This window comes from Ursus americanus, chromosome 10, assembly GCF_024610735.1.
Source record: "Ursus americanus isolate L20-20 chromosome 10, mUrsAme1.1.p, whole genome shotgun sequence".
Taxonomy (NCBI): domain Eukaryota; kingdom Metazoa; phylum Chordata; class Mammalia; order Carnivora; family Ursidae; genus Ursus; species Ursus americanus.
In genome coordinates, this window is record NC_142136.1 from 29,663,075 (window position 1) to 29,951,432 (window position 288,358).

Genomic DNA, 288,358 nt, shown 5'->3' on the forward strand with positions numbered 1-288,358 from the left:
TAAAATATTGTAGGGGACAAAGGGGGATGTAGTTTGCAGACCAATGTAATAATCCCGGTAAGAGATGATGGGTGGCTTGGTCCAGGGTGGTGACGGGGGTGGGGGGGGGACCATTAATAGTCGGGAAGTATTTTAAAGGCAGAACTGAAAGGATCTGTTGGTACAATGAACAAAGTAACGATATAAAAATATGTACAGAAAGAAGGCTTTTCTGGGTTTTGTAGAAAAGAGACTGGTTTTGTCAGTCTTGTGACACTGATATACCAAATAGTAGCACAACCATCTAGAAATTCAGTGTTGGAACTTGGAACTTTTTGTGTCATCTATTATTTATCCCAAAGAACAAACAAAAAAAGAGCAGTCAAATAAATTCAGTATCAAAATCTGTACTTGCAATTAAGTGAGCTGGTTTGGGGCTTGATCATATTTCAGCACTCTGACATGAATGAGATAATTGTTCAGCAGACATAAACATTTCAAAGTAAAAATGACACTTACCCGTGAGAAGACTGTAAAGCTCACTGGGTAGTTACAACAAGAGTAAACATTATTATCAGAACAAGGATCTCCCCTGATTTATCCTGACTGACGTCTGTACTTCAAACTGATCTGACAACTGCTCAGACTTCTGACCCTTTGCCTACTGGGCTACACAGAAGGCGCTTTGGATCTTACTCAGCCTTGCATTCTTCACTATCTGGCCCTGGCAAATAGCGGTGGCACAGCACTTATTCATTGACGTGATTTCTTAACATCCTTCACCCGCCTCTCTTCTGTAGTGCTCAGTAGCGCTTTATTTTCTGTACTGAAGTCAGGATCAGATCATCACCACAAAGCTCAGATTTCAGAATGTGTTGGGCGTGGTCAGGCTGGCACGTGGAGGGAGCGATCCCGAGGGCTCCCCGGCCTGGGAACCTGGGAAGGCTTGGGGTGGTGCGGGAGAAGGCGTCCTCTGGGCTGCAGCGTGCCAGGTGAATGCAGATGTGGAGGGAGCAGTTACAGCACCAGGTGGAATCTAGACAGGGCCTTCAAAAGTACAAAGGCCCTGAGACTAGAGGCAACCTTCAGAGGACCGCCTGGAATGACCGAGGTGCAGGAGAGAGCAGGCGCACCGGGACCTTTGGGAGGAGAAACACGCAGGGGCTGAAAGGTGCTTTTTCCAAATTACGTTAGTTCTGCAAAACCTCCATGTTTTACGGCGAGATTCAGCGAAGGCTGAAAGGGGCCGGGGGCGGGGCGGTTAGTTCGGCCTCACTGCGCGGGCAGCCTGGCTTCGAAGGCGCCATGGGAGGAGGCCGCGTCCTCCACCCGCAGGGCAACGCGCCCCCAAGTCACTCCTTGGGCGCACCCAAGTTCTCCCGTCGCCACGGCCGCTCATTTCCTTCTACCTTGAGGTCTGTCAACCAATGAGTTTGCCTCTTCACCCATAAAAGCAACTATCCGTGACAGTTCTATGGCTGGAGAGTGAGGTGAGTGTTTTGCTTCTCGGGCTTTTTCGAGGCTACTAGTAAACGTCAACAGTATCTGCCCCTCTGTCCCTCCACATTCTCTTGAGAACTTTCAGCAACACAACAACCGACTAGGGCAGCGCCACAGCTCCAGTGTTTACAGAGGCCAGTTCCGGAGGCGACCGGGCCGAGGCGGCCACGCACTCTTCTACTGCCCGGGCGGGGGAGCCGGGAAGTTTACGTCCTCCTTCCAGGCGGGGTCAGCAGGGGAGAGGGCGCCGTGACTGCGGCTCCGAAGGAAGCTCGTCTTCCGAAGCGGCCCGTCCCAGGCCCTATCCATTTTGGAGGGGAAGAAAGTTGGGCGGGAGCGGGACGGGTTCGAGCGCGGGCCCGGCGAGCTGGAGGTGGGGCGACTGGGGAGTCGGGTCCCCCCCGACGCGCGCGAGCCGGGGTGGAGCCAGGAGCCGGGCGCGGCGTCAGCGTTTAGGATGCAAATCGATTCCCCGCTCCGCCGTCCCCCCCCCTCCTCCCCGCCCGGGGGAGCAAGGCTTCGCCGCTCCGCAGCCGCCCACGCCTCCTGCGCGCCGCGGCGCCGGAGCGGGCGTCTCTACTTAAGCCGCGGGCCGGCCAAGGCCCGGCACTCGCCTGGAGCGCGCGGGTGAGGCGGGCCGAGCGCACCGGGGTTCTCGGGGGCGCACAGCAGCGCGCTCGCACTGCTGGGCTCTGCGCGGCTTGCGGCGGCGGCGGCCGGAGCGCAGGGCTGAGCCAGCGTCCGGGAAAGGCGGCGGCGGCTTCGGCGCGCGGCTCCTCTCCCTGCCACCAGCCCAGACCGGCCACCTCTTTGCCATGGCTCTGGCGGACAGCACACGTGGATTACCCAACGGGGGCGGCGGCGGAGGTGGCAGCGGCTCCTCGTCCTCCTCGGCGGAGCCGCCGCTCTTCCCCGATATCGTGGAGCTGAACGTGGGGGGCCAGGTGTATGTGACCCGGCGCTGCACGGTGGTGTCGGTGCCCGACTCGCTGCTCTGGCGCATGTTCACGCAGCAGCAGCCGCAGGAGCTGGCCCGGGACAGCAAAGGCCGCTTCTTTCTGGACCGAGACGGCTTCCTGTTCCGCTACATCCTGGATTACCTGCGGGACTTGCAGCTCGTGCTGCCCGACTATTTCCCCGAGCGCAGCCGGCTGCAGCGCGAGGCCGAGTACTTCGAGCTGCCCGAGCTCGTGCGCCGCCTCGGGGCGCCCCAGCAGCCCGGCCCCGGGCCGCCGCCGCCGCACTCGCGGCGCGGGGTGCAGAAGGAGGGCTCGCTGGGTGACGAGCTGCTGCCGCTCGGCTACGCCGAGCCCGAGCAGCAAGAGGGCTCGTCGGCTGGGGCGCCGTCGCCCACGCTGGAGCTGGCTAGCCGCAGCCCGTCCGGGGGTGCGGCGGGCCCGCTGCTCACGCCGTCCCAGTCGTTGGACGGCAGCCGGCGCTCGGGCTACATCACCATCGGCTACCGCGGCTCCTACACTATCGGGCGGGACGCGCAGGCGGACGCCAAGTTCCGGCGAGTGGCACGCATCACCGTGTGCGGCAAGACGTCGCTGGCCAAGGAGGTGTTCGGTGACACCCTGAATGAGAGCCGGGACCCGGACCGGCCTCCCGAGCGCTACACTTCGCGCTATTACCTCAAGTTCAACTTCCTGGAGCAGGCCTTCGACAAGCTGTCCGAGTCGGGCTTCCACATGGTGGCGTGCAGTTCCACGGGCACCTGCGCCTTCGCCAGCAGCACCGACCAGAGCGAGGACAAGATCTGGACCAGCTACACGGAGTACGTCTTCTGCAGGGAGTGAGCTCCCCAGACCCCCTCGCGACTCCAGCGCTCCCAGCCCCCTTCCTTCCTGCCAAGGAGAGGATTATAGATCTCCCCTCCCACCCCACGCCTTTCCATTCCCCTGTCTCCCACCTTTAGTAGCTGGGCCAGGCCCACTCACCCCCCACTTGAGAACCTGCAGCCGCAAATCTCGGCTTCTTCGTCTTCTTTGGACCCCGCTAACGGAGAGAGCCCAGATGTACCCCCCTCCAGTGCTTCCTCTGCCCCCTGACTCAAACCACCCCTCCCCTGGATTGTCCTTCAGTCTGGATCTCATGAGGAAAGTGTGGCCACAAAGTCACCAAGTACCTGGGGATGGGAGAATTGTTCAGAACCTGATGGGACCCTGTCCAGTGTGTAGAAGATTCCTTGAAATCCCCAGCCCTTTTGACTCATTCGCGGCTTAAGAGATCAGAATGAGAATACTGTCTGGGAATAGTTAATGTTTTAAAAGGGCCATTACTTAGCCTTTTGACCCTCTTGAAAGGTAGAGTTTTAGGGGGCTGGATGGAAGACTCTGGACCTGGAATTAGGATCCCGTGGAGGCAGTTCAGTGACTACAAATGAATAAAGTTTTGACAAGTTATAGGTAGAAGTAGGACAAGAATCTAGTGCTGGCACAATGAAGGATCGTATCTTTTCCGTGCACAACAAAAGGACTGCGCCTGTGGCTTAAACTTGTCGAAAGTTACCCTCGTGCGTAAGGAGGCATCCTTTCTCCTTGGCTCCAGCACCTGATGCCTAGTTCGACTGGTCGACATGGCCGCCGTTCTTGGAGAGAGGGAGCAAGAGTGCTGACGCCGACAAGGGCGAGACAGCCCAGGTCACCAAGCACTGCGGGAAGTCACCTGGCAGTGACTGTGAACGGGGCTGGGTAGTAATGCACGTTGTGGGTATTAGGAAGGCCCGTATTCTTGCAGTGAATGGCAGTAGGACCTTAGCTCGTAAGACTTGGGGGGTGGGATGGGGAGGGAGGAAGGAGGGGTGAAGGGGTGGGAAGGGAGGAGCAGACATTCATTTATTATTTGAAAGTTGCAAGTTTGTGCCATCCGTTTGAGTACACGCACATTTAAAAAATAGTACACAAAAACATGGAAAGCATTTTATAAAGATTAATAACTGATCTACTCTTATCTGGCAGTTTATTGAACTAACTGTTTTGAGTCCTAAACTTAGAAGTTGCTGATACTTACATAACCTAACCAAAGAGTTACCCAGTAGTTTTTGAACTTGTTTATTTTTTTTTGAACTTTATTTTCTTGTTGATTATAAATCCTGATTTAAAGATCTATTAACGAGCAAAATCTGTTTGATTTTGGTTACTTAAACTTAAGGTCTCTTCTTAAAAATCCTTAGTTTCTTCAAGCCCAGCCAATGTTGACTTTTGGGCAAACCCCGAAAACCTGAAAATGCCACTTCTTTCCTGCAGATTGTTTGAAATTAAGGTGGACTCTTTTTGGGTGACAGCTGCAGAGAGAGAGAAGCACCAAGGGCTGCCTGTCTGTAGATAGCTATACAATGAAATGTTTTTAAACGAAGGCAAAAAAGTACTTACAAGTGGGCTGAGCAATAAAATAGTGTTTTAGGTAAATGCAAGAGAAACAGAAGGAGACCCGGTTGCCTTATACCTTTACTCTAACACAGAATAAATTCCTAGTGCATATCCTATCTACACCTTAGGTGAAGCGAAGTGAATCCTTGTCTTTCATGCTGTGAGGCTCCTTTGGATATTCTGGGATGACGGAGAAGCCTTTCCTTTTTCATTAGTTTCAGCAGTTTCTCTGAAGTATGTTTTTAAAGATTTTGTAAGAGTCGTTTTCAGTGTTCAAATCAGTGCTATTTTTTCTTCTTTTTAAAAATGAATCTTGTACTGTATCTTACTATGTCCATAACAGATACTAAGAATTGGAACAGTTTTATTCTTAGACTCATGTGATTCAATCTGTATATACCATATATAAACATTTTACACGAATCATTTAGTTTTTTAATTCATTTACTAATGCTAAAAAATTTCCTGTATTTACCCCCGGTAACGTGCATCAGATAGTGTATATACTAAAGCAACATGTTTTCATGAGTTTCTTAGATCCTTGTCTCTGGGGACACTGGGTTAGGAAAAAATACATGATTATAAATCTGAGTTTGCTCCATACTTTTTTCCTTGGCTATTAGTTATGTATAGTAATAATTTAACTGTCCACTTAAAATCAAGGTACCTGTATTTTTACCCCACAAATTCTTTTTTTTTTTTTTTTTTTTTTAGTTGGTAAACAGATTGGAGGTCTTTTCATTGGAGTTACATTTTTAGAAAGGTAAAGTTAACTTTATGTATAAAGATTGTAATTGTAAGGGAAATGGAAGCAGAACTCCTGGAAGTTGTGTTTGCTTATATGTTGGGTGTGTTCTCAGAGTAGGTCGCGCAACAGAACTTATCTCTGTTTCAAGCCTGAAATGATTTAGCAAAGTTGCTTTCTGGACAAAAGAGTCACAGAAATTTCTCCACCTTATAGGGTGTTCTGTTAGGTCGTGTGACGAAAAGCACATGCTTGAGAACATCTTAGGACAGATCAAAGCCACTGACAGATGGCAAGACTCTGGGATTCTGATTTCCCTGTTAAATCTGCACAACTCTGGGAGTCATGGGAAACTGCTAAAGTTTTGTTTGTGCCACTCAAGTCTTATGAATTTTATCTTGTAAAACTTTGAGTTGAACAACTATTCCACTTCTTTGGGCATATAGATCTCACTTCCCCACACACCCTGACTGCCCTGCAGTGCTCCCCTACCCCTTTCATTATGTCAAAGACTGGGAATTTAAATGGTTAGAGACCGTAAACTGACTTCTTTTCCTAGGGATGACTGTCCCCTCAAAGGCTGGCATTCGAAAAAGGAAAATATTTTACTTTTAGCTCAAAGTAAAGGCTGGGTAGGAAACACATTCTGCACTGGGTGGATAATGTCACAGTGGCTGGGTGACTCAGCGTGGGCGCTTTTCGGTTCCTTCTCTTCGGTGTGCTGTGGGCCACAGACGGACCCTTAGTGGTCTACAAAGGGGGCTGGAGTGTTGATTGTCACCTCTGAGCTTGGATGGGTTATCGAGGGTCCATACGGGTAAGCCCTCCAAAGATAACCATTCAAATAACCTGGGAGAATGTCGTAAATTAGTAATTAGGACTACATGAAGCTGACCCAGTGTAGCGTGCATTTACCTATGTCATGGCTTTAATGACCGTTTGGTTCCTAAGGACAAATGAGTGACATGAGATTTAATAAATTTCATTAAAAAAAAAAAAGAATTGTTGACGGTGGTTAAAAACACAGGTACTACGTTCAGTGCTTTTGCACCAGGTGTTGGACAAGTCGCCTATTTTTTTAATACACGTACACCATGAACCATATTCAGTCTCATTTTTCAAATTGTATGTTGTGAAAAATATTCCTTGGAGGTGTGAGACTTAGAAAATTTTTTTCCCTTTCAGTACTGTTTTTGTTCTTGTGTTTCTTTTTGGTGGTGGTGGTGGGGTTTTTTTGTTTTTTGTTTTTTTGGGGTTTTTTTTGGCATTGATTGCAAAGTGAAAAGTTGTAATACTAGCTAAAATTTTCTTCTCTTTCAAACCAGATCCATATATGGGGCCTGTTGCTTCTCTGAGGAAATGCATAATTTGAATTCTCAGACAAAAATGGGTGACTGGCAATACTCATAACATATTCCAATTTTTATTGGAATTTTCCATGGAATGTTATTACATTGAAGCCATGTAAGGTGAATCTTTGGTAATTTTTTACTTTTTAAATTATGGTAAATTCTAATATTCAAAACATTTTGTACTCCACATGAAAAATGCTAAATTACAGTGCAAGTATTTAGAAAAGTATTGACTGGAGGGGTTAAATTCTGTACGAACTTCTTTTATAGTCTGAATCATAAGTACTTTACTCAATTGACTTAAATTTCTAATATAGTAAACTGAATATTTTTTATTGTAAACTTAGAGTAAATCCTTTGGAATTTCTTTTGTTTTTTCCTTATGATAACTCATTTAAAAACTGAATTAGTTTTCTTAGATGACCTAAGTCTGTCTCTTGAGAATAAATAAAATACTCTTGGGTTTTCAGTGGCTGTGGTACCGGATATAGGGTTTCCTAGAGCCAGAAACAAGTTATGTTGAAGTTAACTTTTCTTTGTCATAATTTTGGACAATAAAAATCTTAAAGATCTTTGAATTTGAAGATTTAGATTCTCTACTGGGGCCCTTGAAACTTAGGTGGAAGAAATCCAAGCAGACTATTTACATTAGAATTTAATCTTGTGTGGTAGGAAGATGAATAGTTGACCAAGAATTCTTGTCACCTTATACATTTTGTGGTTTTTTTCCCCCCTAGGCCAAGTTTTTTGTATTTTAAATGTATTTTGAGGTATGTGAACATTAATTGTAATGTAAACTATTATACAACTGTCTTTGTGACTTTATAGGCAGGTGAATTTTGCCATTACTATTGAATACGAATGATGATAATTCATTTGTGACCACTCACACATCATCAGTGACATTTAATGACAAAAGTTTTAAGACGTCCATTGAGGATGTTAATTTTGAAGACATAAATTATATGTTATTTACATTTTCCCCTATATCCGAAAAACTCATCTCTGCCAAACAATGTAAGATTCCCACAGAGCTCTCTGGGATTATGCAATTGTTGAAAACATTATATGCTAAATGATACTTATCACTGAGCCATTTTCTCAAAATAGAAGGGGAAAGGAAAAAAATCATAACAATTATCAGACTTTTCTAATGAAACAGAAAGCCAAGAAAAAAAAATCTCTATTTTAAAAAAGACAATTCAGATGTGCCCAAACTTTAAGTGAGAATTTCTTCAACCATCTGAATGCTCTAGAGATTTTCGTTCTCCCTGTTCACAACCAGTTGTATAATAGACCTACTCGATACTGTTTTCCTCCCTGTGTGTGAAGTAATGAATCATTGATTATTGACTTGTTATGTATTCTATTAAACACTAAAGAATAAAACATTCACTCCTTTAATTATTCCTTTTGGCTCCTGGGTATGGATTGGCTTGAACACTGGTCTGATTTCATTTAAGGGGTTAAGTACTGGGAATGAAAGCTTTCCAAGTTGTTGTGGGGCTGAGGATGAGCGTGACGCCATCAGAAGACCTCCTCACTGTGTAATTGGCCAGCTTGTCCAGGAGTGAACAGGCTCTTCCCCCAGAGTTTATTGTCAAGAATGCCTATTGTCAAAGTGGATTGGTACTCAGTGTAGAGGAAGAGTCCTTCACATTTTCTTCGACCTCAGTCTTAGCAGCATATGCAAATTGTTTTGAACATGGGGAGTGAAGGTAGAGATGCCTTTTAAAGTTTGTAGGGGGGGGCCTGGGTGGCTCAGTCTGTTAAGCAGCTGACTCCTGATCTCAGCTCCGGTCATGATCTTTGCATCCTGAGATCAAGCCCTGTGTTGGGATCTACACTGGGTATGGAGTCTGCTTAAGATTCTCTCTCTCTCTCTCTCTCTGCCCCTCCCTGGCTCACACTTGCACACTCTCTCTCTTGCTCTCAAAAATAAAAAAAATAAGTAAAAGAGTTCCTAGGGAAAAGAAATAGAAACTTTGAGACATGCCTTAATTGAAAGTACAATTCATGAAGATAAATTTCCAAAGAGTGTTGGGAGAGGATCTGCATTTTTATGATAGGGTCTCTTTCCTGCATCCTCTCCATCATTGGTGACTCTCCTCTTGAAAGAAAGCACAGCGCCTTCCAGACTGAGAAACCAGCCACGCTGCAGGCAGTGGCAGCCGCCTGGTCTGCTGGGCTGTGGCACCGGAAGCCAGGAGTGGCGCGTGGAGAGTGAGCCAGGCTTCGCCCTTCCTCTTTGCTTTTGCCTTTACTTCCTCTAGATAGCTTTTGTTTTGAAAGTGTGTGTGTTTTATGTACAAATACATAAACAATTCGGTTTTTGAAAAGTTTATGTGAAAAATTTAAGCAATAGAATTTTTGTGTATAATAAGTCAATCTCCCTCCTCCAGTAACCCCTGGAGGGTTTTTCCCCCCAGGGCGCACCACTGGTGTGTTTTTACAGAGATATTCTATTTTTAATAAATATATATGTTCCTCCCTTTTTTATAGTCAGTGGGAATTATACCGATCCCGTGCCCTGCTTTCTTCTTTGAACCACACATTCTGGAGCGCTTGCAGTGCATGGGTGGACGTGTAGCAATGATCTCCCTTATTTTACTTGATAGTTACGTGATATTGTGCATGACGGGTCATTGTCGAGATGTGCTGTCATTTATTTCACCAGTCCTTTCTTAGTGGGCATTTAAGTTTTCAGGTTTTTTATTTCTACTCCAAAGAGTGCTGTGTTGAACATCTTTTCACTTATATGCAAATATATGAGGCTTTTTTTTTGTATGAAGTGATGCCAAGAGAGAAATCACCTGTAGGCACTATTTTCTTCTGTAGAGGCCACAGAAATGGTCGGATTCACTGGGAGCTCTCAAGGGAATGGGGATATTGGTGGGTGGAGTCACTCTAGAATCATTAGATAGACACGTATGACGTTTTATGTGGCTTTCAGACTGAGGACAAGTCCTCCCTTCCATGTCCTCCATTTTTTCTATTTCTGAAGGTCATCCTTGTTCCATTTTTATTCTAGGGGTTTTTTTTCCCCACCATGAATTTTGGCTAACAGTTGTTTTTTAGGAATATAGTATAGAAAGAGGAGCCACAATGTCATAATGTATTCTCTGGGGAGAGTTGGAAAAGGATGGGAAGCTATAGAATAAATATGGGGCTTTCCTGGAATATCAGTTGGACTAACTGAAATGTGTATCTGTGAGTTGGGAAATTAAGTCATTTAACTGACAGGTAATTTACCAAAAAATCTGTTTCATTTTATGGAAAAAATGATAAGTTTACAAGAACTTCAAAGACAGAACCTTAAACATTAAAGATGTTCTGAACTTAAAAAAAAAAAAAAGATATTCTGAACTTGTAGAATCTTAGGGACAGTTCGCCTTCCGCTGTCATTAACAACTTGGTGCTAGGGTTGAGAACTTCTGCCGGTATATGCTGGGCTTGTTTCTTGATGAGTAGTTTAGAGAAAATGGTAACCTCTTTTTTTTTTTTTTAAAGATTTTATTTATTCATTTGAGAGAGAGAGAGTGCGCGCGCACACAAGTGGGGGAGGGGCAGAGGGAGAAGCCGACTCCTTGCTGAACCAGGAGCCTGATGTGGGGCTCCATCCCAGTACCTGGAGATCACGACCTGAACCAAAGGGAGACACTTAACCATCTGAGAGCCACCCAGGTGCCCAAAATGTTAACCTCTTAAGTTCTCAGGTGTATTCTGCTCATATAAGAAGTTTCAAGGTCAGTGTCCCTTTGGGGCCAAAATGTACCTCTTTTTTCCAATCACAGATCCCCCTAAGTGTGGCCTATGGGGCGAGGTAGAAAGGCATTCAGGGACTACTTTAGGCCATTAATTCTTAGCTTGGCTGCTGCAACTTTTCCCCATGTACAGCCATCCAGCATTCATTCATTTATTCCAGATCTCTTGAGTACCCACTATGTGCCAGACTGTGCCAATATGATGAGTAATGTGCCGGAATGAGTGAGCACTGAGCATTAGAAGGGAGCCAAATAATAACAAAATAGCTTGAAGGTGCAGTGCTAGGATAGTCTGAGTAATTGCTGGAGAAAGAAAGGGGGTACCTGACTCAGCCTTAGGCTTCCTGGAGGAGGAGGTGCCAGAACGGAAGCTTAAAGGTAAAAAAGAGAAAGGGAAGGGGCCTTCTAAGCACAGGGCCAGCTTTGGGAGGAAAGACCTGAACACAGTGAAAACCAGAACCTCCTGGGGAAAAAAAAAAGCCCTCTGCCCCCATAAAGCAAAAACAAAAACACAACCAGCCAACCAACAAAAAGCTGGAGTTTAGTGAGAGCCAGATCAGGGTGAACCTCATATGCTGTGTTAAAAGATAGAGATGTTGGTTAATTCTTAGTGTATACTGAAAAATTTTAAACAAGGTGTGAAATAATAAAAAATAATGCCACTTTTTCAAAGACCGCTGGGAGCTCCGTGGAGGATGGTGTGATGGGCCTAGGGAGTTGGAAGCCAGTTAGGCAGCTGTGTAGGGGGTCAGGTTTATGTACATTAAGCCACATGCAGAGCACGTGGCTGCAAGAGTGGGCAAGGTTTTGTTTACTTTTCTCCTCCCTTTAAACCTCTCAGGCCACACAGTTTTCTATGAGATTTACTTGCATTATATTGGGAGCACCACGTTTGAATGAGGAATTCTTCTGTTAATCCCCAGATCTGAGAATCATATAATGGAGTCTTTGAGAGATCTGATTATTTAGTAGGCACTTTATTGAGCACCTGTTATAGGACATCAAGAACTCTGAAACACCAGCTCATCCTTTCAGCTTCAGCAGTCATTCACTGAGTCCCTAATATATTTGACACACAGCGATCTCCTTTCAGGTGTGTTTTCTTTACGTTCAACAGTGGAGAGCAAAATGGTAGACTGACACCACCAGAAATCATGGAAGACTTAGCACTATTGAGCCTTATACACTTTGCACATTTGTGGAGTTTTATGAACACTACCTTTCCCCCACAATTCTTTTAAATACACTTAATAGCTACTAAGAATGATTTCTGCCCCTGTTTTTCAAATATTTTATTTATTTATTTGACAGAGAGAGCACAACAGAGGGAGGGGCAGAGGGAGAAGGAGAAGCAGGCTCCTCACTGAGCAGGGAACCCAATGTGGGGCTCAATCCCAGGACCCTGGGATTATGACCAGAGCCAAAGGCAAATGCTTAACTGACTGAGCCACCCAGGAGCCCTTCCCCCTGTTTTTCAAAGGGAAAAAGATGAACCACAGCATTGCTGAGCCAGAGGTAGTATGAGAATCGGGATGGGGAGAGGACGCCCAAGGTGGAAGGTGTCCCTTGGACACCGAAGGGGCTTGGGGTAAGGGACCTCCTAGATTGAGTGGGGGTCCCATTTCCCTGGTCTTGCCTTTACATGGGTGGAGGAGGAGAGGACTAAGGAGAAGAGGACTGTTGCTCTTGGTCATAATGGAGAAATGATGACCTTTCCAACCTGACTGAAGATATGTTGTCTTTTTATTCATTGACATGCAAAACTGTAGTGCAAGTAAAATAAAAGCATAAGAACAAGAAAAAAAAGATGAAGCACAGTAATGACAGATTCTAAAATTAGTTATTTGGACTTCCCCTTTGTTTTAGTAACAGACAACATTTCCCAAGTGATTTACAAATTGTTCCTCATTAATTCATTCTCTCTCTCCATTCCACTACTTTCCAAGTGGGTGAGTGGGAGAATCTAAGGTTAGAACAAGCTCTCTTTTCTGTATATAGAAGGAAAAGGGCAGTAGAAGTATCTTCTTGTTCAGCCTTTATCTGTCTTTGAAAAGCATTGAATGAAATCACACAGTTTCCAGCGAGAGGAATGTGAAGGACATTGACGGGGAGGTAGGCTCCCTGGTGACTTGTGCTGCTTGCTTCTACTTTATGGTGTGGTTTTAATCTTCACTCAGCCTTGACATTGATTTACCCACTTATGGGGGGTGTGGGGGGACATTTATTTCTTTATATTTGCCTCAGGGCTTAACACAGTACCTAGCCCATAACAGGTCATCAATAAAAGTTTGTTGAATAAATGAATGAATGCTCATGTTAATTCATTCTTTTTTAGGCATTAGGGAGATAAAAAAACGAACTTAAAATTTGGCCTTTACTTTTTTTGGTAACACTACTAAGAATCAATAATCTTTATACATATGTATTTTTTGAGAAATTATAACTGTAGTTTCATAAATAAATAAATAGAAATGACTATCCTTCTATCTGACTTGAAAGTCACAGAGATTACAAAAGGACCTAAACTAATGTGGGTATTTTTTCTGAATAGTTATTAGATGGCAGCTGCTCCAAAACCCCAAATCTTGACAGTGTTTCCATTTTATGGTGGAAGTCAAGTTCACCGAGAGCCATGTTAATAGGCTTTCCTCCAGGGCTATTATTTATTACGAAGTTTTGAAAATCTTAACTAGAAAGTTTCAAGAGGTGACTCTTAAGAATTGCAGGAAAGCAATCTGACCTCCCTGGAACACTGGAGTATACTGTTCCAGACATTCTTCTAGTGAGGGCTGTGGGTTTTTTAAATGACAGTTGCAAGGACTTAAAAAAAAATAAATGATCTGTGCCGTGATGCTGTGACCTTACAATTCTGCTCAGAACCACGTGTGTTCCAGGCATTAAGTACTTTCCATGAGCTCATGTCAGAGCCATTGCTATTAGGTCAAAGTTTTGCCTGCTCGATCTGGGAGTATTACTTTTAAAATATAAGTAAGAAACAGCAGCAATGCTATGGCCTGGATGTTTGTGTCCCCCCAAAATTCGTATGTTGAAATCCTGACCCCCGATGTGATGGTGTTCAGAGGTGGGGCCTTTGGGAGGTGACTAGTTTGTGAGGGGGGGGACCCACAAGAATGGGATCAGTGCCCTCATACAGGAGACCCCAGAGAACAACCTTGCCTTTTCTGCCGTGTGAGGACACAACGGGAAGGTGGCTGTCTATGAACCAGAAAGTGGCCTCTCATCAGACACTAAATCTGCCAGCGCCTTGATCTTGGACGTCCCCGCCTCCAGAACTGTGAGAAATAAATGTTTGTTATTTAAGCCCCCGCAGTCTAGGTATTTTTGTTACAGCAGCCCGAACTATGACAAAGCACAGTGAAGCTTTACTATATTGTTGTATTTGTCCTCTGGAATGTAGTCTCCTTCTCCCATTATCTTAGAAGAATTCGCAAAACAAGTTTCATGTTATTATCACCGTATAGTTTAATTGTAGGTTTGAGTCAATTTGGGGTTAAGTAAGAAAATCAATGCTTCGTTTTAGTTTCTGGATCTAACAGATGAAGAGAGTCTTTGGGGCTTGAATCCTTTGACATTTGTCTTTGATCCCCTCTACTCTATGACATAACTGATAAATCTGCCAGCAACTTCTGGTTAAGAGGACGGTATTAACTCACTTAGTTACAGCAAATTAAACAAATGAGCATTAACTAAGAAAGAGCAGAGGGAAGGAAGTCATTTCTTTAAAAATGTTGAAGCTAGAATTGCCACACGCTGTAGTGAGAAACTATGGAAAACTCACTTTTGTAATTGTGATATGCAGTTTCCTTATCGAAATTTTAAAGCCAGGGCTACAGTGCGATGAGGATGATTGTTATTGGTTCTGTGAAAGACATGGATCTTGCAGAATGCTTAGTGATTACCAATGCCATCCACTTCAGTCTTTTGTCTCTCAGAAAATGAGAGTCTGCAGTTCTAGTATAAAAATCAATGTAGAAATGTTTTCCTCAACCCAAAGTTTGGAGTTTTGTGATAGTGGGGTAGTATGTTATGTTCCAAAGAAGTTGCCATAGCCTTTATAAGAGAAGTATAGCTAAAATAAACGTTATTAATAAAGTTACGGCTATGGGAAGCTAAAGTAAACCTTATTAATAAAGCTAGGGCTGTGGGAAGCTAAAATAAACTTTAGTAATAAAGCTTTATGGAACCTCAGTCTTCCTTAGTAATTAACACTTTGCATCTGTTAAACCAAAAATGGTTTAGTCTAAAAGCCAAAGGCTTAAAACACACACACATACACCCTAAAAAGAAAAACAAACAAAAAACGCTAAATGAGCATACTTTTGTTTTAGTATCCTATAAGCAATGTCCATAATATTTTTTAAGCGAAATGAAATATGTTTGTTAAAAATAACTTTCTAATTTTGCAATTACAAAACCATAGTTGTCTAGTCAACAGCCCTGTACTCTACGCACTGTTGGAAGCAACGGGAAGCTCTTGCGCATGTTAATTTCCCCTGGAGTGTTGAAAGGGAAATGGTGAGAGGACAGGGTTAGTCAGGCATTGGGTAGCAGGAATGTATGAGGCATAACTATGCAAAGACAAGAATTCTCTTTTTATATAGGAATGTCAACTAATAAACCTACATAAATCCTGTAGGTAGACTTACCTTTATTGCAACAAGAGCTACCGGAAATTAACTTGAAATGATATTTAACAGATTATTAGTAGACAGAAAGAAGGGGCTATCTGTTAAAATATTTGTGATGTTGGAGAAAATAAAAAAGTTCCGGAGACAGGTGGTGGTGATGGCTGCACAGCAATGTGAATGCAGTTAATGCCACAGAACTGGATATTTAGAAATGGTGAAATTGGGGGCGCCTGGGTGGCTGGGTTGGTTGAGCCTTGGACTCTTGGTTTCTGCTCAGGTCATGATCTCATGGGTTGTGGGATTGGGCTCCTGGGGCTCTGTGCTCAGTGGTGAGTCAGCTAGGGGATTCTCTCCCTCTGCCCCTCCCTCCATTGTAATACCTGTGTGCACGCCCGCGCCCGCACACACACACACACTCTCTCAAATAAATGAATAAATCTTTAAAAAATATGGTTAAATGGTACACTTTCTGTATGCATATTTTATCACAAAAATAATATGCGTTTAATGAAGATAACATGAAAAAAATAGAAAATGACGAGAATAAAAATCCTTATATAAAGCTACCAAAACAACATTGACATTGAAATCACCTCTAACTACAATGAAGAACTATGGGAAGTTGCTCTTCTGATTGTCTTAAGCCAATAACATAATGCTCAAACATATTTTCAGTTCTTCAGTTGGAAGAGTTCTGAATCACGCAATAAAATCAGCCTAATCACTTTAGGTAACCTTTTAATTTCTTAAAATTTGAGAATACATGTTTGTGTCAGTATGAGCTTTAATTTGTATTATATGAATATTCTATTTTTGGTGCTTTGTCCCTCTCCATTAGCTCAAATAATTAAGAGTTGGTACTCGAATTGAAATGAAATTCCATCCCACTTGGAATATCAAAGGGCTTTGCAAGAACATTACAATTCCCATTCCACAAGTCGGAGGCAGGAATAAATAATTGTTCAGGAGGGTAAGAGTGTTTAGAGTCAGGAATCAACTTAGCATTTCTAATGTTTTTTTTTTTTTTTAAAGATTTTATTTATTTGACAGAGAGAGAGAGACAGCCAGCGAGAGAGGGAACACAAGCAGGGGGAGTGGGAGAGGAAGAAGCAGGCTCATAGCGGAGGAGCCTGATGTGGGGCTCGATCCCATAACGCCGGGATCACGCCCTGAGCCGAAGGCAGACGCTTAACCGCTGTGCCACCCAGGCACCCCAGCATTTCTAATGTTAAGAAAGGTCCTGGTCTGGGGTGTCTGGCTGGCTCAGTAGGTAGAGCGTGCAACTCTTGATCTCAGGGTTGTAAGTTTGACCCCCACATTGGATGTAGAGATTACTTTAAGATCTAAAAGAAAAAAAGAAAAGAAAAAGAAAGGTCCTGGTCTACGTTCTGTTAACATTGTTACATAAATTCATTTAGTGTTTGCAAGGCTAATAGCTTAAGGCCAATCTTCTTTTTTTAAATAGATTATTCATTTATTTATTTGAGGAGAGAGAGAGGGGACGAGAATGAGCAGGGGGAGGGGAAGGGGCAGGGGCAAAGGGAGAAGCATACTCCCTGCTGAGTGGGGACCCTGACACAGCTGGATTCTGGGACCTTGAGATCATGACCTGAGCTGAAGTCCGATGCTTAATCTACTGAGCCACTCAGGCGCCTCAGCAGAAGGCCCATCTTTATGGAAAAAAGGTATGTAATGGAAAATCACAGTAGTGATTTTAAGGAGATTTCAAAATAACTGCATGGATTGGAACTCTATACTGGAATATGTTCTGCAGAATTTTCCCAATGGTCGTCTGCAGCTGGAGGGTTAAGATGACCAGAGGATGTGAGAATCTGTCTTAGCTGCTTTGGGGTCGGCATCATTTGGGAAGTGAATCAAAGCTGAAGGTTGTCAACTCAGGAGGAAGAAGAGGCTTCAGAATAATGGACTGTAAACTTGGGTGAAAATGAATACTGGGAAGAATGTCTATACCAGATGGCAGAGGAACCAACTTGACTGAAGCAGTTTGGGAGATGAGACATACAGATGGATCAGTGGTTCTCAGTGGGGCGGGGGATGGTGTAATTATTCCCCCACCCCAGGATCATTGGGCCATGTCTGGAGACGTTTTTGGTTGGTGCAAGTTGGGGGAAGGGTGCTTCTGGCATCTGGTGAGCAGAGACCAGGGACGCTATTAAACATCTTATTAATATACAGGATAGCCTCCCACAACAGCGTTATTGTCCCTACACGGTGGTTATTCTGAATGCATACGTAGGCTAGGGTATAGCCATGGTAGGGCGTTTGGTTCAAATGTGGCCCAAGACATTGAATGTTACGGAGTTCCAAGAGGAAAGGGTTATGTGACTTTTCAGATTTGGGATGGGCTAAAGTGAAGGAGGGAAATGGCCGGTGGGTAGGCAGACCCTTGCCAAGGTATTTTGGTGGTCTTGGTGGGTGTCCTATTGGAGCAAGCCAGGAGAAATCAGAACCTGGAAAAGAATCGATCAGAGAGTCTTGGCAGGCAATGTATCAAGTCTGGAGAAGGGCAAGATAGTACTATAGCTTTAGGCAGCAAAATTAAGTTTAAATGGCCCTAGAAAAAGAAGTGGATAAATATGGTGGGCCTGGGTAGGTGAATGTGGAAGAGAGTCTGGGAAGACATGACTGGTCAAAAGTAATAGCCAGCAAGTAGAACAAGAGTTCTCAAACCTGCTTGCACATTAGAGTCACTTAGGGAATTAAAAAAATACTGATGCTGGGGCCCCACCTCAGACCAATTCAATGCTTGTTTGGGGGAAGGTTTGAGACTTCAGTTATGTTTATAGACATTTCCTGTATGTCTCTCATGTGCAGCTAGTTTTGAGAACCGCTGTCCCCATAGGTCGATGAAGACAAGGAGGAATAAACAGGGTGATTAGAAATCAGCTGCCGTGTGAGATTAGGGGCTGCCTGCCCTTTGCAGGGATATGTGTGGGCTGCTCCTGGCTGGCGTAGTGCCCGGGGCTTGAGGCTGGGTTTCACTTGCAGTTTGCTGGGTAGGGAGGCCAAACTAGGCAGGCAGCGGCTCACTGCTTTCTAGTGACCAGTGACTGAGCTTTGCATTTCAACTTCCAGAAAGACCTCAAATTGCCTTCTGATGGAAAAGAATCACTTAGGAGTAAAAATAATACAAAGTTTTATGGGCAATTAACAATTAGTTCATATTTTATATATATAAGAAAGAGAGGTATTACATTTTAAGAGAGGAAATGAAAAGCCATCAAACTGTGGCTATCTTGGGGAACGTGCACAATTTTCTCTACAGGTAGCTGATAAAAGCAGCCTGTTACCTCACGTCAGTGCCCAGGATAGGATGATGAACTGGCCAGAAGGATGCCTCCTTTTTAGAGGAGCGTCCCCTATCTGCCCTTTCCAGTGTGGAAACATTCCTGAGAAAACATTCCTTTCTAGCAGAAAGGGAATATGCATGAAGGCGTTCTTTGTCTGCTGATTCCTGGGACATTTTCAAAGGGATTGAGTAAGTGACTGGTGGTTGGAATCTGCTTCGTTTTCATTTGTCTCTGGTAGGGCCTGGTGGCAATTTAATATTCTTTATTATTATTTTACATGCAACTTCCTTCCTAGCTTATGATTCCTGTCAGGACTGTGTATTATTACCCATTAGTCATTTTTCTTGGGTTGGTCTACAGTGCTTCAAAGGAGGGCTGGCGTGTTTCAGTAATTTTGCCTACAATTTGATTTGCATTCTCTAGAATCCCAATTTAGTTTCATCAGCACATTTCCACACACAACAGCTGGGCCCCTGGATGGGATCATTTACATACATTAGCAGCTGAAAGGTAAGCACCAGCGACCAAAGCTGGCCTGACATTTTCCCAGCACCTTACCTGACATTTTGGAAGTAAACTCTGCCTCCCTGTTTGTAACTGTGTCAGTGACAATATTCTGTGGGCAAAAAAACTGTTGGTCTGTAGGCAACTTTTAAGCTGAAACGCTTTGTTGGAAGGCATTGAGGATAATCAGAGAACATGTTCTGTCCTACTTCAGTGTCAGGTAAGAATATCGCTCCCTCCCATCACATGTATCTTTATTATTACATCAATGGCAGAGAAATGGGCTTCTCAGTTGGTTGAGGATTGCCTGAAGGCAGATGACCTATTAATCTATAAACATCATTGTGACTGAGACCCCTGAACGACTCTCCAAACGGCTGACGTTACACAGTCAGGACTTGAGAAAGACACCGTGTGAGGCTTGGAAAGCTCACGGCTTTTTTTTTTTTCCCCCCCATCATTGTCTTTACTTACAGTTAAATTCTTGAACTGTGGTCTTGATCTGTTCCGTAAACTGAAAATGCCTCCTCACCTCCCCTCAGAGATATCTCCTTCTTAATTTCTGGAAACTGTCCTTGTGAAAAAGGTGTCTTTACAGATGTTGGTTGAGTTAAGCATTTTGAGATGAGATTATCTTGGGTTATGCCAGAGGTCCCTAAATGCCATTATGAATGTCCTTATAAGAGAGAGGCAGAGGGAGATTTGAACACAGACAGAGGAGGAGTAAACCATGCAACCGCCAAGGCCGAAGTTGGAGTGATGTGGCCACAAGTCGAGAGCTGGTGCGGCCACCGGAAGCTGGAAGAGACAAGGCCAGGATGTTTTCTCCTAGAGCTTCTGGAGGGAACGTGGTCCTGCCAACACTTAATTTCAGCCCAGTGAAACTAATTTTGGACATCTGGCTGTTGTTTTAAGCCACCATGTCTGTGGTAATTTGTTATGGCAGTTTTAGGAAACTAATATGGTCTGTAAGAGTCTATCCCATGGGTCTTGTATTTATTCTAGTATATCCAAGTCAGTGAGTTTCTTTTCTAGAAATAAATTATTAATTTACTTGATATTTTTCATTTGGTGCCTCATTTATGACCCATTTATTCTACTGAGTCCTTTCTGTTTAGGCAGATGATCTCCTGAAGAAATCCCCAGACGTGGGACTAAGCATTTGTGAACAAGTAACCTAGAAGACTCAATGTTCCAGGAAAGAAAACATTCTCTGCTATATATTGAACATTTATCATTTCATTGTTTTACTTCCCATTCCAGTTTCTATGAGATAGATAGATCCACTGTATTTTATTAGTATAGAATAGTGTTGTATAAGATACCATAGAATTGGAATTCCACTCGACTATTCTCAGAGTTCACCTTTACTTCCTCTGCTGTTATTTGGCTATGATTCACTGGGCTGGCTCAGGAGTTATGCGACACTGTAGTATAGGTGTCACTGAGGATAATGTGGGCCCTTGGGGGACCTATTTCTATATAAGTTGTGATGCCCAGTGAAATGTTTCAAGAAAAGGTTAAGGGATTTTTGGTTTTAGCTAAAGTTCCCAGAAATGGATGAAACAAACTGCTAGAGATTTTAAAAATGCTCCTCATAAAAGCACTTCACATTTTTTTCTATTAAAAACCAGAGAAACATAATTCTTTTTGTAATCGTTGACTCTCTCATATGACAATAACTGCTTCTTGCAGGGGATAGGACGTAAGTTGGGAAACTGAATGGTTTCTTTTTGCAAAGAATTGCAATACGTGTTATATGTGTGTGTGTTTGTGAAAATATATCAATAAGCAAGTATTTTTTTGAAAACTTATAATTTTATAGCAAAATTATAAAGTAAATTTTCAATTAAATGTACATGATTCTGTTTTCCCAAGTACCTTCCTGATGGAAATGGGAGAACTTTTCAAAATAGGTTTGAGTCATTTGTACAGGAAATCTATATTTAAAGCTTAATTTTGTTTGTGGGTGTAAAGGAGTAAATTTTGCCGCCCCAAGATATGCCTCTTTGGCATATTGACTGTTCTGAGCTGGTTATTTTTAAGAAACTGCAGAGGCAAGAGAAACTCTGGAAACCAAGTAGAAGTTAACTGGTAGTAAGAGACATTTACATGTGAAAGAGAAATCTCCATTTGTAAGTTTCTTCCCCAGTATCAGGAAGAAGGGCCACTCTTAAGTCATTAGAAATTTATCAACAGAGAAGACGCGGGCTTAAATTTGCATAACAACCTTACCTTTCTTTACTGTGCTTTTCCTGGTAAGCTTCCATAACTCTCTCCCCAACTCCAATACCTTCTTTTGCCTTTAGCTGGAGGTGATATTTAAGATGATGGCTTTAGCCATTTCAGTTAGTTACTCAGTTTTCCTTGGTCTCTTTCATGTGTACAAGAGGTATATATATTATTAGACTTTGTTTGATTTTTTCCCTGTTTTTCTGTCTCCTGTCAATGGGATTCTTAGACAAGCTGAAGAATGTTGAAAGGTAGAGTTAAATTCTTTTCTCCCCTACATGGGCAAGTACCTACTTGTTTACAGTTTTCATATGTTCTCTCTGTTCCTTCCACAATTTATTCCAAGGAACTGTGGTAGATACTGATTGAGATAAATAAGACAATGTCTTTACTAAATGTTTTATTACAGCCTTTATGAATTTTCGGAGATAGAAAACAATTGTGAGCAAGGTGGGCCTCAGATCAGATTGAGTGGGGAGAAGCTGTTCACTGCAGAATGAATCCCCCAAATCACTAACAAAGCCCAAGAATAAGTTAAATTTCACAATGTTGGGAGATGGGTTATACATGTATAGTTTTTATTTGTAAAATAAACATTTGATAATGAAAATGCTGAAGAACAATTATAGGCTCTGAAGGGTCAGTCTGAGAATTAACCAGAGAGATGGCATATGAATTATGGATTTTCTTTTCTAGTGAAATGTCTTTTATCACAATTCCCTGAGAAAATTTATATTGTGCATATTGAAGAGAATGAGAACTAATTTAATTATCCACTCTGTTGTTTATTTATTTTCTGTCTAAAAGAAAACACCCCATTTTCTTGTACAATGAATTCAATACAATTACCATATGACCAGGCAAAAATTGTGTCAGAATACCATGCTACAGATATGTACTTTATATGATCAGTATTTCTAAACAGGTGTAAGTACAATTCTGTTCATGGACACTAGATTAAAGCAGAAGGAATTTTTTATTATTGAAAATGTTCTAATCTATATAGAGAGTGTGTTCTCCTTACCTGAGGCAATACATACTGACCTACCTATCTTAATATACTAAAAATATAAGAAGGTGGATAGTGAAATAATTTCATGTAAAGTTGAAGTTTGCAAAGCTAAAGTAATTAAATAGTTGATTGGGTTGTGGAAGGAGTTTTAAAAAAGGGAAATAGAAAAGTAGTTTCTTTGAATTTGAGGTAAAATGGCTTTTATGTTCAGAGAAGTAATGTGGGTGTGAGGTCTGCATGTGGAAGAGAGGGAAAGGGGATTTGGTTGTGGGGAAGGTGAGAAATCACAGGGTTTTAAATATCAGACATGTCTCCTTGCAACTGTCCAACAGCCCTGCCTTTGCTACATGCTGAGTCCTGCTGTTCATTTCTGATTTCACACAGTTTTGAACTCTTGACATTGGCACATCCCAGCTCCCACACTTTGTCAGAAGTCAAGGCCATCTAAGAACCGGGCTGCTGGAGCTGAGATTCTCATCTGATGGTCAGCCAGAGAAGGTGTGATAGAGTGAAAAACCCAGGATTTCCATACAAGAGACCTAGTTTTGAATCCTGGCAACTAACACTTATTAAATCTGTGACCTTGGTAAGTCATTTATCTTCTTTGTGCTTCAATTTTCTCACTATAAAATGAAAGTACTTCACAGTTTTGTTTTGACACTACATAAAATAGTGTATGTAAAAACAGCTAAAAGTGATTTGTAAGTAGTAGGGGCTCAGTCCTCTCCTCCTCCTCCTTCTCCTTCTTCTTTTGGAAAAGAACACCCTGTTCATCCAGTCATCAGAGCACCTCCTCTTGGTGGCAGGATAGATTCTAAAGGTTCTGTGGAGATATTTCACTAATATTTTATTATTTTGAAACAATAACAAATGAGCAGAAGAATTGTAAGGACTTTGTGTACATTCCTGTGTATATATGTCTTTTTTGGGGGATATATCTTAACTTTTCCTTCCCTCTTTTTTCCTTATTTTTTCTCAGACTGGACTAACCTGGGCTGAGGTTAGTGAGATTAGTTCGAATTAGTTCAAAATTAGTTCAAATCTGCCAACATGGGCCCCAGAAGAAGTGCCAAATTTTGTTTTGGTAGCAACTTTTTGATACATCTTCATGCATGAGCCCCACTCTTGCTTCTTACCATTTCCCCTTTGTATCTCTAGGGATGGCCAACATATCATGCTGCTTGTGGTAGCTGACCAGGCCAAAGATCTCAAAATCCATTTTTCAAGAACTAGGACATGCATGAGGTTTATATTCCTTAAGAGGAATTTCTCTTCATCAAAAGTAGTGGGCTAGCCCAATTAGGAGGGTAAGGAGGGTAAGCAGGGATGGAGAAAGGCCTTCTCCAGTTGTTCTCTTCCTCCTGAGTGCAGTCTCTTCCAGGATTTGCAAATGTAAGTAACAGATGTGATTTATTTGACTGGCATAGAATTAAAAAAAAAAAAAAAAAAGAATCAGTTGCCAGTTTTTCAAACTCAGTGGATTTCCCACCCAAACCTAGATTCAGGTTGCTCTGAAAATGATCTGGCAACATTCTGACAGAGTAAGGATTGATAGATAATAAATAGCTACCTTTAGAAGAGCAAGTGATCCCCCGTCCGGACAGTTCCCTCCTGCCTTGTGTAATCGCCTAAATTGGCTCTTTGGGCCTTGTAGGCATTTGGATTTGCCACATCCACCCTACACTTAGCGTTGCATACCCACTACCACCTCTCCTGGCCACATCTTCCCTCTTCCTGCCCTGGCATCTACCCACACATATGTTTTTCCAGCAGAGCCCATGAGCTCAGTAAAAACAAGAACTGGTCTTCAGAGAAAGAACGGGGTTTACCATGGCAAACCAATGATATTCAAAACCACAAACCATAATTCCAGAAATACCAGTTCTGTTTCTTGTTTCTTTTGAGAAGTGAATAATCTTATTTTGGAAGCCAAAACTATAATTAGAACACTACAGTGATAGTATGGAATCATTTAAAAGGCAATGGATGTGATAAAGGAAGATTGGATTAAAGGATTGAAAGAGATAAATCAGGAAAATTCTCACCAAAAGAAAGCTAATGCACTTATATTAATTTACAAAAAAATAGACTTTAAGGCCAAAATCATTACTTGAGATAAAGGTAACATGTTTAATTCCCTTGAACGTTGTAACAAATTTGGATTCTCCAAATAACACAGTTTCAAAATATATAAGGCAAAACCTACAGAACTGTGAAGGGAACTAAAGAATCAATAGTCATATTGGGAGATTTTAACACATCTTTCTTAGTAAGTAATGGAACTACTTAATAAGAAAACAAGGATGAGGTGCCTGACTGACTGAGTTGGTTGAGCATGTGACTCATGATCTCAGGGTCCTAAGTTTAAGCCCCACATTGGGTATAGAGGTTACTTAAAAAAAAAAAGAGAGAGAGAGAAAATTTTGAGCAATCTATTAGCAGATTTGCTCTAATGGTCACATATAGGACATCTAAGAACTAAAAATGGATTTCTTTTTAAGAACAGATGGGTTGTTTATAAAAATTGATATATCCTATACCATAATGGAAGTCTAAACAAATAAAGATAGTAAAATCATACAGAGCATGTTTTCTAACCACAAATGCAGTTCAGTTAGAAATCACTAACAGAAAGATGTCCAGAAGAAAAAAATCAGTGTATGTGAAAACTAAAAAAGAAAGTTCTAAGTAACCCATGGGTCAAAGAAGAAATCATAATATAAATTAAAAGGTATTTAGAATCACACCTAAATAAAGATACTATATATAAAAACTTATTGGGAGCAACCAAAGCTGAAAAGAGGGCAATTTTTAGTTTATATTTTAGAGAATTTAAGCTAATACATTTGAAGATATAGATGAATTCCTAGAAAAATATAACACCCCAAAACTGACTCCAGAAGAAATAAAAAGCCCTTTTACAGGGAACATTTTAGGTCCAGATAAATTCACCAGAACTTTTATAAAATCTTTAAGAAACAACTATCCATACTATGCAGACTTAGAGAATAGAAAAAGTAGTGTCTAGAATAAAACACTTCTTAGAAGAAATATGAAAAATTTTTCTAATCCCATAGAAAAAGAGGCAAAAGACTTGAACATTTCATAAAAGAGAACTTTCTTTTGTATTTTTATATTTTTAAAATAGCTTTATTGAGGTATAGTTGATGTATCAAAACAAACAAAAAATCCCTGAATGTATTTAATGTATACAACTTGATGAGTTTAGAAATATGCAGACACCTGTGATTGTGTCACCACAATCAAAGTAATAAAATATCTACTACCTCCAAAAATTTTTTTCCTTCTGCTCAGCCCTCACATTGTGTGTGTGTGTGTATGTGTGTGTATGTAAGAACACTTAGTATGAGACCTATCCTCTTCACAAATTTTTAAATGTACAATACTGATTTGTTAACTATAGACACTATGTTGTACCATAAATCTCATAAAAAGGCTCATAAAAAGATCCTCAGTCCTCTCCTCTCCCCTGTCTTCCCCCTTTCTCTTGTCCCTCAGTGGTCTTATTCATCAGCGTATTTCCAGAGTATAAGAAAACGGAACAGGATCTGGCTCATAGTAGACTTTCAGTAAATATTTATGTGAACTATAAATAAATATGCATAGTTGAAATCCTCCAAGTGGAAGAGAGAAAGCACAAAGAGAAAGTGAATGGAATAACAAGGAGGCCAAAGGTGAAACTCTCCAGAACACTGTCAGGCAAGGTGTGGTAGAATTCAGGAGAGGCCCTGAAGAGTAGATGGGATATAGAAGTGAGGCCAAAAAGGAGAGTGTATCAGTGTTGACTAGGATATCTTTGCCTGCAAGGAACTGAACACCTAAGAGTGGCTTAAATAATAGGCTTTTATTATCTCACGTAATAGTCTGGGGGTAGGTAGTTCCTGGGTTAATTAGTACAGTATTTCTTCCATGTCAAAGCTCCATATTAGCTTCTGCTTTTTCTTCTGGCTTTCCTCTCGCGGTCACAAAAAGGCTGTCACAGTATCAAATATTAAAAACTGCGTTCAAAGACAGGAATTGTGCATACTAGGAGCTTATCCTCCTTTCTCATTGGCCACTACCCACTCCTAAGCCAATTACAGCAAAGGGGAATGAGATTTCCTTGATTGGTTTCCTTGATTGGTTTAGACACAGTTCATCTTCTGGGGCTGGGAGAGAGGCCTACTCCCCTTGAGTGTCCTGCTGTCCTGTACCTGAACACGGCTGGCACTGTGTAGCAAGGAAGTAGGTGTGTGGGCACCTGAGCATAGGACAATGACTGCTGGGGAGCCAAGCAACAGTGTATCTGCATTGGGATTCAGAGAAAGATGCTCAAGGAAAGAGTGGGCTCAATGGCAGCTGAGAGGTCATTCGCCAAAGTCAAGGATGGAATGTGACTGTTGGATTTGACAATACAGAGAATGTTGATGGCAGTGGTTACAGCAATTTCTGTGGTGTGGGGGAGGAAGTTAGGGGGTGCAGACCAGGTTATGGTGAGTTGAAGAGTAAATGGGGATGAGGAGTGGAGGTAGTGAGGGAAGGCAACTTGTTCAAGGGTCCTGGCTCTCAGGGAGATGGGAGTTCCTGGGGCCAGTCTGGGCCTCCGTCTTATTCCTGAAGGGGGATTCTATCCATTATGCTCCCCAGCCAGGGCTGAATCAGCTGGGACATTTCCTGCCTGTGTATTTCAGAACTTTTTGAATAATTCCCAGAGCTGATAATATTAGTTTATTACCCATTCCCCTGACCATTCTAGTAGTTACTTTTCTTTGACCCTTTTTAGTTCCAACATTTCCTCCATGAGATGTGGAAATGAGAACACTACATAGGCTTTTGCTGAATTTAAAAATGACTCTTTTCTCATTATAAAAATATTTTTCATCACCAGAAATAGAAAGATGCAGAAGGAAAGTAAAAAAAAAATCCTAATCTAAGAGATAATCAGAGATATTACCGTGTTTTTCTTTTAGCTTTCCCCAGTCCATATATATATATATTTAAGATATATTTATTTATATGAGAGAGAGAGAGAGCACAAGCAGGCAGAGGGGCAGAGGGAGAGGAGAGAAAGAATCTCAAGCAGACCCCGTACTGAGCGTGGAGCTGGTTGGGGGGCTCCATCTCACCACCCTGAGATCATGACCCCAGCCAAAATCAAGAGTCAGCCGTGCAACCGACTCAGCCACCCTGAAGCCCCCATCCACGTATATGTTTATTTTACACAGTGAAATACTGCATTTCTGGTTTTATGATCTGCTTTTTTTGGATATTATATCGTGAGTTTCTCATCTCATTAAATGTCCTTGATGAATACAAACTTTTGACTGAAAAATACTCTAGTGTATGAATAGATCATTTAACATTGTTGAACATCTACATTGTTTCCAATTCTTTTGCTATGTTAGTGTCTGCCTGTGACATGGCATCTTGGGCTAGGTTTGCGGCAGCGGGATGAGCGGTCAGAGAGTATAAACTGACTTTAAAGTTTTGGGCAAGGCAGCCTTCGGTTAAATGCAGGTGCTCTGGGTCACGCTTATGCTCCAACTCAGATCCTGCCATTTTCTAGCAGTGTAACTTTGGGTAAGTTGCTGATCCAAGTCTCAGTTTCCGAATGTGTAAAATGTAAATCATACTCTTTCTCTCTTAGAGTTCTTAATAGGTTAAATAAAATAATTTGTGCAGAGCTTTTATCATAGTGTCTAACAACCAATATGAGCTATTTCTAGAAATGATGCATCAATTTATGACTACAAGTAGAGTCTATTTTATTTTTAATCTATCTGTGGAGTTTGGCATATGGGTTTAAAAAAATCTAAATAATATAAATGGCTGATGTGCTCAAAGACATGTATCTTAGTACATTTGGTGCCAGTAAATCTTCAGCCTTTAGTTTCTTACCCCTCAGGCCAAGTATTTCAGGTTCAGAGGTAATGTAGTGTTGGCCGCAAAATGTTTCCTAGAAAATACTCATTTTGCCCTTCACTGAGTGTCTCTGGTTAGTGCATTCTGTTAGAATCTTTTATGTTTGATTAAATCATTAGAATGGTTGTGAGTAGTTCTTAAACTATTTATTTCTCAAAGGGCTTTCCCCACCTCTAAGCTACTTTAGTTTCTATTCTATATTAAGCCATAGGACTAAACAAAGCTATAAATTGGCTTTAAATAAAAATAATGCTTAGATCTGGGAAAAACCACTGATCCCAAATATAACCTTTAGGTCTTCTGGAATCTCTCAGAACAGAAAGAAGGCAAACTTTTAAATTTGCTGAATACCAAAGGATTTTTTGATAGCTAGTAAAGTGATCTATAGCTCTGATAGCGTCTGACTTTTTCTCTTTCTACCCTGAGGCTCAGATCCAGAGCTTGGAAGTTTCCTGGCCCATGGATTTGTTTTACTGTGGCAGTCATGGAGCCTGGAGTCCTAACCTGGCATAATAATGTTCTCAGGATGTGAGAATAATCTTTGGTGGAATAGAGCCAAGTTAGTACCGGAAGTAGCCCCTACTGAAATTTCTAGTTACCAGATAGAATCTTTGATGTTATTTTTTTCATATAGAAGCTTATTTTCAATATCTTCTTATTTTATTATTTAATAAGCTTCACATATAAGCTTATTTTCCGTATTTTTTTACAATAAAAGCTTATTTTCCTTTTGTGATAAAATATAAAATTTAAATAATTAGAATAATTATTATGTGTTTTGTTTTTCAGAACTTTTATTTCTGGGTTTTGCTGTGTCCTGCTGGGGCTAGCTCGTCTTGGCTCATCAGGGCTAATTGTTAAATTTTCACAAATCGGTTGAGGTTATGTTGGTAGCTTGAAGTCATCCATGGTGGGATATTACACCACAGAAATAAGCGAACACTACAAATCAGGGTTCCCCGTCCCCAAAGACAGTTGGTAAATATTTACCAGTAGCCTGAAGCTTTTCGGATATTTTTAAAGGCACTAAAAATTTTAACCTGTCAGACTAAGTTCAATATAATATATTTGAGGTGGAATAAAAAGGTTATCAGGTGGTGCACATTCTACCAGTGGTTGTTTGTGAAATGCTATCATTTACCCAAAAACAGTCATTTAGAACATGACAGACAAATTGAATGTGGGAAGAAGGGGAACCATAAATAGGAGACACATATTACAGTAAATGTAGAAAAACAGCCGAGGTAAGAAAATAGAAAGTCAAAGGGAAAAAAATCTTGAAGAGTGAAGGACAGGTAGAAGATTGTGCTAAGCAAAATTGACACTAAAATCAAATTTGAAAAGTACAGAGAGGTTAAAAAAAGGCATCGGAATGAAATAGTTTTAAAAATGGTCAGCCATGCCAGCTTGGTGAAGTAATGTCTTCCATCCAAGGTGACATTTGCTTAGACGGAAAGTGGCCCTAAAACCACCAGACTCTGAAAACAACACATTTTGCCCTTGGCATTTTGGAACACATTTAGAGAATAGCATTATGGGTAGGTAACCATATATTTATCGTCTAGATTAAGACTTCTGTAAGTGAAAGGGGGCTCTATTAATAATTATGCCTGAACAGCAACGTAAACCAGAGCCGTTGAGGCAAACTGGGATATGTGTACACACGAATTCTAGGCTATGCTCTGGCCACCTGCTTTCCAATCCAACAAGGTTAAAAGAACTTGACTGATAAATTTTACAATGAAAAAGATTAGAATATATATTCCTAGAGGCTATAATTGTATGTAAGTAGGTGTTTGCGCATGATAAGGTTAAAAGAGTAAAGGGAGGTGATTCATCACACTGTTGAATAAACAACAAGAAATATGTGAAGACCGCAGGTCATCGCAGAGCAATCCTCTTGTCTTGCTTCACCTTGGTGGGATCCTACGTCAGCTGCCCTGTAACTGTCAATGCTGGAAATTGTAGGCTCAGAAGCTGTCCAACTTCTGGTTAATTATCCAGTCCTCTACTTTAAACTGTTTCCTGTACTATTTCTGGCTTTTTTTCTTTGTCCTGCTTCAGCGGTTAAATTTCTCACAGCTCCCAACACCTGGGTAGGAATCCTCAGTACCAGGTGAGAACATGGCTGCCCTCAAGAGAAGGGCCTGTAAACTCACTGAATTCCAGGTTTTCTTCCCTCAGGCTTGCCATTCCTCATCTTAGCTGTATGTTTTAGCCAGCTTTCAGATGTCTTTCCCAAAGACTCATGCAGGATTTCTCTGGAGAAACACTAGTTTTCTGATTTTTATTCCTGCTATAAGGGCCTTGCTGAATTAGGCACCTCATTTATGCACCAGGATCTGGGCATACCTTTCTTACGATATCTTGGGGCTTGAGACTGCAAGGGTGGTTTCAGGCTCTGGTGTTCGGCCACATTTTACAATGTATCCGTTTTACTTTCTAGGAAATGGGTCAGCTTCTTTAAAAAATTCAAGTATCTAAGGCAAGGTACCAACAATTCTTTTTCCTGGAAACCTCGTCAGAAGTACGTTCCTAGAAATTTTCAGATCATCCTTCTGTAAGGAAGGGTCTAGTAGACTGTGTTCCCTTTCTTTTCACTTTGACTATCACAGCAAGCGTGCCATTCAGGCACTGTTCAATAGACATTTTGTGATGGCAGAGATGTCCTAGTTCTGTGCTGTCCACTATCATAGCCCTTTGCCATATGTGGCTACTAAGCGCTTGAAAACTGGCTAATATGACCGAGAAGTACATTTTTAACTTAACTTAAATTTATTTAAATGTGTGCAGCCATGTATAACCAGAGGCTACCGGGTTGGATAGTACAGCTCCATACCAGCCTGGTGACCCTTCAGTGAGGCCCTCGCCACAGTTCAGTCCTGCGATGTTTCCTAAGCAAGGGGTGGTCTGTAAGGGCCCACATTAATCGCACTGAGGTCATTTAAAAGTCTCGCTGCAATTTTCTACAACATCAAGAAGCTGAATTCAAGGGGCGCCTGGGTGGCTCAGTCTGTGGGCGTCTGACTCTTGATTTTGGCTCAGGTCATGATCTCGGGGTTGTACGATTGAGCCCCGCCATTGTCCCTGCATTTAGCGGGGAATCTGCTTGAGATTCTCTCTCTCCCACTCCCTGGGCCCCTCCCGCTCCTCGTGCTCTCTCTTTCTCTTTCTAAAATAAATAAATAAATCTTCATAAAAGAAAGCTGAATTCAAGAGGGGGCAGCTAGTCTATGGTGCAGAGGAACATTATGCCAGAATTTGGACTGTTCCTGGTCAAACAACTTCTCCCCCAAAGATAATAAAAATTTCTGAAGGTTCACCAATCTAATGTAAGAATAAAAGCATAGATCTCATGACAGTGCTGTGAACCTGTGAATACTATGTTTATATTATTCATAACAACACCGAATACTGTCATTATCTGACAGTCCCTCTCATTATTATAACGAATGAAACTTCCCAGGCTTCTCTGTTCCTGACAGTGACAGAGCACAGGTCAGAAGTGGTCTGTACTGTGGACACTGATGGGCTGGTTGCTCCCTCCACAAGGGTTGGAGAGAGGCCTTGCTTTCATCAGCCCGTGGCTGTTCCCTTCTCTGCCAATGCCTTGTCCCCTTTTGTAGACGTCATCATATACTTGCAGCTCCTTCCAAGGGAAACTTTGTCGTAGTTCTCCACGAAGAAATGGTCTCAGATGGCCATGCATGGCATCACATGACTTGTCCCCAGTTGTAGTTCATTGTTCCAAAAGCAGCCAATTCACAGGCTGTCTAGAGGCCTATACTATGATCTGGCCCCAAAAGATGAGTTGTGCCAGCTCAAGTCTCTCTGCCAGGAATGGGATCTGTGAATCATAATGGTAGGGAAGAGGCCAGCGGTGGGAGCTGAAACACAAGTTGCTTAGGAGAAAACCAGGGAGTTATGTTGGTACAATGAGGTCATGACAGACCAAGGTCAGGAGGAGGCAGAAATGATAAGGAAGATGGAAAGGCAGAAACTGTGAGTCAGCAGATGCGAGCCAGGGAACAGAGTAGCAGATCAGCATATGAGGGGGCCATCTCGGGCTGCTGGGGAACGGCAGAGACAAGGGAGTAGCAGCGGAGCCACACTGATGGCAAAGTCGTAGGACGAGAAGTACCAGTACCTGGTGCTGAGGCCGTGGGGAACTGGGCATCTGAATCGCCCTGTCTCTGTGAGTCTGATTCTATCTTTTCTTCTCTGTGTGAAGAAAGACTGTTGGCTTCTCCTGGGTTCCCTAGTATGGGTCTGTATTAGGAAGGGTTTTCCAGAGAAACTGAACCAATATTACACACACACACACACACACACACACACACACACACATATCTGTACATATATGCATATATATATTGTATAGAGAGGGGTGTGTATGTATCATGGGGGGAGAGATTGATTGATTTTTTAGGAACTGGGCCACATGATTGTGGGGACTAGAAAATCTGAAATTTGTAGGGCTTGAAATTCAGGTAAGAGTTGAGGTTGCTGTCTTGAGTCTGAATTCCATATACAGCAGCAGGTTGGAAACTTGGACATTGTTTCTATGTTGCAGTTTTGAGGAGAATTTCTTCCTCTTTTGGAAACCTCCATCTTCTCTCTTAAAGGGTTCAACTGATTAGATGAGGCCCACCCACATTATGGAGGGTAATCAGCTTTACTCAGAGTCTACTGATTTATATGTTAATCACATCTAAAAAATACCTTCACAGCAACAACTTGATTGGTGTTTGACCTACTAACTGGGTACCATAGCTTAGCCAAGCTGATGCATAAAATTAACCATCACAGAACCCTTACTAAAAATCTCCTCTTGCTTGAGGCAACTTTAATCTCTGTCCTTTTCTTAAGTTTCTTTCAGCTCGTAAATGGTGAAGAAGGATCTGAGCCCAGCAATCTGACTCAAAACTTGAATTTTTAACCACTAAGAGCTTACATCATTTTGTCCTACATCTATCATTTACTAATTCATTTCTTTATTCAGGAACATTAGTTGGGGACCTCCTAAATGGTTGGCATGGTATTAGATTCTGGAGAGACAGAGAATAAATAATTAAAATATGTAATACTATATATTAAATAAAATAATTAAATATGATTAAAACAATTTCTTATATAATGCAATATAGTAAATGTATTTTAAATATAATTAAAATATTTTATTATTTATTTATCTTTTAAAGATTTTATTTATTTATTAGAGAGAGAGAGAGCACAAGCAAGGGGAGGAGTAGAGGGAGAGGGAGAAGCAGACTCCCCACCAAGCAGGAAGCCTGATGTGGGGCTCCATTTGGGACTCTGGGATCATGACCTGAGCTGAAGACAGATGCTTAACTGATTGAGCCACCCACGTGCCCCAGAATAAAATATTTTAAATGTAAAGTTAGATCTGATGTGATGGTAGATGAGAGTGGAAGGCACAAGGAGGAGGGACAGCTGTTGTGGTTGGGAGGTGTGTTTAGGGAAGGTTTTCTACTGGGCGACACTGGATGTCAGATTTGAAGGGTGAATCAGCATGAGCTAGTTAGGAGGAGAGAGTGGAGAGTGGTATAAGGAAGGATATGGGTGGAGGGCTACTGCAGGCTAGGGACCAGCAGGTACAGAAGCACATGGCCTGGAGAACAGAGAACAGAGCACATTACAGATATATTAGCAGGAAATCTTGATTTCAGTTCCTTGGAATAGTGACTTGCATTTCATTCTTTCTCCCTCCATTCCATTTAGCCCCCAGCTACTTAATTGAGGTCTTAGGTATCCTACACTCTTTATTAAAATTATTGAATAAATGAACAGATAACTAATAAAGAATATACTTTATCTTGATAACCAAATTCTTCCACAAGCCTATTTGCTGCCTTCTGAGACCAGAAAACTGAGATCAACAGGTCTCACCTGGTAAATACTTCTTGTTCTTTCAAATAATCTTTTGATGATGATACTTAAATTTTTGCATAGATAATCCCCTTTCTGCATAGACAGTCGAGGACTGGTTATGGCCATGAAGTAGGTAGGCTGAGGAAGAGCCTGAAGACTGTATTGAGTCTAGGCCCAAGCAGTGCATTGCTGCCATTGACGATGGGGGACAGCTGCTCCAGACAGCTCCCTCTGGCACCGGCGATGAGGAAGGAGGAATCTTGAGTTCATGTTGAACAGAACCAGTGGGCCATCTGAAGGGCCAAAGGGCAGGGTGGTGAATTGGGATGAAAATTTCAAGAAACAGTGTACATGCACCACACATGTGTGAACATACATGTAATGTGTGAGGAATGTTTCAGATCATGGATGTTTTTTATTTAAAGGAGTGTTAATACAGAACAGTGATATAGGGACTGGTCTTGTGCTAAATAATGTTAGAAAGCTTTGATTTTTTAATTATGTATTTTAAAATTTAAAGGGAACTGATTAATTGGGCTTAATTCAATGCACTGCTTAGAGGCAATCGGCTAGTAAAAATATATAAGATTTTTTCCCTCATATCCCAAAAGGCTTGCACTGGTACATACACAGATACATATACAGTATTAGGACTACACATAATGATGAAAATAATTAGCCACAACTCACTTCATCTAACTGCAGCCTTTTAGTAAAGGGTAGCCCACAGGTTCATATGGGATTCCAAATTCTTCTCGGGATGATATTTTTTAGGCTCTAAGCTTGAAACTGCTATTGACTGTTATTTCTGAATAAATTTTTCAGTTTTTCTGAGCCACAATTTCTTCATAAGTAGAGTTAGGGGCCAAAGTAGTTGATCTTTCCAATTCATAAAATGTGTTCATCAGAGGAGTTCATATTTAAAAGAGTACTTTGAAAAGTCTATGATCTGATACATGTCTAAGAAGTAGAGCTAGTTTTCACTCATTTATTTATTTAACATACTGAGCATATTACAAGGATGCCTGGGTGCCTCAGTCGGTTAATCGTCTGTCTTCAGCTCAGGTCATGATCTTAGGGTCCTGGGATCAAGCCCTGAGTAGGGCTCCCTGCTCAGCAGGGAATCTGCTTCTGCCTCTCCCTCTGCCCCTACTCACCCCCCCCACCCCGCTCGTGTTCTCTCTTGTCCACTCTCTCTCTCTCTCAAATAAATAAACAAATAAAATCTTATATTGAGCATATTACAATGATTGTTTATGTATAATTACATATGTATAATATATGCTGTGCTAATTGCTGAGGTCACATTGATGAAAAAAGAGATGTTCCTGCTTGTGTGGTCTCCTTGGAGGGGGTGAAGACAATCGGAAGATTCTCGAGGGTGTCTCTGTTACCACTTAATAGGTGTGTGATTTCTGGTAGGCGTAGAATGGAAGGTCATAGTACCTTTTAGGACTGTATCATAAGATGCTTATGAGAATTAAATGTCCTAACTGTTGCAAATTATAGAAAGTGATATACAAACGTGCTTCTACTATGAAATATCAAGCGGAGAGAGAAAAGAAATTTAAAGAAGTTTGAACCGTGGAGACTTCCCCGAACAAAGGATAGGGGAAAAGGGGAAAAAAAGGGGAAAGTAGAAAACTGACAAAGAAGAGGGTGGAAAAATGAGAGGAAATAACCTGGGAAATATAAATTAGTTGTATTAAAAATACTTTTCAGGGGCGCCTGAGTTGCTAGTCAGTTAAGTGACCGACTCTTGATTTCTGCTCAGGTCGTGATCTTGGGTTTGTGGAATCAAGCCCCCTGTAGAGGTCCATGTTCAGTGGGGAGTCTGCTGGAGATTCTCTCTCTCTCTCTCTCTCTCTCTCGCTCCCTCTGCCCCTCCCCCCCAAATAAATAAATAAATCTTAAAAAAATATTTTTCAGATTTTATCTTGTTAAACATATTAAATTTACGAGTCTTATTCCAGCACTATTTCCTTCAAAATTTGGGTAAAAAGTACATTAAAAAAAAAAACTTCTCTAATTTTTGTATTCAAATTCTAAGTTTATTTCTTATTTAAAGAAAGAAGAGTCAGCTCTACAAAAATAGTCTGCATTTGCACTTTATCCTGAGCCTTTTTGACACCTTGGCTTGTAGAGATCTTTTTGCTCTGAACTTGGGGAAAGGGCAAGCGATGTTGCAGTAGAATGAGTCTACCCTGCTGACCATAGATTTGCAGCCCTGCACAGGAGCGCACGTGGTGGCTAAGATTTGGCACCAAACCTTCACATTTAGGAAGAAAAAGTCTTGCTGTTCGAGATAACGGTTTCACTGGTTTTGTTGAAGGAAGTTAGGCAAGATTAAGGGCTTTGTTGAGACAAGAACAAAAATAAGCTAAGAATCTGGCAAATGTCGAAGAGCATATTTTCAAAGTGAATATGATACCTTGCTTTTCAAGTATTATGATTCTGCTAGTCACATTTTGGTTGAAAATCTAATCTTGTTCCGAGGCTAAAAGGATAAATTGATACTCTCTCGGCAACAAGGAAAACGTGGAAAGGTAAAACTATTTGATTATTTCTACTCTGACATGTAGAGAAACTGTCATTTTAACCAACGAAATTAATTAGTATGACATTGTATTCAAAGCTTTCCTACAAGTAAAGAACGTGTTTGTGAGTAGTTTTGCTGACATTTTTCTAGTCCCCTCTCTTCCTTGGCTGTCAGCGTTTTGTTAATGCTTTATAGTCCTCTTGATTTAAACTCTAATCATTATCTACTTTGATTCAGTCATAAATCTCAAAATATGTTGCTGAAAGAAAACCTTTGATATTTAGGGCAAATTTTTAATGCTTTGTCTTCCTCTGGAATGACCAGTTTTAAAGGAAAAAATGCTGACTCATAATCACACTTTCCATGCATACATTATTTATGACACATTTTCTCTGAGCATGAAGAATTTCTTCTGAGAGCCCAAACTTGCAGGAACCCAGGTATCCGGGCCGAAGCATCCACAAGTGGATTGTCTTCAAGGGAACAGGTTATCTTAAATTTATGCCGCAATCAAGAATAAAGGTAGATAAACCCTTTTTATATTGTCACCACAGGGAGGAAAAGGACAAATGAATACTTACGGCTTTGTATCTTTTCTTACATATCTCACCAGAAAAAGATTTTCCCGGTCATAGCATCTTTGCTAAATTAATTTCCAGAGGGACCGTGCTGTTCAATTGAATCTTTGCGAGATTTTACCCTGGTGTTCTAAAAAGAAAAATGACTCGGTGTGATATGTTTTATTATTTTTTTGAATAATACGAGGAATAGTTCATAAAATATTTTGGTCAGCAAGTGTTCCAGAGCCAGTCGTGGAGATTAAGTTGTCAAATTAAGACAGAGAGGTTATAGAATACTTGTCTGAGATGGTTTAACTGTTCCTGTGTCAAGCTGAAAAGTAGCTTTATGTTAATGTATTTATTTCAGAGAATGAAACATGGAATAACTCCAGTTTTGCTTATGCTCAGCTCTCTCATTTTAAAGTGAGAGGATAGTCTTTTATGGAAAAATTTAAAAACATTGAATGAATCCCTGAAGCATGAAGTAAAGAGGTATGATTTCTTTTTTCCTATAGCACACACATGTTAACTTTTTCTTTAGTGTATTTTGTTCTGTGAAAAAGATATATTTTCACGTGGTCCGTTTTTTTGTTTTTTTTTTTTGCTCCAGTTTTGAAGCTAATAGAAAAGATACCCCCGCCAAATTTCAGGGCGGGAAAAGTATTGGCATGCTTTTATGCTATCCGAAAGTAGACCCATCATTAGCATCTGAGTCACTTTGGGATTTAGAAGAATGAAACAAAAAGTTTTGTGTGTGTATGTGTGTGTTTTCTCTTTTTTCTCATTATTTTGCACAATTTTTGCTTATAATTTTAAAACTGAAACTCATTTCAAACATCAATATCAAAAGTTGACTGATTTGTTAGGGTGTATGAGCCTTCAACAATTACGTTATTTTTATTTTCTTAAAAGATTTTTGTAGTTTCAATTAAAGGTCTCAATTCCTATGTACAAGGATGAATAAAAATTGATTATCAAAAGAATAACAAACCCAGCCACAAGTTTAAAAGAGGGACCTGCATAGGAAGACAAATATTAAAAAAAATAGTTTAGTTAAAAATTAATTTCCTGCCAAGAATCTTTTGGTTCTCCCAGGATTGTTGACAAAGTGTCACGCTCTCTGTGGTAGGTTAGTAGATGGTGACGCTGTGTTAGTGGTGATGAATGCGTGGATGCAGACACTGACTCTGCCTTATCAGAGGAGGCGGATTACCAGTTAGTCTTCTGTGGTCTCAGTCGGATGTTATATACGGGATGCTAGAACTTCAGGATGCTAGAAAGTTTGACATATGAATGAGCAAAACGAGTAGAATTTTATTTTGTGGAAGAAATTAAATGCCAACAAGTCAAGCGTAGTTTTCTCAAGCTCTTTCCCCCCCAACCTAAGAGTCTATTCCTGGGTTTTATAAACTTAGTGTATGAGTACTAATCAGAAAAATACTCGTGGGCTATTTGTTGAGAAGCTTTAAACCAAAACCGTGAAAGGTCATTCTTCAGATCTAGCCATGGGGCCTCAAAGCAATGCCACTTAGCTTGTCATTTTTAGGTAATGGACTTTCATCGGACCAAGGTGGAACTTTTAAAATGAAATTGACCTTCCAATATCACTATCATTTATTTATGAAAGGAAGTGGGACCAAGAGAACTTTACCTTTGCTTTTACATGCATGAGTTTTTATTTTCGGTTTGATATTAGAACTTACATGCTAAGTACAACTTCTTTGAAATGATATATGGAAATGGAGTGCCTGTCCAAGGAAATCAGTGGGTGGTACTGGGGAGGCTGCAGTGACTGGCATTTTTCTATGGCATGAACTTAACATTTTATAATTTTGTCGTAGTACCTATCTACTAGCCCAGCTAGAACCGATGTCATTTTTTTCTTCTGCCATTTTCTTTTTAGTTAGAGGTGTCACGGCTTGTAATGATTTGTAGATAGCTTTCTAAACTAATGAAATAAATATGTGTCAAGTGTATTTTTTTTTCTATTTTAAGTTTTAATAGTTATCCCCTGAGTTCATTTTTTTGCCATGCTTAAAGGTAACTTTAGGATGGGTTCTATTTCGTTGATGTTGAAATAGAGACCTCTGGAAACTCACGCTGTGCTACCGCATGACCTGAGCTGCACTGTTGCTACCAGGGAACATGCTTCACAACTTTCTTGGTGAAGTTAAATTTGTATTTGTAGAATTAACCAGAGCATATAAACTGAGAATTCCTTTAATCTCCCCATACTCAGTCTTAGGCATGGAATAATTAAAGACAGTTTAGGTTTCTTTTTCTTGTTCTGTATCTAAGTGATTATCCTTTTTTTTTTTTAATTTTATGTATTTATTTGAGAGAGAGAGAAAGTGAGCAGAGGGAGGGGCAGACAGAGAGGGAGAAGTAGACTCCCCGCTGAGCAGGGAGCCCCATATGGGGCTCAGTCTGGATCCCAGGACCCTGAGATCATGACCTGAGCTGAAGGCAGATGCTTAATCCACTGAGCCATCCAGGCGCCCCCCCAAGTGATTGTCCTAAATGAACTAATCCCCCACCCATTCTAAAACATGTTCTACTTTGCTCTGTGACTTTGGTCCTTCTGTGGACCCTTGTGCCACATCCTGGGTGACTCCAGATCAACTTGAATGACAACAGCTTCTCCGAGTTTTGACTTACTTACCTCTGACGGCTTCTCCCACCTCCGTCTTCATCAAGTCCTTCAGAAGCCATAATTTGCTTTGTCATCCTCCATACGTCATCACTGAAATCTCATATCCAGATGTCCTCTTTCTGGACACAGCCTCCAACAAAGAGCTTCAAGCTCTTTGTTTTATTAGGCTTTCCAGACTCTTGATTCCTCTACATTTTCTGTCTCTGTCACCCATATTCTATAGTTAATTCATTTCCCAGCCCATTTAGATGTTCTGCTCCATCACTTCAGACTCTCTTTTGACACGATCAACTCTTTTGTTCCCATGTCCTTCTCTCATGTCTGCTTGGCAAAATATCAAGCCTGGATGAATCCATCAGTCTTCTATACCTGAGTCTTCTGATTAGAAAATCTCCCCATTAGCAGATTGGTCCCACTGAAGATTTAATGGGTTTAACTGGGTTCTCAGTACTTCTTGGCCTTGACTCTTTGTTTCACCCAGGAACATGGCCTGAATCTTCATTTATATGAGACTCCTTTTATGCTTTGGAAAAAGAAATCAAGGCTTTCTTTATAAATGAGTTTGACTATTTCTTCTCAAGCTTCCCTTTAGCATTGGCAACCCTAATTGTGATGCTGAAAGATCCGTGGTAAATTTGGGCCAATTTTCCAATGTGGTGGGAGGTCCTTGGGCAGGGAACTGATACTGAAAGTCTGGTGGGAGGTGGCATGATGGTACTTGGAAGTCTTTCTGGTTTATGACATGATCTCAGGTGGTAACTCATCTGTAAGTGGGCTGGAAAAGTTGTCAGCCCTCAGTTAAGTGTCTGGGCTCAGGGAAGAGCTTCCGCCTTAGTAGTGGGACAGGAAGGCCCAGTCAGAAACTGAGCGAGAAGGCCATACGTAGTGTGCTCCGTGGTGGGGGAGAGTAAGTGTCAGAGAAGGGCACATTCCAACTGTGGTTCCCAGAGCTTACCCAGGCACACTAGAGACTGGTGGTCTTACCACAGGATTGATTTGAGATCTTACTTAATGCCTCTTTGTCAAGAACGATTTGGAGAAATGGGTGAACTGAGTGTACAGGTGGGTGGGGCTGGTGAAACTCTGGGGGTGACAGTGATGGAGTGGCATTAGACATGAAGCAAAAGAGCTAAATTAGGGCCAACCCGCTGAAGGCTTTGCCTAAGGACAAAGAATCCTATTAACTGGAAACTGAACCAATAGGAAAGAGTCAACTATAATGTTTCTTTTTGTATAATATTATTTCATTCGTATAAAAGGGATGGGAGGAAACTTTTAAACCAAAGAATCAACTGTTGGTTTGCCATGTGAGGACAGTACACCTTATGGACATTTTATTTATTTATTTATTTATTTATTTATTTATTTATTTATTTATTTTTAATGATTTTTTTTTTTCATCTTATGGACATTTTAGACCTGGACATAGCTTTCTGGTCTGTGGCTTTCTGGCTCTGTCTTCTGCATGCTAATCTTCCAGTTTCAGTATATTCAGGGAAAATAAACTGATTTGAGTATTAGCCTAATCAAAGTACAGGAGGGCAGATCTGCTGTAATAACATAATATGCTATAATCCAAAGCTTAATGTATTTGTATCCTGCTTTAGGCAACTATAATATGTTAGTAGATATTTCCATAAAAAATCAATCAGAGGATAGTTATCTGCTTTACAAAATTTTCATTATAAGATTTTGTAAAAAAAAAAAAAAAAAAAACCCTAATTTCCTCTAGGCATTTAAAATCTGATTTGGTGTACTAAGATTCCATTTGCACACACATTTATCCTGATTAATAATAAAGTAGGATTTATTAATAAGAATAGACATTTTTGAGTTTAGGCTTAAAAATGTCAGTGTAAGGATAGAGCTCAGTGCTCTGGCTTTTCAGCAGATCAAGAGGCTAGTTTTCTACAGTGTGGAGGTCCCTTAAAAAGTTAAAAATTGAGCTACCCTATGATCCAGCCATTGCACTACTGGGTGTTTACCCCAAAGATACAGACGTAGTAAAGAGAAGGGCCATATGCACCCCAATGTTCATAGCAGCATTGTCCACAATAGCTAAATCGTGGAAGGAGCCGAGATGCCCTTCAACAGATGACTGGATTAAGAAGTTGTGGTCCATATATACAATGGAATATTACTCAGCTCTCAGAAAGAACGAGTTCTCAACATTTGCTGCAACATGGACGGCACTGGAGGAGATAATGCTCAGTGAAATAAGTCACACAGAGAAAGACAATTATCATATGGTTTCTCTCATCTATGGAACATAAGAACTAGGAAGATCGGTAGGAGAAGAAAGGGATAAAGAAAGGGGGGGGTAATCAGAAGGGGGAATGAAACATGAGAGACTATGGACTATGAGAAACAAACTGAGGCCCTCAGAGGGGAGGGGGGTGGGGGAATGGGATAGACCGGTGATGGGTAGTAAGGAGGGCACGTATTGCGTGGTGCACTGGGTGTTATACACAACTAATGAATCATCGAGCCTTACATCGGAAACCGGGGATGTACTGTATGGTGACTAACATAATATAATAAAAAAACATTTAAAAAAAAAAGAGGCTAGTTTTCTTAACTGAAGGCTAGGTATGACATGGGTGTCAAAAGGCCTAGGGTGACATGGGTGTCAAAAACTGGGCCTTCAGCCTGAGCCTCAGTTTACTAGAAATCAAGATCCAGAAGAGAGTGTCAAAGATGCCACACAGACCATAGCTGCGGACCTCCTGCCCCATTTTTCCGAGGGACCTGACAGGCTCAGTGCCTGTAAAGGTGTTGGGGACAGTGCAGAAACTGGGGCTGCATCAAAGTCGTAAAGGATGAAGACATAAAGGACGCTCAGCTTGAAGAAAAGAAGGAGGGAAGGGTGGTGACGGCTCCTTCGAGTTTGATGTGTTGGCATATGGAAGGCGGCTTGGGTTTAGCTGCTGTTGTTTTAGATTTGGAATTCCAGGTGGGCATTACAGAGAGGCAGTCTTCTCTTCCTCACAGTGTGTCAAGGTTTGTTTGTGTGTTTTAGAGGATTTTTGTAATGAGATAAGGGGTTGGTCTGGAGGCTTCCATGTCTCCTTCCATTGACTGCTTAGTTTAAATTTATCCCATCAGGTGAGCTACTCACTTGTTCTTTTTTGTTATTTATACTTACATATCACTTACGATGCGTCTGGAACTGTTCTAAATGCTGTACAAATATCAACCATTTCACTTATTTTAACATCCCTACAATTTAGGTTTAACCCACATTTTATAGATCTGGATACTGAGGCCCAGAGATGTTAAGTTACTTGCACAGAGTAACACAGCAAGAGCCAGATCCCCATACAGGCTGTCTTTATTTTAGGAATATGTGTCTTGAGGATTATATTATACTTGAATTATATGTGTGGTGGCTCTGTTCTTGGTATATTGTTGAGCTATTGCCTGAAAGTGACTTTTATCTTTATTATTATGATGATTTAAAGTTTTTCTTATCAGGGAAGAGTTTCTGATTCACCTCGATTCACATATGCATGTTTTGCTAGAAAACAAATATATTGCTTTGTGTCCCCTGTGGCCCAAATCATTTTCAAATAGTAGTTTGGATCATTTGAATCCTTCATCAGCTCAGCCTCTACTCCCACATTTGTAAGTTCTAGTGAATTTTAAAGAAAAATGACATTTCTCCTAATTGCTCCTTTCACAATCCATGTAATTTCTTTACAATCACAGCATCTTATGTTATACCTCCATGACTTGGAAGAACTAGTTATTTCCAAATTTTAACTCCCTGTCAGGGGTAATCTCAGTACTGGAGGGTATATGGCTTATTAAACACAGAATGGTGTTTGCTGTTCCTTGGGCTCACAACCTCGGAAGCCTCATCTGTTGGCAGACAGCTGTAACACACCCATAATAGCCTTCCCAGTGTTTATGTTTAGTTCATGAAGCAGAAAATATGACAGGTTCTGTATCTTTCAAACATCTCCCCCCAAACACTAGTTAATCCCCTGGCTTTCAAAGGCCAACAAAATTTATCTTTCTGCTGGCAGCAAGAATATAGTTTCTTTTTTTCCCAGTCTTATCTAGATGCTATTTACTGACACTGTTGTTTAGCCAAGATGACTATAATTTTTCATATGATATTAAACAGACAAACCTTTGTTTCCAGAATGTGAACTAATTTTATGAAGAAAAATTTATCAATTACTTAGTCTGGGTTCCAGTTTTTTTCATTCTTTTTTTTTTTTTTTATTGAACTGGTGGAATAATTTTAGAGCTGAAGAAGTACCATCTTAAACAAGTCCATAGACAATTTAAAATTAGTTTAATAATGTATTAATTTCAGTGAGCAATTTGATCATCTAAATAACAATAACACAAAAGGACTATTGGAAACATTCCTCTGCAACACTGTCCACGAGCTGCAATGCTTTTACCACTTTGATTGTGTCTACAACTGTAACAGACTTCAGCAGAGAGCAGGAAGGGGCTGAGGACTGACTGGGCAGGAGCACCTTTTTGAAAACCACCAGAGCCTGGAAAAACCAGCCACCAGAATAAAATTGATAGGGTGGAGAGACACAAGTGATGAGGAGATGTGTGCCTCCCTCCTGTGATGTTTGTGTCAAGGGTAATGAGTGCACCAGTAACAGGTACACCGGTTATCCAGAATGTGGCTTCCTGGGAGGCAGGAAGTGGACAGCCTACAGCGTGAGCAGCCGGAAGTGGGAGCCATACCCGAGAGCCAGAGGATGGAATGGAGGAGACCTGGAAGGAAGGGCTTTCTGGATATTTCCAGGATTTGGCATATGCTGGCTAAGATGGAAGGCTGAACATGTGGAAGCTAGCTGATAAGGTTTACTCTAGCGAAAGACTTTGCCACCCGTCTGTGGCAATGGCTGTATCTGACTGGGGCAGATTGATACCTCTGCGTTAGTCTCAAGAGAAATATAGGGTCTGTGCAGGTATCCGTCAGGGATACTTTTGGCTGCATGTATTGGAAAACCTGAATATGATGTCTCACTTGTAAAGGAGTTTGTTTCTCATGCCCTGGAGAAAAATCTGTAGGGGGTTGTTGCTGGCACTGGTTCAGGGGCTCAGTGATGTTAGTCCTTATGTCTCTGATTCTTTTGGGATTTCCTTCACTGGCCAAGGAAGGTTCCTGCAGCCCAGCCAGCATTTCAGTAGAAAAAAAGGAGTTCAGCAGGCTGCTGAACTGTGTCATGTGGACATTCCAAGCTGGGAGAGGACCCAGGGAAGAGGCTGGAAGTGGGGTTGATCAACCAACAATGTCTGCTTCATCAGACTTTCCTGCTAACTAAACTTTGTAATACAATCTCTTGAGATGAGGTTTTTTTGTTTTTTGTTTTCTGGAAAGGAGAGGGTATGTGAATACAAAATATAAAATATCCTGTGATATTCCATGGCACTATTTTCTGAGAATTAGTGAGATTAATAGATTATGGTGCCTTATAATGATGATGATGATGATGGTACTAATAATAGCTAATGCATACAGCTTCCTATGTGCTAAGCTCTGATTTAAATGCTGTATGTAAATTACTTTTTAAAAATTTGTCAACAACACTATGAGGTGGAAACTAGTATTATTATTCCCATTTTACACATTGGGTAACTGGGGCCTTTGAGTGACTAAATGGCCTATTCACAGTCACCTAGCTGGCATGTGGGGAAGCTAACAGTTACACCCTGCAGTCTGGCCCCAGGGCTTATGCTCTTTACCACGTGCTTTTTAAATTTTTAGGTTTTTAATTAAAAGATTGTATTTATTTATTTGAGAGAGAGACAGCATGATGAGCGGGGGGAGAAGCAGGCTCCCCTGCATCAGGACTGGATCCCAGGACCCTGAGAGCATGACCTGAGCCAAAGGCAGACACTTAACCCACTGGGCCACCCAGGCGTCGCTCAATTTTTATGTGTTTAAGGATGGTGCCTACCTCTTTAACATTATTCTAAGTTTTACTGTCATTATTATTTTTCCTAATGATTATGTAATTCTATGGTCCTGAAAAGATTAAAAACAATGTAAATATGCACATTCGCCCCATCTCCAAAAAGTGGAATCACCGCTAGACGAACAAAGCCTGCACAGGCGAGATGGAAGGATGGGATGTTGCATCCAGATACTGTGCGGTTGGCAGGAGAAGGCTGTGTTAATCCAGTTCCACCCATTTTGAAAAGTCTGGACCAGATTAGAGCCATTAGGGAAATCAGAATGCAAGGTTCAGGTTGGAGACATGACATATTTTAAAGCTTGGCAGTTGAATGATTCCAGCTTATGTGTAACTTTGGGTATAATTCATTTTGTCACCTGCCTGAGCCAAACAGAATTACTTCCTGCTGGTGTTTTTCTTCTGTGCTAATGGTTTTGAACATCTAGACTAAACAATTTACTTTTTATACAGAGGCAAAATTTCACAAAATGCCAACATTCAATCAACCAGCTTCTCACCTATCAAAATTGGATAAAAATCTGAGTGTGTATGTGAGTTTGAGTGTGTATGTATGTGTGTATAAAACAAATAACTGAACCAGTTGGTTGCAAATGGAAAAAAAAACCCTACTAAGTATTTTCAATTAAAACACTAGAGGTAAAGAAAGAATAAACATACAGCATATGCCTGATATGATGAGCTGTAATTGGAGGAAAAGTGTCAGCTGCTGAAGAGAGCCGTTAGCTAGGGGTGAGAAGAAACAGGCACGTGACCTCAGTTGTCCTTTAATTCTATGACTCTCTATATCTTACTGCCACACCTTGGTAATGCTGCGGTTTTGTCCTGTGGGATGCTTTAGTGCCTTCAGGAGAGCAGGCCTATATCGTCGGTCTGTAGTTTTGTTGGCCATTTGGAATCAGAAAGTAGAACCTGGGCTGGAAGGGATTTATCTGAGATCATTCCCCCAATATCCACCTGTAGAGATGATCCAAGAAATTTTTGAATCAGTATCTCAGGAGCCAAGTTGACAAGGACTTTAGGGCACTTCGTGTATGTAGTTCATACAGAATCTAAGCTGTTCTTACTTTTCATATTAGATCTTGGAAGCTGCAGGGAGCCTTTCAAGCCTAGCCATTCTCCATTAGCCTTTAGGATAGAGTTCAAGGTCTTGGAACCTGAACTATCAGCTAGCAAGTTATCACTGCCTCTGTGAAGGGAACTTCCTCACTTCCTGCCTCTTATAATGCAGAACAATCTGAGCTCCATCCACACACTGTGATATCAGTTACCTCTTCCCTCTCCTTGCGGGCTTCCCCTTAACTGGAATATTCATCTTATTCTTTCATTTGATTAACATCTTTTCCAACTCCAGGGCTCAGCTCAGGCATCACCACCTCCAAAGAGCCCTTCTGGATTGCTTCAGGTTGAATTAGGCAACCCTTCCTTGCGTTCCAGTAATACCCTCTGAACGTATACTCTGGTACTGTTATGCTCCACATTGTGTTAAAATGATCTGTTGATGTCTCCTCCTGCTAAGACTGTGAACAACTTGAATGGAAGGACATGTCTTAGTCATCTTTGTGTTTCTGTGGCAGTATACACTGTTAATTCTCGATAATTTTTATGGACTTGATGAAAAAATAGAAAAAAACCCCACCCCTGAATTGTCCTGCTGCCATGTCTGGGGTCAGTCTATGGAGGAGTGGAATGAAATGGGTTTTGGGACTATCTGTACCCTGGTAGAAATGCTATATGCAGGAGCCTGATATGCTTTTATTTTTGTATCATGGGGCTGGGATTGGTTGCCAGTGCATTTTGGTCCATGACAGCTGTTGGTAGCTAAGGGATTTTATTTGATTAGATCCTTAACAGCAACGATATGAAAGATTTCTATTTGCGTCATTAGCCGATACCTGATCTTATGTTGTCTTGCTTTCATTTTTGGTAATTATTTTCTCTGGTTATTTAAAATAGTCCAGTATCTATTTATACACCATGTTATTCTGCAACTCCTATGTTGAACATATTGGGAGTTTTAATGCCAGCAAAGCTTAGATGTTGTAAATTTTTTACTAGTTCCTAGACTCAGATTTTTTAGGTTTTATGTATCATATAGTTTGCCATCAGAGGTCTAAGTCAAAGCCGAACACCAAATATTTGTTGAATCTATTAGTGCAAAGCCCCACAGAAGGTACAAAGGCACTTAAGTGATGGACTAGTGGGGCAGACAAGACAGAAGTCCTTGGAAAGTTAAGGGCAAAATAAAGGTTGAATAGTAAAATAAGAACAGCCACGGTGTTGGCTGAATGTGAGCTAGACAAGTGCCATAAAATTAGAGGCAGGCAAGAAAGATCTGTGAACACTTTGGAGAAGAGAGGCTCAATGGGGACCTGGAGAAATGGGAACGCGGCTTTTAGGCAGAAAGGAGAGAAGAGGGCTTAGCAGATGGTGGAGAAGAGGTTGGGAGAGCGAAGTTCTGGAAGCTGGAGGTGATCCAGTGTGAGGGGAACCGAGGGGACATGGAGGGCTAAGGCCACAGAGTGAGGGCCTTGAAAGAAGTATTCTAACACCAAGACTGATCAAAGCAGTTTGCTGTGTAGTGCTTCTCACACTTGAATGTGGCTGCAGGTTCTCCCAGGGCTCTGGTTAAAATGCGGATTCTGATTCAATTGGTCTGGTCTGGAGCCATGGATTCTGCTTTTTTCCATGTTGCTAACCCATGGACCTGACTGGGAATAGCAGGGGATTGGAGGACGAGGTGAAAAACTGCAAAGGTTTAATAGGAAAAATGGTTAATGACATTCTTATTATGGAACCAACTGTTTCAGGGTTTCACATACTTCAGAGATATGAAGGACTTCTGGTTTCCAAAGGTACATGACAGGCAGCCGGGGAGTCACATGATGAAGTCTGTGGTCAACAGGTAGTGATGCAGTTCCACGAAGGCTAAAAAAATTGGGTTGGTCTTTATAAAATATCATTATAAAATATGTATTTTCCTGAATGTTAGGCATATTAAAATAGCTGGAGGAATTACTTGTTTAATTTAAACTGCGATAACTTCTTTAGTGTTTGTTTTTTAACAATCATTTGTTTCTTAAAGATTTTATTTATTTATTTATTTATTTATTTATTTGAGAGAGAGAGAGAGAGAAAGAGAGTGCAGAGGGAGTGGCAGGGGGAGAGGGAGTGAGAGAATCTCAAACAGACTTCCTGCCGAACGCAGAGCATAATATGGGGCTCAATCTCATGTCCCTGAGATCATGACCCGAGCTTAAATCAAGAGCCAGACGCTTAACCACCTGACCCACCCAGGCGTCCCAAACAGGCATTATTAAGCAATTATTTTTTGCATGTGAAGGGGAGCTCGCACTGTGCATTTCTTGGGTTAGATCATAACCATGGCTCCCCTTTGAACTGCTGCAGAGCTTAAAAAAAAAACAAAACAGCTTTACCCAAGACCAATGAAATAAAAATCTCTGGGGTTGTGTACTAACCCTGGGCCTTAGTAATTTTTAAGGGCTGGCAGGGGCTTCAAATGAGCTTCAGGATTGAGATCCACTGGGATAACTGATCAGACTATCTAACACTGAATTAAAACGCTGGAACTGGGGGTTTTGACTAACATACTGTGGGTTTGGCAAGATGAAAACCAGAGTTGGTGCTGAGAGTCAGTCTGGGCTCAGGAAGCAGAATCCCTGGGATCCACCTCCAGGGGGGTTCACCAGGGAAGCTGCAAACGGAGGTGGGTGGTGTCAGGGGTGTGCAGGAGGTTGGGAGCACTGGTAACTAGGGAAGCAGGCAAGGTAACCAGAGACATGGATGTGGGAGTGGGAGCAGTTGCTAGGGAGAGGCATAAGCATCCTGCCAGATGGTGCCTGACATCTCCATGAAACTGTTTTTTAACAGGCCAAACTTGCTCTTGCAACAGTCTTACAACTGCCATCCCGGGGAGGTACTTTTTTTTTTTTTAATTGAGAGAGAGAGAGCATGAACAGGGGGCAGGCGGGGTGGGGGGAGAGAGTAGAGGAGCGGGGAGAGAATCTTAAGCAGTCTGCACACTCAGAGCAGAGCTGATGTGGGGCTCGATCTCACGACTCTGAGATCATGACCTGGGCTGAAGTCAAGAGTCAGATGCTTAACCAACTGAGCCACCCAGGTGCCCCCCATGTTGGGACTTTAAAGCCAATGACACGGAGAAGCAGCGTGAAAATAAGGTCTGAGGACGGAGAACAAAGAAAAGCTTCCAAGGGGTTCTGCAAAGTGCAAGAGGGTGCTAAAACAGAGAGGAGGAGAACCCAATATAAACTTCTTATACTTTCTGATTCTCCTTGGCAGCACTGAGGTGAAGTCCACACTCGATGCCCCAGGCGGTGCCCGTATGTGGTCATTCATAAAACACAGAGCCTAGTGCCCGGATTCTTGCCATATGAGCTGATGGTGTCAGGCCTTGGCTCACGATATTTGTCAGGTTTTAATGAGCTTCCTGTTGGAAGATATCAAGCTGAGTGATTTTGGTTCTGAAACAGGCCTTTCAAAATAAAGTGAAGCCTGATGCCTTAGAGAAATTTGCTTTTTAGATGTAAACATCTTATTTCATGTAAGAATAAGTTGTTCTTATTTTTCAAGGATTTATGGCGGCAAACATTGAAAAATATTCACATTTACTGGCACCAGTACCCCTGAAGTGAGGCGGACGACCCTGTACCTGTCTCAGACTGCTTCTGCATGTGTGCTGGTGAGGACCAGGGCCCGGCGGAAATAAGAGAGACAGAGTTGCTAGGGAGTGGATTGGACACGTTGCTTCCCCTCTGGGGTCTCAAGTATCACACACAGGCAGAAAGATAAAGAAAAGCACTTTCTGGGCTGTGGAGGAGTGAGGCAAACATGAATTATTATCTGTTCTTAGTTTGAGACTGAAATAAGCCCAGGGGAGACCATTCTTATTCTTGGCAAAAGTCCCCCGCTTGTAAAATGTGTTTTTCAGAGAGTCGTCTGAGCCCTCCTGACATGGGACCCTCGATCTGACATCGTTGAGGGCAGGAGAAAAATATCCGAGACTTTGGTTTGGTGGAAGGGTCGTGGCCAGGAGCGGGGCTGTGGCCGCGCCCCTGCCTTGGCTGCCTTCTCCGCGGGCTTGCTCAGGGCGGGGTGGGAGGCTGGGAGTAGACCGGTTAGTCTGCAGTGAGGGAGGCTACTTCTGATAAAAAATTTAAGGATGGGAAGAAAAACGGGGGAGGATTTGTCACACCATCAGCTTCTAACTTTACTACTAAATGTCAGGCCAACTATAAACTCAGTAGTTCCTCGGTTATGAGGCCTTGCGCCCCCCCTTTTTTTTAAAGAAAGAACATAGCCATTTAACACAATTATTTAGGAAAATGTTTCAAAGGTTGGGATCAGTTGCTGTTTTTAGAGAGCAGTGCTTCTGCCGAGCGGGCGCAGACAAAGGCAGACTGCCCAAGACACGTGTTGTCAGAACTGTCCTCTCTACGTTCATTGACTCACCCATTCTCCTTATGGAAATATGTTACTGGGATGAGGTATGAATGGCTGATAGAAGCTTGAAGCGTCCTCTCTCCAGAGATCCCTTTTCATAGGAGTCCAACCTTGACCTCAGGTCAGTTCAGAATCTGACCCCTGCGGCTCTTGCCCTGGTGGCTCCCTTTTGCTATAAAGTGGAAACTCCTCAAAGGGCAGAGGGGAGGGTGTGGGACCAATTCACACTGTTTGTTTCAATGCCAGAGTCTTTGCAGATTACTGGATTATCTCAGCACCCTCCTTTCCCTCCTTGTGTCCTGGGAGAGCTCCCTTTTTACTTCCTTCCCAGCCCTAGTCCTTTGAGAGGCTGCCGTCTTTCATGTAACAAGTCCAGCAATTTCTCCATACCGAAAGTGAGACCCTTGAGGAAGGGAGACTTTGGGGTTTCAGGGAGTGTATAAACCCCTGCAATTGCAGGCAAATATTTTTGCATATTTTTTAAAGAAGAAGATTGATTAAATTCATTAGATTCTCAAAAGTCTCTGACATCCTCCACACCTCTCCCTGCCCACCCCCCCCCCCCCACCCCGAACATCACAGATGCTCCATGATGGCATAGCAGGAAGCAGGTAGTAGGGGGAAGAAATTATTTGAGTCTCTGGGGTCATCTTGGTACACAGCTCCCATGGGACACAGGACCTACCAACACAGTCATCCATTACTGTCCTTCCACGGTTGTTCTCCGCTGAGTGTGGACTCAGCGGTAACACTGTGAGCCTCTTAACTGAGCCTCATAGCAGTCCTGGGACTCCCAGGATTGATGTCTGAATTATTCAGCACTCTTGTAGTTGCAAGTTAGTTTAAACAGAAGAAATATTTATTCACTCACATAAATGGGATATTTTGGGGGGGATGAAGTGGATTTCAGAGATGATTCAGTTAATATAATCAGGACTGGCTTTCCCTCTCAAAGATAAAGATGGTTACCAAGTCTGCAGGCTTTCCTTCTACTGGTTTACTAACCACAGTGTGGACACTTTCCTCCCTCCCTTCCTCCCTTCTTTATCTGATAGCTCCAGCTTGCGTCCTCAAGAACTCTCTCAACATCGTGCCATCCATGATCCGTTCCTTGTGACCATGGGAACGTTGTATGCTGAGTGGTCACGGGCTGGGGTGATGTACCAGCTTCTGGAGTGGGGTGGTGGGAGTTGGTCCACTTTTGTTGAAACCTATGAATGGAGAATGGGAGAGAGGTGGTTTCACAAGGGGAGACTCGTGCTGTTCCCAAAATGAAAGGGAAGGGACGCTGGGCAAGAGCAATGGCTATCTATCATGACACCCTTCTAACTCAGGATACTCAGGCATCCCCATGTTAGGGATGGAAGGGGTCTTAGAACATCAGAGAGTTGAGAGACTTATGATTCCCTGAAATTGTATGGAAAACAAGTCTGACACGTGTATAATATGCATCTAGTCATGGGGAGGAAATCCACAGCTTTTACCAGCTTCTCAGCCGATTGAGAACTGCTGATTGAGACCCTTCATTTCTCAGACGAGGAAACAGAAGGCTCAGAAACCCTAGGTGACCTGTCCTCCAAGACACTTTGTCCGGCATGTATCAACGGCCCCAGGGTTTTCTGGCAGGATACTGGTCTCCGGATACTGTTAGAAACGGGCTTCTCTTCTCCAGCACGTGAGGGGAGCACCGTGCACAGGATCTGGAGGTTTACAAAGCATTAGGCATATCAGAAGCTCTGAAAACCTTCTTCTAAAGTAATATGTTAAACTCTGTTTAACCCAGAAACCTATTTGAATACTTTTTCTGTTCCTGAGCCACCTGGAACACACTTTGGGAAACTGTGTTGGGGCACTTTGCCTTCCCTTTAGGCTCTGTGGGATCCCGTGGGTCCTTGCTGGGTATCGAGGACACCTCATTTCCAGTGCCCCGGGTTCCCTATTTCTCTGGTTCGGTGTCAGAGATTCCGGGACACAGTCCCTTTCTAATTTACGGAGGCTTCTCCCCGCTGCACTCGGCTGCGCTTTATCATACCTCCTTGGCTACGGCAAAGCGGTTAGACAAATGCTTCTGGCTCAGTCCAGGAGGGAAAAGATGGTCACAATTCAGTGCCAGACTCTCAGCGGGCCTTGGCGAGTGCCATGTGCCCGGGACGCAGGCAGTGTTCACAGGGCTGGTCTCTGCACGCTTGTGTGGTGGGAGCAGTTGGTTCTGCCCTCCTTCCCTTCTGGCCCACCACCCACTTCCTCTCAGACCCCTCCTTCCCGCATCACGGCATGGGGGCCTTCTGGTGTCCTTGCTCTAGACATCTCTCCTTTACTTGTGTGTTTTCTTAGTCATTAACAATAATGATGATGATGACGATGATGACGACGACAACAATAGTCAATATTTACCGGGGTCTCACTGTATGCCAGGAATTGTTCTACGCGGTTTAGATGTATTAATCATTAACTTTCCACAGCAGCATGATGTGCTAGGTAGTATTTGGTCCCGCTTTATAGACGCAGATTTATATTACATTTTACATCCAGGGATTTGTACAGCTCTGAGGATATGGCAGAAAACAAACCAACACATGTCCGTAGTTGGATTTATCCCCCCGGGACAGCTGATTGAGGTGATCACCAGGGAATACAGTCTCCCGGTGCCCGTGAAATATTCGTGGGCACTAAGGACAATGTGTTCCTCCCCAGAAATATTCTGCTTTTATCAAATGTCATGGGAGGATAGGATGTCTTTAACTTAAGAATGATCTTAATGATGGGAGTTTTTGACCCTGCTGGGGGGAGTTGGGGAGGTGACCTTAGACAAGGGAGTTTTCCTCCCCCCTTAAAGCAGACTATGCACGGGACTGCCTGAGGTGGGGCTGCCTCTTACAAGCCAGCTCACTCTTCTTCTTTTCTATTTGAGATTTCTGCCATGGGAGATACAAGCATGCTTACCATGGGGACGTAGAGTCGGTGCTTATGAATCCATCGTTGCTGACATTTTGGGCCTGTAACAAAACTTAGGAACTCCTCTCAATTCCCTGGGTTTTCCTTAGCATGGGTCGATTCGAGTGTACCTCGATGTGCCTCTGCTCACACACATGCCCACTGTCTGTGCTCCCGCCCTTATGGTCTTCTTGTTCCATTGATGAGCCTGGTGCCTTTGTAGGACCCCTACCCTTGCAGGTCAGATGGAGGAGTTAGTGGCAAAATGTGTTACGCTTCCTAAAAGTTCTGACGTTTCAAATAAGGACTTGGGTTTCAACATAGGAACGTGAAGGGTTTTCTTTCAGCTCAACTAAAATGTTCTTACCATCTCTGCTGTTTCTTATAGACTGTGTTTGGAGGAGTATAGAGATTTGAATGCAGCTGATACATGGTTATGGGTCTTGGGATAAGGAGTCAAATTAAGAGGGAGGGAAAGGGGACAATATCTGGTGAGTGCAGGGCTGGCAAGGTGAGGCAGGGACTAGAGACTGGAAGGGGTAGAGCCCAGGGGAGGCCAGTGCCCAGAATGGGGGAGGCACAAAAGTGTAGGAGGTTTCTAAGTTATGAACTTACCCGTGCTTTACCTCTATGGGTGTATTACAGACAACCCATGGTCAAGAAACTGTGAAAAAGCAGAACTTGTACTCTAAATAGCTGGTAGTTCATTATGGAGGAAGGGTACTAGACTGTCACCTTTAGGCAGAAAACTAAGGAGGGATGAATTGTGTCCCCCCAAAAAAGACATGTTAAAGCCCTAACACCCTGTTCCTCCGAACCTTATTTAGAAATAGAGTCTTCAGAGAGTTAGGTTAAAATAAGGTCTAATGACTCTCCTCTAAGGGTGGGCCCTAATCCAATACGACAGGGAATTTGGCCACAGAGATAGACACGTACAGGGAAGACTAAGTGGAAAGATACAGGGCAGAAGCCATTTAAGGATGGAGACAGAAGTTGGAATTGTGTTGCCATGTCTGGGGTTACCGGAGGCTGGAAGAGGCAAGGAAGAACCCTTCCCCTATAGATTTCAGAGGAAGCAGGGTCAAGCCGCCACCATGATTTTGGGGCTTCTTGCCTGCAGAACTGGGAGACAATACATTTCTGCTGCACGGAGTCACGCAGTTTGTGGTTCTTTGCTACAGCAGCCGTAGGAAGCGAATTAAGAGAAGGGGAGCAGGCAAGCACATTTGCTAAGACTTGATGAGGATGTTCATAACTAGTGCTTCTTTTTAGGCTCCTGGCCTACCTGGGAGGTAGGCCTTGTTACTCTAGAGGTTAAGGAGTTGCTCCAGGGCATATAATTAATACTCAGTGGAGCCTGGGGTTTCACAGTCCTCGGTCCCTGGGGCAGTGGTGAGGGAATTGATGGTTAACCTGGGAGGTTTGCAATTTGGGGCCACCCTGGGAATTTGGTCTGGGACTTGACTTCTTAGCCGTCACAGTGCTCACTGGTCTCTCTTATGTTCCTGTGAAATTGCTGTCCTCTGCTCTGTCACACTAGTTTGAAAATCTCTGTTCTATCTCACACAATTTTCTACAGCCGTCTCCATCCATCTCTCTGTGTTTAGTATCTCTTGAATCAGCTGCTAGCCTGGGGCAGGTCACACGAATTTCAGGAACCGCGTAGGAAAAGAAAATTTTGATTTGGGAAGCACAATGATGAACTATTATTATCATGGGTCTGTTGGTTTGTTATTTCTGGGGCAAACCTCTAAATTTCTAAGGGTCCTACTTCAGCTGTTAGAAAAGTCTAACGTGGGATGGAAGTACCAAGGATCATTAGTCTCATTATCTTCGTCAAAAATAATTGGTTTACTGCATGGAGACAGATTCCTTTCTGCAAAGGTGCACAGCAAGTTAAATAGGCATGACACTCATTTGCATATACATTTCAATTAATTATTGGCCTTGACATTCCACAGATAGTTTTAGAGTAAAGAAAGTATATACACAGTTAAGTAGTGAAATCTGAATTTTAAAAATAATAGAACCAAGGGGTAAAATATGTTTGAGTAGATGTCAGGATGGGAGGAAAATACAAAATGCATGTATGCTAAGCGTATCAGTCTGGGTCTAATCAGAAGAGAAAAACCATAGTCATTTGAACGCGGAAGTTTACTATAAAGAATTACTGACTCCAACAGGGAAGTGGAGCAGTAAGGGGTTGCCTGGGAAGAGGTAAAGAGAGCTCTATAAAATATCAGAACATCAGAGATGGAACAGCCACTATCCCTAGGGCTGAGCTAGGGTGAGGGGAGAGTGCCCCCAGGGCTGAGAGACCCAGACCTCCTTGGAGAGGGTGCAGCTGTGGCTGCCAATAGCAGAGAAGTCAGTGTGATGCTGTGTTGTTGGAATTATCTAGAAAGTCGCCCTTAGGAATTTGCTGGAAACCTGCCTTCTAGGGTGCTGGAGAAAGCTGCTCACAGGGAGGTGTCTCACCATAGAAACTCTGCTACAAATCTGCCCAAAGGGGTGTTGGGAGAGCTGCGGGCTGCTTGGGGATGCTGACCGCTGTGCCTTGCAGGAGTCCGGCAAGGGAGAAGCTGCTTCTGCCGCAGGTGCTGGGCTTGGGGAAGCCACATATGCTGGGAGAGGACCCTCAAGACATTGTGAGCCCTGCGGGAGCCTGGAGATTAGACACCAGAACCGGGAAACAAAATCTTTTCCTCCTGAAATGTCTCTCCAAAGGTTAACATAGTGCCAGCTGGCAGAGTAAAAACATTTAAAGGGACCATATCACTTTTATAGAGCAGACAAAAAAAAAAAAAAAAAAAAAATTCAGAGCTGAGAGGCAGTAAGTGGGTAAGTGTCCTACTGAGCTATAAAATTCTAAATAGCTTCAATTCTAGTTGCAGCTAATGGATCCAAACATAATTGGCCTGCAAATTGGCACCAAGTTTCCTGGTGGCCAAAGTAAGATGAGAAACATGACTAGTTTTCATTTTTGGTAAGACAAATAATTTCAACTCTTCAGGAGAGGCAAAATATTTTCTAAAACACAAATTTAGAAGCAATTTCTCATGTGATACCCATTTCTGGAAAGGCACTGGAAGATGGAGGGCACAGAATTCCCAAAGGAACATCCATCCAAGTTGAATTTCCTATAGTTTTATAGTTTCCTCAGCAAGAGCTGAAAGCATTACATATATACTGAAATCTTACTATTTATCAGACACTGATATTTAGAAGCTTACCATATTAAGGAAACGTTGAGGTAGATAAAAATAAAGTCAATTATATTTCTAATGAGAGAAGAAAGTTGAGCACCTAGCAAGAGAGTACTAAAAATACCTCTCCTGGGTTGAACACAGTGTAATAACATGAAAGCAGAAGAGCTTTTAGACTAGGGCCACTGGAAAATTTTAACCTTGCCATATAGCTTCTTGTCATAAATATTCAAATAAGAGAATTTGATTTCTAGGATGTAGATACCCGTCTATATTAGACTCTTGGTATCTTCTTGAAAACTGCAGCTTTCGGAGTTTATTCTCAGACATGCCTCAGATAGTATGATTAGCATACCATTAAATTGAAGAGTCAAGGAAAAGTTTTGGTTTCTTCACAGAAGCTTTTGCATTTATGAGATGTTTCTGTGTGAATTTCTGTGCCACAAATAGGCAGACATCTCTCTAACCTGACTTATCTGACTTGACTCTTTCGGGAGGCAAGAGGAAGTACAATGTTTGTGATCTGAAATCCCCTCAAATAAAGTTAGGAACAGAGAAATATTGGTAAGCTTTCTTCTGTTAAACCATTCTCCCCGTTAAAATTAAATGGTTTGTGAAAATTTAAAGTTCTTAGAATATACTCCTGTTGAGACCATGATTAAGTTTTCCACATAAATAGAGTAGCTCTGTCACTAGCTGGTGGTTAAGAGCACTGTCCCTGGAGCTGGCTTGCCTGGGGTCAGTCCTGGGCTGGTGCCCATAATTGGAGACTCCCCCAGTGGAGACACCTACCAGTTCCCCAGATTCTTACCCAGCAGCCCTCCAGTTAGGGGGCAGACACGTGACCTGAGTCCCACCAATCAGACTTTGCATTGGAAGCCAGTGAAGCTGGGGCTGGAGCGAGGCCATCTTGGCTACTACAGTGGTTAGAGTGTCCGGTTTCTGGAGACTGTTGTGGCAGAGGGTCAGGAGCAGCCTGGCATGCCCATTCGTTGTGTGGGCCTAGCTCTCTGGAACCACAGGGCTGGATGAATGTGATTTGGGCATTTTATTGGCAGCTTAGCCCCCAAGCCTACTGAAGGACTCTTCTAAGGGTCCCATGAGTGAACCTGTCTCCTTTATTTAATTAATTAACTTGTTTTTTTGCTTAAACTATTTAGAATTGGTTTTGGGTCACCTAAAAGTAAACTGATGTGGCAAGCTACTCAGGGAAAGAGGGGGGACAGGCTCTCAGAGTATTTTGCCATCACTGTAAGGAAATAGCCATACTTTTTCCATCCTTTATTTAAACATCCTATGCCCTCCTGGTCCCCCCTTCCCCTGACTTTCTGAAAAACATATAGATCTAGGCCCTATGGGTCAGCTGTGTTGGGCCCCTCTCTAAGCTTGGGTGGTCAGTGCTCCCACAGCTCTTACTGATTTCGTGTTATCTTGTTTGACACACTGATTTGAACACAAAGTATGTGAGCCCAAACTTAGAATTCAGGGTTCCTGATGATTGGAACTTCTTGTATGATAGAAGTAATAGAGTAAGCAGATATTTAGGAAGGAAGATGGAGAGGATGACAGGGTATCTGGAATCCTTTGGTACCTGAAGCAGAGTGGAAAGTGAGAAGGGTCAGAAGCATGAGAAAAGCAGAAGGGAAGGAAGCAGGCAGTGAAGCCAGGCCAGGGTTTGCCTAGTGCCCTGCTTCTCCTTTGGTCCTCTTTGTTGCTAACCCGGAGGGCATGGCCCAGTGGGGGGCTGTGCAGGCAGCCCACCACCGCACTCTTTTGCCAAAGATTCAGTTAGTGTCTCACTAGGGATTTCCTTTTCTTTTCTTTTCTTTTCTTTTCTTTCTTTCTTTCTTTCTTTCTTTCTTTCTTTCTTTCTTTCTTTCTTTCTTTCTTTCTTTCTTTCTTTCTTTCACATTTTTGTTTATTTATTTGACAGAGAGAGGTAGCCAGCGAGAAAGGGAACACAAGCAGGGGGAGTGGGAGAGGAAGAAGCAGTCTCCTGGCAGAGTAGGAGCCTGATGCGGGGCTCGATCCCAGGACCCTGGGATCACGCCCTGAGCTGAAGGCAGACACTTAATGACTGAGCCACCCAGGCACCCCCTCACTAGGGATTTCTTTCTCATGCCACCGTCCTGGCAGAAGTCTTTCAGGGAAAGGAATATCATCTGGCAACTTCTACCAAAACAAGTCTACTTTTATTTTTAAACAGAGAAATCTCAGTTATGGGGGCCAAAGGACACGGCCAGCATCTGGGGTTTAACGAGCTACCAAGACCTGGGCTTATGGGGCGCCTGGGTGGCACAGCGGTTAATCGTCTGCCTTCGGCTCAGGGCGTGATCCCGGCATTACGGGATCGAGTCCCACATCAGGCTCTTCCGCTATGAGCCTGCTTCTTCCTCTCCCACTCCCCCTGCTTGTGTTCCCTCTCTCGCTGGCTGTCTCTCTCTGTCGAATAAATAAATAAAATCTTTAAAAAAAAAAAAAAAAAAAAAAAAAAAAAAGACCTGGGCTTGTGGCCTTTTGTGGGAATGGCTGCTCTAAGAGGAGGCTCCTGGGAGAAATTGCCCTAAGCAGACTTTGGGAGGAAGACAATTAGAGAAAGCCCTGGAACCAGCCCACCAGCCAAATGGCTTGGCTGGGAGAAGTCCTAACTGTACTGACTTCACTGGGGATCTGGAGACAGACTCAGAGCCTGAAGCGTAAGAGCACATGGAGCAGAAAGTATCCCCGTTGTAGTTCTCTTCCTTATCAGATATAATCTCTAAATAATATATAGTTTTATTGTGGTAAAATATGCATAAGACACAGTTTACCATTTTTACTGTTTTTAGATGTACACATTAGAGGCATTAAGCTGTGCAACCATCCCCACCATTCACTGCCAGATGTTTTCTTCTCCCCAAACTGAAACTCTACCCATTAAAGCCTGTCTCTCTGTTCTCCCCTCCTCCCGGTCTGTGGTTACTACCATTCTACTCTCTGTCGCTAGGAGTTTGAAGCCACTGAGGTTACCTCACAAAACTGGAATCATGCAGTATTTGCCTTTTTGTAACTGGATGATTTTATTTAGCATAACGATCCTCAAGGTTTACCTATATTGTAGCATGTGGCAGATTGTCCTTCTCTTTTAAGGCTTAATAATATTCTGTGGTATGTGTATACCGTGTTTTGTTTATCCATTCTTCTGTTGATGAACATCTTGATTGTTCCCACTTTTTGGCTATTATGAATAGTGCTGCTATGAACATGGGAAGGTAGATATCTGTTTGGGTCCCTGCTTTCAATTCTTTTGGGTATATACCCAGAAGTAGAATTGCTGGATCATGTGGGAATTCTGCGTTTAATTTTTGAGGAACCACAAGAGGATTTCTAAATAATATATTTTTAAAATATATATTTTTTTATTTCTTTGAGGGAAAGAGAGCGAGCATGGGGGAGGAGGGTGAGAGGGAGAGGGAAAAGCAGACTCCCCACTGAGTGGGGAGCCTGAGATGGGGCTCGATCCCAGGACCCTGAGCTGGAGGCAGATGCTTAACCAAATGAACCACCCAGGAGCCATATTTGGTTTCAGTTGTTGTTAGGATGATTATGTGGTGTGTAGCATGGATCAACTTATTAACTTATTGAGCAGTTGAGTATCAAATGACAAATCAGACATGATTCCTGTCAGCTGAGGTAAGCCTGGGTGGTGGCGGGGGCAGGTGCGCAGCTCCAGTCCCTTCCACCGGGAGCACGGCTGGCTGACGGCCCCAGCTGCTGTTCCTCTGGATCCACCATCATGTTTATGCCAACTACACACTCAGTGAGTGGGCTGCTTTTAGCACGGTGGGGTGCTATTCCTGACTGTGAGATGCAGGACTCCTCCCACGGTGACTTTGACTCAAGGACTTTCCATCAGCCTGATCAGATCTTTCTTAGAATGCTCTGTGATCAGAGGCTCCATCCAATTTTCCTCCCCCCCTCCTTTGCACCGCGCAGCTCAGCATCTCTCCGAATCCTCTTCCCTTAACTTCTCCACAGGCGTTTCCCCCGGTGAATCTCTTACACATCCAATCCCGTCTGTTTCTTGGAGGACCTGAGCAAACCTACTTAAGGCTTTACCTAAGTTTTGGGTCTTTTTCGCATCTCAGAAGTGCAAACAATTTGAAATTCAAGAGGACTCATTCTTTCTTTAATATCCTTCAGCCCCTGCTGCCAGGCATCTCTCACTGGCCATCTTTTTCTATAAGCTGAAATCATTTTGGTCTTTCTCCATTCACTGGACTTATTTTCCACCATTCACCCAAGTGTTTGTGTCCCTCCCGTGCTGAGATATTGACTCGGTGTATAACGTAAGCTATTTGTTTTCTTTATTTACAATCACTTAAGTCTAAATGCTTTAGAAAGTAAAAGGTAATTTTTGACTTATGAAGAAAACCTGGGGGAGAAGTTTCTGAGCATTTTAATCTTTTTCTGTGGGGTTGGCAGAGGAAGAGCAAGACAGAGAATCTTGAACGGGCTCCACACCTAGTATGGAGCCGATGCAGGGCTCGATCTCACGACCCTGAGATCATGAGCTGAACCGAAATCCAGAGTTGGATGCTCAACCGACTGAGCCCCCCAGGCCCCCTGGAGCATTTTTTTTTTTAAAGATTTTATTTATTTATTTGACAGAGATAGAGACAGCCAGCGAAAGAGGGAACACAAGCAGGGGGAGTGGGAGAGGAAGAAGCAGGCTCATAGCGGAGGAGCCTGATGTGGGGCTCGATCCCATAACGCTGGGATCACGCCCTGAGCCGAAGGCAGACGCTTAACCGCTGTGCCACCCAGGCGCCCCCCCTGGAGCATTTTAAAAGATATTCACAGCTAGGCTCTGAGTGCCTTCTGGAAGAAGTTGCATCCTGTGTGAAAGTGTCTTCACAGTTTTTACCTTATTATCTCTGTCCTGTTCCATACAGGACCACAACTACCGCTGTTGCTTTCCAGTGAGGCCCTGTGCTATGGCACTGACCCCACTCCGAGGGCCGGGCGGTGGGACGCAGAGCCTTCTCTGGGAGTGCAGGAAAATGCGGGGGGCTCACCAGGGAGACTGGGCTCTCTGCTCCAGCTCCTCCCACGTAGAGCCATGCTCAGCATGTCCGGAGGGAAACCAGTAGTCCTTGAACCCCGTGTGAAGGTGTGCTGACTCCTTCCTCCTGCCTGTCAGTTTGGCTCTGAGTTGGGTAATGATGACTCAGAGGCATTTGGTTCCCTGTCGTGGAGAGCAGGTGATGCTTCTGGTTACTCGCAGGTGCTCTTCCTGGAGCAGCAGCCTCCTGCCGCCTCTGAGCGTCTCGGCCCCCTGGTTCAGTGCCCTGGGAGGGGGGAGATGCCAAACACTTACCTGGTACCACCGGGGAAACCCGTTCACAGAGACTCTCATGCCCGTGTCTACTGAGACCTCTGTGGCAGCTTGCTGGGAAATCTTTATGGATCATTTGGGTGACGCTTTACCGGGACAGAGCGTCCCAGGCCTTCATCATCATCCTCTTCTTCATCTTCATTAAGTGCCTAATTCTGGGTGATTTTCTGTTTGATACTACATCAAAAATTAAACAGCCTAGATTTCCTCTGTGTAGGATTATAACTTAGGGTAAACACCATCGCCTAAGGAATGAGCACAAATTTATAAATATGACAGAAAGAGGAAACCAGCTTGGGAGCAGCCAGCATGGGTGGACCCCGTGATTGGCATATCAGGAGATATGTAGGTGACACGGGTATCTTGAGGAAAAGGAAGCAGTTTGCCTTCTTCTGGTTAGTGTTTCAGGGGGACAGGGACAGCAGAGCTCTCCTTTGCTGAGTCTCAGTGGTCAAAGAGAGTGTGCCGGTGGTGGGTGTTCTGGGGTTCTCTGTGCTCAGCTTTATGGAGAGGAGTCATGAGTTGACTGAGTTCTGACCGCTGGTACTGGAGGTGGGTGGAAGGAGCAGCGCTGGGAAAGAAACCAGGTTCCGACTCAGACCTGGGTTTGAATCACAGCCCTGTGCCCAGCTGTAAGATCTGGGGCAAATCATGCAACCAGTAATTCTCAGCCCCATTTTATTTGTCTATAAAATGAGAATAGCATCTACTTTGCCTGATATATTTGAGATCCCTGGCATGGATCACAAAGAGTGATTACTGCTATCGTGGTACATAGAAGGGTCAAGGCAAGTAATGACTTCTGGAGGACCCACATGAAAAATTCTGGAGGGTTGGATTTCACCGTGAATCTGCATTTCCTGAAGGTGGCATGGCCCTGGGTTAAAATCTAGGTTTTTGTGCTGTAAATAGATCCACGATCAAAAAAGATGAAACTTTTTTTTTTTTTTAAAGCTCTCAAAACTGTAGGGAGAGGCAGAGAAATCCACCTTATCTCACAGTAGCTTTTCTGGACAGTGGCTTTGGAAATGGGATCTAAGCTGTGGGTAAGCTTCAAGTCCTCAACCCTGCGTCTCTGTATACTGCCCGCTAATGCTGAGCCACAGCTTCCTTTTTATAAGTTTCCACATGCTTCCTCTGTAGCTGCATGTCTGCCCAGGCTGCAAGAGAGAGGCCGTGGGGTCCAGACATAGGCTGAGCTCTGTCCCGGCCCCACTGCGTTCCAACTTGGCATGTCTTCAGAGCAGCCCACCAGATGCTTCAGGAGGAGTGTGGGCAGAACAGATGAAAAGTGCACCATTTCTGATTCAGGAAACCCTGGGGCTAGATGTTCTGAAGCATTCTGCTCCATGATCCTCTTCCTTTCTCTTCTTAACCCTGTGCACAAGAAGGCAGTGAGGAGTAGTAGGCAGAGAGTTGCTAGGGGACCTGAATTCAAGTTCTGTGTCATCTTGGGTTCCCACTACTCACTTCGGGCTAGGTTTTCTATCAGTAAATGACCAAAGTGGACACAGGTCCTTCCAAGTTGCAATGCCTGGGCCTTAAACTCCAAGGGCATGCAGAACCTTCCCCGCATTCCCCCGGCGGTGGCCCACGTGCCCAGGGCTCTGTTTTTTTGTGTCTCTGCTTCTCTGACTGCCCCAGAGCCTGGCTGTTTGCCACCTACCTTCTGGGTGGAGTGGAGGGTGCTGAGGGCTTGCGTTTAGAAAGGAAGTGAGAGAAGTCAGAGCCTGCTGCAAGCCTGGGTCGCGTGGGGAGGGTGGGGAGGGTGGGGCAGCTGAAAGTTTGTGTTCATTTCTATTTGCCTGGTGGAAATTGAGACTGGGGTGCTGTAAGCCAGAGACCATCCAATAAACACTATTTCCAGGACAGGAGTCAGTGGGGTGGGGGGTGGGGGGGCTCTACCTCCTGAAAATTTTACTTCTCTGCTTCAGGGTTTTTGCATGAAACCTTTCAACACTGAGCGCTTAGCTAAAGCTTGGCGCGGTTCCTCAGCCCCTGGCCTTCCTGTCCAACTGGCCGGGCTGCCAGGAGTGGGGCTCATTGTGTTTTGAGGCAGTGGGGTTTAGTGAGCCCTATGATCTCATTCTTACATTTTTCTCTCCACGGTCCACACGGGAACAACAAATATCATGCCCAAGATGGAGCCAAAGAAGCTAAAATGAAAGTGGGGTCAACATATGGGAAACAAAGGAAGGGATTGAGAGAGCTATTATAAGAAACATGTCATCAATGTGGCACTTCCATTATCTGGATATTCCGGAGGCAACCTCCACAAGGGCCTGCTTCCCAAGTATAGATACGTCAAAAAACAAGATTTTGTGACCCATAGTATTCTCTGCCTGGTAATGCGCTCAGTGGAGGTAAAAATGTAAAGAATGACCTGGAAAGAAATTCTTTTTATGGTTTCTTAGAAATGACTGCCATCCGTAGCTCTTTGCACGTGAAGCAGCAGATGGAGTTGCGTGCGCCCCATGGGAGAGAGGACGTGTGCAGTGATTTCTTTTCTGGAGGACTCCAGTGCATTTCTTATGGAGACACAGGAAGGCTCATGGAATTTGATGCCTTGGCTCGTCACTGCTCAAGACTACATTCATCCCCAATCGCTCCTGTTGGAGACGTGCACTTGGATGGTTCCTTTAATGAGGCAGGAAGGGGAAATTCCATTTTCTGCCTGAGCTCAGTGCGGCCTGCCTGAAGGCTGAGGGGTCCGGATGCCGAGCCGGTGACCGACTTGGGTCCAGGAGCAGCCGTGTCAGCAGATCTGGAGGCTCAGGCTCGCTTGGAAACAGATGCCGTTGAAGCAGAACAGAATCTCCTCTGAACAGGCTGCCGCCGCAGCTCACATGGCCACCATCTGCTGCAGCAGTGTCCCCACCGTGATGTGCTCCCTGCTTCTTCTGGTTGCCTTCCCATGCGAGTAGTGCCACTTGATTTGGGAGGCTGGAAGCTATAAAGAAAGGCTTTAGCACCCCAACTCAAGCCAGGGGCAGAATTCTCTGCTGTGGAATTGGTGCCAGTGCAGGGAAAAGTCGGGGGTGGCCCTCACTGCCTCCCCCACCCCCACCAGTTCCCTCCCGCCCATCCCCACTCTTTCCCCAGGCCTCTGGGGCTCTCTTTTGCTTGGCAGCTGCATCTGGTGGACCAGCCTGGAGTACTGATCTTCTGCCTCCCAGCTCAGTGGAATTTGCACTTTGAAAGAGAGCCTTAGGAAGAGAGCAGTGCTGATTCCAGAAGAATGGACTTGTGAATGGCGGCTCGGCAGGTGCCCAGCTTGCTGGCTCCCGGGCCAGGGAGATACCATTGCACAAGGTGGCCTTCAGAGTGCCTGTCCTCTGAATTAGACCATCTAGGTCATTTGCTACGTTTTTGGGAGTAGGGCTGGCACTGACACAAATTGCTTTCTAATTCTGCCCTCAGAGTAGCAGCACCCAAGATCTGGGACTGTTGGCATTTAATAGGCTGCCCTGGGGGCAATTTCTTCAGACATTTTTGTCATTTCTTTTAGCACAGGGTTCGAACCTGGTAGTAACTGCAGGGCTTTGGGTGTCTTTAGGGAGCTAAAACAAAATGTCATAGACTATGTGGCTTAGACGACAAACGTTTCTCTCTCATAGTTCTGGAGGCTGGGAATCCGCGATCATGATGCTGGCTGGTCTGGTTCTGGGTGAGGGCTTGATACCTGGCTTGCGGCTGCTGGTGGCCTTCTGGCTGGCAGAGGGGGTGGGGGAGGGAGAGGGAGGCCGGAGCCAGAGCTTTCAAGGCTGAATCGGGTTGAGAACCCAGGTGCTCCAAATTCTAGTCTATCGTGATGTCAACAACTTTCTTGTGTCTCAGGTACCAGTTGTTCTCGTAGTTAGAATATCTGCTCTTCCATACTTCCTTTGGCAAGAAATTTGTGCTTCTGAAGTCAATTTAATAATAAGACTATCTGTCACCCCGATGGAAGTTGACAGCTAAGGATTGCAGATGACACCATCCAGTGAGCAACATCTGCATCAAAAAGCAGGCCAAATATATTCTGCCCTGGGGAAAAGTAACATGACCTCTTATGAGGAGAGTTGACAACTTGAATAAAAGTATCTCGTGGTCCTTGAGATCAAATATTGGCAAGAGTCACCTTAGAAAGAAAGCATTTTGCACACTGTCAACAGGAAGCTTGAGACACTTGTTTGACCTGATCAATATGAAGAAGAATGAGAAAGACTGTGCCGTCCAGGTGAGGGGCGAAGTAAGAACAAGAGCGTGGGGGAGGCAGGAGACCAAGGGACAGAGAGGCCACGGTGGGCACGCTAGGAAGGCAGAAGGTACCCATTTTCCCCAACCTGATGCACTGACTCCTAGAAGCAGGTGTGTTCTGTGTTGGAGAAGAATGGACCGAAAGTCCTGGAATGTGAATCCTACAACTCGCTCTGAGGCTGGGTGCACCAAGTGAGCTGCTTTCAGGCTATATTTCCGGGCTGGTCAGACGAGACAGCCATGAGGGTCCTGAACACTGCAAGGCTCGGTGTAAGTGGATATGTTGGCTTTCTTGTTTCTCCCTCAATCTCCCATGAGCTTACATCCTCAAGAGCCAAGTTCATTGTCGTGTGCTGACAACATGGAATATCTAAAGCTTCCAAAGGGAGGACTGGCCTTGCTTGCGGCAGCGAGCCCCAGGGTAAATGTACTTTGAGGGTCATTTGTCCCTAATCCTGGCAGGACTTCCTGGTGACACTTCTAACGTGACCTGCACCTTCTTTTAAACTTCTTAACGTATGTAACCAGGCCAATTATTTATATGCAGTGTAATTGAACTACATTTCCTCCAGCTACGTCCAAGTTTAATTTCAACCTATTTTTCTCATTTAAGCTCTTGCCCTGCCTTCTCTGCCCAATTCCTGCTTTTCATTTCAAAAGCAGTTTATGAGTCTCCTCATTGTTGAAACACTCTTGAGAAAGTGAAATGTGACTTACCACCAGCTAGCCTGACTTTGTGTGATGCAGTCTTGTCTTGGACAAAGTGGAGGGATTTATGACCTTATTTTCAAAGAAATGAGTCATTTCTGGGTATGTTTCCAAGAAACGGACAACTTAATAGTAAAAATATTTGTCTTTACGTAAGATATTTGTCTTTATGTAATATATAGTAGAAAGTATTTATCTTAATAATAATGTTTTAAAGTAAGACATGGCCATACCTAAGAGAAGGAAAGAACGGGACACAGGATCTCCCATCAGATGAAGGGAAAGGATGAACACAAGAGTACTGACAGCAAAGACGACTGAAGGTGACTTTTGTGAGAACACCCATAACAGTAACAGCATCCCTCCATATGTATATATCGCTACACATCAACTTTTTTTTAGTACTGTTTTCAATTTTTAGTAAATTTTTAAAAAAGTTTTATAGTGTAATATTTTTAAATTACAGAGTCAGAAATAGAGGCACTATTTCTATTTCTATTTACGAGTCTGGAAATTAGGGGAAAAATAACTATTTGACGATTGTTACATAAGGTACATTGGTGATACAGCAATACAGGTCAATTTTGCAGAAAAACTTGGATTCTGTAAATTGCTTTTGCACTGGATGAATTTTGTGACAACTTTTTGAGGTAAGCTAGTTAGGCTATACTGTTTACCTTTAGTGACACTGTGAGAACTGGAGAATGCTCCACTTTGAAAGAATGTTCTGGTGATTGTGGGGAGCAATGCCACATATGTGGTTTAGGGGGTTTGGGAATTCCAGGCTGCTATTGATTTGGAATCCAGATTCCCTCACAGACCCACCTGCTCTCTGGTGAGCACTGCCTCCCACCAATCCTCATGACCAGCATCACATCAACTACCTACCAGAGAGAAATTGGTTTATTTATTTAATTAATTTTTTTTTTTTTGAAAAATTGATTTACTGATTACTATTGTTGAGGGCCTATTACATGCAGGTCACCCTTACTAGATTCCAGAGATTTATAGACATAATCCTTGCTTTGGAGGTGACAGTTAGTGAATAATAATATTAATACTAAGGATAGTTTCCCTTCATGAAGTAAGCATCTCTGTTCTAGATGTAGGGATACAAAGATAAATTAGACATAATCCATGTCTTCTGGGAACTCATGTTTATTGCTGAAGATAAAAGGTTGAATCAGATACTGTTCCTGTACTTAAAGGGTACAATCAAGTAAATACTAGTAAATATAAATAATAATAACAATAATAGCTTCTGTGTACCTTGATTCTACTCTTTAAACCTTACTCTTTGCAACTGTATCTTAATAATTAATTGGGATAATTAGTTGTCCCAATTACAGAGAAGGGTTTAGGATCAGGAAGATACAGTGAGCTTATATTCATCACCTGGGCAGAGTATTGTGGAAAAGAGATCAAACGCAGTCTGACTCTACAGCTGGCCCCGTTTCCTCCGCACAGTAACGTAGAGGCTTGTTGCTTAGCGAAGTTTTATCATCAATCAGGAAGGCTCTCTACATCATCTGCCGTGTTTTCAGAAGCATAATTGCCCAATGAAATGCTCTAGTGAAAACCAGGGTGGGAAAGCACACAGCCTCCGTGGTAGGCACCTCAGAAAGAAGGGGCATGTTAATTACGGTAGATCCATTGCAGTAAGAAACAAAGAGTCAAGAATGTGCGATGGCTCAAACATAATAGTTTATTTCTGGCTTATATAATGCCCTAAAAGGTATTCTTTGATTGCTGCTTCCTTGTGGTGATTCAGGGCCCCAGGCTCTGTCTACCCTGTGGCTCTGCCATGTGGCTCTGCCGTCCTCTCCGCAGCTTTCACGGTGGTTGTGTTTGTTGTATCAGGCTGGCGGGTGGGAAAGAGCACAGACTCCTGTGCACAGAAGTTCCATGCGCCAGATCGACGAGTCGTGCATGTCCCTTACAGTCCCCTTGTTAGGATTCAATGTTGTGGCTAAGCCTAACTCCAAGAGAACTGGGCGTGCGGTCCAGCTATGTGTCCAGGGAAGACAAGGACTGTGGCCACCAGTCTCAGCCCCAAGGTGGGTTTGCTGCACATCCATACTCCAAGCACAACTAACTTGGCAGCACTAGGGTGTCCTGTGAAAAGGAACGTGTTTTGGGGGTTATAGCCCCAGCAAAGTGGCCCGAAAGTTCTGGTTACAGTATTTTGTGGAACAGAGTAGGAGCAGGTTTCTGAAGGACAGAGAAGTCAAGGTGTGGTCAGGAAACAGAGCTTCAGCACTGTTCACATTTCCAGAGTCCTTCTCCCATCTGTAAACTTTTATGAGGCTCTTAGGTTGGCTTTTAGTTGGTGCAGTCTCTGTATCTGATCCAGAGTCTCAGCAGGGCACGGGGGAGCGTCTTCTTCATAGCTTTGCCCTGGACCGTGGAAAGTGGTGGAAGGCCACGGAGCCTTGGGCTCTCATTTTTTCCAGCTAATGTTCACTTAGCCTTTGGGATAATCATAGAGGACTCAGCAGTCAGCAGGATGGAGAAGAAGAGGGTGGCTGAGGGATGAAGAAGCGGACAATTGGAGCAAAAGCAGAAGACATTTTTTCTATTCTCTAAATCTCTGTTCTTTCCCTCATTTCCCTTCACTGAATGTGACTTTCCTCTCTGAGAGAATATTTGTGCAGATCACCTGCCTCATGGGCCCCCTCCATCATCCATGTTATGTAAAATGTCTTCGGGGGACATGTTACCCAGAAGTTCCATGGGGAGAAGAGTCACGGGGCTGGCCCCCAGGACAACTACAAAGGAGGTGACATTATTAGGCACCTTTCTTTTTCATTTCATGTCTTTCCAGCAGGTGCCTTTCCTGGGTTTACTTCTAGCTTTCTTGGTTGGAAACATACCTGATAAAGGGTTCTCTATAAAATTGTCACTTTTGTGTGGGGCGTGGATATTTTTACTGTGTCAGACTGCTCTTCTGTCATCTTCAGAACAAAGCCTTGCTGATGGGATTTCTGACTCCCCAACAATTTCTGGGGGTTGTAGCCTGGGCAAATCCTCCTAGGTGCTCTCAGAAGGTGTAGATGGATTCTTGAGATTCCTATTCTTGAGACCAAGTTTTTTCTGGTGAAGTTGGGTGATTTTATTCAAGCCCTGAGTGGGGTCCATTTTCCTATATCCACGGAACAAATCACTGGATAAATCTGAGAAAGTACTCAGCTACCACAAATCATTTCCTTTACAGGCCGGAGGTTTTCATCTTTAGACAATGCACCGAGTTAGACAATTGGTAAATTATGAAGCCATTATTTAGTGGGAGAGGTGCCGGAGTTGGAACATTTGATCTACACTTAAAATTGAAAGCAGGGGTTCTTAACATGTGTGCGTTCTAGGTATTAACAGATTTGATGGCACCCTGGAAGTGACTGAGTCTCAGAGCAGCCACGATTATAGTTCAGCTGCTGTCATGGTATAGTTACACCTGCCAGCGTGTAGAACATTCTTCCTCACTCCCACACCACTCACCAGTTTCATTGGTGCCCATCTTGGTAGACCTATTGATTGCCCTGAACTCTTTCTCTGATATACCAACAAGGTAACATTCTTGTGGGTTATAGTGAACAAACAGCCTTTATTTGGATCCCGACAAATTATGTTCTTTAGCCCTTATTCGCAGCAGACTGTCCTCTACTCTGTAACATTTAAATGAAATTATGGCAATGCACCATGCAAGGGTACACCATGAGTAGTTGCCCCTTACTGTGGACCACTGTGAGTTCTAGAAAGGGTTGAACATACAAAGATGAACATTGAATAGCTTGGAAAATAGCACAAGGCTACTTTATTTAAGGAGGGTATTGTGGGTTGAATTATATTTCCCAAAAGGATATGTTGAGGTCCTAACTTCCAGTGCCGTGAATGTGACTTTATGTGGAAATAAGGCTTTTGCTTATGTAATCAAATTAAGTTGAGGTCATCCTGGATGATGGTGGGTCCTAATTTGCTGGTGTCCTTATAAGAAGAGGCAAATTTGTGCCCAGAGACACACAGGGAGAATGGCACGTGATGAGAGAGGCACAGATTGGAGTGAATCAGCCGCAAGCCAAGGAATGCCAAGGATTGTTGGCAAGCGCCACCAGCCAGGAGAAAGGCATGGAACGGATTCTCCCTCAGAGCCTCCAGAAGAACCCAACCCTGCCAACACCTTGATTTCAGACTCCCAATCTCCAGAGCTGTGAGAGAAAAAATTTCTGTTGTTTTAAGCTCTCTAGCTTGTGGTGTTTTGGGCCACACAGGAAACCAACCCTGAGGGTAATGTCGAAACCAGTCATTTCCTCCACCAATGTTGTTCGGTTACAGTTGTGCCTTGTGTCATGGAGACCCTGGAGATGCCTACTGGTGGGAAAATGACTTTGATGCAATATTGCTTCCATTTGGAGCCGAGAGAAATTCTCTCTCTCCCTGCCCCCTTCCCCTCTTTCTCTTCCCTCCCCCACTACCTCTCTCCTGGCATCTTCGAAGTTCACTCATTGGTAAAAGCATCACAGTAATAACCACACTTTCTTAAAAAAATGTGTGTTGACAGGGGCCCGTGTTTTTCTCTTTTCTTTTCAGATGCTGAGGTTTTTAGTGAGCCCTTTCTAGTCAGTACTGCAGGGTTTCCATCAAATAACACTTGAAGTCTTTTCAAAGACCTGCAAGACTGAAAAGATTGCAGCCTGTAGAACGGGGAGTAATTGGTGTCACACACCCTCCTCATTCTTACAAATATCTCCTCTTCCCTCAAGGGCGGGAACCAGGAAAGGGAGGAGGTGCAGGGGGGGTGGCAGTGCAGGGCGGCACCACCGAGAGAAGAGGAACTGGCGTTTTGCACATTACTCCCATCTGCTGGGTCCAAGGGGCCTGTGACACCACCCCAGCAGTCCCACGGCTGCCTTCGATATTTGGAAGGGAAGAGGTTGAGGTAAACGCAACCCAATTAAGCATGTGGTACTTTAATCAAATAAGGATTAAGGGCAAGCAAAGACAAAAATTGTAGCTTTACTCATTTCTGGGAGATAATTAAGTCAGACTTACTGTGCAGGGAGAGAAAGGATATGATAAGTTTATCAAAGAGAAGACCTTAAGTTCTGCAACATTAAGTTAATGCTCCACATCAACAAAGCGAAGAAATCCCCTCCTGGCGGGGTGATACGGCCCATCAGGATAGTTAGTCGCTATTAAGAAAGATCGCAAAGGGTGAACAATAAAATATCCATAGCTATTTGAGCATAATAAACTCTTATATTGAACAGTTGGATGAGATGGTATTTTATTTTATTTTATTTTATTTTATTTTATTTTATTTTATTTTATTTTATTTTTTTAAAGATTTTATTTATTAATTTGACAGAGAGACAGCCAGCGAGAGAGGGAACATAAGCAGGGGGAGTGGGAAAGGAAGAAGCAGGCTCCTAGCAGAGGAGCCTGATGTGGGACTCGATCCCAGAACGCTGGGATCACGCCCTGAGCCGAAGGCAGACGCTTAACGACTGAGCCACCCCGGCGCCCCGAGATGGTCTTTTAACTGGCTGCATAAAATACAGAATTTTCCAACACAGAAAGGCAACTCACTTTTTTGCCATTGGGAGTTCTCACTGAACATCCCTGCTGCCCATTTTAATTGGTAATGTATTAATTGAAGGTATTATTAACTATTTAATTGAAGGTATTAATAAAATTTCAGAACATACCACTAGTTATAAATATGTATAATATCTGAAACACACACACACACAGACACAGTGTCTGAAAAAGATGTTTTCTCAGCTCTTATTTTCCTAGAGAGAGCTCATGGCAACCTCCTTCCTGAAAATTCAACTTCTTTTATCCTTTCTAGTCATTGATCAACAAAATGCATCTACATATATATACTAATCACCCAGCATGTAAAGAATATATTTAATGTGTATTCTTACTCAGTGTTTATTTCATAAGTAACTGTCATGATCAGGGTCCTTGGGTTGCAGGCAACAGAAAATGACTTTGGGCAATCGAAGAAGGGAGTCTCCTGGAAACTTACCAGGAACTCAGCAAATCACTTGGAAAGCTGAGAATCAGTCTTGGTAATAGTCATTACTTAAGGCTGCTCTGGGGGCTGGGAGTGTTTTCAGAGCAGGAAGGATCATGTTTGGGCCCCACAGGTGGGAAGTGTGAAATTCCAACAACTTCTTCTATCCCAGTATCTCTCACATAAGATGCAAATCCTGGAAGACAGCAGCTGATTCTTCAGGCTTCTGGCTTTTCCGAGGAAGTGTGGAGAAAGCTGGTTAATTTGACATTCTTAGTAGGATGCGGGCACTGGATTTACTGTCCTACCAAAGCAACAGACGGGGAAAGAAGTAATTCACCAAAAGGAAATTTGTGCCCTATAGGAAGGAGAAGAGAATATTGAGCTGTTAAAAATATTAAACACACATGCACATAGATCTCTACTGCAATAGTTTGTATTTATGTCTTTACATTTGATTTAAGTTATTGCACATGCATACACAAATGCATATTATATTACATAGACCTATGCTACTTTTAAATAATATCTTGCAATGATAATGCTTAACCGATACTTCACAATCAAAGTTTTATAGATCTGATGTAGATTTTGAAGGCCACGAAACACTTTTAAAAAATATTTATTTATTTATTTGAGAGAGAGAGAGAGAAAGTGAGCAGGGTGGGAGGGGCGGAGGGAGAAGGAGAGAGAAACTCAAGCAGACTCCACGTTGAGTGCAAAGCCCGACGTGGGGCTGGATCTCATGACAGTGAGATCATGACCTGAGCTGAAATCAAGAGTTGGACGCTTAACCGACTGAGCCACCCGGGTGCCCCTTTGGAACACTTTTTTGATGATTTTCTTCTGGAAATAATTTTCCCTAATCTGAATGATTTATTTTTTAAGGTCTAGCAGAGACAGAATGAGGGTAATGTATTGAATCAAAACACATCTCTTGATTTATGAGATGCCTCAATAGTGACTTGGAGTTGAACAGATCATTAATTTGATACTTGTTGAAAAGGTAGATGGAAATGCATGGAGAGAGAGGCGTTGAAATTACTGCAGGACCACCGGCCTTTTGACATATTCAGGAAAAGGATCACAAGTATAGAAGAGTCTGGCTTATGATGCGAAACAGGTAGTTGGGAAGGAGAAGGGAATGAACATGTAATCAGCCAGTCTAGATCATTTTTGAGACTTGTGAAGCTCAACTAAAAAATTATCAGATTTTATACTTGATGAGTATGTCTTTTGTCTTGGCTTTGTTTCTAGAAAGAGTTAGTTGTTATTTAGCTATATTTGCAGATAAACATCTTGACCAAATTCAGTATAGATACTAAAATTTTATTTGATTAAAAAGTGGGGCAATCACATTCATCTACAAATACAATTAAGAAGCCTAACTTTTTAAAAAGTGTTTTCTTTTTTTTTAATGTTTAATTTATTTTTTATTTTTTAGTAATCTCTACATCCAGTGTGGGTCTTGAACTTATGACCCCAAGATCAAGAGGTGAATGCTATCCTGACTGAGCCAGCCAGCTTCCCCAGAATTACATTATTATTTTTTAATTAACATATAATGTATTGTTTGTTTCTCGAGTACAGGTCTGTAATTCATCAGTCTTACACAACACACAGTGCTCACCACAACACATACCCTCCCCAATGTCCATCACCCAGCCACCCGATCCCCTCCCCTCCAGCAACCTTCAGTTTGTTTCCTTGAGATTAAGAGTCTCTTATGGTTTGTCTCCCTCTCTGGTTTCATCTTGTTTCATTTTTTCCTCTCTTCCCCTATGATTCTCTGCCTTGTTTCTTAAGTTGCACATATCAGTGAGATCATATGATACTTGTCTTTCTTTGATTGACTTATTTTGCTTAGCATAATACCCTCTAGTTCCATCCACGTTGTTGCAAATGACAAGATTTCATTTTTTTGATGGCTGCGTAATATTCTGGTGTGTGCATATGTGTGTGTGTGTGTGTGTGTGTGTGTGTATTCACTCCACATCTTCTTTATCCATTCATCTGTCAATGTACATCTGGGCTTAAAGAGTGATTTCTATTGAAACATATTCTAGTACTTTGAAAACACTGATGTTTCTGATAAAAAAAGGCCAATTCTAAGTTATTACATTTTGAATCCTGAGTTTTTGTTAGCGGCTTGACCTAAAATCATTGATACACATTCTCTGCCAACTGAGTGCTTTCAGTAGAGTTAAATGTTATGAATTTGGGTGGACCAAAAGAAGTGTTCTTTTTTCTTTATGTAATTTCCTTTTAAATCCAGTCAAGAAATGGCTTTATTTTTTCTTAATTCTGCCATGGTGGTATTCAGTTGAGGTTTGTTTCTTTTGTTTTCCTTAGCTCTCCAGTGATGGGTAATGTCTTATTAACTCTGAGGCTGACTGGGTATGTAAGCATCACAGAATGGTCAACCCTGTAGACCCTCTTTGCCTTTACTGATACGGGGCTCTGTGAGCTTGTCAACCATTGTTAAACTGAGGTGGGAAGTGGACGGTAATGTAATTGGTCTCTAAGGTGAAAAGTCAACAGATTCCACATTACTATAATTTTCTTAATGCAAGACTCTTTAGCCATGGCGTTAGCGTATTTCGTGTAGTCTGGAAAGCAGCAAGGCATATATAAAAATGTGAGAATTGCAAACAAAATCATAAGCAAGTGCCCTTAATGTGGAAATAATAGTTCCCTGGGACCTGGAGGAGGTCTGATGGAGAACCTGCTGGGTCAGAAAAAGAACTAGATGATAGAAGAGGACTTGTATTAGGGGAAGAGAAGCTAGAATGCTACCGCTTGGGGAGAGGTGGGCTGGGCTTCTTTCTCCGCATTTCCTCCTGTCATCCTACTCCCTCTGTGCTCCCTCCCACTCCTCCAAATCCCTTAGAAACCTTTGTCTATGGGGGTGGTTGCTATAACTGGGTTTAAAGGCTTTTCTCTATTATTCTTACAAAATCTCCCTGGAGTAGGCTAATATTATCACCATCTTACAGATGAAGGAACATATGTCACTAGCCTACAATTATAAAGAAAACGGCAAAGCAGAGATTGTCCTGTACTTAGTTACCTAGAAGAGGTTCACGATGTTCACGTGCTTAATGCTGGAGTAAGTGGCGTGGTGGTTCACAAATATGTGGAAAATTTCAGAAGGAAAATTGCATCCCCACACCAAGGATTTTTTTCTTCTTTTTTTTTTTCCTATAAACATTTCAGAGGGAAACGTCTCAATTCTCTCAGAAAACGAGAAAGAAAAAAATTGTCTTCCCCTCTCCCCAGAGCATTTTTTAAAAATGGGTTTTCATACCTCACCCCAGAGACAGGGGAAAATTGGGTACTGTCTCAGGCTTCCGTATTTTGGAAGGTCCTATATTCGCAGTGGAGCCAGGTCTTTGGAGTCCAGTTTCTGCAGGAAGCAGCAGCAGGAGGGGTGGCCAGCGCAGATGCTGAGACAGCCTAACCGCGTTCCCGAATGATTAGCAGCAGAGGATGGCCTCTCTCTCGCCCTCAAGTCACTGAGGCTGAGATCGGGGTTGGCTGCCAGGCAGCGTCCTGGTGACATACCCTTTAGGACATACGTTGGCAGCCTTCTTGGGATCCTTGTTCCCCTCCAACTGTTTCTTTTGTTTGTATTACTAATCAAAATCTAGGGCAAGGAAAAGCATTAATTTTGTAATATTTGATCTCAGAGAGGAGGAATTATGAGAAACACTTGTGCTATACTGATTCAGTGATTGATTTGTTTTCTATTTGAACTCCATCTGACACATGAGCTTCAACAAGTCACAAGTGTCCAAGCCTCAGTGAACTCATCTGTAAAATGGATCCCATCTTCCAGGTGTTGACAGGATGTTTTGAAGGATAAGTGAGTTAAGATGGGTACAGCTGCTATACACAGTAGAAGCGGGTCTATACTGGGTACTTCGGGTTATAATCCCAGGTCTTTCAGACTAGGTCTGAATTCTGCCTTTTGGAGTTACACGTTAGCGGTATCTGTGTAAACGTCAACGTAGAAATGTGTTGACAGAGCACCTTGGTGTTCGGAACTCAGGTCTGTGGCTTTCGTAGATTGGTCATTACTCCAATCTCTCCCAGTTTGTGTGATTGCCACAAAATCACGTAAAAGTGGTGTCTCATGTTCTCCGTTTGATAAAGCATCCTTTACCCACCTAGGGCTTAATAAATTGAAAGTTTTACTGATTAGAAAATAATCAGGTGTTAAGAGAAGCACAAAATGTACTATCATTTTCTGAAGGTTAATAGGCTTTTTCTATTTCTGTGTTTCCCTCCACAGCATTACCATCTAACATGAGGCTGCTTCTCCCGATACAGCAGAGATTGAAATGTCACAGCAGCATGATCAATTAGATGATGGAGAGGAGAGGCATTTGCTACCTGACCTTAATCCACAGGGCAGGAGTGACTGCATGGAGAAGACTGAATACAGACAGACTCCAAGGCAGAGGAAAGCAGCAGAGTGGAGTTTAAACGGGCACAAAGCAGCATACATGTTGACTCGTGACGAAAAGGACATCCTCAGGATAAAGGCTTATTATAACGTGTACTGGGTGGTTCACTTACTCGTTCAGTTCTGACTGAGGACAAAATAAACACCTTTAACAACAACAACAAAAATATGGTAGAAAAGGAAGCAGGTAAGTTTTTGCAAAGAGTCTAGATTTTAGATCACGTAATTTGCTGAACCAAAGTGACAGGGAGAAAGATAGACGCAAACGATTTGCGGGCTGTCTGATGCTCGATGAAGAAGGCAGTGGGAGATGTGACTAAGGGACCACGATAGCTGTCTTCCTGTCTTTAAAGTGCTATCCTTGGAAGGAGGGTTAGACACGTTGTGGTGGTGGGAATGACAGAGAGGAGGGGTGTGACTTACTGTAAGGAATGGCTTCCCAATATTTGGAATTTGACCAAGGTCCTTGAAGCAGCCCTGCCCGGCTCCCCTGGGGCTGCATCAACGGATAACCGTGGTTGTAGAGGGATTCTTGCATTAAATGAAATGACTTCAATCACCCGTTAATATGCCTGCTCTGGAGCTTTACACCCCCTCTGCGGGGTCTCAAATGGTTTTGAAGCTTGTTGAGGAGCAGAACTAAATGAACTTTGGAGCTGCTTAGGCTTTGATAGAATCAGTCCTTCTCAGCAGCATGTGTGCACATCGTGGGCCTGGGAATGGTTGCTAGTCTATTTTGATTATGGACAGCTGGTGTTAGCTAAGGGCTTTATCAGATTAGTCATCCCTAGTAACAATGATATGAAGCGTTTCCCATGGATTATTAGTCGAGATCTGTTGTTTTCTCTTTTAGGTTTATACTTATTTTTCTTTTCCATTTAAGCACAACTCAATGTAAAAGGGTTGTGGTTGGGAATCTGTTTCCCCAAATAAGCCACTATTTTTTCCAGGATCCATTTGGTTGTTTCTATTTGTGGAGTTCCATTGTGAGACGTCAATTTATCATAGCTGTGGAAAACTAGCAGGAGGTTCAGAGGAAAGCCGTGGAAACGATGAGGACCAGGAAAATGAAATGCAAACATGAATCCTGGGGAGGTGAGGTTGAGGATAATGTTTACACTTGTTTGCATGTCACTTTCCCTAGCACAGCTACTCAAATACATATATGTTGATTAACTTGTGTAGGACTTGGTTACAACTGTGGTCTTCTAGTTTACGAAGGCTAATGGGGATGGTGTTTTCTACTGAGACCTGGGTATGAGCTTCAGGATGATCACATAGTAGGTACTCCATATTTAACAAATATTCATTGGATTAAATTGAATTCAATGTTAGTTTCAATACAGGCATCCTGCTGATAGTAAAGATCATTAAACTTTAAAATGTGTTCCCAAGGAACACTGTGGCATCTTCATTTGAGAACATCTTTTAAATTGGATAGCTAATTATCTGTTTAGAATAAAAGCAGAGAAATAGTTCTGAGCTTCATAAGGACTCATACAGTTCTTGATTTCATTTGTGTGCTTTGCTTGTGTATAAGCAAAGCACTAACTCTATAATTCAGGGGTGAAATAACACATGCATAAAAGATGAGGAGCTAGAAAGAATCTTCTTATTTGAAATCATTGTTTTTTTTCTAATCCAAAAGGATATGATAGTCCTAGTTCTGCACTATCAAATTTCCTCATAAAAAATGATCACGTGTGTTCCTGAGAGTGCCCAACATGTATTACACACCTACTGTTGTCCCTGGGAGAAATTGATTCTGGGGAAGAGAGGTTAGAATAAAACTTTGACTTTTCTTGAAAAAGTTAACTGCATGGAGGACATATTGTTTCAGAACAAATAATGCCAATAAGACTTGATAATTTCAAGCTGGAAGATGATTATAATTGTGCCATTAGAGAAACTTTTTGTTCTTTTTCTGGTTGATGGATACTATGGTAGACATTTCAGAGAAGGCCACCTCTCTAGGATCCATTATCTCCCTTCTCCTACTGCCTCTATTCCCAGCCAGGAAGTTTAGGTGACATTGACCCTCCCTCCAGGTATATAATTAGGTGGCTCTGATTTGGTTTCATCTAATTGGCATATCCCAGTCTCCCTGTCCCTAAGGGAAGAGCATGTGACACAATCAGGCCAATGAGAGTGTGAATTCCAGAAGAGATCTTCTCTTCCTCTGGATGGTGTGGGGAGGAGACGTGAGGGCTGACATTGCTGCAGCCATTTTGCTACAAAGAGGGAGAGCCCAGATTCCGTGAGATGACACTTATTAGCTCTCTGTTCTTGAGTTTCTTCATCTTTAAAATGAAGATGATGATAGTACTTTCCTGTAGATTTGTTGTTGAAATTAAATTGTTTAACTTATGTAAGGTGCTTAGGAATAGTAAGCACCAATAAATGATACTTGTTAGTAGATATAGTATATTTCCTCTATTTTAAGAAAAAAAAAAAAACCATCATTTCCCCTCCCTGAGCTCAATAATGTTTTTGACCTGAGCTGTTTGGTTAATTGTATTTAATTTCAAAAATTATTTTCTTTTCCATTGGCTCCACACTTAAGTGATCCCTGCAAAACCATTACTGAGTTTTGGACTTTCCAGAAAATTGGGTTTTCCAGTAATACATTGTCCATGTCAGCATTTAAATAATGAAAGCTTTGGGACTGATCTCTAATCTAAGAGCCCTCTCTGGACTTCTTGTACCTCCAAAATACCCAATTTTTCTTGAACTGTAGCTCTGTCGGGGAGTAGTTTTGCAGAGAAGGAGGAGTTGTGAGTGAGAGGAAAGAAGATCGAGAAGGAAGAGCTGTGATCCTGTTTGTTAGCAGTTTGCACAGACTGGACGTGTTTTCACATGGTAAGTAATGGGGGCGAGGCGGAGGCATCTGGGGAGCTCTGAGAAGTCTGAGCTAATAAAGGTCTGCATGTGCCTGTGTTTGAGAAGTCAAAAGCTGCACACATACGGAGGCTTCTCTGCTGTTCTTGCTGTCCCAGGAGCATTTCTTCCTTTAAGATCCATGTTGATCTGCTTATTATTTTAAAGATAAGATTAGCAGAGATAGAGAATAATGGTTGGAATCCATTCTAGAAGAGATTAAGTAATGGATTTTTCTTTGGAAAGGAACTATTCCATTTTAGTAAGAAATTTGTGAAGTTTTTGGTTGAATTTGACAGAACAAAGACATCTAACATTTGTGAATATTCTTGTAGTGCTTTGGGAGAGATAGATCGGAACCGTGCGAAGATAGGCACATTTAAAACAAAAAGGGTCAGGGTGTCTGGGTGACTCGACTGGGTGTCTGCCTTCAGCTCAGGTCATGATCCCAGGGTCCTGAGATCGAGCCCCATGTCAGGCTCCCTACCTCTCTGCCTCCACCCCCCCCACTCATGCTCACTCTCTCTAGTGCTCTCTCTGTCTCTCTCAAATAAATAAATAAATAAATAAATAAATAAATAAATAAATAAATAAATAAAATCTTAAAAAAAATTAAAACTAAAAGGGTCTACAACATAGGTCACCGGTGGGCTGAGCTGTGGGCAGAGGGAAGACTTGAAGGGAAACTTCCATGTTTTTACTCTATATGTAGAGTACATCTGTGTGGTTTGAATTTTATTTGATGGCAAATTTATGTATTACTTGCATAATTTTAAGAAATTAACATGTCAACAATCTCATTGAAGTTGAAGGTTATATTTCTATGACTAATTGTTCAGATTCAGATTATTATAATCCTACCAGGTGTTTATGATACTTGAGTCACCTAATGATTCAGGTGAATTCGGACTCTGTTAAACTTAAGTGTTGGGTACACAGCAAACTCCTTATTTATATTCGGGACAGTATGTAATTGAATGTTTCTGAAAGACCACCTTTCTGATCCCTTCTTTAAGCCCCCTCACAGCCCCCCCCCATTTTTTTTTAAAGATTTTATTTATTAATTTGACATAGAGAGACAGCCAGCGAGAGAGGGAACACAAGCAGGGGAAGTGGGAGAGGAAGAAGCAGGCTCCTACCGGAGGAGCCTGATGTGGGACTGGATCCCAGAACGCTGGGATCACGCCCTGAGCCGAAGGCAGAGGCTTGACGACTGCGCCACCCAGGCGCCCCTCCGCCATTTTTAATACTATAGAGGTTTGGGCTGTATTTACATCCGCAATGACTGTTTTGCCTGAGAGATTTGTTCCGAGATAAAACAGCACATATTTATGGATATTTATGACTCTTGGCTTTCACCATTTCCTGCTGAGTGAAAATCATTTGCCTTGTGAACGGAACTTTGCAGTAACCTCACACTCGTAGTGACTGGAACTTTCTGCTGCAGTTAGAGCCAGCAGCTCATGAAAAGTAGAAGTTTCAGGCGAGATGGGCCCTTGGGTCATCCAGCCCCACCTTTCAGTTCATATATGGGGAGAAGTTGGCCCAGGATGCTCAGAGGGATTTCCAAGGTTCTTGCATTACTCTTAGGAGCAGGATGGGGACCAGAAGTCAGCTCCCCTGGCTCGTTCTGCTTCCTGACACATGCTGTACTGAGGAGTCACGCAGAAGTCAGCTTGCTCACTTCATTTGCACTCTGGATGCTAGAACCAGAGTTGAACCATGTGGGTGGGACTTGGGGAATCCAGATGACAGGGTGTGGAGTTAGTGTGATAGAATGTAGTTTAAATAAACAATAAAATGCAGGTTTAAACAGAGGAATATTTTACATCTCTATAGCAGTCTGCAAAGATTATTTTCTTTCTGCTTATAAAAATAATACACGCTCAATTTAGTAAATTTTTGAAAGCATAAAGAAGAAAATTAAAATTACTCTTAACTGCATTGTCAAGAAATGATCAAGATTAATATTTTGGAATTACACCCACATACATACATGTATAATCCAATCAGATCATGTTGCATCCATAATTTTGTATCCTGGTTTTTTTCACTTAATATTATATGATGAGCCTTTTCCCATGTCACTGAACATACTGCAAAGAACTTGATTTTTTAAATCGCTAACTAGCTAATATTCTCAGGTCGTTCTTTTTGGTTTTTATTGTTTTTAAATGATGAGCCACGAGGACTGGATGAGGTGGAATAAATCCTGCTACAGAATGAAAAGAACAGGTGCTAAGGTTTGGTTCTGTGATCTGAGACGTCAGCATGGAACGTTTGGTGACAACGTCAGTGGAGAGCTGTCAGTCTCCCGCCAGCAGCAACATAGGTCATGAGAGGCAGGTGACAGAAAGTCAATTCAAAGACACACACTAAAGACAGTGTAATAGTTGTTTTTTTTTTTTTTTGTCCTCTCTATCAGCATAAATTGATCATGCAAAGCACCGTTCTGACCACAGACTGGTACCTCCAGGCCGCCGCGAGACAGAGCCCTCATCTCCCGGGTGGACGCAGATGCCTAAGCGTGGTTCAGCATTCAGACGTTCATTATCCAGCCTGTCCCCCTTCGACACACGGCTTTTAGATCGTCCCGATCGTCCCTGCTTATTACTGTTCGCCAGAAGCAGGGCCATTAAAGGAGGAAGAGGTAAAATTGAAAACTGTCCACTTTGTTCCTCGTTAATCAGTTCTGCTTAAAAGGTGTGATGAAAAATGGGGTCAAGTATTTGAAGCGCTTGCCTTCCTCTCCTTCATGAGTTCTGTGTTGCCATAGATAATTGAGAAACCTCAAAGATGCAAGTCAAATTCAGCATCATGGCCAGTTGATCACTTGGGGCTGGGTGGCAGCTTAGCCTGGTAGGTCAGAGGGGACCCCACTTCTGAAAAGGGCGGAGCAGATGGGGCTGAGATGCAGGTGACACCCAGCCTCCCTCTGGTGCTCGGGGCGCAACATGCCGTTCCTCCCCTCTCTCCCCACTTCCTCAGATGCCTCAGATTATGTTGCTCATTAAAGAAACTAATTATACCTCTGCTCCAATGAATTAAACAGAATTCAGGTAGGGAGCGTGGTACTTCAGGAGAACAGAGAATTTATGTAATGATTTCAGGGAACGTTCCTGAGTCTGATAAATATGCACAAGGTACTGAGAGCAATAAAGATGCAGGGGTGTTTTGCTTTCTTTGTGTTTTCATTGTGAGTTGGGTGGATGATGAGTCTGTTGCCGGCAGGGTAGGGTTCCCTCCTGTGCAGGAATGCCACATTTGCAGCGCTTGGTGGGGAACGAGCTAGGAATGTGATTTCTTCCTTTCTCGAGCAATTTTCTGCCTGCCTGCATGAAATGCTAATGAACGTCTCACACATGACAGAGCAATGAGATATATCCTTCCTTTACTATTTTTGGCAGATTCTGACTTTACAAAGTTTAGGTCTTAATGTAATGGTGACGAGACACTTAGAGTAGACCCTTCTCCCTCCTCCCCCAAATCTGTGCGCCGGCTGCTGCTCTCCCAGCGCAGAGCAGATGTGTTGTGTCTCCGATTTGAAATGAGCTCTGTATTGCTGTGGTGCCCCAGCAGCCAGTCTTCCTCCATCATTCCTCTGTGTCCACGTCTCTGGGAAAAGTCTAGCTCCAGCCGAGGAAATCTTGAACTTCAATCTCAGACCAATTCAGACATTTATTATTAGTTATAAATGAGTAGCATTAAAGCCTGATTTTATTTATTATTTTAGCTAGTCGGGTTTGGGATAGGGCAAAAATAGGGAGTTGAACATGCTATGGGCTGCAGATTAAATGCTTAAATGACTTGATAATTATACCATGAAGTAAATGTGCTCATAGGGGGGACTAAATGGAAATGACTTCTGGTAATCAACTTTGGATTTAGGGACTTGGTTGATTGGTGGGGCCAGTGGGAGAGTGTCATTTGGGGCATGGTGGCCTTTGCTGGTGGAATTAATGGGTGGTCCTCTGATACTCTTGCCACTTCTGCAGCAGGTCCCCGTCAGCTTTGGTAAGTGACAGAAGAGTGTATGAGGCCCAAGGATGGAAGCTTGTGAACTGCAGAGACAAATGGAGATGCTGCTGTGGGGGGGAGGGGTTCTGTTAGTGTTGAGGATGAAGAGCCCAAACGTGGGAGGTTGGGTTCATCCTGCTTCTTGTTTGCACCCCAAGACTGCCTGTGGCAATGGGTCACAATTTATTTCGGCTGCAGAAATGTGAGAGAGACAAAAGAAGAAAGAGATGGATTTTGCAAATGCCGTAACACTTAGAAAGATCCAGAGCAGAGAGGAAGATGGGCCTGGGGATACATTCCCCAGCGTGAATCCAGCTCATTCAGAGTTGCCTGGTTCTCGAGGTTCAACTCGGCTTCCGTATCTCCTTGTTTCCATTCCATCTCTGCCTTCGGCTCTCCTCATTCATCTTCTCCGTGACCTCAGAAATTCTCATGTTTGATATAAAGTTAGTCTCCAAAAGCCCGTGGTTGTAGAATATGCCAGTTAAAAGGGGGCGCCTGGGTGGCACAGTCGTTAAGCATCTGCCTTCGGCTCAGGGCGTGATCCCAGTGTTCTGGGATCGAGTCCCGCATCAGGCTCCTCCGCTAGGAGCCTGCTTCTTCCTCTCCCACTCCCCCTGCTTGTGTTCCCTCTCTTGTTGGCTGTCTCTCTCTGTCAAATGAATAAATAAAATCTTAAAAAAAAAAAAAGGCCCTTTGATCACTCGTATGCCCAGGAAAAGATGCATATCCTCTTTTGTTCCTCTTAGTTTCTGTCCCATAGGAAAGAAATGGAAAGATGTCACGATTGGATAAATAAATTGGGGGTACACTTGGTCTGCTATAGACCTGATCTCAGGATGGCCTAGGGAGGTGAGCTCAGAATAATTATTAAGTACTGAGAAAGATGAGTTGGAAAGGTCCTTAAGTTTTCTGAAAGAGCTTCAATATTTGGAGAAAAAAAAACCTAATAAACTAGTATTTGTGGCTGGAATAGCATGGCTGCAAAAGTTTTATTGAAGATTATGGAAGTGTCAAGAATGTAGATTGGGTTGACCTGAGCTGGCCCACGCCAGCAACACCAGGCAGGAGGTAGAATTTGAAGCTTATGAATCTATAGGATGTCCTTCTCACAGAAGAAGAAGGATAGGAAATATAAATGGATTCAAAAAAGATTTAGTGGATAACAATAATGGGTTATAAAGGAACTTATAATTATGTGTCGGGAAGATGCATTCCCATCTCTGTTTTTAATATTCTAAGTATTATTTTTAACTAATTAAAAAACCCACATCCTTTTAGCAATTTAGAGAACATGAAAAAGAAGAAGAAAATAGAGATTAACTATAATCTCATTTTACTTTTAACATTTTGATGGATTTGCTTTCACTTTTTCCACACTATTTTAAAATCATCTCAACATGGCTGTGAGTTCAATTTTGTATGCTGCTTTTATATTTTTATTTAAGCCCAAAGTTTTCTCAAGTCTCCAGGAAGGCTTTCTTTTATTTATTTATTTTTAAAGATTTTATTCATTTATTTGAGAGAGAGAGAGTGTAAGAGAGCAAAAGTGGTGGAGAAGGAGAAGCAAGGTGACCATTGAGCAAGGAGCCTAATGTGGGGCTCGACCCCAGGACCCTGGGATCATGACCTGAGCCGAAGGCAGCTGCCCAACCAACTGAGCCATCCAGGCACCCTGGAAGTCTTTCTTTTAAATGTCATTTTAAGATGCCATTGACTTTAGGACGCATTATTATCTTACATACTGTTATGAAAGGACAAAAATGTTTCTAATTAAGCTGTGACACAAAGCCTTGATGATCGCCTTCCATGAAAAATTTGTTGGTCATACCAGCCTTTCGATGCTTTGATATTTCTTTCTAGTTCGGGGATTCGGCAATTCTTTTGCCTTCAGTTGCATTATGTGGCATGTAGAAGAAATACATATACATACACACACACACATATTTTTGTGTGCACATATGCAATATATATATATATTTGCATATACCTCAGAAAACAAAATGTAACATCTCTTCATCTACTTATGTTCCATAAAGTACTCACATGATTTGTTGCTTTGGAACAAAATGTGGAATAGTGATCATTCCTCCTGTGACGAATATTTGCCTCGCCAATATAAAATTTGCCCACTGCTGTTCTGTTTACATGCCTTTCTGTGTACACAAAACTTTTCGTCGCGATGCTGAATCACAGTGTTGCTTTGAAGACATTTTAAGTAGCAGTGAAATCAACATGTGTAGTACCAACAATGTGCATAATTCAACTGAGGTAATGACAAGATGACCATCTGTGACCACGTTCATGCGTGCCTGGCGATGACAGCTACTTTTTGCCTACTGCGGGTCTGATGGGGATAATAAGATGCTGGCTACTGTAAGACATATTTCAAGTTCAGGGAGGTGGAAGAAGGTAAATCTTAGCGTCGATGGATGCACCTGAATTTAATTAATCATTTTGTTATTCTGGGTCTTCTATTTACAAAATTTATGTATTTATAAAAAATGGGCTTTTTTTCTCTCATAATACATTTGCATTTGTGGCTATTTCTTTGGGATAGATTCTGAGAAGCGGAATTATTCAGTCGAAGGCTATAAACATTTTTAAGGTCTTTGGCATATATTTCCAAAAAGCTTTACAGAAATTATATAGCCTGAAGAACAATGTGATTTTGGTTTCCTAAACTTGTCTTTATGGAAGAGACTTGTGGAAGGCAGCCGGCAAGACAGCATCAAAGATCCAAAGCGATGGTATGTGGCTTTGGGGCTAGGTCATACAAGATCACAGCTCCCACCCTGCTCTTTTGGAACACATATTCTGGGGGAAGCTAGGAGCCCTGTTAAGGGAACAAACATCGCAGCCTCCAGAGAGGCCTCTTTAGGGAGGAACTGAGAACCAATTTGTGAGTAAATCACCTTGAAAATGGGTTCTTTTGTCCCATTCAGGTCTTCAGATGACTGTAATGTCTTGCAAAGAAAAACCACTGTGAGACTGTGTCTGGATTTCATGAAGGAGGAAAGTCTATGTTAAATCCAGATTAGTATCATGTAATATTGCAAACCTCTTATCAAATTGCATTGTCTTGTATATTAAACAGAGCCATTTAGAATAATGTGCATTCCTCTTGAAGTGGAATGTTTCCATTTTCCTTGAGTTGATAGGTCTGATCCCTGTGGCTTTGGGTGTTTGTCTTGCAGATGCTTAATGTGGACGGGATCCAAATGTATGTCAAATTGAATATTGCTGGATATTGAGAGTTCAAGACAAAACAGGAAGGTCAAATATCTGTGTGCTATGGAGAAAGATCACAGCAGCCATTTGATTCAATTAAATTCGAGTACTTACTGAGCATTACTGCAGCATGTGGTAGCTAGTACGAGTGCAGTGGTCACAAAAACCAATGATCATCCTACCTGGGTGGAGATTACAATCAAGAGGCACCATAACTCATCCCAGATTTCCTGAATTGTACCCTCATCTTCTGTCATAAAATGTAGGCATCAAGGTATTTGCAGGGTGCTGAAGTTGGGAAAGGAGCATAAGATGTTTCACTGGGAGTAGGAGTTTTTCTCTTTCTTATATAGATTTTCTTAGAATTCATTAGTTGACTCATTCTTTACCCTCAGTCCTGTGTGTGTATGTGTGTCTGTGTGTGTGTGTGTGTGTGTGTGTGTCAATAGCGTGTGTGTGTGTGTGTGTCAACAGCGTGTCACCAGCATGTCACCAGTATAATTTCCTGAAATTCTGAGTGCCAAATAGGGTCTGTCTGCTTTAGGTTATCCCAGGACCTCAAAGGTCTGGGTTTCCTCCCAGGATTGGAAATACTGTTTGTGTTGGTGGCTTGCTCCTCTTGGGTTCCTTCTGTCTGTACGTCATCCTGGCCACCCTCAGAGGTGGTGTGAGACAGTGGAACGTTATGGGAACGTGGAAATTTGGAGTTATAAGAACTAGGTTTGAATCTGGTTCTTCTATCTCTTTAGCTGAGTGTGATCTTAGGAAAAATGCTTAATTTTCTTGGTCATCATCGCTCATCGTTTTTATAGCAAGCTTATGATAGAGATACAATCAAGTCCATTTTACACTTGAGAAAACAGGAGTTTAGCAAGGTTAGGTAATTTTCCCAAGAGCCAGGGTTCAAATACATGGAGTCTGATTTTAGTGTCTATACTTCAGGACTTCTTTATGTCAGTTATTAAGGGCTGAACACAGTATTTGGTGCATAGGATATCTGCAATAAAGTGTAGCTATTATTGTGGCTGTTATGACTGAGAACCAAGATGATGGAAGAATTTACTAACGGGGGAAACAAAACCTGAATGGCGGACCTGTGCTCGAGTTATTTTGGAGTACAGAATCATTCTCCTTCGACCTCTGACCCCAACCACATGTAAGGCTAACCTTGATTAGAGTGGTAAATGTCAGTCGTAATTGAAAGATCTAATTTTTATAATTCTATTTCCTCTGTGATGAAGAATTACACTTTTGACATTTTCAGTTAATGCTCTAGATAGCCGTGGATTGACATATGTGGTACTAGGGGCCTTAAACCAGGAGCTGAAATACAGAGATGAATCCCTAATGAGTTATGGATCCTGTTAAAAGATGAAAGTTAAAGAAAATAGCCTCAATTAGTGCTGTTTTGAGGTGTTTAAAAATGCTCATATTCTACATGCATAAAAATAGGGTGAAATGTATATAGATTTTCATAGACGGCAACACATACACAATTCTTGGCAGTGAAGCACTGTTATCTCTGGCTCAGCAGGGAGAAATGCGGTCCACAATCCTTATCATTTCCTTCCCTGTCTTATTAGCATTTCAGAGGTTAATCCTCTGTTAATGCATCTTCTCAGAGCACTTTCCTTTTTCACTCCCAAGTTTTATTTATTTATTTTTATCCACCAGAGAGAGATACTGTCCTCCTCTTTTTGGTTGTATTTAGGTAGGGAGTCGATGTTGTACAAATGTCATATTTAAGAATGGCTTTCTCATTCCTTTTTTTTCCCCCCAAGTTTTCTGTTACATCTGAAATAGAGTCTATGCTCCTGGAGAGGATGAAAAAAATCATTTTATGGCCATAATCAGAACAAAAACTATTGCAATTATTTTTCCTTCTTTGAAAGGGAACCAAACCTCGTTTTGATTTTGACCCATATCATCTTGTATGTTAGCCAGATAGGGCAGTGACTTTTTGCTATAAACATATCCACCCTTACAAGTCTCTGAAGAGGTTGAAGAGCTTGAGATATGACCACCAAAACATGTGTTCTGGTTACCAACAGGACTATGAAAACTGAATTCAAATAATATCTGTTAATGGAGCCATTTAAAAAACGATTCTTTAAAATTATGCTAAATAAAGTTCAACTTCTCCAGATTTGTGTCGGATTTCAAAGGGATAATGAAAAATAAAAATCCCAATCAAAATATTTCTGTTTTTAAAGGAAGAGGAGAAGAGAACTCATTGCTTTATACTTATGTAAATACTTATAAACATGCAAGAAAACCAGTTTTATTTCTAAAGTATATGTCAGTTCTTTTGAGGTGAGAAGTCAGACTTTCGGCCTGGGACCTAACTGAAATCATTTATTGTTCATGATTTAGTGTTTTTGTTTGTTTGTTTTTAGAGTTTATTAGTTTTCCAGATAAAATACTAATAATAAAAAAGAACTTTTCCTTTAATTGTACACTACTTAAATGAGAATGTACTATTGATTTTGTCAAAAAAGAAATAAGTACATTTGAAAATTTAGGACATCTTGCTCATCTGGAATTTGGCTAGGTCCAGTACCTCATCACCCTTTAAATATTTTTTTCTAAATAAATTTACACAAGTGAATGAACCTAAAATATTTTGTTTGGGAATTGTCAAGAAACTCCAAAGTTGTGACTCTTAGTGTGTATTTATTGAAAACTGTAAGAGCCAAGAAAGGGAGAGCCAATTTTAGGAGCCTAAGAATGTATAATTAAATCACTCTGCTTTGTTCCATAGCAGGGACTGAGGACTAACAGAATCCCCTTTCATCTCTCCTATGTTGCTGTTCGTGATAGAGACAATTCATATGATATAGAAGTTAACCTGCCTCATGAAAAAAAATGTAGTGCAGTTTTCTGTTTCTGTTACTGAATCACAATCCTTTCAAACTCTTCAGCCCAGTGCCTTTATCCCTACTAGAGAACTCGATCCGAGCCCCCCTGCAATCTGTGTGTGTAGACAGGCATAAAAGTACCAAGGAGTTATTAATGATGGAGAAAATGGAAGATTAACTTCTTTCTTAAAAACGGAAAGGCATCGCAGAACATGTTCTTTGATTTTACCGAGGTATGAGGGTCTGGAAAATGTCTTATTGAACTTACAGGTATTCTTTATGGGGTCTTAAATCTGTCTTATATTGTTGTTTCCTCCCATATGTTTATTGTCAACTAACAGCTTAGAACTGATGAGCTGTGTGGAAATGTTTTGTAAAGCTGCAGCTCTTCCTTTCTGACAACTGTTTCTTTTGTTTAACTCAAACCTCTTCTTAAAAAGAATACATTTGGTGACAGCATTGGTAGACATAGAGGGTATTACACTAAGTGAAATAAGTCAGAGAAAGAGAAACACTGTATGGTGTTTATATGTGGAATTTGAAAAACAAAACAAGTGAACAAACAAAACAAAACGGAAACAGACTCATAAATACAGAGAACAAACTGGGGATTGCCAGAGGGGAGGGGGTGGGGGTGGATGAAATAAATAGATGAAAGGGATTAAGAGGTATAAGCTTCCAGTTAATGAAATAAGTAAGTCATAAAGATGTAAAATACAGCATAAGGAATATAGTCAATAAAATAATAATTTTGTGTGGTGACAGATGGTAGCTAGACTTATCATTTTGATCGTTTTGTGCTGTATACAAATGTCAAATCACTATGTTGTATACCTGAAACTAATATAATATTGTATGTCAATCATGCTTCCGATAAAAAAAGAATACCATTTATGTGCATATCTTTCGTCTACAAAATATGGCCAGTAAGTGTACCTTTGCATTATGAAAGGGTGTTTAGTTAGATATAGTTTCTTTTGTTGTGATTAAAAGGATGTGACATGCTTGTGTTTTGGGAAGATCACTCTGGCCATAGTGAGGAAAATGGGTGAGAAATAGCAATGACCTGAGTGAAGGTGGCAGGAGGAGGATGGATAAGAAGGAACAGAATTCAAGGATGTTCTAGGAAATGGACTTACTGGAAGGGTGTGTTGAGAGGGGAAAGAGGATTTTCTTATGGCTGAAAAGTGCCTTACTTGGATGATGGTAAATTCCATTCATTGAGCTAGGGGATACAGAGGAAAGATGTCACTTCGACACTTTGTGGTTGAGACCTCTCTGATCCATGCGTGTGGTTCAGTTAGCACTTGATCTTGAAAGAGAAGTCTGCACTGAAGATTCAGAATGGGTAGTGTTCATCTATGAGACAGCTGTGAGTGTGTGGTTTGGGAAGAAAAAGGAGGGAAGGAAGGAAAATGAGAAAACCCAAACACAAAAGGGTGGGTCCAGGAGGAGGATGGGAGATTGAGTGTCAGAGAAGGGAGACAAGGGTGTTTAGTGTCCACACCCATCATATGAAGAGTGGTTAAGTGAATGGGCCAACTTTGGCTCTGGGGAGAGCAGATCCTTTTGAGGGTGGACTAGTGTGCCTTTCAGTCTTTGTAAAGAAGAACTAGATTCAGTTTGCACTGCTCCCAAGGAACTTTGTGGAAGTCAATTCTGCTTTTGTTTATGAAAGTATTTTCAGAGTAGAAGCACACAACACAAGATGTGATCACCTTTCAAAGCATCCCCAGCTGTCTCTCTGTTAAAGGTGCACCAGCTAAGATGTCAGTCCTGATTGGAGGGGGTTGGGTGGGTACGCTAGATGACATCTAAAATTCTCTGAAACCTGAGAGTTGATAAGGAGACTATAAATTCATACTTTTTATGAAAGTGTTTTTGCCAAATTTAAGCTCGGCTTCAAGGGGCAGTACCACGCTGTAGTGACAGAGAATGCATGAAGGGAAGTGGTCTTTCCCCTTCCTGCTTTCCCCAAATAGTGATGCCTTAGTCTCCTTTTGCCATGTAATATTCAGGCTTAGAAATTACATGAGTTGACCATTCTGAGGAAAAGTCAGACAATTTTTCTTGTATTATTATCCAATTTGTATTTGAAAATAAGGAGGTATGTTTAGCGTTGTTTGTAGTCTGATAGTGTACAATTGATGAATATTGTTTTTTTCCAGCAAACATATGATCTTTTATAATACAGACTTGTTCCTATTGCTAATTCCACATTAGAACCTGAATGTATCTTAGAGAAGTTCACTCTTACTATGGTACCACCATGCCCTAGCTATTGTACCAAAGAAGACTCAGACAGAAACATCCGTTGTTCATGGGGAATCTTTGAGAATACATAATTAGGTGGAAATAACCACCTGTGTACACCACATTTGATCCTATCACTGACAGTCAGGTGTGGCAGCACCAGGAAGGATATGACTTATTTTACGGAAGAACATCTCTGATGGGACATGTTGACCGAAGGTTGGGATGAGGACTAGGAGTAGACTTGACTGGAAGTGGAGTTGTTCATATAATTTCTCCCTCTCAGTTCCAGACTTTATTATTCTAAATTACAATTTGCATCATTCAAATGCAAATGAATTCTCAAAAGCCCTGTGTGGGTTTCATGTAATTCTTTTTGGGCAAGAGATGCTCAGTGTTTCACTTATTTGAAAGAATTCCGTGATGCAACAGATTTCAAGGAAAAAAAATGTGAATTTGAAAGTGTTTGTCCCACTGGAAGGGCTGGTATAATCATATCAAATTCACATCTGGTTTTATTTTGCTGACTGTCTCTCCTCTTGGCTTCCCTCAAGTATATGTGACTTATAAGGAGTCACATATATATATGTCACAAATATAATGCTCTTTACCTGACTTTCCCTTGTTCCCCAGGGTCTGAATCTTCCCAGAATTATAATCCTGCTTAAATATTGACTATAAAAGTGAGGAACACAGCAGAAAGTTTTGAAAAGCATAACAGGCTAACAATGTTATTATGAAAATGTGGAAATTCATTCAATAGTAACACTTCATTTTTGGCTTTTATGAACCCATCTTTCAGCCGACCAAACTGCTCATGATGCAGGACACTTAATAAGTCACCAAACCTCCCTTGGCAGTTTAACATCTTTTGTTCTAGAAGGTAAGAAAATATTCACACAGCTTTTAATGCTCTCCAGCTGTTCATTGGTAAAGACCTCAACAGGAGGCTCATAGGGAGAAAACTGTGCTTGGTTTAAAATTCTAAAGGAGACTACAAAAAACCTGACTCTCTTTGGCCTCTGCTTTTGGGAAATGATCTTCTCTCTTCTCTCATCAGCCCTGTGACACTTGTATTGCTTCACAAAACTTTTCAGTGGTGGTCCTGTGGTCACTGGTTCAGGTCACTTAGTGAACAACTAACTGGTGTGATCTTCCCTTCAGATTTTTTTCTGACCAGGCTCTTCCGGGTGGAAAACATGGTGTAGTTCTCAACACGTTCTGTGGAGAATTGGTCACGCAGGGTGTTTCATGGTGAAAAAGGTGGCATGAGACAAATCAGTCTGGGAAACAAATTTAGGGCTTGTGATTAGAGATGGCATACTAAAGGGTCTGAGAAATTCTGTGGTAAAGAATTCTTCCTCAAACTCTATTTAACCCACTAGTACGATGTAGTAATTAAAAGCGCCGACTTTGAGAACAGACTTGGACTGAAATCCCAGGCTCACTGTTAGCCATGAAACTTGGTCAAGTTACTTCCCTGTATGATGGGAATAATCATTTTCCTCTTCTTCTTCTACTTCTTCTCCTTCTTCTTTAAGGATTTTATTTATTTATTTTTGAGAGAGTGAGAGATAGAGGGTGTGTGAGAGTGGGGAGGAGGGGCAGAGGGAGAGGGAGGGAAAGAATTCCAAGCAGACTCCCTGCTGGGCAAGGAGCCTGATGTGGGGCTCGACTTCATGACCTGAGCCAAAATCAAGAGTCGGACGGACCCTCAACCAACTGAGCCACCCAGGTGCCCCTGGTGGGAATCTTCTGTACCCCATGATAGCAATGGGAATAATGAATTTCAGCTCAAAGTTTTATTGTGGACAGCAAATAATATAATGTTATGTAGAATATTTGGCAGAGTGCCAGAATCGGAGTCCACACCCACTTACTTGTTTCTAGTATAATATCATTATCTTATTTGAATGTATGACTTCAGGGGGCAACACATGAGAGACTACTCTTCTAAGGAAACCAGATGGGGAATGCTGATCTGGTAGATTGAGATGTATATCAATACTTTTAAAGAACTGAGGGAGCCGGTACCCATGATGTCATGAGAATTCTCAAGTTGGCCAATATCTCTCTCCCAGTGTTGTTTCCTAGAAAATATATAGAATTTTGGGTCCCTAATATGACATTGACTTTGAAATATAATACTCAAAGGTTTTTATAAAGAAATCCTATTTTCTGTCTTGAATATCAAAAGCTGAATTCTAGGATGTAAACATCCAGAAAGAAGCCCCAAGAGAGTGAGAAAGGAGGGAAATTTGTTTCCTCATGTAAAGAAGAAGTTAATGGAGAATTTGAACACTCGTGGGAACAGACTTGAAGCTGAGTTATCTCTTAGAACACAGACAAGGTAACAAGGCTGATTATGAATAAGACTCCAGTAGGTCATTAGTTTTTAAGCCCAAGTGAAATGGAGGGAAGTTTTGTGTTCAATTCCAGTAACTGCCCTTTTTAGTTTTCCGCTCGCCCTCTGAGCTGCCTCCTGCCCTTTTCTTAATTCCTTCTCACTCTAGGCACCCTGTTCAGATGAGATAAAATCTTATGGAAACCTGCTCTTAGCTCAACTTTTGAAAGGATCTGACGGTTAATTTGTGTGGAAGCATAAAATGGCGTTTCTCAACCTTCATGCTATTGACATTGTGGACTGGATAATTCTTGACTGTGGGGGGCGATCCTGTGCATTGTAGGATGTTTAACTGAATCTCTGGCCTCTTCCCTCTAGATGCCCATGGCACCCTTCACCCTAGTTGTAACAACGAACAATGTGTCCGGACATTGTTGAATTATCCCTGGAGGGCAATATGCCTCTCTCCCCTCATGGAAAACCACGGAATACAAAGGTTTGCAGCAGTTAAGTCTATACCACTCTCAGAGTTAGATTCCCTTGCTATCATATGTCATTTCTTAATTACCCAAGGTGGAACTATGAACAGAAAATTCATTTATAAGATGCTGGTCAGGGAAGAATGGTTTTATGCAATCAAATCAAGAAGGTAGATGTCTCCTTTATTTAAACCACATAGGCCAAATCTGTGAGAGACTGTGAGAGACTCCCTCCTCTCTCCTCCTCAGCGGAGGGCTTGACACAGGTTTGAGGCTTCGTCCTCATCTGTATTAAAATCTGAAGCTCAGGGCACCTGGGTGGCTTAGTCAGTTAAGCGTCCAACTCTTGATCTCAGGGTCATGGGTTCAAACCCCGGTTGGGCTCCTTGCTGGGCTTGGAGCCTACTTAAAAAAAAAAAAAATCGAAGCCTATGTCCCACTCTTCACTCCAAACATTTTTAATGGTTGAGCATTAAGCAATGAATAGGGTCTCTGATCATCTACCTGACTTAGTCATTCACAAAGCAAAATAGATGGACTGCTAGTTTTTGTCCTCTGGTAATCGAATTAGGTTTATTGTTCAACAAACCCTGTGGCAGAGCAGCATTTTCAACAAAGGCAAAAAATAAATTCTAAATTGGTGATATTTCAGGGTGTCTTTAAATACCCATTTGGCATTGAATCCCAAAGAATGAGGGCTGAAGTCCAAAGACTGCTGTTTTTTCTCGAATTTGCATTTGGCTTTTTGCATGTTGGATCTTTATGCCTGCCTGCCTCCCCTTCCCCGCCTCAGTTGCGGCTTGCTCTGGGAACTTTTGTTTTAAGAAAGAGGAACACGTACTGTGCAATGAAAACATTGGCTCTAAATCATTTTCAGCTATAAAGTGTAGCTGTTTGGAGCCCCGTAATTGGGCCCGTGGTTCTGAAAATAAGAAGGACTGCCAACATCTGAATGTGTTGGTTAATTGGTCCACGGGGAGAGACCCTGGGAGTGTCCAAGAGACTGGTTTTTGACTTTTTTATTGTTCTAGTTTTTCTATGGGACCTGCAGTATTCCCTTGCTAATAATCATTTACCACCACTAACTGTTTATTTTGTGTGGTAGAATACTGTCGGTACCACGGAATTCATAATTCTGACAGAGGGGGGCAAGAATGCTTGGCAGGCAAAAATATGTGTGCTTTGTAGATTCAGTGCAAAGTACGCGGCGCGTTTCTTTATGGCCACAGCGTGGCTTGGGACACCAGCTACAATGTTATCTGTGAAAAGCAGGTTGGTAGCAGTGCAAAATCCTTGTGTTGGTCACATAGCAAATAATTAACTCATTTATTTTAGATATTTTAAAATGTGCTCAGAATTCTCATTGCTTCAGGAAATCCGTAGTTTAAGGATGTATATGAATGTGCAGACTTGTAAAAACAGTCAAAGCATTGAGTGACCTGATATTTGTTTCAGCGATTTGTTCTCTGAAAGTCAGGTATTAAGGAGATAGTTCGTTCTGTGACGTCTGAGAGTATGAATTCCCTGCAAGGAGATAAAAAGAGGGTTTAGTCCTCTTTCCATTTTGCCAGACCTGAGAGGATATGTTGAAATCTATATAACCTTGCATTTTTCTTTTTTAACTAATAAATGTTAATTCTGAGACCAAGAAATGTGATTGCAGGGATGTTGGGGGTGTCCATTCCAGAAGCAAAGGGAGATTCTGGGGAAGGTCAGAGTTGAAGTAAACTTAGCCAACGGTTGAATACCAGCTTCTCCTTGGGAGTATGGAGGGTGGTCTAAGGGCATTCCTGGGGGCTAGGGCCTGATGTCTCTAGCACCCAGCATCACAGGGCACGCAGGAAATGCTGACTGATCTCGTCGATAGCAGTCACCTCCTTTATTTTAATATTTCTTCTTGACTAACAGGCCAAGAGGGCTCAGGAAGGGGGACAATGAGGGGCAGGTATGGTGCTTTAGCCTCATGGAGAATGGGTCATAAAGAAGATTGATTCTTTGGATGAAATTGGTAGAAAGTTTATTTAAAGAAGCTGAACTGAAAGAGGGGGAATTTATTAAATACTGAGGGGCTCTCGCTAAACCCAGGGGCAGGAATTCAGTCAAAACTCTGGAACTAACTAGAAGCAGAGGCTTAACAACCACCCAGACATTCCCTCTAGTCCTTGATTCTACTTGTGTCTGTTCAGCTGCTCCTTCTTCTCTTTGAACATTAGATTTTTCTTCTTCTTTTTGACCCATAGTGAGAAACATGGCCGATATTGAGATGTCAGCAGCCAAACTTTTCTTTTTAGGGCCTCAAATCTCTGGGCACTGGGTCTAAAAATCCTACAGGAGGACCTCATCAGCCTAGTTTGGATTAGAGTCAGTCTTGCTCCATTGAATAGGATCGGCGGTGAGATATCTTGCTGCCAACAGGGGGGCTCAGGCTTTAGCCTGGGACAAAGTCAGAAGGGCAGTTTGTAGCTGGGAGCCTTGGATTCATGGTATCCTAAGTGTCCAAAAGTTTCAACATAATCCAAATTGTAAGTGATGTAGAAGAAAAAAAATAATTTTCAGTCACAAGGAGGTTTACTATCTGTAAAGGGAGAAACTAGGGAACACATCAGTCCTTTCATAGGAATTCATTCGGGGCTACCATGTGCTGCTGAAGAAGTGAGAAGAAATCACAAATGGCTTATGTGGAAGGAGAGATTTGAATCTGGCCTGGAAGGATCAGAACATGGATGTGGATGTGGATCTGGAGAGGTAGAAGAGAGAGAAGGCGGCTTTCCAGAAGGCTGCACAGAAAGGCCAGAGGCACTAACGAGCTCCACATTGGTGGCTGGGAGGCCCGGCCTGATTGTATTTAGATTTGCCTACGGCGATTGTGCGAGATTCGTTAGGATCATTAGTGTGGCACTAGATGGTAGAGGGCCCTGAAAGGTGAGCAGAGGATTTGGATTCGGCAAACAAAAACAGAACAGTAAAGATTTTTGAAGAGAGTAATATGATAAAGAGAAGTTTCAGAGGGTGCGGGTGATAGCAACGTATCAGGCATACTTGACGGCCAAGACGCTGCAGGCCTGACGGCTTCCTAGGACGCAGAGCATAGAATACAGAGTCTCAGACCTCATTCCTGCTACTGAATCAGAGTCTCTGGGGATAGGGCTGGGAGTTTCTATGTTTGGAAAATTCCTCAGGGAGAAAATGCTGAGGATATACCTTAATGATTACCGATCTGCTATTTTTCAGCTTGGGCAGTGAGAAACTATACTTTTTTAAGTAGGAAAATGATATCATCCTTTGAGAAGTTCATTCTTCACTAATTGGAGGAAGGGGAAAGGAAAGAAAGAATCGATAATCTGGAATCTTAGCTGATTTAAGACTAAGGTCACCTCTTTTTTTTTTTTCAAAGATTTATTTATTTATTTTAGAGAAAGAGCATGAGTGGGAGAGGCAGAGGGAAAGGGAGAGAGAATCTCAAGCAGACTCTGCACTGAACGTAGAGCCCTACATGGGGCTCCATCCCAGGACCCTGGCATTATGACCTGAGCGAAACCAAGAGTCAGATGCTTAACCAACTGTGCCATCCAGGTGCCCTAAGGTCAACTTTTAATGATCCAGTTTCCTCCGGCTTTTATTTATTTAATAAGTTATTTCTGTAATTATTTAATTTAATTAATTAATTTTTTTGGTAATTTTTTTTCTTTGGTAATTAGTTTAAAATAACATAATGATTACCTATGAGTCCGCCATCCAAAGAAGCTGGGACCCTGGTTGGTGCCAAATGTAACCTGTTCTTCCATCCCCGTTGTTGTCTGAATATTTCCTACCAGAGGTAACAATCATCCTGGGGTCTCATGTTCACTGTTTTCTTTATATAATTTATTGTGTGTGTTACTGTAGATCGTATGTGTTATTGTTGTGTTCCTAAAAGGTATATGCAGTTTGTAATTGTTTTGACTTTATAAAAAGGACAGCATGCTGTACGCAGGGTTTTGGAACTTACTTTTAAAATTTAGTGTGACATTGCTAAGATTCTTCCGTGTTATTGGGTGTCACTGTAGTTCAGGTGATCGAGGTTTTGGAGTAACTGTGGGAATGGGGGACCGGGATCTGGGCTGAGCTTGCCAATCACCCCCACAAGCTGTGGAGAAGCACCAACAGTCTCCAGCAACCTCCCTTTCCGAGGCAGGCCCTGGGGTGTCTTTTCAGGAAAAGGGCAGGTTGAGCCAATGGATTTCCTGTTCCTCAACCAGAGTGTGTCAGAGAGGGCAATAGCTTCTTCCTTTGCACAGCTTCAATCAGCTATAATCAATGCCTGCCATAATGCTAAGGAAAATGGCCAGACAAGTGGGTATTAATTACGGTTAGTGTACAAATTGGTGAATTCACCCTGATGCCAAGAACCAACTATACACTCAGGCTACTTTTCTCATATATAATATACATTTATAATATCTTACCTTTATGTAATATACTGCTTTATACATTATGGCATATTGTTATGGGCTAAATTGTGTCCTGCCGCCCCCCCCCCTCAATTCTTGTGTTGGAGTCCCATTCCTCAGTGCCTCAGCGTAAGACTGTATTTGGAGATAGGGTCTTAAAGAGGTGATGAAGTTAAAATGAGGTCCTTGTTGTGGGCCTTAATCCAGTATGACCAGTTTTAAAAAAGAGAACATGTGGACACAGACACAGAGGGAAGACCTTGTGAAGACACAGGGAGAAGGCAGCCATCTGTAAGTCAAGAAGAGAGGCCTCAGAGGAAGCCCACCTTGCTGACAGCTTGATCTTGGACTTCTAGGCTTCAGAATTGTGAGCAAATAAATTTCTGTTGTTTAAGCCACCCGGTCTCTGGTATTTCGTTATGATAGCCCTAGCAAACTGATACACATATAATTTCTATTATGACTAGTGTTAGCATGACAATTAAAATAATAATTCCTGTGACTAGATTTCCAGGTTCAAATTCGGGCCTCACCATTTATGAGTTGATAATACCCTGGAACCTTCCAGTTCCACCAAGAGAGGATAGCCTCATTTCTATAAGGTTTCTACCCCCCCCTCCCTTACAACTAAACATTTCTGGATGTAATACAACAAACAAGCACAGGGAGTTTCTGAAAGGTAAACGAGGAAGGGCCTCCTGGGACCAGAGGACTTGAGGAATGACACATGATGAGTTGCTGGGATACCTGGTTGCCATCTCTACTTGGTATAGGCGCTTCAGAAGCCTCCAAACCAGGACCACCTATGGGCACGGGCATGAAAAGCTCCAAGAAGAGTCTGTTCCCCCTAGGCAAAGGACCAGGAAGCATTTTGAAAACATCTACCCTACTCTAGCCAAGTGTCAAACACCAATGGAAAAAGGGCTCCTCTCTCCTACGCCCTTGCTGTGTGGAAGCAGGCAGCATGCTCCTGTAACCCCACAGGGTGGTGTCAGCAGGGCTGAGCGGGGAGCTAACCTCCTATCCTGTGCGTGGAGGAAGCAGTCAGTGCCCTGATTCTCGAGCTGGCCGGTGTTGGCTGGACCCAGCGGGCCACTGATCTCCCATGCTCTGTCCAGTGGAACCAGGCCGTGCAGATCACTCAGGGAGGTGTTAGTAGGACCCAGTGCTAACCTGAATCTTCATCTTCAGCAGCAATGAGCCAGAGGAGTGCACCCTGGGGCTAGGCAGCACTCCACTTTCCCGGGTGGGGAGCTGAGCCTCCACTCCATCCGGTAGCAACAAGACAGGATTAGATGTTGGGAGGCAGGGCTTGTCAGCACTCCGCTTCCCTCCTGCTCTTCCCTGGCAGCAGCAGAGCTCAGGGTGTAGGAGGCAGTGCCCCGCTTTCACCAGGAAGGTGTCAATCAGGCAGAAGGAGAGCTGAATAGGAATGCCCCTGTCTGCAAGGAGGCAGTGTGAGTCAGTGCTTTTCTCTTGCTCTGGTGGCGTTGGCAGGGCCCACAGGGCGTTTGAACATGCACACCCATCCCATCTTGCAGTACAGCTCACTGGGGGGCCTGCCTGCTAGAAACAGAAGGTAATATAGGATACGGCGTCTCCCCCTAAAGTGTCTGAAATGCCCAGCATACAATAGAAAGTCACGTGTCATGCCAAGAACCAGAAAGATCAAAACATGAATGAGAAAAGACAGTCAACAGATGCCAAGGCTGAGATGAATCACATTTTGAAATGATCTCACAACTTAAAGCAGTCCTGTAAAAATGCTTTGCAACAAATGAATTTTCTTGAAACAAATGAAAAGTTAAAAAATCTGAGCAAAAAAATAGAAGTTATAAAAAAGGAACCAAATGGAAATTGTAGAACTGAAAAATATAATAACCAAGGTAAAAACTCATTGGATGGGCTCAGTAGTAGACTAGAGAAGACAGGCTAACATCGGTGAATTTGAGGACTGATCAGTAGAATTTACTGAATATGAATAACTGAACAAAGAGACAGAGAGAGTGGACCTCGCACAAGTTACTTAAACTGTCCGGGTTCCACTCTCCTATCTTTAAAATGAAAATCGTGACTGTAGCTATGTCAAAGGAATGTGGTGACAGTTAACTGAGATGTAGACAAAAGGCTTAGTTAGTGGAGTGGCTGGCATATACACAGTAGGTTCTCAATAAAAGTTAACTATTATAATTATTAAAACCACCCTATACAGATAGCCATGTGATTTCGTCTCTTTGTACACTTGATTCCTTTCGATGCGTCATTCAAAATGTAAATGTTATTCTTCAGGGCTGAGGGGGAGATCGGTGTCGGGGAGGCTGGGTAGGGAAGTTTTCTTGAATGAACGTGTTTTTTGATCAGGGCTTGGAAGACGTCGTGGGCCTGGATGAACAGGTGGAGAGCGGCACCCGCCTCACAGAGGTCGCGTGGTGCCTGGAAATGGGAGAGACCTGGTCGGGAGCTCGTGAAGGATACTCCTGGAGTTCTTTTTGCCTTCATGGGCTAATAAGGATAAAAGAGCAGTGAGCGGACAGACAGGAAGGCAGGCGTCAGCCTCTAGGGGACTACTCAGGAAATGACCTTCGCGGTGAACGTGGTTCCGGTCTGAGTGATCTCCTAAGAAGCAAGTTGCTATGCTAGTGACCCCTTAGCTACCTGTACTCTTGTCTCCTTCTATAGGCCATGGAAATGCCTCACTCCTTGGGTTTATTAGAAGTGTTCTGCTGTGAGCAGCAGCCTCCTACAGATTCTCACCTGTGCCCGGGTGCGCACATACGTTCACACCCACGCTCACATATCCACTCACACACACTTTCACACATGATCACATCCCCGCTTAGAGACATACTCACACGTACACTCACACAGGCTTGCACAGGCTTCCGCATATTCACAGTCACACCCCCCATAGACACTCAACGCGTGCAGTCACATAGACTCACACATGCACACTCACACACATGCCACACCACACACATACACTCATATTACACAGCTGTGCAGAAACGCACCGTGCACACACAGGAGTCACACACACGACTCACGCCTCCCACCACACATACATATGGAAGCACAAACGCACAAGCACGTTTGGAAACTTCTCAACGTATTTATTTTCATAATATGACATAAGATGAATAGACAGTTTTCATAAAATAAGCTAAAAGCGGACAATCTACTATTAGTTAAGAATGAATCTCTACCAGTAATAATAAAAAGGTCATGTAGTGAATCTCTTTTCCTTGTGTGATTTCTCAAGCTTTATTTTTGTAGGAAAGCGTCCAAAATTCTCTAACTTCTCTTAACAGACAACGGGAATGTAGTGTTTCTGTTTTATGGTTTTTTCGTGTGTTAATTTGCTTTGGGTCACCGTAATACCGTTAAATAATGACATACGTTGTGGCTATAAACCTTTTTAAAAGTAAATAAACACAGCTTTGTTTACCAGATCATCTCTATCTTCTCAACATTCTCGGTTTTATTCTGTTTTCTGGGACAACCATTTATTTTTCAATTGATCTTGTAGGTGGTTTTACCTCAGAATCATCTTTTTGTAGTGGTTAAATTAATCTCCCAAGCCTTTGGGTTTTTTTAATCTTTGATCTTTGGAATCTCTGAGACTTTTTCTCACAATCAATTACTTTCATTTCATTCCCTTTCACTCCTGCTTGTCTTTATAGAAACATTCTTTTTCTTATTTTGGTATTGCTTTTAATATTACCGCACGCCGCTTCTTCGTCCTGGCTGTGAATGGCTGCACGGGCAGACAGACAACTAAAACTCATGACAAATAGCCTGACATGATTTTCACAAGGTCCAAATATACATTTGTCATGCTGTGCGCCTAATGGTTGTATCCATCACCGAAGCAATAAACGCAGCATAATAAGCAGTTGTATTGGTGCTGAGGACGGACGCTTAAGAGAGTCTAAGTAAATACAGTATTTCTCAAATAGATAAATAGGACCTGAGTTTCCGTCTTACCAAAGACAATTGGGAGCCCTAATGAGAACCAGGAATTGATTTTTTATGGGTTTCTTGGTTTTTAGTTAGGTAAAGAAGAGTCTGTAATTTAGATCAGGGCCATTGGTTCCGTAATGGTCAGACAGAGACCAATAATGGCAGTTAAACAAGTAATATACCTCATCTCTGACCCAGGATAGTATTAATCAGGATAAGAAAGTACTAGGTATATTTAGCTTTTTTTTTATAACTGGGTCTGTTAGCCCAACTAGGCAATTTTAGACTAGCTCACTAGGTAAATATGCAGAGACCCAGAAGTCAAATTGTGCTTGGAATTTCCAAGAGGTTAGGGAAGGGCCAGGGTCTGCACTGGTTTGCTCCAGTGCTGTTTCCAGCCACCCTACTCTGTCTGTTCCCAAGTGACGGGGTTGCAGGGTGCTGCGAATCCCTGGGTGCCCAGCCAGACTGGCCGGCTTGTTCCATTGGCAGAAACTAGTCCAGGCCCGTCATGCTTCAATTCGATTTTTATTCCCTTTGGTGTGGATGTCTTTGGTGGTTGTGGTAGAAATAGCAGTAATAGACTTTTCGATGGCTCTTTGCAGTGAGTAAGGTCTTCTTCACAGATCCACTTCACTTTGTGAGACAGCTCGAAGGACCCTTTCCATTTGATCCATGAGAAAACGGTCTCAAAAAAGTTAGAGCACTCATTCAAGAACCATGCTCTTTCCACTCATGAGAGCAATATTGACCGAACATCCGTTTTTTTACTGAACACATTTATTAGCACCCTTGTGGTTAGAGAGACCATACAGGAGCCAGTGAGGGACCCTGCAGTCCTTCGCCCTGTGAGCCTTTGTTGCCATCGCGATCACACCTTGAGATGCTCTGGAATTCAAGGATGATTCCCTGCTTGAAGGCAGCTGCCCTGGAGAGCTGCCACACTTGCTGGTGCTATTGCCTTAGTGAGAAATAAATCTTTGCCGTATTTAGTCACCAAGATTTTATTTATTACTTATTCTGCAATGTAGCTTAGCCTGTCCACTACAGTAAACTGATCCTATTTTTTATCTGAGTATGTAGCATCCAAAAAATTTTATTTTATTTAAATTCAATTAATTAACATGGAGTGTATTATTAGTTTCAGAGGTAAGTTCAGCAAGTATGTAGAGATTAAAAATATGCTTTTGTGTGTATCAAATTTAATCTCCACAAGAATTTTGAAAGTTAAATATTACATACATTGATTTCTACTTGATCGCTATAATAATACTGATATGTTCAGATTATCTTCTGCTCTTTTAGGAGTCTATCCGTTTCATTCATAACATTTATCACAAGCGGGATTTCATATGTATTTATGTAATTCTTTGATCTGTGTCTGTGTGAAATTCAAGCTCCAGGAGGATATTGTATTCCTAAGCCTGAATTAGACCGTGAATGCCTATTTGTTGAACTCCGTTAACAGCTGAGTGCTCGTGTCAGCAGCAAGTGCGTCTTACCCCTATAGACAAGCTCCAGAGAGTCTTAGAACCAAGGTATTTAGTTGCATGATTTGAGTAATCCACGGCCTTTGGCAAAGGGAGCTTGACTAATTCATCTTCAGATGTGGATATACCCACCTCCGGGACAGGATGGGCCACGCACTCGGGACATCCACCCGTCTGGCTGTTGTGATATGAGGAATACCAACTTCGGGCTCTGTGTGGTCATGTTAAAAATGATCTCTATTGGTGAATAGCCTTTATACCTCGTTGATTAATATAATAGATTCTGATGGTATGCTAAGGGTTGTCACGATGACTCCGGAGGCTGAGCCCGTCTCATTGCATTTTATGCCTCAAGACCATAGAGAAAATCCACACAAGCTTTGGTTATGATGATGTCATTACTTGTGTGAACATTAGACTCTGCACTTTTGACACTGTGGATATTAATTACACATATTAAGTGTTAGTACAGGGGTTGGTTTATGGTTTTACATAAATACTGGTTTTACATAAATAGGCACTCTTAAGGAACAATTCTGTATGCAGTGCAACTGCTTACATAAGAAAAATGGCCTCCCCCCCCCTTTTTTTTTGTAGGATGGTGTCTTTGAATTGCTTTCTCTCTTGGGATGGTGGATTTATGCTGATCTAGCCCCTTTTTCTTCAGTTGGTCTTTTTGGTGACCTATAGTTATTTCTGAGAAAATTGACTCGAATGAGTACAGCCTGTGCCACGGAACTGAGTGACATTAATTGACAAATGCACCAGTTAATGGCTCTGGCGTTATTACGAGAATATGCTAATGATCCAAACCTAAGAGCGCTGACTTCAAAGAGAACTCTTGGAACCAAGCAGAGCTATAGGGATAAAATGCAAAACTCAACATTAGTGTATGTTTTCTCTGGATTCAACCAGCAACACAAATCCTGCCCAGCTGTGGAGATCTGGCCACCGTGGGCTGACGGACACACCTATAATTTAGGCAACTTAATCACTCAATCTAATGAGGAGAATGCGACAGCGCTCCGCTTATTTGGACACAGGTCTTCTTATCTGTGCCTGTGAACAGGATGTGTGATAACAGGATGTCAAAGCAATTGCTGCCCTGTTTGCTGAAGGAGGGCAGTCTCCTCAGAGCAGACAGAAGGAACAATCAAGGGCATGTGTGCAGCCATCGCCAGGGAAGAGGCGATGGTTCCAATCAGACCCCGTTGACTTGTCATCTGAGATGGGGACATCAGCTGAGCATGTCTTACTTGAGGGGCAGAATCACAGGGCCCCAACAGATAGTAGTTCAAAGTCTTTTATGTCAAATACAGTCCAGACATCTGAACAGAAAGGTGTGTTGGGTCAAAAGCCGATATTTTACTCAAACTGGTAAATTGAGGGGAGTCCCTGTTGGCCAGGTACTGATCCCTCGGCTCAGGAAACAGGAGCTCTTGTCCTCAAGCTCATGGGAAGCAGAGTGTCTTAGGATATCTCATTGAGGAAAATCTCTTCATCTCTGACCACGCAGACATTTAACCGTTTATCTGGTTTCTTTCATAATTCCCTGAGTAAATCCTTTCATTGGATTGAAAGTTGTACTGTGTAGTGTAGTGTTGGAGTTACTGCAATAAATTATTATGGGGAATAGGGAACAGGACGTGTTTCCTGTCTGAGTTTCAGAGCTTCTCTCAGAGTGTGGCGAGGCAAGGGTTAAATGAGAATAATTTAAAATTCATGCGCTGAGAAATAGATTCTGAATGAGGAAGATGAACAATCCCATGCAAAAGTAGGAGGAAGCATAGACGTTTCCATCAGGTGAGGTGAAGATTATCAGTGGATTGTGCAATGAGATGGGATAACATTGCTTAGTGGTCTATTTTTGCTAAATCTCCATGGCGGGAGTTATATAAGCAAAGGAGGCCTTCCTTTTATTGCACTGTTCTCTTTTCTTAAATTCCTTTTAAAAGAAGCTGAAGGAGCAGCATGCAAAACATTCAGAAAAATGCAAATTTACTCTCAAATGCTGATAAATGTAAAATAGCCTTTTTTTTCTTTCTTCTTCTTTCTTTTTTTTTTTTTTTTTTTTGCATTTGAACAAAGTCCATTTCCTTGTCCTGTGGAAATTCTTGCTTTGGGGTAGTTTGTGTCACATTTCTCACAGTAAGCAGACTTTAAGCAACTTGGCCACTCCTGAAAAAGGGCCCAAAACATTTCTTTCAAAAACTTCCTTTTAAAGAATCTTTCTTTGTTTAGTCTTATGCAAAGTAATGTTGGTTGCACAGAGGTCTTTTAAGGAAGAAAAACACTATATGAATAGCAAGTAATATTAAGTCAACCCAGTTCTCCACTCCACGAGGCAGAAAACAAGCTTTCTTGAAAACCAGTGGCAGGAAGTGTTTCTAGATGAGAAGAGTTTGGGAATGGAGGAGAGGAGAAACCCTCCTTTCCCCTTCCTCCAGGCCTTCATGTTGGGACAGTGCACAGGGCATTTAATAAGAGTGGTAATAATAGCAAATATTTACACAGCACTCACTTTGTGCCGAGAACTTTTCCAAGCACTGCTTTCTGTATGTAGCTCAAAGAAGCCTCTCGAACACCCCCCCGCCCCCACGGAGTAGCTATGTTTTTCATCTCCTTTCTTGTGTAGGAAACTGAGGTATGGAGAGATGACATGACTTGTCAGAGATCACACAGGCAGTGTGGCCTACTGTGGTTTTGCCAGCTTTGCTTGTAGATAAAGACAAGTGTTCAGAGGATGTGATTTGTGGTCTACTGGAAAGAGACCCTCCGACCCACCCCAGTCAAAAGTATTTCCATAATGCTCTCTGAGATGCTTATCTTGGCATCTGAAGCCTGACAGATAAAAAGTTTGTTTGAGGTAAGTAGCAGTCTCTATTAAAGGGAGTGTCAGTAATAGCTGAATCCATTTCATTTCAGCAGGACTGAGGGAAAGGTGTTTGGAAGGAAGGAGGAAGGGGAGGCTAGATGGTGTGTGCGTAGCCTTGTAGGCTGGGAAGAAGATCGTGAAGGTGGGCAGCCCAATGACGGCACCCTCCCTTCCCTTGAGGGGTGCAGTATAGGAAAATGTAGAAGGAGAGTCCAGAAGAGGCCATGTGGATAGGCTTTAAGAGTCAGGCCCCCTGAGTTGGAAACCCTCCCTACCACTTAGCAGGCTGCTTACTTCAGCTCTTTGGTTCCCTCCTGTTTGACCTCTTGGGTGGTCGTAAACATTTAACAAGATAACGAAGGGAACATATTTTAGCTCAGATGTTAACACAAAGTAAGAGGCCAAGTGCAGAACACAGCTCCCGAGCCAGGCTGCTTTGGTTCCGGAGGCTTGGGGCCTCACTCATTTACTGGGTGTCTTTGGACAAGTTGCTAAAGCTGTTTGTAACCTGGGGCCCATTACAGTGTCTACCTCCTCATGGTATTGAGGGGGATTGGTTGAGTTAATATGTGTAAAGTTTTTAGAATAGTCCTTGGTACATAATATGCACTATATAATTACTGGCTATTTCCATAGCAAGCACTAAAAAAAAAAAAAAAAGAAAGAAAGAAAGAAAGAAAGAAAGAAAGAAAGAAAGAAAGAAAGAAAGAAAGAAAGAAAGAAAAAAGCAATTGACATCAGTAAGCAAAGTATAAATTAGCCTACTTAAATTTTTTTTCGAGCAAGTCCATGCCATGCAATGGTACCTGTTAGCCTGTTAGCAAACTCTCCCTATTGGCTTTGAACCTTCTTACACCTGCTGTGAACTCTTTGCCTGTTGTTTTTGGTTAAATTCTCTCTCTTACCAAATATAAATTTGGCTCAAAGTGGAATGCAATGGGTAATGAGGTGAGATTTTATTCTTTTAGGCTTCGAGAATCAGTCATTACAGGAGTGAAGGAGTCTGTCTTTGTGTTTGGATTGACAACCAAAGGGTGGCTGTAAATTGTACGTGGCCTTATTCTCCAGTTATCAGGGAATGGGCTTGTGGCCTTCCGGGCCGTGTGTTCTGATGTGATATTTCAGAACGGGGGCAGCTCCAGAGTTTTGTTCTAGAGACGCAGACATGCAAGGACTCTAGCCCAATGGCCCAGTGCATTATTGATGTGGCCATTTACAAAAACGCATTTGTTGTTATTTTCCGGGAATATTTGTAAATGCTTTTGATGTTTTGTTTTGACCTCCATTTCAGCCTGCTAAGAATGGCGTTCTACACAGGGACACTGTGAACAAACGTGGAATGCTGGCAATCATCTTTTTTTAGTTAGTGATAATCTATGCACCCATTCACTTAAAACGTATTTATTGAGCATCTATTATGTGCCAGGAATTATTTCAGACACTGCGAATTCAGCAGTGAGAAAAACAGACTTAAATCCCTGCTTTCCAAGGGCTTGCATTCTAGTGAAAGGTGAGAGACAGTCATCAAGGTAAATCACGTGTGTGGTGGTGATAATGCACTAAGGAGAAAAACAAAGCAGGGAAGGTTGGTGGGGAGGTAGGATGACTGGGAAGAGTGTTTGAATAAAGATTTGAAGGAGTTTGGGAATGAACTGCGTGGAAAAGCCTTTTAGGAAAAGGGACCAGCAATGTGAAGTTGACAAGTGAGTGCATGCCATGTGTCAGCAGAGCAAGGAGGCCATTGCCATAGCTGAGAGGAGTGAGTGATGGGAAGAATGACTGGGAATAGAGAAGAGGGAAAACGAAGTTCTATCATGGTAAGGAATTTGGCTTTACTCAGGGTGGCATGGGAAGCTAGTGCACGGTCTCAGACAGGGGAGTAATAGAACCTGATTTTCGTTTTACCAGGCTCACTCTGGCTGCTGACAGATTGAAGGGGTAGGGAGAAACCATGTGCCAAAGGAGAGATGGCAGTTAGGGCACTATTAAAATGATCCAGGGGAGGGAGGACTGTAACTTGGGTCAGGGTGCTGGCCTGGTGGTGAGAAGTGGTTGGATTCTGGAAATATCTCAGAATGTAAAACGGTACAGTCACTCTGGAAAGTAGTTTGACAGTTTCTAAAACAAAACAAAAAAACAACAAACATGAAACTTTAAAAATACACTTACCACGTAGCCTAGCAATTGCACTCCTGGGCAGTTATCTCAAAGAAATGAATACTTATGTGTTTTGTTTTGTTTTTTTATTTTTCTAGAGAGGAGAGAGAGAGAGAGTGACAAGTGGGAGGGGCAGAGGGAGAGAGAGAAACTCGAGCAGGCTCCACGCTCAGCACAGAGCCTGATGTGGGGCTCGATCTTACAACCCTATCATGACCTGAGCCGAAATCAAAAGTTGGATGCTTAACTGACTGAGCCACCCAGGTGCCCCTACACAAAAGCCCATACAAGATTACTCATAGCACTATTATATGTAATAGTGAAAAACCGGAAACAACCAAAATGTCCTTTGATAAGTAAATGGCAAAACAACCATGGAACAGCCATACCATAGAATACTACTCAGCAATGGAAAAGGAACAAATCATCGATACACACAATAACTTGTAAGGACCTCATGGGTGTTATGCTGAGTGAAAAACAGCCAGTCTCAAAGGATCACATGTTATATGGCTCCATTTATATGACTTTATCAAAATGACAAAATTAAAGAGATGGATAAAATTAAAGAGATTAGCGATTTGCAGGGGTTGGGGATGCAGGGAGGTAACTGTGATTATGAAGGGGTGGTGCGAGGAAGATCTTTGTGGCGGTAGAATAGCTCTGTATCTTGCTTGTAGTAGATGCTTACAGGAATCTCCATATATGGTTAAATGACATGGTACTATCCAGGCACACCAGTGTTGATTTCCTGGTTTTGACATTGTGGTACAATTATATGTAAAACGCAACACTGATAGAAACTGGGTGAAGGGTGCAAAAATGAAATAATAATATTAGCAGATGTGGGGAGACACATCAGGGGAAGCAGGGAATGAAGAGGGCTCTGAGGGATAAGTAGAGTTGTGGCTCTTTCTTGGGGTCTTCTGCCTTCTTTGTCATTCCTGATAGCGTTCGTGGTTCCTTTTCAATTTCTTGTAGTTGTGTGAGGCTTTAGTAATAATAGAAGATGCTGATGAAGGCAAAAAGTAAGCTGAGTCAACAGAATTTGCTGACAGAGCTGATGTAGGGTCAACGGAAAAAGGATCTAAAGATGACTCCAAGAGTTTTGGCTGAGCAACTGGAAGAATTCAGTTGCAATTAACCATAAAGGAGCTAATTTGGGGCTATGTATCGAGAGTTTAGTTCCAGATATGATAAATTTAAGATGCTATTGGATATCTTTGGAAATCATTAGCATAAAACGGTGTTTCAAATGATAAATCTAGATGAGATTACCAAGGGAGTGAATGTAGAGAATTCAGGGCTGAGTTTGGGGGTACTCCAACATTTAGAGATTTGGGAGATGAAGGGGAACCCGGAAGAAAGATCAGGATGGAGCGTCCAGACAAGTGGAAGTCAAATCAAGAGTGTGAGGTGTCCTCCAAGCCGGTGAGGAGGAATTAGAAAAAGATAGTTACTGCCTGTTGCAAAGTCTGCTGAAATGTCAAGGAGACAAAGCCAGAGACTTGGCCGTAGCTTTAGCAATGTGGAGGGCATCAAGGACCTTGATGGACTTCTGAGGGTAAAAGTGTGACTGGTGTAGATTCAAGTCACAACAAAAAGGGTTAAATTGAAAACACTGCTCCTGACCGGCTCCTGGGGAAACATGCTAGAAAGGGAAGGAGAAAATGTGGAAGGAGCTGGGTAGAGGTTTTCTTTCTTTCCTTTTCTTTCTTTCTCTCTTCTTTCTTTCTTTCTTTCTTTCTTTCTTTCTTTCTTTCTTTCTTTCTTTCTTTCTTTCTTTCTTTCTTTCTTCTTTTTCCCCCTTTTTTCAGATGGGAGGAAAAGAGTATGTTGTATCTTGTGGAAGTATTCAGTATAAAAGGAAAAATGGATGGAAAGAAGAGCTGAAGAAATGTCCGAGAAGAAGCAAGAAGGCTTGGGGTCTGGCGCACAGGGGGCAGCATTAGCCTTTCTCAGGAGAGTCTGAGGGTGCAGAGTAGATGTGTGGGGTGGGGCGGCGTGTGGAAGTGCGAGCTCTTGGGAGGTCTCTTGGGCTGGACTCTATCCTTCTAGTGGAAGGTCACAGCAGCTGAGGGTGAGAATGAGTGGGTTGGGATGAAGATTTGGGGAAAAAGGAGAAAGTGGGAAGGAAAGCTAGAAGAAGGGAGCACCAGGGGAACCTCGTTGGAGACGTGGGGTGTGGCGGTGGCATTTTCAAGGGCACCTTTGCTCGGTGGCAGTGCATGTGCTGTCCACGGTGAGCTCCTTCTCCCCTTATTTTGGAGTATCTGTTGTTGCAAGGACTGTACTTCCTGCGTGGTCAGTGACTCTGCATCATGCGCTCCTTGTGACTTCAAATCTCTCTTAACCCTCTGGGTGGAGAGGTTGACTTTGAAATCATAGATTTTGGAGGAAAGAACAAAGGAGAAGAGGCAGTGCCTCATGAGGGGAGGTATGGAAATCATAGCCAGGAGAAGAGAAAATGGAACAGTTGCTTATTTCAGGAACCTGTGAAAGGGTTTTAAGTCACTAACATACAAACAACGGCAGTTTTAGCTAAATGGAATAGTTGGGATATTTTTACTTGTGTTACATTCATTCAAACAAATATTTATTGAGAATCCGGGCACTGTGCTATGTCCCAGGGGTGTGAAAGCAGATGGTCACTGCCCTCGAAGAGCGTGCAAGCAGAAACGTAAAAAGTGTGGTGAGTGCAAGGAAGCAAGGATAGAAATACACATTTGGGAACCAGCAAGGGAGGCACTTGAATCCCATCTGGGCAGTGGGTGGGAGTGATTCAGAAGGATGCTGAGCTTGGGATGCTGGAATTGAGATTTACAGGAGGGAGGGCTAGTCAGGTGATGACGGTGGGGTGGGAGGGAGGCAAGAAAGACATTCATGCAGTGGGTGAGAACAAAGATGACAGGGCAGAAGGGGAGAGAAGCAGGGAGTAAAGTCTCCATGGGAATCTGTCTGTAGGGCTTGTGGCAAAAACCCTGACGTAAGGACCAGAACAGAGAGGAACTGTGGGTGAGTAAGGAAAAGAGGAGATGGGTGGGAGTAGGTTTTGACCTTGGGACCTGTGTTTTATTGCAAAAGCCATGTTTGAGCTGCATCTTCTTGCAAGGCTGGCTGGGACCTCAGAGGGAAAGAGGAACTGACCTAGTAGGAAACAAGAAGGGAAGGGAAGCACATCAGCTTACTGGTAGATCCAACTGTGAGAGCCCCGGATGAGTGAGTGAGGCTCAACGCTGAGCCTGCCTTTCCCTGCTGCCTAAACCTGGATCAGAGTTTGTACAACTTGTCAGTGAGCTGGGAAGTCGTGGAAGAGCCCTGGGCCAGAAAGATATCAGGAGGCTTGGGTTCCTGTCTCTGATGCTAAGCCATTGGGCCAGCTCCTTACCTCTGTGCCCTACTTTCCTTCAGGGATTTGACCCAGGCCAAAAATGATCTACTATAAAACAGGAATGCAGATTTCCTATTTGTTATAAGGAAATTTCCTTTGTATGTACAATTCAAGGCATGGCCACAGGGCTGTTGTAAGTTTTCGGTTTTACCAGTGACTCTAACTAGTTACAACTTGAATGATGAAGAACTTGGTCCTTCATCAGAAATCAAAACCTCTTCTATTCCACAAGAAATCTTTAATAATCTTTGGGTCGCTTCTCTAGCGTGCCATGAGACATTTTTGTAAATAATTATCCCTTTGTTACAAAAGTTCTACAGAAGAGGTCAATGGGTAAGGGAAAGAAATGACACATTTCTAAAAATCAGCTTTCCTCTTTCAAGTTCTTTTCTGGCCACTTCTTTTTCCTGTTGTGTAATCAGGCAATTCTCGGTCTGATGAGGCAAGTCTGCATCCTCTTGCTATTGATTTTGGTTGGACTTTGTTGACGTTCGGGGGCCGAAATTAGGCCGACGGCCCACTTGGCAGCCTTCGTGTCTGCTAGGCACTTAGTGTCCCCTTCATGCTCGGTAAATGTTAATTACCAATGATGATAACAAGTACACAAAATCTCAGCTTCCCTCTTAGGGGACAGACCAGCGTGAAGCAGAAACAGAGGCCACTTCCCTGTTTAAAACAAGGCTCCTTGGGTGACGCAGCCGCCCGTTACCATGTGAATAATCTATTGTACTAAGGATGGAAGAACTAATTTAATTTCTCTAGCGCTACCAGGATTTGCGGTAACTCATTTTAAGATGCTACACTTGCTTGCAATTGTCTTGCTAGAGAATGAATCAGAATTTGGCAAATTTCATCCCTTGTGGTGATGCTGTTGTTCATATTTGGGTTTTCCCTCTACTGTATGACATTCCTCTCCCTTAGCCTCCAGAACTCTCCATGAAGCCTCTTTGTGTGTAAAAGTGAGTCCAACTGTAAGGAAATGAGCGCTCTATGCCTTTCCTCTTGTTTTGTTTTGTTTTTTTCTTTCCTCCTGATGAGCCCTGTGGCTTCAGGGACCCATTTTGTGTGCTGGTTCCTGAGCCTGAGATGGATCTTCTTACATCAGTGTTTTCTCTCTGCTGTAATGTCTGTTATCAAAAACAGCAGGGAAAGCCTTTATTTCTACAACTAAGAGTAAGCTTAGAGACTAAAGGAGCATATTTCTTAGTGTGTAAGTGTTGAGCTGCTAAAAGTGCTCAGTTTTTACACAGAGTAATACCAATGTGGAGACCTCTGAGCGATTTATCAATATTGAAGACTGTCTTGTTTGGATGTCTGAGACGCACAGCCTAAAAATATGTGACTGGTGACTGCACTGATTGTTCAGTTCAGTGCTTGTGTTTGGGGCCTTCATGAAGTGAGGGGCTTCTGTTACGATCTGTGCACGGGTGTTAGGAATGAGAGCCCGTTTTCTGTGTTGGGACAGGGTGTGGTGCTCTGGAGACGAGAGGCCTGCCCTTGGGATTTGAGGTGGCTAAGAAGTATCTGGGGCTGTGGGGCCCTCACCTATGTTTGGGTTGGGGCCACGAGGGTGACTTTGTACTTGTCCAGGATGGATTAGCTCCCATGCTAAGTAGACCTGGCAAACACATTCTAGAACTTGGAGCATCTTGGTGGGGAGTCCAGGCTTTCTGGAACCTGTGGTGGTTAATTTTATGTATCAACCAGGCTATGTGGTGCCCCGTTGTTTGGTCAAACACGAGTCTAAATACTGGCTGTGAAGGTATTTTTTAGATGCGATTAACATTGAAATCAGTACACTCTGAGTCAAGCAGATTATAGGTGGGCGTTATCCAGTTAATTGAAGGGCTTTGAGAAAAGACCAAGGTCTTGGAAGAGGAAGGAATTCTGCTTCCAGTCTGCCTGAAACATCAACTCTTGCCGGAATTTCCAGCCTGCCGGTCTGTCCTGGACCTGCCCAGTTCCTATAGTCACTTGAGCTGATTACTTAAAAGAAATTGCTCTCTCTCTGTATGTGTATATAACCTATTGGTTCCGTTTCTCTGGAGAGCCCTGACTCAGACAGAAGCCTACTGGATCCTCGGTTGCGACTTCAGCCTGTGTTCTCGAGACTGCTGGAGGAAATGTCCGCTAGACCTGGGGGCAGCCACGGGGATTTCAAGTGTGGCTGCCCTTCCAGGGTGGCCTCAAATCCCCAATTTACCCAGGCTGCCTTGTGGTTTGGACTTCAGTGGATTGTGGTAGCTCGTGTCCCTTTGGCTTCCAAGTCTCGTGGGTGACAGATGGCTTGTTTATATGTGCAGACCAGGATTTATTAGCCTACTCTGGGTATATGGCAATGTCTCTGCATCTCTGCTTCCTGTCTCTTAAGGATAACACAGAGAGGCATCATTTGTTTAAAGGAGGTCAGTTGAAAGAGCCCTTTTAAAATGTTCCAGGAGAGCTGACATGGGTGATAAATATTATGCCTATTTAAATGGCCTGAAGAAAATCTTCCTTTGTAATGGGGGGAGAAATAGTAACCATCAGACAATTCCACTGACGATGTCTACCTCATTTCCCCTCATCTGCCTGAGGTGGACCCATCTGGGAAAGGCCGCCTCCTGCATGGACCTTCGGAGTCATTGGAAAGCTCTGAATGTGGCTGCGGGAGTTGAAGTTTCCTCATGATAGGAAAATTACAGAACATATTCTTCTGGAAAGTTCTCACACTTTCACCCATGACTGGACACAGAAGTTCTCAACTAGAATTGTCTTTTAGAGGCAAAAATCCCAGGCCGAGAGGGATGCTCCCATTTGTTTTAAGGGAATGTTGACTGTTGCAAAGGAATGGACTCATTCCCCTCGAAAAAGCATAATACGTTTTATGGTTCTCTGGGGAAGGATCCTTTCCCAACGCGTTTTCTTTGCTATGTTTGATTTAGAACAGGCAGCATCTATCTCAAGTGTGTTTATTCCTTTTGGTTAAGTGGCGCCTATGACATTTACAGCCTGAAAGAGTAAAACATATCTGTTATGTCTTAAAAAACTAACCAACCAAATTGTCTTTTGAGGCATCTTGATTCCTTAAAGTGCCTCATATGTTATATTACATACTTCAAGTTTGAGACAAAAAAGTTGAAAATCCCAGATCTTTAACTATCTAACTCAAAATAGCATTTTATTTTGTTCAGGAAAAATTTTTTAATGGATTAATCTTGCTTAATAATGTCTTTATTTATAAGTTTTACATTCCTTGAGGTCCAGCCTTGGGATATTATTATTTATTAATAATATTCATACTAAATATTTGCATCCATATGTCTAGAACCTGCATGTCTCCCAGTTTTCACCGGCTTGGGGGAGTCGCCTGGGTCAGGTGACTTTCCTGGTAGTAATCCTCTGGTCTTATGGATCAACAGCTACATCTTTCAAGAGGCAGTTCCTAATGTGTCATGATTACTGTGTTACTCAGGGAATCCTCCAGAAGACAAAGGAGGAGAGGGGCCCTCATAATACGGTCACTGCCTGGGGGGCTGCTGTCCTTGTGCTCTGGCTGCTGCTGCTCCCCTGAGGGAATCCATCTGTCTTGGCCTCTCTGGTCTAGTGAAGTGGCTGCTGTGTTTCTACTTGGCACGCATGACTTGCCCTTGATCTCTGATGACCTTGAGTGTTTATCTTCGGAGTTGCCATGGCCCGGAATTCTGCCTCCTGACCCCTGGTGCTCATCTCACCCTTTGTCCACAGTAAATGACTCTCCTTCTGGAGCCCAGCCCGTTCTTGGTCATGTGGGTGTGTGGGGAGCTGTCTCATAAGAGAGATTACAAGAGATACAGCTGTTTCAGTTATATTACCAAGCTCTCCAAAGGCAAAGTACACAATTCTCTTGGGGTCTTAGAAATACAGTTTGCACATTAAAAAAAAGTCTTTCTATACATTTCTGTTTGTTTTAGGGAGCATAGCAGTCCCGCCCCCAACATTTTTGTGGCCCAGGAGAAGAGTAAAAATGGAGGCCCACGTATTGAAGTCTAAAGACTCTTAAGTCTTTAGTGAAGATATTCTAGAAAGTATATCTTATCCTTTTGTTTTGACAAATATCTCTTTATTATAACAAATTTTCTATTTTTAAAATTTCAGCCTTTTAATGTTTCTGAACTTGTTTTATATTTTTTATCATGATTTTAGCTTGTTTTCAACCTCAGTGATCTAAAGTATAAAATAAAATATAGTTTTATTGACAGTGTACAAAATTTGAACACATTTAAAAAATAAATGAAAATAAATGTAAATACTGAAAAATAAAAGATGTCTTTATATTTTCAAAGACTACTTTTTTCTAAAATATTTAAAAAGATATATTGAAATTAAGAGATAAAATTCAAATTGTAATTAACAAATATCATAAATTATAATCAATTTTTAAAATAGGGCTGGCATTTTAATTTTCTGAACATAAATTAAATCATTTAAATTTATCTGTAAAAATCAAACTATTACCCCTTCTAGTGTTCAATGTCCATCTGGTTGCCAATGTAAAGAAAAGATATTTTGCTTTATGCATGTTATGTCTAGATCTTTATGTATAGTTTATGAGGATAAACTTATATATGTATAATTTAAGAGTAACACGAACTATTTAATATGGAAGAATGTTCCTCATCTTCCACATGCAACTACTGTGAATGGTGTGCTAATTTGTGAGTGCCGTCAGAACCTCAATTTGGAACATGAAGGAAAGGAAGACAATGGATGCTCAGTAGCAATGGGAAATGATATACTTCATTATGCAAGAATGTATTAGTTCATCATATCGGAGAGGTTTATGACACGTTATTTAATTTGTTTTTCCCTTACTGAAATACTTTTGGCTGCTCGAATCCTCCCTGTACCCTGAAGCCTTGTCAATCACTGAAATGGGCAGTGACATAGCCCTTAAACCTTCATGACATTTGGATACAGTTGTCATTTCTTTCAAAGACAGGGCAAGAATGTGAAGAGTTTCCCTGGGGTTTGAATGGCGTTGGTAATGAGGGCAGATATTTAAGATTATGGATTGTGCTGAAATTCTGAACCTCGGATCCCAAGAGACAGAGATACCCAAGTGTTCCTTAGTGAATTCCTTTTGCTTGGGTTTAAGGCCTTAGGTGCCATTAAGAGACTGAGTTTCGAAGGGTGTGTGTCCGTGTATTGCCTTGCATTGTACCTGCCAGCACTTTTCCTTTGGACACTCAGGTCTTGTGCTACTTCCCACCCACCATACCAGATTCTCTCTCCATTTGCTGGGCTTTTCTCTGAGGCCGTTCCTCCCTGACATCTGGCTTTCTCTGGACCTCTCCAGCAGACATATTTTTAACGTACCTGAATATGATTGTCACCGTCCAGATCCTTTCTTATGGAAGTGTGGCTAGAACCTTTGTGCATGTCCCTGAACATCCTATGATGGGGAAAGACTCTTTTTCTTAGGGTTTTGGAGAAGACTCCGAGTACTTCCGGGAGAGTTGCCTAAATCCACACACTGGTCCAGCACCATCCCTGTTTTAGCCTACAAAAAAGCATCCTGTTACATTTAAATTATCATCTAAGTAGTGTCTTCTAAACGCTGACAGTCTAAAAAATGACAACATATTCCAGATATTTAATATGCTTTGAAGATGGGCATGATCTTGTTGTGAGAGCGTATTGGTCTACTCCTTGGTTCTTCTACTGATTTTACTACTTCCACATGGGAGGTTGTCACCAACCCGATGTAAAAATAGAGACCATTTCTCTTTCTCCGGCAACACCCCTGGTTTCTAGTCTTTGGCGTCTCTGAGAGGGTCTCTCTCCCCAGCTTGTCCACAGCCACGCAGAGCAGAGCCCACTCAGATAATTTATGGTAAAAATAGAGAATCTGGGGGCTCAGATGATTTCTGGCTGAGACCAAGCTTTTAATTTTCTGGGTATTGCTCATCCCTTCTGGATCCCTCATCCATTCTAAACTCTGATCCTAGTTCTTCTTCAGCTACCCTCTTGCCTCAGAGTGAGAGATCAGCCACTTTGACACCAACACCATCTTTTCAGTTCCTCCCTGAAAGGTTGATTTCACACCTCCTGTGGCCCCTCTTCCCTTTCACTTACCCCAAACTCCATACTGAAATTTGCATGATGGTCAAGGGCAGGCCTTGAATCCTAGCTCCACAGTTTGCTAAAATGTGACTTTGGAAAACTTACCCAACCTCTCTGAGCGTCAGCTTCCTCATTTATAAAATGGGGATTATAACGCCTACCTCATTAGAGTGGTGGGAAGGATTCAATGAGATAATGCCAGTAAGGCTCTTGGCAGAGCTCTGACATATGAAGGATAATAAACGGTATCTACCGTCACTTACAAATCCCTCCCTTTTGTTTGTCTTCGGGGTGTTTCACAGCTTTACCTGAATATTGGCTCAATGGAAGGAAGAGAATTGAAAAGGAATTTCAAAGCTAAACAACAGACCAACAGTTTTGCAGTAAACTGCAGGATATTACTTGAACACAGAAAAACAGGGTGCCGCCTCAGAGATATACTGCTTTAAGAAAGAAGGGGTATCTTTTGTGGATGTTATCAAACCTTAATGAAATAAATATTGTCCTTCTCTCCAGGTATGGGTTTTGGCACTAGTTCCATTTCCAGTGGAATTGATGTTCTTAATAGAACATTATCCTTTATAAAATACTAACAAGCAATTCACCACCAAATCCCAAAAACAGAACAATTCAAACCCAGTCCATCTGGTTCTCATGCTCTTGGTGCTCCTCCGCCCCCCCAGTGCCCCCCCCCAGCCCCCAGCTATTATTAGATGGGGCAGTATGGGTGGGCAGGTGGTGTGAGGAACACGGGCTGCTCCCGTGTGGTTCCGCAGTAAAAGAGGTTGTACTTGCTTATGAGGAAGCACTACTTCAGGTCCTGCTTGCCGTTTACCACCCAAACCCAAACCGACCAAGCAACCAAACAACTCCCCCACCGCCCATGCCGCCCCCACTCCCACCAGGAATTTGTACATTAAAGGAAATAAAACTTGAGACAAATGAGAAGAAAATAAAACATCTCTTCCAAAGCATTTGATGCCCTAATGAGCAGAAAAATGACCCCTTCCTAGAATTAAAATAATTGAGGCTTGTTTTTAGCATGTTAATTGGCTTTCTCTGCTTGCTTCTTCTAAGGTTTACTGGGTCTGCCTGAAATTTCTCAGAGTGGTCCCTGCTTCCTGCTTTTAATCGTGCTCTTCCCAGGCCGCCGTCCCCTCTCTCTAGCTCGCCACAAATCTGCTGGCTCAAGGTCTTGCTGGACTTTCTGTCCCTCCTGAGACTTTCCTTCTTCCTGCAGTCTTTTCATTATTCTCTCTTTTTTTTTTTCAGTTAAATTTTAAACTATGCAGAAGCAAAGACCATGTTTTGTATTTTTAAAATGCCATATCCCCTGCAGTGCCTGGTTATAGTTCTGGGCACATGGTAGGATGTAAATTGAGTAAGTTTTATCTGATGGTTCCAAGACCTTCTTTTTCACTTGACCAGAAAATAAGAAAAATTTGTCAAGTCTTTTATGCCTTTCAAAATATGATTAATAAGACTTTGAGAAAAACCCTGCTTCCTTTATGTTTTAAAACTTCTCTGCTCACATGATTCTGGGATTAGGGCAGGGCAGCCTCGGACAGTGAACATTAGCTGTCCTTTCAGGTCCATGGGGAAGGCGGACAGATGCAACCAAAATCCATCTGGAAGAGTGAGGATGGTAGAAACATCAAACTGGAGAAGAAATCCATAAACATTGTGGAGCCTTTGCTGTGACTCCCAAATGTACCAGATAACAACCTCGAATTCCCATGACACTAAACAAGCAAAGCTTCTGGAAAATAATTGCTTTTGGCTTGCCTGTTTTTCTCGATTCCACAAAGAAAACAACACGTAAACGGACAGCAGTGTGGTGGCCAAAGGAAAAAGGAAAGCCCCAAACTCACAAGGCCGTGAGTGTGTGATGACCTTTAGTTACTTTCTCCTTTTTATCTGTTGCTGTTTGTGATTCAGGAAAGACAGCTCTTCACGTTGTCTCTGCGAAACCTGCAGGAGCTTCTCTTTCCATTTTTAAAAGGCTCTCAGCAGATGCTATCTTCTGGAAAACAAAACAAAAAAGCGCAAACCCACAGATCACTCTCCCTCCCTGTACCAAACCAGCACACTTTGAAGTCAGAAAAGAACAGTTCTGGGGCGCCTGGGTGGCACAGCGGTTAAGTGCCTGCCTTCGGCTCAGGGCGTGATCCCGGCGTTCTGGGATCGAGCCCCACATCAGGCTCCTCTGCTATGAGCCTGCTTCTTCCTCTCCCACTCCCCCTGCTTGTGTTCCCTCTCTCGCTGGCTGTCTCTATCTCTGTCAAATAAATAAATAAAATCTTTAAAAAAAAAAAAAAAAAAGAAAAGAACAGTTCTTCTTTCTTTTTATTTCTCTGTTGTCCAACGGTAGCTTTGGGTGTGTGCTTACATCTCGGAGAGCTGTCTTATTTTAGGGTATTTACATGATGTTCTTCTTTGCACATTCACATGAGAGAATATAGATAGGGAAGGTTTTACTAATTACAGCATGAGTCATTACAGCGGCTACACAACAGAGGCTGTTGATAGATGGGTTATTGAAAAGGAAACGCTCTATCATCGTTTTCTATTCTCTTGGTAGAAATGCCATTTGTATGAGGCAAGTAGGCTTGGTTAGCTCTGTTGCTGATTTCATCCTTCCTACCTTTCCTTCCTTCTCGCCTTCTTTGTATTTCTCCCTCCTTCTCAGCCTGCTAGGCAGAGATTCTGAAGCATAATGACCTCGCAGTGTCCAGTATTTGCCCACTTAATATAGGAAGCAGGACGCGGGCGTGGGTCTGCTGCTTTTGTTAATATCTACAGAGCTTACAGAGCTGCTCTCTAGCTTATGGACACGTAACCAGATTTTTTAAAAAAGTTTGGTTTCCGTGTTTACGTCAATGTGATTCTCTGCTGTGTCTGATTCATTTTGTCACATAGATTTTCTACACATTTTAACATGCATTTTCCTCCAGTTCTTCTTGTATTAAATTTCATTGCTTCTTAGTTCTTGCTGATGATTCTTTTCAGGAATGGTGTAATATTAAATAACAAGAAATTCCTGGGAAATAATCTGACATTTATAAGACATGTTTTGATTTTGCAAGAGAATGAATGTGATTTTTTTCAGTGCCTGCCCAACTATTTGAGAAAAATCAGAATGTGGGAGCTAACTAGAGGCTAATATGTGTCCCAGTATGTAATGAGGAATATTAAATAATCACTTCGAAAGCCCCTGGCCATTGCCTACCATGATGCAGATGATAATAATGTATCTGTAATATTGTATTAGTAATATTGTCAATAATACTAGCTGGAGTTGTGAACACCTCTGGCTTTGAAACCAGCTTTGAAACCCAAGTGTAATAAGAATAGAGCAACTAAGAGAGTGAAGGACCCACAAAACATGTCTAACTGAGAGTGAGGGAAGGACCAGCCACTATCTTCTAGCAGAAGAAGAGATCAAAATGAGATGTGAAAAGGGAGCAGACTCTGCCCATTGTCCCTCAAGGCCTTCTGCAAATAGTCTAGCAGAGGCTGGGTGACTAAGCTTCAGGAATGTTACAAACAGAATTCTTTCACTGGGTGACAGCAGGGGGAAGATGTTATCTGTGGTCTGTCCATTAGAGACTGAGAGAGTTCAAATTGCTTAGTTGACAAAGGCACAGGATATCATTGAGGCCGATGTTGGAAGTCTGGTGTTGAGCTTTTCTGGTGGCTTGGGCTCTCCCTCCATTGCATGTGGTGGCTCCCTTTGCTTCCTGTTTGCTGTGAGCTGTGAGGCTGTGGTCAGGGAAGTTTGCAAGCGTGCTCCGGAAGAGTGGGCTGCTGGAGCCTGCCAGCAGCACCAGGCTGCTCTCAGCAAGTCGGGGTTGAATATTTTGTGTGGTCAACCGACGCGGGAATTTGTTTATTGTTACCAGGCCTATTTTATCCTTCCACTAGGATCACCACAGTTTTCCTCTTGCTAATTTTAGAGAAGTCAGGAGGGTAGAAGGTAGAAGTGTTTGTGGAGATTGTCAAGGAACGCTCTTATCAAAGCTACAGACCCTCTCAGCGAGGCCCCGAGAGCAGTGTGAGCGGAATACCAAACATCGGTTAAAATCTGTGTGTCATCCAGGGAACCAGCTGTCATGGAGATTTTCACTGTATTGTCATGAAGGCATCATAGAGACAGCCTAGTCCTGGAATGGCTTTGGTGTAGCAAGCTAAGAGGAAGAAAAGAAAAGGCAAGGGTGGGCTTTGGAGAGGGAGAGAAATGTATGAGAAATACATGGATGAATTGAGAGGAGGAGAGGAAAATCATTGCAGGATGGGAATTTGAAACGTGGAAATAGTTTGGAAGGAAAAGTAGATGTTCTTTGTATGCTAACAGATCAAAGAACTGGAAAATGAGATTGGCTTACAGAAACAGAGATCTCTCTTGACTAAGTAAGAGGAAAAGCAATGGGGATAATTCTGTCTCGTCTAAAATAGGAGTCAGCCCCTCTTCCTGTTGTGCCTTATCTTCCCTGTGAAACAGGGCTCTCCTCTGACGAAAGCTGTTACCTGACCAACCCCCAAGCCAAGCTCTGGGAGCAGGCCCTTATGGATAGTCCTCATTCCAATGTAGAAACCAGATAGATCAATCACACTGATACATACTTGAAGTAGACTTGGTTTTTTTTCCCAAAATCAGTTAAAGCATAGCTTTGTACCCCAAATTTTCATTTTAGTAGAAATCAGAAAGCTTAAGAGGTCCATGGAAAAAGACAAAAATTTTTTGTTTTCATTTCAACAAAATTTGATTGGAAACATAAGAACCTAGAGGTAGTTTTTAAAAAGCGACAACAGTAAACAATAATAAAGCCCTTGTGAATGATATATTCAGGCTAAGCCAGAGACCAATCTAAGTCCCAGTCTCCAGGGGAGGGGGAGAAAGATGCTCACATTTGTGGAAAGGTAAAGAGAAGTCACGCTTACCAAGTGATGGCAACTGGCTCGGGCACTGGACTGAGCATGTGGTATCTGTAATGTCATGTATTCACCATGACCTTGAAATTGGATGTTATTAGTGTTATGCAAAAGAGGAAAATACGGTTTTATCACTTAGGAAAAAAGAATATGTATGTACTCTAAGTTTTTGAACTATACCCTCCATTTGTTGGGTGTTGGGCCTTGGATTCAAACATAAGGTTTCTATTCTTGGCTTTCTTTTGAGAAATTGCCACCTTCTCTCTTCTGTGAGAGTACACGGACCCTCGACTTCCTGCTGTTGCCACTACCTGGATGCTCCTCCTGTCGCTGAGGGGGTAAGAAGGGCTGGGGGTCTATAAGCCATGGTGTCCTGCCATCCCTCTCCGGACCATGGCTCCTGAAGAAGCTCGGTTAAGCCTTGCAGCCAGACCGTGGGACATCTCACCTGACCCTCCACTGACTCCAGTTAAGCAGCTGTTTTTCTTGGGATGGAGAGTCGCTATGGGAGCATCATGGAGCTGATGTCTCCTCCCCATGAGGTCCTATCTTAGGATGCTGTTAGGGGCTGAGTCGTGTCCTCTCTAAACCCCAGTTCATATACTGAAGTGCTAACCCCCAATGCGACTGTATTTGGAAATAGGGTCTATGAGGAGGTTGAACAAGGTCATAAGGGTAAAGCTTAATCCAATAGGACTAGCATCCTTTTGAGAGAAAGAAGAGACACGAGAGATTTCTGTCTCTGCCTGTGCACAGAGCGGAGTCAGTGTGCGGACATAGAAGGAAGGCAGCCATCTTCAGCCAGGAAGAAAGCCTTACCAGAAACCAATCAACCCTTGTGGCACCTTGATCTTGGGCTTCTAGCCTCCAGCACTGTGAGGAAGTAAATTTCTGTTGTTTCAGCCCCCCAATCTCTAGTATTTGGCTATAGCCATATGAGCGGAGTAATACAGGTGGCTTCTGCCAAAAACTGAATCTGAGACAAGGGTTTGAGGGCAAGTTGATACTTTGAGATCCGATCCCAGGAGCACTGTGAGATGGGGCTGGTTGGAGGTGAGACGAAGAGGGAGGAAAACCAGTGAGGGGAACTCGGGCTTTGAGGAATCGGGCAGCTTCTGAAGGACTGCACAACACACCTCAGAAGCTTCCTTCTGCCCAGTAGTATCCACCAGCCCCTGCCCTTCATTCGGTGAGGGTTCCTCCTGGGGCCACCTCCAGGCTGCCAAGCTCCTCCCCCGTCAGAGACCCCAGGCAGAGTTGGGGCTGCAGGAATGGGACAGAAATGTTCAGAAATGTTTGTGGTGAGGGAAACCGGCTCTCAAGGCACCTGGCTAGAATCATAGAATGTAGTCATTTTTTAAAACTACAGATTCAAATTTTAGACAGTGTCAATGGACTCCTGGCTCCGTAAGTTAGAAAATCAGCATATGCCCTCCAGCTTTCCCCTGTCCTCTGGTTTTTATTATTACTCGTGTTATAATCTTTCTCTTGTTAAGATTCTTGAAACCCATATTTTGCTTAAGCCTAGTTCTATTTATTTGTTTGTTTATTCATGAAGATATAATTGGCATGTACCCTTGTATTAGTTTTCCGTGTATAACATAATGATTAGATGTATGCATATGTAGCAGAATGGCCATCACAGTGAGTTTCGTGAACATCCCTCACCTCACACCGAAGCACTGAGTAAGGGAGGGAGATCTCTCTCAGCTTTTCTTGTTCTCTGATACAAAGAAGCTGGGCTGCGGGGGCGCCTGGGTGGCACAGCGGTTAAGCGTCTGCCTTCGGCTCAGGGCGTGATCCCGGTGTTATGGGATCGAGCCCCACGTCAGGCTCCTCCGCTATGAGCCTGCTTCTTCCTCTCCCACTCCCCCTGCTTGTGTTCCCTCTCTCGCTGGCTGTCTCTATCTCTGTCTAATAAATAAATAAAATCTTTAAAAAAAAAAAAAAAAAGAAGCTGGGCTGCGGAGGGCCTTTTTCAAGTCTAGGGCTGAAGGTCCTGACGACAGATCGTGCACAGGAGTGTTACATTTTTCCTGCACTGACATTTCTAGATGCAGAGTAGCTGTGGTGATTCGCCAGGTGAGTTAGTCCCTTCATAATTTGCTTACTGCAGACACAGGGTCTCCTTGGAGCCAGACTGATGCTTGTCTGGGCCTTTCTCAGGCTCCTCCGTGGACCGGCTGGCCCCTTTACTTATCTGAAAATATTTTTTAGCTTTAGAAAAATAGGTTACAAATACCTTGATTTGTATTTTTTTAATCAGGAGAAGAAGGAAAAAATATAATTTCCAAAGGCAATATTTAGGAAAAATGTCTTTTCTGAAAGTTGATTATTGTGTTTTTATTGGTGTCATGTTAGAGTTAAAAATGATTTTTCAGGGTTGTTGGGAATAGACTGAGAGGCATTTTCAAGACTGTAGTGTCTCCTTTTCTGAGACTCCTAAGAAAAAGTTAAATAGAAATAAGTTTTGCCTGGTCTGAAATCATTCCTGTTTAGAAGAATGTGAAGTTTTAGACAGGTTCTTTCTAGATCTATGATTCTATAGTAAATCCTTTCAACTTTCCAATGTAAAACTACTATTTATAGAAAAAGCACGAAAGAAGAGGTATTGTAAATAATTTTTTGTAATTTCTTTCATTTATTTATTTTTTAAAAAAAGATTTTATTTATTTGACACATGGAGAGAGAGAAAGAGAGAGCACAAGCAGGGGGAGTGGCAGACAGGGGGAGAAGCAGATTCCCTACTGAACAAGAAGCTCCCGATATGGGACTTGATCCCAGGACCCTGGAATCATGACCTGAACTGAAGGCAGATGCTTAACCGACTGAGCCACCCATGTGTCCCAATTTTTTATAATTTTTTTGGTGATTCCTAGACTGAATCTTTTTTATTTTCTTTAACAACTCATTTGACATACTGACGATAAAAATTCTTTTATTTTTCTGTTAAGGATCTTTGTCTCACTTAAAAAGAAAAACATGATGAACAATGTATGATCTTAGATAATTCTGTTGTGTCAATAAATAATTTTTCTTTTAGATTTGAGTGTTCTGGAGTAAGCTACCCTTAAGTCTTCGTCTCTGCTTAAAATATATTCTAAAGGTCAGCACATTATTGAGATTATCATGTTGCTTTATTTGATTTTTTCCATTTCTTTTTTTTGGAAAACATTTAATTTCACTCCGTATTCTATCTACTTAAACTATAGTTTTAAATGGCTATAAGAATAACATCTTTGAGGTTTACTACTCATTTCTTTTTTCTTAAACTACTTCGTTTTATCTGTTTTTAACAACTTAAATATAAAAGTGAAACATGCACCTTGTTCCATAAGGAATCATGTCTCGGGCTTAGAAGTGATTCCCCCCCCCCCCCCACCGTTCCTTGCCCTTACTCTTTCATTCTTATCCTTCCCTTCTGTCTCTCCTCCTCTGAATGACACTTGTTCATTTTGGAATCGTCATTTATAATGAATTGCTTTGCAGCTGATTGGATTGACTGCATGACTCCCACTGACTATATCATCCCTAATTTGATATTACAACAGGCCAATACTTTGATATAATATAGACAGTGCTATGAAACTGAGAATATTGGCTCAATAATTGGTAAAAACTAAAGAATCAGTACTAGGAAAAAGTTAATTTTTGCTTGCTGTAGTCATGTTGCTTTGATTAAGTATTTTCTTATGGCTCCTTTTTTCCTTAATTCCTTCCCAGCCAGCATGAATGTTTAACCCAGCACAGGAGTGCCTCTCCTTTGGACCTTACATCTCATTAAACGCAACCTTCATTCTGCTCAAGAGATGGATTACGAAAGGAACAGATTTAAAATTCACTGCCTCGTCATGAAGAAACATGGTAAAGAGAGATGTTGAGGTAAAGTTATATTACAAAATATTCGCTTAAAAAACTCATCATTTTGCTCCCATGGGAACTTCTTTATTAAATTTACTTTAACAAATAATGGCATTCATAAAAAAAAAAAATCTACCCGAGGGCCTTAATAAAATGGAAGCGCAACACACAGCATCTTGTGTCATAAAAATAATAGCTCCGAGAAGTGAACAGGAAAGCCACTGCTTCCTGCTGACTCTGGCTGTTTGGTTTTCCAGCTCTTTCCCTCTAGTTCTGTGCGAGCACGTACATGCAACAAGCACACGCATGCAGAACGCACATGCACTTGCTAGAATTTCGTTTATTTTCATTTATTGGGTGTTTTGTTCATCAAAGTGTTTATTGAAAATAAGTGACGTTAACGGCAGCCCACTCCCCTCTCATTCTACCCTCCTTCCCAGTCTTTATTTCCCGTGTTACAGGATCTTGTTCTTCCTAAGTAGTAGGGAAAATTGCAAAGGGAACGTGACCAGTGTTGGTAGGTTCTCACTGTGGCTCCGGGTAAAAGACGACTGTCTACTACAGTGGCCTACGCAGCCACGAGAAAATCACTGCTCAGTGCCCTTGTATAAAAATAAGCTCTCTTGCTCTTTCTAGCTTCTTTCAAACTTTCCCTCGCCAACAATCGGGGAGGGCAGGATAGCAGACTATTTAAAAGCCAAATGTCTGGAGTTAGAGCTGGGCTGAAATGATGACTCTGCCCCGTGGCAGTCAGGGGATTCCTTAGCCTGGTCGAGCCTCCTCACCTACCACACAATTATTTGTGAAGACCAAATAATGGCTGAAGTAATTGCTATCACAGAATAAAACTTCAGTAAAATGTATTTCTTACTTTTGTTGTCTTATACAATACTAACTTGTGTTTGCAAGCCGTTTTATTATTTTTACAGTATTCCACACCCTTTTAATTCCCACAGATTCCTACCTTTGAAGGAGTCTTATTATCTACATTTAACAATTATAGTTAATTTTTGCGCATTTGTGATTAGAACAACCTTCTTGGGTTGATACTAAATACAAGTAGCCATCCATTCTGTTAGCGTGCTAAGTGTTGGGCCCAAGCTGAGTGTAAGTGCTGCAGGATGCAGTAAGGGCAGAAGACTTCTTGGGGGCAGGAGAAGCCAGCAAGCTTCCTCCTCTGATGGATCGGACCAGGAGTCCAAAGACCTGCATATTAGATTCATCTCTGACACTAACTCATTGTCTTACCAGTGAACCTTTTGAAATCTCAGTCTCTTTGTTGATCAGGTTAGTTTTCAAAGAGAACTGCTTCAATCTTGTGGCTCTACTGCCTAAAAGCCTCCATTGCTCACTGAATTGAAGTCCAAACTCCATGTTTGGCATTGACAGCCCTAGCCTGCTTTCCCAACCTTGTCCACTGGGGTGTCATTGTTCCTTGAAGCCTTCCCAGGCTCCTTTGTCCTGGCCTGGCCTAACCGCCTTTGTCCATCTCTGCCACAGCACTGCATCCCACCCAGCTGCTGAAGGCTTAGGTGTGATGTTCCTTTGCACATTCCCTCCGCAGCCCCCATCAATCAATCATTTGCCACCAGTCCTACTAATTTTCCCTGACCAAAAACATCCCTTAATGCGTTTTCTGCATTCTCTCTGGATTCCAAGCACTAGGTTGAGCCTCCTTTGTATCTTGCCTAGACTGGTGCAGTAGCACCCTAGTGCTTTCGGACTTGCTTGCTCCCTTTAAATCTGTTCTCCGTCCTCCTGCCAGCAGGGGGAGCTCTCTAAAATGCCTTTAGGATTGTGTCATGCTCTTGCCTACAGTCCTTCCATGCTTTTCCATGAGTTTATGGGAAATAACCCAAAGCTTTTCGTCGCTCACTTTGCTTTGTCTTTCCTCTTGATTAAAAGCTACTAGAGGGGTGCCTGGGTGGCTCAGTCTGTTAAGCGTCTGCCTTTTGCTTAGGTCATGATCCCAGGGTCCTGGGATCAAGCCCCGCATCGGGCTCTCTGCTCAGCTCTCCCTGTTGTGCTCTCTCTTTCTCTGTCAAATAAATAAATAAAATTAAAAAAAAAAAAAAGCTACTAGAGAGCGGGGACCATGTGTTACTCAGCTTTATATTTCCCAAAGCACCTGGCAAGGCAGCTTGAATTCTAGTAGGTGTTCATAACATGCCTGTTACATGATTTTATCAAATGGAACTAATAATGACTTGACCTTTCTCAAGGTAGGGATGATGATTCAATGGAGTATTATGTAGGAGAGCACTGACAAAATTAAATGGGTCCATCCTCAATGATGATATTAAAAAAAAAGCTTAGGTGATTCACATCTTCCTAAGTCCCTCTGAAAACTTCATTCTTCCAACAAACTATGCCACGAAAGCACATTTTCACATGACTGATGTCCGGGAGAGAGTGAACTGTTGCAAATCTCAAAAGTAACAGTGTAGTTTCTAGAGAGAGAGTCCAAAGAAGGTGGAGATAGGATGCAGCGTGTAGAGCTATGGCGGCCAGCAGGGTGGCAGATCTTGAGGAGGCCCAGGGCTCCCGAGAGGCAGCCAACAAACATTTTATGAGCATCCTGGAGGGGCTTCGTGTTCCATACCGTTGCTCAAGGACCTTTCTTTCTTGGTAAATCCACAAGGCCAAGTGGCCTGTTGCCAGAGTCCAACTCTTCTTTCTCTCCCGTCAGTTTGTCCCTTCCTCTGCTAGCTGCAGGACTTGGAAGAGGGGATGTGACATGGGATGGCTCTCATCCTGGTCCCCTCCAAGCACTGTTTCACCACAAACATGGAACTCTCTGCTGCTCCTCTTAAAGGGATGAAAACGTCTCTGCTTAGAATTCAGTGACTCATCCCACTTGGACACAACCGCATTCTTTCTAGGGCGGAAACCCTGAATTCAAGTGTAGCTGGCCAAGTCGGGGAAAGAGCTCTAAGCTGTTTCTGGGAAAGAACTTTCAGTCTTCCTGCTGCTGATGAGAAATAATTTTTGCTCTTGGTAAAGGGTGAGCATCCTAAGTGTGCTAGCGAGTAATAATCTTGCACTCAGCCAAGGAATGCTTGGGTGGGGTTTGGATTATCATTAAGCTGTTCTTTTTTATTGTTTTTTTTTAATTAAATTTAAGCATCTATGTGCCTGAGTTCTTCTGATATATTAATTCCAGAGAAGCATCAACAGAGGAAAAAATAGACACTGGAGTGAAAGTGTAGGGGTGGGTTCCTGGATACTTGGAACAGCAAAGTGTCTTTTTGCTAAATCCTTTTGTAGCTAAAGCCAGACTTTTCTGTGTTCTATGTAACTGGGGATCGCCACCAAATGTGATTGTTCATTATATGCCAGGATCTAAGCTAAGCACGTGCCCCACAAGGTTTCATTTAATCCTCCCATCAACCTTGTATGACGGACACACTTTTACTACCAAACCGAATCTGCATTTGCCCGAGAGACCAGTGGGTGTTTTTTCAGCACCCTGGGAGAAAGAACTCTCTAGAGACTGTCATGAGGTTGTGACAGTTGTTACAGACGTAACCTTAAGGTTACATATGGAAAGAAATGCAGTGTTTCATAGAATCCCAGTCAGGGAAGGAATATCGAGGGAACTGGATGGATGCTACACTCCTCTGGGCAGGTAATAATCTCTTCCAGCTTTTATAAATCACGAAAGTGTGTTTCAAATCTGTCTGGTCTGCCTATTTCTATAGGCAGGCGAATCCGTTAGGCTAACTTAGCACTGTGCTCTCATCCAGGATAAAGGGAGCCCAGAAGGAATGTCATCAACCTCATTATCTAACCTCAAGCCTTGTGCCGTGGGGCTGGTGGCTCCCAGACACCTGTGTCAGGTCCCAGGGGGCTCTGTTTGGGTAAGCCAACCAAGGCATTCTTTTGTGTACATCTTGCCAAGATCCCTTAAGAGCATCTATACAGCTTGGCAATTTTCAGGACAAATCCTTTTCAAGTGTAAAACAAACAGGGATCTTAAAATCTTTCCTTCTGTTTCAGATAGGATTCCAGCTGTCTGCTGCTCCCTTCCCTCCAACAAAAACAAAATGAGTGACTTATCTCCATTTACAGTCCACAGAGTTTCATCTGGGTGCTGGCTTACAGGATGTGCCCTTTTGCTGTATTTCCTCTACTGGTGAGATTTTCATCTTCTGCACAACCTCCGTGTCCCCCACTGCTTCTTCATGCTCATTGCAGCTCTGTTGTTTAAGCCATTAGTCGTTTTCCTGTTGCTGCCGCTTACTCATTTTTGGTTCATTTTTGCAGTCTCACCCTTCTCCTACCAATCCACCGTGCTGTCACGGTTACCTTCACAAGCCCTACCATGAGTTTTATCTGCCTTGAACCTGCTTGAAACTGGTGATAGGTCCCTCCTGTTCCCTAAAGCCTGTGGGGTAAAAGTACCAGCCCCTGGTACTGGGGTTTGAGGCAGAGCTTAATTACTTACCCTTCTTTCTTCTAATTCTGAATCAGTTGTGGGGTAGACACAAGCCAGATGGGGATGAAAATGTAGCCTCCGATTTATTGCCAGCCGTACTGCACTGGGGCTTCAGCCAGAGGCAGACTGAAATGTGACTTCCTGTAATCCTTTCCTCGAATTTACCCATAAAGTTCAGGAAGAACGGCTGGAGAACTGTAGCCCATTTTCTTTTACTGCAGGTTTGGGGGCCTGGGGGTTGCCTTAGGGGTTGAGCAATCAATCACCAGCCTGTTTGCAGGGCTTGGGGAATCTGGGGCAATGACACTGCCTTGAAATCTCAGAGGGAGGCCAGCGTATTCGGTTTCTGGGAGTTCAGTGGGCTGGGGACTAAGTCCAGCAGTCCTACTACGGCATGGTTCTGGAGTCCTACCTGCTTTCGGGATTTGTCTCTCAGCAGTAAGTCTTCACCCGTGTGCTTCTTGGTCCTTGTCCTTGGAACCGTAGGCTGGAATAATGCTGTGGGGTTCATCCTCATGGACGTCTTCTTAAAATGGGGGAAATGTTAACTGTTTGGGGGGCAGGGAGTATATATGCAGAAGTGTTTGCTAAAGACCTGGGAACTAGGGTCTCCCCTGTGCTTTAACTCTTCCTGCATCCTGATGTGACCTCCTTTGGCAATAGAAAAATCAGTTTTTGTACCTTCATAAGGATTGCGGGAGAAGAAGTAATCTCTTTGGTGAGGCTCTGTGGAACTTTCCCTTTCTGCCATCAGAGAGCTAGCTTGTTTCGAGACTTTTGGGAACTGTCCCAAAGTCTGTGAAACTGGGGGTCAACTCACTTCAACTTTGTCACAGTTGATTCCCCAGACACAAAGAGATGAACTGCATTGAGTCCCAAAACACAAATAGGAAAAATCTGCCCAGCTGCTTTGCTTCCACTTACCAAGCCCTGTTGTCCTCCCAGAACCCAAAAGGCCACCTTCCCTGCCTGGCATCCCACCTGTTCTCAACCAAATCCTCATTGTGATGCCTGTTAATTCCCAACCCCACTTGCAGGTCCTGATCTCTGCATTAGGCAGGGTTTTTGTGGGTACAAGTGAGAGAATACCCAACTCAAAGTGGATTATGGCCAGAAGTATGGAACTCCAAGAGGTGCCTCTGGCTTCAGGCTTGGCTGTATCCAGGTGTTCCAGCTACGTTGTGATGATTTTCTCTTTCCATAGCCTGGTTCTTCCCTCTGGTAATTTTAGCTTCCTGCAGTCTGTATTTTTATAATTGCTTCTAGTATCAAAGAAAGAAAGAAAGAACCCCATCTTCCCCCAGAGATCCTATCTCATATATGACAGAGAGGGTCTGATTAGCACACCTTGGGGAAAGCCTCTCCCTTGAGCAGTTGCAGTGCCCAGGGGGAGGGTTGCTCCGAGTAACCAGGTCTGGGTCAGATGTTATGTGCCTACCACTGGGGCACAGAGGAGTGGGGATGGGGAAGACACCTGTATCTTGACCGTCCTGGAAGGAGGCTGGGGTTTCCTGAAGGAAGAGAGCACAACAGGGAGGGAACCTGCCCACTCCCTGGACCTTACCCCATTGTACCGCAATCCTGTGTTTCTATGTCTCATTCGGTCTCCCCATTAGACTCAGGGATACGCAGGCCAAAGAAGAGTGCACCTTGTCACTCTCACAATTTCAGAAGGAGACTAGAATTCACTCACTTGAAAAGGGAGAAAAAGAGAGTCCCCAGGCACTGCAGGCCTGTGGCCATGTGGCATTTGCTTCCACCGCCGCTGCCAGCTGGGTCAGTGCCCCTCAGACACCCTGAGAAAGGACACTGGCACCGCCCCTGTTGAAGCCAGAGGCTCAGCGTGGCTATTGCCTGGGAGGTCTGCAGAGACGTGGCCCTGGCCAAGCCACGTGCCCAGGCTTTTTGTGCCCTGCATGCTGCCAAATTTTCCCAGGCCACGGGAGTTTCCGAATATAGGATGGAGCATTTTCCGTGACTCGGCAGTACACCCAGTTTTGGGGGCCGTATGCCCAAATGGCCTGCGTTCCAGGTTCTTTTTTTTATAATGCCCCTTTAAAAATAAATTTATTTTGAATGAATTTTAATTCTACAGAAAAGTTGCAAAGGCAGTACAGTTTCCTTATGTCCCTCTCTTCCTCTTGTGAGCACCTTAGAGCCATGCTGAATTTGTCAGAACTAGGAACTTAATATTACTATTAACTAAACTACAGACTTTATTCAGATTGTAGCAGTTTTCTCACTATCTTCCCCCCCCCCCCTTCTAGGAGTTCATATTGCCTTTAACCAACTTGTTTTGATTTACTCACAGAACTAATCCTTTTATGTCAAGATGTTGGTGTGGTAGATTAATTGCCTTAATGGCCTTCATTTACCACCCCTCCCTGTTCCCATGCTCCCTGCAATGTAGAATTTTAGCACCTCCTGTCAAAGGCGGTCTACTTCCCCACTCTTGAAACTGGGCTGCCCTGTGAATCGCTTGGTCTCATAAAAGGCAGCAGATGTGAAGATGAGCCCATTCTGAGCCTCGGCCACCGGAGGCTTTGGGTGCTGCTTGCTCTCTTGGAGCCCAGCCTCCTTTAAGAATAAGGCTGGGCCAGCCTGCTGGGTTGAGAAACTGCAAGAATCAGAGGGGAGATAGCCCAACTGAGTATTGAGGCCACATTAGACAATCCGGCCCCAGCTGGCTGCAGATCCATGAGTCCAGCCAAGATCGTCTAAGCCCGTCCCAGAGCAGCAGGACTACCCAGATGGCCTATAGATTTGTGAGCAAAATAAATATTTATTATTGTGAGCCACTGAGGTTTTGTGGTTGTGTATGCAACAGTATGGTGGCAATAGGTCACTGATACAGCAGGATCAGGATAGATCCTGATATTGGCCATCTGGTGACCCAGGTTTCACCGTCACTCACGAGTTCAGTTAAATTTCTTTACTCTTGCAGATTGTGGGTCTTCTTGGGACTTGTCTTAGACTTTTGTAACTGGGTTTAGTGAGTACGTGTGATAGGATCTACCTCTCTTGAGCTGAGTGGCTTTGAATAGAAAACTCATACCTGGAAAATATTTCTCCTGTGACACTGAGCAATTCCGGGCACTTTTCCGGCCTGTGCTGTCATTGGCTTGTGCATACTCACTGAAGTTGTGGTCACTACCACATGTCTCCAGATTTCGTTCTTGCTAATTCCCAGGACAAGGAATCTATGCATGCTTGCTCTAGGATTTTGCTGCTTTGGGTATTTCCCGAATAAGCTGTCGGGGTTGGCAGGCCTTTCTGCTGACTGCAGTGGGTATAAGTCTGGAATTTAAATTTGATGTGTTCAGCCATCCTAGATTAATACAAAAAAAATTTTTTTTCCTTCTGCCAGGGTAGACAATGGTCTTTCCCCCCCTTCTCTCTCTCTCTCTCTCTTTTTTTTTTAGCTCTCTCAAATCTGTGGGATGTGTTTTGGGGCAAAACCAGTTGCAAAGGGACATTATATCATCTAGCATAATGCCCATTAAACAGCTTTCCTTTCTCAGTCGTGGAGCCACATTCTGGTTCCCCTGGAGAAGGTTTTGGCCTCCCTCATAGAAGATCTCAGGCCTTTCCTCTGCCCTTTCCACTTTCTTGGATTCCTCCTACTTCCTACTGGGACGGTGGCAGTTTTCCCAGGATCACGAAGAGGCAGAGGCAGTCCCAAGCTTTTTGCTCTGCTCGCTGCAGGGAGTATCTTACCCCCGACTCCCTTACAGGAGGAGTTCAATATTTAGTGGACAGGAAAGTGCTCAAGGAAGCCACCGTATGTTTCTGAGCTCCCATCAGCAGCAATGGCCTGGTTGTGTCAGATGGGGACGAGAGTCTAGAGATCTGACTCCCTCCTATAGGCTCGCAGACGCTCCTGTTCTCCTGTTTGCAATTCCCTGCTTAACTTTTCCAGGCAGCTGTGCCTCAGTGCCTGCTCAAGACTTTCTGGGTTTTGTTGAATGAAATGACTTACTTCCTGTTAGTTTCCTCCCCTCGCCACCCACAGAGGCCCTTGCTGTTCAGCTTTCTCGGTTCCTTCACACTCTTCCCTCTTCCAGAAATGCGTTGACACGTCTTTTCCATTCACTGCTGTATCCTCTTACTTTCTCTCGGTCCCTGTGAGTGTCTATCTTGGTTTTATTCCTCCACTCTTATTTCAGTGGGGCTTTGCAAGAGAACAGCCTCCATGTCCCATCCTCCATGTTTAGCCTGAAGTTGTCAGACATTCCAGGTTTTTAGGAATATATATAAATTTGTCCTGCTATAGTTCAGTAATTGTCTTCTTCAGGCATTTTGTCTTGCTTTAAAAATAATCACATAATAAATTATTTTAATAGAAAAGGGGGTTAGAAGTACAGAGTTTAGAATTTTATTTTATTTTATTTATCTTTTGTTGTTTTTTAAGATTTTATTTAATTATGTGAGAGAGAGAGAGAGAGACAGAACATGAGCAGAGGTGAGGGCAGAGGGAGAGGGGCAAGCAGACTCCCACTGAGCAGGGATCCTGACCCGGGGCTCGACCCCAGGACCCTAAGATCATGACCCGAGCTGAAGCCAGATGCTTAACCCACTGAACTACCCAGGCCCCCCAGAGTTTAGAATTTTAAAGCAAAATGATTTTTTACCTATAGGGGTTTCAGTAACTCTTTTAATAGCAACAACACTTAAACATCACTGGGCACATCTAACAATTGATTATATCCAGCTTTGTTCAAGAGAATGGATTTTCTTTTCTTATTGCTGTCAGCACTCTCATTGACAAAGGCTTCATATTCATTCGTCATCTTAATCACACATTTTACTCATAAACAAAGGAGGAAGTCTCACAAAGGAAGCAGCCTTGGTACAACTTCTCTTCTGTGAAGCCACGTTGGCCGTGAGAGGGCCAATGGAATGCAAAGGCTGTTCCGTAACACAGCAGGGCTGCAACGTGATAGTCAAATCACACTAAGTTTCACACATGCAAATACTATCTTGTAAAATATAAACGGGATCGTACCACACCCACTATTTTGCAATTTGCTTATTTGTCTTTATGTATCGTGAGCCTCTCCCACATCAGTACATAAAGAACTAACTCGCTCTTTTCTTTTTCCTGAAACAACTTCTCAGACGATTTCCAATTCAAAGCAATGTTGTAACAATTGCTTTCATATGATTTTTTTGCTCATTTGTCTATGGATTTCTGTAAGATTTTTTTTTTTTTTTCTGGAAGCAGAATTCTGAGTCAAGGGGGCTGCACCTGTTATATTTTGGTAGATAAGGCCAGACTGCCTTTCAAAAAACTATCAATTCTTGCTTCCCGGGAAATGGTCAGAATGCTCATTTTTTCATCCCTCTCCAAAACTGTGTCTATTTTCTCCTCTTACTTTTTGCCTTTCTGATAAGTGAGACAGCATTGTCTTAGCTGACACTCTTGATTCCCAGTGTGGTCGTGATACTCTCTGCACCACGAGCAGTCTCCATACACAGGTACTTTTCCATTTCTTTTTTTTTTTTTTTTTTTAATGATTTTTTATTATGTTATGTTAGTCACCATACAGTACATCCCGGTTTACTTTTCCATTTCTGATAAATGGTGGGAAAGAGAAGTCAGCCCTGATGTCTTCTACAAGTCCAGCTCCCCCTCATGAAAGGACAGTGGTTCTCGAGAACACGAATGACCCCAATAGCTTATGTTGTTTAGCTCCCGATTCTGTACCTCTGGCAACATCTTAGAAATCTGCCCGGCCAAGGCTCTAGGCGCCCTTGTGTGTTCTGAGAAGAGTTTGCACTCTCGGTAAGAACTAACTCTAGCTAGCCAGAGAATAACTTCTTTAACTGCTTTCCTGGGTGCTTTAGTCCAACTGTTGGAGCTTCTTTCTGTATCAGTTCCTTATAGTAGCCGTTAGACATAAACCCCAGAGACAACCTTGATCAACAGGGGATGGGTGCTGCCACATAACTTTGTCTCTCTCTCTTCCCCTAGATGGCTAGTTCTGAGACGGATTTCCTAAGACCGCTGAGAAGGGTCTGCAGGAGTGAACTGCCCACCGAGGTGGCCAGTGTGTCTGTGGTAGGCTGAATAATGACACCCCAAAGACGGTTACATTCTCACTCTGGAATCTGTAAGTATGTTATCTTATATGGCAGAAGGGACTTTTCAGATGTGGTGAAGGATTTTGAGATAGGTAAATTATACTGGGTTATCTGGTTGGGCCAAATGTAATCACAAGGGTCTCATAAGAGAAAGGTGTAGAGTTAGAGATAGTACAAGGTATGATGTTGGAAGCAAGAGGTTGGAGTGATGTGACAAAGGGGTCACAGGCCCAGGAATTCTGGTATTCTCTAGAATCTGAAAAAAACCAAGGGGATTGATTTTATTTTCAGACTCTTCAAAAGAAACCAGCTCTGCCAGCATCTTGATTTCACCCTGTAAGACCCATTTCAAACTTCTGATGTCAGAACTTCAGGATCATACATTTGTACTGTTGTAAGACACAGCAGTAATAGGAAACTAATACAGCATCCCTGTTTCACCCCCTCATGCCTCACTCCTGTTCCTGGGGATCACAATCCCAAATCAAGTGCTCATGCAGAAGCTTTTGTCTCAGAGTCTGCTTTTAAGGGAACCCTGCCTAAGACAGGGAATAATTAGATTTCCTTTGACCGTTTCTATGGTGGGTTTTTCCCAAGGACCACATCTAGCATATATGCAGTTGGTTCATCTTAGATTCTAGCCAGGACCATCACGGGCAGGGAGTGGAGTCCTCCACTAAAAATGCTCAAGTGTTCCCAGTGACCAGGGAGAGAGGGAAAAGCTGCAAGCGGCCAGCCAGACTACACCGCCATGGCAGCGGATTGAAGGCGAGGTCCCTAGTCAGGGGACATCAGTGTGTATGTGTGGGAGCACATCATTAGAGTCTAACTAGGAAAAGAGCCTCCTTCCAGTGTTTACAGTGGTGGGAATTTACTGCAGCGAATTGTTTATACTGGTGACAGAGGAGCTGAGAACCAGATGGAGACTGGAGAGGTAATCCAGAGACTGGAAGAGCAGGAAGCCACTCCATCCTTAGGTCGGAGGACCAAGTGAGAGGTGGTGTTCCTGGAGCCCATGCGCTGGGCCTGCTGGAAGGGCTCTGGACCCTGAATGGGGCTCTTCAGGAGGAGGGGAGCTTCCAAGGCAGCACAGCCACAGCTGGAGGGGCCACCAGAGGTGAAGCGAGATGGAAAGAAGTACTCTGGCTTCTCCCTTCCTTCCCACTTTCTCTTCCCCATTCAGTGCCTCCAACTAGCCAAACCCCAAGAAACCAGCCCTGTGGAAATGCAGAGCAGGTGGAGTAAAGCCTGCATCTCAGAGCAAACAGATGTGGGACAGGCATCAGCCCTGCTGCCAAGGAGTCTGTGAAGAAACACCCACGGGAGAAAGAATCCGTTTTAAACACCTGCCAATCTCTGTGGAAACCAATCCCAGATTAGTGCCAGTTGAGCAATATTTTATCCTGCCTTTAACTCCTCTTGCTTTCCATGCTCCAAGTCCTCAGGGGTCAGAAGCTACAGCCAGTATGGAGGGCTTGTTCCAGATGCTCACGGAATAAAAAAGGGGGAATCTTCTTCTTCTTCCTCACTGCTGGCTTCCCACTCACCATGGGCTTGAGCTAGGGAAGGTGGACGCTTTAACCCTGGATGAAATCTGGGTTTTTGGTTATTACATTCAAACACACATTAATTACTAAAACAAGTCTACTTTAGATGTTATCTGAGAACAGTCAGGTAACCTATGGGGCCTGCCCTAGAGCTCACCTAAAGGAGTAAGACTAAGCCTCTCGCCATGCTGAATGGTCACGCCAAGAAAGTTGTGAGAGAAGAACATAACTTTATTGAATTCTTTGATCCCATTGTGCATGGAAAGCTTTGTCAGTGGTCCCATTGAAGTTCTTCTCACTTGACTAGAGATGACAAGAAAGAGTCCACACTGCCCCCCCCTTTATACTCACCATTGGGTTAGGGGCCAATGGTCACATAACTGGTTTTTCTCCACTACCCCATGATAGGAAGTGAAATGTGAGAATGGTTGGTGTCTATGATTTTGGGGCTTCAGCCACAGCTCAGACTGAAACATTTAACGTTCTTTAGTATCCATGTGGAATGGTTATGTTTTTATCATCAGGAGAAAAAAAGGAGTGTATGAGCCATGTTTAGTTATGAAGATAGAAAGAAATCTCTACTTGTGCACACACATCTTTTGTGATGGTTGAAATTCATATCCCTTACACGGGGACACTTGTCTGGAATTCTGAAGAGTCCTTGTTTGAGGCACATCTGTTCCACAAACTAATATAATCCTGGATGAGAATTGAAACAAATCAGCCTGAAATCAGAGTTGTATCCCTGGGAGAAAAATGGCATGTGGCAAAGAGGTAAATTCTCAGAAATTCCTGCTGATTTTGGAACAGAGGCTGCCATAAGCCCATGACTGAGTGTGTATCATAGAAAGGGCTGGGCCTGGAAAGACCCCAACTCCAGACACCAAGGTGCCAAAAGTTTTGACTCTCTTCTTGAGGAGGGAATGCTGTACCATCTTTGATGAGAAGTATGGAGGCCTTGGGGATATTAGGAGGGTCTTCATTTTGAGAGGAGAGACTGCCTCCATAATTAGTCAAGGGAAGAGATTTTAAGGCTAGGAATTGGGAGATCTCATTGGTGGAAGTGAGAGAAGTTCCAGAAAGTGTGGCCAAAACTACCTCTCAAATGAGGTGATCACATCTCACAAATGCAGTGACTCTGGGGAGGGGAGGGAATGCAGGAGATTGCATTGCTTATTTTACCCAGACCTGTTCTCTGTGCTTCGATAAGGACAGCCGCTTGCCCTTATTGAGCAAGGACTCCTCGAAACTTGCCCAGCTGTAAAGGGAAGCCATGCCCACATCTGAGGCTGAGCAGTCTGGGTTGGGTGGAGTGGATGAGGGCAGTGATGCTGGGAGAAGAGTGTCCTGAGAAAACAAATAGCTATTCTCCAATGGAAACACATGAGCCCTTCACCAGGATTTAGGTCCAGCCTACGTGCTCTTGGGTAGCCCAGCACATACTCTGAAGAAGGGGATTCCAGATGTTAACGTTGTTGCCACCTCCTGGGAAAGGCGGGTTGTGTGGGGTGCCCTAAGATGTCACCATAAGTCATTTAGAGGAATGCAAAACTTTGCTAATGGAGACATGAAGCAGGGTGAGACACACACATGCACACACATACACACACACGCACACACATACTTAACGGGGAAGAAAACAGATAAAGAGCCTTAGCAGACTAGTTCAGGGAGGTCAGCATTGGGAGGTTGTGCCAGAGGCACGGATTGGGACCCTTGAGGCAGTCAGTGGGCCATGCAATGAGAGGAACAGGCTTGGAGGGACCACAGAAGGAGAGCAGAGGAGCGCTGAGACTCTGGGGGCTTCTGCCATGCAAACACTACTGAGGTCATGGTGGCCCTGGCCACACTCGTCCATCGCCATCCAGGAGCCACAGCAGCTGGTTTTCTAGTGGATATCTAGTGGGGACTTCCATCAAGAGCTGGTGTGATGGGTAACAGTGATGCTTGTTTAACTCTGTCTGAACCCCTGAGTATGGATCTCCCCCCTTACAGGGACCCAGAAATTTCAATGTCACTCCCAGCCCTATCCACAGAATACAAAAGCAAAAATATAGGTCTTTGACACCCTGGACAATGTAGGACATGGAAAATAAAACCTTCACACCTTTACTTGGGGGAACTGAGGAGAAACAAGCTAAGATTGATTCCCGGAGATGGGGCATGTAGAAACATGGCCATGTGTACCATCCCTGTTATATGACCCACAAAACCACATTGTCTGTAGTCTACTCCCTATCCTATAACTCACATTGCTCTTTTAATGAAACTCAATTAATATTCTACTTAAACTTCGATTTCTAAGAAGGACCCAAAATGTGGGTGTTACCAAGATTTCTATCATTTGCATTTCTCTTTGACTCCACAGTACACATTATCTCCATAAAATCTTAGTATCAGCAAATGTTATCTAGGGGTTTATAGGTCTTGCTAAAACTATAAACTTTCCACTGCCACACCCTGGCTTGAAGTATGGTTGGTAAACAGTCTCTATAAGATAAGATAAACTGCTTCTTGACAGTTTGTCCTAATTTGAATGATCCAGAATATAGGCAGAAAAAGCCAAAGGTTATTTTGTACTTATTAGCAATTTATGAATATGTAAAATACTACTACACTGGACATAGATTTACTGTTTTAAACGTGCTTTCATGTACAAATCTAGAAATACATTTGGTCCACCTCTGGAAAATTTACACGAAGACTCTAGAGCAGAAGCCTCTGCAGTTTGGTTGCATTTAAGTCCTGTCTTGAGAGAAAAGGCAGGCCTCTAGCGGGATCCCATATAGAAAGGTAATTGGGGATCTCTTCTGAGTGATTCCACAGAGGGCTCACTTCCTCTGTGCATATTCGAATATTTTATGGTAGCCTCTTAGGCTGGTAGTGAACACATTAGGAAAATGCTGTGCTTGGAAAATTCACTTTATCTACTTGTTTGGTTGTTTAAGTAGATAAAGCAATTAGGCTGCCATTAGAGGTAACTGGCTTTCTAATTTCAATTTGTCAAAATTAGTCTCTTTTGGGTTATCCAAATATACACACAAATACAAATCTGAAAATATTTTTGACAAATTTAAAAAGTAAACATTTTGAAACTATTTTTAAAGTCCCCCAAGAATGATAATTTTTGAACCCCCCAGATTCATTTAGCCTTATAAGCACTTGGAAAAAATACCCCACATTTCCCTTTGGGAATTTCCATAAAAGACACTACAATTCTCATATTGCATCTTGCCTGTAGTTTTAGACATGGTATGGTGGTTTGGTGAAGTATGAAAAGAACTAATGTTTTTAAATTTTTCATGGAAGTTTTTTTTTTCAAGAGGGGAGGGGATTTTTTGTTTTTAAGACTGCTTTCAGATTTCCTTCCAATGTAGCTCCAAGATTATTGAGAGAAATGAACATGACTGGAAAATCAGAAAATGAACCACTTTTTAACTTAGGGATAGACTGCTCTGTTCATGGAGGTCACCACCTCTCTCTCCATGTTAGGGCCCGTTGGTTGCTCGCAACAGAGACCAGCTCTTTCTTACTTAAGCACTGAAGGACTTTGTAGGAGTGATTCTGGATAGCTTGCAGATGCTAAGGAATTGCTGAGTCACCAAGCCTGTGGAAGGATGGGAGCTGGACTGGCTCCAGGGAACTGTTGGCTATTCACCGCAGTGTCTTCTCTGGACAGTGCCCTTGGAAAAACTCAACCCCAATGGCTTCTATCTGCTTTTCATGCTGTTATAGATAGATACAGCCTCCCAGGAAGGCAAGTCCAGTTGGTCTGGCCTGGGTCATATGCTGTGCCTTCAATACCCTTGAGACAGTCCCAAGGGACCAGAAGAACTGGAAGGAGTAAGGCCCTTCATGGGAAAAGCCGAGGCTGTTGCCAAGAAGGGGGAAGGGAGACCAGGCCAGCATCCCCTGTTCTGTGCCAAAGCAGAACCGTCAAATGGCATTTCATTTCCTGCTGTCCCTTGAGCCTTATCATCTTGCACAAAGTCAGCGTGAATGCAGGTAGAAAGACAATATCCTGATTAAAAATCTGCATCTTAGACATGCTTTTAATGTTTTTCTCCTGATGTTTTTGTGTGGATTCTTGGTGGAAAATTCTGGTAAGGAGGGCATTGAGCTGAAGGAAGGGCATAGATTAGGGAAGCTGTGTGGTCAAAGCATGCTGGCTGTGATAACACCTCTTTCTTCTTTCTTAGACATGCATTCCTCATTGTCAGGGGGATTTTAAAAAATAAGCACAGTATACTTTCTGTTTAACTTACACCCATAAGTATAATAATAACATGCTCTATAATTCATGCAGATTATTCACAAGTCTTAATAAGAGTAACTGGAAACCAATGCAATCAACATTCTATATATACTTACTTTGACACTGGGAATTAACGTGTATTTAAATGTAATGACATAAACTGCTCCTATCTGATTATAGTAACATAATGAGACGGTTTCTATATCAGACATGCATTTAATTAAAAGAATGAGTCAATGATGGGCATATAGAAAATGATTTAGATAATTAATGATGAACATTGACTTTATAAACAGCTTTATTTTTATATATTCCCGTCCTTTCTCCACTCTATCCAGAGTTCTGAGGTTCTTGCCTTATATGAAGAAGAATCTCAAACAATATTTGTATTTCTTTTAGGAAATCATAGGCAGAGATAGGTTTACTTTGAAGCCAATGAAGCTTTAGTTTTGGTAACCCTCATTTGTATGCCCCTTCCAAGCCCCTGTAGCTAAATTTGTATTTTTGTGGAATTTTTTTCTTAAATAGTAATCCTCCTAATATTACTGTAGGCCCCAGAAAACCTGGCTCTGCCCTGTTGCTAGATTCTGTGTATGAAACCAGCCCAGCATCAGCTGTCCCCTCAGCTACGTCCTGATTCTGTTGCAGGCTACATCAACCCAGATCTGGAACATTGTACCTTCAATGGTTTTGTCGAGAAATTCAGCAAACATCAAGGATTTCTGTATGTGTGATTTTTTGTTTTTGTTTTTGTTTTTGTTTTTTGGTAGTGTTTACTGAAGACATTGCATGGGGAGACCTGGCAGGAGGGTGTGGGGAGGAGGGGGGTTGGCAGAACTGAGTAGGAGTGGGAATCCTACATTATGTAACAAAGCATTTAGAAAAAGTATCACATGAGATAATTTATGTTCTTTGGACTTCTTTCTTGGCCTTGCCTCCACCAAGTGTCTGTGGCTCTTATTTTCTTTTCCTTACTTCCCCTTCTCTGGATGCTCTTTGTTCTTTGGATTTCCCCAGAGGTCTTGCAGCTCCTTTGCCCTCTGTTGCCCTTGCCATGCGGCTCTCTTCCTCTTCTGCCCCCTGACTGGCTTCTCATCTACCACGGGACCTAGGAGCTTCGGACCACATTTCACTGGCCTCTGCTCTTTAATGAGAGCCTTTTCCTTTGGTATCTCGAATCTCACTACAGTGGCTCTTTGCAGCATTTTGTTCTGCAAAAGTGCTTACACCAAGCAGAATCTTGGTAACTGAAAAATCCTCTACCTACCTCCATTTCTTTACACGTGCATTTTCCATTTGAACCCTACTTGACTGGAAAACTCTGGGGATTGCACGACTTGCTGCCAGACAGGTGACTTGTCTCCTCATCTCATGGCTCGGTAGTAGTAGCACAAACTAGAGGCATGAATGTTGACGATTTGTTAAATGAAATTAGCATTTTTATAAGAGGTGGCATATTGGTATCCACATTGTTAATTTGGCTTCATACAGAAGCTTCAAGAAGTACTCACTGACTGGGCCTTTTCCCCAGAGGGTTCACAGAATCTGTATAGACTGGAGGCACAGGGCGCCTGGGTGGCTCAGTCATTAAGTGTCTGCCTTCGGCTCAGGTCATGATCCCGGGGTCCTGGGATTGAGCCCCACATCGGGCTCCCTGCTCAGTGGGAAACCTACTTCTCCCTCTCCCACTCCCCCTGCTTGTGTTCCCTCTCTTGCTGTGTCTGTCTCTGTCAAATAAATAAAGTCTTAAAAAAAAAAAAAAAAGACTGGAGGTACAAAGAAAGGAAAACAAAACAAAACCAAAAACCCGAAAAACCCTGAAACCGAATGAATCTACCTATTGACAACTTCAGTGAGTAATCATAGGGTCATCATGAACTAAAAAACTCCTACTATTGACATATATACGCTTTCACGTAATTTCAGAAGCATGCTTTACAGGCTTTGGAACTTTCACAAGAAGACAAATTCTATAGGAAAACAATCCAACATTTAGAGGGCTTTTTGAAATTCTGTACATAAGAAAATAGAGGAACAGAATATGTGAAATGGTAAAGAATAGGCTTTATGGTAAAGAAAAGAGCTAACAAGTCCTTTTGTTCATTTCAAATATTTTGAATCCTGCTGAATATAATCGTACAGGGAAAAGCAATGTTCAAAATTAGCAACAGAAGAAACAAAGTATTTTTAGGCCCCCGAAATGGCTTTCTACTTTGTAGGGCTCCCGGCTCGTAATAAATTGGAACTTATATTTCCCTTTAGTTAATGCCAATTCTCTTCTTGAAGAGGAGCTGTACTTTCTGATTGTACCAATGTGTCCCCTCAGTTCCATCTGCCATTGCTGTCTCCTCCTTGGAGTTGCTTGGGGCCAACTCCGGTTCCGGGGAGGAAGATCGCCCTGGTCACGGAGGCAGCTTCTGGCTGATGCGCCATGGTGTTTTCCCGGTCTTGTCCTCCATCCAGTTTTGACACCTAGCCACTTGATTTGGGACGAAGGGAATGAAGGCTATGAAGGTGTTATTGTCATCCAGCTGGAAGACCTCACCCGGTCCGCTGACAGGACACAGTACTTGTAGTCACAATCTTACTATGAACCGTTGGCTCGAATAAGCTCATGAGACTAGTTAGATCGACTCCTAGAGCCCGCTCTCATTATATCAGAGGGACAACATTAACGCCAGAATTTTCCACTATAAGTCATGACTTGAGCACTTTTTTTCGATTCAGCAGAACTTGTAAGGCATGAGATTTGGTATAATAAAATAAAGATGAAAAGAAAACACACATTTTTCTTCCTATGACACTATTTATTTTAACTCCATCTTCCATTCCTCCTCAAGAAGTTTAGTCATCGGACTTCTTCTCGGCAGAGACACGAACTGAGAATCTGAACCTAAAATATTTTTAGGGACAGATTGACAGGAACTTGATATAGGATTAGGAGACATTGTTAGGTTGGGACAAAATGTTTTGAAAAGTACACATGTAGCCTAGGACTTCCGTTAAGAATTCATTTAAAAAAATTCAAAACAAATAATGCAAATACAAGGAAATTTTCCCTTTACCTTGTTTTTCTTTCCTTGTTTTTATAGTATTTTCTCAAAAATGACAGCAGCCTCCATTTATTGCTTATTCTAGTCATGTAACCATAGTGGTATCATTGATTTCCAATTTTATGGCAAACCGTTCTTGCTGGTCCAAGTCTATTCATTTATTATTGTGTGTACTCAAGGGAGGGAGATGAGCCCATTGATCCAGTGGTGCAGTGGCTGGTAAATATTTAATGTTTATTCCTATCACTGGAATTATTTCAAGTTTGGATATTGACAGTCATTTGAATGCACCGATTGGAATGGCCCACAATACATAACATAATCCCCAGCGGGCGACAGTTCCCTTCATCTCTGCACAATGACTGACGTGCCGTGCAGTTGATCTGCAGCAGTGTTTTCCAGATGGCTGTCCCACAGTCCAGATTTGAATTTCAGTTAATCTCGATGTCTTTTGGCGGAAGAATTATGCAAAAGACCCTTGATCTCTGCTCTTTCTCAACGATCGAGCATTAGAACTTCAGCATCCTTGAATGTACTTGAGGATTATTGACCTTTATAATTACCGTAACACCTGTGTCTTCTTGTATTATTTCTCACTAGAGATCCTTTGCTGCACAAGAGAAAAATTCTGCTTACAGATTTTCACCACAGCAACAAATACTTTGCTTCATGCCATTATAGTTATCCACATTTAAGTGCTTGAAACTTAGTTTTGATTTGGACACCCTTGGTCGTCTGCCCAGCCTTAGTCTTTGAAGCCATTTTCATCCTTCCAAGCATCCTACACCTGCTGGCTCCTTCAAGGAAACTCGAATACCCAGAAGCGGTGGAGAAAGTTCTCCTGGAAACCCATGTTTTGTTGGGCTGGTTCTAATTAGCTTGAATTTTGACTTTCAAGTTCATTTAGCTTTTTGGCCCTAGCATTGATTCTTGCTTTTTACCCTTGGATTTGACACTTGGTTTCTGTCTCTTGGGCCTTCAAACCTCTTTTTTTTTTTTTTCTTCCCAGGGGTCGTTGGTCTGGGTATCCCTCTGGCTCTGAGTATCCAGAGCCTCTACTGTTCCCATTCAAGCCCAGGGAATCCAGTTCTGATCTGAACCAAATACTTGGTCATCAACATGATTGAGTTAGATCAGCAGTCCCTTCAGGAGGAAAAAAAGTCATATATTGTTTGACCATTTCTATGTTCTTTAAACAAAAGAGGTATAAGACTCCTGCTTTCTGGTTAGGAGCTCCAGATGTCCTGTGCTATTATAGCAGTGTTTGTATTTCCATTTTAAAATCGTGATTTAATATTAAGTACAGCTTATTCATTAAAAATTATACAGTCCACTGGCTTCTCCACAAAGTTAGTTGTATTATTTCTCACATCTTTTGGGGAAGCTCATGAAAGTCTGAGAAAAGTAGCATGGGGTCTTGTTCATAATAAGAACTAAATTGATGTGGTTACGTATGTTACATCAGTTAGAGTCCTTTCATCTGAAAGCAACAGAAACTCTGACTCAAACTGGCTTAAGCACTAATGAAGTTCACGTTCTTATAAAACAGGAAGACCAGCAGTAGGACACTGGTTACCACCCTTAAAGGATGGTTGTGTCCTACCTCAATGAGGTTATCGAGATCCACATTCTTTCCATCTGTGATCTACAATTCTTAGTGTTGGCTCTATGTGTAGATAGTAATATGCCATAGCAGTTTCCAGACATGAAAAAGTCCAGAGCAAGAGATGCTGTTCCGTCCAATAGCTCCCCTAGGCTGGGGTATTTTCCCAGAAACTCCCAAGAAAGCATCTTCATACTTTGCTTTGGTCTGAGTTGTTGCAAGCCTGTTAATGAAGCAATCACTAACAACGGAAGTGACATTTCCCTTAGACTAACTTTTATTAAAAGTTAATTTTCTCTTGACTTTTTGTGGCTACTTCATAGAATTTTTCACAAAAAAGTCTGTATTTTAAAGACATGAAGCCATTAACATACCAGAAAATCTGAAGATTATGAAGTTAGTCAAGGACAGATGTGAACAAAGCCAAAACAAACAAAAAAAGAAAACCAGAAACCATTCCTTGGACACAAACAGAATTAGCAGCTTCCAAATAGGGCTTTTCCGGGGAGAAGGGCACGATCGCTTGGAGATGGGTCAATCTAATATACGCAGTTCAGGATAAGATATTGGCATCAGCATCAACAAAATCTATGGCAATTAAATCGTTTAAGACGTTTGAGACCAAACACTTTCTGTCATAAGTGCATTTATTTCTATTAAATAATGTTATTGTAATCTAAGAATAATGTTCTAAATGAATTAAATCAAATTGTACTGAGTTTTCTTATGGCTTCCATTTGTGGCAGGTGCTCCATTGACTCCACTGGAAGCATCTGTAGGTCCTTTTCCATCCGTGGACTTGGTTGGGAGGATTCCTCCGTGAATGACCCAGGATGATGAACTAACATCTAGAAACTAAACCCGGATGGATAAAGATGTGGCCTTGTATCAACATTTACTGTTCGGAGTCATTGGAAAAGTAGGCTATTTTTTTTTTTTCTATTTTCATCTTAAACTCCTTCTCACTCCAAAATTTGGAGTCATTGGAAAAGTAGGCTATTTTTTTTCTATTTTTATCTTAAACTCCCTCTCATTCCAAAATTGTTTTGGTTTTCAGCAATGCTTTGATTACAGTCAAAGTGAACAAGTTCATCTCCATGGACAGTTGCTGTGAAGGCTTTTTAGGTAGGAAATGTCTTTATTCTGTGGTGTGTGGTCTGCACAAATCCATAGGAAGAAAAACATTGACATAAAATTAATCAGAGTGGGACACTTCCCAGTAATGTGTGAATAAAAAAATGAGAATAAAAATGTTTCTTTTCAGCTATAAATTAAAATAGATCATTATTTAAATGTAGTATTATGTACGTTTTTATGAATGCTGTTTGTACACAAAAACCAAACATTGTTATCTCTTTCATTTTAGTGAATGAAAGAAAAATTTGGGGCCTCAGAAGTGTGTACTGTTTTTGTTGTGGCACTCCTGTGTCTAGTTTCAATTTAAAAAGAAGCAAGCATTTTTAAAACAAAAAAAGTGGGCTATTTCTATTATGGTAAATGTTGCATTATTCAACATATGTGTGCTGAGCTCATGAATTATCTTAGTTCCTTTCTCTCTCTTTTAAAAACTGCCTTCGTTTTTGTCACTTCACAAGTTAAAGATTAAAAAGGATGAACTAACTGTGATGGCTAAATGAAATCATGTTCAAAATACAGTTTAGTCACCCATCCTGGCCTTTCTCCTCATTTGTTAAGGCCACCTCCAGCCCTGAGTGTCACTACATTTTAATGACGTGCTGAAAGCCTCTTGGCTCTTTTGGTCTGGTGGGCCACAGCAGACCCATTTCAGTCGGCAGTGATTCTAATCCCATAAACTGTCAACGACGCTGACAAGAGGCTTTTCTGCCAGTACATTTTCATAAAATATTTCTTCACTCTAGGAGAAACCAAATTTGAAATCATACCTTAAGTAAAGAGAAAAGGTATTTGAAAGTCTTGATATAATTGCTGATTCCTTCTGGGAAACAGATTAGCTGTAGTTTTAGCAATACCTTCTATTATTAATCTCATAGCTAAATTATTAAAATATTTCTTAGGAAAACGGATTAATTCATTAAAGCTGACAAGTTCTACTGATTTTAAATGGTGGGTAAATCTGTAAGCGCTAGGGAGTCATTCAGTTATGTAGATCCTTGGTAGATATTGCCCTGAACTGTGAGAACTGGGAGATGCTTTGGGGAGAGCTGGTGGACTTTTCTCTCAGGAGGAAGGGTGTCAGAAGGAAGGAATGTTTGCTTGTGCTGGTTTGAATGGGTCCCTGTGCAATGGGGGGAGGGGGGATGGGCTAAATGAGTCTAGAGATGTCTTCAAGACCACAGTCTCAATGACCTTTCCCCATAATGAATAGCAGCTGACCTTGTTCAGTGCCAGTGATTTCAGGGTCTGTATTCAGACCCCTCTATGTGCTCATGCTTATTTTGGTGTATAATCCAGACATGAAATAAAGCTGCTCAAATATAATTTTCTAAGACTCTTGCGAAAATCACGGATTTGAGCATTTAAAGGTTGCCTCATGATTTCTGTCAATTTTTGGAGCCTTTACTCATATAATCGTCTATGTTTCTGCCTCTCTTTATTCCACATCGACCACAGAGTTTGAAATCATTTTCCTGCTTTTTGCAAAGCAATTCTCATCCCTCACCCCCATCCCCCCCCAAAAAAATTTGCATAACCTAAACTCATAAAAGTACTCAGCAGAACAAAGGAGGCTTCACTTCCTTATATAGCAGTTGGGGATCATAGCAAAAAAGAGAAATATACACAAGAATAGAGAAGCTAGGGGAGAATGGCAGGTCTCCAGACTATCAGTGTTTCTCTTCTCAAATTTTTTAAAACCAAAATTTATTTAAGTGATATTAGCTGGTCAAATATTTTTCTAGCCTAATTCAGAGAAGATTCTTTCTAAAGTAACTAGTCACCTTTGGCAAGACCATGACTTATTAAACATACGTCCTATTTGATGACATTAGCTCTCCTTTCCAGAACATCAGCTGCAAAAAATCCCTTCCTCTTTCCTTTTTATAGCCTCTCTCCCTTTAAAATTATCTTAACAGCTTGACTCCATGGCATAGTAACCCATCTGGAACCATTTGGATGTTGCCCACCTGTTTATCTGTAGAGTCGCCTCTGGACAGAATCTAACTTCTCCATTTACAGAGGAGATGGTCTGGGAAAAAGGGGCCAAAGTAACATTCGAACACAGTTCTGTCCAGTTGATGTTTATAAGCCGCGCTGTTTCAGCCTGATCTCTGTTAGGGATAAAGATGAAATTTTAGCTAAAAGGTAGCATATTGAGACAAATTAGAAAGGTAACTGTCCAGAATGAAGGCATTTTCGTTGCAGTTTTTCCCTCTGTGCTTATGATCAAATCCTCATTAAGCCTCTGGGACCACCTGGTACTGCTAAACCGAATGGTAAATTCAATACAGATAACACATCTAGCTGGGAATATTGAAGAAAATGCGAAAGAATGCTTTTTGAAGTTTTTAATAAAAGTAAGTTTTAATGCTCGAATGAAGAACTGTGCAAGATTTGGATTTAATTGGATGGTGGTCTAAATTAGAATAAACCATACTTGAATATTTTTCTTATAACTTGAGAAATGCTATTGAATGTCTTTTGATTGTTTTCAAGCCACAGCTGAGTGCAGCAATTTTTTTTTCCAAATGTATTTGAGAGTTTGCAAAACTTTGCTTACAATAGGAATTTAAACAATTATAGGTTTGAATTCATTTAGCAGGACCATGAAGCAATTATGCATTTACATCTATAGTGTGAAACTCTGGTGTTTGTTTAGTTCTGTGCTTTAGTAATGTGGCAAATCTACTATAAATTTATCTTTCTTTTTCTTAAGTTTGCATTTACCCGCATGATATAGTCCCCTCTCCTCTTGGAAGGTATCTGTTTTCATTATATTCTGAGATTTGTTTCTTCTTCCTTTAATTTTTTTTCATTTAATCCAAGGATTAACTTTATTATTTCTTTTCTTTTCTTCTTCCCTAAGAGCTGCAACATTTTCATGGTGTTCTAAATCTTCTAGCACTGAATAGAATATAAATGGCATTCCAAACAAGTGAATACATAATCTGTCACCCTTTTCTGGGGCTGCCAAATATCAGAAGAAGTTAATTCTTTGCTTTCAGACTTTTAACATATACATATTATTTTCACTTAGGCATTTAAAATACTATCAAGCTTTAGTGTTTTCTGAGTCTCTTCGATTTTTATATAAACTGATATGCTACTCTTAGCAACTTCCAAGTATATAGTATAGTATTGTTAACTAGAGTCACCATGCTGAATATTAGATTCCCAGAACTCATTTTTCTTAGAAGTTTGTTCCCTTTGACCAACATCTCCCCATTCTTCCATCTCCCATCTGCTGGCAACTACCACTCTACTCTATTTCTATGAGGCTGGCTTTTTTTTTTTTTTAGATTCCTCATGTTAAGTGTGACCATAGAGTATTTGTCTTTTTCGCTTTCTGTGTCTGACTTGTTTTACTTAGCATAATGCCCTCAAGGTCCATCCATGTTGTTGCAAATGGTAGGATTTCCTTATTTTTTATGGTGCTCTCTCTCTAACATTTATATATATATATATAACATTATATAACATTTATATATAACTGTGATATATATATCACATTTTCTTTATCCATTCCTCTGTCTGTTGATGGCCACTTAGGTTGTTTGTTTCCATACCTTGGTCATTGTGAATAGTGCTGCAATGAACATGGCGGTATAGATATCTCTTTGAGGTCCTGGTTTCCTTCAGATATACATCCAGAAGTAGGGTTGCTGGATGATATGGTAGTTCTATTTCTAATATTTTATGGAACCTCCATACTGTTTTCTATAATGGTTGTACCAATTTACATTGCCACCAACTGCATTCTAGGGTTGCCTTTTCTCCACATCCTTGCCAGCAGTTGTTTTCTCCTGTATTTTTGATAAATGTTGGGGAAGGTCATCAAGTAGATGTGACTGCTGGTAGACACTGAGCTGGACCCAAGCAATCAGAGGCTCCTCATCCCCTCCCCTGTCCTTGAAGTGTAGGCTCTGTCCACCTCTTCCAAAGTGGGAGGCATTTTCAAGGACACAGCCTTGAGAGAGCAATGTGTTGTTTGACCATCTGGATGGTATATGTGGCTAAATCCAGTTAAGGCTTTTATATACTTTTAAGATTCTGATTGGCTGATCCAGAGACCTACCTGTCTAATGGATGCCGAAGGCAAGCCTTGTAAGTAAGTTCCTTTGCTTGTTAAAACCACTACCTACCAATCTGGGGTGGTTTGCCTCTTTCTTGGGTCTCTTCCTGCCCTCTGTGGGTAGAGTAGAGGATAGAGTAGAGCCTGAAGGAGTCTGCACTGGAGAACATAGCCCCAGCTGCTTTGTATAGAACAGCTGAAGCCCTGGGTAGAACAGGTTGGGATTAAAAATCTGATTGATGGGGTACATCCAGTTTCCTTAACATGACTTACAGTACCTTTCTTGCTCTAGCTCTTAACAATTTAGTCTCAACTATTCCTATGACTGTTTTCAAAACAAACATTCCAGCTATAATAAACTGTATATTCACTTGTTTATGATTAAGCCATACTTTTTCTTGCCTCTGGAACTATGAACATGCTCTTCCTTCTGTTTTGAATAATTCTGCCCCTCTCCTTTCTGCATCATGGATACATATTTCCTGGCTAACTCCTACTTATTCATTCTTTCTAGGTTAGATGTCACTTCCCTTGGGAAGTTGTTCCCAATTCCTAGGCCTGGGTAATGAGTCTCTCCCGGATACTTTCAGAGAACACTATTTACCTATTGTTCTCATACAAAACATATTTGAGTTATAATTTCTGGTTTACTCTCTGTATTGCCCACAAAACTGTAGGTCATTAAGGACCGAGATTCTATAATGTTGTCATTATTTCTCCAGACCCTAACATGTTGATTGAGATGTGACAGGCATTGTCAAATATTTGTAGAATGTGTGAGCAGTTGACAATCTTCAATGAACCAAATGGAGGGCAGAGAAATATATTGCCCCAAATCATCCCAAGTTAACCAGGTGAAGTCATTCATTCATTCATTTATTTGTTTCTGCATTTATTTATTTATGTTTGTAGCCAAACTTGGAAGGCATGAAATTTCATGTAGGAAGAACTCAAAGGATTGTTTCAGATGCATCTGGCACTCTAGCAAATTCTATTTTCTAAATATGGGCTCACCAATATATATCCCATTTGATATGCTCTTCAGAGAATATGACATTAGCAATATTCCCTCTCCGTTAAAACTAGATGCGTGTTTGCATCTGCCTTGACCAACAGAATGTGGCAGAAGTGATGCTGCGTGACTTTCAAGTCTAGGTTATAATTAGGGAGTATGATTCTACCTTGCTGTCTTTTTCTCTCTGTCTCAGCTTGCTCACTTTTATAACTCAGCCACCATGTTGTGCAGAAGCCCAGGCCACATGGTGAGGCCATGTGTACGTGTCCCAGCCAACTGCCCTAGCTCAGGTCTCAGCTGACAGCTGGAATCAAATGTCAGACTTGTGAGTGAGCCAGCCTTCAGATGATTCCAGGTGCCAGCCTTTAAATCTTCCAGCTGAAGCCCCAGACATATTGCAGTAGAGGCAAACTGCCCTGGGGTGGCTTGTGTGAATTCCTGACCCTCAGAAATCATGAGAGGTACGCAATGACTGTTGTGTTTAAGCCACTGCATTTTGGGGTGATTATTATGCAGTAGTTGATAATACAGGCAGCAGGGTAATTTCCCCACCTCCCATGTTTGCTGGTTTTCCGGCTGCAGTCAGATCATGCTTCTTCAGAAACACAGTCAATAGAAAGCTTGTATAAAAGGAGAGGAAATTGAAATGGAGTTCCATGGGGGGGAAATAAAAGGTTAAGAATGGTAATTTAAAAAGTGAAGTGATTGAAAACAGTTAAAATATTAGTGTTAATTAAAACTACAAAGATTAAAAGTAAAAGTTTAAAAAACTAGATTAAATAATTTTTTTAAAGATTTTATTTATTTGAGCGAGAGAGAGAGAATGCCCACACGCACAAGCTGGGGGAGGGACAGAGGAAAAGGGAGAAGCAGACTCCCCACTCAGCAGGGAGCCCAACTTGGGCTCGATCCCAGGAGCCTGGGATCATGACCTGAGCTGAAGGCAGACCCTTAACCAACTGAGCCACCCAGGAGACCCTAGACTAAAAATTTTAAAGCAAACTTAGGAATAATATAAATAAAATGAATTAAACATGTTAAAATGAGACCTCCACTCTGTTTCAGTGTTCCTTATCCCTGTCTTCCTTCTTCCCTCCTTCCTTCTCTTCTTTCCTTTTTTCCCTTCCTTTTTTCTGCTTCCTTTCACAAAGAACCAATTTTCAAAGAAAAGCTACCCTTGTAAACCAAGAATTAAACACATGAAAAAATATTCAGTTTCACTCACACATTCAAATTAAACTTCCAATGATATATATGCACATATATATACATGCATGTATGATATATGTATTTTATACTGGCTGGGAAAGTCCAAAATCCACAGGGCAGGCTGTCTTGAAAGGCAGGCTGGAACTTGTGGTCTCCTAAAGCTGAAGCCTCTGTCTACATGTCTACAGGCTGTGCTCTTAAGAACTTTGAACTGATTAAATCAGCCCATTCAGATTATCTAGGATAATCTCACTTGCTTAAAGTCACCTGATTATGGACTTTAATCACATCTACAAGATACTATCACAGCAACACCTAGATTAGTGCTTGATAGACTAACAAGACCAGAGCTTGTGGACACAAAAAGTGGACACAAAACTGACCTTCTTGCCTTCATTTATTCCTTCTCTGATCCTCTTCCTTTCTTAATGGAGACTCAAGTTTCTGACCGTATCCTTTTCCTTCCACCTACAGTTCTGCTGGTGGTAAATTCCATGTTTTTATTTGTCTGAAAAAAACTCTTAGAACATCTTTATTTCTCTTTCACTTTTCAAAAAGATAATTTTGTTGTGTATAGAATTCTAGGTTGGGGGTTCTTTTTCAATACTTCACTAATTTCACTCCATTCTCTTCTTGCTTGCATGGTTTCTAGCAAGACCTGCACTATAATTCATATGTTTGTTCCTCTAGAGGTAAGGTGTTTTCTCCCCTCTGGTTTCTTTCAAGATTTTTTCTTGTGTTTAGTTTTCTGCATTTGAAGGATATGTGTAGGTTTAAGTTTTTGGTTTTCTTTTGGTTTTGTTTTGTTTTGTTTTGTTTTAATGCTGCTTGGTGTTCTCTGAGCTTCCTGGATTTGTGGTTTGGTGTCCGTCACTAATTTTGGAAATTTCTTGGTCTATATTACTTAAAATATTTCTTTGGCTTCCTTTTTTTTTCTCATTTCCTTCTGGTATTCCAATGAAGTGTCCTTATATTTTTCATATTGTTTCACAGTTCTTGGATGTTTTGCTCTATTTTTAAAAATATTTATTTTTCTTTGATTTTACTTTGAGACGTTTCTATTGACCTATATGCAAGCTCACTGATTCTTTCCTTACTGTGTTCCAGCTTACTAATGAGCCCATCAAAGACATTCTTCATTTCTGCTAGTGTTTTTGATTTGTAGTATTTCCTTTTAATTATTTCATCTATTTTCTGTCTTTCTGCTTACCTTACTCATTTATTTTCACGCATTGCCTGCTCATTCCTTTAGAGCTTTTCATATATTAGTCATAGTTATCTTAAATTACCTGTCTAATCACTTCAATATCTGTGCCACATCTGTCTGCTCTGATTATTGTCTGGCAAAAAGCAGGTACTCAACTTTAAGTGGCAAGAGTGAGTGAGTGAAAAGGAGAATAAATAAGGATAACAGAAAGTTCCATTATTGAGGTACAAAGGTTTAAAAATGTATACAAATATATGTTTAGTAAAACAAGTTAAAATATGGAAAGGAGGCTAACAGACTATGATAGATTGAATAATGGCTCCAGGAGATATCCAGAGCCTAATCCCTGGAATCTGTGAACATTACCTCCTATGATAAAAAAAGACTTTTCAGATGTGTTTAAATTAAGGATCTTGAAACAGAGTTATTCTAGATTATCTAGGGGGCCTTTAAATGTAATCAGAAGTGTCCTTACAGAATGGAGGCAAAGGGAGATTGGATCCAGATAAAGAAGGCAATGACCACTGGAGCAAGATTCCATGATGCTGGTTTTGAAGATGAAAGATGGGGCCAGAGCCACAGTAGAAGGGAAACTGGGAAAGGCAAAGGAATGAATTTTCCTCCAGAGCATGGTCCTGCCTATATCTTGGTTTCAGGTTAGTGAAACCATTTTGGACTTTTGGTCTCTGGAGTTGTGAGAATAAGTAGGTGATATTTAGGCCACCAAACGTGTAGTACTTTGTGACAGCAGTCATAGGAAACTAATGCACATGGTGACATCCTTAAAAGAGGTCTGAGTGTCCTCTGGCTTCCTATAGAATGGGAACCCTCTCTAGGGTGGAGCATGAGGCGAATGGAGAGCCTCGGGCAGGATACCTCAGGATAGCTCTTCACTGCCTCGCTAACAACTTGAGCTCCTTGCCAAAGCATCTATTTCAAGTTTACCTGCCAACTAATTCAAGATTATTAGGCAAAAAGAATGATTCATGCCTCTTTGGCTGTGTAGCTTCAAAGTTTCCAAGATTGAGCATCTTGCCACAGCCACATAACTAAATGCTCAGCAAAAATTTAAACAAAATGAAAGTTGTCTTAGATAAATTAGACGAAAACAAATCCTTAATATGAGCAGAATAGGTAAGAATACCTTTGAAGGGATGACAGAAATGTCAAAGAAGCTGAGAACATGCTAGCATACACGAAGTGCTGTGAATCTATTGAACTCTTTTTGGAAATAAGAATTTAAAACAGAATGTCTCCAAGTTAGTTAAAGACAGTGTTGAACTTTAGTTTGTCAAAATAGAAAACTAAAGGGATAGAAAAAAATCTCAGGAAGAGTTACACTGATCTAGTATAGATAAAATAATAAATTATGATAAAAATGGGTTTTAGGTAAATGTGCCAATAAAGAGATTAAAAAGGAAATGAGTCCATATATTCCCATGTGTGGTATGATGTAATTCTAATTTTTAAAAGACCGTAGATGTCTGTAGCACATATCATCCTAGTAAATGTAATCAACAAGACCCCTATTTTACTCCAGTTAGTGACTAAAAAGCCTTCATCAGGAATGCATTCTGGTGGATCACCTAAATTTCTTTTGAAACTTCTACCCTCACCACCCCAGTGATAGGCAATATTGAGATCATTGTGTATCATCCTTTCAATTCATTAAGTATCTATTGAATATCTACTGTGTGTTGGGCATCACTAGAGTTTCTGCCCTGAGGAGCTCCATGTATCTGAGCTTTTGTGAACGGTAACTGTATGCGTGTGATCTATCATCATCAGCAAATGCATCAGGGTGAAAGAATGATAACTCTTTTCAAAGACTGCATCTGAATTAAGCTGCTGAAAATGTTTTGCCAATACAATAGATTTCTTGTTAGCCACATATTTCTTTTTTTCCAGTTTTCTTGAGAAATAATCAGCATATAGAACTGTGTAAGTTTAAGGTGTACGGTACCCACATATTTCTTAGCAGCAGCATTAGGAGCCATTTTTCATTCTCAAAAGTTTCCTCTCTTGTGTTGACTGAAAAATTTAAGGATAACTTAATCATTATATGAACATAATGGGGCCATGTCCTCTGTTGCCTATTTTGGCTCTTATATGATACACATCCCTTATGTCTCACATCTATGCTGCTCTGTGGATACTTACTTTTTCTACTTATTTTTCACTTTTACTATGCTCTTTGGTTTTTGCTAAAAATCAGGAAGTTAGACCTAGATGAAGCGTTTGTGGCACATAAGAAATTTTGTAATGGGGATGGAGTGGCCTCATTATGTTGCTCAATTGCAGTGGCATCTGATTTATTTATTTATTTTCAGTCTATGTAACTGAGGTTGCCTCGCCAGAAAAATTGTAATTCACCAAGCGTCACAACTGCTGAAATAACTATCTCGATCAAATTTGTTGGCACACCGCCCTGCAGAATTTCAGTTCCAGGAGTCAGATCATCTTTGTTTCTAAAGACATGGCAAGGACATGGCAAGGCCCCAGACATTTAGCAAGCTCGGGCAGAGGCTCATAGTCAGGCTGGCTTTGTTTTTGGCCCTCTCAAGACCTTGGCCTAGTGAATTGGTCTTTCAGGGACTGTGCCTCAGGGTCACTTCTCCAGACATGACTGGGCGTCCTGCCTGGGATCCCAAGCTCCTCCATGACCAAAGTGTTCCCTGGTTTGTGCCAGTCTTGGGAGGTATGAACACTTCTCTTGTCTCGGAAGGCCAGGCATCGGAACTGGACTCCAGCTCTTTGGTGTCACTCTTCTCTGCCTGATTTCCTTGATCTTTACTTCCTACCTGATAACTCCCCGAGTTTCTTGCCTGGAACTGTGCTCTGTTCTTGGCTGTTCACAGCACTGACTCTGCTACTCTTGACTTTCCTGGATAGGCAGTGGTAAGAACCTTTCTTCATTACCTGCTATCCCCAGCCCCATTGCCAAGTCCAAAGCCTGACATGGACAGCTATTTCTACGTCTGTAAGTAAGAGGCAGAGGCACATGGAAAATGAGGCCACCTTCTCTCTCCTCTGATTTCACTCCTTGAAGAGACTAGAGTTAACAGTTTATGAGGCACAGTTTTCAACCCCACCTGTATGTTAGATTTATTAGAGGAGTTTTAAAAAATTCCAGTACCTGGTCTCCATCCAGTGGTGTGCAGCTGTGGTCAACGAGCAGCTCTGTGGGGTGGGCATTAGGGGTGGTGGCTGGTTCGTGAGCCAGCATGAGCTGCCCCAGCCTCCACCACCTCCTCCCCTCTCCCATCCCACCCCACCATAAGTGATTCAGAATCTCTGAGGATCAATCCAAGGGAAGTTCTCACACCGAGCCCTTGTAACACAGTGCTCAGCCCCTGGATTTGTAACCTGTCTCTATCACTCAGTGTCTGTGTAACTTTGGGAAACATTATGTCTCAATTTTCTCCAGCTGTAATATGGTGACATTCCTTGTGCTTCCTCATAATGTAATTATGAAGATTAAATAAATTTGTATAAGACTTTAGATGAATGTGGGATAGGTGAGCTCTTATTAATTTCTCTTAGCTTAGTTTCTTCCTCTTAAGGGGGCCTGTTGGAGAAGACTGCCCAGACACGAATGGAAATTTTTGTGTGTATTCGGTTGTCCCCAGCAGCTCAGGAGTCTGTGTTGGAAAGAATTTAAAATGAGCCTGGATTAAGAATTTAGATTGAGGACAAATAAGAATTTTAATTGAGAACTAAAATGCGTAGAACACCGTATTTCATTCCTTGCTCCCAGGCTGGAGCGAAGAGGAGAGAGGATGTTTCATCAGCTGGAAATGTTTCTGTGCACCTCGCCTGATATTGTGCACCTGGGTTAGAAATGCACGCTGCTTTGGCCGTGCACGTCACATAAAGCACGCTCCCCTAAAGAAGCTCGCCTCCACGGAGTAAGTACAGGCTTGGGCTTTGATGCCTTCTGAAAGCAGAAATCAGTCCCTTGAAATGAATTTCTGAAGAAGAGCTTAAGGGTTCAGATCCACTGCTCATATCATTAAAAAGCTTGCTCTCTTAAGGAAACCCCCACTCACTTTAAGTCATAGAAATTTAGAGCTGGCAGGCACCTTAGAGATCATTCCTTATTCACCTAAAAGAGAAGAACTTATTGCTAACTAGGTCTGAGGTTTAATAAGCAAGTTCTGAACAAGCCCCTGGCATTTTCTCAAATGTTCTTAGGCTCTCAGTTTTTCTGTCCTTCAACGAAGACTTCTTTTAAAAATTGGCTGCAAGTTCCCGTTAGTCACACTTTGCCAGGTCACTCTGAACAAAGGGACACTTACTAAACAAGAAGATAAAGAGAAATAATAGAGGCTTGTTTCTAAATAACGACAGTGCACAAGCTTAGAAATATGTCCTTTTGTAGCAATGCAGCTTTGTCAGTGTGTGCAGGATTCCACACCGAAGCAAGCTGGGGTCAGCGGTAAGCGATCATGAGAGACCCATCCTGTAGAGATGACCCACATTCTCACGGCTCTTTGGACAGGGAAAACTTTACAGTGGAAGAAGTAAGATACCAGAAAGATCCATTTACTGCGTAGGCTGCCCAACATAGAGCCAATTATGTCCTAGTTTGGAAAGTTTCCTCTGTGGTTCAGAAATCTGGAATTTCATCTTTTTAAAAAATGTTTTTTTTTTTATGTGTAATATGTGTATCTATGTGTAATATGAAATATCAAGGAGGGGGAGGGACGAGTGTCAGCATTGTTTACAGTTCTTATTTCATGCAGGACATTGCAAGTCATGCTTTCCGTGCGGTCTCCAATGAAACCTCACGGCCATGGTGGAAGTTAGGTTTCGTGATGCATTAAAATGCTGGGGCTAATACTTACCAAAACTGTTTTGCACAGCTAGTTACGACTCCCAACCTCTAGGTCAGTAGTTTTTTTTTTTTTTTTTTTTTTTGACAGAGAGGGAGAGCACAAGCAGCAGGAGCAGCAGAGGCAGAGGGAGAAGCAGGCTCCACGCTGAGCAGGGAGCCCTATGCGGGGTTCAATCCCAGGACCCTGGCATCATGACCTCAGCTGAAGGCAGAGGCTTAACCGACTGAGCCACCCAGGCGCCCCCTCCTGGTCAGTATTACTAGACCCTTGCTGCTAATGAAGATGCAGGACGAAAGCAGTGTCGTGGCAAGGGCATTACCTGTTCAGGTGTTTGCTTTGCCCATTCTTCTATAAACACCACTGAGAACAGAAACAGCATTTTATTCCCCTTCACATCCATCACCAAGCATGGTTCCCCTGGTGCAGAGAGGAATGCTGTAGGTCTGCAACTGGAAATAGTGCAACATGAGCATATGATTATATAATTATAGCTCCTATCAGGCTGGCTTTTCAAATGTCTTGTTGATAGGAAATTAAGTAAGATTTAATGTGTTGCCCCATCTCAGTGCTTAGTAGTTGCTAGACAAACATTAGTTTTATTCTCCCCTTTTGTGCTGTTCTGGAGGTAGGCCAAGGAAGGCTGGGTGTGAGGAGGAGGTAGGGTGGAGTATGTGATATGTTCTGGGATTCTCTGGTATGCGTGGAGGTCTGCTACAGTGGGTGGTACAATTACTGTCCAAGGGAAACAGCTGTGCTAACAAGAACTGGTACCATCATTGAGGCATCATTTGTATCATTGTCTCTATGAGGAAATTCACTACATTCTAAATAATTTACAGTTTTAGGCCCACGCCAGTCTGTATTTTGTCTGAAATACATAGGACTCATATAAGCATTTTCAAGTTAAATATGTTGAAATTATTCAAGACGTTAAGGTTTTCTGAGGAAATGCTGAATACTTTCTCTTTCCACCGTCATTATTTAATATTCATGAGGTAGCATTTTCATGGCACAAGTTTACACAGGAAATATTATCATGATGAACGATTCTAAAGGAGAGACCAGGTGATGTTTCCAAACGTGGTATCTGGTGTGAGAAGCAGGCCCAGAGAACTTGCCCTCAGATAAGACCTAAGCTTAAGCCCTTGCTTAGAAGGGAATGTGGAAATTCCTTGCCCAAAGATGTTATAGTTTCAAAAAAGGCATGAGGTAGCCAGACAGAAGTCCAAACCAAACAGGAAAGAATTAGCTTCTTCCACAGAAAGAACCCAGTTTGTGTGTTCCCTGGGTTGGGCTGAAATCGGGAGCCTGGAGACACCAGGTTCTATCTCAGAGCTTCAGCTGGGACATCACAGAGAAGCTAGAAAAGATGCTCTGTGAAGGCTCCCATTGACACTGCTTTGAAGTTGCAAGAATTCTTCAAAGTATTTTGAGCCTTAAAAGCCTCCTTCTTTCAAGTGCCCACTGGAAGATTGGGACTGATTGAACCCAGATGAACCAGAGCCCTTACCTTTTTCTCCCCACTCAATTCTCCAGACAGAATTCTTGGTGCTTTAAGTGTGGGTTGAAGTGGCTAAATGTGGCATTTGGATGATGAGAAAACTATAGTTTTCCTTCTGGGCGATCAAGACATGGGAAGAAACTATTGGAGGCATGCAAAACAAAACAAAACAAAACTTAACACAAACTGCAAATCAGGAGAAAAGGAAGCAATCAACCTGTTGACCTTGGAGAAGAACCCCCTGAAAATCCTCCCAGTCAGACTTCGCTATTCTATCTAAAATCTTGTTTCTGCCCTGGGTTGATAGCTTTTGGTTCTTTTTCTATCTCTTTCATCTTTATTTTTTGTCTGGTTTCATATCCCTGAGTTTGTGGTCTCATAAGACTGATGTCTTCTCTGTGTTAATGTCGGTCATTGTTTGGGGTGGGAGCAGGAGATGCTCTGGTCTTCTCAAAGCAGTGATTGATGCTAGTGCCTGATTCTAAAGTTAATTCCAGACACTGAATGAATATTTAGAGATGAGAGTGAGAAATTATAGTCTGTAGGAACTGGAGAAACTCTCTGGTGGGATCAGCCAGGGGGAAGAGGTCTTAGAACAGGCAAAGAAGTTGGAGACTAGAGTAGGTATATGTAAATATATCTCAAAGAGCCCCCAGGTGATGTGGACTGAGACAGGCCTGTGGAAGGGGCAGAAATAGGTTGGAATTTGAAAGAGAATCCAAACGCTTTGGGATGTTCAGGGAGGGAGGACCTAATTCCAGAATAGGGTAATCTTCAGTGGCCAAAGATAGCCACAATCAGAGTCTTCTAAGCAACGTGTTCCTCCATTAGCCACTTGGATTCTAATTTCCCATGTGTACATGATTCATATACTTTACTCCATATATGCATTTTAAGAACAACTTAAAAATTTCGATCACATAATAATACCTCTATTATGAAGCACTAACCACCTTGTAATATAGTAACTGAACTCTGTCTTCCTTCCATGTAGGAATGTGTGCTCCCAGGGAACGGGCCATGTTTCATTTGTCTATGATGTTCAGTGCGTGCCACACACTGGGCACAGAAATATTTGCTGAACTAAAGTGTTGCATTGGTGTGAGTGTGTTGTTATAGTTGAGATACAGGCACTGAAAGGAAAAGCAACACTTGGATAAAGTTAGGGAGGAAGAGAATATGTTAGGGTATATGACATCCATTTTCCGAAATAGACATGATTTCGCTTACCATCCTTTACAAACTTTGTGCCTTCTCTTGGACCGTGACTTAATATTCTTCTCTTATTTAAGGTATGATTGCAAATATAATCACTGAAGATTGAAAAATGTAGTAGGGAAAGGTTGACAAGGACTATAAAGAAAGGCTCCAAAGTATTTATAGAACAATTTATTAGACACGAATGCCAAGTGCTTAGAAACAGGTGGTGCCCTGCTGCTGACAGAAAACATGTTATAAAAAAATTAAAATGCCAGGAAATAAAGGTCTACAGGAGGGAGGCAGAGAAGCAAAAGGCAAGTCAGAATTAACAGAACTTCCTGGGGTGGAGAGTGTATAAATGTGCTGATCTTATTCTTACTGGACAATCTTGAGATTTCCTTTATTTTTAAAAACACTTGGGCACATAGGGCACCTGGGTGGCTGTAGGCTAAGCGTCTGCCTTCAGCTCAGGTCACGGTCCCAGGGTCCTGGGATCGAGCTCTGCGTCTGCATCCAGGCTCCCTGATCAGCCGGGAGCCTGCTTCTCCCTCTCCTTCCCGCTCGTGCTCTCGCTTACTATCTCTGTCTCTCTCAAATAAATAAATGAAATCTTTAAAAAAAAAAAAAAACCCTTGGGCACATTATCTAGTGGAATAGAAACATAAGACACTTCTTAGTAACTAATGGTGGAGTTGATAGGATCATTGCAATGATTTTTCTCTAGCTATTGTGACAAGAGCATTGATTTTTCATTGATATGGTTTAAGAATATAATACACTACTTCCTTCTCTCAGAAAAATACAGTAGTATTTAAAGACCAAAACCTAATACTGATGAAAGGGTATTTATTTCACTAAAAACAATTCATTTCAGCTTTTTTTTAATTTTAATTTTAATTTTTAATGTTTTTATTTTTTATTTTATTTTTTCTTATTATGTTCAATTAGCCAACATACAGTGCATTATTAGTTTTTGATGTAGATAGAGTTCAACGATTCATTAGTTGCATATAACACCCAGTGCTCATCACCACACGTGCCTCCCTAATACCCATCACCCGGTTACCCCATCCCCCCACCCCTCTCTTCTGTAACCCTCAGTTTGTTTCCCAGAGTCCAGAGTCTCTCATGGTTTATCTCCCTCTCTGACTTCTTCCTGTTCAGTTTTCCCTCCCTTCCCCTGTGGTCCTTTGTGTTCAGCTGCTTTTAATAGCAAATTTCCTTTGTGTATTTTTAAAAAGATTTTTATTCACTTATTCATGGTCCCTTTCACCTGAAAGAAAAACGACCTCCCAACAAATCATGCGAATCAACATATATAACAAAATATCTTATAATTAATTAATCAAACCGAAGGACCACTAGTGTATGCACTAGCACAGCATCCCGTGCTCCTTCTCTGTCTGCACGCATTATACCTTCGTGGCTCTGGGAAGCGAGGCACTGCATTTGTCTCGTAGGAGTAAAAATATAAATGCTGCAGACTTTGAGAGAATAGGGTAGCATTTGCATGATTCTTATTTCTCCTGCTGAATTTGAATTCCAAATTGATACTTTTGGTTGGCCTATTTTACTAGCCTGGCAACATCTTTATTGCTCTACATTTTTCAGAAGAGGAAGTGTATTTTTAGCACAATTTTAGTCCAATAGGCAGTCTTCTATAATTCATGTGGTTGATCTGAACATTGAATGTTGCTGGAGAAAAAGAGAATCAATGAATGGCAACATACACCCACTGTCTGCGATGTCGGGAAGGCTGGCCCTCTTCTGTGTTCATCTGGGGAAACCAAGTTATCTTTCCCCAGGATTTTGCTCCAAAGGCTTAGCCCCAGGTGGCTGGTAATTTTTTGGTGTTTCAAAATGGACTTCTGTGTACTTCCCTCTAGGGGTTCTGTGTATGTTACATCAAGAGATTATCTCAGCCTATTTTAATTTTTCGACTTCCTTATCTGTCTCCTACATTTCTCTGAATCTACGGGGTTTGGGGACCATGAATAAGTGAAATAAAGACCACAAACATACAGGAAAGGAATGGCTATGGGAAGGGATGATCAGAAATGATTTATTTCAAGAATGAGTGAGAAAAAAGTGCTAACAAGGGAGCTAGGGAAGTAAAAGAGAGGGGGCAAAAGCCAAGTCAAGAAAGAAGAGTGATAGAGATGTGAAGAGAAAGAATTTATATTAATTAGAATGTGTGAGTTTATACCAGAATAGGGTCAAATGTCCATTTTCAATTAGTTAACAAGTATTCTATAAAAAGTGTTTAGTAAAAATCTTGTATTTGCAAAGTATGTGCTTATCGAAATTAGTGAAGCAATGCAAAGATGTGTCAAGAGGTGATTTTTTCTCATTCCCTCTATCCCCAGGTGTTTCAAACTGATATACATGTTGGATGTTAAAGTTCCATGACTTTCTCAGCGCTCATAGAAATGTATACACATCTACAGGATCTCATTTGCTCTTTTACAAAAAAGTTATCATACTATACTTATTTGCATGTAAATTAGCAATGCGTCCTGAATATCCGTAAGTGAATAGATACTGATCTAAATCTTTTCCTTTCTTTCTTTAATTTAAAATTTTATTTTATTGTGGTAAGCACACTGAACATGAGAGCTACCCTCTTAACAGATTTTTAGATGACAATGCAATGTTTTTTTTTTTTTTAAAGATTTTATTTATTTATTTGACAGAGATAGAGACAGCCAGCGAGAGAGGGAACACAAGCAGGGGGAGTGGGAGAGGAAGAAGCAGACTCATAGCAGAGGAGCCTCATGTGGGGCTCGATCCCATAACGCCGGGATCACGCCCTGAGCCGAAGGCAGACGCCTAACCGCTGTGCCACCCAGGTACCCCGACAATGCAATGTTATCTAGAGACATTATGTTGTACAGCAGATCTCTAGAACTTATTCATCTTATTGCAACTTTATACCCACCGATTAGCACTTCCCCATTTCCCCCTTCCCTTCTCTCTTGTTTCAAAAGCTACATCTATAGAATGGACATTCCACCATGTAGTTCACTATTTCTATATTGATGACATTCATTTGTTTCCAGGGTTTTTTATTTTTCCTTTTTTATTGCTACAAAAATTGTTGCAACCATCATCCTTGTATTTATCCATACACATTGGTGCTTTTGTTTCTTTTTCTTTTTTTCAAAGGTTTTATTTATTTGACAGAAACAGCCAGCGAGAGAGGGAACGCAAGCAGGGGGAGTGGGAGAGGAAGAAGCAGGCTCATAGCGGAGGAGCCTGATGTGGGGCTCGATCCCAGAACGCTGATGCCAGAACGCCGGGATCACGCCCTGAGCCGAAGGCAGACGCTTAACGGCTGCGCCACCCGGGCGCCCCGGTTCTTTTCTTTCTATAGAATAGGTTTTCCAAAGTGAAATTGGTCAAAAGGTATGTATATTTTTAATGTTTATAGCAATTGCCAGACCTCTTAACATTAGCTTACTGTCAGGAGCTTGAGTCCCAGCAAGAAAATGCGAGAGTGCTCCTTTCCCCACATCTTCGTCAGCACTGAATACCTCACGTCTTATTTTTGCCGATATGGGTGAAAAGTGCCACTTTAATTGTGTTTTAGTTTCTACTTCTTTAGACACTCATGAAGCTAAACATCTTTCCACATTTATTGGCCAATTGGGTTTCATCTTCTGTGAATTGCATGTTTATAGCTTCTGTCCATTTTTCTTTAATTTCTTCATTATTTTTCAAATTAAAGGCCTTCTTTTTGCTTGTCAGATACAGTAGTCCTTTGTCGCATGAACTGCGAATGTTTTCCTAGTTTATCATTTTTTATTTTGACTTTGTTTACGGTGGATTTGACATATATATATATTTTTTAATTTTGTGAAGTCAAAATATGTCTCTTATTGATGGCTTCAGACAATTATGTTTTGCATAGAAAGTTTGTCTACCTCAGTTTATAAAAATTTCTTTATTTTCTAATTTTTAAAAACTTCAAAATATTTTTGACTGAAATTTTATCCATCTGGAATTCATTTTGGCATATGGTGCGAGGTAGATCTAGCTTGTTTTCTTGTAGACAGATAGCCAATTATGCCAGGATCATTTATTAATAAACCAATTATTTCCCACCGAATTAAAATGTCACTTTTGTGGATTTATTTCTGGACTCTATTTTGTTCCACAAATATATTTATCTATTTCTGTGTCAGTCTCAGAGGTAATAGTGACTTTATAGTAAATTTAAATATCTGCTAAGGAATATATTCCCCTTACCATTTTTCTTTGTTCACAGTCTTCTTTTCTATCAGTGACACTTTTTTATCTTATGAATCCTAAAAAAAATTGTATACGTTTTCTATCCCCACTAAACCCCCAGCAGAATTGTCAAAGTTAGGATTCTAACTTGAAATTGCATGAAATTAATACTGGCTGAACCAAATTTTTGACAAAAGCTTCTACTTTTTATAAGTATTGTTTGGGTATTTGTGCATTCATTAGAATATTTTTGTTTGCTCTCCTAATTGACTTTTTAATATTGATCCCCACCATTTATTTTTTAACTAGTTGTAACTTTTATTGTGGAGGACACTCTACATGCAAATCATAAATACACCATTTACAGAATTATCACCACTATACTATCAGGATTTTAAATTTTTGTCATTCTGGTGCATTTATAGTGATACTAATTTATGACCCCAGGTTGCGTTTTTTTGGTTACTATTGAGGTTGGACAGTTTCCGTTAACTTTCTTGACCATGGAGTTATCCTTTTTGGACTTCACGGTTATCCTATTCAAGTGAGGAGATTTGTCTCTTTAATGATGATTTATGGTAGCTCTGCAGTTGTGTTTGGGCGCTTTGTTGGTTCTAAGTGTAGCAAACATCATCTCTAATCCTGTAACTTGCCTATTTACTTTCTTGTTTTGGATCTTTCAGTAGAGGTTCTTAATTTCACTGTAATCTAGTTTATCAATCTTATTCCCTATCACTAGAACTTTTATATTCAGTTGAAACTACTTCAAGATCCTAAAGATATTTGCAGACATTTTCATCTAGGAACTTTGTTGGGCATTTCACATTTAAGTCTTCAATCCACCTAAAGTTGATTTTTCTATATAATATGAGGTAGGGATGTAGTTTTATTTGTTTAGAATTGAATATCCAATTGACCCAGAACGATTTATTGAAATAGTCTCTTTCCCCCTAGTGCTCTGCAGTGTTATTTTTATCATAAATCAGGTCATCAAATATGTGTAAGTTTCTTTCTGGACTCCTTAATAGTTGTATTGGTCTATTTGTCTATCCTGGAAGCAGTACCATGCTGTTTCAGTTACTGCAGTTGTATATCTAGTTAAGTAAGGACTCTTATTTTGTTCTTCATCTTGGCTATTCTTGGTCTTTTGCATTTTAATATGGAGTTTAGATTGCCACCTTCTACCAAGAGCTGTAGAAATTCTCATCCATAAACAAATTTTGAATCCATAGATAAATTTTAAAAGTGTAGACATCTTTATAACATTGAGTTTTCCAGTTCATGAGAATGATTAAATGCCTTCATTTGTTTAGGTCTTATTTAATTTCTTTCAGTAATATTTTATAATGTATTCATTTTAGGTTTTTGATGTTTTGATGCTATTGTGATATTTCAAAATATTTTACAATTATTTGTCTGTTCTATAGAAACAAAATTGATTTTTATATATTGATTTTTGTATCCAGGACTCTTGCTAATATCACATTATTTCTAGTAATTTTTCTCTTCATTTATGCATTTTCCTATGTATTATAATCATATATGGGATGTGTGTGACTGTTTTAGAGAAGGGAGCCAGGGAAGACTTCTTTGTAGAGGCAATATTTAGAAGAAAACTTGCTTATACTTTCTCAGCCTCTTCTTAAAATAGAGGCCAGAATGTCCTTTAAAAATAGGTCAGGTCATGTGATGTACTTGATTTTATGTCTTCTTGTTTGATATTTGCTATTTATTTTTCACTCTCCATTTCCCTACTTTTGTTAACTTGCTAAAATTTCCTTCTTTCTTTTGTATTTACTTGTCAGTCTGGAAGTTCTATTATACTTTCAAGTTTTGACAGATGTATAAACCTATGTAACTGCTACCACAATACAAATATCAACATTTTCATCACCCCCCCAAATTTTGCTCACGCTCCTTTACAGTAAAACTTTGACTCATTGCCCCATGCAACCACTATTTTTTTTTCCTCTGTCACTATGGGTTAGTTTTGCACACTCTAAAATTTTATATAAATAGACTTCTATGGTACACATGTTTGATTCTGGTTTCTTTTGCTTAGCAGGATGATTTTGCTTTTAGCTATGTTGTACGTATCAGTAGTTCGTCCCACTTTATTGCTGAGCCGTACCTGATCGTATGCTTAAACCACAGTTTGTTTATCCTTCTGTCTTTTAATGGACGTTAGGGTTGTTCCATTTATTGGCTATTATTAATAAAGCTTCTATGATTATTTATGTCAAGACATTTTATAAATATATGTTTTCATTGCTCTTTGGTAAATGTCTTTTTTTGGGGGGGAGATGGACAGAGGGAGAGAGAAAGAGAGAATCTTAAGCAGGCTCCATGCCCAACGCAGAGCCCTATGTGGGGGCTCGATCTCACAACCCTGAGATCATAACCTGAGCCAAAATCGAGAGACGGATGCTTAACCGACTGAGCCACCCAGGTGTCCCTCTGCTAAATATCTAAGAGTGCAATTGCTGGGTCAAACTATTCTCCTGTATGGGGGCGCCTGGGTGGCACAGCGGCTAAGCGTCTGCCTTTGGCTCAGGGCATGATCCCGGCGTTATGGAATCGAGCCCCACATGAGGCTCCTCTGCTGTGAGCCTGCTTCTTCCTCTCCCACTCCCCCTGCTTGTGTTCCCTGTCTCGCTGGCTGTCTCTGTCTCTGTCAAATAAATAAATAAAATCTTTAAAAAAAAAATTCTGCTGTATGGTGCCTGCACCATTTACACTGCCTTGAATAATGAATGTGTATCAGTTGCTCCACGTTCATGTCAATAGTTGGTACTATCAGTATTTTTAATGTTAACAATTGTAGTGGGCTTATGGCAGTATCTTGTTTTAATTAGCATTTTCCTGATGACTGAAGATGTTGAACACCCTTCCATGCACTTCACTTTGGTGAAGTGTCCAAATCTTCGCTCACATTATTTTTTTTAAGATTTTATTTATTTACTTGAGACAGAGTGAGAGAAAGAGAGAAAGGTGGGGGAGAGCAGAGGGAGAGGGAGCAGCAGACTCCCCACTGAGTGCAGAGCCCGACCTGGGGCTCCATCCTAGGACCCTGAGATCATGACCTGAGCCAAAGGCAGATGCTTAACCAACTGAGTCACCCAGGCACCCCAGTGCTCACACTGGTTTTTAATTGGGATATCATCCGGTTGAGTCGTGAGAGTTCTTTATTATTCTAGACCTAAGTCCTTTGCTGGCTATATGTATTGTAAAAATCTTCCTGGTCTTTGACTTGGCTTTCTCACTTTCTTAGTGGTGTTTTTTGAGGAGCAAAAGTTTTAAATTTTTCTAAAGTCCATTTAATCATTTCCTTAAAAATGATTTATTTTTGTGTATTCTATTTATTAAATCTTTGCCTCCCTCAAGACTTCAAGGGGTTTTTCTATTTCTTGTTTTATTATTTTTCAGAAGTTTTATAGCTTTAAAGTTTATATTTAGGTTGATGATCCATTTGGAATTGATTTTTGTTTGCAATGTGAAGTAAGGGTCAAAGTTCATCTTTTTTTCCCCACACCAATAATCCAACTGTTCAGTTCTATTTGTTGAAAAAACATTTTTTTCCACCCCAGATAACCTTGGGGACTTTGTGGTTGTTTTTGTTTTGTTTTGTTTTGTTTTTGGTTTTGTTTTTGTTTTTTAAAGCCAAATACCTTTTTTTTTTTTTTAAAGTAAGCTCCACGCCTGTGCTACTCTGGATCTCCGGGTTGTGAGTTCCTGCTCCATGTTTGGTAGAGAGATTACTTAAATAAAATTTTTAAAAAGCCAAAACCAAAAACCAAACCAAACCAAACCGAGAAAAACATTAAAGACCCCAAACTGAGCAGAAATTTGTGAAACTATATTTGATTCACTATTTTCTTTCACTTTTTCATATGTCTATTTTTATACTACTATCACACTGTCTCGACAACTGTAGTTTTATATAGTAAGTCTTTAAATCAGGTAGTTTGCATTTCCAAACTTTGTTCTTCATATTCAAAATTGTTTCAGGTATTTTAGGTGCCTTCCATTTCCACATGATTTTTAGAGTCAGCTTGTCAAGTCAAAAAAGCTTCATGGCATTTTTATTGAAATTGCATTGTATCTGTAGATCAATATGGAGAAAACTGGTATCTTAACTTTGAATCAATCATTCCATTAACATGGTATGTTTCTCCACCTACTTACATCTCCATCAGTTTTCTCAGCAATATTTATGGTTTTTAGTGTGGAGATCTTGCATTTGTGTTTTAAGTTTATCCTCAGTATTTCATTTGTTAATACTATTGTAATGGCATTTACAATTTTTAAAAATTTCTCATTGTTAATTGGAACATAAACGTTGTTGGTTTATAGAAATATGGTTGATTTTTCACATTTACCTTGTATTCTGTGACTGTGTTATATTCATTTATTAGTTCTGGTAGCTTATTTTGTAGATTCATCTAGACTTACTGTGTATATAGTTATGTCATCTATGAACAAGGTAAGTTTTACTTTTTCTTTCCAATTGTAATGCCTTCTCCTTTTCTTGATTTATAGCGAGACTAGCTAGGACCTCAAATGTAATATTATATATAGAGAGAGGGAGCAGACATCCTTGCCTTGTTCTCCCTGCCCGTCATTTTTAATTTATTTTCATTGTCTTTTTGTTTAGTATGTATTTTCTACTTTTCTATAATAACACATTATTTCTTATGTAAGAAATTTAAAAACATAGGAATTACTGATCTCTGGATATGGGAACTGATATTCATAGCCAACAATGTTGATTTTCAAGATTTTGGTGAATCAGATACAAACTTAGAGTTCTCTTTCTTGAGATAAAGCATATATTGAGTTTTAAATGTTCAGATATTGGTATAGGTCTTCGTTTTGTGAGTTGTGACCATGAGATTAAAATGTATACAGATCATTACAATGCTGAGAAGGTCTTACTGGCCCTCTCAAGGATATATGTTGCTCACCCCACAATCAGTTTGGCCAGGGATATTGTTACTGACCACTAAGAGACTGGGTTGGGGTGCTTTCCTGGTGGCACTTAGTGCCTGAATACAGATAGTCATAGGCTCAGTTTCTTTTATTATAGCCATTTTCCCACTGGATGTTTAAATTCAGTAACTAGAATTCACATTTTAAAATGTTTCTCAATATTTACATTAAACACAATTTTTACTGTGGTGGACGCTTTGACTTTAAAGTTATATCCTTTAACAACACCATCATACTTGACATGATTTTGCTTATGAATCTTGTGTGAATATAAAATCTTTTTCTCAGAAATGACAGACAGCCTCATTGCAAACTGTCTTGTACACAATTTCCTCTCGTTTGTACAAAGTGGTTTGATCAAATTGGATTTTGATGCCTAAATTCTTCCTGTTTGTAGAACATCTAGTCCTCAAACTCATTTTTGGTACATGAACTCTTGCCTGAAATTTTTCAAATTTACATGGTTGCCCATTTATATTTACTTTTGTTCCTCCTACTTCTTGGCATTTGTGGCTTCTTTCCAGACTTCTTCAAGACTAGAATAAAAGATATAAGACACTTGTATAGAGCTCTCATACACTGTTTAAAGTCCCCGGTAAGCCAACACAAAGTAAGTGGGGGAAATTAAATACAGTAACTGTTTAATAATTTTTGCCTTTCTTCATTCGTCCGGCTTCTTAATTTTCACCATCCTGACTTCATTAAGATTATGACTATTTGCTTACAGAGCTGCCTCATACTTTACATGAAGATGTTGTTCAGTGGATCTATTATTTCTTGGAGTGGTCTATCTATTTTAAGGTGATCACCAGCCCAGTGTTTTGAGCACCATCTGTGGAGTCAGAAGGTCTGGATTTTTGTCACTGTTCTGTTTCTAACTAGTTGTGTGATCCTATATAAAACATTTGTCCTTCTGGGATTCGGTTTCCTTATTTTTTAGATGAGGAGATTGGTCTTGATGGTCTCTGAGATCCTTTATAGTTCCAATGTTTCAGGATTATAAATTGATTAAAGTTCTTCATTAGAAATTTCAGTCTCCTAATGGACTCCTGCAATAGAAAATGATATGTAGTTATTTGTTTTTTATGTCAAATTTGTTTTGCATGTGTATATCACACGCATGATGTCACACAGGTTATTTTAAGGAGTACAAAGTCAGTACTTTTATACTGGGAGCCAGCATGGTAGATAAAAATGATGCATATGTCATGTCAGTAAAGGAGAAAGAAATTCACGCAGTTACATTAAATCACTGCATTGCATTTGTTGTCTACCTAGAGTAAAACAAAAACTATTTTGTCACATTACTGATTCCTAGATGGAATGTTTTGCAATGTGATCTTGGAAACTGCAGAAGAAGAAATTATTTTTCTGGTTTCTGACAAATCTTTCAGTAGTCTTCCTTTAGTTCAAGAAATCATTTCCTTAGAGCCGATAACCTTCACATCCACCAGAAATCCTAATCTTGTATTTTAGGACTCTTTGGAGCATATTTTATATAGGCTGAGTTACTAAGTCATCACTGGTGCTGCCAGTTTACCAAGCAGAATTGTCTATGATAGAGAAAACGTGTTTATAGCCTCCCGGCTTCTCACCTTTTATATCAGAAGGCTTCAAATGAAATGTTTCCACGGGCTTTCTGGAAATTTGGATTCCTGGGTGTAGGATGCCACAACCAAGAATAGTTGAAACTTTGTTTTTGATGCGTGTGACACCTGTTCCCAACCTGTTCACATGACTCCTGGACTCCCTTCCTATATAACTCCCTTTCTATATTCTATACTAATAGAATTCGGAGCACTTTAGCAGACAAGGTTCACTGCCCTGTTTAGTATTGTCTGATAATAGCTATCATCTATTTGACTCTACTAAGTTCCAGACACTGTACTATGTACTCTACAATATCCAACACATTAAAGTCTTATGACTTTTAGAAGAATATTGCCCTTCGAGGGACATGGATGCTAAAAATCAGCAAGTTTATGTAGTTCATTCAAGGCCTATGCAGTAAGAGAAGGAGCAGGATGATCTCAGCTCTGTGACTACAAAGCTTTTGCTCTTTCATTTGGTCTTACGTATGGTGTACAACACAGTGCTATTTAAATATGTTAACTCTGAATATGAAAGTTGTCCATTATGCTTATTGTATTAGGTTGGTTATACATGAAATAGTGAGATTGCTGCTTTGTCTATCAAATTTAAAAAAAGGGTCCCCTTTCCTAGTCTTTTGCATCTATTTTCCCCACTGATACTATAGTCTGTTAGTTACTTGCATTATGGTTTTACTTGTGTTAAGCCCACCTTCTGCAAATAAGACCACTCTTGACAATGGCTTAGACATTCAGGATAAAGCCTTTAAATGGGCTTACTTTTTTTAAAAGTTCTTATTTAAAATCCAGTATAGTTAACATACAGTGTGATATTAGTTTCAGGTGTACAATGTAATGATTCAACAGTTCCATACATCACCCGGTACTCATCACAACACGTGAACTTTTTAATCCCTGTCACATATTTAACCCATCTCCCCACCCACCTCCCCTCTGGTAACCATCAGTTTATTCTCTGTAGTTAAGAGTCTGTTTTCTGGTTTGCCTCTCTCTCTTTTTCTCGACTTGTTTTGTTTTTTAAATCCCACGTATGAGTGAAATCACATGGTATTTGTCCTCATCTAACTGACTTGTTTCACTTAGCATAATACTATCTAGCTCAATCCATGTAGTTGCAAATGGCAAGATTTCATTCTTTTTGATTGCTGAGTAATATTCCATTGTGTGTGTGTGTGTGTGTGTGTGTGTGTGTGTGTGTACACACAGCACATCTTCTTTGATGGACATTTGAGTTCTGTCCGTAATTTGGCTGTTGTTGATAGTGCTGCTATAAACAGCAGGGTGCATGTGCCCCTTTGAATCAGTATTTCGGTATCTTTTGGGTAGTCACCAAGTAGTGCAATTGCTGGGTTGTAGGGTAGTTCTATGTTTAACTTTATGAGGAAATTCCACACTGTTTTCCAGAGTGGCTGCACCAGTTTGCACTCCCACCCATAGTGTAAGAGGGTTCCCTTGTATCTGCATCCTCACCAACATCTGTTGTTTCCCCTGTTGTTGATTTTAGCCATTCTGACAAGTGTTAGGTGGTATCACACTGTAGTTTTGATTTGCATTTCCCTGATGATGACTGATGTTGAGCATCTTTTCATGTGTCTGTTAGCCATCTGTATGTCTTCTTTGGAAAAAGAAGACATGTCTTCTGCCCATTTCATAACTGGGTTATTTGTTTCTTGGGTGCAAACTCATTCTATGAGGCCAGCATTACCTTGATTCCAAAATCCAGACAAAGACTCCACTAAAAAGGATAATTAAGGGCCCATATCCCTGATGAACATGGATGCAAAAATTCTCAACAAGGTCCTAGCAAATCGAATCCAGCAGTACATTAAAAGAATCATTCACCACGATCAAGTGGGATTTATTCCTGGGCTGCAAGGGTGGTCCAGTATTTTAAATCAATCAACACAGTATACCACATTAATAAAAGAAAGGATAGGGACCATATGATAATTTCTGAGATTATATGAGAGTAACCCTTCATTTCACAGTGGAGGAAAATAAGGCCCTAAAATGTTGAATTTTGCCCACAATTATGCAGCTTGGGAAAATTTTTCAGTTGCTTAAATTGCTGAAAGAAAAAAGAAGACTCCCATTACTATGGTTAGATCTACATAATGATATATAATCCAGTTAATTTACTCCTTTAGTCTTTCAACTTCTTGGATATCCTGTCTATCTATAACAGTCTATAAAATGGTTTTAAAATGATTCCCCCTCCCCCAGAGCTTCTTATTATGATCTGTTTTCTGGTTACTAAAAATGTTCCTAATGTATGGCTGCTTCATATTTTGGTGAAAATAAACAAGTCTGTACAATAAGGGCATTTTTGTTTAAGACAGAATCTGTTTCATTTGACCAAGCTTAGTAGGGTTTACAGAGCTTCACTTAGGGGTCTCAACACCTAAATTTAAAAAAGCACACATACCGTCAGCAGATAAAAATACTAATGCCCTCCACCCTCTAGTTATCCCATATGAAGAAATGATTGAATGATTCAAATATTTATTTTGTAAGGAATTAAGAACGAACTCCCAGAGTAGAAGACACTCATAGTTTTTTTACTGGAAACTCTTGGATTCTATTCCTTGGTTTGGTCAGGTTGGTCATTCTTGGCTTTGAGCAGATGCTCTGCCATATATATACACACATTCTGTGGCACAGAAAGAAAGCTGCGTTGCTTGCTGTCATGTAGGTGATTAGCTAAGTGTGTTATACCTCTACTCAGGGGAAAGTTAGCCACTCATTTCTGACCTGACCCAGCATTGTTTCCATAGTTCACCATCATAAACCCATAACTGCCCTGAAGTCCTACATTTGCTCTGTTGTACTTGCCTAGTTAAGCTCTGTTGGTCACCTACTCCAGTAGTGCTCTTATAGAGGGCAGCCCTAATATACATCCCTTGCATATTTATTTTTCATTTTTCAAAGCAATTTCAAACCCTCTTTCAAACTCTCCTTAAACTCTTACATACTCTATTCCCTCACTCTTAGCTGATGACCTTGTCTCATGTTTCATTATTGAAACAGACGTAATCAAACAGAAACCCTCCAAGATCCCCAACCACCATCCTACCTGCTTCTGTAGCCAACTCTGATTTGTCCTCTCTTATTGTGGATGGAGTGTCCCTATGCCTATCAAGGGTCAAACCCCTCAACTTGTGTGCTTTGAATCATATTTTTCTTAACTTTTTAAGGTCTTGGCCCTATCAGTTTTCCTTCTCTTTCTCTTGTATCTTCAGTATCCCTTCACTGGATAATTTCCATCAATATCTAATCAAATTTTCCTCCTATCTTAAATATCCTATCTTTAAAAAGATGAAAAATTCATGCCTTTGTGGCTACAGCTCTATTTCTGTGCTCCTCTTTGGAACAAAATTTCTTCAAAATAGCCACCCCCCCCCATGTAATATTTATATTCTCTTCTCAACCCATTCTAATTTGGCTTCTATGCCTTCAACTAAACTGGGGTGCCTACTGTCAAAATCATAAATGATCTCTGGATTGCCAATACAATGATCCTTTTTCTGTTTTTATCTTTGCGGACCTGTCAACAGAAGTCAGTATTGGAATGCTCTTGAGCATCTTCTCTCTGTCTATATATGTTCCTTTGGTAATTTCATCCATCCCATTTTTTTTTTTCAAAAACAATGTATATACCAATGACTCCCAAGTCTATATCTTGAGTCCTGATATTTGCCCATAATTCTAAATTCATATATCCAATGCCTACTGGAAATCTCCACATAGATGTTTAATTGACCCTTTGAATTTAACATGGCCAAAACAGAATGTTTAATTCTATCCCATCTAAAGTCCACTGATTTTTTTTTTTAGTCTTTCTCATCCTGGTAGAGATATCATTATCTATTCAGCTGTTCAAGTAAAAAATCTAAGAGTTATCTCTAAGTTTATACTTTATCTTTCACTTGCTACATCTGCTCTCCAAATGAGTTTTATTGATCATATTTCAAATATATTGACTCCATTTATTTGTGGTCATTTCCACTTCTACCTTCCTGGTCCAATCAACTGTGATTTTCATTTGACCTACTGCATAAGCCCCCTCTTGGTCTCCTTCTTTTGCCTCGTGGGCTGGTCAACTGTCTTTTTGTTCTTTGATATCTTGTTCAGCTCTGTGCCTCAGCAAACTTAATTTCCTAGCCTCCTTTGCCCTCTGGCTTGTGGGTAGATTGGCCTAGTAGAGAGAGAATTGGTGAAAGATTGCTTGCTGTGAGGGCTCCTATACCACATCTTCTCTGTGGTTCCAGCTGCTTGAGATAGTCCCATCTTCTGTAGACCTAAAGGAGGCGCCTACCATGATAATATAGGGAATTTTTTTTGAGCTTTTGTATCTGAGTTTATTCTTCATTTACTCTTTAAAATACGACTATAGTTGAATATTAAAAACAATAGCAAGTAGTGAGCTATGATTGTAGTTCTTCACTTATTCACTACCCCATATAAGATGCTGGCAGTGTTATTCACTGGCCCCTTTAAGAGGTCTGACACTGAACACCACCCCTAGGATGACGTTCATCGTCTTCATATGCTTCCCCATTGTAATGGCGTCATCTTTTCTGATTTGGATCAAAGTCTATCAGTTCTACTTGGTCCATTTCATCAGTCTCTTCTGTTTCCTTCCCCTCAGGTAGGAGTTTTTCCAGCACAGAGAGATTTTTGTCAGGAAGAGAAAGCCATTCTCAGGAAAGTTTACCTTAAATTCGATGATTAAGCGACCCTTCACATATGGTCTGTGATAAATTGGCATACCTTCATTTAGCACACACTTGATATCTCCGTGCTTGACAGTCTGACCCGGACAAGAGGTGATGATGATGGCTCTGTTGTTGTTCTGCAGAATCTGGGCCATGGTCACACTACCTCTCTTGGTTCCTTCAGTCCTGGAAGTAGTAGAGGCTACGGTGAATCTCAAGTTGCTTTATCATACCCTGTTTGAAATCTTAGATCTTCTATTAGCTTTATAAACAATTCCTTTTTTTTTTTTAAGATTTTATTTATTTATTTGACATAGAGAGAGAGAGCACAAGCAGGGGGAGCAGCAGGCAGAGGGAGAAGCAGGCTCCCCGCTGAGCAGGGAGCCCCTTGTGGGGCTCCATCCCAGACCCTGGGATCATGACCTGAGCAGATGCTTAACCAACTGAGCCATCCAGGCGCCCCTGTAACCAATTCCTAGAACTAAATAGCTTTGTTTGTTTGTTTGTTTATTTAAAAGAGCTTAAGTAATTTTTTAAGCATTTCTTTATTTAACACTAATTAATTTAGCCCTATACAGCATAATCTTCACACGGCAGCCAGAGAAACTGTTTTAAAATGTAAGTTAGTTTCTGTCAACGCCACTTTTCCTCTCCCTTCCTAAACTCATTTAAATCTTCCTAAAACTTATCATAATGAGAATAAAATATCAACTCCTTATACTGGCTGACAAAGCCCACCCTAATCTGAGTCCAGTTTGTGATTCTTATCTCATTTACACCACCTTCCCCTTCACTCCTTATACTCAGCCATGCGGGCCTGTGTTGTGTTCTTCGAATGAATCGGGCTTATCCTGGCTCCAGAGCTTTTGCACAAAGTCTTCCCTTTACCTAGAGCGCTCTTCTCTCTGAATTCACACTGCGGCTCCCTCTTACCATTCAGATTTGAGCTTTAGTGGCAACTCCTCAGGAAAGCCTTTCATGATTTGCGTTATCAAGTGATTACTCTTTACTTTCTCACATCAATCTATATTAATTCTTCACATGTTTCGTAATACATAATCCTTTTTATTCCACTCCCTGTCAATCTCCTGATTTATTCAAGTATTTGTTTTGTCTATATCTCCTAGGCAGAGCTCTTGCCTGCCTTGTTCTGGTTCCTAGAACAATGTTTGGCACACAGAAACCGCCAATAAATACTTGAATGGATGCATAAATGAACGCAAACCAGCATTTTGGTTAGGCAAATGTTGAATGGATAAGCACTAGAACCCCCAACGAAGCAGTTAAATAATCAGTTAGTGTTGAGAAGGTAAGTCAAAAGTTAAAATGCCATTGGAGTGTTATACACTATGCCTAGAAGAAGACTGTAGCCTAATATGAAAGAAGATAAATACCGGGGTCAAGTCACTACTCTATGTCTATATGCTGAGCCATGAATATATTCTCATGCTCTTTGTAGCTGAGTGGAAAGAGGTTAAAAAGAATAACTGCGGGTTTCATCTGCCCGGGATTTCCACTTCTGGTATGGCTGATAAAGTAATTCAGTCCAACTATAACATAAAGAATAACTATGAAAAGTGGAAAAATAAACTAAAAATATCTGCTTGGAAGCATTGTGAGCTAACAAGGTGGTGAAGAATCTGAGTCAAGATCTGGATGAAAAAGGAAATCTAGACGGGTAAGCCCAGTATTGGGGTCAGTTTTTCTCCAGGGAATACCTGCTGATTCTGAAAGAGGTAGCAAAGAGTCTGAGAAATACAGCAACACTTTTGACAGCTACATGGGACCAAGGGGACAGAACTGGAACTAAAGGTAAGTGCGGACCAGAAGTAGAATTACAGAGAGCAGTTACCTTTTGGGAGGAAGAAGGAAGTTACTGAGGGAGAGCATGAGAAGTATGTTCCATTTCTTGACTTTAGTAGTGGTTATGTAGGTGTTCACTTTGCGGTATTTCCTGGGGAACAATTTTCTATTAGTGTGTTATATTCTTGATAAAAAATGTTTAAAAGAAGTGACACCATAACGTTGGGTCACATACATTTCTTAAATAGCTAGAGATCATTAGGAAGATACTTTTTCCTTTCATATACTGTAGAGTTTTGGTGAAACACTTTGAGCTTGCTCATAGATAACTTGGCTTTTACACTTAAAATCAAAGTCTGCCTTAGAAAACAAGTAGTATTTCCCTTAAGAGGACAAGTCATGGTGGCATGTATATATTCTTTATCTGAAATGTAATAATTTGAGTTGAAACTATATAATAGAGCCGAAGTCCATTTGAGGGTATAAAACATGGAAGAAAATAACATTTAAAAAATGAAGTAAAATGTTCCATAACCTTAGATGATGGGGAATGATCTTAAGGCACCCAAGGACACTGGCTCTGCCCTCCTACCACACAGTCGCACTGCTCATTGGGATTGCTGCAGTCATCGCTCTGGGGCAAAGACCCTGTGGACTCTGCCCTCAGAGGTGGAACCCACCCATTCTGCTGTTTCTGCTTTTCTTTGTCTCTGCTTTTCCCTCCCTTCCACTCTCACACTACCTTTATTTATTTATTTATTTCTCTTTTCCGGTGGCTTCTACTCAGTCATGTGCCTTCCTCTGTGTCATGATTGAGGCTTATCACCTCTGCCCCGGGTGACTCCTTCAGTTTCTGCTCCTGCCTGCAGTACGTTTTACATTCTGAGTCCCGGGAATGATCCGCTCAGATTCTGTGCTCACCTACCGGTTCAGAATGGCCCTGTCTGGCAGGCTTCTCCGGCCTGATACCCCACAGAGGCTGCTGGCTCTCTCCCCTCTCGCCTATCGACGAAGGCTGTTGGGTCAAGGCTGATCTCTGGGCCCGGAGCCTACAGTAATTCATGCTTATGAATGGATAGTGTGGATGCACTATCGGGAAGTATGATGCACCATCTACATAGGGGGAAAACGTTCGGCAGAGACTCTCCTGGGGAAGGAAGGGAGAGCGGTGCTGTTAAGTGATCGAAAAGGTGTAGAAAGAGGCGCGATCTGTGTTTAGATAGGAAATGACAGGACAGAGTAGCTGGAGGTCAAGAGGAAGCTCGGAAATCCTAGCTTTCTCAGATGAAAGTCTGTGTTATTCACTCGGGGGGCTTAAGTGGCTGCGGGGAAATCACTCCTTTGAGACGGAGAGGAGAGGTACTGAGAGGGCTGGGAACTTGGAAGACAATGCTCAGACCTTCGGTTTTTGTTCTAAACAAGTAAGGTCAGTAAGAACAAATTGCTTTGATGAAGACATTGTGTTGAGCCTTTGCAGCAGCTGTACATCTGGTAGACCATTTACAGAGGAGAAGCTCCCTAACGCGCCAGCTGCACACGTGTTCCTCCGTGCAATCCAGAGTCCTCCTTAGGGTTTTGTTCCCAAAGCTACTTTGAGCACTTTGGAACTACCTAGTGCTCCTGGTATTTGAATTACATAGCTGTCTTTCCAACTCTGGTAATGGAACCCCTGAAAAAGAATTTAGGGGCCTTTTCTGTGTCTTCTCTTGGGCTTTGCTCGGAGGAAGTAATAGTCCCAATTCAGTCTACTAAAAGAAAGTCTGTTTAAGGAAGTTAAAAAAATAGTCTGAGCCAAGGAAGAATTTAATGGATATAAAATTTCGGTTTTGCAAGATGAGTATGTTCCAGAGATCTGCCATATAGCATATTGTCTGGAGTTAACAATACTGCATTGTGCCCTTGGAAGTTTGTTAAGAAGGTAGAGCTCATGTTAAATGTTTCTACAACACACACAAAAGAAAACAAAGGGACATAGGAAACTTTTGGCGGTGGTGGATGTATCTATTACCTTGATTGTAATGATGATTTCACAGGTATTTGCATATGTCCCAACTCATCAAGTGTATACATTAAAAATGTATGGTTTTTTTGTGTTTCAGTTACATCTCAATAAAGAGTTGAAGAAAATCAGTGGATCTGTGTTCCGCCTTGGGAGCAAAAAGGAATGTGGTCTGAGAAGGGGAGGCCGGGGGAACTCAGAACACAGGATCTGCACGTTCTTAGAAAGAGCTATAGAGTAAGTATGATAGGGAGCTTCTTGGGAAGTTCTTCAACATCACACACCTAATCCCTGGAAACTGTGAATGTGATGAGTTATCACTTCTTTGGATTATGTTGGTTTTTTTTTTTTTTAAAGATTTTATTTATTTATTCGACAGAGATAGAGACAGCCAGCGAGAGAGGGAACACAAGCAGGGGGAGTGGGAGAGGAAGAAGCAGGCTCATAGCGGAGGAGCCTGATGTGGGGCTCGATCCCATAACGCCGGGATCACACCCTGAGCCGAAGGCAGACGCTTTAACCGCTGTGCCACCCAGGCACCCCTTGGATTATGTTGTTACATGGTAGTTTGCTAAGATTGCCATCACAAAGCCCCACAAACAAGATGGCTTAAAACAATAGAAACTCACAGTTCTGGAATCTAGAGGTCTGAGTCAAGGTGTGGGCAGGGCCATGCTCCCTCTGAGACTCTGGGTAGAATCCTTCTTTGTCGCTTCCTAGTTTCTGGTAGGGGAGGGCAATCCTTGGTGAGCCTTGGACTGCAGTCTGCCTCTGTCTTTACATGACATTCTCTCCGTGTATCCTCACATCCTTTTTCTCCTGTGCCAGTCTAGAGGTCTAAATTTTCCCTTTTTATAAGAACACCAGTTATATTAGATTGGGATATACTCTAATGACCTCACTTTACCTTGATTACCTCTTTAAAGACACTATTTCCAAATAAGGTCACATTGTGGGGTACTGGGGGATAGGACTTGAACATACCTTTTTAGGGGGGACACAACTGAACCCATAACATAGGCATAGTTGACCTGAGCAAAAAGAGGCTATCTAGGTGGACCTAAATGTAATCACATGAGCCTTTAAAAACAGAGAATTTTCTTTGTTTGGCGACAGAAGTCAGAGAGATTTGAAGCATGAGTGGGATTTGATGTGCCATTGCTGGCTTGAAGATGGAAAGGGCCATGAATCAAGGAATGTGGGTTCTTTCTGGGATATGAGGTGGACTCTGGTTGGCAGCCAGCAAGGAAAGAGATCTCAGACCGAGAGCTCCAGAGAAGGGAGAGTTCTGCCAACAACCAGAATGGTTTTGAAAGTGAATTCTCCTCTGAGTCTTTGGATAAAAGTCAGTCCAGTCAGCATCTTGATTTTGGCTCTATGAAAGAACTAAGTCTACCTGGACTTCTGACCTACAAAACTGTGAGATACACAGATGCTGTTTTCAGTTGCTAAGTTTATGGTAATTTTTATGCAGTAGTAAAAAAAAAAAATGCAGTAAGGTACAGAGTGTTATAAATTCCTTTCTAGAGTTCCTAAGAGAGCCACACTGGGATCCAGAACCATCCTTAAATGACATTTAGTTCCCACTACCTTAAAAGAGCCGTTGATACAGTCAAATTTAGGAGACAGACTATGAGTAACAGTGGAAATAGATCTGTAATCTGCTGGGAGCTAAGGGACAATTAAAGAACTTTCTGTCCTGTTAATGGGCACCTGAAACCACTGTTGAGCCCTGCTGAGGTTTACTTCCTGGGAGTGCCCAAATAAACACTGATGGGGCTATCACTGGAAGCAATGGACACTGTTTTAATTGAAAACTTCTAGTTTTTTATATGATTGCTCTTGAAATAGGGGATTGCCACAAATTAGGTAAGTATAGCCCCAGACAAGCAGACTGGAGTTCAGGGTAATATTTAAGAGTCAGCAGGGGAACTTGAGTAGCAACTAGAAATAAGAGAAGAAGCCCTATCATGTGAATGGTGCACACACAGTAGGGCTCCGACACATTAGGCTTGAGGGCAAACAGATCTCCAGGGGTTCACTTGGGACAAAGTGGATAATATCCACAGGGCAGCCAGACTGAGGGTGGGACTAGAGCTCTTACAAATGTCAAGGCTTGCTTCTTAACTGAAAGGCCAGCTAGGGTTGAACAAGTAGCATGGAAGTCTTCAATCTTCAATTCTGGAGAGGAGCTTGGACACAGGGAGCTGACCTTATGTGGTTAGAGACCCAGAAACCTTGGACGAAATTTCCTACCAGTGCAGAATCCTTGAATTGAATCTGATATTCATACTCTTAGTTTCTTGGGGGATTATTTGGGCTTGAAAAGAGAATACATGCATGCCTATTTCCTTAGATCCTTTATCTAATTTCAAAATCACTATTTTCCCTGAATGATGTATTTTTGTCCTTTATTTAATAGGAAGAATCCGGGGCCTCTGGGTGGCTCAGTTGGTTAAGTGTCCAACTCTTGATTTCAGCTCAGGTCACGATCTCAGGGTCCTGGGATGAAGCCCCGGGTCAAGCCTCAAGTAGGGCTCTGTGACAGGCTCCCCACTCAGCAGGGAGTCTGCTTGAGGATTCTCTCCCTCTGCCCCTCCCCCTGTGCGCTCTCTCTCAAATAAAATAAGTAAATATTTTAAAAAATAGGAAGAATCCAGTGTGAGTGTTTCAAAAGAAAGTGAAGGTTATATGCTCTATTGTGAAATAGAATTTGGCTTTTTATTTATGTTCAGTTAAAAATTATGTACCAGTAACTTAAGCAGTTAGCACGATGTAAAGAAAACAGCTTCTTCATAATGCTTCGTCTCAGCTTCTATAATTCTCTCCCTTCAGCCGGGCTCATTGGTCCCCTCAGCACACGGAGCCTGGTTCCAGCCCTGAACGTAGCTCTGCACCACCTCACCTCAGCGGGCAGGTGCAAGTCGCGATTCGCCCCATCCAGCTTCCATCCTTCAAGCCTGTCTGCTTTGCATTCCTTCTGGATGTCTTCCCCTGGCCAGCTGCCGTGACTGACTTCTACTCTGAACCTCCTTAATATCTCTAGTTAGTCAACACTTAGCCTAAGTTACCTGGTCTAGATGTTTATGTTTTTTAAAATTATTATTTTTTTATTTGAGTATAGTTGACACATAATGTGATGTTAGTTTCAGGTGTACTGCATAGTGATTTGACAAGTTCATACATTATGCTCACCACAGGTGTAGCTACCATCTGTCCCATGACATCACTGTTACCATATTGATTGTATTTTTCACGCTCTGCTTTTTATTCCCGTGACTTTAGATATTTATCCTTTTTTAACCTAAGCTCATTGACATTTTAGAGCTATGAGAGGTCTAAGCAAGCATCTAGTCTAATCCCCCCATTTTCAGAATATGAAAGTGGCCTTGACTAGGCTAACATCTAATTGAGAAAGAGCCAAGATTAGAATGATATGAAATAACATTCCTTGTCTTCTGTTATTTTTCTTGTGTAATGATGCCATACATACATATATACACACACACACACATACACACACACACACACACCCATTGGCTGTGAGGCAGTTTGACCCCACATTTACTGATAAATATAGCATGCCACCATAATGGACATGTAAAGTGTTTTCTTAATGAGTCAGTAATATAAAACACGTATGATTTGCTGTAGTCTGGTAAGGAGGCTTAATAAGAAATTTAGTCAGAAATCTAGATTTCATTGGCATAGCTCAAATGACTGGTGTTCCTTGATTAGAGAGGTTATTTCCTGGTACCACTGTTAAGATAAAAAGGTAACAAGGTTGACACGCTTATTTATTTAAAGAAATTTGAGTTACCTGTGCGAGAATCGAATACTTTTCTGGTAAGTTATTAGTGTCTGTTCTGCATGAAGGAACAGAATTTCAATCCACAGTTCCCGCTCCCTCTTACCTTTTAAAAATGATGGCCATTATGTGGCAGCTGACTATAGGAAACATATTAAGCACTTGCCAGTATTCTTCACTGAATTCAGCCACATACATTCAAGTGTTAAAGGATTTATTTGTGTGATTTCTCCTGACTCATCAGCTGGGTCATAGAATGAAAGGCTGAATAGAAAATTGGAATAAGCAGTAACCCAAAAGGAGCAGCGTGGATCAACCCTGGTATGTGATGCGGGATAGAATAGAGTTTATGAAGTGTCCTTCAATGTCCTTGCGGGTCTAGGTGTGCAGTGAGCGGTCGCAGGCTTGAGGAGCGTGGGGGGGGGGGCGGGGACTGTACAGCCTCATCAGCGATCCAGACGACTCGGTGAGCGGCTGTCGGGCTGGCCACCCCCCACCCTCCACATGCAGCAAAGCAAGTCCATTGGCAAGATTGGCAGTGATGCAGGGCAGCGGGTTTTTTTCTATGATGTTCAATCTAATCTAAACCAATGCTCTTTTTTTTTTAATTTCCTGGAAATGGCTTAATCAGCTGTCATTTTAAAGTCAATTTATCAATAGAATGAGAGACCTGCAGTGAGCCGCAGCAGTGTCTAGGAAGGTGGACGGCCCTTTCAGGTGTGTGGCCAGTACACGCAGCCACAATCAGCTCTGTTCCCCAGACCAGGCTCTGCAGGCAGCAGCTGCGGTTCCCCCTCACCAGGGACACTGTGCGCAGCTTTTCTTTGGGGCTGCACAGGGCTTGGTGTTACATGCAGCATAATTCTGGGGGAGAGAAAACCTGAAGCACAAACACCTTTGGAAAAGAATCTGTAACCACACATAATAAACCACGGAAGGACAGGAATTTCTTTCTAGGGAGGACACGCGTTTTTAAGTTTCCTTTTTCCCTTTTTTTTTTTTTTTTTTTGAGTCCAGTAATTAGGTTGCCATATGAGAAATTTCTGTTGTAGTTTACAGATTTACTAGAGTTATAAAAGATGTAAGACATCAAGTTATAAATCAACTCTAGATTCAGATAAAATGAGAAGAGCATGGACTGAGAGCGGCCCATCTAAAGGCAGGTGTGTGCTTGAGCCAGTGAATGGGATCCTCCCAGGCACCCGGGTCTGCTCCCCCTGGGCAGAATTGGCTGCTGGGATTTTTCTTGCATGTAGTTTTGCTACCGGGAGAGTTTCCTCACCCTTAATACCTTTCTGGTCAGGTGGATGTTCCGTTCTGTTCCTTACTGTTGATGTCCTTTCCCCACTCTGACTGCACTGATGGACAGTTTCCCAGGGCTTCACACTCTGCTGATATTTCATCAATCATGTTAATAGTTTTGCTTCCCAAGGTAAACTTGTGCCCTTGCAAATTCTTGGAAACTGAAAAATGTCCTTTAAAAAGGGAGCCCACTGTGAGACTAAGACTCTTTGGTAGAATGATTGGTGGAGCACGGCATAGATACATTGGCAAACTGTGACTTACAGGGCCGTCCATGCCTCCCGGGCCTCTGCTGGTCACAATATGGTCAACTGGTAACTTGCTTGTGAAAATCCTCTTTGTTTTCCTTTCCAAATGTGAGTCATTCATGGGCTTAAAAATTAAAAGTCTTTCCCTGTTATCTTAGTTTCTCATACTTCAAAATGAAAAAAAAAAAAAAACAAAAAGAAACAAGACAAAAAAATCCCAACCAAACTACTTGAAAGGCTCTATGGAACAGGCCAAAATATTGTATGATACTAAATAAAATAATTGATAGCAGGTGGCCAGCTAAGTTCTGCCAGATGTAATCATAAAGACAAAGAGAATTTTCATGGTCAAGGTCAGGGTCTTGAACATACTTTTGATGTGAATGGAAGCTTTGTAAGGGTAAGGAATAAGAATACAACGGAATACTGTATTAGCAGAAAGACACCAAATGCTGGGAAAACTAAAAACGATAGTCATTTTTAATTTTAAAAAAGTACCTTACATTCCTTATAATAAATCTTGATTTTATTTCCTCCTTCTCACTCACAGATGTAAGGATTTACATAATTAAAGAGAAGAATCATTTTGTTTACTAATTATGAGATGATTGATGGCCAGAGTTAAGGTAAAATTATTTGGGGAAGCATAATTTATTCTTACTTAACGTAATAACATGTGCTGTTTAGATTAGTTATTCTGTAATGTTTCTCTGGAAAGAGTGAATTGCTTTATTTACAAATCTATTATAATGCAACAATTACTTCTTGAAACCATATTAGAGGCAATGAGAAAGGATTATACTTGATAGTTACTTGATTAACCAAGGTAAATAATCACAGAGTTGGTGGAAATAAAAATACACCTTAAGCAAATCAGACCAATAAGTGTTGACCTCCATGTTTTAAAAATGTCAGATAGGAATGCCCATGAGGACTTTGGTGGTGTTTTCCAATATTTGACAAGAACTTCAGTTTCCATGTTACTAGTATTGATGTTGTAACTATCCATGAATTTGATATTCTTTTCTTTAACCTTTAGTACCGTTGTAGGGGAAAGTCAAAAGAAAGGTGCCTGTTCCCTTTTCCTACTGAAGATAGTGCCCTGTTTCTCCCTTTCAATTTATTGCCACACTTCTTCAAAGATTAATATTCTTGGCCATCTATGTATTGCTTTCTGACTCCTTGAAATCTTCTAATAATCAATAAAAGCAGCAAACATCCTTGTAGAGCTCATGTCAGGCAGTGGTTTCAGCACTTTAAACCTGGTCACTCACGTGATCCTCTTGTTAACTCTCCAAAGTAGGTGCTATCACGATCTCCATCTTATAAATGTGGACATGGAGGCAAGAATAAATAATCTGCCCAAGGTCACAGAGTTTCAGCTGGGATGCAAACCCAGGCAGTCCCATTCCAGGGTTAACTGGGCTGCCTTCCACTCAAGGTTTATTTAATCTTTTAATGACCATATCTAATGATTTTTTTCCCCCTTTCTTTTGTTGCTTCACATCTTGATATTACTTGACATTATTGATCCTTCCTTGGTTTCGGTGACCAAGAAGTCTTCTGGTTCTCCTATTTCCCTGTGTTCTTCATTTTGGGGGAATTTTATTATACTGTTTACATTTTTTTGGTGCCCTATTTTCATACATTTACCAAGGTGCTGTCCTCATTCATCTTATTTATTTTCTCCCTCTGCTATCATTCCTTTGGAAATCTCTTCATCACTACTTTAATGATTCTCGTGTATTTATCATGAGGTCCAACCTCTGCCTGAATTATTTCCTACATAGCTCTCTTCTGGAATGTTTTATAGATACTTTAAAGACACAACAAGTCCCCAAGTTTATTATCTCCACTATCCCCTTCCCTCCCAGATCTGTTCCTCACTGTGTCTGCATCTCAATTCACTTAATGGTACCACTTTCCTTCTAGCCATCTGGACTGGCCCCCATTGGAAAAAGCTCTCTTTTGCTTACTTCTCAGATATAGTTAGTCATAAGGAACTCTAGACAGAAAGAACAATTTGAGGAAAAGATAGAGATATGAATTTTCTTGGCATGTTAGGGGAGTGGTGAGTAGCTTTGAGGGTAAAAGGAAGAAAGGGTGAAGCAAGGAGGGAAGAGATTATAAAAGGTTGATTGAACATAGTTCATTAACCTTTGAATGAAATTGTTCTGTGAAGCCAAAGTGTGTTATTGACCAACTGGCTCTTCACCAGTAGGCTTCTTTTCTTTAAGGTATCCCAGCCTTAGTGAAGATACTGAAGTCAGGTCTGATCTTTATTTTTGCAGCTCAAAGACCTTGGCATTACTAGTACTTCAGAGACCAGTAGACTCTCAGAGATGGACTGATACCAATCAAAACACCATCAGCCAGTCATGGGGACTAGTGGTAGGAATTGAGCCTGGGAGAGGGAAGCATTCCTTTCCAGTGCTTATGACCCTTATTTGGGACACATCCCAAGCACCAAGCTCTTTGGGAAGATAACCAAGTCTGCAAATTATATTCCGTTTCCTCATTCTGGTCATCTCCTTTTAAGCAAATATTCTTGGGTAGGGTATTATCATTGGTAAACTACAGGAAAGGAGAAAATTCCTTATGATAAGGGAAGCATTTAACTGCTTTTATTGTAAGATCAAATCTATCTTCAATTAGGGGAGTTGGGGTTTGGACAAATAAATGAAGTTTTAGCAAGTCAGAATAAGCAAGTACTTAATCTTGAACAGAGAATCTTGTTATCTTCAATTAGGGCAGTGACTTGGCCTTAGGGCCTGGGCCTCTAGCTGATGGCAGATTTAACAGGACCGTCTGGGAGAGAGCTCTAAGTATCTACGGAGTTGAAGGAACATCAAATGAAAGGTACTTGCTTACTACTTTCATAAGATCCTATTTAGACATTTTGATACTAGGACAGATTGGGGAGTTTCCTGGGGTTTTCTAATTCAAGATGTTTTCTTTTTGTTTTGATAAAGCCAGAGTAAGAAAATGTGCTCTCTAAAAATGCTCAATAACCTATCAGTTCCTTTGCACTTGTTTTAGGAAGCTGACTTGTTTGTAAATTGAACAAGTATCCCTCCCTCATGCCCCACCTCAGCCACACAGATGTAAAACATAGATTATTGTAGTCCGGCCACCTCTGAGTAGTGTTTGCTCCCCTTGAATGTTCTAGGTACTCAAAGGTTGAAGACAGGTCATATCACTGTGATGGGAAATATTTTGATCAATTATTTCTTTTGGCTTTTTTTTCTTTATTTTGGTTTCCTCACTATGGTGACTTTACATTTAGTCTGTTTTATAAATTAAGAATTGGCAATTTGTCAATGAAAAGGAACCATAAACTGCTAAAGAAAGGTGGGGAGGAAATAGAATTAGGAAAACATAGAAATCTGAACATATGGTGACCATATTTCTTGCATGACCAATCAGTACACATGGTCTGACCTGTATGTGTCTATCCGGGGACAGTAACGCTAATTATACTCCTGACCCCTTGGCTTGCGTCATGATTTCTAGTCTCAATTAGCCCTTAGAAGAAGGAATCTATTTTGGCAGCTCCCACTGCCTGCTGCAGGGGGCACAAATGGATCCTTGGAGAGGATGAAACCCTCCCACTCTTGCTAGGAGATACTGGCAGACAAGAGATATTTACACCCCCATTCCTGTGAAAGCTGCAGCAAACTTTGAAGAGCAAACTCTCCCCACGAAGTCGAGATGTCCGATGACTAGGCTTTCTAATGTAAAAACATCGGGGAAGTATTCATAAGTCTACCAGAGCTTAAAACTGCTTATCCTATTAACCTTACTATGCATTAAAAAGTTGATTAAAATCAGGCTTGATTTTTACTGTATCATTGTGCTCTTTCTATTTGAAAGGGATTCATGCAGAGCTATACACTTAAAAAGAGGTGTATGTTTTTCTAGAGGTGGATTTCTTCTTAACTGTAGGTCCTCAAAACCTTTTATAGCTTTTTCTGTATCTGTGCACCTTTTTGAGTTCCAGTGGTTAGAAACATTTTTATAACAATAAAAAATATTTCCATAAAGAATAGTCCTGTAGAAATGTTCTTGATCTATTTTAATATGCATGGCAACTTCAACTTTTATTCTGTCCCCACTGGATAAGACTAGAGTGATAGTGAATGATTAAGGATTGTGTTTTAGATTACATATATTATATATATGTAATATAATATATAACATATATAATCTATTATATATAAAATCTAAATGTATAGACTCATAATAAATATATATAATCTAAAATGCAATGTGAAAACAATATATGCTCATAATTTTACTTTTTCTTTGAAGTCATTATAAGCTGCTAAAACATATAAAAACAGAATACTATGGAGATGGGGAGCTTAGGTTTTGTGAATATGAAGAAAAACATTTCTTGAAATGTCTTCCTTTAAACTGTTATCATTCCTAGGGGAATATTTTGGCTTTGATGTTTTAATGGGTCTGGAAGTCATTTTAGAAGTGCCAGCTTCCTCTATTCTTTTTCTTGATTTTATACCCTCCTCCAGTCATAACACTGATGAAAATTAAAAGATAACATTGGTCTGTGGGGAGGAAAAAGGCCTCTCCCACATTTTGATCCCTGTCTTTCATTCCATAATCCTCCTCAGTAGGGGAGCTAACATCCTGTCTCTGCCAGCTGAGCTTAGAAGGCAAAGAAGAACATTGGTAATAAGACTTAGAAGTTGTCCCAAGCTAATGCCGGAAACTATAAAGGACATCTTGGTCTCCAGGGTGAGGAATTCATTTTACTCTTAATTCAGGCCAGCCCGCTGAGAACTACCATAAAGTGGGAACAAGAGATTCAATCCCCACACCACAAGATGTTCCTCAGCTGCCCCTGTTTTCAGCTGAGAAATTTCACATGCTCCCTGTCCCTCCACCCCCTGCCCATGTTCCCAAACTCCTGCATCATAGAAATTTCTGCAAGGTTTGGGCTGCCAATGTCAAATACAACCACAGCTGCACTTAATGCCAGAAAGTAAGGGTTGTAGTGTCCCTACTCCATCTATTACCAAAGAGATGGATATAGGAGCCCTGTTTTGTTAAGTATCAATGTCTGGCCTTGTCTCAAAAAAAAAAAAAAAAAAACTCTTTACTACACTCTAACAGCTGTGCTCAAAGGGAAGCAATTGTCCCTTCCTTATAAAGAGCTTCCAAAATGCCTTGCCTGTAGGTCGGCCCATATTGTACTCTCTTCAAACATTCTCCATAAAAGCATTGGGGCACAAGAATCCTTTGGTCTTATTTCTACTTTCCCCCCTTGTGTTGTATGCTCAGAAATTCTTGATATAAAAATGGGCCTTCCCATTGATTCAGAGAGTGGACTTAAACATACCAAGAGCTTTGAGAATCTTGGCTGAGATGGTTTAATTTATGTGTCAACTTAACTGGGCTCAGGGATGCCCAGATAACCGGTAAAACATTACTTCTAGATGGGTCTATGAGGGTGTTTCAATAATACATTAACATTTGCGTAGAGAAGATGAGTGTCTGAGGGTGTTTCAGTAGTAGATTAGCATTTGCCTAAGCGAAGAAGATGGCCCTCGGCAGTGCTGGCGGGCAGTAGCCCATCTAGTGAGTGCCTGAGTAGAACTCAAGGGCAGAGTGGAAGGGCAGATTTGCTCTCTGCTTAAGCTGGGACAACCATCTTCTCCTGTTCTCAGACATTGGTGCTCCTGGCTCTTGGGCCTTTGGATTTGGACTGACACTTTGCACCATTGGCTCCCTAGGTTCTGAGGCTTCGGGTTTGCGCTGGACCTACACCACCGACTTTCCTGGTCCTCCAGCTGGCAGATGGCAGATCTTGGGGCTTCTCAGCCCCCATAATCATGTGAGCCAATACTTTATAATAAATCCTTTTAAATATACCTATATATACACTATTCGTTCTGTTTCTTGGGAGAACTCTAACCAAGACATTGGCTAAATGTCATAAAGTTCAAACCAGTCATGTGACTGAAGAGCTGAAAGAGCTTTTTGGGGACAGTCATTAAGAGGAGACTCTGAAGTCAGGATGTATGGATCCTAGCTTTTTCCGCTCACATTACCTGTACATCTTGGGGAAGTTACTCAACATTGATTTGCTTCAAATTCCTCAGCTGTAAACTGGGAGTATGAATAGTTGTACCTAACGAGATTATTGTGAGCACCACATGAGACATGTGCAAAGTCTTTAGAACAGTCATAAGAATAGTCACATGTTAGCTATTATTTAAAAATTTCCCATCTTCCCACCTGCTGCCATTTCTCCTTGTCCCTTTCTCTTTATTTTCTTTCTTTTGAAAGATTTTATTTATTTATTTGACACATATACACACACAGAGCACAAGCAGGAGGAGCAGCAGGCAGAGGGAAAGGCAGAAGCAGGCACCCTGTTGAGCAGGGCGCCCAATGTGGCGCTCGATCTCAGGACCCTGAGATCATGACCTGAGCCAAAGGCAGACACTTAACTGACTGAGCCACCCAGGCGCCCCTTCCCTTTGTCTTTCTTGACCATATGGGATAGGTCTTCATACTCTTGACTGTGCAGATCCCATATATGCATGATAACAATGCCCTGTACTCTGGACCTATCTTCCTCTTATCTACAAATGAAAACCTTTTCAAGTAGGTCCTCCATTTAGGATATAATGAAATAATTCATCCTAAGATGTTAATGACTGAAAATATCTCCTCATGTTTTTTCTTCCCTTTGTATTTTAACAGGTACAAGTCCTAATTCAAAGGCATGAATCCCTAAAGGGCAGGCTTTAAGATGGTGTGTATTTCCATTGGTGGTAAGTGCAAGGATTTTTCTGATATCCTTCAAGTTACACATAGAGGATAGTGGTCAACTCTAGCTGTTTAAAGGTCTAATAATTATCTCCCTTCCCCATTTAAGACTTGTCATCACTACCATCATCATCATCCTTGTTGTCATTGTCATCATTTGAATAAGAACTGTTTATTTGAGCACTTGCCTTGGTATTTTCCCAGATTATCTGAATCCTAAAAATCTCCATAAGGAAGATATTACCATTCCCTTTTTTTACATATAAGAGAACCAAGTCTCAGAGAAATTAATTGACTTGCCCAAAAGCACACAAGTGGTAAGTATTTGCGAGTTGAGCCCAGATTGTGCTCCAGGTCTGTCTGGCTCTGAAGGTCATGCTGTGATTGCTGTAGAAACGGAACGGACAGGTACCTGGCTCATGTCATACCTCCTGTGGACAGCTGTCGGAGAATGTGCTCAGGGCTCAGTGTCTGCCTCTTCTTCTGATTATCCTCAGTTCCTAGAACACTGCCTTGTTCATTCCATCCCACTATATGTTTGTGGGAAAAATAAATGGATGTGTGAATGCATACCTCAAGTCTGTATTCCTCAAGGAATGAGATGGAACCAATGACTCTGTTGGCTGTATTTATTAGTTGTCATACAATGGCCTTAGAAGTATCAGGGAAGTAAACTACTCATCCACTCTTCACAGACCATTTTAGCAACGTTGGTAACTCAGAAATATCAGGTATCTGAATCACAGTCATTTGCACCTTATGCAAACAGCACTGCCTACACTTGCAAACAGTATCTGACAATTATATAATTAATTTGACCATGGAGAAGAGTCATTCCTAGACCCACACTAGGACTTAAATGATTTCGCTTAGGTGGTATCCCTTGTGCAAATTGACTGATTTCTGTCAAATCTTCCATGCCCTCTGTGCTTTACCTGTCCAACTAGAGGTGGTGTAGCCTATTGGTCTCAGGTTTACTGTATTCTGAGTGCAGTCCGGCTGGCAGTGACTTCAGCGTAATGGGGGAAATGTATTTCTCATTGCACAGTGAGGCTATTGCAAGTTGCATGGTAAAACTCTGCAACTGCTTGCTGTGCTGAAAATGGGTCTCATGGTGTCCTATATTTTACTGCCCTACAAACCAATTACTGAGCAATAATGAAAATAGTAATAACCAAAAGCAGAGATTTGGTGTCTCTACAAATTCCTGCTCCAAAGATTAGCTTTCGATTTTTAACCAAAGGAGTGGTGTGTGGTGCATATCTAAGAGATTTCCTTTTGATGTTTTGGACTTTCTATTTTCAAAAGAACTCGAAAACATTATACAATATTGATAACGTTCAAATACAGTACATAGCTGAGCCATTCGAAGGGAGAATGCCGCTGTGTCTCTCTTGAGTGATTTCTAACTTCAAAACAACAAAAATATAGCCACAGACTAAAACTTGAGAGCAAAGATTGAATATTTCAAAGCATGGCATAATTTTTTAAAGAGCCCAAATAAAAGATATATTTGGGATTGAAATAAATTGCAAAAGTGAGACAGTAAGCTAATTTTTAAAGTTGATTTAGAATATAGAAATAGTTTTGTCACTCTGAACTAAAATTACAGAAGGCGCAACTGATAATGTGTGCAGTTGCTTGGAGACATGCAGAAAAGCCAACCAAGTTAAAAAACATTAATTACATTGTAATTTGCATGGTATTTTGTTTCTTCGGTTGGTTTCTTTCAGGAACTTTGTCGTTTTCCTGATGAAAAGGTACTACAGCTTTTTTAGTAAGTAAGCCAGGTGCGTTCATGTAATAGATTAAAATTGCTCCAAAAAAGGCAATTAAAGTCAAATGGATCTACAACCAGCCAGTAAAGGCAGACATCCTAAAATGGCATTTTCTTTTGCTGAGCAATCGAGAGAAAAAAAATCGCCATACCTTATTTTTTACTCCAAATAGTAAAAAAAAAAAAAAAAAAAAAAATGCTTACTTTACTAGTCTCTGCTTTGTGCACTGCTGATTGTGCTGATACGTGAATTACTTTCCATATATTGATTTTCTGTTGAAATGAGAATCTGCAAGGTCCTCTAAAATGGATGGGCAGGGTCGTAATGTCTATAAAGTGGTGTGCTGGTACCGATTCAGAGAATCTCCCGCTTTCAAGCTGCATGAGCCTCATGGGTGCCTCATGGAAGGAAACGAGTTCACCCGGCAGACTGGGTGTTCATGGTACTGGAGGATTTTATGAGCACCCTGGACAGCAACTCTTGTTACCCTGGGTATTCCTGAAGTGAGACAACACCACACAGGGACTATGCACCTGTCACCAGTGTGACTGCTCCGATGATCTAGATGCTGAGTCTGGTCCATTTATAATCCAACATAACCACCAGGTCACCACAAAGGCACGAAGGGACGTGCTGCTCATCAGTAAAATAAAACCTAGGACCTCTTGGGTCAAGCTCTGGAAGAGAATCTCCAAAGGGGCATAGTCAGCATCCAGTTGTCTAACTTTTCTCTTAGAGTCTTCTCACTTTAATTCCTGTTACCATTAGGGATACATTCAATCCCTTAAAGGGACTTTGATTTTCTTGTAGAAGAGCAGAGATGGACTAGAGCTTTCAAAAAGGACTTTTTAAAGTACTAACAGTAAACACAGGTATAAAATACAGAAGTTCTAGGCAGAAAATTACAGCCAGTATTTACAGTATTAGGGTTTTCCTGCTATGGCTGACCTGATCGTTGCTCCAGAAAGAACAACTTAGCCAGATGCCTCATTTCCCAGCTTCCCAGTTGCATTTCACTTCTGTTTCCAGAAAATGCTTTTATTCACACGGTCCCTTTGCTACAGGGCCAAGAAGGGGTGTTTTAACTCTGATCCCCTCCTGAAGCCTTCTATTTCTTTTTGGTTTCTAATCTTAGGGAGAAGCCATTACCTAGGAGAATGCCAGAACAGGGTACATTTTCAGGTGAAAACTGACTCTATGTTTAGGAAATATCTTGGCCTCTAGAGCCACAAATAAAGTATTTCCTTAAACTAGCTCATAGACCGTATGTATCAATTCGGTTGTTTTTGGTCACAAGTAACAGAAACTTAACTGGCTTGAATGTTGAGGAAATGTATCGGAGGACTTAGCAGAAGCAGGGCTGGCTTCGGGATAGGTTGATCCAGCAGCCTAGGGTGCAATTAAGGATCCAGATTTTTTTCATTTTGTCTGAAATGACAAAATTCACAAATGACAAAGTTCACAGCATAGGCTCCATGCCAAAGCTGGATCCCTGACAGTCATGAATGTTCTGCCAGTAACAAATGAAGCTCTGTTTTCTCAAAAATTTTGGCAGAAGAGCGAGAAAGCATTTCTACCTGTGACCCTCCCTGCAGACTTGCCCCTGATGGCTCTTTGTCCTGACTCGAGTCACACACCTGTTCCTGAGCTGATGGCTGTTTCCTGGGAAGTGGCATGAGCTGTTGGCTTGGGAGGGCTTCCAGATGCTTGTATGGGTGAAGAGAGTTCCATTCTTGGCATAGACTACTTAGTGCTCACTCTGCAGCAGGGGCAAGTCTCTAAACTGTGTTGATGATGTGCAGTGAGGAATGGCAGAGTAAGCATGGGACAGTCCACGAAATGTGTATCCGTCCACAAAAATTCATTCTTGACAAATGCTGATTGAAAGACTACTCCAAATAACACTTGACTTTTTTAACAAAGAGGCTCAGTAAGGATTATAAATGTGTGTATTGTGTGGTAATCTCTTTGGTCTAATGGACATCTTGGAAGTTTGGAATCCTCAAGGATATGTGGAAGAGAATGGGAATTCTGGTTTTTTTTTTTCATTAACTTTTTTTTTTTTTTAAGATTTTATTTATTTATTTGCCAGAGAGAGAGAGAGCATAAGCAAGGGGAGTGGCAGGCAGAGAGAGAAGCAGGCTCCCCACTGAGCTTGGAGCCTGTTGCAGGACTCGATCCCAGGACCCTGGGATCATGACCTGAGCCAAAGGCAGACAGTTGACCCGCTGAGCCACCCAGGCATCCTTTTTTCTCATTAACTCTGCATACATATTTACCCAGAGAGGGGGATCTTAGGTTGGGTCTGTTCAGTGTCAGTTAACAAGCACTCTGACCACTTCACCTGGTGTCATGCTTCACATCCCCATACAGACCTGGGGCTTGTGAATTCCTTAGGACAAGGGGATTTTCCACAAAAGTCAGGTTGATAGAGACCAAGCAGAGTCTTGGGGCTCTGATGCATGTCACTTATGCTGGCTGGTCAGCCAAAGGAAAGTCCTCGTTGAACTCCAATGGAGAGGATAGCTGGTATAGCTCTTTGGTGCAGGCACCGGGAGATGGGCTGGTTTATGGGCTCTGACCATATCTCTGGTGCTTCTGGGTGTTAGCAATGGCCTGGGTTGCTGGGTGGAGGCTGGGCCATCTTTGCACCCTGACTTGACTTCAGTCTGCATGGTCCCTTCACAGTGCAGCCTCTTGTCCCAGGCTCCACTGTGTGTTGTCTCCACGTGTTCTCTTTTTTCTTCCTCAAGACAGCCCAGTGAATTTCGTTTCGACCCTTGCTCATCACGTGTTCTTTTAAATCTGTCATCTATTCATTGAGCTGTTTCTTTTCTTCCTTAAGATTTTACACCTTAAAAGCCAGGGAGAGACTCCTACTTGCAATTCTCTGTTTATACATGCATATCGATTGAACTACTTATTTAACCCGCTTTCACAGAATGTAGCCATTTTCTGTGCCTTTAATTTCGAGTTAGTCTCACTATTTATTCTTCTTTGAAAATTACATGCCCTCAGAGCCCTAAGGACTGGAATATTTTTTTACAAGATGAAATAATAAATCAATATGATACCGTGGGTCATTTATTTCACATTAATGGCTTTGAGCCAGTTAGATAGTAGATGAGATGGCTCTCAGAGAATCTTTTTAACTTTCCTGAGGTAAACATCTTATATAAACTTGACTTGAATTTTAGAGGATTTTTAGAAATCAAAACATTCTATGCCTGATTTAAAGGGATGCCCTAATATGATCAGTTTATTTTTTACATCATTTTCCTTATTTATTTTTTTAAAGATTTATTTATTTACTTTAGAGAGAGAGTGTGCAAGCTGGGGTTGAGGGGAGGAGCAGAGAAAAGAGAGAGAGAATCTCCAGCAGACTCCCCACCAAGCACAGAGCCCCAGGGGGCCTCCATCTCACAAACCTGATATCATGACCTGAGCTGACATCAAGAGTCAGACACTTAACTGATTAGGCCACTTAGGTGCCCCTCATTATCCTTATTTCTAATACATCAGTGATGCATTTAAATCAATAGCACAGTATTTTATATATGTAGTATCAATATGACCAGTATTCAGAATGCTTTTAGAGAATATAGAGTGTTTTCTTATTTTTTATCTCAATTATCTTTAACCTTTGATGGCAGGTAAAATTATTATGTCTGTTTTATAGAAATTTAAGCGACAAGCTCAAGGTCATGCGTGCAGTGTGGTCTAGCCACTGCTTAGACAAAGAGAATCTAATTCCACTCTTTCCACTGTATTTGCCACTGGGAAATCCCCTCAACTAAAATCTCAATGTTCGCTTGGCCTCCATGATCTCTTTCCTTTTTTGGCTGGGAAAGACTCAGTGGACACTAAGAAAACTTTTAGGTGCATTTGGACAACATGAAAAATGATTTTGTAGTCTCTGTGCCGAGGAAGAATGCTAAAAGGGATTTTGTTCTTTTTGAAAGGATGCCCACTGCTGTATAATGTGTAGCGTGTTGATTCAGGGACTGATCTATCTCATTTTTGTTAAAGGACAACACTATTCCCTTACAATTATATGCTAATTAGTTTCTTAGACACTCCATCTGAATGGCAACTCAATGCCAATGACCTAATTGATATATTGCAAACTTCATTGTCCCAGGCCTGTATTTTACGGGCGCAGAAGGAAAGGTTTAAGTTGAGAAAGAGAAAAGCAGGCCCCGCCAGCTCGGACCTGGCCTGGCATTGTCAGCTGGGCATTGCTGTTGCTAGGAGCTGGCCTGAACCTGACCGCCAGGCCTCGCTGCCGTCCTGTTGAACAAGAAGCTCCCAGAGTACCGTCAGGCGAGGCCGCTTTGTGACCATGCAGAAGAGAGACACAAAACAAGACGGCTCTGCAATCTTGTCCACACACAACCAAAACAAGGTCACTGCGCAAACCACAGGAATACCCAACACTCCCTTATCCTGCCTGCTGTGAGTGAGCACTGCTTCTTTACCAATCACAGCTCTAGCCTGCCTTTGTACTCCTCTCCTATCTAGAACAGGATTCTAGAATTACAGAGCTCCTCCTGCTTCCTGAAAGTATCCAATCCTGAGCAAAGCTTTACTCCCTGAAACTTCCCCCAAAGTCACCTAACCCCAGCCTGATACCTGACTTAAGTTCTTTTTGACATCCTCTTAACTGAGATGGACGTGGTTCCTCATGGTGTGTGGTCTCCCTTACTACAGTGAGCAAGAAGTCTAACGTGTTTAAATACAGATGTGTTCCTCATTGATTTTGGCGGGAGGGCACTGACAAGGTTTAGTTATTTGACTAGAGGAAAGATTTAAGTACATTGTATTCCACCATTAACCTCTTTTAGTTATACACTGTATTATCTGGGAGAAATCTGGGAATCATAGAAGGTTATCTGTGGCTTTCGCGTTGATAGAAGAGTTAATAGATTAACTCTATGATCTCCATAGAGACCACTCCCACCCAGGTATTGACAGTTATTTAGAACTTGCACCTTAATTCAGGGTCAATAGTAAAGATTTTGGATGGTTCTTACATCAGTTTGCAGTGGGTAAATGCGAGCTCTACCTTGGAGCTCTTTTTAGTGTCTAGTCTACACCCCACACCTGCTATTACTAGCTGGGTGACTTTGGAAAGATATTCCACTGTTTTTGAAATGGGGATGATAGAGTAACTTAATTTATATGGATGTTGTGAGGATTGAGTGAAATGTTATGTCGTGTCGTAAGCACTCAGTATATTTTACCAATCATAATGATATTTACTCTTGTCATGACCTGGGGTGGTGTGTTAGTCAGCTCAGGTTGCCTCAACAAAATACCACAGACTGAGTGATTTAAACAGATTTCTGTCTCACAGTTCTGGGGACTGGAAATCTGAGATCAAGGTGTCAACGTAGTCAGTTCTGGTGAGAGCCCACTTCCTGGCTTCTTTCTCACCCTGTCCTCAAATGACAGAGAGAGAGAGAGAAGGAGAGAGAGAGAGGAAGTTTTGGGGTCTTCTCTTATAAGGGCACTAATCCCATTGTGGCAGATGGGATGGTGGACCTGCCTTCATAACCTCAACTAAGCCTAATTAACCTCTCAAATGTCCAACTCTAAATACCATCACACTGGGGGTTAGGACTTCAACATATGAATTTTTTGTGGGTGGGGGGGTTCATACAAGTAGCCTTACCTTTTATAAATTACAAATTAGCTATTTTAAAACCCAAAACCCAAATAATAATTTTTGGTGGTCAGTTCCTAATACTGAGCTGGAATATGTTTCAGTGTTAAATACAGTAAGTTCTGTGGGATAGGCCTAAAGTTTATATGGTTCAAGGTTATACTTTCTGAGTCCCTGATGGAGATTTTTCATGACCTTTCCCATCTCTACTTCCCCCAACCTCTCTGGGTTGAGGCAGAGTGGCTTTCTATCAGGCCTGGAGCACTTATCAGACTTCTCAGCTTTTGTAAGTGGTTCCACCCCCAGCTGGGCTGACTCAAAAATCAAGTGGCTCTGGATTTAACTGAAAAGATAGAATAATGCACTCCAGGTGCTTAGCAGGGATATTATCTCAAACTCCCTGCCACTTACTGTTTATTAAAAGCTCGGTTTAGAGAACTAATACTTACATATTACAACCCATTTATTCCACTACATCTTCTAAAATCCGCCCTCTATTTAAGTCGGCGCACAGGATAGCTGAGTTCTTGGATCGTATTATTTCAGCTCATGTAGGACTGCTTTTACAGGTTGTGTTCTGTCCTTGTGCCCTCAGCCTGCGCGGGCAGATGCTTCAAACTAAGGTCTTATACCACACGGTGCTAAATCCCGTGACTCGTGTCCAGGAAAGTAGTGGGTGCTCGGTAAGAATTTGTCACGTGAATGAGTAAACGAATGAATAAACTAGTGAATAAATAACTCTGTAAGTTCACCTCAGGATATTTGGTATTCATTACTGTTCGTTACATTTATTAGGATGTTGAGGGAAGTTTCACACAGGACTCAGTACTAAGGGTAGAGGCATTTTACCAATATTTTTTACATTTAAAAAAAATTAACACATAGTAAAATATACTTCTGGGGGTGTACAGTCAGCAGGATGCAAGGTCAGTACGTATACAGTAAAATTTTAGTATCTGTTTTCAGTAACCATCACCACAATAGGATAGGACACTTCCATCACCCCCCAGAACTCCTTTAGGCTCCCACTTTATAGTCCTACCTCTCCCCCATCTCGTTAATCCCCAACCACCGATCGGTTCTCAGGCACTGCAGTTTTGTCTTTTGGACAATGTCATATAAATAGAATCATACAATATGGAACCTTCTGAGATGGCTTCTTTCAATCAGCATCACGCCTTTGGGGTCAGCCAGGTTGCTGTCTGCATCACTGATTTCCTTTTGTCTTCTGGCTGAGGAGTACCCCGTGCTATGGCCGTGACATTGTTGATCTCCTCACCCATTGCAGGACATGGGGGTGGCTTTCAGTTTTTAGCTATCAGAATTAAAGCTGCTGTGACCATTGATGTAGCATTTTTTTGCGCGGACATGTTTTTGTTTCTTGGAGGCAAGAGCTAGGAGTGAGAACGTGGGCACCATAGGGGAAGGGTATGTTTACCTTCCTAATAAACGGTGCCACTGTTTTGTAGAGCGGTTGTGCTGTTTTGCATTCCCACCAGCAATGTCTGAGAGCTCCCGCCGCCCTGCGTGCTTGCCAGCCCTTCACACTGTCAGTAAGTTTTGTTTTGGACATTCTAATAGATGTGTTCTAAATCTCATCACCGTTCTCCTTGGCAGCTCTGTAATGGCTAACGATGTCCGGGGTCTTCTCGGGCTGATCGCCTTCTGTATATCCTCCTTTACGAGGCCCTCAAATCTTTTGCTCATTTTAAAAAAACCCTCGGGATTGTGTATTTTCCTACTGTTGAGTTTTGAAAGTTCTTGACATATTTTGGATAAAAGTTCTTTGTTGAAAACATGATTTGCAAATATTTTCTCGCAGTCTGTGGCTTGTCTTGTGTTAACAGCGTCTTTCACAGAGCAAACACTCTTATTTCTGATTTGGTCCGATTTACTGTTTTTTTTTTCTATTATATCTAAGAAGTTTTGCCCCTTTTTGCTTTTGCCATAAAAAACATCACAAATTTTCTCATTTTTGTCTGAAAGTTTTATAGTTTTGACTCTATATTTAAGTCTGAAATTGTTTTGAGTTAATTTTTGCAGAAGGGGTAAAACTTTTGGTTGAGATTCTTTTTTTTTTTTCCTATGAATGACCAATTGCTCTGTACCGTTTGTTGAAAAGACTATCATTCCTCCATTGAGTAACATTTGCATATGTCAAAAACGAACTGGTCATATTTGTATGATTTTATTTATGAATTCTCTATTCTGTTCCATTGATCTCTATGTCTACCCTTTGCCCAATATCACACTGCTTGGTACTATAAGTTTATAGTAAGGCTTAAAATAGGGTGGTGGGATTATTCCAACTTTATTCTTAGTTTTCAAAATTGCATCAACTATTTTAATTCCTTTGTTTTTCATATAAATTTTAGAATTAGCTTGTCTGTATCTACCAAAAATCCTGCGAAAATTCTGGCTAAAATTATGTTAAATCTAGTTTAGAGAGAATTGGTATCTTAAAAATATGGTGTTCTCCAGTCCATAAACATGATATGACTATTTATCAAGGTCTTCTTTGATATATTTTGTCAGCATTTTGTAATTTTCGGTATACAAATTCTATATATGTTTGGTTAGATTTATGCCTAAATATTTCATATTGGTGGAGCTATTACAAATGGTATTTCTAAGAGATTTCATTTTCTAATCGTTTATTACTAATATAAATATGATTGATCTTAGTGTGTTGACTTTGTATCCTACAGCCTTGCTAAACTCGTATATTTGTCTTAGGAGATTTATTGTAGATTCTTTGGGATTTTCTATGCAGACAGTCATGTCATCTATCAATAGAGAGATATTCTCTCTCTCTTTCCAGGCTGTATGTGTTTTAGTTTTTGTTCTTGCCTCATTGTCCTAAGAATTCCAGTGCAATTTTGAATCGAAGTGATAAGATGGACTTTCTGTGTTGTTCCTTATCTTAGGAGGGCAGTATTTAGACTTTCACTATTCGGTATGGTGTTAGCTGTGAATTTCTTGTTGATGTCCTTTATCAGTCTGAGGAAGTTCTCTTCTGTTCCTAGGTTGCTTAGAGTTTTTATCACCATGGGCACTGAATTTTGTCAAATGTCTTCTCTGCATCAATTGATACGAACATACGCTTTTCCTTCCATAGGGAGTTAAAATATTGTAGATACATTGACTGATTTTCAACTGTTAAATCAGCTTTGCATTTGTTGCGATGTGTCATAGTTTTTATATATTGCTGGATTTGATGTACTGATATTTTGTTGAGGATTTTTGCATCCGTGGTTATCTCTCTTATTCAGTCTTTTGCTTTCAGTATGAGAGTAATGCTGGTTTTATGAAATGATTTGTAAGTGTTTCTTTCTCTTCCATTATCTGGAAAAGATTGTTTAGAACTGATGTTACTTCTTTTTTTAAATGTTTGTTACAATTCACCCGTGCAACCATATGTATGTAGAGATATTTTTCTGGAGGATTCTAGAATAAACTAAATTCTTTTAAATTTGTTGAAGATTTTATAATGATCTGGAATATGGTCTATCTTGCTATATCTGTGGGCATTTAAAAATAATGTGTATTCTGCTGTTACCAGGAGGAGTATTCTATAAATGTGTTCCCATATTTTGGCCTCCATGATTTCTAATGAGAAATACATAGTAATTAAAATCATTGTTCTCATATAAGCAATGCATCCTTTTTCTCTGGATGCTTTCAAGATATCTTCTTTGTGCTTAGTGTTCAGCAGTTTGATTATAATGTGTCTGGGCATGAAGTTATTTATATTTATCCTTTTTGGGGTTCACTGTACTTTGTGTATTTCATAAAATTTGGAAAGTTTTCATCCATTGTTCTATTTTAAATATTTTGTTCTACATTATGTTCTTTCCTTTTATTCTGGACTTCTTTTGACATAAATATTAGATCTTTTGGTATTGTCCCATAGGTCCTTTAGGCTGTATTCATTTTTTCAAAAACAGGTTTCCTCTGCGGTGTTCGAACTGGATAATTTCTACTGATCTACTTTCAATTTCATTGACTCTTCCCTCTGTCATCTCCATTGCTATTAAGCCCATACGGTAACTTTTATTTTGGGTGCTATGTTTTCTCAGTCCTAAAATTTCTATCTCGTTCTTCTTTCAATCTTCCATTTTCTTTGCCAAAATTTTCTAACTCTGTTTCAACTGTGTTTGCAATTTCTTATTGGTGCATTTTTATAGTAGCTGCTTTCAAGTCTTTGTCAGATAATTTCAGCGTGTATGTCACCTTGGTGGTGACATCTGTTTATTTCCTTTTCCCACGTGAGTTGAGATTTTCTTGGTTCTTCATATACTGAGTAGATTTGGATTATATCCTGGACATTCTGAATATTGTGAAACTGTACATATTGCTTAAATCTAAGGGAAAGTGTTGGCATTTTTGTTTTAGCCAGGAATCAGCCCAGTTGGGTTTAGGCTGCCCATTTTCACCAGTCCTCTGTTGGACGTGGTTAAATATTCTCCCATTTTCAAAGCCTTTTCAGTGCTATTCATATCGGTCTAACATGTGTATCACCCAGTGGCTAATTCTGGGTCCTGGGTGGTGGTCTATATCTTGGTTCAGTTCTTAAAGTTTTTACTATGCTGTTTAGGATAAGATCCACCCATGTCCAGCTCCAGGTGAGTCTCAGTGGTCATAAATTACCTTATGGAACCAGTTTCCTGAGTTCTTCCATCTCAGTGACCTCCTTGGTGCTTTCCACTTCTTTAGAGATATTCTTTTCAGTCTTTCAGTCAGGAACTTAGGTCTTTACCACACACTGCCACGCACTCCCATGACTGTGCTTGTATCTGGGGCCAAGAGGTGGAAGGAAAGGAAGAGAAAAAAAAAAAACAATAGAGGTTTACCGCATTCTTTTGGGACCACAGCTCCTCCAATTAGGGAAGAAACTTCCTTCCACAGAGTTTTGGATGTGTGCTCTTCTGGATGCTGCTGCTGTTGGTACCAGCAGACTTCCTTCCCACTCCCTGAGCTGAACTAGTGGTCTCTTCTGGGGGCTCTCTCTGTTCTCATTGCTACCTGCCTCTTCCAGTGTTTCCTTCAAGTCCTGGCTGGAGCTACTGGAGAAAAACAATGGTAAACTCACTATCAGTGTAGCAATACTTTGGATTTTGGTCTGCTTTCCTAATATATCTGCTACTTTTCTAGATACTTAATAAATCTGCTTTCCTGATATTCCTGCTACCTTTCAAAGTCTTTAAATAGCTGCTCCCTGCATTCTGTCCAGATTTATAGCTGCATATTCAGTGGGAGAGACAGGGTGGTGAGAGTTACTCCATTTTGCCTAGAACTGAACCCTCTTGTAGTTTGTTTTTATATTCTGAACATAGTGACCCATGTAAGTAACAGTTTCTCTTTCCTCATCTCTCAGAACGTTTAGTGCCAAGTTTGGGCTAAGCTATCCCCACCCTCCCATTACTCTGTGGTGTTTTGAATCCTTAGCCAATTGTCATGTCTCAGAAATTTGAGAAAGTTTTAGGGAATCTAGGTAAACAACTCCATCTCCTAAACCTCGCCTTTCTCCTGTGATCCCCCTTGAATCTTAAGTGTGTGTATGTGTGTGTGTTTTACACTCTGAAGAATCTTGTTATCTAGCTAGGATGAAAGGGCAAAAATGTGATTCATTCTTAGAAGATTACTCAGTTTTCTGAATACAATACGGTATTCAATGTGTTCATGCTAATGCTCGTGGTGTTTTTCCTATGTAGAATGCTTTTGCAATCTTTTAAGACTGGAAAACTCCTATTCACGCTGCAAAGGCCTTGGAACAAATTTTTATGTTTTTCACTTTCTTTAACCGGTCTGCCCCAGGTACAGCTGGTTGCCTCTTTTTTTATGCTTCAAGAAAGCATCATTCACCTACCAGCATTTTTATGCTGTGGTATATTTCACTATTGTTTCCAACTACCTAGTCTTCCTTCTGTACGAATATCATACATCTCCACCCTTGCCATGACTCTAAGTAGGAGTATGTCCCATACTCAGGATGAACCATGTGACTTTCTTTGGCTGATGGAATGCATGTGGACGTGATTTATGCCCTTGCAAACAGCAGCTTACGTATGCTGTGCGATTTGGTTCCGCCTTTTGCTCTTGCGGTCTGCCATGAGAACAGGACCTTGATAGGGGCTCTCCTCTCAGCCTGTGTCATGTCTCAGAGTGAGAACACACAAAGAACAAAGACAGAGCCCCAGCTGACCTGTAGACTCATAAGTGAGAAATAAATACTTGGTTTTGAATAAGCCACTGGGATTTTTCAGGTTTTCTTTAAAAATATATTATTACTTCGCCAAATCTGACTAGAAATGTCCTATTTCCCCAGCTGGACTGGTCTATAGGGTCAGAAATTCCCGGGGCAGAGCTGGAAATGTAAGAGGACTTCATGGAAAACAGGCAACCGAAAGACCAAAGAAGACAATGGAACCAATGAAGATTTCACAATAGGAGGCCCTGGGACCCCTGGTGCTTCCAGCCTGGGGTCTTCCAACCCTCCTGGGGCAAGTTAGATCAGACAGACTGGGTCAAGTCCGGTCTGAATATATACTTTGGAGTGGCACACTGATTTTTGTTTTTTTGTGCCTTTTTTTTTCCTGATTCCAATTGAATCCAGAAGTAGCCAAGTATAATTCACAAAGGCATATACAAATATAACCTATACTTTAGTGGGATTTGATCCAGGAATCAGATGGCTTAAGTCAACTCAGATTCTGATAAGCTGGATAACCTTGAGCAAATCACTAATTTCTCTTTTCATTCTCATTTCTATTATCCATAAAAAGGAAGGGGGATAAGGGTGAATAAGAGTTGGATTACCCATTTTCAAAGGTCTCTTTTTTAGTGTAATCACGTTCTGGTTTCTTTTTCTTTTCTTTTTTTTTACACTTTTCCTTTAGTTTGCATGCTGACACAGTTTAGTGTACTCACGGAAGGGCCCAAGTCATCATATGGAAGGCTCCTGCATAAAAATCCCATTTCAAGTATTTGGCATATGATTAGAGTGAAGACCCGCAGATTGCATCACTAAACAGAATCCCCAGTAGCTCAGTGGTTTGGGCGCCTGCCAGGCCGGGAGCGAGCATCTCGGCATCTCGGCTATAAGCTGCCTTCTCAGCTTCCTCCCCAGCTCCACGTGGCCTCTGCCTGCCACTCTCAGCTCCCAGCCTGGTGGTTTCTTTGTCCTGGCCCTGGCCCTGGCCAGGACTAATCGTGATTCACTCTTTGCTGCCTGCTGCCTCTACTACTCTGAATGGAAGGCAAAGAGACTATATGTTTGGCTTCTTATCCGCCACTGATGAAAAGTGCTGCTGGTCCTCACTGTCCACAGGCCTCAGAGTTGTGCACAAAGGCTCACAGAACCACCGAGCTGGAATGGACATCGCTCAGCTCAATCAATTCAGACAGGAGACGTCAAAACCTGGAGATTGTCAATCTTACATACTTACTCAATGCAGTCCCAGAGCTAACTACAGGCAGCGTTGGAGATAAAACTGGCTCTATGTACCCCCACACCATGTTAATGTGCTAAAGATTGAAGCTTCGGGAATCTAAGGACAAAATAAACTATATGATAAAATGCAAAATGTTCCCTAAATTTTACTGGGTTAGAAGCAGAAGAGTGATCTGGTAGTTTGGTTTCTTTCTCCCTAGTTCTTATTCTTCTCTGCCCTTAAACATGTAATTTTGGTCAGAGCACTCAATAACAAGCCATCTTTAAAAAGCAGATCATCAGCTTTTAAATAGCAACGACTAAATACTACTACTACCAAGGAGGGGAAGAAGGAGGAGCAGGCAGAGGAGGAGAGGAGAAGGAAAGAAGAGGAGTAGAGGGGGAGGAGGGGAGAGGAGGGGAGAGGAGGAGGACAGAAGGAAGAAGAAGAGGAAGAAAAGAAGAAAGAAGAGGGGGAAAAAGAAAGCACAGCAAAAAACCCAGTAGGCTGTTGGTTTTATGAGGATCACGAGACAACTGACAAATCACTCAGCCCCCAAGCCTCAGCTACTCCAGTTATCAGTTATGTATCATAATTCATGCTTGTAACATCCTTTGAAATATTCAGATAAAAGACTCTAAAGGGACAAAATAATTAAGATGATTAGTTACAGCAGAAAAAAGTTGAGGTTGATGTTCTGTGTAGTGTCTTTCATATTCCGTTATTTTTAGTTCTTATCCTCCTGATTGCAGCTACGTGAGATGGACTAAGAGACGTAGATAGGGTAGACCCGGTAGCAGGGGCAAAAACCTCGCCCCGGCTCAGCATCTGTCATGGGCTTTTCCTGCACTGCCTTCGTCAACATTTCTAACAAGCCCCTCACAGAAGGAAAGGTAAGGAAACTGAGCTCAGTGAGGAGACATTTCTCAAAATCATACATGACCCAGACTTGCACACAGACCTTTCTCCCTCCAAAATCTGTGCCCTTGAGATAGGTGCATTTTTTCTCTTGCTTTGCACACATGTCTTAAAGGTAAGTAGGACAAGGGGCGTGTAGTGAGGCAGGAAGGATATGTATACAAGATCGTGCGGCCCTCTGTGCACGTGTATTCATTCTCCGTTGCGGGCATTGCTTGGCGATCGGTCTTGAGGTGCTGTGGGTTAGAGACGAAGCTGAAACTGTCGCCAACCTCGAGGTCCTGTGAGGGGAAGCAGACACTAGACAATCTCAGGAGACTATTCCAAGTACTCAGATAGATGTGAACAGAGCCGTGCTGGCTCTGAAATATTTATGAAGAGGGGTGATTTGGGATGGTCAGTTGGCTGTAAATGTCCCCGCCTCTGAACATTCCCACCTCCTTCTGTGTCCTGTCTTATGTTGCAAAAGGCTAGAAAGCTTGAGTCTCATTTCCCCAGACTCTCTTGGAGCTAATATTCTCTGTGTTAGATAGGTGCTACCTATCGCGACTTGGAAAGGAGACGAGAGGCCGAAGCCATGTACGCGTCCGCGAGGCTCAGGGTCGCGAATGTTGAGGGGCAGTTACAGCAGCCGAAACCACTCTGTCTCTCGCTTTGTGGGATTCGTAAGACAGTTGTAGTGCCTGCAGCAGTGGGGTTGAAGGCAGGGTCTGCCTGACCCCTATGGTAGAGTGTTCTTGAACCCGGTAGTTCCATGGACACCCCCTGGCTCCTTCTCCTACAGCCCTTCCAACAATTTTATCAGCACTTAATTCTTGTCATCAATCCCTTTCTCATTTATGTACATAGAATAGGATATATTTCCTGCCCTCATGCCTGACAGATATAAAGAGGTTTAGGGAGAGGAACTGGTTGCTTTGAACCCATTCCTCGGGACTTAACCTGGAGAAGTCGTTTGCATGGCAAGCACCTTGTGTTTCTGTAATTGTGTGTTTATTTTGATTGGCTTAGGGCGGAGAAGCACATCAACTTCGAGAGACTGTAAAAGCCACCCCAAACAATCCCTGCGCTATCTCCCTAGTCTCTGTAAACTACAGAGACTAACAAAGGCACTGATAAGGTAATAGTAAGTCTGGTCCATGAGAATGGGATCGGGAGGTAGGGAGGCTCGTCAGGGAAGACCCTACGGACTACGGCTCTGGAGTTGGGTCTTGGGAGATGGTGGCCGTTTGCCCGCAGATGTGGGGAAGGCAGGGTATGTCGGGTAGAGGAGTGCAAGGCTCAAAGCCTGAAGTACAAGAAGACGTCGGGCATCTTCAGAACCGCACATCGCTCCGTGTGACGAAGCACAAGGGGTTGGCAGAGGGACACCTGGACAGGTCCTCACTGGTCAAACCTGCAGGTCAGGCACACCTCCCCACGGAGTCTGCGACGGGTCCTGCAGGCCGTGGGGACATTTTGATCGGTTTTCAGCCAGGAAGAGACATGGTTGGTTTGAATTTGGGGAGGAACATTCTGGCAGCAGCTGTGAGGATGGAGAATGAGATGGGGGCTGGGGTGGGGGGGGTGGGCAGGAGGACACTTGGGAACTCCAGGGAGAGAAGATGTGAGATGGCAGAAGCCTCGTTCCCATGGGCTGAGGAGTGCAGACTGAGGTGGTGTCACCCGGAGCTCACGCTAGCACCCAGAGAAGCGCAGTTGGGAAGCAGAAGTGGGGGCCGTAAATAGAAGGCTACAGGGGCGAGAGCACTTTTTGTTTGTTTGTTCAGTGTGGGACTTTACAAGCTTATAGAAGAAAGAAGGAAAGAACTAGAAATACAAGAGAGGCAAGTTTATTTGTATATTTTTTATGAAGCTTACTTATTTTTAACTTTTTTTAAAGTAGGCTCTGTGCCCAATGTGGGACTCGAACTCATCACCCTGAGATCAAGAGTCACGTGCTCTACTGACTAAGCCAGCCTGGCGCCCCTTTTATGAGGTTTAAATAAATGTCCATACTATACTGAAATAAAGCCTAGATTTTTCTAATTATAAAAAATCAAAACCATAACATACTAGAAAATAATATAGGGAGTAAGGTTTATAATCCTTTGATGGAGAAGTGTGGTAGACAGAATCAAAGCCCACAGTAAAAGATGTCCATATCCTACTTTTTGAAGCCTAGTAACGTGTGACCTTACTAACCAGATGATTTTGCAGATTGATTAAAGTAGGGATGTTTAATTAATGGAGATGCATAGATTATTCTGGGTTATCTGGTGGGTGCAATGTAATCGCGAGGGTCTTAATCAGTGGGAAGCAGGAGGGTCAGCATCAGTGACAGAGATGGGAGATTCGTTAAAGGAAGTAGGTGAGGGAGAGAGATTTGAAAATGCTCCACCACTAGATTTATAGATGAAGGAGCATAGGTGATGAGCCAAAAATGCAGGCAGCCTCTGAAGCTGGAACGGGAGAGGGAATAGATTCTGCCCTAGGACCTGCGGAAGACATGCCGCCTGCCAACACCTTGAGCGTAAGACTTCCGAGCTCTAGAACGGCATGCTCATAATTGTGTTTGTCGTAAACCACAGGTTTGTGGTGAGTTGTTACAGCAGCACAGAAAGCTAAGATAGGCAGGTATGAGGTGGAAACCAGGAGACAAAGGGGGGAAAAGGATATTCTTGATTACATCACGTATTTATATTAGTTTCAGATCGCAGGCCTGCTAAAAAGCCATCGAAACCGAGAAAGGTTACACAAAAGGCAATGAATGTGCAGACAACAAAAGGTTAACAGCAAAGCTATGGAAAGCACGCTCAAATCAGTATAAAGAGACTAATCCAATAGAAAGTGAGCAAAGAAAAATAAATTGGTAGTGTCAGAAGAAATCCAAAAATCATAGGTAAAAATGTGTTGCTAAGAAATGCAAATTAAAACATTGAAATAACCTTTCTTCATCTGGACAAGCAGCAGTGATTCATTAGACGCTTAGCACTGGCCAGGGTGTAGAGACGAGGCATCGCCATGAATTCTAGGTGAGGTTATAATTGGTCAAAGCTTTCTGGAAGGTAATTTGGCAGCTATTACTTAAATGGTAACTGTATATACTCTGATGTAGTGATTCCATTTCTAGGATTTCATTCTTTGGAATTGCTGACTCAAGCAAACAGATATGCAGATAAGAAATGTTTATCGTAGCAACGTTCGTACAGAAAAAAGTGGAAATAACCTACCATGAGTATAATTAGGAGATAGTTTGAAAGGTGCTTGCTGTATTCAAGTAATGGATTACTGTGTTGCCTTTTAAAAGGTTGAGGTAACTAGGAACAAATATTTATAATACACTGACAAGTGACCAAAGTTAGTTGCAGAATAATATGTACATTTTGATTCTATTATAAAAATGTGTACATGTGTCTTATGTGCATTTGTTAATTTGTTAATTACATGCATATATAATTTGTATCAGTGCAGGCATAGGAAAAATGGATCAGAATTTATAAGCAAACAGTTTAACAGAGGAAGGGATGTGACTACAGGAGACTTGTACCTTCTGATCTATTTATTTCTCTATCATTTGAATCTTTTTTTTACATGTGCTTCTCTACTCAGGAATAAAAAACTCATAAAACAGAGTATATTTCTGGGAGAAGTTTAATGACTCTTAAGCGACTCATAATTGGGCATAGTGGAACACATTTTTCTCTTGGTAACAAATGACCAATCTGGTTACATGTGGAAAAAAGAATCTAGCAAATTATTATTTTTGCAGAGTAGACAGCAAATAACTACTTGTTGGGTGAATAAATGAGTAAGTAGAAATAAATTGATATGTTTTGTTAGCTAAGAAAGGAGAGGCTCTATAAATCTCTGAGAGGAACTAACAATCATTTCTTTGATGCTTCTTGAGGAGAGAGAGGTGTTCAAATATCTCTCCAATTCTTTCTTCCTTCCTGCAGTTCCTGAAGCTATTCTCAGTGTCCTGACATCGATTTGGAATTTCCATATAATGCAAGCTATAAACATAACCTATCAGGGAATTGAAGCATAATGTTTCGTATTGCTAAGGAAATTATTTCAAGAAGAAATTCTGGAGGAAATCATCTTTGGAGTCAAATATTCTGAATTATGTGAACCAAGTAACAGCAACTATATTAAGTGAGGTTTTGAAAGGCATTTAAAAAGCTCTCATTTAAAATATGATTACAGTTAATTGCATGGCACTATTTAAAAAAATAAGATCAATCTCAACAGTTAAAAAACGATTTTGGCCATTAGCGACATCATGAAGGTGAGTGAGGCTGAACATTCATATAACCCATTGCAAATGGACAAATGGAATCCGGAGATTGAAGTTTGCTGTATGTCTGAGGAGGACTTAACAAGATTAGACCTTACAGTTGAAATTTTAGAACTGTTGTCTATTCACATGGCCTCCAGAATGCCCCCACCCCGATCCCTGCCAACAGTTTTTGGCCACAGTTGGACAAGCATAGATGCCTGGTTCATTCAGCACCTCTATCCAGGGAAATTGGAAATGGATTCAGAAAGGCTAGTTTTTCTCTAGATTTGAGTAGAACTGTAACATCTAAAGTCAGGAGTGGTGGTTCCTATTTCTCTATGTGGATGGAGAGTAGAGAGAGCCTACAGGGAGGGAAAAGGGGAGGAGAAGAAGAAGAAGGGGAGGGGAAGGAGAAGGGAGAGGAAGAGGAGGAAGAAGAGGAGAGCTGCGGGGGATGGGGGGGAGGGGGACAAGATATGGAAGAGGAAGCAGTGACAAGAGACCGTAAGCAGGAGAGTACTTCCCGGGGTCCTGAAGGATTCACTGTTCGGTTTTTTCCTTAGGTCCAGATTTAATTCATATAACCATTTCCACCTTTTCCCTCAAGCTACTTTGGTATGATTCCCGCAACCTGCAAGGAAAGAATACTAAACAGCACTAAAGAGAAAACAGGAGTGTCTTTTGTCCGGTATTATTTCAAATAAGTCTGGAATTCAAACTCCCTAGATTGCCAGAGCCCACCTGCACCTGCTGAGATCTGTGTCTCATTTCTGGACTCTTCAGTTGAGTAATTGTGGAGTCCCCCTCTTCAGCCTTAGATCACTTCAGTTGTTCCACTTTACCATTTGGGTTTCTTCTGAAAGCAGGGGTTGGCAGACTGCCTTGGGGGAGTCCCCTCATTACCCAGGCTCGACCTTCTTCCATCACTCCTGACCATAAGTGCACACCCTGCAGAACCGTAGCTGGCAGGGGCCTCAGCAATGAGCTGGTGCAAGCCCCTCATTTAATAGATAAGAAAACGGAGTTTCTGAGGGATGAAGAGGCTTATTTGACATTACATGATAAATCTGTAGCAAAACCAGGACCAGAACCATCCAACATTAGACTGTTCCCTAAGCACTAGCGGCTGAATTGAGCATCTGTACTGGGCCACAGCCAAGGGGAAAAAAACAAAGCTGTGGGGAAATGGTGATAAATTTCGAGACAAAAAGCAATTTTCATCAGTTCTCGTCTTCTTGGGAGGTGGCTGAGAGTTCGTGTTCTCTCTCACAAAGCACTCAGCTCTGCTCCCACAGCAAAAATCATATTCAACTTTTCATGGCCTTGATTTTTAGGGCCAGGATAGTAAATAAGAGGAGAGCTTTGAGCTTAATTGGAACTTCTTTTGTAAAACAGAATGGAAGGGTCACTTAAATGTCAAAACATTTTCTAGTGATCTGGGCAACTTACCTTCCTGAAAGCAATTGCCCAATTTTTCACCGTGACATTTGCATTGTAGGAAGGCTTACGAGGAATTAGAAATCACACCAGGCCAGGTTTTCATCCTCTGCAGCAGTGAAAGTAGGGAATTCCCACAGAGGTTTTGGAAATTTTTTTTTTTTTTGGTGTTTCTTTCAATCACGTCTGGCCTTAATCTTGGTTTCCAAGCTATTTCATGAGCCATACTTTTTCTATGTAGAAATTGCTGTCACTAAATCACTTCGGAGTCCAAATTCCAACAAATTACTGAGACAAATTTATTAATCTTAAAGCAGTCAAATGAAGATTCATTCTCAACAAAATTAATAATCTAACATCAAAACCGTATTCACGGAGCTGTTTTGGTGGGTGGTAACGTACGCAGTATTCATTTTGTTATTTTAACTGGTGGTCACTGGCATGCACTTCTAATTAATCACCCCCTGTCTTGTGTATTGGAAGAGAACAGTGAATTTAGCTGAACTCTGTTTCAGAACTTAATTGTTCAGGGCTATGGTATTTTGAGATCTGAAGTTTAGCTTGCTTGGTAAAAAATAGTTAAAGTGAATTCATAGTTCATCCAAGGTGTCAGGGAAAACAGGTAAAATGCTTACCTCATTCCTTCATTCCCTTGTCAGGGCAGCCCCGTAGGGCAGGCGTTATTTCCCACTCTTATACTCCTTTTATAGTTGAGACAAGAGGGACTCAGGGCAGTTGAGGAAGTTAAGATCCTGCAGCTTCTTTCTGGATGAGCTGGAACGTCCTCCTAAGTTTTTTTGACTCTGCAGCCGATGCTGTCTTCTCTGCCAGGATGCATCCAACAACCGGTCCGCAGCAGTTTATTTATTCGTTAATTAACTTACTCATTGACAGTTCATGGAGTCCCTACAATACTGGGATCAGATCGGTCTGGCAGTACCGAGATGAATAAGACCAAGACCCTACCCTGGGGGTGGGAGGTGGAGGTGGTTACACATGGAAACAGATGATCACCAAACTATGGGGCCACCTCTGTCACCGGGCTATAGACACAAAGTAACCCTTATGAGGACCGTTTCATTTGCTAAAACATTTTACTTATTTCTCCACTAAAGTCATATTGTTGGTATTCTTTGAGTTGCTTTGGGTAATTCAAAAGAGTAGAACTGACTTTATTTTGTTTTAATAGCCTTTTGCAAGTAGCCCAACATTAGGTTTTACCTTATTTATCTTGTTGATTTCTGAGCCAGGGATTTTGTAAAAGATACAGCAAGCCAGGCGGACATGTCATCCCAGGGATGACTTAGGTTAAGAGGATAGTCGAGAGACCTTTTCTCTCTTTCAGGAAGCTGGGCAATCAACACCCTTGTTGCATCACTACTTTTCCATGTGTGTTATTCTTGCAAACATTTTCCTTTGAAATCCCTTAAGATATAACTTTGAAAACCAATATTTTCTTGAGTTTTATGTTTCTTTTCCCCCAGAACATTTATTGAGCTCCTACTAGCTTTTAGCTACTGCTAGAAGCATTGGTATATGCAAAGGAGGAAAATTTATTTGAAGGAAGCCCGTTTTCACTCATTACAACAAGTGATTTCATCCTCTATAAATTGGGAGATAAGAGCTGCCGGGCATATTCATCAGGGCCGCACTTGGGATCAAATGAGGTAATGATATGCAAAATTATTTTGGGAATTCTATCTGATAAATATTATAGCTCTTGTAAAGATAAACTTATGTGTTCCAAAGTATATAGTTCATAAATTGCAAAGCCGTTGTGTGTGGTTTGATGGACCAAAAGATGTCATTTTTGGCAAATTCTAATTGATCAGACATCTTACTGGTGTGAATGACTTCCTCAAAGACATTTGTTTTATGAGTCTAGGTATTGAACTTTCTCATAGCAGTTTTTAAAGCACATCTATTTGAATGGGCTTCTGTTTTCTATAATGCTTCTGATTCAGCGCAACTAGAAACCAGTTTGATCATCGTTCATTTGGTCTTCCTAAAACTCTAGTACATATCAGATGACAACAAAAATAAGCGAAAGCTTTCGGCACCACCAAATTAAAAGTGTAAAAGCTTTGTAAAGCCAGGAATTTAACTTTTCACAAAGATGGGCCCCCTGGCTGTGGGAATAACTCTGATCAACAGGGTTGTCACAGTCCCAGACCTGTCGTACTGTACTTAAATGCTGCTACAATTTGTTCTAGAAAGTGCATCAGAATCAAATGATTAAATCTGAGCCTTGGCTGCTGTGAAAGTTTCAAACAACCATATAAAAGGAGACAGGCTTGTGTTGTCAGCACCTACAAGTACAGCACAAATGTGCTGAAGGAGTGGGTAATTAATGATCTCAGAGATTGGGGGGCTGAGCCAAGAATGGTTCAGGGTGGGGCTGCTTCCTCCTCGCTGGAGCTGGCTGGTGTTAGTGGAAGTTACTGCTGGAGCTGTGGATTGCCTCTGGGAGCGTGTCAATACCTCTTTCTAATTCAAGTTACTATTTCCAAAGGCTATAAAGGAGAGTCCATTTGGTATGGGCTGCCTGGAAAAATAAAGTAAAACACCCAGTGGGCAATTGGTATTATAAAATTATTGCATAGAAAGCATCTAAGAATGAAGAGAGAAACAGGGGGCAGGGGAAACCTATTCTTCTATTTCCAGATAAATGGCAGAATCTGGCAATAAAGTTTTATTGCTTATGAAGTAAGAGTGCTTTGATATAAGAGTTCTAAGGAGGCTTAGAATGCTACAGATGAATTCTTTAAACCACAGGCACCATCCGTGAGAACGCATAGGGGGCAGGCATTGAGGGAAGGAAGGGAGGGGAATAGTGGGAAGTTAGGTTTGGGGATCAGCTCTCCTACTCATCCTGCAACAGCTAACTTTGCTTCCAAACCTTTTTGTTTGAGATTTTCATTTTGCCATCATATTATTTGTAAAGTGCAAAGATCTTTTTTTCCCCTTAGTATTCTTAGATTTATAGGCATGTGTTTTTTTTTTTTTTAAGGATGGAACTTATTGATTTTACTTTATTTTCTTTCTTTTTTCAAATTTTATTTTTTAAATTTAATTTCAACTAATTAACATATAAACATATTATTTGTTTCAGAGGTACAGTTCAGTGATTCGTCAGTTGCATATAGCACCCAGTGCCCAGTACATCACATGCCCTCCTTGATGTCCATCCCCCCACCCCACTGCCCTCCAGCAACTCTCAGTTTGTTTCCTGTAGTCAAGAGTGTCTTATGGTTTGTCCTCCTCTCTGATTTTGTCTTGTTTTATTTTTCCCTGCCTTCCCCTATGATCCTCTGTGTTGTTTCTTAAATTCCACATGAGCGAGATCATATGGTTATTGTTTTTCTCTGATTGACTTATTTCTTGTAGCAAAATACCTTCTAGTTCCATCCACATCATTGTAAATGGCAAGATTTCATTTTTTTTGGTGGCTGAGTTGCACTACTAGGTATTTACGCCTAAGATACAAATGTAGTGATCCGAAGGGGTACCTACACCCCAATGTTTATAGCGGCCATGTCCACAATAGCCAAACTATGGAAGGAGCCCAGGAGTCCATTGACAGATGAATGGATAAAGAAGATGTGGTATATATATATACAATGGAACACTACTCAGCCATAAAAAAATGAAATCTAGCCTTATGTTTTGTTATTGTGGATTAAGGATACTGTCTTACCTCTCTGAAGGTTTCAATTACGTTTTTTTCGAAGTTTCTATTTATTGCAATATTTTTGTTTCCCTTGAGTTATTTTTTACTTTTTAGATGTCTTAACTTCTCTCTTTCATGTTGGAAACCTTTCCTCAAAAGCCTTATGATCCTTGGCTTCCAGTCATTTTTTAGAATGAGACAATAAAAGATTGGCAGAGTTAGAATGGCAAAAATCAAGAAGGCAGGAAACAGCAGTTGCTGGAGAGGATGTGGAGAAAGGGGATCCCTCCTACATTGTTGGTGGGGATGCAGGTTGGTGCAGCCACTCTGGAAAACAGTGTGGAGGTCCCTTAAAAAGTTAAAAATTGAGCTACCCTATGACCAGCCATTGCAATACTGGGTATTTACCCCAAAGATACAGAAGTAGTGAAGAGAAGGGCCATATGCACCCCAATGTTCATAGCAACATTGTCCACAATAGCTAAATCGTGGAAGGAACCGAGATGCCCTTCAACAGATGACTGGATTAAGAAGTTGTGGTCCATATATACAATGGAATATTACTCAGCTATCAGAAAGAACGAATTCTCAACATTTGCTGCAACATGGACGGCACTGGAGGAGATAATGCTAAGTGAAATAAGTCAAGCAGAGAAAGACAATTATCATATGGTTTCTCTCATCTATGGAACATAAGAACTAGGAAGATCGGTAGGGGAAGAAAGGGATGAAGAAAGGGGGGGTAATCAGAAGGGGGAATGAAGTATGAGAGACTATGGACTCTGAGAAACAAACTGAGGGCTTCAGAGGGGAGGGGGGTGGGGGAATGGGATAGACCGGTGATGGGTAGTAAGGAGGGCACATATTGCATGGTGCACTGGGTGTTATATGCAACTAATGAATCATCGAACCTTGCATCAGAAACCAGGGATGTACTGTATGGTGACTAACATAATGTAACAAAAAAACATTAAATAAATAAATAAATAAATAAATAAGCAAACAAATAAATAAATAAATAAAAGGGTGGCAGGTAACTATGTATATAAGAAAGGCTTATCACTGAATGGCTTTTTTACTGAGGTACCTCCCCCCCCCCCCCCCCCCCCGTCAGTACATGTGTCAGAATTTTCTCTTGGTTTGGTCAGTTTCCTATCTGAAAAGTGTTGTATTGAGAATAGGGGCATTTTGGAGGAAGCAAGCAAGGATCTCAGCATTGACTTAACGCCCCTATTCTCAGTACAACACACTGACCCTCAGTTCTGCCTATGTCTTCAGCTCATAATCCTTCTGGTTCACTCTTTTTAAGAGCATAAACCTGTCTTCTATTGGACTGGGAGAGACTTCTGGGGTTCTAAATAAATTCTGTGTAGATTTTCAATTGATCCTCTAGTTTTTAATTTGAAAAAGGGTGCTTACAGATGCATTTAGGTTAAGGATTTTAAGAGAAGGTAATAATCTTGATTATCTGGGTGGTCTCTCAATGTCATTACAAATATCCTTACAACAGAGAGGCAAAGAAAAGTAATACAGACAAACAGAGGAGACAGGGATGTGGCTACAAGTCAAGGAATGGCCGCAGCTGCCAGAAGCCGGAAGAGCCAGGGAAGGGCTCCTCACTAGAGTCTCTAGAGGGAGCATGGCCCTGCTTACACCTTGATTTTGAACTTCTGTCCCCAGAACTGTGAGAAAATAAATTTCTGTTGTTTTAAGCCACACAATTTATGATAATCTGTGATAGCAGCCACAGAAAACTAATACAAGTCTTAGTAAAGGAGAACTCTCAGTGTCACCTTTCTGTTAATCCCTAATACATGGGTTTTAAGAAACAGAAAATGAAATCCTCTGATCATATTTCGGCCAAAGATTTTTGCCAAAGACCAGTTAACGCTTTCATAAACTATGGTAGCTGTCATTCAGGACAAAAAACAAGCCATAATGCTGAGACTGTTGCATATTGTCAGAGGTCGATCCCTCATTTCTACCCTTGTGAGCAACACAATGTATGAAAAAGACTAGAGTCTTGAAATTAGATCTTGGCTCAACTCTTAGCTCTCCCATTTACTAGTGGTGTGATCTTGAGCATACCACCTAACATCTTACCTTGCAACATGGAATAAACGTGCTGGTACTACCTTCAGATACACCTCGGGGCGCCTGGGTGGCACAGTCGGTTAAGCAAGTGTCTGACTCTTGGTTTTGGCTCAAGTCATGATCTCAGGATCATGAGATTGAGCCCCACATTGGGCTCGGTGCTCAGCCTGGAGTTTGCTGGAGATCATCTCCCTATCCCTCTCCCTCTGTTCCTCCCTCTATTCATGCTCTCCCTCTCTCTCCCCTCCCCAAATAAATAAATAAATAAATAAAATCTTTAAAAAAAGACACACTTCAAAGGAACTGTGTTTCCTTCATCAAGATCTTTCTTGGGCAAATCTAAGCTCATTTATGTATTCCTTTAATGCAATCCAGAACCTCATTAACTCAGGGCACACTAAGATGGTAGTGTGAAGAATGTAAGTTTTTCCAGTTTGGAATAATTTGGCTCATATTAAGATGTGGATGATTTAATATAGTAATTTTTTAAACCAAAGGAATGAATCTCTAATGGTAGAAATGTATACATTATGGCTGACTATTGAGGGTGATTTTTTTAGTCAGAATAAAATTTTAAGTGTAAATTTCAGGAATGATCTATTGATAAATCTGCCCTTTTTCATCAGTATTTTTTTCTGTCTCATTAGGCACAAAAAGCATAGGGGAGAGGGTAGGAGGAATACAGTTATAAAAATAATGAAAGAATAGGATTCATCATCTTATGTTATTATTGCAGTCTAGAAGGGTTTACTGTTAGAACAAGGCTTATTTCCCCTTCTGTGGGAGAGAAATCAATTGCAAACCGCGAGGGATAAACAATCCCTGTTATAGATCTTAAAGAGTGGAGTTGTGAACATTAAAATTTCCACGAACAGCCGCAGACCATCTCTAACTTATCAAGCTGGATTGAAGCCAAAATTCACAGCTGCTCTTTCTTCTCAACTTTGCAGAAGCAGCTTGTCTGAGGAATTAGTCTTACTCTGTATTTCTTGTGGGGGATGTGCTCCTTTTGACTTAATACGAATTAAAATATTTGTCACTCAATAGTTTCAAATGCCCATTTTTCTTTTATTGAAGTATACTTGACACACAATGTTACCTTAGTTTCATCAATTGCTCACATTTACATTTAATCTTTTAAAAGTATTTTATCCATCCTTTCGGAGGATTTATGGGTGGTGGGGTCGGATCACAGAATGATTGCGGTGATCACAGCTGTTACTGCTCTAAGAGCATCGTGAGTGATGATGAGACGGATTCTCTGATGTGTACACCAGATGTGTTGTTGCTGGAAGGAATAACAGCTGATTTCCTTTGTCTCTTGTTCTGTGACAAGGGGAGGACGATTAAACAGGTGGATTCCAAAATGGGAGGCATTGAGAGGCTGCAAGCCAGTGGTCAGGTGGCTGGACAGTTGAAGATGGACTATCTGATCAAAACAAAGGGGCATTCCGGCTGGTGCAGTAAGGCAGGAACAGGGTCAGTGGTGTTCTGGTAAATGTTGTACATTAGTCTCTATGGAAGAAGAAAGATCCTGATTTGTAGTATTTCATGATGTTTGTGAAATAAATACTCCCAGTAAGGCTGATTTTAAACTACAATGTGATGTCAATTGGCTCACAAAATTTCTGAAAATTTTGACATTTAGCACAGACAAGCTGGTATAACCCAGAGCTAGCAGATCACATCTTTAGCAGGATAGGGGCTAAAATAGGTTTTTTGTTTTCCGGGTTTGTTGTCGTTGTTTTATGATGGAATCTTCCACTGTAAATGGAAGTGGTTTAGGTCTGAGCTGCAATCTAATGGCACAGGGTCCTGGAGATGTTTGGACACTGAGAGGTCAGGACACTGTGGCATCTGGGCTTTGACCTTATATAGGCATTATTACAACTAGTAACATTCTAAGCATGTATTGGCGGGTTCAAGGCCATTGTGATTTTTATGGATCCTGTGAATGCCTCAGATAACATCATGTTACATCTCTCTGTGGCCAGTGACAGTATGTATTGTGTCCTGTCCTTATAGAATGGGGTACCAATTTCTTTTTTGCCTCTAAAGACATGAGGGGGCACTCATATGCCCTCTACTGTCATTAAGCATTTGTTCAGTGGTAACATCAGACCGTGCAGCTGCTGTGGGGCTGTGGACCTGTACTGGTTTCTGCATCTAAGTATACTTGCGGTAAGGATTTCTTAACATGCTACTATTGTTTCTGAGAAAGAATATTTGTATGACAATATGTCAACAAATGGTAAAGTGTGACTGCCGACAGACGCTAAAATTCTGAGGGTTTCTCAATTGTCCCAAGTGGCAGAGGAAGGTCCTAATGCATCTTCCAGGAGCACCAGGCTCCTTTGGGGAATGCCTTGAAAGCGCTGTCGTTGGCAGCAGGTGCTCCAATACGCTGTAACCGACTGTAGCTGAGACCCATCTCTGGAGAAACAAGGAAGAGGTCATTGGAGGCACTGTCCTCCCGGATATGATGTCATACGCTTCCATGCTGGGTGCTGACCAATGAAGAACCTCATCAGAAACCACAGGTGTTTGCACTGATCCTGTGGATCCCGTGGCCTGCAGGTCAAATCCAATCCTTGTCCTACTTCTGTAAAGTTGTACTGTAATGGGGCTATGCCCATTCATTTGCTTGTTATCCAGCGTAGCTTTTGTGCTAAGATTTGTCACAGAGACTGCACAGCCTGCAAAGTCAACAGCCTTTACTATCGGGCCCTTCACAGAGCTATTTCGGTCCCTCCTGTTTCTCTTCTCCACTGCCCCACATCCTCACTTTCCTGATTTCTCTACTGCCATGTTGGCCACCATGTGGTGTGATGAAGGTGTTAGCGAATGCTTCCATGGTAATCATATTGCAATGTATAAATGTATCACATTGACACATTGCACACTTTAAACTTACACGGTCTTATATATCAATTACATTTCAATACAAAAAATAATAGGGACTAACTGAAATATTTTGGATAGCACATTGTGGCTGTTTCTTTCTTGGGCTTTATTTCAGGTTATAGTACTTCCATGATGCTAATGAGAACAGAAGAGTTTTTTAAAAAAATAAAGAATGATGGTCAATGTTAAGCATGGAATCTTTCTTATATTTAGATTCTCTCTTGAAAAATAGGAGAACTTGGCTAGAGGGGAGAAAAAAGAGATTTTCAAAGAACTTCATTAGTTTCAGTTTTGGAAGAAAGAACTGATTTTTCTTCCTTTGGAAAATTTTTCCTTTCCCAGGAATTGGAAAATACACCATGCACTTCTGACAAAAAAAAACCAGACCCTCCCCTTGCTTTTTGAGATTTTTATTAGTTATAATCACCAGGTTTGTTCTTAACAAGAGATATGGACACCAGCTATTTACTTCCCACAAGCTCGGTTAAAGTGTAAAAATTTCATGCTTGGGGCATATGACACCCTCCAAATATTTGAATCAAGGTTGGACAATGGACTAAGGAGCCTGCATTCATTTTCTAGGGCTACTGTAATGAAATACCACTAACTGAGTGGCTTCAAATGACAGAAATATATTCTCTCACAGTTCTAGAGGCTGGAAGTCCAAAGTTAAGGTATCAGCAGGGAACCTGTATGGGGGAATCCTTCCTTGTCTCTTCCTCCTGGCAGCCCCAGCATTCCTTCCTTTATGGAAGCATTACCCCAATATTTGCCTCAGTCTTTATGGGCCGTCTGCCCTCGGTGTCTGTGTCCAAATTTCTCTCTTCTTCCGAGGACACTGGTCATCATGGATTAGGCGCCCACCCCCAATGACTACATCTTCATTTGATCACATCTGCAGAGATCTTATCTCCAAAGATCACTTTCACAAGTACTAGGAGGGTAAGGGCATCAATATATCTTTTGAGGGGACACAATTCGAGCCATAACAGTGACCAAATATTTATGAACCATGACCAGACACAAAAGAATGAGAGAAGCCACCCACAATCTCTATCTTGGAAATCTGAGATCAAAGCAAAATAGAGTTTTCTTTTTTGAGAGGATCTCACGGATGAGGACTGTGAACAGCCAAAGCCATGAACAAACTGAAATTATAAAGGAGCAGAAAAGATCGAAATAGGTGGAGGGCATAAAAGAGAGGTGATGTGCATGGTGGCCCAGGGATGAAGAGGGCCAGGAAAGAGAAGGAATAGTTTGCGTGCAGCTTCAATTTTTCAAACGAGCAACCTTATAGTCCAGCCCCCCCCTCCATGAGAGAACCCAGGTGGCTTTTTGTTATGTGAAAATGAAAGAACAAAGCCCTAACATCTGTTGTCAGGTCGGTCCACAAGATTTAGGCAGGGAGGCTCAGGTTGGGACGTGGGAAGATGGCCAAGGGAGAAGGAGCAAGAGCTGCTCACTCCTTCATTTCCCATGTTGTATGTGCCTTGGTGCTGATCTTTGTTTTCTGCCATGGATTCTCATAGGCAGCCTTTGTTGGTAAAATCACACGGACCTTCAAATCCAGCCAGAACAAAGGATGAGGAAAAGCTCTTAGTGATATTACATCCCTTTATTAAGTCGTGTATCTCTCGTTATCTGGGCTCAGTGAGACAAATAGAAAGATAAGCAGAGTGTAAGTACACACACACACACACACACACACACTCCTCTTTTTTTTTTTTTTTTTTTTTTTTTGGCTTCTTAAATTGACTCTCCAGTCTTAACTAAAAATTCTCCTAGCTATTTGGGGTAGAGAACCCAGCTGCAGGTGCAGGGTAGACTCTTCCTCACAACTGGAGACTGCTGTCGCTCCCTCCTAAAGAGTCTGCATATTATTTTCCATACTCTCGAGGGCAATATTCTTGTGCCCTCCCGAAGATACAAACTAAATTGCAAGCAGCTTCAGCTTTTCTTCCCGATCAATAGAAACAATCATGTGGGTTTCAGCTTTCCAAGAAGGTGGCTCTGTTCAAACTCCAGAAAATCTGAGGAAAATTTTCTAGAAACAGTTTTCATTTTCCCTAATGGATTTGCTTTGGCACTTTCAAACTGAGGTGGGAACCTTTTTTTTTTTTTTTTTTTTAATTCTTAAAAACTTTTAGGATGGGAACTTTCATCCTTGCTCTCCAAAGGTAATGTCTTCACTCATGTTTGTGACTTTCACTTTCAGGTGCAGAACAAAGCTGCATGCTACTTTTGACTTTGCCAAGCATTTTCTATCCAAACGTCTTTATCTCTCAATCTTTCACAGAGCTATTTGAGGTAAGGGTGTTCCGTTTTATCGAGAAGCCTTTTACCAATTGCCAGAGTTTCTTTTATGTGAACCCTGGCATACTTTAGTAGCTCGGTTGTAAAATCTTTACAGTCAGGTTATGTCAGGATCTGAAAATGATGTATGAACATTGTCAAACAGAAGATACATCTTGTGGGAAAAAAACAACTATATAATGTGGTTGCCTGTCACATTTAAATCAGTAATGCTTTGTTTTAACTCCAAGATAACAGTTCCTGTGTTTGATAAAAACGAATTCTGTTTTTAAAATTCTGTATAACACACTTTGAAACATTCTCTCATATTCCTGAAAAATTTACTTTATTTGGACATTATCATATAAGTAAAAAAAAAAAAAAATCAGAAACAGCACCATCAGGAAGCACCTGAACATAACCAATAGAAACATAACTGCAGGAGCGATTCCCTTCCTTTTAGGATGTTTTGTCAGTTCTTTATAAATATAGATTTTTGTGTATTTCATTTCCATCATTTATTGCTTTCACTTAGTTATAGTAAAGGTAAAGAAACATATGGCAAAAGAAAGCTCATACTTTTCTTTCACTGCGTTCCATTAAAAATGGAAAAATGGAGAGTAGAGTATGGTAACCGTCTCTAAAGAAAGCTGGTTTCTTTACTTTTTTGTGCAGATCTGATAGGATATTAAGAGGAAAGGAGTAATTGCTACAGGATTAAATTTGCTCTCTCAGATGCCACTGTCAATTCGTTTTGTTTTATATTTTTACGAGTTACTAGAAAATACATCCAATGCTTGCTTTTGAAAGACCCAGCCTGGAGAGTAAATCAAGTGCTCTCCCAAATATTTCTTTCCCTGCAGATCTCACGAACCATGTGGTTGTCCTGGTTATTATTTTCTCTATCTGAAAAGCAGACAAGCCCAGATTCTGGAGGCAGACTACCTGCTTTCAAATCTTGGCACTGCCAGTTATGAGCATTATGACCAAGGGCAGGGCACCTAGTCTCTCTGACTCAGCTTCCTCATGTGTAAAATGAGATAATAAAATTATCTTCCCCACGGGGTTAGAAGAGGGCAGGGCACAAGTCAGCGCTATGTAAGTGTTAGCCTACTATTATGTGCATGATGAAGAGACAGCCTGTTCTGCCCGCAAATATTTGCTCATGCACACGTACCTGATAAACTCATTTGTCATCCGCTCTCCACAGGCCACCATGTTGCACAACGGAGAATGTAATATGAATGACAGCACCTGGGACACAGTCCGGCGTTCTGCAGGAATGATGCGTCCTGGTGCTGTGTGATTTGGAGGACTTAATCCATCTGTTCCCATTTTATACCTATCAAAGCAGTCCTTCAAGTATTTTGCAGAACTTCCCTACTATATTAAGACCATGAATTTCCTCTCTGCATTCCAGAAAAGGCAAGGAAAAAGAATCTTCCATCGTAGAAGAAAACAAATTAAACAAATACTGTATTTGTAGAGATGGGAGCAAATTGGACTAAGGTTGTAGCCAGTTTGATATTCTGGAATTCATCTGAAACAGGCAGGGCTTCTGGGGAGAGCTCGGTGTACCGCGTGCGCTGCTCAGTGGCGTGGCATTGCTCTTCGGGAATCGATGTGCCCACGTGCTTTGGTTCTTTCATCGCTTCAGTATTTCCGAGGTGGGGGTGGGGGAGCGGGTGGGGGATGTTGCTTCCAGAAATGTGTCTCTCATAGGCGAAGAGGGGGGTTAAGTTACTCTGTTTCTTCTGTATTTAGGACTTTGAATATGTGAGGCAGAGTGATGGAGTCACTCACTGTATTAGCATTTCAGAGCTCACCCACGGACATCAATACTCAGGAGACATGAATACTCAGTTGGACTAAGTTCAAGAGAACATTTTGAACTTTAAGGTATGGGAATTTGCATTTATGTTTTTGTTTCAAAAGGATAACCACCTGCTGCCTTGCCAGAGTCGTTTCTTCCAGTCAAAATAGTACAGCCCCTAAGAATTCATTTTCTCTACTAAGAAGCAGAACATTAGGAGAAAATGTTCTTTTCTGTTTCTTTAGTTTTTGTTTGTTCTCCAAGTTGATCACCAAACCCTGGGGGTAACGAAATTTAATTCAATCATCATAAATATAGCATGAGGCACATTTAGGAATTTTCTAGTCTATAATCCAATCACATCATCCTCCTTTTCTGGCCAAAAAGAGACTGTTGCCAACAGCACAGAGAAGGCATCTGAAGTTTCCTTTTTATAACTTCACATTGATAACAACCACTTGCAAAAATAGACTGTGCTCAAAAGATGAAGTGCTTCTTCATATCTCCTCAAAGAATGGTGAAATTACTACGTGCAAATGTTTATAAAGGCTTTAATTAGCACCTTAGGATTTCACATACAGATCTGTAATAAATGGTGGATTGAAATTGGAAATGTATTTTTTGAAACCCTCACCGTACACAATACTTTTAATTAAGGCTCAGTGGCTCATCCTGACTATATTATTTCTAGGAACTTCTGTAACCCATATCCAGAGTCTGCAGTTCCCTTCCGTCTACAATCTTTTTACTTCCTACCTTTCCAGCCGCCTTATTCTGATCGGTTTGTCATGTTATCATCAACTGACCATGACTTCTCTCCTAGATTCTTAGTTCTCTGCCTATATTGGACGGTGTCATCACCCATTTCAATAACACTTTTGTATATCAAATGCCCTGACTTTCCATCATATTTGCCATCTAATTTTTTATGTGTTTATTTACTTACTTCTATTTCAGTTTGCTTTATAACCTGAAGGTTCTATGCTCTCTGCTCTTGGGCTGCCGGAGAAACTCCTGCTGATTAGGTGCTCTAAACATTCATGGCACGTAAACTTTGATGAGCCCTCAGCAGAGCCTGTGAGCCAACTGCTAGGATTCCGATCATGGTCCTCAGAGGTGCGATTCCAATTTTTTCTCCCTCTCTTCCCACCAAAAGTCCCATCCATAGCCCCTTTCATCTTCGCCAAGAAGAATAACACCATCTGCAAAAAGTGTGACTTCTTCACACTAACAGTCTATGTCCACTAGCTCCATTTTAAAATAACTTGTCGATTCCATAAACACAAAATTTGATGTCCGGCATTCTGTTGAGGAAATACTCTCTTGAAGGCACGATCTTTCAATTGCAATAAATTTTCTTACATTTAAAAGAAATCAATCTACATATCTCCCCAAACGAGAATATAAACCCCTCGAAGACAGAGACTCTGGTTCCATGCTCCGTCTGGTCAGAGTTGGCACTCCAAAGCATCATCATGGCTGCCCTGCTAGCGTGGTGCTTTATAAAGTTCAGATAATAAATGGAATTTTGACTAAAATCCAGTTTTCAGTGGGTCCATCTGGTCCATGGTCATTTCCCTAACGTATAACTGAGATAGACATACTTGATAGAATAATTCTTTCACTGGGTTCTTGCCTGTTAGGGAGGGAGGCCAAATAGAAATCTCTGAAATTGCCCCCTCGCTGGAAACGCCCCTGCGAGTTAATGCAGGGCGGAGAAGGTGTATACTGAGAGTGTGGCAGAGATTAGTGGGGCACTGCGCCCTGTCATTTCCTTATTTCCTCTTAAGCTGCTAGTCTCGCCTTTTCCGATACTGATGGATCCTCTGGAGCAACTGTCGGTCCCTGCGGGCTCCAACACTGGTAGTCCTGTTGGCACATGCTGTGCCACATGGTTCATTGTTGCTAAAGGAGATACACAAAGCCCCAGCTATATGACACTGGGCCATTAATTTTGTGAATGCATTTTTTTTGTATTCTGATAAAAAAAGAGGATCAGCAGGGGGCCGCCTGGGTGGCGCAGTCAGTTAAGCATCTGATACTTGGTTTCAGCTCAGGTCATGATCTCTGGGTTGGTTGTGAGATCCAGCCCTGTGTCGGGTTCCGTGCTCAGCACGGAGTCTCCTTAAAGACTCTGTCTCTCCCTCTCCCTCAGTCCCTCCCTGCTTTGTGCTCTCTCTCTAAAATAAATAAATCTTAAAAAAAAAAAGAAAGAAAGAAGATCAGCAATAGTTTATATTCTCATGGATTGGACAAAAACTTTTCTTAATAGGTTTGTCCTCCCTATGGCTATGTTACTCATCCTCTTCTCATAATAGGCTATGAAGAAGTCTGGATGGGTTGGGGAGCCCGCAGAACCTCACATCGATCCATTACATTAATACACTGATTGGGCAGGATGAGCATGAAGTGGCTAATATGCTGGGGGCCTCCATCTGGATCCATCTTATCCTCCTGCTCTCTTGATTTCGATAAAGGTCTTCCTCTCCTTTCTTTAAGGTTAATTCATTTATTTGACTACTTAGAAATCTTGTGATATTGATTATACTCTGTTTTGTATATTTAACATCTTCCACTCAAATAGATCTTAACAATCTTTGGGACTCTCCATTAAAACAAAGCCAGCAAGCCTTCTTTTACCCAAAATTTCCATCTATAATGTTTTCATCTCTTTACACTGTCCTACCCCATAACAACCATTTTCCAATTTAGTTTCAATCAATCCCAATCACGTAATGAAAAAAATCTTTCTAAGGTCAAGAATAACCTCTATGTTGCTACATCTGAACATTTTGTTGATTTCTCAATAGCATTTGATATCTTATTCCAGCCTTACAATACCCTTGAGAACCAGCTATAACTAAGTACCGACTTAACATTTTTACTTGAATGATTGAAAGTCATCTCAAACTCAACTTATTTACATCCAAAGTCTTGCTCAATCTGCCATATCTACTCTTTTCCTCCAGCAGTGGCTCCTGAACCCCAAAGGTGAATCTTGACATTGCCCTTTCTCTCATCCTCAATATCTGATCTACCACTGGGAAGGGCTCCCCCACCCCACCCCGGTGCTTTTCGAACCTGCCTTATTTCTTCTCCTCTCCTGCCTGTGCCCTTGCTTACATTAATCTAGCTCCCAGCTGCATTATGTAATAGTTTCCGTATGGGCTCTTCCTTATTGCCAGTTGTACGTTTCCAGTTTTCTAGACTCTCTAGTGATTTTTCCCCCTCCAAACAGAAACCTCAAGTCACACTATCCATAAAACACTTTAATAAAATAAAACCCCAATAGTAGATGTGGCCAAACCAGCCCAAGCTCGTCTGTCCTCACTTTTCTCTGTATTCCACCTTCATCTTATTCAGCTCCCACACCCTGTGACCTTCGTGTGGGTAACTCTGGCCATTCGGTCATCAGTTATACAGGAAAGCCTTCTCTGACCACCTCAGTCAGGTCTCCCTATTAAATGTTTTCAATTCATGTACACTATTTTATTTATTCGTGAAACACTCAACTAAAGATTACTATGTGTCAAACACTATTATAAGCACTTTAAATATTGACTCAACTGATATGTATAACAATCCTATGAAATAGATGCTTTTAAAATTTCCACTTTACACATCAGCAAACTGAGGACAGAGAGGGTAAGTAACTTGCCCAAAGCCACACAGTTGTACATGGCAGACAGAATCAAGCCTGGGCCTCGGACTCCAGAGTCCATATTTTTTAACAACCTCACTTAGGTTACCTCTCCTCTTTAGGGACATTTCTCAAAGTCACAGTTTACATTTATTGGTGTGATCATGAATGTCAATTTCCCCACTGCAAGGAAGACTACCTGTTTGACTCATTACCATGGTACATAATACAACCAGTAAGAATGACAACTGAATGGATTAAATACCAAACTATCGATTGACATCATTCTGCATTTTATTTTTTATAAGATTTTATTTGACAGAGAGAGGGCACAAGCAGGGGGAGCTGCAGAGGAAGAAGGAGAAGCAGACTCCCCACTGAGCAGGGATCCCAATACAGGGCTCCATCCCAGGACCCTGAAATCATGACCTGAGCCAAAGGCAGATGCTTAACTGACTGAGCCACCCAGGCGTCCCCACTCTGCATTTTGGATGTTAACTTACTCTCACATGTGTGTTGCCCTTTGGAGTTTCATATTGCTAGCTTTAATTATTTCAAAAAATTTCTGAGCATTGGGTAGAGGTATTTGAAATTGGTGATGAATTATTTTCATGGCCTTCCAGCTTAATAAACTGAGGATCTAAAGTAGAGAGATCAGGTTTCAGAAATGTTATGGAAAGTATTCATTTTTCATTCATGTTGAAAGTTTCATGAACCAGAAAGTTTTATGAAGTTTCATTTCCCTTTCTCCAATTAATTATGAATTCAAACTCCTTGTCAAGTGAAAGCCAAGGGATGGTAAAAGAAGGTAATATTTTTCTGATTATGAAATAACACATGTTCATTACATGGAATTTTAGATTTGTAGAAGATTGTTAAGAAGAAATGAAGAATCAATTACTGCTAAATCTGCCAAGAAAAAACCCCCCAGAATTAATATTTTGGTGCATAAAACCTTCAAAACCTGTATGCATATATAGGTATATAAATAATATTTATACATATGTGTCAAATATAGAAAAATGTATATGCACATGTGCATATGGGTGTGTATGAGTGTGTATACTTTCGAAATTAACATGCTTTTTAAATGGGTGCTTTTTAAACTTAACTTTATACAAGAAGCCTATTTTATTACTAAGTTTTTCAAAACACGGTATTTAATGTCTGGACAATATTCATCTTATGGATAAACCATAACTTCCTGTTTGTGCAGTGGTAAGACCTGCGTAGCTCAGATCTGTTCTTCAGCCACCCATACGTGTACTTACATGTATCTGGAGCATGTTTCTAGAAGTGCCTTCTTTGAAGCTGGTATTATTATTATTATTTTTTATCTTTTAAATCAGAATTTATTATTGTTTATAACTTTTTTCAAGACTAGCTATATATCAGTAAACTATAATATACATCAATAAATATATATCAGTCTAATAACTGTTCAATGAAAGAATGATTTACTGATAGTTATAATTATTATATAGAAAATAATGATTGTTACTGATATTAGTTATTATTTTAATAATTTTTTATTTTGTTATATTAGTCACCATACGGTACATCCCCAGTTTTTGATGCAATGTTCAATGATTCATTATTTGCGTATAACACCCAGTGCACCATGCAATATGTGCCCTCCTTAATACCCATCACCAGCCTATCCCAATCCCCCACCCCTCCCCTCTGAGGCCCTCAGTTTGTTGGTATTAAAGCTCATAGCAATGACCCCAAAGTTTAATGACTTCCTTTGTATCCTACTTTCATTTCAATATAATGCTGCTTTTTCTTTTCTCTCTCTCTCCCTTAATAGATTGATGATAGAAATATAGATGATAGATAGGTAGATAGATAAGACAGATAGATAGACAAGATAGATAGATAGATAGATAGATAGATAGATAGATAGATAGATTTTTTTTTTTTTTTTGGTTGAGGTTAATTTACTTTATAGAGTTTGTAGACCACTGAGGATATGCGTGGGTAGATGGCCTTGACAGGAGACAGGGCTTGTTAGCAACACAGGCAATTTGGATGATCTTAAGGCACCTGACACATAAATAAAATCAAGTTACTTTCTCCACCATTTGGATAGAATTGTGCCTTGAGAAAACACATTGGTGCTGAAAGCCCCTCTGGGAACACTTTGCAGTATACCAGGACTGACTGATGAGCCCAAGAGTCAGTGCTCATTGGTGAAAGCTGAATGTGTTGTTCTGCACCTCATTTCCCAGCCTGCCAGGCAGGATGTGATGGCCTGGGTGACAGCTGACACCAAGGGATGGCAGTGAGATTTCATTTACTTGTAAAATGCAGCCACAGAAGGGCTCAGTTTGGCTGTGAGAGGCAGTGCTTTTAACTATCCTGTGGAAAAGGAAGGATCTTTCAAAACATTATAGAATTCTGCTTTCAGACCTCTAAGTTCTAATATGTGCTCTCCATAACTGTGAACTCAGCAGTGTATCAGTGTCTTTGACAGACCCTAAGGATATTGTGCGCCCATCTGCTGACCACCCCTTGTCTTCAATCCTGGCAGAGAGGTGGGTGGAGATGGCTTCTTTGATAGTTGAATCCCTGGAGAAATAGGTCTTCTAGCACCGTCAACATCCTCCCAATTTCCTTCCCTTGTGCTTCTGCTCATTGAGTCATATCTCTTCCCCCTTATCAAGATGTGCCATAAGATTCAAAGTGTTTATATGGCTATTTGCTGATCTTTCAGGAAACCTCTCTTTTGGGGACACTGTACCAGCAACTTCTTACCTAGTGTATGACCTGGTTTCACATGTCATAGGGATCTTGTGAGTTTTGGTGTTAACTTGACACCTTTTTTAGCTCAAGATGTGCCACAGTAATAGTATTCTTCTTAAAATTAACACAACACTAGGCTGAAGCCCCATGAGGAGCAGGACTGTTTATTTTGCTCATTGCTATATCCTTAGCAACCTGCACACTCCCTCCACCATGGAGGTAATGAATGAGTGAGTGGTCTCCTTGGCAACCTCCCAAAGACTTTTCACTTCCCACTGCTGCTCCCTGCCCAGCTCCGCCAGTGTTTTATCTCAAGTGAAGTGGAAGTGGAAAGAAAAGGTCATTTGCAAGTGCTAAGCAAGTCCTTTCCTTGCGCTTCCTAGCATCTCTCTTAAGCGACCCTTTGTCCTGAAAGTGCTCAGGCACCAGTTATCGTGACACTGTGACTTCTTCTCTTTGCCCATCTTCTGCTCTTTAAGTCTGTATTTTACAAAAACATTTAGTTTTTGGTTATTAGAATCCAAATTTGAATTAAAGTAAACAAAAATATAGAAATTTGTTGGCTCCTATAACCAGTGGGAACAGCTGGACTCAGGGGCACCTGGAACCAGGATTCAAATGCTATCAAGATGCTCTTCATGTGCTTATGGACCCTGCTTTTGTCTGGAGGCAGCTTCATCTAGTCTGCTTCTGCTGTAGAGTAACTTTCTCCCCATTGTGTGGAAGTTGGCTGCCAACAGCTATTAAGTCTCCCAGAATCCCTATTCCAAAGCTCAGTATGAAAAAATCATAGGCAGGGGCGCCTGGGTGGCACAGCGGTTAAGCGTCTGCCTTCGGCTCAGGGCGTGATCCTGGTGTTATGGGATCGAGCCCCACATCAGGCTCTTCCGCTATGAGCCTGCTTCTTCCTCTCCCACTCCCCCTGCTTGTGTTCCCTCTCTCACTGGCTGTCTCTATCTCTGTCGAATAAATAAATAAAATCTTTAAAAAAAAAAGAAAGAAAAAATCATAGGCAGAGACTTGGGTTGGCCTGACCTGGATCACATGACGACCCATGGACCCACCTGTGGCCGGAAGACTGGAGTGTTAAGATCAGAAATCTCTTTTAGTGAGAGAAGAAAATGATATCCCAGACAAATAAATATAATTTCCAGAAGAGTGGGTTATTACACAGTATCTGATAATAGACTAAGAGAAGATAGTGATTATTTCCTAACATACCTGTGAAAGCCAAGTTTGTTTCAAGTTACACCATCCTTCACACTAGAATAGCTATTCTTGTTTGCTAATTCTAGCGTCTGGGTCATCTTGAAGTCAGTCTCTGTTGATTATATATACTCTTGAGAATGGGTCACATTTTGCTATTTTTCCATATGTCTAGCAATTTTGGATTGTATCCTAGACTTAGTGAACATGTGTTAGAGTCTCTGGATTCTGTTGTATTCTTCTGAACAGTGCTGATTTCATTGTTTTAGCAGGCAATTAAGTGAAGTGTGTAAAACTGCACACTTTGTATCTTAGGCAGTAACTCAATATCAGTTTAGTTATTTTATCTTTGGTTTGACTGTCTTGTGCACGAATGCTTCTGGGATCAGCTAGAGATTTGGGCAGAATTTGTAAGCAAAATTTGGGATTCTCCTTTTTTAGCTTTCCCCTTTTCAGGAGTCATACCTCCCCACCGCCCCACCTGCCACACACACATGCACACTTTCCAGTGGCCGTGATTATCCCAAACTCTGTCCTTAAGGTCTTTAGGCCAGAAAGATTGTGGCTTATCTATCAGAGTTTTAGATGCCCTTCATCTAAACAAGGACCTGTGTCAATCTACGTTTAAATCACACTCCCAACTGGAAATATTTCACAGTGGTACGTAGGCATCATTGAGATCAATAAAAGGACATCTCAGGAAGAACCCCTGGGTCCATCCTATACCCACAGCTGACCAGAGGGGCAATGACATCCCTCTCTGCAAGCTCACCGAGAGCAGACACCAAAACTTGCTCCCCCAGCATGTCCTCAGCACTAGGCATAGGGAATGTTTGATAACACTTGCAGGTAAGTGAATAAACACCTAAATTGATGGCTGGATGGCTGCTGGCTGCCTGGGATGGATGAGTGAATGAATTCTTATGGAATTCTTTACAGAGAATAAACCTTTATACAGGAAATTTGCGCAAGATTAGAGGTGGAATAAAAACACAAATAAGGCCACCATACAGATTAATGACTGACAGATTCTTTCTTAGGAATAAGTTCCAGTATTACAGTGCCACTTCTTATAAGCACACGTGAGTCTGAGGACTACAGACGTGTTTCCAGTTCAGAGGCAAACATCCCAGGTAACTGTTGCAGGAAGTTATATCTTGTTCTTCCACAGAAGGAAGTGAGGAGGGAGCGTTAACTTTCTATATAAACAATATTCTCAGACTATAGTTGATGAACGCTTTTCTTAGCAGACATGCCTTTGGCACCTCAAGATGATAGGTTTGGAAATCCTGAAATATCTTCCTCTTTTTCTGAATGTGAAATTTGAAGGGGAATATTTTGATGCAATTTCCTGTACTGAATGGTACCTGAACATTTGCAGACCACAGGGCAATTAGAATACTGCTTGATCCTGCTCGGGTGTGGGTTCTCAAGAGCTAGGGCAATTCAATGCGGGGAAAAAATCCATAAAAAATATGAGTGAAAGAGGCATCGTGAACAAAGTTGTGGGCAAATTCCTTTTGCTTCTAAATAAACAATGAAACATGAAAAAAAAAAGGGCAATATCTAAGCAGAACAAAAGTCCAAGTGGCTACCGCTCTGGAGTCGTAAAGCCACACGTAAAGCAAGGACAGTTCTCAAAACCCAAACCGACTATCAGTGTGGGAAGGTCAGATTATTCCTCCTCTTGTAAGGAGAAATAGGCTGCTGTTAATGCATGGTGTTTTTGTTTGCAGTTATTTTTAAAAATAATCTGGAGCTCAACAAAGGAGATAGCTGTAACCGTTGAATTATTTGAAGAATCCGAAATGTCTGAGATTAGTAAATGTCCAATTAAAATTGCTTGGGGGCACTTTTTATTATAAAAGTAATACATAGTCATTATAAATCTTGAAACTACAGAGACACAAAGATTGCATCTTGGCTATTAGTATTTTGTCATATAGGCTTTTAGTATTTTTTCTTAATCTGTTTTTATGCATTTGTCTTAATTATATAAGGAATACAAAATTAAATTCAAGTTATAAAATATAACAGAAAGATATAGCACAAAAGGAGAAAGTACTTATTCACCCAGATAATCACTGCCAAGAGTTTCCTGTCAAGCTCCATTTGTTTTTCTACACATATATGTATTTATAAAAAAGTAGGATTCTATTGTACATACTGTTTTATGACCTACTGTTTGTCTGATCATAGATTAATTCTATAAATATTCTTTTCTATATCATTTCACACTTTGTAGGGAATGGACTTAGTGATTTAATTACTTAATCCCTTATTAATATTTAGGTTGTTCTAATGTTATGATCATCCTGATACATAAATGTGTGTATGTATCCATAATTAGTTCCTTAGGATAAATTTCCAGAGGCATACATTGGATTAAGGGTTTTCTGAGCTTTTAAGTTTTCTCTCAAGGTTAAGAAAAAAAAAAATGTCCTCCAGGAGAGTTTTGCAAATTTAGATTTCTAACAGCAGTGTATGAAAAAGGCTCTTTCCCTTATTGTTGCCAGTGCTGGGTATTATATTTTTAATCTTCTCTAATCTGATTCTAAGAATATCTTATTATTATAATTTATATTTCTCTGATTTCTAGTAGGATATGAATATGCAACTTCACAGTGTAGAAGAATCAGTAAAGTGAGTGTATTTAGCATGGTACCGGGGCTTCTCGGGTAACTTGGGTCAAGGTGACTCCAAGTGGGAAAGTTGTGATTTGCATTTTGTAAGATGAAGTGGGATGTCTGGCAGTAATGAGCTAAGAGATTCCATACCAGCAGAGTGTCCGTGTTCATTTCCCATAAGAAGTGGCAGCACAATTAGATGTGCTGGGAGCAAAGACTGAAGCAACGAAAGCCCTTGTGGGGCCATGTTTTATTTTCCTGTGGGAGAATTTCTTGACCTTGGGTTCCCTGGTGTCTCTCTCTTTGGCCATCTGACTTGAAAGTGGGAAAACCTGTTTGACTGCTTTTCTTCTTTCTGTAGGAGTTGTTGGCACCCCTCCGTTCTGGAGCCCGGTCTATGCAAGTGGGCCTCATTTTGAATGATCAGCCCTCTCCTCTGCCCAACTCAGTTGTTCTCAGCCTCGACTGCACATTAGACCCACCTGTGGAGCCTTTGCAAGTCATGCTCTCCTCGCTTCTCCATCTCCTCAGACCAATTTGATGGTAATCTCGGGGGGATAGGATCTAGGCAGGGTGGGATTTTGTGAAAAGCTCCAGATATGACACCAGTGTGAATCCAAGATAAAGAACCACTGAGCTCATTTATTTCCACCCCTCAGTTATCACAGGAAACATACCTCTTCACACCTTTCCCCCTCCCTGTATATACCTGTGTTTTCTCTAGCCAGCTCCAATTTGGATTTTACTGAGAAGAATCAGAACTATAGTATAGGGGAACGAAATACAGTTTGACTACATAAACCTAATTGTGGTAAGTACTCAAGGATGCCTTCTTGTCTGATCAGCAATCTCTCCTGCAAGGGACGGTTTAGTATGTTCTATGTAAGTAATCAATGTCACATAAATATTAGCACCAGCAAGTAAAGCATTCCCTTAGCTTCAAGGCTGTGGGTCTAGATGCGCCGTCAGGGCACTAGAAACGGACTGGCATTCTAAAGCAGCGTATGAGCCTAAAGAAACTGTGCTGTCCAAAGCTGACCTATCTTGTTCTGACCTCTGGCAACCAGGCCACAATTCTATTTCTTTTGTTTTCTTCTTGGCACCTTGGCTACAGAAATCACCAATCCTACCAGTTAGCCTGACCCAAGGCTCCCATGATGGCTTTTCTTTAACGTCTCTTTTCAGGTTGGCTGTGATACAGGACTTTGTAGTTTTCCTCGAGTCTCTCAGTACTGGTCCAAAATGTTTCTCTCTCTCATGCTTCTGATGAACCACAGGAAAGACCAGCTCGCGGCCAAACAAGGAAGCCCACAACCTTAGAACAATAGTCTCCTTTCCCTAGGGTCTTCTCCAGTTCCCTCTCTGGAAGTTCCCCATATTCTATAACAGCAGGCAAGAGACAGAAGTGCACATTTGATATGCAGAGACCCTGCTTAGTATTCAAATACTGCTATCCCAGCAGAAAAGTTCTTCTCAGCACTTTAGAATCCATGAACTCATTCTATTTGAGTACTCGTGGCCCTGCTCCCGCTTGCTGCTGGGGGGAATGGAAATGCAGCATAAGGAAACGCAACAGTGGCCAGCGGCCTACAGGCACTCAGGAGACTTGACCAAGTCACCTCTGTGAGCCTTAATGTTCCTGTCTGTAAGGCCTCTAACGATACCTGCCCTGTAGGGCTCGTGGGTTGTTACAAATGAGATGATATATAGGAATATGTGATTTGAGACTATGAAGGGATGCAAGCTTCTTTATTGGTGTTTGATTTATAAATAATAAAATGTGCAAAGTTCAATACATTTTGACAAATCTACATACCTGCAGAACCAATAGCCAAGGCAAGATACAAAAGCCGATTGTTAGTGTAGACAGCTCTTGTTCTTTTATGATGAATCCACACCACATCCTCCACGGCCGTGGAGGGGAGCATAATTCTGATTTCTATAACCATAGATTCATTTTCCCTGTCCTTGAATGTCAGATAAATGGGATCCTATAGTCTGTGTTTTCTTGTAGCTGGCTTCTTTCTCTAATATAATGTCAGCAAGATACATCTATGTTTTGTTTATCATTCCATTTTATTGCGGAGGAGTATTTCATTGCATGAATGTACCACATTTCGTTTATCCACATTCCTCTTAGTGGGTATTTGCATTATTTCCAGTTTTAGCATTATGAATAAGACTACTATCAACGTTCTTGTATGTGTAATTTTATGGATATATACTTTCATTTCTTTTGGGCATGTATTCAAAGGAGAATTTCCAGGTCATAAGGTAGGTACAAGTTTACTTCATAAGAAACCGCTAACCCAATTTCCAAGGTAGTTTTAGTTTTATGAGAGCACCAGGTGCTCCTCTTCCTTGCACATTTTTTTCAGCCACTATAATTTCAAACATGCTGGTGGGTTTCAGTATGGTTTTAATATGCATTTCCCTAATGACTAATGTTGCGAATCATCTTTGCACGTGTTTATAGGTTATTTGTATATATTCTTTGGTGAAGTGCCAAGTCTTGCCTGTTTTAAAAATTAGATTACTAGATAGTCAAACCCCTTTTTTGGTTTCCATTCTTCCAGTTAAATGCAACAAATATTAGCAAAGTGATTTGCATGGGGCCTTGTCCATAGTAAACGCTCAATAAGTGGTAAGCACTAAAAAAAAAATTTTTAATTGATCGTGACAGCTCCAATTTTAGTTTTAAAAAACAGGGTTGTATTAATTCTGTTTTCTCATAGAAAATACCCAGCACTTGGAAATTAATTTAGAGGGCAAATACTATATATTTATTATTATTATATTTATTAAACACCATTAATACTAGGAGCTACTAGGATTTTGCTAGATATCAAGAGAAGAGTAAAAGGAGAAAAAGAGATATATAATGAATTTAGGAATGAATGTATAATCAAATATTTCTATTTAAGTTTCTAAGACTCAAAGCAAAAAATAAACATGGGCTATTATAAGGTATTATTCAATATAATGCATTTAAAAAAATAACTGTGCCACTAACACAGAAGCATCAAAGATTACTGTCAATTTCATTTCAATTCGGGCCTATTTAACCTGGCTTTGTCTTTTGGTATTCAGTTGTCCGGTAAACTTACTTGGTTTACGTTGAACTTATTTTATAGAAAGAAACTAATTATTTTCATTTTCACCTGGATTTTATATAACTTTATATTTGATATAATTTTACTTTTCATTTGAAAAAACAGTGATGACAGACATTCATATTCAAGATAATGTATATAAAGCTTTATTCTCCTGGATTCTCTTCCAGGCACAGCATGCTATTCAGATAATTGTATAACTTTTATTGAGGGGCCAAAACATTTTATTTTTATGGGTAATAATTTTATTCCTAATATCGATTTCCTAAACTCACTATCTGGGCAGATAAATTTGTCTTTAAAGGATCTTAAATCTTTTCCTAAAAGTTAATTTTACATGTAACATTCTCCTTTTGACAGCTGTATCAGCTCTACGATGACTTTTCTTTAAATTGAACCACAGCTTATTTTAGCTAAAAAATAAAAGATACATAGCAGCAATTCCCCATTCAGAATGGCGTTTGGAAGGTTCTTTAACTTGGTGAGATAGACATCCAGTAATTTTGGCCAGTAGCTGAGTCAAGTAGAATAATTAAAATAACGCACTCCTTGTTACTAGAATTGATTTTTTGTGTGCCCCTTCTATCTGGTGACCTTTATTTCTGTCTTCTTGTTTTTCAGGATGTTGGGCAATACACATTTCATGGCTTGGAAAAGACAATTACTTGTCTATGATTCCCCCACAATAAATAAAAGAACCTTAGAGGGGAAACATATTCCTTTTAGAAATCGTAGAAGAGAGTAAGTCTTCTCTGTGGTTAAAATTATGAAGGAGAGTTCTGTGTCTTGAATCTGATTCTGTATATATATATATATATATATATATATATATATATATATATATATATATGATTTTATTTATTTATTTGACAGAGAGAGAGCACAAGCAAAGGGAGTAGCAGGCAGAAGGAGAAGCAGGCTCCCCCTGAGCAGGGAGCTCCATGTGGGGCTGGATCCCAGGACCCTGGGACCATGACCTGAGCTGAAGGCAGATGCGTAACCGACTGAGCCACCCAGGCTCCCCTGATTCTGTTAATATGTATTGAGATTATCTGGAGCAATAAAGATTGGTATGAGCCAGGAGAGTGGGAAAGCAGTTTGATGTTTCATTCATTATTTTCTCTCTGGGACAACTCATCCAGACTAGGCTGCTGGAGGGATCAGAAACAGAAACGGTTTATGTATGAATTGCCATGAATAACATGCACCTAGATATTTAAGGCTCAGATATTGGGTCCTTAGAAACAGGTCTGCTGTTCAGCTGGTCACACAGGGTGGTATCTCAAGTATGGGAAACGCCGGTCTTCCCTTGGGTTGAGGTTTGGGTAGACAAGGAGAAAGCTGATGCGTTTGCACTATGTAGATTGCTCACAGCAGTGCATAGAGAACAATGTTCTGAGAGGGCAACAATGATGCACGATGGATTGTAAAATGCAAATCTGGAGACAGGAGTGTTCTGCTGGGCTTTAATTTTGAAGGGTTCTTAAAGCCATTAGCTAGTATGGAACTTTTTGTAGTCTTGGGTAAGAATGACAAATAGCCTAATTGTGTACAGAAGACGCATCGGAGAGAAATAGCCGCAATGTAATAAGACATTAAGATGGAAACGACAAAATAAAACCTCAAGTTGAAGCAGTAGCTGCAAAGTAAATTGCTGTTTTCTTGGCCCAAGCTAAAGTTAAATGAAAACAGCTCTTAATCATTGCTTTTTATAAAATAGGTATTGGCCTTTCATTTGGCGGGTGCTAAACGCAACGTGCTTCGTTGGAGAGATGCCTATAACACTGGCAATAGTGACAGCTCGTAAAATGACAGTTAAAAAAGGCATTCTCCAGCAAAGTTTTTCCTAACTTTTTCTCTTGGTTTTTTTTTTTTTATAGTTATTTTTTTAATAGTATGAGAGTATCTAAACATTAGCAGAGTATTTCTTTTCTTCTTTATGGAACTCGAGCTTCTAAGAGTCTAGCTGGGTTAAGCATTATTATTATACATTTTATTTTCAATGGTTTGATGACTAATTTTTGTCAAGCATTAGAATTCTTATCTCTTAAAAATTAGACATATGTAGCCTATAGGACAGAAGGCATGGAGAAGTAAATAATACAGCCTCAGGCTGCTGCGATTAAGAGTGTCTTGGCATATTTCTTTTGCCCAAAGGGAGAGCCTTTGCAGACAAGACTAATATGGAATTTTTTTTTCTGCTCCCAAAGGCAAGAATTAAAAAAAAAAACTATTCGTGTGTCACAGTATAACAGGATAACAGCCTACATGATGCCGAGCAAAGTGTTCAGAAATAAAGTTTCAGCACAGGGCAAGTGGAGGGAGAAGTCACTCTCTAAATCGAAGTAAATGGCAGTGGCATTTTTCTGAATCTCTGGGAGGAAGCAATCTCCTTAGCAATAGAGTTAATGAGGACTTTGCTCTTTGAAGTCTGAACTTTGAACAATTCCAGAGAGACTTGGAATTTTTTCTATTAGGTTTGAGGGAAAAGAAATATGGGAGCAAAGCAGGCTGGGACAAGAGCAAGGAGGACACAGGAAGATCATTAAGTCAGAAAGATGGAAACACAGAACACAAAAAATATTCCCCAGCCCTATTCACTTCCAGTGGGTGGGGGTACAGGGGTAGGGGAGGAAGTTAATGATGGCGCACCACTTTAGATCGCTGATAGTTGTCATCACCCACGCTGTTGTTGACTGTATACTAAGACCTCTACGGTTCTACATTTCAGAACGTGAATTCTGTTGTTCTCAGTTCAGTCCTTAGTGTCTTGGTACAGTCATTTACCAAAGAAGTTTCTGTGTCATTGTGGATCTATATCTGAACCAGTTGAATCCCAGCTGGCAAGATTCTGGTACCTTGGACTAAAGAAACAGCATCCCTGCTACCATGTGACATTGGAAGACTCTCTTCCTACCTGGAAGTGACATACATTACATGCACATTTCACGAGAGAGAACATTTCGAATTCAGAAACAGAAGCTAATACTGTGTTTCTGTTTGTAGGATATTTTGTTTTGTAATACTACAAAAAGAATGAAAGTAACTTGCCTGTTTATGATGCTTTGTAAGTTACAAGCACTTGCTATCTATTCTCTCACTTAATTTTATCCTTTAAGTAGATACAGATTTTTAAAGATGAGAAACCAAGGTGAGGTAATATAAATAACTAACGTGGATCATGCTTCTAGTCAAAAGACTTCTAATAAAGGTTTTCTTTTTAAAAACCTTATACTCCTGTCACCTTGCCATTCTTTCCGATGTAAATTACTAGGGAACAATTTCCAGGTTAGCCAAAGTCTTAGGCTCTTTTCATAGATCACTCATCTGAACTGTTCTTTCTCATTGCAAAATCTGTTTTAACCACATTCTTATCATTTAGTAGTTTTTTGGTTTAAAAAAAGTCCTTTCATTAGAATATTATAACTTTTGTTGCTTAATTGAAGAGGAATCAATAAGTATGACATTGTTTTAGGAGAATGTAAATGTATATTCTATAATAAGAAATACCAGTACAAAATTTTCAGTTGCTGACTTTTAATCTGAGAATCGTTAAACAAGGGTATTCACTTTGTGAACAGGGATTGCAAAGCCCTCAATAAAGTGAGTGATGTATAAACGGAAAGCTCTGTAAGGTTGAAGTGAATGGGCTTGAATAAACTGTGCTTTTCTACTGATAAAAATGAAAGAATTGAGACATTTTAACTGTCATTCTTCAAAAAGATTCATTAAGTATAATCTAACAAGTCTTCCAAGGTGGTCTCGAGTATGCACAAAAGGCTATGCTGTATCAAGAATAAAAGGCAGATAATTTCATTTTTTTAAAGAACATTTTTGTTCAGTAAATGTTATGGAGAAGCAAAAGTTAAGATAAATACTGTGGTTTTTTGTTTTTTTAAAAAAAGCTACAGTAAGTAATTCCAAATTCCCCATATGCCCGTGTCAGAGTGGCTATTGCAGGAAAAAAAGTATCATTGACCAGATTGTATAATTATGGACTCTTCACAACTGCGGAGAAGAGGAAATACCATATTATCCAATCTATAATTCTCTTGATTATTTTCATCTCACTCTATTTTCTGAGACCTTAAATCCTAAAACTCAGCACCAATTCTTTTCTTCTAGTCCCAGACTTTCAGTTTGCTGGTTATTTAACAATATTATATACTTTCTATTAGGAAACAATAACACTTAGGATTTGGGGAGCAAAAGCAAGTGTGTATGCTACACTAAGCAATAGCCGTTTGTGTGCCTGGAAGTCGCCGTCCTGAACAGATAAAGTGCAGGCTTCTCAGTGCTCTAGCTGACAGCATAATGCGTCAGCCTCTTTATGGCTCCCCACCTCAAGTTGGCACCACCATTCCTTACGGATGGAAGAGAGGGAGACATTCTAGGTTATTTGTATGGAGGTTATTTGTATGGAGACAATGGTGTGTTCAGCTAGATCTCCCTTGCCAAAATTACAGCATGATCACAGAGTGTGTCAGATTTCCCATCAGAACCGGACAGGAGTAGCCACATGACTCTGGAAAGATCAGACAGCAACTTGACACATCTGTACTCATGAAGCGTCAAGAAGGGAGCTACTAAAAATAATGCTGGTTCTCTCAATAAGACCGTCAAGGCAAAGGGCAAAAAGGACAAATGAGATGGCAAATATGCCCAATTAATGACTTCCGCCTAAGACCAGGGAGGTTCTAAAACAGGAGACCAGCCCCAGTTCTCGCTATCCTGACTTACATGACATTGTATGACAAGAAATGTAAGAGACAGTAGAAAACAGAGAAAATGCAGATAATGCTAGCTTTTCTCCTTTTCAGTATAAAGTAAGAACTTAAATTCTTATCTAGAACTGTAACTGAAACTTGGTAATTGAATATGTCAAAACAATGGCAGGGCTATTTTTCCTCTGCATTCACATGCCTCTTGGTTTTTCCAGGAGCAGAGGTCTCTTAACGGCCCATGCCGACGTCAGAGGACAAGGACCGCATCACGGACTGACGTCTGGCAGAGCAAGCCCAGTACCGGCGGTGTGGGGGAGCACTCTCTGGGGTGGGAGTGATAATGGTGGGTACAGTGTGGCAGCTGCGCTATGTGTCCAGACGTGTGTGTTTATGTCTATGTTTGGCCTTTGCCTAAGAGCTTCAGCTCAGTAAGGGACTCAGGTCTGAACGCCTTTGCTCCTGACTCCAAGACACACGCGGGCTGGAATCGCCAAGTCAAGGAAACTGCCGTCCACTGGGCCAGTGAAACACTGGAGCCTGGACATCCTTTTACTAGGTTCTTCCCTGAGTGTTTTTTATTTCTTCAAACACTGCTAAGTGGCAGTGGTGCCAGGACCCTAAGAATCAGCCCCCACAGAGGAAGAGCCTATGTTCTATCTGAACGGCACCAGCAAATAAACTCCTGGAGGCCAGGGACTCTTCTGGTTGTATCCCCAGGGTCTGCCACGTAGGAAGTGTGCGGCAAGTGTTTGCTGAAAGAATTGAAACTATAGCATAGTTTTGTCAGAGTGAAGCCATTTACGGGTAGGTGTTACCACTCTCATCTGCATTATTTTTATGCAAGTGTCCGTAAAGTCAGGACTAACGGGTTAGAGATCTGTCCCTCCCCCTCCACTGGAGCTGGTAAGTCAGTGAACCGATATCTGGTGTGGAACACAACGTAAAATGAGTTTCTTTCCAATTTGTCATGCGGGTTTGCGGGTTTGTTTTATGAAATTTCTGATACGGGTTGAAAAAAGTAGAGGAGTTGAAAAACTGTTGCCTGATAGGATTTGTACTCCTTCCTCCCGAAGTTAGTAGTCGTATCTTCACTGTATGGGCTGGAAAGAGCTGTTAGTGACCGTCATGACTGCCACTGAAACCACTTGCAAAGCAGTTAAAATATTTTTGGATGCCTATGACGCAAAGCCCTAAGAGGAAGGGAAAGGAGGTCAAAGACATTTAATAATTTGTCTCTGCCCTTAAGAGGCGTAAGTTCTAGTTGAGGGGCCGAGACATATACATGTCTGTGGCTCACACCCCTTCATTTCTTATAAAACTTGCTAAGATGTTCTATCCACTTACCTGACCTTATTTTGCTTCATGGTACTTACCACATGTTTGTTCGCTATCTGCTCCCACCAGAATGGAAGTCCATGAGGATAAAAGGGATTTGTTTATTTTGTTCATTTCTCTGTTGCTAGTGCCCTGTGCCCTGGTCGGCACATAGTAACCCCTTAATAAATATTTATTGAATGAACTATCAATGTCAGGTAGCCTATAAATTCTTTATTGACTAAGACGAGGTAATTTGTGAGTCTTTTGATGATTACACTTTATAGTCACCCATGGTCAAGGACAAATGATCAGCCAATAAAAAAGAATTTAAAAACCCCCACTGTTTTATTCTATTCAGAAAAGAGATGTGGAATCCAGTAATTTCACCTCTTTTAAACATTTCTTGATATATCTTATTTTCAATACATCTTATTTTCAGCAAGGCTTTTCGTTTGTTTGTTTCTGGTGTTTCTGGTAGAGTCAGTTATCTTTCCCACCTCTGTTGCTGAAGTGACAACAGTACAGATGGTCCTCAAAAATGTCTGATGACATTTTGTACTATACAGAACCATATACTCACAGAAATCATCTCTTTATGGATATTGCAGTCTTTGGGGAAATAAAGGCCACAAGTTCTGAACTGATTATTTGAGGGGGGAGAAAGAATCAATACATAACTGCTTAATGTCTCTCAGACTCTGAATTACAGGAAAATTTTTGTTGAAACACAATGAAGTTATACTGTGCAATTCAATCACAGAGTAAATCATTCAGAGTTGGTTTTGCCCTAAAATCCATCAATAACAGCAATAATGTTTGGTAGCAAATGCAATTTTGAAGACTGATGTGAACTGTCTACTTAAAAAGCCACAGCACTAACCAATTACATTTTCTCATAGTCATTTCCAGTTGTTTTTTATTTTTTGTTTTGTTTTGTTTTGTTTTGGGTAGGCATGGTATCTTGGATAACACCTGGTGATAATAACTAAGGAACTGTAATTCTGCAGCCTTAGCTTGACTTATTTTATGCCTTAGGGAATGAATAAGCATGTAAATTAGACATGAATCACTACAGTCACTTGTCAATCCAAAAATATTCGTGAGCAAGGTAGGCCAAAAATGACTGGCTGGTGATTGTAGGATCTATTGAAATGTAGTGCTTTCTTTAAAATATATTACTTTCTTTAATCGAGTTAGATGAGTTTCACACGTTTGGCTCATATGCCAACCCGAGGGATTGATGAACAGGAGGTGATAACCCGAGGGTCAGGTTAAATTTGAAAAAAAAAAAAAAAATCAGAAAATCACTTAAGATTGGGTAAGATGACCTTTAAACTACCTTCCAACCAGACACTATGATTTTAAGAAACCATAGCCCATCACAGCGTGCATTTATCCAGCAGGATCTCGCAGAGCAGCAGGAGGAATCTGAAATATCTGTGATGGAGAGGAAGAGATAATTCACAAATTCCTCAACCCGGATTGACAAATAGCCAAACGGGTATTTTCCAAGCTTGTTGGGTCTGAAGAGTGACGAGATAAGCTTGTTAAAAATACCTAGTCTCAGGTTCCTCTCCATCCCTGAGCTTTGCAGATTCAGATGGAATGGACACCATTTGAATAAAAGGGAAAACTTTCCTAAAATCCTACCAGGAATTAGATAAATGTAGCTTTACTGTTCCACATCAATTAAATAAAATGACTCATCCTAACGATCTACGTGTTTTCCTGATCCAGGGGATTGTGAATTTAGATTTTAAATTACCAGAGACAGAGAAGTTTAACCACATCCAAATTTGATTAATGTTTTACATATATATATATATATATATATATATATATATATATTTAAAAATTATATATACTTATGTAATATTATGCATATAAAATATGTAATATATACAACACTGTATGTGTGGTTGCTTTTTAAAACACTGAATGGGAAAGACATGTTTTCACATCCTCATTTGTACTGCAATATCAATTCTCAGGAAAAGAGGACTTCCCAAAGCTTTAAAAAAGTGTGCAATTGCCAATCAGATGTTTTAGATTACATTGTTAACACTATTCATCATGGAAAACATGATGTGAAAGGATGAGCACACTGATATCTGAACAACATCATTAAAAATAAAAAAGTTTTATGGCCTCGTGTGTATGAGCTGAGATGCCATTTGATTAAAAACTCAAATAAATAACTCTCTCAGGATAGTTTTTGGCACATTTATATGTGGTTACTTTGGGAACAACATATTTATTTGTGAAAACTTTCAAAATTCACTCTGTACAAAAAAGTACCAAAAAAAAAAAAAGTCCTGGGAATTAGTAGGATAAAATCATTAATTTAAAAAATTAACTCCCTGCGGATATTCTATAATGGAGTCGTCACCAGATAAACACAGCACGACTCTTTTTTCTTATAAGAAGATTTTTGCATTCATTATAGAGCACAGTCTTGAGGGATGAATGAAGACATTTGCACTCAGGCAACCAGGTGGGCAAATGGACACATATTACCTGTGCAAAGAGTTGTGCTTTGCATTTGTTGGTGAAGAAACCAACATTCCTGACCATTTGTTATGTTTAGAGCTAATGAGAGAGAGACCTTCTTTCCTGACATTTTACAATTTAAAAACAACATTAACATATCTTCCAAGATTTCAGGGGAAATCAGATTTCTAGTTGAAGATGAGACTGAGGACTAGAGGGATGGCTTAACCCTGAAGCTGAGGGGGGCCCGGGGGCACAGTCCTCTGTGGTTCAGCTTCTTCACCGGGGAAATCACAGTACTCTCTCTGAGGTTGCAATGATTCAGTGAGTTCCCACACATAAAGTACTCGGAGGAGTGCCCAGCTGAAGATGATGCCCAGTAACAGCAACAACTATTGTCATCGTGGATCTTAGAACGGGAAGCAGTCTCGAGAAGTTCCCCTGGTCCCGGCGTCGTCTTCAGCAGCGTGATTATCTCGGGTCTAAAGATGAGGCGATGTGGACTCCTAGTACAACGTCGAGAACATCCCTCATAACTCAGCTTTTCTTATGTACGTCCACTGAAATGTTGCCCTAGCCCTTCTCTGCTTCCGAAATAATTTTAGAACATTGTTACAGTGTGGGTGCTTATCAAATATCTAATAGAGAAATTATTATATGAGCTATTCTTTTTGAACCTTTGCTTGATACAGAATGCACCTGATTGAGGGTTTCAGCATAAACACTCAGTGTCATATTAAATTTAACCTCAGAATGAAGTTTCTCAATTTCTCTCTTTCAAAGGCAGATTTTGCTTAAGGGTGTTGAGATCCCAAGAAGGTTATAAGGTGATACATATTGTTATAAACACACACGTTCCATTTTTTTAAATGTTTGAAGGAGTCGAGATCCAGTTTTTACAAGGTTATAAAGTGATATATATTGGCGCTTACACGCATGTGCACCCACACCCACGAGATTAAGTTGACAAGCTGTCCTAATGAGTGGAATAGTATTTAGTTAATTTGTCAATTTCTTCTTTGGGGATGGGATGCTCCATTTTGAGTAGCAGTACACTTGAAATCATTTAAATTGTAAAATTCTCGACGTCCTAGAGGACTTTGACCTCCACACCCTGCTCTGTAATTAATAACACTGTATCGTACATATGTCTAAGATTGAATCTATCATGTGCTGTTATAATATTAACCTACCTATTTACTTTATCTGGTTCTTTTTATTTGTTAATGTGGTGCACACATCCCTCTGAATTAGTGTTCTTGTATTTTTTGGGTAAATAACCAGCAGTGCAATTACTGGCTTGTAGGGTAGTTCCATTTTTTATTTTTCGAGGAACCTCCATATTGCTTTCCACAATAGCCGCACCAGTTTGCATTCCCAGCAAGAGGGGGAATCTTCACTTTTCTCCACATCTTCCCCAAAACTTGTTTCTTTGTATGTCTTCTTCAGAGAAATGTCTGTTCATGTCTTCTGCCAATTTTTTTTCTGCCCATTTTTAATTAGATTGTTTTTGGGGTGTTGAGTTGTATTGAGCAGAGTAACTTTTAAAAAAATCTAAGTTGGTTAAATCACTCTACAGCTAAACCCCTTTTTGATTGTCCATTAAATTTTGAGTATCTTACTATGACTTATGAAGCCCTGAAGGGTCTACCTCCCCTATCACTATCATATCACATATTATGTAACTGTCTTTAACACCCTGTGCCAGGTTTCTTCAATGTCTTGCTTTGTGCTTTCCTGTGTTTGACCTTTTACTTGTGCTCTTCTCTGTATCAGAAATTTCTTCATATTTGTAGGAGCCCTTTTGGATGGTCTGAACCCATCCTGGTCATTCTTCTTTGTTGTACTAGTCAAAATTTGTATTATGTATTTATATCTTGGTTTCTTGAGTAGTGGGCATAATTTCACTCATCAAACTCACTTTCTCTATTTCCTTTAAATTAACCTAATTCTGACATTGAGCCTCTATCACATTCTACCTGCTTGTTAGGAAATTTCATCTTGGTCATAACTAAGTTTTTTTCCCCTTCTCTTTCATGGTAGCACCTATGAGCTTTATGTCATATTTGGGAAAAGGGGGAGAAAGCCTGTAAACACCAGTCTATCCTGGCAAAAACACCCGTCATCCAAGGCTATAATGTTCCCTTGAAATGTGGTGGCTCCTACGTTTTATGTCATGTACAGGGCACATGGCGAATCTAAAAACCCTAATGTCTCTAGGACGCTAACACCTCCTCCAAGTCTGACCAACTTCTTGGAGCGCTGCCACAGAATAGCGATTTGTACTCCCCGTTCCAAAGCCCTTTATTCGTTTTCCTCTTGCCCAGCCTGGGAAAGCGACCTATTCAATTTTAGGGCAGTATCTACTTTACTTAATTTTAAATACCATTAGTGGGCTTAGGCTTTTGGAACAAAATCCAAACAGTCTTGTCATCTACTTCTACTTCCTACCTTGCCTCAAACCTCCATCACTTAATGAACACAGAGCCTGCTGCTTCTTAAAGCTGATGAAGTAGGAAAAGGAGAACAGACATGGAGACAATCTCACTTGTTGTTATCACAGGATAATATCCTTCCATGCTGATTTCTTTTCTGTTACAGCTTTTAATTATCCTTCCCAACTCCTCAGGCAGTAAGTCTTATGAAAGAGAGAACTGTTGTCATCTTCATCAATATGTAGCTACCAACTCATACGGTGTCTTGTACAAAGTAGACACTCAAAATGTTGTGTTAAATAAATGCATAAAATAATAAGCATTAAATAAATATTTATTTTATTCCCATTGCTGGAAACATTTCTTCACAGAGTACGTAGTTAATAAATAATGAATAAATGTAAGAGAAGGTTGGCAATGGGATGCAGCATCAAGACATTGCAGGTCATGTCACACAACCTTGAGCCAGCTGGGTTGGTAAGATTCAACGAAGTATGCTGAATATGTGAAACTAAGCTTTGATCTAGTCGTAGCACTAATAACAAATAAAAATCAGCAGGTAAGGCTCCTTCTCTCTCTTCTATGTCCTTGATTCTTTCGATTCAAGTTGACTATCCCCGGTCTCTATTAAGACTTTGCCTTGATTTTTTCGCAGTGGTTCTGGGCTTATGCGAAACTTCACTTTGAGATGGTGATCAAAGAAGTGTATAGTATGGGGCGCCTGGGTAGCGCAGTCGTTAAGCGTCTGCCTTCGGCTCAGGGCGTGATCCCGGCGTTCTGGGGTCGAGCCCCACATCAGGCTCCTCCGCTGGGAGCCTGCTTCTTCCTCTCCCACTCCCCTGCTGTGTTCCCTCTCTCACTGGCTGTCTGTCACATAAATAAATAAAAAATCTAAAAAAAAAAAAAAAAAAAAAAGAAGTGTATAGTATGAGATTGGTAAAAGAGTGAAATTAATTGACCTAGTTAGGTAAATACTCCAAACAATGGTATGAACTCATACAACACGGAGCATCTTTTTTATAAAGAAGAACCAGAAAGGACTGTTGTATTGATAAGAGTTCTTTTAAAAGAAACATACAGTATTAAAGAGAACATGCGTTATGATTAGACATATTCATGACCTAGAAAATTCATTTTTTATTCCTTTTTGAAAAAGAAAATTATTATCTCATGCTTACCCTAGAAAAGAACAAGTATAAAAACTTCCCCTCTTGCTGCAGAGCACTCTGCACATGCTGTTATAGAAACACCATATTATCAAGGAAATGTTTATTCGTATACAAGTGAGATGGGATTTGGTCTTAATGAACATTCTATCTGCAGTGCCAAACGCAATGCCCAAAACTTTACTATAATTACATACTTTTGAACTCAAATGGCTGAGCAAACATGTTCATCTTATCAAATAATATTAACCTACCTGTTTACTTTTCTGGTTCTTTTTATTTGTTAATGTGGATTATTGTGGTGTCATTTTCTTATTTCAACACAGATTTGCCCTGCCTTCCTCCTGAGTCGTTATTTTCAAATACGTTACATTTCCATTTGTTATAGGCTTAATAGTACAATCATATACATATTGTTTTATACAGTCACTTTTTAAATATGTTAAGGGAAGAAAGGATTAAAGATCCTGAACAAGGGTGTGCTTTTCTAAGCTAATGGTCATGAGAACCATGTTTAATCTGGTCAGTCATATTTTCTACATTTTATTTGTGCTGAATCAAACGTTCAGATCCATATGCCATGCTGTTTGGTCAGACCACACTATGAACTTGTGGAAGGATGGACGGTGTTCAGTGAGTAAGTAAATACATGCCTATTGACTGTCAGGTGACCATAAAATGTTTGTGACTTTTGGCTCTACAGATTTTATAATGCTTTCTCACTAACTTTTCTCAATAACCATGACATAATTTCCCTCACCTGCAAATAATGAGGTGAAGTCACACCTGAACATATGACAGGAAGAGATGCAAGTATAAACACTGAAGGAGAAGCGTGACTGTGTAGCCTTGCATTTAGCGGGAAGTGCCACATCATTAGCTCTCCCTACCCACTTATTCTTACTCTTTATCTTACTTTCAGTCATGCCTCACTTGTATTTTGCAAATCTTCTCTCCCAGGCTGTGGCTTGTCCTTTCATTTTCTTAACAGCATTCTTAAAGAGCAGAAAATTTTAATATTGTAGAAGTCCCATTTATCAAGTTTTTTCTCTTCAATAGCACATGCTTCTTTGTTTCTAAGGACTTTTTTCCCAACCTAATAGAAAAGATTTTCTCTTATGTTTTCTTCTAAAATTTTCCCATTATTTTTTATAATTTTCAGCACACAGGTTTTGAAGTTACTCTGTTAGGTTATAATTAAGAATTTCATATTTTATGGTTCTCTTGTAAATGGCACTATTTATAAAAATTTTAATTTCTGACTATGCATTGACAGGATATGGAAAAATTAAAAAAATTGATATTTAATTTATTCAATTAATCTACTTGATTTGATTATTTAATAATACCTTTATTATTCAACCTTGCTAAATTCATGTATTAGTTCTACTGATTACTTTTTTTTTTATAGATTTGGGACTTCCTATTTAGATGATCATGTCATCTGTGACAAAAAACTGTTTATTTCTTCCCTTCTCATTTTTATGCCTTTTTCCCCCCTTGCCCTAATGCAATGATTAGGATCTCTAGAACAACACTGAATAGAAGTGATAAGAGCAGTTTCTCGCCTTATTTCCTTTTCTTAATAAATGTATTCAATTAAAAATATGAAAATATTAAACAATATCAGAGTAGCATGTAGTCCCAGATCTACCGTTAAGTAATTGTGTATGGGCTGAGATATATTTCTCCTTTACTTTATTGCAATGAATAGCCCCAAGCATGAAAAGTATTTATTTAATACCAAATTGAATAACATAGTTATAGTATGAAATAGAATATCAGATTTCTTGGCAGTAATATGTATTTATATAAATGGAATAGAAAAATGCCTGAGTCCTGATTTAGTTTCCTGGTTGATGGACATTTCAGGGTACATCCATGCTTATACGTCTTACTCGACATTACTTAAATTTTATTGCTTCATCACATATTGCGTATACATAAAACGTGTTCAGATAATTACAAATCTAAAGTTAAAAATATCAGACTTTGTTGTAAGTCAATTAAAAATAGTTATCTACTTGCATTGTTTTAGTCCCTGAGGACCCTGCCTCCTAAGATTGCGGCTGGTGGGTGACAAAGAAGATATGTATCGCATTATAAATGATAACATTAGCTTTATGGTTTCAAATGAGCTTTTTATGGGTTTAACTTGTGAGAATTAATTTATTAAGTCTGGATGTCTTTGAGTAAACTAATGCAATTAAAAATTTCTTACCCTGAAGGGCTAAAATCAGCCTTTAGATGATGGTGATCCCACCCAGAATGTGTCCCTAGCCTCATTGTTTTTTCATAAAAAATTCCTAAAACATTGTCAGTTCAATAGGGAATTTAAAAAATTAATGTGCTTTTTCTTTTCATACCTGCTTGAATGTGATTTGGTTTTTTTTCGCTTTCAGCCAGAGCGATCTATTATCTCAGGAAGATAAGGATTGTAATAATTAGGAAGTCAAAAATAGTCAATTTCAACTTTGACAAAACAGGATCTTATAGCCCAGACAGGCCGTAGTTCTGAAAGCCTTGCTGTATTAGAAGAAAAAAACTTCTGTAAATTGTAAAAGCTTTTCTTTACATAGCAAAAGTTGGTTATCTGAAGGGAGATTTCAAGCCATAACTAGTAAGAACTCAAGATATGCCGAGGTTGAACATGAAATGTCTTCTTAAAAAAGAAATAAAAATAACTAAATGTTTTTAAATTAAATTTTTTTATTTTGCTGAGAACATTCAAGTTCTGCTCTCTTAGCCAATTTCCACGAGGAGTTTTTGTCACGGTGAAGTGTGGAGAAGGCAGGGACTCAGAGGAAATGAGAAGAGGATGGACTTTCTCCCTGGCCGCTCAGGAAAGCAGCCCTCACAGCCCTGCCTCCCCTTCTCCAGCCTTTCTCTTCCACAGCCTGGTCTTGGCTGTGGGCCCTGAGAAGAGGGAACTCCAGGGGGCACTTCAGAAGCTCGGGGAGGAGACTAGCCACTCCAGGAGCCCCCTGGCCAGCATCCCCCTCAGAGCTTCTGCAGGTGAGAGAAACAGTGGTGCAGCATGTTTAGGGGGACAGAGGCCTTAGGATGATGCACTGAGTAAATCTCAGCTCTCACTGGAGCGTGTGGCCTCCACAGGTGCCTTCATGGCCTGAGGGGGTCGTATAAGATCAACGAGGTTAAAATTAGGCTGATAGCTGCTGAATGGACCCACAAAACCGTTGTGGCTACATGTGAGGACTTCCACAGTGCCACTGAGTGGGGAGACTGGCCAACAGTGAGAGGGGCTTGATGCCTTTGGAGGCACTTAGCTTGCCTTGCCCTGGCTGAGGAAGTCATTCGCAGTTTCTATCAGCCACGGGCATGTGCGCATGAGAGGCTGCAAGCAGGTGCCCAGAGTCAAGCCAGACAAGACAAGTTCATTCAGGACAGCATCTGAACCTCTGATAATCCCAGGCCATGAGAACACTAGCTTTCCTCTGTGCTAGGCAGGGATAGGAGACCTCTTGAGGAGGAAGACAGACCCTGGGAAGGAGATTAAATTTTGACCTGGCCCCTATGTTTAGCCAAAAGAGAACAAGCTCATTTTAGTTAGAAAATCTAAATCATTCCTCTAAGCCTGTCAACAGAGGGAAAGGCACTCAGGAACAAAATGAAATATGTTTTGAACAATAAGGAAGGGAACTTTTTGTTTTTTTGTACTATTAGAGTATCATGTGTGAAATCTCATCCTATTCCACCCTTACAGATAAAAATATCTGTTTTTTAGAACAGAAAATTTGCTTCATGCATATGGTATGCGGCTGCTGGCTCTTTCAGTGATGGTTCTAAGCTGAATGCTTGACTTCTTGGCAAAGACAGATACTGTGCCCTACTTCTTTCTTACCTCTATCTTCTCAAATTTGGAATTGTTAGAAACTGAAAAAGCTTTGAAATTTGACTCTACTTCCACAATAATTTTATTTCACTACTTCAGTGAAAAATATATTTTGTGTACCATGATGAGTCAATTACAGTCTAAATTCTTGAATAGCAAAACATATCCTTTACAAAAAAGTAAACCATATGTTCATGAGAACAAATTTTAAAAGTATGCAATGGGGTTTATATGGCTTTAGTTTAGATGATTAGCCTGAGATGATCCAATTGTACCTGCCAATATCAGTTAGAAATAAAATACTGATATGTTTAGGGATAATGTTCCTGAATGGGCGCACTGTCCAGAACAGAGCAGGATTGTATCCGCTTGAGTGCAAAGGACTTCTTGCTCAAAGTTCATGTCATGGGACTACTTATAAGTGGGCCTGCACTGAGGTCTTCTATACTTTCAGAATGGGAATTCTCACCCGAGTTTCAGGCTTTCCTAGATATCCATACAGATTTTAGTTTCAATATTTCAAAATAAATTACCTTAGAGGCAAGAGTAATTCAAATGTATTATTTTTTTCTTAGATATAAGTTAAGAACATGAATCAGAGAGACTTATGTTTAGAATTAAGGAAGAATTTCTTGCTTCTTGACAATCACTGACTTGTAGTAATGATTCTTAAATTGCTGTCACTAGACCAACAGCTTCATCTGAGAATGTGTTATGAGAACTTATTAAAAACACAGTTTTTTGAGCCCTACTATAGAACTACTGAAATAGAATCCATATTAACAAGCCCTCCAGGTGATTCTGATGCATGCTAAAGATTGAAAGCCACTAATCAATAGAACTTTGCTAAAGAAACATCACTTTTCCTGAAATCCCTTATGTATGTGGAGAAAACCCCCCCGTATGTGGAGAATGCTTTGGTAAAAATCTTTTCAAGAGGGAGTTGAACCAACACCCTTTACATGTATTATTTCCTTTACATGTATCTAAAATGTATAATTATAAATTTCTCAAAATGGCACATCTAGTGGTAGTTTCAGTTTGGTCACTTCTGAATGTAAACATATGTGGCGTGCAAAGGATAAACAGCTTAAATATCTAAAAGCATTCAGACAAGTGCTTCGAACTGTGCCTGGCACTTAGCTGAATACTGTGAAAAGTGATAGCTCTTAATGAACATCTATTATGTGTAGGCAACATGGTAGCCAGTTTTATACACATCATTTTGTGTAAATATCTAATCTTTATAACAAATGTAAAATATCTCCCCAAATGTCACCAATTAGCTGGTGATGAGTCAGCCGGGAGTCTCTGAGTTAATTTACTTAAGTGCCACTTCAGCCAGAAGATTCATTAATGACTATAGTAAGATCTTATTTTGAAATACCAGTCTCTTTGTAATAATCAGCGTGCAGATAATACCAAGTATTTGATTAATATAAGGATACACTTTGGAATAAAGCCGTTGAAGAAGTGACCCATCATTAGCAGCATTTGTGCTCGTGATGTGCTTAAATATCTTTTCCATCACCTATATTTGATATTAAATCTTCTTTATAATGCGAACACTTTAGTGCGATTACTTCTCCCATGACTCTATTATACATCATTACTTAAAGAACAGTCCTCATAACTAGACTAAGAGAGGGGCAAGCAATGAGAAGAGCATTTAAGCCAGTAATTTGCTAGATCAAAATTTTTTATATTAATACAAAAATGGTCTTTCCTCTGAAAACTTGGAATCTGTGCTACACTATGGCTATCTCAAACATTTTTTTTGGAAAGAGTAGGGGTAAAATAAATTTGAAAAACACCTTATCACTCTATGTTATGCTAGCTGTTATCCACTTCTGTATGAGTACAAATCAACATCAATGAAAGGAAATCCAACTGCCCATAACAATTATGTGTAACTAGCAATATCCCGAGAGCTGGTGTTATAGGTGGAAGTAGGGAGGCACGGGCATTTAGGATACTGGAATTCAATAAAAAGCTATAAATTTTTAGTTTATGGGCTTAGAGTTCAAGAGAGTACTGCTGTTATTCAATCACTCCATCAAGAGGTCATACAAGACTTTTGCTTTCTCCCAAAACTTCACTAAACCTAAAGAACATTTTTTTTTGAAAACATAAGCAGAGTAGGCAGAATGTTATAGGCTGAATTGTGTCCTCGAAAGAAGATATGTTGAAATCCCAACCCTGAGAGGCTTCCACAATAATTTTATTTGGAAATAAGGTCACTGCCAATGTAATTAGTTAATATGAGGTGATACTGGGGTAAGGTGAGCCCTTAACCCAGGGCGCCTGGGTGGTTCAGTCGTTAAGCGTCTGCCTTCAGCTCAGGGCATGATCCCAGGGTCCTGGGATCAAGCCCCGCACTAGGCTCCCTGCTCCGCTGGGAGCCTGCTTCTTCCTCTCCCACTCCCCCTGTTTGTGTTCCCTCTCTCACTGGCTTTCTCTCTCTCTCTGTCAAATAAATAAATAAAATCTTTAAAAAAAAAAAAAAAAGGTGAGTCCTTAACCCAATATGACCGGTATCCTTCTAAGAAGACAGAGACATGGAGGGAAGATGACCATGTGAAGACACACACAGGGAGACTGGCACAGAAGCTGTAGACTGAGATTGTTGTAACACAGCTACAAACCCAGGACTAATCCCTTTTCGCCTAACCAACTGAGCCACCCAGGTGCCCCTCCACTGTTAACACCTTAATCTCGAACCCCTAGTTTAGAAAACTGTGAGGGACTGAACTTCTGGTGTCTTAAGCCACCAAGTTTGTGGTAAATTGTTATAATAGCCCTGGGGTGCTCACACAATGAAGCAATGGGACAGGAGAAAAAGAATAAAAATGGGAAATTGCAAAGTCTCTCAAAAGCATTCATTAATTCAGCAAAACCAAGAAAGCCGACTCCCAAGTTTATACGATAAAGGTCAATTTACCGATTTACCTTGCTTGATCCCCCAAAACTCAGGAAATGATGATCCAACGTACCTATGTAAGTTAGGTTCCTGAACCCAATTCAACGCGTTTGTGTGGAGGCTTCCCTACACCAACAAGCAATGCTTGGATAGCAGCTGGTGCCCAAGACATCAACCCAATCCTGACACTATCTACCTGGAGACAGAATCAGATTACACAGGTAAGGGGTTCAGTGTCACAAGACTCCTTTCCAATTCAGATGCCAGTCACAAACCCAGGTTACCTGTGATTCTGAACAACTGGCAGCAAATGGGAAATTCCAACAACCTCCTCCAACTAAAGATGCCAATTCCAAGTCCAGGCTGCTACCTGTGCTTCTGACCAGCTGGCTACGTCAGCGTTCCCACAATCCTTTCTGTGGATTCAATTAATTTGCTAAAACAACTCACAGAACCCAGGAAACCCATATATTCACTACATTACCGATTTGTTACAAAGGATATTAAAGGATACAAATCCACAGCTAGATGAAGAGAAACATAGGGTGAAGTCCCAAACGATGGCGCTTCTGTCCTTGCAGAGCTGGGGGCCCAGCACAGTGGCACGTGGAAGCACTCCAGTCCCTCAAACTGGAAGCTCTCTGGACGTTTCCTTTGAGTGTTTTATGGAGGCTTCATTACATCAGCATGATTGACTAGCTCATTGCCCATTGGTGAGGGATTCAACCTCTGGGCCCTTTCCCCTCTCTAGAAATAAGGGGATGGGACTGAAAATTTGTACTCTGTACCTGTGGTCAGTTCCCCTGGCAACCAGCCTCCATTCTCAGGTGCTTTGCACAAGTCACTTTCACTAACATAAACCCAGTTACAGCAGAATGGGTTGTTATGAATAATAAAATACTCATTTAATCTTTACGGTTCTGAAGTTCTTTAAGAACCAAAATATTTTGGTCATCTGATTTAGAAATCACAATATTGCACTATGGAAGCAGGGATGAGGGACAGTGAAGGCTGGAGGAAATGTGTGTTGAGAGAGAGAACCAAGCATGAAGCAATAGTATATAAACATAGGATCATCAGACGGACCCTATGAGCTTCTGAATAGAAAGAGATGCGGACCTTGAGAAAACTTCCTGAGTTCCTGAAAGTAGCAGCAGGCACTTTTTACATTAAGAGCGTAAGAAATGTAAGCTAGGGAGGGACTTCAAGAGTGCTGAACTGATCAGGCTCTTCCGCTAGGAGCCTGCTTCTTCCTCTCCCACTCCCCCTGCTTGTGTTCCCTCTCGCTGTCTCTATCTCTGTCAAATAAATAAATAAAATCTTTAAAAAAAAAAAAAGAGTGCTGAACTGGGACGGACATTTCATACTAATTTTTAATGGTATGACAATACAATTTAAAGATGAGGCAAGGTGGGGAGAATGACCAGCCTGTGAACAATATTACAAAAAGAGTTGCATTTTGGCAACAGTGTGATTTGACTGGCTGTAAAAAAGATGAAGTCAAATTGGAAGAAGTTGTGTTCTGTGTGAATGTTTTCTGGTTTAGGATAATTTTGTAGGAAGAAGGGCACCCAACTCACCCTGGCTATAGGGAAATAGGGAGGTTAAGAATAGTGGTCCTTGGCTCCAACGGAGGACTTGCCAATTAGTTCACTTTAAGATGATGGTAAAAAGAATCACTATATTCTACCTACGCAGGGATAAATGAAAAGCCTTTGAAACCTAATTTTAAGTAGGAAAATCTTAATAGCAGTTTATTAAAGATTTTATTTTTTTAGTTTGTCAGAATTCTCTAAATGACTTGTCTCTATATGACATGTTTGTAAAAATCCACTTTGCACTTGAATTCTTTTTTTATGGTATATTAATTTAATGAGGCACTTTTCTTTTGAAAAATAATTGGTTGCCCTGCTGTTTTTCTACCTCAAGGTTGAAAAACAACGACCCTAATAGTAGCTATAAAATGAGTGAATGCAAATTCTTTAGTGGGTTAGTGGAAAAATCACAAATTGGATTAACCCATTAAGTACAACCTCCCGAATTAAAATGTCCCAACTAGAATTGAAATTGTATTGTGCTTTTATAAAATACATTTCTGTTCAATGGAAATACATATATTATTGCATGACTAATAGAAATATGTCTATTTCTTTTTTTTTTAAGATTTTATTTATTTATTTATTTATTTATTTATTTATTTATTTATTTGACAAAGAGAAAGAGCACAAGCAGGCAGAGCAGCAGGCAGAAGGAGAGGGAGAAGCAGGCTCCCCACTGAGCAGGGAGCCTGACATGGGCTCCATCCCAGGACCCTGGGATCATGACCTGGGCCAAAGGCAGACGCTTAACAGACTGAACCACCCAGGCGCCCCAAAATATGTCTATTTCTGATAAAGACATATACTTTTAAAGGTTTTTTAGTTGATGGAAATTATAGAATAATCATATTGATACCTCATTTTGCCTGTCTTAGGAATTTCTATGTCAGTATGAATTCCTTGTATGTACAAAATTAAATTTGATTTTCCCCTCTTAATCTGTCTCATGTCAATTTGATTCTTAGTCTTGCTGAAAGCACCTGGAAGGGCTGAGGAAATTTTTCCTCCCTGACAATATGTGAATTAGTAAGTAAATAGTTCTAATTATGTATGAAAATTGTGTACCTAGAAGAATAAAAATAATAGAAACTAAGTTTAATCCCCATATTATAAAAGTTTATATGTAAATATGTTGAATAACAAAAATTCAACTGAGTAAATTTTAAAGATCAAATTACTTTATTGAATGATTCATGAATCAAGCAGCATCCCATCTAGCAATGAGAAGGCGCTCCAAAGGGCTACAGAGAGGGAAAGGTTTTTAAAGGCAGGACGAGGAAGTCATAAATGAACAAAGGATTGTTTCCAGGGAGCTCACCTTTCTTTGTGGGATAATAGGGTGCATTAGGGGGATTATCACATTTTCCTTTGGGGGATGGAAAGGACCCACGTGGCAGATTACCACGTTGGTGCTGACCAGAAAGTTCCAGACTGACGGGGTAAGGACTGCACTTCTGAGGAAGGATGAAACTGCAATTAGGCTAGGCATTAAATCTGTTGGGCTTAGCACAAGTGACTTCCATTTTGGGCCTATTATTTCTTTTTAATATATCTTTGATGGTCTGGATAAATAATGCTTGTATAATTTAAGTTTGGCATTACATTTCCCCAAACCAATGGAGTTCATTTTTGCTAGTAAATGAGGTATTAAAGAAACACCTTAAATTTTGAAAAACTGGTACATACGGAAAAAATATCACTGTTTCGGTCGTTTATTGCTCCTTTGGAAAATAGTGTAATGCTAATTCTTTGTTCACAATGTCCCCTTTACAAAATGTAGTTTTAAAAAAAATGGATTTAGGTCAAGGGCTATATTGAAAATCAAATAGGGTCAGTAATTCCCTCATAGACTTATACCTAGTTATGAAGTGAACCAGTTTTTCTAAATGTTGACTGGATGGTATACTTGCTTTAATTCAGGTATTATACCATTAATGCTTCTTTCAGTGGTGGATTATGGGTATTTCAAAAGACTGTATTATTTCACTTCCTAATTTGATGTTGCTCTCAAGAGGGTAAACTACATAAATCAGAAATTCAAACTATAATTTCACAAACCATTCAGTTCAGTGAAAAATTTAAATGGAAAAGTTGACTTCCCAAAATTTGGAATAACTATTTTATCGAAAGAATCATGATTATTGTGACATACATAAGACGATACAAATAAATATTTTGCATACATACATATATAGAAATTTATATATAATATGTAAATGTATATATGAAAAATATATAATTTGCACATATGCAAATATATGATGCATTTTAAAAAAAAATACCAATTTTTCTACCACCAGATGTAGAAGTTAGAACTGTTTGCAAAAAAAAATTTTCTATGTGGGCACCCTGGTGGCTCAGTCAGTTAAGTGCCTGCTTCAGCTCAAGTCATTACCCCAGAGTTCTGGAATTGAGCCCTGCGCTGGGCTCCCTGCTCAGTGGGGTGTCTGCTTCTCTCTCCTTCTGCTCCCCGCTCCGTTATGCTCTTTCAATCTCTCTCAAATAAGTAAATAAAACTTAAAAATCTTTTTCTATGGAGATAAATGTTTAAAAAATTTGTCATTTTAGTTCCTACTTGTCAAATTCTATCTGCATCACATTTGAACATAGACATGCACAATTAATGTAACTGTGCAAAGGTGCACATGCAAGTAATGACATTGCTCCAGACAACTCGCTAAACAGGTTATTTTGTTGTTTTGCAAATGGGGATGGATTTATTCTGGTCCATTTCCACATTCTCATTGAGGGTGAGCGACCGTTCCTTATGATCAACAGTTCCCTGGTGAGATGGCTGGAAGTCAGTGGAATCGTAGGTGCAGACTAATAGTAGCTAGCACTCACGTGGCGCTTACTATGTGCCAGGCGCTTTGAAACTCCTGACACATACGAATACAATTAATTGTCAGAACAGTAGTACACATCGATGAATATCTCCATTTAACACAGAGAGATTAGGGAACTTGTCTTGTTAACACAGCTGTTAAGTGACAGCAGAATTCAGACCAAAGTAGTCCAGTCCTGGAGACTGTGCCCTAGACCATGATACTGGAATAGCCCAAAATTTTAAAGTAATAGCTCTAGAGAGTTATTCACTCACAGACTTAATATTAAAAATACTGACTATGCTAAATTGGGATAAGCAAGAAAGAGGGAGGCAAAACTAAAGGAACGGATCAAATTCATGCAACAATCTGCTCGATGGTTTCTGGGACATTGACAATTCTAAAAGCGAAAGAAAGGAGAAACGGGAGAGGCTCCTATGACTCACCACTCCAACCATTAGATGCTTTAAGTCACAATAAAAGAAAAGAGTCCTTGGGTCAGTTTTGATCTTGGTCACAGAGACATTTGTATCTGCAGTTCCAATAATTCGACTGTTTTCAGATCCCTCAATCAATTAAAAAATAAACGTTATGGACAAGGGTTACTAAATATGCATCGTCTGGTGCCCGATCATAAACAAATATCTGAACAACTGAAACGCCTGGCACTCCTTGCTGGACAGAAACACTGCAGGGCAGAGAGGCAGATAGGTCTCAGTGAAACTGCCGGGTCCCCTGGCTCGCCAGGGCTGCCAGGTACCCGGGTGGCCATGTCGCGGAGAGTTCTGGTGCTGCATCCAGACACCATAGGGAAAGAGGCTGCCCTGAGTTATCAGCAGTTACTAGAATATTTGTCACCTTGGTTAGAGGGTAAGATGGCTCGATTCCAATAATTATGAAGAAGAGTCCTCCAAGTTAATGTGTATCACTTATTAACTTCTCCCTTTGCCTCAGTTTGCCTTTCAGAGGGAGTAATCATTTATTTATACTACTAGGCCTCCGTAGGTTGTCAGGACACAATATGTTCTTAGTTTAAAGCCATTTAAATGAAGGTATTATGGAAGCATAAAACATTTTAATTCACTCGTCTAAGGTAGCATCGTAAACCCAGTTAGAAGAATAAACAAATGAGGAACTATAGCTCAAAACCATTACTGCTTTTTCCTTGCTGTTCTAAAGAAGTTTTAGTTCTCGAGAAAATGTTTTATTTCTCCCAAGAAGCAGAGCATTGCTTCTCTGAGTGCTCCTGGCATACGTACTTGAGAAATAATCACCTGTTTGCAAGGAAAGCACTGAGCTGGAACCTCGCTCCGTAGCTTCCGTAGTCAGCGTGATCTCAACTCTCCCTGCACGCAGCTACTTCTGCGGCAACTCTGCACATTTATCAAGACAATAAGTAACCATCCGTGAGCAGGTTTCGTGGTCACAGACTGCCTCAAACTGTTGGTATGAAAATACCATGAGTAATGAGTTAACTGTGAAAAATTATTCAGCATCTGGGCCTTGGGGTTGCCAAGAACCATGGCGTGTTCTTGATTGTTGGCTGAAATTCTGGAGCAGATGAGAGGACGAGAAAGAGCAGAATCCTGTGCTGACACGGGACGAGGCAGGTGCTGAGATGACTAATGGGATGAAGTCACACACGGTACCTTTAACTCAGCAAACATTTCTGTGTCACAGTGATCGCTAGAAAAGGGGGGAAACCAGCAACTTTTGAAGGCTAGTCCTTAAAGGTGCAACTGTAGACACTTCAGGCTAGAAAGTTAGAAGTTTGCTTATCTCAATATTGATATGCGGTTTTGTGAGCTTTACGGTATTGCGCGTTTGTTAATAGGCAACAGGAAGCTGCCTGGTTTGAACGCGGTCTTGGATGTTGCTGGTCCTCACAGGGAAGCGCAACAGCTTGGCTCAGGTCGTGCTCGTTCTTCAGTGGGCGCTGTTTGCACTAAGTGTTCCTAATTCACTCTGTCTTGGAGTAGATTTGTAACCGTTGCTCCCGGAACGCTCCAGGGCTGTGGGGTACTGGGCATCTGAGCAGGGCGATCCCGGGGCACCTTTGCATCTGTAGGGGACTCATGGATATTACCTTCCTCATTCAGCTCCCTGATTTCAACCTCCCCTCTCAGATTCCTGTGCCTTTACGGGGAATTTCCTCACCTGGAAGCGCCTGCCTCTTCAATAATAATCTCAATCATTACAAAAATAAAGACTAACTTTTTAAAAAGATTTTATTTATTTATTTTTTTAAAAAAAGATTTTATTTATTTGTCAGAGAGAGAGAGAGCATGAGAAGGCGAGGGGCAGAAGGAGAAGCAGGCTCCCCGCTGAGCAAGGAGACAGAGGCTGGACTCCATCCCAGGACCCCGGATCATGACCTGAGCCTAGGGCAGACGCTTCACCGACTGAGCTACCCCGGTGTCCCCAGACTAATAGTTAAAGGGAAACTAAAAGGAGACTTTTCTCCTAAATCTGGCAATGGTCTTAGCATTCAAATCTCTCCAGGGTGGGGTTTCTCCCACTGCCATGTAAACTGTATATAGATTAATTGTATTTGCCTAAATATGGGTCCAGTAATTGGAAACTGATTTGTTCCAAAGCAGAAAGGCAAAAAGAAAAAAAAAAAAAAGGAAATTAATAAGCAGAATATTTAAAAGCATATTGACTGGATGTAATGTGATGTAATATGAGTCCATCATTGCATGAAAATTTTACTTAGCTTCTATGTACAAATCGTGGTTACCTAAGCTTACCGCTTTTCATTAGCAGGGTAACCAAGATGAAGGCTCCATTTTAAAATAGTCTGTTTTCAAATTTAATTGTTCCATCAGGCTGGAGTTTTTCTTTCTTATTGGAGAAGGGGAGAAAAGGACATTTGAACGTGTTCTTACATACTCTATAAGGCTATGGCTCTTTTTCTATTAAACCATCTTGAAAATATAGGCCAAAATTTCAGCTTTACATTATAAGGCAAGACACACTTTTGTTAAGTATGCCCTTGCCTTGACGTCCTTCAGAGCATTGTTTAGAAAATTACTTTTACTAGAATATTTCTTCTCTCATGGCACCCTTGGGAACGTTGCGGCATGGAAATGGGAGGGTAACGACCCAACCTCTTCTTCGAACTCTCGGGGAATGGTTTTCAAAGACATTTAATTACAAAGAATACCAGCTAGGACACACAGACATTTCCTCAGTAAGGGTCTCACCATGTGCTGTCACTGGTATTATGTCCATACCGTTGCTAGACTTCGGAGAGGACTGCAAAGCAGACAGTGGTCTCCGGGTCTGAGAGCAGAGTTGCTGAGCCATCATCTTTCTGACAGGCGGGAGTACACTCCTGGGGTTCTTCATTTTCAGACTTTTAACAGTTGGTGATTTGCTCTCAAATCACAGGGGACTGTAGAAAAGCAGCTTCGTTTTTTTCCCTCTGGCAAAGCAGTCTTCTCTCTTCTGAAACCTTTTTCTGAGTTGCGCGTGTGCGTGTGCGTGTGCGTGTGCGTGTGCATGTGTGTGTGTGTTTTAATTTCCGAGAATATCATACGGGGAGGAACAGTGATTGAAGATTTTATACATCACTTTACTGTTTGCACAGTACATTCCAACATTTAATTCTCATAACACGTGAAGTAACTACAATGATTAGGCACCACTTAAACTGGCTATAGAACTCATACTGATTCTTCCAGTGGCCATGTGTTTACTAACCCCACCCCTCCCTTTGGAGAATCACTTTCTTTTTCCATCTCTAGGTAAGTGTCCCAAATGGTCCAATGTTTTTCATGACTGACTCTCTGGTTTAGCAGTTGTTAATGGTTGGTCATGTCGCCCAAGCCAGTCAAAGCCCTTCCTTTATTTGTAATATCAAGTGTGTGCAGGTGGGCAGGTCACTAAGTGGCTACGAAGTAAATCCAGAGCTGCCGGCGGTCATGTCCCATTAGTGTGGCACAAGGTGCTTCCAGAGAATGAAACCGGCATGCAGAAAGAGGCATGCAGGAGAAAGAAAAGGACCCCACCCGGAATTAATTACCCTTTTATGTGTTGAAGGCATCAGTACAACAGAAATGAGTTGACGTCATACTCATTCCCAACTTAAACTTGAGAAATCTTGCAAACAAAGTGACTTTTCTGAGATGTTAAAATGTGTCTCGTTTTTTGCCCCTTTTCGAATTGTTTTATTGAACTGTTCTTTCATGTTATGTCATTGGCGTAAACCGAAGGGAGCCGTAAGAGTAAAAGTCTCGTGATTTTAACTCAAGGCTCTTTCAACCTGTTGTTCACTAACATGGTACAGTGTTTCTGCCTGTAGCTAGGGGGAGATTACCACGAAGGGATCTCACATGTCAAGATAAGGAAACGCATGTCGAAGTAAGGGGAAAACATGGATTATCCTGAATAAGAGGTTTATTTGTACCCTGAAAACATTACAGAACCGAGAGCTGATCTTACTTCCTTCTTTGTTTGGCTGGTAGAACAAACAGATACGTTTTCAGCTTACCTTTATAACTACACAGAGCTGTACAGTATATATTTCCCACTGTCCATCTTACCTATAGTTTTATTAATTTTTGGTGCATTTATTCCTTTGCCAAAAATATTAATTTCACTCCGCGTTATATGCATTTTTGTAAATAAATAAGCAAATGAATAAATGAAACAAAAAGAATGAATGAGTACCAAATAAATGATCTGTACTATAGTAGACTAGCTTCTTTCAAGCTTCCATGACATATTATTGAAAGCTCATGAAGGCAGAAACTAGCAATGGCACCTTAGTTAAAAGAGGATCCTATGCGAGGTCTTTTTCCGTTGGCTAGAAGAACTTGCCTTTGAGAGGCATAAATGGAGACTCTTACATAATAGGACTTGTATTTTGCTCTCTCAGTAAGAAGCACATGAATGGTCGCTACTGAGATAGGCAAGGACTTTGATCCCCCATAGAATGCTGCTGATGATCGGAAATGGTGGTTAGGAGGAACACTGATGTGAACAGTAGCGACTTCATCATTATATATAATAGCCCTCGGGCAGAATGACCACAGTTGTCAGTGGTTCAGTGGACAAACAAAAATGGTCTATCCATACAAGACATCAGTGCTGGGCAAGAAAAAGAAATGAAGTACTGATACGTGCCACAACATGGACGAACCCCAAAACGTTAAGCTCAGTGGAAGCAGACAGCCCTTTGGACCATGTATTGTACAATTCTATTCATATAAGAATGTCCAGAAAATGCAAATCCATGGACACAGATTTCCTAGATATATAGGGAAAATGGTATGAAGGGAAAGAGAGGTCGCAGTCAAGAAGTCCAGGATATTTTTGGGTAATGAAAATGTTCTAAATCTGATTACAGCTAGTGTACCACTTTGTGAATATATTAAAAGTTACTGAAAACTTCAAAGATAAAGAATTGTAGAATGTGTAAATTATATCCTTCTCTGTAAAAGAAAAAATGTGTGGTATTAAAACAGCAAAAAGGCAACACAGTAATTAAGACAATATGGTCTTGGCCTTTTTTTTTTTTTTTTTTTTTTTTTGAGAAAGAGTGTGGGTGGGGGGTTAGGTAAGAGAAGATTAAGCAGGCTCCACTTTCAGCATGAAGCCCCATGCAGGGCCCGAGCTCACAACCCAGAGATCATGACCTGAGCTGAAATCAAGAGTCAGACACTTAACCGACTGAGCCACCCGGGTGCCCAATATGGTGTTAGTCTTAATGCTGTACCTTAATTCTAGGGATGGACATTGACTAGAATATGGAATAGGCTTTTTAGAATAGATAGGATAGGATACAATAAAACAAAAAAGTTATTTCAAAAGATCAGACAAATCTATAATATTATGGGAAGGGATCTACGAATTATCAGTAAGTGACAAAGCAGTTGTAGAACATCTTATAGCATAATAGTAACTAACACGAACACATTTCTTACCATGTATTTGGCATTTTCCGAGGTGCTTTTCTAAATCTAAATCTGGAAACAACTTTATGACATAGTAAATATTATTTTCTCAATTACAAATAGGAAAAGAGAAGCACAGAGAGGTAAGTTATTTACATGTTTACAGATGAGATTTGAACTTGGACGGTTTTTCTCTGGAGTTCAATAACCACTTGGCTACATTGTCTTTGTGTGTGTGTGTGTGCACATGTGTGTGTATGCACATGTGTGTGTGCATACTTATTATATAAACAAACGTACAAATAATGCAATCTTGTAGAACATACGAAAAATAATGATAGTTGTTGTCTCTTGCAAGAGAGATTTTCGGGGAGCGTTAACTTTCTCTATAGCACTGAATTTTGTACAAAATTCATGTATTATTGGAGCTAAAAGCAAAACATGTATATTTCTTTTGGGGGAAAAAAGAGCTTCTCTTTTCAACAGTTGTGGTTGAACAACTAGGTATCTTTATAGGAGAAAATGAACCTCAAACTTTAACCAATACCATATACAAAAATACCATTTAGACAGAAAGAAAAATAGTCCAGAGTTCAAGCATCCAGAAAGTATAAAAAGTGCATCAGTCTAGAGGTCAGGCAGGGAGGAGCCAGGGTTTGCGCTAAGGCTCTCCCCTAGAGCCAGGGGGAAGATATATACCAACCAAGAAAGCGGGGGGTTCAGGAGTAAAGACGAAGCCTAGACATCTGCGGGCTGCATACAGCCCCACACCTCAGTGGACATACTTCTCCAACACACCAAGTCCTGTGGAACACTGAGTCAGGTTGAAAGCCACGAGACTGTTTGTTCAGTCTCGTGGTCCCCAAACCAATCCTATCAATTCAATCACCTGGCTACTGATGAGATACTAATTCCTGCCCTTACTCAAATTACCTTTTTCTGAACATCAATTTTAACAGATCAAGGGACACTTTCTACAAATTAAGTTGAGGACTCAGAATTTGATTCACAATTCAAAGCAAACTTTTTTCTCTACTTTCATCTTAGTCTCTTTCTTCATTTTCTCCACACCTTGTCAGTGTGAGATGCCTATTTGTGGATTTGAAAGGAATCTTCAGTGGAGCAGAAGAGATGTTTTTCTCCACGAGAGGAGGAGTCCTGCACTGCTGGAAAGTGGACCATGTCAGCACTGCAATTTTACACCCCACGAGTAGGTCATCCAGGGTCAGAAAAACATCTGGAAATCTATAAATAACCACTTAAAATTTCTACTCTGTTCCCTCCAGAAACTCTCCCCCATATTAATAGGTCTTTATTGGCATTTATGTAAAATTATGAATTGAAGCTAATGGATTTAGATGTTTATTAAATGAGAGGAAGTCACCTCCTTTGTTTTTCTACAGGGAAAAGGGTCAGAAATTGGAGCTTAAAGCGCCTTGAGAACTGTGATAATTCGATTCACAATCAAAGGCCACCAAGGATAACTATTGCTAACTCAGAAAAACAATGAAAATCATTGAGAACAGCTAAATGAAGAAGCAAATGAAGGAAAGTTTCAGAATAACAACTCCAAAGACACAAGAGAGAGGGAGAAATGGAGGGACCCATCATCAGTGGAGATCAGACAATCACTGCCATTCATTGGGTTCAATTTCCAGAAACCAACCACCACCTCCATAATCAAGCATTTGCTCAGCTCCTCTGTTCTGAACACCACGTATGACTCTTGAGGAAATGAACAAGGACATATGTAAATTTAAAGCTTAATGTATATGTACATGTATAATAACCCCTGAAACAATACAATATAGTCTATACATTGCCCGAGGCACAGTCTACATACTGCGATGTTGGGGATTAAGAAAGATCCACCAGCAACCAAGAAAGTTTGCCCTTCTCTTCCACCATATTGGGTGCCTGTACCACATCTCAAAAGTGATCTATGAGAGCGAAATGCTTACATGGGAATTTCGGGGGCAGGGGTGCATCGGTAATTTAAGGAACGTATGCCCTATACTAATACTTACTGGAGGGACAAAAGGGGGAAGGAAGAACGAAGAGCCCTTAGTGATAAGTACAGAGAAGGAAACTACACCTTCTTCATAGTTTTGTGCAGACCTGGACAGGAATATCTCTAACTAATCTTGCAATAAAAGAAGTATGAATGAAGACAGATTTTCTTTACTTTTTTATTTTCTTCTAGACCCCTTTTGAAAATCTGGCAAAAGCTATCAATTTTGCCACCAGAAAAAAAATGTACAGCTACACATTCATCCAAATATTGGGGGCCAATTTCAGACTCTCTGACATGTATCCAAGGAGTCAGGCTGGAGAACCTCTGATCAAAGTGTTTGTTGGCATCACTAGAATAATGGGGTATTTGTTAGAAGTCCTGAATGTGATGAGTGCTTTCATGCGGGTTGGGAGAGAAGGCATGAGAAAAGGTCTGGAAATAAAATCTCTGACTGGCGGCTAGAGTGAGTTTGTTGGTCTGGAGTGAAATGTGCGAATGGATAAAACAAGAGACAGAATCAAAAAATTGTATCCAGTACCCCGAACAAGTACAATTTGTACGATTCAATTCACAGAGCAAACGTATTCCCTTCTCTCTCTAGTTTCATAGTGCTCAGTGAGCTAGATTTTTCCCCTGCCTATGCATGAAAAAGGACAATTATAGGACTTTGCAAAACACAAGCCAAAGATTGAGATCATTTTATGCCACAAAACTGTCTCATTTTAGTGCTTAAAATGTCCAGTCTTACATATAGAAGTTACTGTTTCCAACTTCTGCTGGGGTGGGGAGGGGGACATGGGCTGCCTCCTGCTTGATTCACTTCCCCACCTCAGTAACCCTGATGTCTGATCTGGCTGGGGTGGAATGTGGGCAGTGAGGGAGTGGAGGGCGATGGGGAAGTTCCTGCTGCTGCAAACTATCTTCATGCAGGTCTGAGTCAGGCCTAGACCCACTCTGTGAATCAGAGATGGGACCCCTCCCCTTTGCTAGAGATGGTTTACTGGTAGTTCCCCAGGTGCAGAGGAGGAACACGGCTCTGCCTCCTCATTTTCTCTCCTTCCCAGGCCCTAGGGACCTTGAGCTTCCCTCTGCAGAGCCCTGCTCCCCAGCCTGCCTCCACGTGGCCCTTTCTTATCTGTGGGCTCTGTCCTAGCCAGGGGAGGAAGCAATCTCTCCTTTGCTCTAACGTATTCCGTGAGCTCAAAGCAGAAGCCCCTTTTCTCACTTCTGCTGCTGGCAGAGCTGGCCAGCCTGTCTTCTGCCTTTTTCCAATTCTCGGGCAGGATCCAAACTCAAAAACTTAGTGAAATCCTTCAACTGTAGGGGACACAGTTGAAGCTCTCCCAGTGGTCTCATAGAAGTCAAGGTGAAAGAGGTCATTCATCCCATTCCTCCTCCTGGGTGGTGGTGGGTGGGTCACTGCACAGCCCCAACACTTTCCGTGAGATCTTTCTCACAAATTCCGTCTAGATCTTTTACATGCTTGGTGAGGAGGAAGTATTTAATATCATTTTCAGCATCCAAAGTTTTGCAAGTTCTATTGGCTATCACTACTGGTTTATTTACCACTTTAGAATCAAATATTTATCATCGTAGGAGGAAAATTAGTTAAAAATTTCAATTCAAAGAAAATACAGAACACATATGTATAGTTTTAGAGAAATGAACATAGAAAATTAAAACAGATGTGCATAATTTCAGACAAAATAGTTGTGAATCAATATATAAGGTTTTAATTTAACAAATTTAACAAACATTATTGTCACTTTTTCAAACACTTTACAGACTAACTCATTTAATCCTCATAATAAACAACTTTATGATGCAAGCACTACTATTGTCATCCCCATTTTCAGAAGAGAAAACTGAGGCCCAGAGAGGTTCAGCAACTTGTCCCAGGTCACCCAGCCAGTAAATGACAGAGGCAGGATTTAAGCCTATGCAGTCTGGCTTCAGTATAATTGATCTAAGCCACTGTGCGATAATTCCTTTCAAGGTTAGTGGAATCCCTACGGAATTCTAAAAGGAGAAAGTGTATCCTTTATCAATCTGGATTCAAGAGTTTGTAATTTCAACCACTCTGTTGCCATCACTCCCAAAGGCTTTGCCTCCCTGTAGCTCTACCCTCTCACCTAGTAAATCAGATCACGTCAATTTCCTACTTAAAAACTTTAGCGTTTTTTATTACTCACCAAGACCACATTTCTTAGTTACGTATATTCCAGTCATCTCACCAAATGCTCTATCATACTGTTCAACTTGCCCATACCCTGAACATGCCAATGCTATTTCATTTCTCTCTACCAAGCTATCCACATGGAAGTGTCCCTCTCAGGTACTGGTAGTCTGCAATCTACATCTGAATTGATTTTTCTTGTAAGAAGCCATCCTTGACCTACCATTCATCCACCCATCCACGCATTCATCATATGTCTGCCAAATGCCACAGGTGTCAGACAGTGTGTCGCACAGAACAGAATGGTGACCAAAGCAGATAGCAGTCCGCGTCTCCTCTCTGGCGCACCCTGAATCCCTGAGAATGCATGCAGTTCAGTTCTCATCACATCATTTTGTAACAGTTTGTTTACATCTGTCTCCGGCACTATTGTTGAGACCCTCTAGGGCCCCCAAGCAAGTCTTTTAAACACAATATTATCTCCATTTCTCTGGGTACCTAGCAGAGCTTTTAACATATGTAAGACGAGTAGTGGATTATTAAGTTAATAAATGCATAAATTCACGAGAGGTAACAGTAATGAATAATGTAAGGGAATGGCTCTGGCTACAGACGGCTCTACACTGACGTAGTTAGAAATTGCTTCTAGGGAAACTAACAAGGATGTCTCTGGCGTCTAGGTTGAAAGATTCAGAGTCTGAACTGGTTTCCTCACAGCTGTGGAAATAAATGTGGACCCAGAAAAGACCTGGCCGTGATTGGGAAAGTTTTATAAACGTGATCCTCTCTGAAGGTGAAATTAGTGCTAACTTTCAGTTTTTTAAGACTTGTTCTGTCCTCCAAAAACTCTTGAATTGATCAAAATGGAAATTTATAGCAAAGAAATGCAAAAAAATGGAGAGATTTCAAAGGTTTTCAAGAACTTATGGTTTCTTTCTTTCTTTTTCTTTTTTTTTAATTAAAAGCTAGATGCTTTCCTTCGATTTCAAGGGATACCAATACAAGGTTTTGGTACGTGAAGACACAATAAGTAAAACATCCTCTTAAGCCAAATTACCCTCTGTCTCCTCAGCACAGTGAATCGAATATTGAAAGAAATTAAAAGGAAGGTATATTTAAGAAGTGTCTGTTTTCAGTTAATACGGGCCTCTTCTGACATGCACGCTCAGTACTCAGATTGGCTTTCAGCACGTTTTCTTAAATCCGTCATCTGGATGTCCAGAGAATTATTAACAGCTCGAAGAAGAAACTGGTATTTTTGTTAGATCTTTTTATGCTTATCTAGTAAAATAAATAAAATAATGGTTTCTTTGATGTCGCTGTATCAAGGATTAAATTTCCTCTAAGGAAATTATTCATATCCCTTCCACAATATGGTAAAAATGATGAGTCACCTGCCATTGACCTTCACATGTTTATGTGTACTTATCTAAACCACACATCTGCTCTTTATTTTCCAATAAAGAGACCATATGCCCCTTGACTCACATATAAGAGCATAATGTTCTAAAACAAACACACTGGAGTTAATTTAGGGGATAAAATGAACTTTGAAGAGGATTCACATTCAATGCCCTCATTGTAAAAAATAGCAGAATTTGTTCCTAAACTCAAGTGGCATTTCATCTCTTCTTCCATAATACTCTGGTGAATAAAACGGTTTAATAAAATCACTTCTTAAGAAAGCTAAAGAGTTAGCATCCATTATAGGTGAGTTTTTATTGAAAAGTTATATAAAAAATGGTTTTAACAGTTTTGGTCCAGGTTCATAGAAAATAATTCATACCTCAGAATAAATTTTGTAGGATTTTCCCAAACTTAATATTTTACCAATATAAACCAGCCAATTGCAGTCTTAGGGAATTACCAACCACAGGCCTGAAACTTACTAAGTAGTAATAATAAAAATAACATTCCATATTTGAAAAAAACTCAACTTTAAAAAACTTTTACATTATTGACTTTCATATGTGCCTTATATTAATCTACTAAAGTAGGAAAGACTACTATTATCTTGCTTCTATAAGTGAGGAAACTCAAACTCAAAGATTTTAATAAAATAGCCTGAAGTCCTAATTTACAGAATTTCTTTTCCTTTGGTGCCCGGTGTTCTTGGTCATGAAGAGGTAGACCAGAAGGAGGAAGAGTGGTCGGCAGCAAACCAAAGTTTATTGAGCGATAGTAAAGCTCCCAAAGGGGGGGGGGGGACCCGAAAGAGTTGGCCACCGCAGTTTCTAGGTCTAGGGGTTTTTATGGGTTTGTTGGAGGACTGTTTTAAGCTGATTAACCTTCAATGAGCCTGTCACCCAATCAGGTTTTTGTCATCTACCTATCACATGGGAGAAGGTGGAGGGCTCCTTCCAGGGTGGTGTAAAATCTTTTTAACGGTGGTTTCCTCATAGGGTGGGGGCCCCTTGTCCCTGCCTGCCTTTCTTCCAAATATCCTTCATTACTAATGACAACAGAGAAGCCAGAACTTGAACACAGGTCCTCTGCCAAATATGAAAAATAGAATGTTAGTTCAGAAAAGTGGAAGGTGATAGTTTAAGTTATATGAAGATGCTTGTTCTTATAATCATCGAGGTCATAATCACTGAGGTATAATCCAGTGATATTATCATCTATCTATCATCTATCTATATCTATCTATCTATCTATCATCTATCATCTATCAATCTATCTATCTATCTATCTATCTATCTATCTATCTATCTATCATCTATCTACCTACCTATCTGATATACATTTTCTTAGGCAAGTGGGAGATTTACTACATCTCTTTCAGAATTTAATGGCTGAAGTTGACAAATACAAAAGTGGCAGATGAGTTTTAATATAGTCATATTGAATCTAAACCCAAGAAATACATATTTTTAAGTATTCATGGAAAATATACCAAAAACTGATCATATATTATAGAACCAGAAAACCGAGTAAATTCATGGTAAAAAATCCTATGTGTTGTAGTGAAAAGAGAGTCCTACAAATGTACTTGCTTGAAAATAGTAACAACAAACCAAGTACTCTCTAAACTAACTGTTTAATTAAAATAAATAAAATGAAATAAAAGACATTTTGAAATGAATGCCAGTTGAGAATGCTGTTTCTCTAAACCTATCGGGCATTGCCAAATCTATAACCCAGGGGAACCTTTATGGTTTTAAAATTTGTATTAATGAATAGGAAATATTTAAAATGATTGGACTAAAAGTTAGACCTATAAATTTGAAAAGATGACAAAAGAGATAAAAGAAGGAATTAGCGAAGATAAAAAGGTAAAGATAAAAGTGAAAACTAATGAGTTAGGTCAGAACAACCACCATCACCACCACCACCACAAATCCATATCATCTGAATTCTTTAGAACAAAGAAATAGATAAAATCTTTTATCTATGAAATCATTATGACTAAGAGGAAAAAAATTAAGGGGAATAATATAAACACAGAAAATCATTAATGAGAAATAAGATGTAAGATACATAATTATAAAACATGATATTTTTTAAAAATGTGTCTATAATATGCAGCTAATAGCAGAAATTAGAACTGTAGACATTTAGAGAAAAGATGTTTTCGTTAAGATCATCTCTTGCTTAATAAAAACTTACACTGAATTTTTTTGAAAAGGAAGAGTGTCTTATAATAATATATACTCATATTTTGAATAAGGAAGGAAGTAATCTCAACAGCTTAATCTTTTTCCTACTTCATATACTCAGAACATAATCTCCCATGAAGAAAAACTAACTCAACAGTAGTGGTAATACTAAAAGAGTCTCTGAGAGAGTGTATAAACAATAAAATCAAAGCATCAGTTCTCATAGCTAGGGAGTAAATACCTTTACCATTAATATAAAAAGTGTATCTATGTGTAAATACGCTTTTTATGTAAAAATATATATTTCCTCTGCCCCAAGACTTTTTCAGTAAGTTCTGTTGTTGCGGTCTCCTTTCTCTTGGTGTTAAGTAGGAATCAGGTACCAAGCAAAATGAAAAGCTAAGTCCCACATAAAATCTAAAAGGACACATACCAAATCATTAACTATGGCTAGTTTTGAGAGCTGTGGGGTAAAATTACAGGAAAGCCTTCTACTTTATACACATCTGTAATACCTAAACTTATAAAAACCATATATTTTTATTAGCCAAAGTAAAGAGATAATTCATACACTTTGATCTGTAATTCAAAGTAAAAGCATCTCTTTCAAGGAGAAGTCAGAGACAAAGAAAAAAAAAAAGCCTAAATCAAAGTTTACCCTTAAACTTTGTAATAGTGAAAAATTACGTATAACTCAAGTATTCAACAATATAAAATAGTTATTAGAATTACACCATGTCAAAAGAGTAGATCTTCAAATGAAATGATTTCAGAAATCTTTAATAGCTGGGGAATTATTTGCAATGATACATATTATGTTTATCTTATACTTGATTAGAATAAATATTAAATATTTTATGTACTTTGGAAAATGTAGTATTTGTAAAACACATCTGAACAAGTGTTGAAATGGAAGTGCAGAAAAAAGTTGTGATGAAATTATGAATTTTTTTAACTTTTCTTTATTTTCTGAATACCCTAAAATAAAAAGATTACTTTTATAATTGGAAAATACTATTTAAAATATATTATCACTAGTAGATATTTTAATTAAGATAAATTTAATCATTTATTTAGAGTTTATTTTATGTATATATTTTTTAACTATTTAAATTCAATTAATTAACATATAATGTATTATTGGTTTCAGAGGTACAGGTCTGTGATTCATCAGTCTTATATAATACCCAGTGCTCATTATGTCACATGCCCTCCTTAAAATCGATCTTCCAGTTATCCTATCCCTCCTTTCCCCTCCAGCAACCCTCAGTTGGTTTCCTATGATTAAGAGTCTCTTATGTTTTGTCTCCCTCTCTTGTTTTGTCATTTTATTTTTTACTCTCTTCTCTATTGATCCTCTATTTTGTTTCTTAAATTCCACATATCAGTGAGATTATATGATAATCGTCTTTCTCTGATTGACTTATTTCACTTAGCATAATACCTTCTAGTTCCATCCATGTTGTTGCATATGGCAAGATTTCATTTTTTGATGGCTGCATAATATTCCATTGTGTGTGTGTGTGTGTGTGTGTGTGTGTGTGTGTGTGTGTGTGTGTGTATCACATCTTCTTTATCCATTCATCGTGATAATCTACTTAAGGACTTATTTTAGACCTTGCTTTTTAATAGGCTTGCCATTTGATACTTTAATCAACTTATTCATGGATAAAGTCTTGAAAGGAATCTTAGAATTTTAACAATAATTGTTTTTAGCATGGGCAATTCTTTGGTTTCTCTTCATTCTTTTTATATTTGTGAGTTTACTATGATGAGCATGTTATTATAGTTTTATACAAGCTATGATTAGACTTTTTTTTATAAGCACAGGATCTGATTACTTTTAACCTTCACTAGACCTTAATTATTACCCCTGCATTTTATGATGCAGATTAAATATATAGCTGGATGATGGATGGATGGATGGATAAATGGATGGATGGATTGGGAGAAAGTAAGAAATGAAAGGAAAAGAAGAAAAGAAAGAAGGAAGGGAAGGAAGGAAGGAAGAAAGGATACCTCTATGTGCATTATGGTGCCACATTTAATATTCATAACGACCTTATTTTACATATAGGATCACTGAGGCAGATAGCTTAAGTCATTTGCCATCTTCTTCTCTATCCAACCATCTACCATCCATCCATCCATCCATCCATCCATTTGACAAATATTTATTGAGTTCCTACTATTTGCCTGTGATATGCATTGGGAATTGATGGATATGCAAGACATGGTCCTTACTCTCAAAGATCTTAGGGTCCCACATGTAATCTAACATAGTACAATTAGATAATTATTCCATACCTAATTAATTGCAATTATGAAAGGAATGTAAAACAAGTGCTTACATAGAGTAAGAGCTAAAGCTGTGGTAAGGCTCACCAATGAAAGAACAACAGATGTCTGGGGTTCATATAATTGGATATGTTCTTCTATACCTCTTCCATTTTCTATGCAATTAAGAATATTGGTTTCCACTGGATGAGAAAGAGGGAGCTATTTATGCAATGTTGTGGACTTCACAATACAAGTTAGTCTTAGGAAGGAAACAGATGTTCTTAACAAGAATAGTGCAAAGGCTGCTGTTTTTTTAAAGGGCAAAGTCAAAATCAAATTAATGGGAGAAATTTTCCTTTCCTCATATAAAGCTGGAGTGTATGGTCTTTGTGAAAAATTAATGCTCACTTGGGTGGAGTGTACTTATTTCCTAATGAAGAAATAAGCTCTAAACTTTAAGTTTACAGTTCAGTTATAATTGAAATTATGGTTTAACTTAAAATTAAAACCAGATTTTTTTTTTAAACTCATTTTTGTTCCCTCATAGGACTGGAGTTTAATTTTCCCTTTTAGGGATGAGTGAGGTCCATTAAGCTCCACTAATGTTAAGTTGGAAGCATTCATCTCAAAATTCAAGCAGGAACCAGGGAGACATGCTTCCCAAATAAAGATAGGATACTTTATTGAGAGCCTTGGAAATGGAGCACCTAGAAAAAGGGGCAGATGGAAGAGAGAGGGTCAGCAAAGAGCATCCACATGTTCCTGCTCATGTACATGTTTGTCTCTTGTGAGTTAGAATAATATTAGTCACTCTGCAGAGATGCATAAATTCTGGGTGCTTTGATTAAAGTCAAGATTCTGAACTTGGAAACCTCAGGACCCTACCACAGAGTCTGATAAGTAAGTCAGATTGTAACTACTTTATGAGATCCTTCGCAAGTTTCTTGCCGTCTTTTCTAGGTGATGCTTTTGTTTTTATCTCTGGTCCAACCCAGCATGCTGGTTGCTAAATGAAGCTAAGCGGTGTTTGCAGTTTAACATTCTTATCTTTTGTAGATCTCTGCCTTTGTTTCTGGAGTCATGGGAACTTACTCAGCTGGGTTTCCATCTCAGGCATGCATTTTTAAAATAAAATCTTATTTGGGGATAATTGTAGATTCATATGCCATTGCAATAAATAATATACAGAGAGATGCCACGTATCCTTCACCCTGTTTCCCTCGACAATAACATCTTGTGTAACTGTTAGGACATCACAAACAGGTAATCAGTGTTGTTATTTTAATCTTATTCAGATTTTCTCACTTTTATATGCACTTGTGTCTGTATTTCTTTTCTTTTCTTTTCTTTTTTTTTAAGATTTTGCTTATTTATCTGAGAGAGAGAGAGAGCGAGCACGAGCGCATGGTTGGAGGAAGTGGCAGAGAGAGAGAATCCCAAGCAGACTCCTCACTGAGCCCAGGGCCTGGGGTGGGGGCTTGATCTCACAACCCATGAAATCATGACCTGAGCCAAAACCAAGAGTTAGACACTCAACTGATTGAGCCATCCAGGTGCCCCTGTGTGTCTTTGTTTTTACACAATTTCATCATATTTCTGTAATTTATGTAATAGAATTAACTTAAAGCTTTCCTCTGTATTAAAACTATGTCAGTCTATGTTATAATTTTTGCTTTAATCATGAAATATGATTGAGAAAACTCAAGAGGAAGAAGAATATCTAATGTGTTTTTACTCTCTCTACTACTCCTCCATTCTTTCTGCTCTTTCACTATTTCTCTTTCACCATTTTCTTTCTGCTTAGAGATCTTTGTCATTTTTCATGGTGATCTGCTTGGTGACAAATTCTTTAGTATACTCATCTGAGAATGCTTGATTTCCCCTTTATCTCTGAATAATATTTTTGCTGGGTATGGAATTTGTGTCAACACATATTTTCTGTCAGTTCTTGAAAATATTGAACAGTTTCTTTCTGGCTTCTGTGGTTTCTGAAGGGAAAAGCACTTTTATTCCAGTTGTTTTTCTATGGGTAAGGTATCATTTCTCTCTTGCTATTTTCAAGATTTTTGTTGTTTTCATTTTAGTTTTCAGAAGTTTGACTGATTTGTCTTGGTGTGGATCCCTTTGTATTTTTACTTTTTGGGTTTACTCAGCTGCTTGAATCTGTAGGTTTATATTTTTTGCCAAATTTGAAAACTTTAAGTACTTTTTTACCTCTGCCTTCTTTCTGGGCTTCTTCTAGGATGCTGATGACACAAAGGTTAGATCTTTTGTTATAGTCTCACAATTCCTTGAGGCTCCGTTCAGGTTGCCACACCCCTCCACCCCCCCACCCCCGTCTTTTTTCTCTCTGTGTTGCAGATTAGATCATTATATTCTATCTTAAAGGTCACTGATTCACCGCCCTGTCCCCTCTATTATACTATTGAGCTCATCTGTTCAGTTTTTATTCAGGTTATTATATTTTTCAGGTCCAACACTTCTACTTGGTCCTTTTTATTTTGTTATATTCCCTTCCTGAGGTTTTTTATTTTTCCGTCTGTTTCAGGTGTGCTCATAATTGCTCAATGAAACATTTTATGATGCCTGCTTCGAAATTCTTGTCCGGTAATTCTAACATCTCTATCATCTTGGTGTTGAAACTTGGACATTTCAGGCACTATGAGACTCTGTCTTATTTAGATTTTGTGTTTTAGCAGGTCTCATCTGAACCTGCTCTGGCAGGGGCTGTGGAGTGCCACCTCATTACTGCCAAGAAGGGGTGAGAGTCCAGGTTTCCCACTCAGCCTCTGTGACTCGGGTGTAGTGGCTCATGACTGCGGGGTGGGGCTGAGAGTTCAGGCTCCCCCTACCCCCCACCAGTCTTCGGCGGATACCACTCTGTTGGGGACCTGGAGAGGCACCGTTCCCCATGTTGTCTTACTGAAACCATAGATGATTGCCTCATTATCACTGATAATAATCCGTAATGTTTACATTTTCGTGAGTGGTGATGAAAGGCCCTGATACTCCGCTGGGCATCCTTTGACACCATCTCAGGGTTGGGCCACCTTCTTACTACGTGGTGAGGATTAAGTCAAGGCTCCCAGCTTGGCTTTTTGTGACACCATTCTGCAGGTTGTTGGGGTAGCTTATGACAGCCTGCTGAGTGTGGAAATCTAAATTCCACGCTGGGACACAGTTTGTTTTCCCCCTGACTT

The 288,358-nt window shown here is 41.0% G+C and overlaps 2 protein-coding genes and 3 long non-coding RNA genes across 8 annotated transcripts; all 5 read left to right on the top strand.

Annotated features, from left to right (window-relative positions):
• The first annotated feature begins 1,248 nt into the window (after nt 1–1,248).
• On the top strand, nt 1,249–142,108 carry LOC123801171 (uncharacterized). 2 transcript variants are annotated; one of them, XR_015725922.1, is made up of 8 exons: nt 1,249–1,469; nt 22,804–23,005; nt 78,195–78,555; nt 79,319–79,463; nt 81,106–81,227; nt 83,671–83,895; nt 129,470–129,628; nt 140,020–142,108. It is a non-coding gene; the product is annotated as an uncharacterized LOC123801171 (long non-coding RNA). The 2 variants fall into 2 exon arrangements; XR_006782132.2 differs by lacking the exons at nt 1,249–1,469; nt 22,804–23,005 and adding an exon at nt 37,733–37,824.
• KCTD12 (potassium channel tetramerization domain containing 12) lies at nt 2,076–8,356 on the top strand. Its single transcript, XM_045811131.2, has one exon. It carries the CDS (start codon nt 2,295–2,297, stop codon nt 3,276–3,278), a length of 984 nt encoding a protein of 327 aa, XP_045667087.1. The 5' UTR covers nt 2,076–2,294; the 3' UTR covers nt 3,279–8,356.
• Nucleotides 142,109–183,863: 41,755 nt separating the features above from the next.
• On the top strand, nt 183,864–189,639 carry LOC148109344 (uncharacterized). The gene is made up of 3 exons (XR_015725923.1): nt 183,864–184,122; nt 186,213–186,349; nt 188,948–189,639. It is a non-coding gene; the product is annotated as an uncharacterized LOC148109344 (long non-coding RNA).
• Nucleotides 189,640–190,917: 1,278 nt separating this feature from the next.
• LOC123801137 (uncharacterized) lies at nt 190,918–232,254 on the top strand. Of its 3 annotated transcripts, none has more exons than XM_087865071.1 (7): nt 190,918–192,096; nt 194,220–194,329; nt 196,102–196,225; nt 197,224–197,324; nt 198,200–198,270; nt 230,641–230,732; nt 231,928–232,254. In XM_087865071.1, exons 1-5 carry the CDS (start codon nt 192,082–192,084, stop codon nt 198,210–198,212), a joined length of 363 nt encoding a protein of 120 aa, XP_087721197.1. In that variant the 5' UTR covers nt 190,918–192,081; the 3' UTR covers nt 198,213–198,270; nt 230,641–230,732; nt 231,928–232,254. The 3 variants fall into 3 exon arrangements, 2 of the variants coding, with proteins under 2 accessions (XP_087721197.1, XP_087721198.1); XM_087865072.1 differs by having other exon boundaries at nt 196,105–196,225; XR_006782124.2 differs by lacking the exon at nt 196,102–196,225.
• Nucleotides 232,255–232,485: 231 nt separating this feature from the next.
• Nucleotides 232,486–247,753, top strand: LOC123801130 (uncharacterized). The gene is made up of 5 exons (XR_006782118.2): nt 232,486–232,616; nt 241,162–241,254; nt 243,110–243,291; nt 246,483–246,602; nt 246,735–247,753. It is a non-coding gene; the product is annotated as an uncharacterized LOC123801130 (long non-coding RNA).
• The last annotated feature ends 40,605 nt before the right edge of the window (nt 247,754–288,358 follow it).

Coding starts and splice junctions, on each gene's coding strand:
- KCTD12 (XM_045811131.2), top strand. CDS start 2,295: ATGGCTCTGGCGGACAGCACACGTGGATTACCCAACGGGGGCGGCGGC.
- LOC123801137 (XM_087865071.1), top strand. Junction 194,330..196,101: donor GAAGGAACATCAAATGAAAG/GTACTTGCTTAC, acceptor AATCCTCCTCAG/TAGGGGAGCTAACATCCTGT. Junction 196,226..197,223: donor AGGACATCTTGGTCTCCAGG/GTGAGGAATTCA, acceptor TTGGCTCCCTAG/GTTCTGAGGCTTCGGGTTTG.